Source organism: Asterias amurensis, chromosome 7 (assembly GCF_032118995.1).
Source record: "Asterias amurensis chromosome 7, ASM3211899v1".
NCBI lineage: Eukaryota > Metazoa > Echinodermata > Asteroidea > Forcipulatida > Asteriidae > Asterias > Asterias amurensis.
In genome coordinates, this window is record NC_092654.1 from 5,205,872 (window position 1) to 5,469,996 (window position 264,125).

Sequence of the window (264,125 nt, forward strand, 5' to 3'; positions counted from 1 at the left end):
CTATGTGGAGTGGATTTAAATTAATTGTCGACATACAGATTTCTTATCACAGCGGCCTACCACTATCATCTTTGTAATAAGTAGCTTTCATAAAAGCTATACTATTTCTATTCGAGTCATTAAACATGTTAAACAATTTGACTCTACCTTTAAAGGGACGGTACACGTTCGGTAGTTACTCAAAAAACTATTACTTTAAAAACTGACTTGAACAAGCATTGGGAGCTCTTGATAGTATAAAACATTGTGGGAAACGACTCCCTCTGAAGTAACTTATTTTTCGAGGAGGTAATTTCTCACTATCTGAAAGCACACAAATTCGTCCAACAAGGGTGTTTTTTTCTTTCATAATTTCCTCGCAACTTCGATGACCAATTGAGCCCACATTTTCACAGGCTTGTTATTTTATGGTTATGATGGGATACACTAAGTGAGAAGACTGGTCTTTGACAATAACCAAACGTGTACCTTCCCTTTAAATGCAACGAGTGTTGTTCCCGATAAATAAACACATTTTTCTGACCACAATAATGAACACAATGTATTTCTTCATACATGGGAGGCACCTCTTTTTTTTATTTATTGCAGAACCAACGATGGGTAACATCACGAAAACACTCAAACTAAAACAGTGGTTAATCATTTATATTATTAAGATAGCATTGATCATAAATCTAACCATTTACAAGAAAATTCATACCTCCTCGTTAGCATTAATTATTAATCCAAATCTCAAATTGTTATCAATTTTAAAAAGTGAAACAAAATCACGAAAACGCTTCAATTACCGCAGACTCAATACCAGGAATGCCAAACAAGTCATTCAGTTTTAATGAAAGTGTTTACCTAAAACAAGACCTAAATGCATTGAACTTGAACCCTTTTAAGCAAAAACAACACTTTGCTTTCTTGTGAAAAATAGCATGATATCTATATAGATGTACTCGTATTATTATAATATTTGCATTGATTTTGCTGAAAACACAAAATATCCCCAAATAAAAAATATGTAGTAATAATAAGAAAAGCATTACACAAGTAAAATACATACAGTGTTGATGTTTATACAAAACATGTTATGAAACGTCAATTTTTGTACCAATAGTAGTTGGCATTTGAATTGTCTGCTTCAATCCAGTTAGCACCAGTCATACTATACTGGTTCGCATTGGCCAACTTGTGACAATGATCTTTAAAAAAAGACCAAGTTACTGCTTTCATCATTGTAATCGATTTAAGAAAACAGAATTAGCTATTTAGAGATATGACGGGACATCATACTCAAACTCTATTAGGTATGGGTGACAATAACCCAGTGCATTCCTGTAGTGTCCACCGTATCTCAAGAAGGCTGATGACATATTCAGAAACAACTGAAGGTTTATAGTAACATCTTTAATTTACACCTCGATAAAGTACATTACTTGGTATATACCGGTACACTGATGTGTATTAAGCAGTGTATACACAGTAGGCCTACTTTCCCAAGTACCGTTTGGTTGTGTGTTTGTTTGTTTGTTTGTTTGTTTGTTTGTTTGTTTGTTTTACGGATAAAAACAATGAATGTTTATTTTGATGTCTGTGGCTGCGCAAATTAACAGTTAAAAAACAATCAAAAGCACTACAAACTGCCCCAGGAAATAAACATGCAGCAAATATTCTCTCTATACAAAATAAAGCAAATTGTACTCAATTTAAACTACGTATACAGTCAGCTCTCGTTATAAAGAGGTTCTGCTTATAAAGAGTACACTCTGAAGTCTGAATCTCCTTTCTGCTTTGTTTCTTTGTTTTGCTGTGCTCTTAGGCCTATAACTTTAATCCTAATATAAAGAGGTAATTTAGTCCCAGCGACCTTGTTATAACGAGAGTTGACTGTAAATGCAAAGTTCTCACTCCAACCACTCGGGAAATGACGAAAGGCATAGTTAACAACACAAAACACAATAACACGGAAAGAAAACATACAAAAAACATGAGGACAAAACGGTAAAATTAAAAAACATACAACAGGGGGACTGGGAAACGTATAGAAGGAAGGAGAAGAGGCAGCACACAAACTAGGATGGGTACAATTTTAGGGGAGGGGGGGCACAAGGTGCGCAACATTTGTTTTAGGTGGGATTTCTTGCCAACTAAAATTATATTTGCCCTTTTCCGTCGCTCTTGTTATGTTGTTTCCTCTTTTCAAATAAGATAGACACAGAGGCCACTAGGGAGGCGAAATTGTGCGGATTCATTTGATAATGACAGCCAATTAAGCCCTGAACCCAGCCCCCCACCCCCCTCCCCCACAACAAACAAAAGCATCAAGAAAGAAACAAAAGGGCAAGATGAGTGGAAGAGTGAGACCTTGACAACTCTAGAGGGACACGTTGCCTTGGATCAGGCGAATTATGTAAAGCATTTGAAACCGTTTGTTGCAAAATGCATATTTTGGTTAGAACTATGCCTCCAAATTGCGTGGCTTGGCTTTAATTTTTTTTTACTAACACGGTCGGCCACTTTGTGTGGAGTCAAAAATTTGACTGGCATGCTCCGTTAGTTCAGTGTGAGTTCACAACATATACTAAAAGGAAAACAGAGCAATTTTGAGGCATTTTTGTGTGAATCATTGTATTCTACTTTTAACACATCTTTCCAACCGTATGCATTTTATTACAAACGGTTTACAAACGGTTTTCATAAACCAACTCGCCCGATTCAAGGCAACGTGTCCCTTTAAGTCTACCAGTATTTCCTAGTCTAGTCTTATATACACATGTTTTAATTTGCATTGAACTGCATTAAACTGCACAGAACTGAACTCTGTAAAAGCTTCAAACATTGTTAACTTTATACCTACACTTATTCCTTGCAAATAATGCTATGTTTAGACTATTGAACTGTTGGAGAACCCACTGCTAGTTGCAGGATTTTAACTAGCCACTTGACACCACACCCAGCACTACTCAAGAAAGCACTGATTAAACAGTGCTTACCAAACATCAGTGCAGGGAGAAACAAATAACATACAATATTCTTGTAGTACCGAGTGACCTTCAATTAGTTATTGGACCAGTTGTTAGCAAGTTGGGATAAAGGTTAGCATTAAACATATAATAGCATTTGGTAACTAAGAGCCCTGTTAAACTCCCATACTTAGTTAAAAAACAAACATGGCACTACAAATAGAATAAAGTTGTGCGAGTTCCCTTAAAACCATTCTACCCCAAACACCCACATCAACTTGAAAATACCAGTAAACCCTTAACTTAAGTTAAAACTCCTGTGAAGTGCATTTTTGTTTTCTGTAAAAGTGCTTGCATTGTTTGCTCACAGACGTTTCTGTTTCTTAGTTCTCGGCCAAATTTCATTACTGCTCAACCAAATTATTGACTAAGCAAATATTGAGCGTACCAAAGAATTAAGCTGTTAACCTGTATTTCGCTATAAGCAAGATTTGTCTTTTGCTTAACAGAATTCTGTGGATGAAATTGGGCCAAGTAGATTATTCTCCGTCATGTGGTTTACCCTGCTTCATCAATTCCCCACCATGTATCTAATTTTGTTAATATATAAAAGACTCATTGGTCTACACTACTTTTCCCATAAGGTACATTAGACACTCTTTTAAATATACATGTATTATAATCTTATATGAAGTGAATATAATAGTTTTCAAATTTCTTAAAACTTACTGACCCAATCAGCCCTGAAACCATCACCCTGCAAATCTTTGGGAATTAAATTCCTTGTGCGCAACTGTTGTTCCACATTTCAGGTGATGCATTCAGGGTAAAATCTTAACGTGCACTTTTACTTATAGGTACAGAGGCCCCATCTACATGTAGCCATTTTAGAAAGAAAAAAACCTGAACCCATTCAACTATCGATGGTCCTAAGGCAGACATTACGATTGCCCTGGACTTAAGCACAAACGATACCCTCATGTCAATAGAATACAGCACAAACCCAATCCCAAAGCTTACATCAATTAAATGTTTGATTCACAAAGAACAGATTGTGCAGCATTGTGCATAGTCCTACAATGTGCCTCATTAAAGTGAAAGATGATCATTTCCTTCAAGTGGACAACCAAATAAGGTCTTTTGGTGTCGGCTCTTTGCAATTGACCTTTATCATGCTGTCTCCATCTTGGTCATGTTCCTTGTAACGAATACAATAATGAATGCTAATAATCATTTTGCAAATAGGAACCAGACTATTTTGTTCTTCCAGCCTCGGTTTGATACATTGATATCAATGGGAAAAATTCAAGATGGCTGCACCATGATAAAGGTCTATTGTAGAATCTTAAAAAAAGAAGGGGTTGAACTCTAGATAAGATTTATTGTCCATAAAAAGGCCGTCAGTGAGTTACATTTCTATAATGTCTGGTACACTGACCTGCTTAATAAATCTAACTCACAATTGGATTATAGGAGACTCATTGTGTCCGTAAGTCTGCTTTCAACCAAGATCATATGTCTCCATACATGGGTATCATTTTTCATATTAATTGAAGAGATTATCACACCTAGATTATCATGATCAATATCATCCAATGTTCTGCTATGTACACAAATATCCCCAAATCACAGCTTCGCATTCCACACAAAATAACTTCAGATTATTGACACAGCAAAGAATCAGATCAAGCGACACACATGTGACACAGTTTGGTCATTACAATCCATTGAGAAAGCTGCATACTATTCAAGCGTTAACACTCAACCAAAACTGTCGTTGTCTAGTGATCTTCTCTGTATGGTAACTAAAGACCCAAATGTCTGAGTAGTATCACTCTGCCTGTTCCAACAAGAAACTTTTCTAAACAAGGCTGGCAGTACTATAGCCTTAAACATCAGACAACTTCATAAATAACGGATCCGATGAAATTGTTGTCTGTGCGAAAATATTAAAGACTGCATGTAACCTTTAGCCAATGAAAAAGGGTTGCAACTGCAAGAAAACTGTTATTCACAATAACCACCCCATGTGCTCATGATGTACCCATTGTACACCAAATGTGCACCCAGTGTACATACAATGTACACTGGGTGTACAGTGTACACCCAGTGTACACCCAATTTACATTCAGTGTACACCCAAGTGTACATCCATTGTACACCCAATTTACACCCAGTGTACACCCAGTGTACACCCAGTGTACACCCAGTGTACATCCAATGTACACCCAATTTACACCCAGTGTACACTTAATGTACACCAAATGTACACTCACCCAATGAAGCCAGGATGCATTGCTCAACAGAGCCTCTTTTATGCAAGACACGACTTTACAACAAAATCAAGAAGCAACTAAATTACAAAATGGAGATACAATACATCTATTCTGACGAGACTGACTGATTTATCCAACTGCAAAAGTATCTGAAGAGGATACTAAACATATATAATGCTTGTTTTTCAGCATAGTACATATTTCAGAAAGTAAACCCAAGACCACAAGATTTTACATTTCAGAATTCATCACAAACAGACAGAATCTTCTGCTCAAGGGCTTATTTATTATTATTATTTGTTACTTTTCGACGTGGAAGAAAATGATAGAAATACATATCAAATAAAACAGTCAGATACCTAAGTAAAACCTGAATCAATAGGAATACTGGGGCCTATTTCATAGAGCTGGTTACGCATAAAAAAAAGTATCACAGCACAAAATATCAATTCTGCTTAACAGATTTAGGTTACCAGCCAAAACAAGGGCATGTACCAATTGTGACTGGTATGCCTGCTCATTTTTGTTTAGCAAAGAGTTGTTAAGCAATATTGTGTGCTTCAGCAGCTCTATGAAATCGGGCGTTGTTTGTGCACTTGCAATTTGTTGGGTCCTGTTTGGTGGTTTGCCGGTGGTTTGTCGCTGCTTAGTTGAAGAGAGCCAAGATGTCAATATTTGCTTGCTCAATGTGTTTGGAGAAGCGCCACGCATCCTAGGAGAAATGGAAACAGAAAATCAAAATTAGTTTAATTTTTTTAATTTTATATTCCGTATACATTATTGTGATAAGCATAGAGGAAGGAAAAACAATGATAGTCTATTGATAAAATGACAAAAAGGAATGGAGTGAAATTCAAAACTAGAAAAAAGACGTTTCATTGGAAAACCTTAAAGTTAATGGGAAACTATTGAAGAGGCACCAAGGCAAAGTAAAGGCAAATGGTTTCCATGAGCTCAATGTTATTCCAGGCCAAGCATTCAAACACAAACAGCTTCACTTTTCCCAGGGACTTGTCACATCAGCCACATTCAGGGGGTGAGAGTCATTGCTAACAACAAAGTCTGAAACTGGGATATAAATTCTAAGGTTTGTTTGAAATGATGGCATTTCCACCTTTTGGTAAACCAAGGAGTTATAGATTTAAAGGAGCTTTTGAGAACAGTGTCCAAAGCACTAGAGAAGTAGACCACAGAGCAGGATTCCTTTATATTATGTGGAAAAAATACCGCCTGATTTTCTTCACAAAGCCGACATAAAAAGTCTGAATTCAGATAAAAGAGTGAAAGTCTCACCCCTGCATATGCTTACATGCAGCTTGGAAACAACTAACTGTACCACATGCAGACAGATAACTGTACAATTTAGATTTAAATGATGAAGTCGCATTTTCCATGTTTTAAGATGAATAACATTTTTGTAAAGAATGCTTTTCTCAGAACAAATTATGGCAGCTAAAACTTTTTCAATAAGGAATACAAAGACTAGTACTCTCACTTGGTTCTTTTAAGAATTTTTAGTCAATTGGTCATCAAAGTTGCAAGAGAAAAAACCCCCTTGTTGCACAAATTTGTGTTCTTTCAGATACCTAGTTCAGTGAGAAATTACCTTTCTCAAAAAATTACGTTCAACAGAGGGAAGCCAATTCACAAAATATTTTTTACAATCAACAGCTCTCCATTGCTCGTTACCAAGTAAGTTTTTATGTCAACAATTATTTGAGTAATTAACAATAGTGTCAAGTGCCTTTAACCAAGAAATACAAATAATTTTTTTAACACTTTTCTCTCTTAGATACTCCCCATAATTGTTTGCCTATAAGTTGATACCATAGCAATTGTGTGGCCAGTACCAATACATAGCGGCTGCAACCTGGCACACGGTTTGACCTACCTCCATGCATGCCTACCTCCACTCAACCACAATCATCAAAGTAAAGGTTGTGTCCTGAAGTGACAATTTCCATTATTTCCAGTGTTTCAATTCCCAAACAAATCAATTTATTTGTTTCTAATTGCTCTTCCAGCTACCGGGCAAGCTCGGTGGTCTAGTGTTAAAACATCTACTCTAGAATCGCAAGTTCAAATCCCACCCGGAAACATCTATACCAGTGGATAAGTTCTCTGACTATACAGGGCTCACACAAATTGGTGTTGGTAAAGCACATATAACGACCTTAATCCCCAATGAAAATTGCACATCTCTTAAAATCAATTTCTTTTATCAGTTATCAGACATAAAAATGTGCTGTGTCTGGGCACTTTATTGATGCTTGTATAGAATATAACAGTCTCTAATGGGTCATTATCACATCACTTAATAACTTGACTTACTTTTCTTGAAGATTGATGCCATCATTAATATTATACTGTCTGAGTTAGCAAAGGGAACCAAAGGGAACCCAAGTGCCACAAATACTCATGAATCCTTCACAACTAAGCTTCCGGATCATCGTCTACTCTATTTAGCACATTGCTTTTAACCCTCTTCAAAAATAGCCATTTATCAACACTGGATTTATTAGGCTTCGAAAACCGGAAATGACAGATAATATATTATCCTTTTCGTCAAGACAGACTCTGCCCCTAGCTTTGCAAACAACACTATTTATTCTGAGCAGTTAATCCACCAACCCTATTGCACTCTCTAACACAGTGGCATAAGCGTTCAAAACCCCCCGACCTCCAAATGAGATCCCTAAAATGAATAAATGAATGGCCGCTACATCAAAAGCTTAACCCCCCCCCCCCCGCCCCCTCCCTCCACATTATGTCTTCTGGGGTACTTAGTTACTTACAGTGTTAGGTGATGACCTAATGCTGGAGACATGATAGAAGATGACATCCTCACCAGCAACGATGTACGACACACCATAGCCATCCTTGGCAACCTAGATCAAAGGTTAGAGGTCAAATACAATTTTATTCTAAAGATAAGGGATGATACCTGATAGCTATGAGTATGTATTAGAAGGAGTAGATCTCATAACAAATTGTAGTCCCACATACCAGGCAAGAAACACTGAAAGTAAAAGCCCCTTGCGCGTCACTGAGTGATGGATATGAGCGCTATAGACGATGTGACCTGTGACATCACATGTTTACAAAAAAAACACAGAGCCTGGACTACCTGCAGGCACGATTTGTACACAGCTCAATGGAAGAAAACATAAAATCTTATATTTTATGGAGATTGCACTTAATCTTATCAACTAAATCTTATCAACTTTTGATATGATAAAAGGGGGCACATCTCAAAACTTGTCCAGCTTTTACTTTCAAACTCTTGGATTTGTGTGGAAATTATGACACAAAATGTCAACTTTCCCATAGGACCAGTGCAGTATGTTGCCTGCCAGAATACTCAAAGAATGTACACTTATTGTAAACAGAGTTCACATGGTCTACATAAGAAGCCACTATCATCAATAAGAAGTATTGCAAAACAGACTAATTCATCGAATGTTCGATGAATTACCAAAAAGACCTGCAAACCACCATGAAAGACATTTGCACTAAGTGACAAATAAAACTTTATGCAGGAAGTTTTAAAACATTCATAAAAATAAAAAAAACATAGGAGATACACACCCAAAAATAACTTAGATTGAGAACAAGTGAGTTTTGAGGAATGATTTGAATGTGTGCCGTGATTCTGCTTAGTGAATCCACTTGTAAGCTGTAGTGCTGGTAGTGCTTATAACGCTTCACCTCACCCAGCGTGTTTAAAGTTAGACTTATACAATAGAAGGAACAATCTGCATCCAACCACACCAGAAACACCAGGGCCAACCCCTTCTCTTTTTGATAAGTGCACCACGGTACTTTTACATGCGTTACATAACACGGGGACCAAATTTTAACGTCCCATCCTAAGAACAAACCAATGATTAAGTGTCTTGCTTAAAGGAACACGTTGCCTTGGATCGGACGAGTTGGTCAAAACAAAAGCGTTTGTAACCGTTTTTTATAAAATGCATATGGTTGGAAAGATGTTTTAAAAGTAGAATACAATGATCCACACAAGTTTGCCTCGAAATTGCGTGGTTTTCCTTCTACTGTGCGAACTAACATGGTCGGCCATTTATGGGAGTCAAAATTTTGACCCCCATAAATGGCCGACGTGTTAGTCGACGAGGTAAAAGGAAAACCACGCAATTTCGAGGCATGTTTGTGTGGATCATTGTATTCTACTTTTACAACATCTTTCTACCTATATGCATTTTATAAAAAACGGTTACAAACGCTTTTCAAAGACCAACTCGACCGATCCAAGGCAACGTGTTCCTTTAAGCACAAAGCAGCCAAGCACAACAAACTTATGCTTACTACAATAAAGGTTACCAGCTAAGACTACCGTCGTGTCACATGTACAATTTGTGACCGGGTTCTTGCTAATTTCGGCTAAGTAGAAGATTTTTCAAACAATTGGGCCCTAGACTGAACTCGCTTAAGCGGAGCTTACTGACGAACGAATGTAGCCTAAACTTGGCCTATAGCCGGTAACCACCAGAGCCAGAGCCGCAGTCTTGAGAAGCATCTAGGCCTATAAGTCGCGCTTAACACTGCTGCATATAAAGGCTGTCTCTGAATGAAGAGTCTAAGCCTGCTTATATAGACGTAGCCCAAGCCGCATCATGAAGTCATAAAGCGTTTGTAAACGTTTTTTCTAAAATGCTTATGGGTAGAAAGATGATGTAAAAGTAGAATACAATGATCCACACAAACATGCCTCGAAATTGCACGGTTTTCCTTTTACCTCGTCGAATAACACGGTCGGCCATTTATGGTAGTCAAATTTTTGACTCCCATAAATGGCCGACCGTGTTAGTTCGCACAGTAAAAGGAAAACCACGCAATTTCGAGGCAAACTCCTGTGGATCATTGTATTCTACTTTTAAAATAGCTTTCCAACCATATGCATTTTATAAAAAAGAGTTACAAACGCTTTTCAAAGACCAACTCGTCCGATCCAAGGCAACATGTTCCTTAAAAGTCACCTGGAAATAGAATTTTTTTTCTTTCAAACATAAGAGTATATGCTTACGAACAATAACACAATTTTTTTAGTAATTGTTTGTCACGATTTATGTTTAAAAAATATATAAAGTTGTTTGGGGGCTGACTCTGCCTACCCCTTTTGTGACGTCAATCGAGGCAGACTTTGCCTGCAATGCGTATAGCAGAGATGCCAACATTGAACTTTAAAAAAGAGTAGCATCTCCCAAAAGTTAAGGGCGAGCGTGGCTTGGGCTCCCTAAACCAATCTTTCTATTACTCTCTACAATGCTAATTAGCTCATTTTCAGGCATTGTCGTGAAATAACAATTACCAGAACAGCTACAAATGTTTATAATGGCCAGTGACAAAAACAAATCTGGAAAAAAAAAATAATAATCCCTCATCTTCTTCTGACTTTGTTTTTAAAAAAGAAAATTATAAAAAAAAAACATAACAAAGGGTGGCCTTACTTAAATGTTTTTGTTTTAATGGTCAGAAATGCAACAACAAGCTATTGGGAGAGAAAAAAAAAAAAGTGTCCGGATTTTGGGCAAAAAATACGTGTCCGTTTTTTGGGCATTGTCTGGTCATCGGCGCTACAATTACCAGTAAGAAAACATGGAAACTGCCTAGCTTAGATCTCACAGGCCACTCAGTTGAAGGTATTTTTGTTCAGAAGGTCTCCTTTTTTGTCGTCATTATTTCTTACTTTTTGTGCCAAGCTTCGATGAAGTACATGTACAGACAGCACGATAATAGTGGATACATGAGGAATGAGGTTACTGTGACACGTTAGCTCACACACAACCTCATTCCCCACGCACGTGTGCACTATTCCCCATGGTGTATAATAGAGATCAATGGGTACGATCTTGCAGCAATGCACTAGCGTAAAAATACTCATCCGGCCAGCCAGCGGGGGATCAGAGGGCACGCAACAATCATTACGTCGAGACACGTATGTTCGAGTGAATTCGCCACTATTATTCAACACTGCGTTCTAAAATTAAAGTGTTTTTTCTTTCTGTTACAATTATTTGGATATTTTTCTTAATTTTTATTTCCACTTAATAGTTCATTCGTTGTTTGCATGTATCGTACGATTTAATAAAATTATATTGGGCGGCTTGTTTAGCGTGTTTTATTGAGTATTATCGTAGCGTCGTAGTCACGGCTCGAAATCGTATTTGCTACGCCCAAATCGTGTATGTTGGTATCTCTGCGTATAGTAAACACACGTGCAAAGTACATGTACGTCCAAGTCGTGAGTTGGTACGTTTCAAAAAGTGTTTTTCTGCAATCAGCAGAAATACACCTGGTGAAAAAAACAAAAAAATCTTTTTTTGAAACGTACAAACTCACGACTTGGTCCGTACATGTACTTTGCAATTGTGTTTACTCTACGCATTACAGGCAAAGTCTGCCTCGATTGACGTCACGAACAGCGCCCTCTCGGGTCGGGGTCTACTCTTAAATTTGTAAATAACATAAGAACTGATTTTTTAAAACCATAGTTAACTGTTTATTCACATTCCACTCATCAAAACACATATATTAGTGGCAAAAGCTTTATTTTGAAAAAATACCACTTCCAGGTGACTTTGAGGACGCAAGTGTCACGGCTGGGGATACGAAATCAACACTCTGCTGATCAGAAACACCAGAGTTTGAATTCGATGCTCTTAATCGCTCGGCCACGACACTTCCAATTAAGGTTACCAATGTCTTGCACAAGGACACAAGTGCAGTGGCCAGAAATGACATCGACACTCTGACAAGACCAGAACTTGAGCCCAGTGCACTAGACCGCTTTATAACACACCTCTTGCTTGTTCTGTATTCTGGTTGGCTGAAACATGGTCACCTGGGGTGAACTAACATAGTCTAGTGATTCCACACAGGTTTTGCGGGAATAGTGCTCGCCGAGCAGGTACTAGTCCTTGAAAATAGTGCCTGGTTACAGCCCCCTCTTTTGACGTGAACCATGAAAAGCAACTAAAATACAAGACTGGACCCCTGTCTTTATCGGCAAGGTCCCTGTCGCTAGATCCAGTGATTCCCATGGATACAATGATACCATTCGATAAGAGAGGCCGTCTTTAACTAACCTCTGATTCTTGCTGAAACCCCAAGGATCCCAGCAGCCTTTTAAAGTCCAATGAACACTAACAAAAGGATTGCATAAATCATGAATATGCCAGCACACAAAATGTCATGCTCAGGCCTAAGGCTCATTCAGAAGCAACACTTTGATTGCTCTGCTTATGTATGGCTACTCGCTCCACTGGACAAGCGCTAATCCATTGTTAATACATTGTAATTAAGGGTAATCCCTTAACACTGACAGATCTAATAACCCAACACCACCCCTGGCAAGAGACTTAAACAGGTTTTGTATGAAAAAGATATTGTTAAATCATATCTTAAAGATATTGATAAATCATATCTTATTCATATAGAAACCCTTGTTAATATTTTGTCAAAAGAAGACAAGTAAAATACAAAATTAATTTAATTTCAATGAAGAAGACAACAAATCATCCCAAAAAGTTTTGTTTCTTACATTTGGGGGCATAGTTCTTAAATTCATCTTATAAACATCTCACTTCAGGCGCTCTTTTGCGTCTTTATTTTGGCAAATTCTTTTGCAAACTCGATTCGTCCGTTCACTAAACAACCGATACCTTATAAAGGCATTTGACAACAGCGCCCTCTGTTGTTCAATGAATTGTGTTAGACTGGTTCCCTGTGAAATCGGGACGTCAGATAAACTGGCGTGTAGATGCAGGTTTGCGCCACTAGCGTGCGTGCAATGATGGATGCGAGGGAATCTCTGTTGCGCTGGATCAGGGGTTTCCCTTAACTTTTTTTTTCAATCGCCCGCCGGGCGTGTCAACCACAATTCTCGATCGCCCGCAGGTTTTTTCACTAGCCCGCATGTATTTATACACAAAATTTTCCAAAAAAAAAACCCCAAAACCCCCCGAAAATTAAGCCCTTAAAATTGCTTTTTTTTTAGAGGATTTTATATCTGAATTTTTACCTTAAACTATCCCTTTTCCATCAACAACTTTAATGGCTTCATGGTTAGGGGTCGGTTGATTTGAACATGTTTTGAACTCCGTTTGCAACAAAATCTTCATGAATCAACGATCAGTCAACAACGCACATATCGAGAAATAATTCAATGAACTTTGCATCGCAACGCCCTCTGTTGACAAAAGTTGTCCATGTTATTGGAATTCCTCCAAGGCTGTACATTGTGCACAGTCTGCAGGCATTATGCACAACGTGCGACAATTATTTACTCCGTTCGCGAACAAGTACTGCATTGAAGTCTAGTCAAGAACATCATGAATTTGGAATTATTAACAGCCATCAACGGCCAATCACAGCGTACAGAGTGTTGGTCAGAATGGACTTTGGACGACTGTGTGTGTGTTGTGTATGTGCTGTGCATACTGCATGGACATACCAGTGGGCTATCATGTACATGTACTGTAAGGATACTCGGCACCATGTGGTTTGTGCGCGTGTTTTCAATTGATTGTACGTGTTTTCTGAAACGAACGACAGCAATTCCGGTCCCGATCACGGCAAAATTAAATCTGGCAAGTATCTAGAATTGTCAAACTTACTAGTTTAAAAGCTTTAGTAAAAGTTTTCTGTGGGATTTTGCCACTGAACCCTCATTTATATGTGAAAACGAATAACTATTTGACTCGCCCGGCAGGCTAGTGAGAAAGGGTTTTCACTCGCCCGCCGCTATTTTCACTAGCATTTGTCGACCGCTAATTTCGAACCCTGTGGATGTGTGGTGAAAGTTGAATAAGGAATATCACAGGAACAGAGTTCATTGGATAATCATTGTCAGCCGTAAGTAGTCGGTCGAAAACTTATTTGTGTCAAAAAAAAATATTGAACTTGAGTTAAAAAAGGGCACGACAGCCAACAGGGAGATAATTGTATTATTGCGGTGGCGATGCTCAAAACCGTACTTTTTTTGCAAAACCCGTACACCCGTATGTTTTTTTTTTTTTAAACGTACGAAATACGGGAAAAACGTACTAATTGGCATGTCTGCATCGTACGAGGCCGGCAACAATCAATGATCTTGCACAGTGACCTTTGCCGTCAGCTGAACTGAACTTCCGTTTAACTATGCGAGATCAATGTGAGATCATACTCATGTGTGAAAAATGCTTTTTGCAAAAAAGTGCAGCTATTTGAATTGACCTGAAGATAATGAGCTCATTAAAGTGGTGTAAGACAACCCGTGGGGATCCTGCGGGTCTTTGGAGGTTGGATATTGGAGGTTAGTTAAAGAGGGCTTCCCTAAACATGCAGTGACATATGCCCAAACAAGTCACTGCTGTCATGTCCGCAATAGAATTTTACTGCGTATCTCTATGTGAAATGAGGGTAGGTCAATGGTAAATATACACGCCGGTCTCAAGGCAGATCTCTGACGTTATTCAAGAGCCTCGAAGTGTGACGTCAGATGTTCAGGTCACTAAAATACTTCCTTTCTTTTCCAAATTTCTTTTCTTATACCACATTTAAGACCGAGGTGTGTTATAAAACACATACTGACTGGCATAATTTGGTAACTAGTGTACGTCTATTCCCCGTCTCTGAGACCAGAAGACGGACATATTTCCCTCGGCCGAATCTGGTCACTCAAAGTCCCTTGGGGGAATATATGTACACTATTTACCTCAATACCACTCAATACTAGTTTGGGTAAAAGAAGGTTAAGAAACATTCACTTACTGGGCCGAATCCACCCCCTGCTGATATCAACTCAGGATGTTTAGCAAGGTCCAGATTGTTCATCTGCTGATGGGGTGTTTGGCTGGTTGACAAACGCCATGGCTCACTCAGCACCTAGTGATTGCAACAAGTACTTCATTACATTTCCCATAGGTGTCAAATAGCAAATGCATGGTGAACAATAAAGATAAACAATATAGATGAGAAGTTGGAAAGCAATTTGACACATATACAACCCATGCATGGGCTTATACTACCGTGTGTCTCAAAATTAAATATGATTCTGGGGGAAAAGGTTTATATGTATTGATAGGTTATGGACTCAACATTTCATATGACACCCGAAAGTCTGAAAATAATTCATGCTTGGGTGAGCACTGCTAACTGAAGAATAAGTAGCCGACATCTTGAAGTGAATTTTGTAAGCTCCAAAGGACTTACCTCTCACAAATTGAAAGGCTAACTACCTGCGCAACCTGATTTTCATACCCTGTGCTCACTCAATCATTAATTATTTTCGGACTTTTTGGTGTCATATGAAAGTTCATAAGCTATCCATACATCTAAACTTTTCCCCCTGCCATTTCAAAAAAAGTATAGTATTTTTTAGACACACTGTAGTGTCAAGGATAAAAATAACTTTGCATCACAATATACCTTAAGCATTGATGTCATTTTCCGCCATCTTGGCGGGTAACTGATGATGAAACAATGGAAAAGCACAGGTTTGTACTCGCCACACACATGATGGGCCAATAAGGTTAATCGTGGATAGCAAAATATCAAGGGAGGCACTGTTCTGTCGAGCATGCTGAGTAATGAAAAGGGGCATCAGTAGCCCGGGCACATCACATGACATGCGCACATCGTCCATGACAACATACATTGCGGTCGGCGAATGCCCCCTCTGCCTACCCATGACACAGTGCGGTTCTTAATTGTGATAAACCTTTTGAACGACCTCCTTTTTAGCTCTGCTCAAATGACATATGTGCACAGGGTCCATATCAATGTCAGATGTGGTGATTAATTGCTCTAAAACAACATTGGGTTTTGGGTTTGAGTCTGAACTTCAAGTCTTGGTTTTCAACCTGACATACCTGTATCAATTTTTTCAAGCAGGGCTCAGAAAGCACTTTAATCAATGTAATAATTGCATCAGGGATATGGTAATTATTTTTCTAATTAAAAATTGTCTCCCTTTACTGGAATTACTGGAAGTGTGTTAAATTGTTATGCGCTCTCGAACAGGCTGGTCCTGGAGAGAGCACAATATGATTTCAATAAATTAATATTATTAAAAGCACTATATACTGAATCCTAAATGTATAGACATCCACAATCACTCAGGTGAGATTTGAACACACAACGTCCCATTCTTTAGCAGATGTCTTAAACTATAGACCACCAATAATGAGTGCTTTCAGTGTAGGGTAAAGCTAGTTCACATCAAATTTATCCAAGACTTGACCTAGCAGTAAAACAAGGCTTGCTCCTACATGACTACTTAAGGGACCTTACCCTTTTAGGGATCCCATATCTCTGTTGTGCTCTTGGACTTTATACATATAAAGACATTATTAAGTCACGCATTGTACACCAGTTTTCCCCAAATTGTTGTACATCTGATTAGTCTGTATACACATGAAACAGTCTAAGTTCTTTTTTTGCAATATATTTCCATGTCAAATAAACTGTTTCATACCGGAAAGTTGCTAAATGTTATGACTAGCTGGCTGGGCTACCTAAGACGCAAATCTGACAAGCTAGCACCATTCTTGACAGTCTAGTGATCGTAATCAAGCCATTAAAAGCACAAACAAACCAAGAGTTGTTGTTGTTTTGTTTACCTTCTGCAAGAAAGGAGAGTCTTCATTGAGGTACTTGGATACCACATAGAGGCAGAATAGATGTCGATCGATGCCTTTGCCACACATAGCATCACGATAACCATTCACATGGGCATCCACTGCCTTGTGGAGTTTGGCTAGACGTTCCTCTTTCTGTCAAGATGGAAAATAAAAAGATCTTTGAGACGGCATTTTAAAAATGTGTTATGACTCTGGACACTTTTGAGAACTGCCAAAGACAAGTCTTCTCACAGTATCTCAACATATGCACAAAATAACAAACCTATGAAAATTTGACCTAAACTGGTTTTTGAGAAAAACACCCATGTCACACAAAGTTATGTGCTTTCAGAAGCTTGCGTTCGGGACCTCAAATCTAATTCTGAGGTCTTGAAAAATTTGTGGAAAATTACTTCTTTCTCAAAAACTACATTTCTTCAGAGGGAGCCGTTTCTCACAATGTTTTATACTATCAACAGCTCTCCATTGCTTGTTACCAAGTACGCTAACATTTATTTTGAGTAGTAACCAATAGTGTCCAGTGCCTTTAAAAGATTAGGTAACAATTATCATCGGTACACTTAAAAACAATTTGCAGGCAAGAAACTGCCATTTTGTCAACAAAGAGAAAAGCATTCAACACAGCAAGACCTTACAGAAGAAACACAGACATCAGCTGATTAACTGAAAAGTTACATGCCTGAATATGTATAGGTAATGTACTATTGCAACAGTTTCTCTAAAAAAGGGATGTTTTTAGGCAATACACTTTTAAGGTGAAACTTTCCAGCATAATAATAATAATAGCAGGCATTTATAGAGTGCTCTAATACAGGACACCACAGCAATTTATCTTTAGTGAATTAAATTTAAGGATATATGTTTCCAGGCATTGCATGGCAAGGTATCAATATGTTGCTGACTCGCGGTAAACACCATGTGTACCTACATGTACTTGACAGGTAGAGTTTGTTGTTTACAGAACTTTCTTGCTTTATATTCTACTATCGCAGAGTAGATTTATAGCATTGTTCTGGAGATTTCTCAATTCTGAAAAGAACTGTCCTGCTTTTTAACTACTACCTGGGTGGAAGGTGTTGAAAATTGGCTGTGACTACTACATTGTGCCTATAGGATCGACATTAACTGTAGTACCACGGAGTGAGTTCTTAAATTGGTTTAAACATTGTTATCAAGGAGCAACACTCGTCCTTCATACGTAAAATGTTTAGTGAAGGTTGAATTAATAATAATATAGAGAGACCTTACTACTGAGGCACACCTCTTAACTGTGTGCTACTGCCAATTGCACACCCCAGCAACAAGTCTCAGGAACCAAACAACCAAATGAAAAGTTCTTATCTGGAAAACGTAGGTTAATTTAATTGTACTCTCTGTACCTACTCTGGTGCTGGTCACAGGATTGGCCGTCAGCCACAGGTTAGCCAAACAAAATGAGAAGGAATGCCCCCCCCCCCCACCAAAAGAAAGTTCACTAAATTGTAACAACACTTTTTGTTTCTCACCGTTGCTGAAGCATCTTCCATGGATTTGACAAAGTCACATGAGCTGATGGTGCATGGTCTGACAGTTTCAGTGCGACCTTCTCTGAAGAAACGGGTCATTGAAGCCTCGTAGGTCAAATTGAACCTGCCAGCATCCTTAAAAGGGCAGGTCAAAATAATACAATATAAATGGGTTATTTTAGTTTTTGAACAAACATGTAATTTATTTAAATGTAGTTGAACTACTTGCTAAATAATTTCAATTTAACGTAACCTTCTTAATCTACAACTGCATCAACGTGTATGATCAGTGTGCTCGTGTCTCTAAGCGGGGCCCCTGACCTCAACAATAAATTTCTTCTCGTCAACAAGGATTAAGATTGGAACTAAAGTTGGAGTGGGGTAGTGTTTGATGAAAATGAACCAGCAACTACATCTCTACTTCTTCTTTTATTCATTTGGGTTTATTTCAAAGGCACTCATATGTACTGTAAACTAATTATGCCTTATAGGATCAGACATACCACCACAATAAGAATCCAACATTTGGAATGTTGAGTTACCTCATGGTGTTGAACTAAGGACTGCACTAGTATACTGATCTTGCTTACATGGGATCAGGCATATCACCATGATCAGAGTCCAACAGTATGGGTGTCAAGACGCCATAATGGTGTTGAACTAAGGACTGCACTAGTATACTGATCTTGCTTACATGGGATCAGGCATATCACAATGATCAGAGTCCAACAGTATGGATGTCAAGACGCCATAATGGTGTTGGACTAAGGACTGCACTAGTATACTGATCTTGCTTACATGGGATCAGGCATATCACCATGATCAGAGTCCAACAGTCTTGGAGTTCAGAGGCCATAATGGTGAAGGATTTTGCTAGAGTAACGAAGGACCCTTTTAATCACTCCAGATAGTTGGGGTTGTAAGGCCGAGTGTTTAGTTGGTAGCGTGATAGGAAAACAGTACTGACAAACACAGTTTAATAGTCATCGCTAAGGCCTAAAAACTGTTTCTTTTTAAAAACTGTTTCTTTTTATGATGGCGCGTCAGGATTTCCATAGCACGACCATCACGCCACCGACTATGAACCGGCCTTAAGACTCACTCTGTAGTAGGCAAGCTGCATGCCCATTTGGATGAAGGCATCAGGGCTGACTTTGCACTTCTTCATCTTGCCCTTGCCAAAGCGGTTGTGCACCAGCAGGTGGAAATCCAGATCATCAGCAATCTTCTTTGCAGTGTCCAGACTAGTTTCAATTACACTAGTCAACTGCAAAAAAATAAAAATATTATAACACTCCCTAAACTTATACCAGGGAAAACAGTACTGACAAATGGCCTTTTTTATTTATAGGTAAAGGTGGTCACTCTTTCAACAACAATAACCTGCTCATGAGAAAAACCAATTTATAGGTAAAAAACTTTATAATTCTTTGTGATACAACTCATCTGTTTCGGGGAAAACAGCCATCCGTCCTGAGAAAAATGTTTATCTGGTTATGAGAAAACAACTCCTTTGTTTATTTTCAAAGCTCCTGTATTTTTTTATGAAAACATAAACTGTTTATACATATCTGAAAAAAAACGACCCGTTTCATGTGTTTTTAGAGAAAAAACCTGTTTATCCAACTCTGAAAAAAAACAACTTTTCATCCCTTTTTAAAAGTAAAATGTTCATCTGTTTGAAAACTTTGTTAACAACCTTTATGTGTGCACTTTTAAGTTGACATGCCAATAAAAATAAAAAACAGCATTGAAATTTGGGGCTATTGGGATCAACTTTAAACAAAGCTAGAGTCAGATTTACAAGACATTAATAATTGAAGTAGTAATATCAAGTTATAGGCCCTTTTCGAAACAAGGGTTACGGCTTTGGATTTGGCTTCAGGCTCCGTCTTCTTGTCTAAAGCCCTGGGCACGTACGCAAAGCACGCGCAATATTGGCGGGGCCAAGCTAACCTGGGCCAAATCCAAAGCGGAAGCCATCGTTGCAAAAAGGGCATTTAATTTGATCCTCAATGGACCCTTACCTCCTCTGACAGCTCCCACTTTAGGCGTGTTGGGGATGCATAGGAGGCTCCTACTGTTCCCTTACATGCTCCCTCGTCAGTATAACCCAGAGACAGGTCCTGACTGAATGCATACTCAAACAGATGAGCCATGACAGGGGCATCCGCACTGATCAGGAGCAGAGGAATGAGTGTCATTAGAAAATCAAGGGCTATGTTAAGCCAAACAAAATAAATGTTATGTTTACGGTAACTCGACTGTCCTCAAGTTTTAAAATGGTATGTTCTAAATGTTTCACAATTAAAAATTGTTTGTTATGACCTACCAGTCAGAGTTGTAGTATTGAACTTTTGCAAAAATTGTGCCGATGTCAAACTTGTGCACCCGCAATTGCTTTTTTAGACCTCAGTAGTCTACATTCAGACATTGTATTGCCACAATTTTCCATGAACAGCCCGCCCACCACACACATCCGGAGTACGGCGACCCCAACCAGAAACATTGGTCATCTGTTGAGCGTTTTTGCATGTTCGGTTGAGCGCGGAGATGATGCTATTCAGACCAACCGGTAACCGACTTGTTGAGTCGGTTGGTCTTTGGTTGGGGTCGCCAAAACGCACTACTGATCAAATGTACGATCCAATGACACTAAATTGGGCCCTGGCTCAAAAGCCAGACCGGGCCTCATAATGGGCACCACACCATAACACAGCACATAGATGGCAGACTAGCCTGCATACGTTTGTAACATGTTTTACGAGCACCGGTAAGTCCCTTCACAGCCAGGGAAACTCGTTAGATGTCAGCAAAACACTTCTAGATAATTTAATCAATCTCCATATGGGCCAAATTTTTATCAAGGGTGCTCAATGTACATCCTAGTGTGGCTCACGGCACATTATCAAATTATTTCCAGCACGTAACGTTTGTATCAATCAGGTTTTTAAAATATAAATTCAATATCTATCAGGTAGTTCCCATGTGGAAGAAGCAACCTAAAAACAACGCTAAGACCGACAGTTTAATAGTTTTGGCTTGATCCTCAGCACTTGTTTGTCCGAAATTGCGCAATCCTTCTCCACTTGTTTCTGGTTTTACAACATATGAATATAAGAAATGTTGCAGCTTCCACTTGCTAGGCAAAGAGAATTACAGAACGCTACCGGGCTGTACATTTGTGTTGAAAAATCAACATGTTTGCCTAAATACATGAAATAGCATATGTAATACACAAGTAAAATTACATACTTTTGTATAAATTCCAAACAACCCTGTTCTTTAAACTCATAGAGATGCGTAAATATTTTGTTTTGGTTACTAAATACACAATAATAATAATAATAATAATAATAATAATAACCGTATTTATAACGCGCCTTTTGCCAAAGGATACAAAGCGCCAGGCATTAATACTGCAAGGAGTGGGGCGAATTTTTGAGATAAAAGACCAAATCCTTCAGCACCATGTAAAGGTTTACAAGGTGCCGTGGCGCAATATGCTACCAATCCAGCCAGGAACACCGGGGCGAACCCCTTCTCTTTTCGATACATGCACTGGGTTCTTTTACATGCGTTACATAACACATGGGACCATCGGCTTAACGTCCCATCTAAAGGACGAAGCAATGGTTATGTGTCTTGCTTAAGGACACAAGTGTCACGGCTTGGGATTCGAACCCACACTCTGCTGATCAGAAACACCAGAGTTTGAATTCGGTGCTCTTGACCGCTGGCCACGACACTTCCACAACGTCGTCATCAACTGCGTCGTCATGGCATCCTAAGTGTGCGATGTCAACCAGGGCTAAAGGGAAAGGAGACTAATCACCTCACATATTTGACTGTGTGTGATACATTTTTTTGATCGTTTTGATTTATTCCAAACACTACAAAATTTGCTGATTCTTCAGTCTTCATTCTCTTTATATATGACGAGTATGATTTAACTGCCAATATACATGATGTCAATCTAACTTTAAAACTTAGTGATGGGAGATTTAGAGGCATCTTGCTTACAGGAAGTTTAATGCACATTGACATAATGGATACATACAGTGGGCAAAGATTTATTCTATGGTGAGGCATTATATCATTATATAAGACTCACATGGAGTGTTCAGCATTGACTCCCAATCGGCCATTCTTGAAGATGACGAGGTTGAAGCACTTATCAAACCAGCGATTGTGTCCAGTACCAGCGAGTAGAGAGTGACTGAACTGATCCAGTTTGCGATTCTGATTCTGTATGTCAAAACAAAATTCCAAAAGAATCCCTATCAAGTTAAATATGCACCACTTTTCGCCTGCATGACAATGTGGAACAGTTAAACGCTGGTCCTATAAAGCGACATGTCCATCGCCAAAAAACGTGTGTTTAGGAGAAGATTGCAATCGAAGTTGCAATATTTTTCAAACTAATATTTTGGAGCCTACATACCATTTCATATTGGTTTTTTTCAGACCTAAATAAAGCTTCTTAATTCATAAAACTATCAGTACACTGTTATTTTGATTTGGGGTTGGAGACAGACAAACTGACTAGAGCAGGATTTGAACCATTGAACTCTGAATAAAAAGTGTGGTGCTCTACCAACAGAGCCATCTGGCCCTGTGTTGGCAGTCTCCTTTTTTTGTCAATGTCTTTGATCAGGGAGGCCCCTCAGAGGTCATACAACTGTTAAACTGATGTGCAAGGGCATACACCCAAGGTTGAGGTACAACCTGGGAAGCGCCTGGGAAGCTGCAGCAGAGGGATCACCTTAATGAAAATGTGCCTTTTTTCAGATATTAACGGATAATTAAACCACAAGGGAAACTAACTGGGTAAAATTACTGCGATGCTGTTTAAACCTGTCGGCCCTTAATACATTCCAGTTAACCGTGATCCTACACCTGAGCACTGTAGCTATGACTGTTGGCTTAAACTCAAGAAATTACAATGTGACCTTGACCATTGACCTAATAGGTCATTTCTTAGTACAGCGATAAAAAGAGCCGACCAACCCAAGACACAACGTCAGTTTCTATTGACAACCAAGCAGAATCACTCACCCATTCATCCTGTACTGGGGATGGTTTCTGTGGGAAAAAGAACAACTGAGATGTCAGTATAATGCAATGAGCGAGACAACCCACAGAGGTTGATAACTACAAACAGAGGCTCTGGATGCGTTATCTCTCATTCTGTGTGGAGTGGGAAAAGAGGTTTCAAATGCCTCCTAAATTTTTGGGTTAAAAACAAAGGCACTTAAGATGTTTTCTGGAATAGAAATACAGATAGAAACAATGTCAGAAAACATACAATTTATTACATTTAAAGGCAGTGGACACTTGGTAATACTCAAAATAATTATTAGCATGAAACCTTTCTTGGTGACGAGTAATGGGGAGAGGTTGATGGTATAAAACATTGTGAGAAGCGGCTCCCTCTAAAGTACCATAGTTTTCGAGAAAGAAGTAATTTTCCACGAATTTGATTTCGAGACCTCAGATTTAGAACTTGAGGTCTCGAAATCAACCATCTAAACGCACACAACTTCGTGTGACAAGGGTGTTTTTTTCTTTCATTATTATCTCGCAACTTTGATGACCGATTGTGCTCAAATTTTCACAGGTTTGTTATTTTATGCATATGTTAAGATACACCAACTGTGGATGCTAGACTTTGACAATTATCAATAGTCATAAAAAAAAATGGGCATGGATTGATTGATAACTTGTGGCCTTTATTTCCATCTAGGAATCAACAAAAGTTTCACGTTGCTTCCTACACGTACATATCTTTACCAAATAAATACAGGGCCATGTTTGAATGGCACTCTGCACTAATGAAGTCACTTTCCTTCCAAATACCTGGGGCCAATTTCATAGAGCTGCTTAGAGACTCTGGACACTATTGGTACTTGTCAGAGACCAGTCTTCTCACTTGGTGTATCTCAACATATGTATAAAATAACAGACCTCAATCGGTCGTCAAAGTTGCGAGATAATAATGAAAGAAAAACACCCTCGTCACACGAAGTTGTGTGCTTTCAGATGCTTGATTTTGAGACCTCAAATTCTAAATCTGAGGTCTCAAAATCAAATTCGTGGAAAATTACTTCTTTCTCGAAAACTTTGTTTCTTCATAGGGAGTCGTTTCTCACAATGTATTATACTATCAACAGCTCCCAATTACTCATTACCAAATAAGGTTTTATGGTAATAATTATTAACTAATAGTGTCAATTGAGCCTTTCAGAAAAAAATTTGCTTAAGCACGTAGTACAGGTAGTTTGCTTATTTTACACATGTTACTGTCCAAAATGCCATGCCACATATATTGCTTGCGACTTATATTTAGCTGTTGTTTACTTAGAATGATAATTGAGTTGAGTCTTGGCCGGTAATCTGATTTTACCAAGAAAGGATTTTTTCACTTAAGCAAAATTTTGCTCTATGAAATTGGGCCCTGGATGTCAGGCACACACACAGAGATGCCAAGTCCAGAGGCCAGCTATGCGTGAGATTTTTCGAAGCTCACCACAACTCCCCCCCCCCCCCAGAAATTTAGTTGCAGAAATTTAGTTGTGGACATGAAGTGTTCCAAAATGCATAAAAAACCTCTTCAGAATAATTAAAACTCACATGAGGTACACAGGAGATGTTGATGGTTAATGTGAAAGTACGATTGTGTCAGATTATTTCCTTCCAAAATAAAAAAAATAAATAAAAATGATGTCCAAAATCCTCCGCTCTGTTGTGTCTTCGCTAGTGGAGCGCATTTAGCGAATTTGCTAAACGAATCGGGAAAAACTTGTGCGCAATAAGCGTTTTGCGCTCTGCTGAATTTTAGCTGAACCTGCTGGGAGAGCAAAAGTGTGCGCAATCTGCAAATTTGCGCTCTGTTTGTACGGCAGCTGATTGTAGATTGCGTTTTTTGTACACATGAGCGCGATTTGGCAATGCATTGTCGTTAATTTATTTTTTTTTCCCCGGTCTGGCCCCAATGCATGAGAAAATGGTTGCTGTGCGTGTGAGCGTGAGACAGAGCCCAAATGCGTGAGTCTCACGCCTAATGCGTGAGACTTGGTAGGTCTGCACACATGACTAAAGCAATCACTGTATTGGTGCAGCAGACCGCAGTAGTAGTACAGTCAGTACAAGTGACTAAAATATTTGTGCGTCAACGCGTTGAAGCGTTATTTGAGATCCAAGTACTGAGCTTCTAGCATTTTAGCATTAGTGGTGTTATTAATTGTATCAGCAATGGCTGACAAGGGCTACTCTTCAGCACAGATGCAGCCCCCATGACCAAAGTCTGTTTATTTGATTCAGACATTGGGTGCATTCGATTAGCTTCCCTGGGTTGACCCCGGTCTGCCCCCGGTACGTTCGAATAGCTTTGGCGTCATTCCACAGGCTCATCCGGGTCAGCCCCAAATGCCCTGCTGGTGGTGACCCACTTGGGGCTGGCCCCAGGTGCATGACGTTACCACAAGCAGGAAAAAGAAGCAGGCATGCAAGGGCGCATTCAGCTGCCAGCCACATCAACCCACTATGACCACGGAGCACAGCCAAGATCGAAAGAGTTTGATTTTTCCTGAGGGAGGAAAACCGGATAGTCTGGCAGTGTCGGGAAAACCCGCGTGGCACAGCAGAGAACCAACGCACAACTCAACTCACATATGGCCCTGGCTGGGAATCGAACCGGGTCACCTTAGTGAGAGGCAAGCACTTTACGCACAAGCCAAGCGTGCCACCATCACAGTGTGGTCATCCTGATTTTACTCCATTCCAACTTACTGTAACCAAACTGAGGATGGACGAAATAATAGTCTGATGCCATGTTTGCGCAATGAATGTTAGCATTCATTACTGTTATGGAAACGGGGAATATGACTGAGATGGTGACAGCGTTATAAAGGTATATAACAGACTATGTATAAAATAATAACTATAAACTTCAGTACTCTAGTACAGTAGGTGATGCTAAATCTATTATTGCTTTTGATAATATGCATAGTTACAAGAATTCTCCAAATTGAAAAAGGCTCCATGCCGAATCTAGGCACTTCCTGCAAACATTTTAAACAGCATTAGCCTAATTTGATCATCAACAGTGCTGTCAAATAACACATCACTTGGGCCTATAGACTTAATAAGTATTTCTCAACATGTAGAATGTTAAAGATACATGTACCACTTCACATAGATACTTAGCGTGATGTTTCAGATGTGTTCACATTAAATGCAATTTCACTATTTCAAGGAAGTGCTTGATTTGGTCTGGGTGCAAGTCATCAAATATTTTTTCATTCATTCTCGTGTAATGTGTCTACACTAAACTTTTTCTTAAACACAAGATGTTTAAAACTGTGTGAAACCACAACTATTTAACATGTTTAATGATATTATGTTCATCTTCACCTCTTCCTAACTCTTAAAATCTTTTCCCGAGTAGCAGATGTCAGCCACTCAATTTAGGTCAATTGCGCATGTCCTGTACCAGAGTTGTTCTTCATTATTGGGATGCTTATGCATAGCACATGGTCTAAACTGGCATTAATATCATTGTGTTAACATAATTGGTCAGGGATGCCTGTAAAAATAAATGCCTGGCAAATTTGCATCCTACTGGCTATCGTAGCTGCAATTCTACCAATAACCTATTTTCTTATATCTACATTATTCTAATAAAAACAAAAGAAATCATAGACCGGCATAAATATTACCCTTCAACAAATGACTCCTTTCTATTGCCCTTTTCACACTATAGGTATTTCCCAGATAAATTCCCCAGAACTTTTGGTCAATCTTTTAACACTACAAAAGAACTCTCGGGAAATTCCCATGAAATAAATTTTTCCCAGGAAATAGTTAACCCTGCTCTGGGGTAGGCTTATTAAGGAAGTTAACCCTGGGTAAAACGTTTTTCCCAGGAAAAGGCAGCTAGTAAGAACAAAGGCAGGTTTAAACGATGCATATTCCTGATCAGTTTAATAGAGATCAATGGAAATAGTACACCCGGGAGTTACCAAAATGGTATCGTGAGAACGGTTGCTTGGGTGAAGATGGGGCTGGGGATTTGAAAAGGGCTTACATGACAAAACATCCATATTCTTATTGCCCTCTACCTTTACTAACTCAAGTAATGTGCTTTCCCATCAATTCTTAATTGGCCACTCATTTGTTTTAATGTAGTGGGCAGCCTTAGAGTTACTTTGCAACCAATTGCTTCTTGGAAAAGGTAAGAATATAGCACATGTAATGATTTCATTTCAACAACAAAATTTTTAAATGAATAACTTGATTTTAACGAATATTTCAAAAATGATCGTCAACCAAACTTATCTAATCCTTATTCATGTAAACATGTCAATATGCTTAAATAATAAGGAATGAGTGGAGGGTTCTATGTTGTAGGGATGAAACAAAAGGGTTTGTGAAAATAAGAACATTGTGGGTTAAAATGTTAAAGATGGTTGGTAAAGAAGCAAGCAAAGATCAGTAGACAAGCTAAGAAAACATATATGCCAAGAAGCAGAACATGCGCAAACAATACAACAAGCAGCGTGAGTCATCACCAAGACAGCAACTTGAAATGTGTGTACTCATACCAAAAGTGCACAACTGTTTGCAGTGTTAGTACTATGGTTAACACAAACTCTCCTTCAGTTAAGAGCAAATAAGAAGGCCCTTCTGTGGTTGTTCTTGTTCTAACAAATTCTCTGAATTACACCCACCAACAATTTGTCAATAACTATGACTTGAAACTGTAAGTTTTTTTCAGCATACTTCTGTTTTATCAAGAGTCCCTTTGAAGAGGATTATAAGTGAGAGGCAAAAATAAAATTACTGTCGAACAGGAGAGTTGTATCATTTGCTTTTTTTAATCTGCTGTGAAGGTTTTTTCTCAATAACTTTGACAATTTTAGTTTGGGAGTCAAGCAAACCCCCAAAACAAAGCAATTGCATATGAAAGAGCAACAGTACAACTAAAGCTTTCTTCAGTGTTTTTTTTAAACGATTTTATTTCATGGATGCCGATATAGCCATCTTTTTTATTGGATAAAGAATTAGTTGTAAGCATTTACCTTTAAAAACAACAAATTAAAACAGCAAGATTGTGTGTGTATTTGCAATAGTCATACAGTTTACATAACGCTGTAATACAGCTTTTCATATTTATCCTTGCTTGGGATAAAACATTCATTCGTAACATCATGTACAAATTGTTTAAATTGAAAATGCAAATGCTGTGAATGTCAACAAAAAAACGAACAGGTCTAACAACTGAGAATTCAAAGAACTCTAAGTTTTACAAGCACCCTGGTTAATCCAGTGGGAAAGAATAACACATGCATAACATAGGTTTCAGAGGAAACAAACCACAACAGCATTATATTACCTGGTCATCAGTGAGCTCTTGGGGGCGCTCTTTGTACCATGGTGGTAGGGTTTGATTGGACAGGATCATCTTGAGTGGTTCCTAGTGGTTGGTTTTGAGTTCGTTCATTGACAGTGGTATTAAATGAAAGAATCATGAGAAAGGCCAAGTAATGACAGACCGTGAGTAGGTGGGAAAACATGGATGGAAGTAAAAGAGTGAAAAGAATCAATGTTCAAGAAAAGAATCAAGAATAATAGAGTAAAATAAATAAAAAAGTGAACAACTGTTACCATGCAAAATGAGCATACAGAGATTTTTGTCATTAAATTGTCCCTCTTTCTTGCAGTGCAACTATGGCAATTTTAAGCCATTATACACTTTCAGTAAACAGTATTGTCCACGTCCCACACTTCGTGTATCACAACTTATATACAAAACAACAAACCTGTGAAAATTTAGGCTCAAGAAAATAATGGGAAAACCCACTCTTGTTTCCGCGCATTTCGCAGTGTCATAACACATGTTAAGAATATATCCATAATTCTCGATAATGAGAATTTATATTGTTTTACCGTTTTCTCACAAAGTAAAGCATTTCATGGATTAATACTTCAAGAGAAGTCTTTCACCATTTCCTTCTATAAACCCTGTAAATTATTTGTAAATATGTGAACCTTTTTTTTGTTTTTTCTGTCCCGAAAGGGTCCAATGGCTTTAAGGTAATGCTTGGCCTGATTTTCCCAAAAAGAAATTAATTTAAAGAATTTTTTCTCTGAACAAATTTTGAAAAGATGATGCTGTTTCAAATAAAAAAAACTTACAAAAACTTTTGCATCCGCCTTTTGCACAGTATAGTGCAAAGTTGTCTGTACATGGCTGATGGGTTTAAAATAATGTAGAGGGCCTGGCACTAAATCTTTTTCAGTTTTTAAACAACAATTTTTCAGTGGTAAATTGTTTTTGTGCAATACCTTAAATGAAAGCTCTAACTTTCTTTAGTTAAAAAAAATAGTTATTTCAAATTTTAATCTGCATTGCTGAGTCAAAATCTACCAAAATTTGACCTACTGTACATCTTTAATATTAGCCCAGAACACAGTTATGCACTCGCATATAAACTAAAATCTAAAAGTGGAAAGCTTATAAACTGCAAGAAATTGGGACTTTCAATAATGTAAACAACACTGTAATTGTCATATCGTCATGTTGTTTATTAGAGAGAGGGTGATGTGAACACAAAGAAAGGTGTTGAAATGAAGATGGTTTTAATGAGTTCCCTTCTAATTGAGACCAGTGTACCATTGCCAAGTCTCTGTGAGATTTTAAAACATTATTCAAATCCAACTGCATGCTTGACTCTGTTAACCAGTTAACTGTGGAAGATGTGCATGTATAAGCCAATAAATTATGCACCAGAAATTAGAAGATGTGTACACCAACTTCCGTAAACATGCCATGTATGTAAACTCCTGCAATCGTGGACCCTCCTTTGGTTAAACTCTTTGTGATAGCAACCATGGACCATAATGCTTTTCTTTGTGATAGCAACCGTGGACCCATTGTCCCTTTTGTTATAGGTCCCCGGTTTGAATGTGGATACATTCCAGTATGTACTGCACACAGTGTATGCAATCACTGTGCATGCACCACTTCATTCTATTAGAGGGACAGCAGAAACTGGAAGGCATGCTAGAAATCTCCTTTTTTGTCCAGGGAATCCACAACTTCAGACATTTGTCTTGTTGATGTACAAACAGGAGTTTTGAGAAATTGATAGGCTAGCACCATTGATTTTTCATTGTCAACGGGCTGAGACCATATCTGAGTGGTCTGAGCGTCAAGCATACTGTCCCACATCCCATAATCAGCTGTGCCTTACGGTCAATGCTCTGTGATAAACTGTGAAGGCATCTAATAGTTTTGTGACAGAGAACAACACATCCTGGTGTTGTCTTTGCTTTGTAAAATCAGGGTTTCACCGTGACAGGGAAATTCTCAAATAACACAAATTATTCCATCAGGTCTGAAACAAATCCTGTCTTCGGACAACAAAACTTTTTAGAAACCCTGGTGCTAAATAATTAAAATCACAACTGCACTACTATAGAAACCGATCGTGCTTTAGGGTCAGGCACACCACTAACAGTTTGTGGTTTTTTTTTTACTGATTTGATGTTTGAGTTTCATCTAGAATGGCTCAATTTTTTTTTTAGAAGCAGAAGTAAAGCTTAGTTAAGGAGAGGGGTCCGTTTAACTTTTCACCCCAAATTTTTGAATCTGAGGAACAATTCAAGCATGAGTGGTTCCTCAGATGCTGAGGCCAGAGATGTAGTTGTTACTCGCAGTTACCTCGCTAAATTTGATTGGGTTGAGAAAATACCGTGACAGTGTTTGCTATTTTCTTAGCAAGCAGACACTACACTCGGCTGAAAATTTCACATGTCACTTTCATTGTATCTTTCTTTTAAAATGTCTTCCTATACATCCACATGACATTGACAAAAATCAAACCAAACTATGAGACTACCTTTAAGGCAAAGGACACTATTGGTTATTGTCAAAGACTAGGTTTCACAGTTGGTGTATCTCAACATATGCATAAAATAACAAACCTGTGAACATTTGAGCTCAATCGGTCGTCGAAGTTGCGAGATATTAATGAAAAGAAAAATACCCTCGTCGCAACATGGTCACATGGAGTTGTGTGCTTTCTATGCTTGATTTCGAGACCTCAAATTCTAAACCTGAGGTCTCGCAATCAAATTTGTGGAAAACTACTTCTTTCTCGAAATTTACTTCACTTCAGAGGGAGCCGTTTCTGACAATGTTTAATACTATCAACCTCTCCCCATTACTTGTAATTGAGAAAGGTTTTATGCTACTAATTATTTTGAGTAATTACCAATAGTGTCCACTGCCTTTAAACACATATTTTAACTATAAAGTTTATTCACTAGGATCTTAAACGTTGGCATCCACAATTCTTGGAAGTCACTCTCAATCACTTGTCCTGCAATGTGCTGCAGGCAAATATTGCACACTGAAGGTACTACTGGTTTCTCTTTAGGGAGCAAAGGGTCTGTAGCCACAGTAAACTTGTATCTTATGTACTTGTATACTAAATATCTGAAATAAATGTTAACGCACATCTCAGCTTTTAACAAACACTTATCATTCCTGCTTTGAAACATCATGCATGTCATGCTTCCCATTGCTTTCCCATATTTGCGTCTAGTTTGCAGCACTGCCAAAAGCTTTGTCAAAATAGCTGGGATAAAACAAAACGTTTGAAAACCACTCAACCACTGACCCATGTCTTGGCAAAGGTCAGTGGCGAACATCGTGCATGAAAGCTTGAAATGCAGGATCTTTCCAGCAAGCAGGATTGAATCAATGAAATATTAATGCCTGAATGTTTACAGTACCTCAAGTGAAAGCTGGATTAAATTTGAGATCACACCTTTGAGGGTAGAATGACACGCCAGATACAAACCATTCGGTTGTACACCATTGACATTTTGGCTGGTGTCAAGGACATGAAGCAGATACTGCACCGCAAACACACGCAATCAGCTACATACATGTACACCAAATGGGATATATTAGAAGGTGTGCAAACATGTTCAGCGTCAATTCAACATGTAGAATGTTACAAGCCTGCAGCTTATCTTCATGATGTATTCATTAGTACACTATCACCTCGGGGTAAGGAACCCCCCCCCCACCACCACCCACCCTACAGATGACCTAGGTCAAGACCCAGGGTCAAACTGTCAAGATTGCACTTACTGTATCATAGTCCTGCACCTCGTCGTCAAGCACAACCATAAACGCTGCCGTCTCTATGGCCTTCAATGATACTTTATTGACCCCACGCATGAAGAACCTCTGCCGAGCCAAAGCCCATGGGATCCTAACCAAAAATAAAAGAGAGGACTTTCAGAATAGATAAAGGTTAGGGTGATGGGCTGAATATTCTGTAAATTAAGTATTGGTAGCCTTTGTAAGTTTGTTATCCATCAAGTATGTTACAACTTAATATGCAATATAATTTGACTTTGTGATGTTCAAGAATTTTGTACAGTCTTTCATTAAGTTTCAAATAAAAAGTTCCTACACGTATTCATTTCTATTTATCTAAACTCATACCAAATTAAACTACAAGATATCTGGTTCTTTCTGAATTCACAAGTAGATTGTATATCATAGGGTTGGAGAAGTCACAAAGAGATACTTCTGACAGTCTAAGTGTGTGGCAGAAGACTTTCAACGCGTGTATGTCCAGAATCTACCTAGGGCAAGTTCGAGTGGGCACAATTAGTCGATCCGTGATTGACTGCTGACCAGCAAGTACATGCACAGTGACGTACCCACTCAAATGACTCATTTGGAAGTCTAGTCAACCTTCCGCCTTTTCGCTATACTGTCACTGGTTCCCCTCTGCGCTTTACACATGTCAGAATGGAACATGCTGTTGGGACCAGTGAAAAAACCATGGGCTTGAGGCTGTTTCCAAATGGTCGACCACAATAGTCAACTAATGGTGGACCAGCCTGAGTTCAAGTCAAAATGGTCAACTTTTAGTTAACCATAGGACACACTCAAACTTGCTCCTGGTATGTCTCCTTCAACCTGGGGGTCTACAAAGTCCCCCATAGAACCTTCTCACTGACATCACACTTGTACAGACCCATTGCAATGGCCACCATTGCTGAGGCCAAACAATGGAAACGTGCCGCACACAACTTGCAGCCAATAATAGGTGTTCATTGATCTCAGTGTGGGTGCTGTTTGGAGCTTGTGACGGGTTATCAAGGGGTTGATAGCATCGCAGGAAGGCTGCCACGCTAACTTCCAGAAAGATAGGTTTATTAAAGTGATGATCTCTGAGACCCAATTTTGTGGCAAGGTGCTACGGCGCATCCAGCATATGCACAGCGCACTAAATGCATAGTGCCATCCAGTATTGTATTTTGTAGCACATGCTTCAGCACGTGTGCATGACGAGCGTCTGTAAGTACTCCAGCATGATGTGCGATATAATAGTGACACCATCTGGGAAGGGGCTAGTGAGGATGTATATAAAGCTTACCTGTCACCAGCTGTTAGAGCAGCCAAGTGCTCCTCCCCATCCATGGGTCCTACTGGGTCATCTATAATCCACTGGTACTGCCTACAATGTCAATGGTCACAAATTGATATTACAAAAGAGTTGCATACAGGTCGTTTTCCCAAACCTCGGCTTGTGCTCCTGCTCGGGCTCCATCATCTATCCTGGAGGACTGTACATTTTGCATAGTGTTTCCAAGATCTAACAAAGCACTGAGCCCAAGTGTAAGCCTGGGTTGGGAAAAAAAGCTCTAGGACTAGAATTTCACCTTTGAGAAGGCAATAACACTTTCATTTTGAAACGGGAACTTCCAGTGAAAAATCATATTCATAAATACCTCAGACAGTTTCGCTATTCCTATTGGTGGAGAGCGTGTCACGTGGGTATGTATAAACCATTGTTTATGACCAGTAAAAAGTGTTGAAACATGGGCGTGACATGCGAGTTTACACCTGTGCTTATAAGACAGTTTCTTCATTCCTATTGGTCGAGAACAACAGGCCGAGACAGTTGTGCAACATCACGCGATATGCGCGACGCGCACAGCATTCCCGTATAAGGAGTTGTTTTGACCGAAAAGGTATTTATGAATGGGAATCAAAGTGTGTTGAATCGGTTTTCAACTAGTGGTTTAAACCCATCGAGGCCTGGTTCTTGATAATTTACCTCGACTTCGTCTCGGTAAAATTATCAAGAACCAGGCCTCGTTGGGATTAAACCACTAGTTGAAAACCTCTTCACCACACATTGATTCCCTTATTAAAAGTCTATGGGATGGGGGGGTCAAGACAAGGTCAAGACAAGGGCAACAAAGGGAGCACTCACTATGTCATTTTCGAATTTATGTTCCCTGGACTGTACAAGGAACACAGAACCTAAGCTGGAGTCGAGCCTTAAGCTGTTGTATCAAAACAGAGCTACAATCCCGGCCAAAATGCTTGGGCCACCCATTCCTAACGTTATACAAAACAATTCATTGTGCACTTCCCATTCACAATCAAACATTTGTCCCCCGCCGCCCGCTCAATGTTGACTGTAACTCAGAAGAAGATCCGCCATTGGAAACAACATTGAAAGGGGGTAGGGGGGCCCAACGAGATATGGCCAGGATTGTAGGTCTAAAAACATGTACATAACAAAATGCTACTCATAGGAAGAAGTACACACGTACACACGTGTAACTTACTTCTGCAGCTCAGCAGGGTTCAGCATCTTCCCGTTGACCTGAAACACCACCTTGTAGAAGCGTCCTCGCGACATGACAGCAACGTGTTTGCTGTCCTTCATATGTACCACCTTGTCCGTCTCCAGACCAGGAATGCGTGTGGTGTTGAACAAACGTTCATACTGGTAGGAGCAGAGAGGAATCATTCCCTGCATGATCAGAGGCTTCAAGGTTTCCCGCTCTATCTCTCGACGGAAGTTCAGGAGACCTGTGGTCTGGTTGGCCGCGCGGGCAGCTTGCATAAATGTGGATGGCATTGCAATAGCATCCTGGATGAGAGAATGAATAGCATCAGAGTTAAGGACACTATTTGCATTATTTCCAATGAGGACAGCCTTCAATAATTTTAAAACATCCATTAACTGTACCCTTCACCAGACTAATGCACTTATTACAAAATATCAGTGGCTTGCTGTAGCATTATTGGTTCGGCTACAAAATGCACCATAGCTCTTCAATGTCTTCCAGTTGAGTTACAGTACTGAGCAAGTGAACATAAAATATATACAACGGAACGTCGCAAGTCTGAAATACTGAAGAATAAGCCTTGGTGCTATAGCTTATTAAACAAGATGTCAGATTTGCCACGATTAACATGAAAACAATGGCAGAGCTCCATTGATTGTTCTTTATAATAGTAACTAAGGGAACAAAAGGGTAGCCAGAAGTTCTTAAATGGCCGTTATGGCCTTCGCCATAAAGGCATGAAAGGCCACAACCCTGCAGTCACTACTCTTTTATTGCCATTCATAAATGCCCTTTTGTAAAAATAAAAACATGAAAAATTACAATTATAGGCACTGTGACAATCTGATTCGTAGCAAAATGCTTTTAGATACATGTATTTTCTCAGAAAGCGTTTAGAAATAGATTACGTGTGTCTACTAATAGCTATGAATTGCGTTCCATGCCATAAAATGGGCGTACATGAGCTTGCATGCAAACATGCCGAAGCCAGCCGGTCTGAAACAGCCCCAGATGGTCTTCAACCGTTTAAAGACCCCCACATGACATGCTCTCCAACAATAGGAATAGCGCAACTGTCTGGGATATTTATGAATTTCGTTGTATTACTGATGATCCCATTGTACTCACCATGCCATAGTAGTTACTATTGACCATGATCGGAGCCCGGCCTCTCAAGTACACATACTCCTCCCACCAGTCACTCACATAGTTGGTGGACCACCACCACTTCAGTCGAAGGTAACGTTGGAGGCGTGGTCCCAAACCAACCTCAAAGTCTTTAACCAGCAGCTCCATGCGTTCAAACTCCTCGTCATTCAGAAAACCTCTTACCGACAGCAAATACTGCAAGAAATGATTTAGAATGTAACATATTTGCAGCAGATGTTTGCTACAAAAGACTACAAGACTTTTCCTATATCAACCCTGCGAATAGTATTAATGACCATAAGTGGTTATTATGATGGGATTTGAGGCGTTGCATGGTGAGGTATCAATAAACATTTGGTTTGCAGTAACACCATAGTGTGTGTCTACTTGCCAGGTAGAGTTTGTTCTTTAGAGAACTGTCTTGCTATATTTTGGGGGGGGTTTCTACTACTTGGGCATAATAGGATTGCAAGGTTTCTCCAATAACAATGGTGTGGAAAATGGATTGAAACTTACACGCCTCATTGTGTCCTTGAGTGATGGCAATGGTAGATTAGGTAGTGCATTCTGGTAGCCAAACAGACGTGGCTTACGAGTTGCAAAACACCTGAGCAGCACCTGAATGTACATAAAACAATGAACAGTCACATCATATGATTGAATCAGAGCCACACAACCTGCACTTCCTACAGGCACAATTCGTACACTCTTAAAGACACTCAGGACACGTGTGGTAATTGTCTTAGACCAGTCTTCTCACTTGGTGTACCTCACACTCTGCACAAATTAACAAACCTGTGAAAGTTTGAACACAACTGGTCATCGAAGATGCAAGATAAACAGGTCTCACAAATCGAATTCAAATATTTTAGTGAGAAATAACTTCTTTCTCAAAACGCTAGCCTACACTATACTACCAACAGCTCTCCATTGATGGTTAACAAGTAAGTTTTTATGCTCACAATGATTACCAATTGTGCCCAGTACCTAATATTCTGGTATGGAGATTGCACTGTTTGAATGTTTTGCAAGCATGCTAGCCAAACTTACAGTCCATATCTTGGTTTTGAGGGAGACCTTCCCTCTGCCTTCATACATGAACCCCTTGTAGGAAAGCAGACGCTTCAAGATGAACCGCACTGAGAAGATAATCACCAGCCACAGCAACGTGGCATAGATTGCTGTGGAAAGGTAGATGGCAGATGTTGCTCCGAGGTACTCCCTGCATCACAGAATGACAAGAGGGTTGTTTCAAAGTCAAAAGGGTCAGTCACACAGGCCTCAATATTGAGGGGAAAAAAAACATTAAAAAGCTTTGGCGATATCGATTTAGTTTATTCTCGAAATATCGCTGACAATATATTGCGATATTCGATATAATCGCGATTAATTAAATTTGACATCATCAGTCTTCAAACACCCAGTGAAAGTTGAAGAAGAGACAGTCATATCATAAGAGAGGTGTTCTAATGACCTATTCTTCTGGTTTGACTCCAAACCTATGGGGTGCAATATGTCTCAGCTAGCAAATACATCGTGATATTGCGATATTTAATCGATATCGCTATATATCACGATATATCGCTATATATCACGATATATCGCTATCGATATTTCGATTAAAACCAAATCGATCCGATATCGATAATGAGTGTGGAATGAGTGTGTGCGTATTCTGCGTGGAGCAATCTAACCAATAAAATGCTCTTTGTGCCATTATCGTTAACGTTTTGATTATCACTGTGTCACACCCAACAACTATCGGTCTAAAGGTTCTGGGCAACACTTCCTGCAATTTGCTTGGGGAAACAATATACTTTACAAGAAATGTCTTGTGTGCAACTAGAGTGTTCATTTAGCCTGTAGTGCAGTTGCCTGCATCCAAGTTGGCTGCAAAATAGCACATTCAAGATGGGAATAGACTCACACTGGCAGGAAGTTATTCTGGAGTTTCTCAATCATTCCCATGGAGGGATCAACACGGGCCAGAGTTAGAGCCGTAACAGCCGTCAGTACAGCCAACCAGCTGGCTGGGCTAGCTGGGTAGGTGGTGTTTACCATCCCATTCTGCAACAATACAAACATGTAAATATTCAAATGTTGGTTAAGAGTGTTTAATAGCACAGTAACCAGGGGTGGATTTCACAAAGAGTTAGGACTAGTCTTATCTCAAGTTAGGACCAGTTACTCGTCCTAACTTAGGACTATCCATGCAATTTGTGTATCTCCTAGGACTAGTCCTAACTCTTTGTGAAATCGACCACAGGTCAATTAATAGTTAGGAATAACAATTATTAATATAAAGTGCCCACATGTATTTTTTTCTGTTTGCCCTGTAGAATTTTTTTCTTTTAAATTTTCTAGTTATATTTTCTAGTGTATTTTTATTCCCTTGTAATGACCCTGCAATTCAGTGTCCAGCTGCGAATTGGTCTAGTAAAAGTTGATTTGCATGAACTGAACACAGATCAAATATTAGTACCAATTTCCAGTAATGGGTAAGTAGTTTTACTTCCTCTTTCTATTTTTCTTCGTTTTGTACATTTGCCCGATCTCAACGCCCCCCCCCCCCCCACCAGGTCTTATACCTGTGCCCACCGAAAATTATTTTTTTTTTTTACCTTCTAATTTGTGTACAGATATCAGAACCTGAAATTTCTTTTAAAACTTCAATTTTTAGAGAACTTTCAGCAGAATGAGGGAGAGGTGTCAACTCTACACCCCAAAAAAGATTTACAAAGTCTTAAAAAGCTTAACTTTCATGAACTACATGTACATCCTCAAAACACAAAACAAACTCAAAATTGTCAAAATGCATCAACAAACCTGAAATCGTCTGAATTTCTTGACCCAGGATCGACGGCCGCTTTCAAAGACAGCCTTCAGGGCTTCATGGTTGATGTCAAAATCGATTCCTTCATTGGTGACTGTGAACTGGAAGGCCACAGCCGCATGGGCTTCAGCCATCTTGTTGTGGTCTTTCTTGCTTCACTAAAACAAGAAGAGATAAAAAAAAAAACAGTTACATTGTGTTTAATAATATTATACTGCCAAGACGGTTCTTTAGCACATACATACATTGTACCACCAGCCATGCCTGGATTTATGTATCACTGAGACCATAGCCTTGTCGAAGCACCGGCCTGCTCTGAATTCACGAACTGCATAGAAACTATACTGCACGGTAGCCTACTTAACAGTACTTGATACCGTGGGGTCGAAGCATGGCTTTTCGAGGTATCAACAAGGTTACAACAAGGTAGGAACATGAAAAGCCAAGCTTCGACCCCACGGTATCAAGTACTGTGCCTTGGACAAGGCTATTGAGACCATGGTCTTTTTTGCGCAGGTCATGAAGATACCCATCCCCCCTTCAAAAAGTTTCACATTTTTAGACTAAGTTTGCCCTTTGCCTTGCCATCTACAAAATGAACATCCAGGCCTGGCAAAGAGAATCGAAATGTGAGAATCAACATGAGGTCTTAAAGCTAGACCAGCTGTTATTTGCAAGTTAACACAAAGTGTACTTGACCAGTTAGCTAGAGCTAGTCGAGGTGTAGTGTACAATGAACAATTTGGACACCTTCAGCATGCCCTAAAAACTTCCAGCAAGTTTGGACACTTTTTTTACAAATTATACACATGGGTGCCTGCATACTTACAGTCCCAAATGAACCTGAACGCACTGATCATAAATACCAAGTACATGTGGGTATGGAAACACAGTCAAGGATAGTACATGTAGTGACAAAGACAAACCGCTGGTGCCTGTCGCACAATATTATTCAATTCTTTTTATTAGCATCATTTTTTTTTTTGCTGTCCTTGATTCATATTTTTTAACTGCTGTTTATGTGCAATGCTTTCCAGACTGGTTAGGGGCTGTGATTTTTGTGTTTTTTGGGGGGCAATTCTTGGTCTCTTGCCCTGTAATTTTAGGGGTCTTGTGTCGTTTGACTAGTCTTCACAGTTGGTGTATCTCGACATATGCATAAAATAACAAACCTGTGAAAATTTGAGCTCAATCCGTCGAATTTGCGAGATAATCTATATAAAAAAACACCCTTGTCACACGAAGTTGTGTGCTTTCTGATGCTTGATTTTGAGACCTCAAATTCTAAACTTGAGTTCTCGAAATCAAATTAGTGGAAAATTACTTCTTTCTCAAAAACTATGTCACTTCAGAGGGAGCTGTTTCTCACAATGTTTTATACCATCCATCTCTCCCCATTACTCGTAATCAAGAAAGGTTTTATGGCGATAAATATTTTGAGTAATTACCAATAGTGTCCACTGCCTTTAACTGCAAAATTGTATATTTAAGAACACACTTCAGTGTTTTTTACTCCCAGTGTCTTTTATAAATATTGATGAATAATTAAACCATTAATAACATCTGCAGCCCAATAGTTCCTGGAAAAACTGAGACAGATGAAGTCAACTTGCCTGCATGAATTTGCATACAACTAGGACAAAATGAACACTCTACAAAAATTCTTCATAAACGTACATATTACTGCACTGTACCAGCAGCATATATGTTTGTTATTTACACACACCCCCATACAGTGTGGTATTCAATCATTGCAATCCCAATCATGCAAGCAGAAATTTGGTTTTATTCGGTTGGATAACTTATAACTAAGGCGCTCTATAACCCCGCTAAGTTTATAGGGGTAATATGTCGTGGCATATTCACATCAGCACACTGAAGCGTGATCCTGTAAGTACAAAGTGTAGCAAAGTAGGAATTATTTGAGTGCTTTCTTCCTACGTTTCCAATGCTTTATTAAACTAAACCTAAACAAACTTGAATGTCTGAAAATTCTTAAAATAGTGTGTTTTCATTTTTTTGCTTTCGAACAGACTGAAACTATTTTTCATGCAAATGAGCGCAACGAAGTTGCATGAAATAACTGTTCTAAACTGTAGGCCTACACATACATACGTACAATAGAGTTCCATAACGCAAATTGGCAATGAACTGTGGTTTATACACAAATTGATGTTGCTAACCCAGAGCCAACATTGTGGTCCTACGTCACCAACACAAGCCGTTACTGCTTCCCACTAATAACCTATGTTGGCTCGACAGTGAGTGCGAGCGTTGAACCAATGTAGTAATGCCGACCTAGCGCCAACATTGGTCCTACGTCGAAAACCAACACAATGCCAATATTGATGTCCCACTTATGACCAACATTGGCTCAACATTGCGTGCCCATGCCAACGTAAAAACCAATGTGGTAATGCCGACCTAGAGTCAACATTGGTTCTACGTCGGATACCAACACAATGCCGAATATTGTTTAATTACTATAATAAAAAAACGTTGGCTCAATATTGATCGCCAGTGTAAAACCAACGTGATTCTGCCGACCTACAACCAACGTTGGCCCAATGTCAGAACTAAACATAGTGCCAATGCCGATCGTGGCGACGTAGTGCCAACATGGGGCCAATGCCAAAAGCTATACACAATACCAATGCCAACGGTACCGACCAAACACCAACGTTGGCCCAATGTATGAATGTTATCTGGGTAGTGTAAAAACAAATAGGATAACAGGAAAATTGTTCATCACCAAAAACTATAACCAACTATCCAACCTTTTTACACCGTGTGTTTAAAATCTTAAAAGTTTTGGTACGCTGTGAGAGATAGTCCGCCATTTACTTTGCTAATGTATACGACATTGGAGCGAAGTCATATGTTTTCATTACTTTCATCGGTTCTTATTCTTATTCTATATTTGGCCAGTAAACAATTACTTCAAGCAGACAGTACACATGTATGTCAAATAGATAATATAAGTACATATCGTAGGAGCTCCTGTTTCCAAGGTGTCCCTAAAATCGTGGAAATCTTTTACCTCTATGTGCGCGATGTAAACAGTTCCTAGATACCATTTTTTTTTTTTTGCCAAGCAAAGAGTCTCCTCTCCCTTGACCAATTTTAGAAACACGTAGGCTCCACTGGATATTTTGGTTTGGTATTTTAGGCATTTCTACAAGGTACAAAAGTATGTCATAAAGTTGAGGCCATATGAAAAAAATTGCCTACCGAATAAGTTTCATTAAACACATTTCAATTCACAGTTCACGATTATCAAATCATGTGACTAAACATTCTGGAAAAAAAATACAGAGGCTTAAAGAAGCCATGTGCCTCATATTATTTTCTAATGTTTTTTTAGATTTTTTGTATTCCTCGTATCAATATTAATATAAATATTAAAATTTAAACATCAGCTTGGTGATTCAATTATCACTTTTTATTTTTACGCTTTAAGGTGAAAACATTTTATTAAAAATAAATAAAAATCAGATTTAAAAGCCAATTTATTATTAACACTTTGGTAATTTTGAAAATGTCACCAAAAATATTGTGAACAAATTGAAGACAACTGCAGGCTATAGAGTCATACACAGAGTCTCACAGAACACTTGCAGATACTGCAGATATTTCTTCCACGTATTGCTTCACCGGGAAACCATTCTTTCTTGTTTGCCTTGAAAACAGGAAAAACTCAAAACAAATGGGACCAGTTGAAGTCATTGAAGATCGGTGTGTGGTGTGAACATTTCAATGTCCATCAAGTTTCAATTTATGTTTGCATACTTAAGATAAGCATGAAGATAATTAGGGCATCGTTTGATATATCGCATCATTATTTTTTTCCCAATTCAAAGAAAAAGGCATAATACCGTGAAAACTGGTAAGAGGAGGATACGAAAGTAAAGCAAGAAAAACAGTAAGGGCATAGGAAATTACAAAACAACCCTAATGTGATGGCCAGGATCAACAGGTATTTTATTGAATATTCAGAAGCTAGTATGCCGTGCAAAAAAAATTAAAAATCTCATTCAATTATATTAAACAAATTAATAACAATTAAAGTCGCGCCGTCGCGACGCGTCGGTCCCCCTCTCCATTTCCCAGCGAAACATGCGCAATGATTACCAAGTGCCAGACCAGGGCTGAATTTACGGCTCGGTGATTTAAACCGTTCCCGATTTAAACCTTTGACGGCTTTTGACGTCCTTTGTATGAGACTTTTCTGTCTTAATGGGTGCACATGTCTTATATAATGAAACTACGTCCAATATAGAGGGCGCTGTTAAATATATTTGTGTTTGTCTTTTATATTTGAGTTTTGGTCCTTTTTATATATTTACCGTTGATCCTTTATATATTTTCGGTGGTCTTTTATATATTTTTTATCATTAATATTTATCTTTGCTCTTATTCTACCCTTTCATGTTTCCCTGCATTGTTATCGAACAATGTATTTACCACTTTTATGGTCCAGCAATCCATCCTTTCATACTAAACATCCTTTGTCCTCGCCACTTTACTCCTATTGGTTCATAGCCACCAATTGTTTCTGAAATAGTAACTTTGATTGGCTGTTATTTTCCCGCTTCTTTCTGGATCCTTCCCTTAATCCCTCTCCCCTCTCTTTTTCTATAAAATGGATTGTATATTTGTCTGTACTTGTTTTATGCCTCTGAAGAAGGTCCGGTTTGGATCGAAAGCTAAGGTCATCTACCCTGTTCATTTTATCTTAGTTCTTCACGTGTCAACGCAGCGGTCCCTTGTTACGATTGCAGGCATTCGGTTCAGACGATGGCTCCCCCTGATTATAACATCGATGCGATTTTTTGGAGGTCTCGATCTGTGTTATGAACACAGGACCCAGGTAATTTCGTAACATAGATAGCATTCACACGACCTGGATTTGCGATTTCATAACATCGATGGTATGAAATCGCACGGGACCCTCATTTGCAGCGCTCGTGTGAATGGGCCTTTGGAAAGCAGCAAGGTAATGAGTACATGTAGACACAGGGCAGCCATCCTCCAAGGTCAGCAGACACACTTCCAGATGGTGTATGTCATTAGCAACAAGATTGATGAGGCTGGGTGACCAGGTCCCGAAGAAATTTGAAAATATTCAAAATTGTCGACTCCAATATCTCAAACAAATCAGCAACCAAACAAATTGATAAAAGTCCAGTGGAATCCAGACCAGCAACTCTTCAACTGGTAAACATTTGGTATTGTTATACCTCGGTAACAAACTGTGAAGTTTGATTGGTCGAGAACCAATCATGTGACGCGCAACAAAAACGCATGTTACATGGCTCGACGGGCCGGGTAACATGAAGAGTGATGTACACCGGTGTACATCACCTTGATCGTTCCCAGCGTTGGTGGATTTTCAGCGCTGTGTACGAAACAACCGCGGGTACGAGGGAATTGTTCCTTGTTCGTCTGCTAATTAAACAATGAATAGTCCGTCGTAGTGTTTGAAGATGACAACAGAACTTCGAGAAGAGGAACAAACAATTATACAAAGGTATAACAAAACAATTGTTGCACGCTGTGACTGGGGTCCATGGGTTTTGTACACCATCGGAGGAAAATGGGACCCGAGGCGAACCCTCGGTTGTACAAAACGCCATGGACCCGTCACAGCGTGCAACAATTGTATAATGAAGAGACAGTTGAAACATAGTAAAAATATCCAAAAACTCAACAAGTATGGTGGACGTGCTGCCATCCAGTGGGGCGCCCTCAATAATGGTAAGAAACAAAAATCGTGAAGATCACAGATTAACATAAAACTTACACGGTCAAATGATGGTGATAGTAGAAAACTTCCCATGAAATATTATTGTCAAAAATGTCATATTTGTTGAGAACAAATAAATAATCTTTGGAGTTTTTCGCTCAGTGAGCATTTTTATTCATTTTTCTTTTTGCATCGATGTCTCCATGCAAAAATGTGAATCGATTTTTTACTATTTTCTCGTGACCCAGATGGCCGACCGATCTCAAACTTCTACAGGTTGGTCAGCTTATCCTATCTGGTGGATTACATGAGGTGCTTACACTGTCAGGAACTGTTTTGTCAGCAAAACCAATTCTGTAATGTTCCTTTAGTAAAGGTTAACCATTTCTGATATCAAATGTGTCCATTGTTTGACCTCAGCGACAGCAGCCTATGCAATGGATCTAACCACTACATACTACGGCATCCTTCTCCTACAGTAAAATGAAGGACAGGAATGAATCAGGGCCCAATTTCATGGCTCTGCTTACCGTAAGCACAGAATCGGCGCTTGTAGGCATTCTACGCTTACAAGGCTAGCGCAGAAAATCGGCGCTTGCACGTAAGCGGGGAATCGCGATCGTTAGCGCAGAATTCGGCGGTAAGCAGAGCCATGAAATTGGGCCCAGATGAGATGGTGTAATTTTTGCATTCACTTATAATGATTTCATTTTTCAGATGCAGGTTAGCGATTGGAGTGGTACAATGTATGTGTAATTTTTTTACGGCATACACGAATTTGGACACTGTGCAGTTTTCCATAAAGTACCTTCTGTCAAATCAGCAGTGAACTTGAATTGCCAAACAAAACGCACACAGTGTATTTGCAGGTTGTAAACAAATCTTGTATAATTACAAGCATACAAAATATCAAGTTTGTCAGGACAATAGAATTAGCATTTAGGATCAATTCAAAGTTCCAAGATCACATTTTCACGTTTTGTGATATGGTAGAGAGGTCTACAAAAATGTGCTTCCACAAAAGCATCTAGTATAAATAACTGATATTTGACTCATCTGATAAATCAAATCAATGTTTATTGTTACTAAACAAAGAGTCTTATCAACATTCGACAGGCTGTACAAATATGAGTACGATAATATTATGCGTCAGTTTGAAGGGAAAATAAATTGAACAGAGTACATTATTACATCTAAGCTTTCAAACGCTTTTCATCTGGAAAGTTGAAGTTCTTAAATAATTTATTAAAAGTAACATCTACAGACAGTACCACCTATTAAATCTGTCAAAACGTAGTGAATTTATCATATTTGAGCAATTTGCTATGATTTTACTTGCTTACAATTAGGTGGGTGTACGAATTGCAGTTGCGTGCATATGGCGAGTTGACCAGCATTAGTCTACTCTAGTCCATGACAGTACAGACTACCAAGGACCAGTGGGTACCGGTCAACTCTGTCCAAAGTCAACTCGGTCCCAGTCAACTCGGTCCCAAGTCATCTCGGTCCCAAATCATCTCGGTCCCAAGTCATCTCGGTCCCAGGTCAACTCGGTCCCAAGTCAACTCGGTCCTTTGACCAAATTTAACTTTTTTTGAATTATTTAATTGGTACTATTTCGTGCGTGTAAGTTAATAATAAGATTTATTATGTTAAGCATGCCCTTAATAATTTTTCAGAATTGAGAATAGTTGCGATAACGTTGCGCTACACGGTCGGCAGGAGGGTTACGTTATCGCAACTAAATTGAGAAGTCTCCCGAACACAGGAACAATCTACTCCGCGGTAGTGGAATTAAGCAAGACAGTTCTCTAAGAACAAAATCTACCTGGCAAGTAGATACACACATGGTGTTACCGCAAACCAAATATATATCGATACCTCACCATGCAATGCCTCAAATCATGCTAAAATCCTAATATGTATTATGTTCTTGTAAAAGTTTACTTACTTTTTGAATGTAAGTGTTTTCAACCAACCTTATTTTTTATTTTTATTTTTTATTTTTTTATTGGTAGGCCTATGTGTTTTGATTTTTATTACGTGTAAGTTAATTGGAAAGTTATGTTTATTATTATTATTTTTAACCAAACATCAATTTTCTCATGTTTTAATTCTCAGAAATCGTACTTTTTTGGGAAAAGTGTCCGTATGGCGCCACCACTTTTTCATTCGAAATAGAATAATATAGTATCTAATTTACCTGATTGATATATCCCTTTTTGTAAAAATGAGTGAAAAAGTGGTGGCGCCATACGGAAAGTTATCCCTTTTTTTATATTATTTATAAAATTTGTTGATAAAATAAACATCTCAAAGAGGATTAAATTGTTACTGTTTGTCAATTAATGTTAATTGTTGAGAGCCATACAAAAAACAATACTCTGGTTGAAAGCAAAGAAACATTTGAACTCATTGTTTTTCAGTTGAAATTTATTCGCCCAACTAGAACTTCCTGTCAACCATACGGACCGAGTTGACTTGGGACCGAGTTGACTTGGGACCGAGTTGACTGGGACCGAGTTGACTGGGACCGAGTTGACTGGGACCGAGTTGACTTGGGACCGAGTTGACTTGGGACCGAGTTGACTTGGGACCGAGTTGACTGGGATCGAGTTGACTGGGACCGAGTTGACTGGGACCGAGTTGACTGGGACCGAGTTGACTTGGGACCGAGTTGACTTGGGACCGAGTTGGCTGGGACCGAGTTGACTTGGGACCGAGTTGACTTGGGACCGAGTTGACTCATAAGCGGACCAGTGACCATGATTTTTTACAGTGCCATGTGACGTGTGTGACTGATCTGTTCTTCTGCTGGTTGAAGACTAATATTCAATTCAGATGATTAAAATGATATAGATAAGCGGTAGCCTCTTTAGTGTATACCCTGACTGAACTTAGTGCACTGAGTACAGAGGTCACACACACAGCAACAATCTATGTTTTCATTGACAAATTTGTTCTAGTTAGTTTATCCATGGAGGAATAAATTTATCACACCAGTGCAGTAAACCAGTGACGTTGTCGTTGTTGGGTAAAAAAAAAAAAATGTTGTCATGAAATTGTTTTCGACAATACACTTTCCCCAAAGCTATTTTACGAATAAAGACACAAACTTCAAACCAGCATGCATTGTCAGTTCAAATTTGATTTGTGTAATTTGGTTTAATACGGAAAACATAATCGCATAAAAAGAGGACGTTTTCTTACCGGAATTCTCAGCATTCACGAACAAGCACACACTACGTTAACAACCGGTTTCAGTGAAAACTAGCTAGCCGCGTTTTGGGCCTGATGATGCGTTTCGGGTCGCCGCCGGTAGACGGAAAAGGAGACCCCGTATGCATAGCGCCACCAAGCGATTGAGTTTTTTGATGAGCTCACAAAATCAAAATGGCAGCCGCCACAACAACCACGAATCAATCGCAACTCTTGCCGCTTGGTAAGCTTTTGTTTTGTTTTTGCCTAACCATCGAAGGCCTAACTAGGCCTAACATCTTTTAGGGAAAAGTGTCCGTATCACGCCACCACTTTTTCATTCTATATCCTCTGCTTACCAGTTATCACGCTATTATGCCTTTTTCTTTGAATTGGGAAAAAAATAATGATGCAATATATCAACCGATGCCCTAATTATCTTCATTTGTTAATACGAAGTATGCAAACATATATTAAAACTTGATGGACATTGAAATGTTCACACCACACACCGATCTTGGATGACTTCAACTGGCCCCATTTGTTTTGAGTTTTTCCTATTTTCACGGCAAACAAGAAAGTATGGTTTCCCGGTGAAGCCATACATGGAAGAAACATCTGCAGTGACTACAAGTGTTCTTTGAGACTCTGTGTATGACTGTATAGCCAGCAGTTGCCTTCATTTTATTCAAAATATTTTTTTATTAAATTTTTAAAATTACCATGGTAACTTGCAAAAAATTTAAAAAAATAAAAAAAAATAAAAAGTGTGAATAATTACTGGCTTCAAAATCTGATTTCTATTTATTATTTTTTCTACTTTTTTTCTTAATATTTATAATAAAGCGTATTAATAAACAGTGATAATTGAATCAACAAGCTGATGTTTAAATTTTAATATAAATAATAGTATTGATACGAGGGTTACAAAATAAAAATCTCAAAAAATATTAGAAAATGATATAAGGCACATGGCTTCTTTAAGCCTCTGTATTTTTCTTTAAGAATGCTCAGCAAAACATTCAGTCACATGATTTTGATCATCATGAATTGTGAATTGAAATAGCGTTTGATGAAACTTTTTCGGTGGGCAAATATTTTTTTATGGCCTCAACATTATGACATATTTTTGTACCTTGTAGAAATACCTAAAATACCAACTTTTTTGCATTTACAAGTGCAAATGACCAGTGGAGCATTACATGTTTCTAAGTTTTGGTCAAAGAAGAGGAGACTCTTTGCTTGGCAAATAAAACCACACAATTTTTATCTAGGGACTGTTTACATCGCGCACAGAGAGGTAAAAGATTTGCCACGATATTAGGGACACCTCGAAAACAGGACCTCCTACGATATATGAAATAATGTAGGGACAACTTTCCGTATGCGTACCCGTCATGCCCGTAGGGCGTAGGGCGCCATCAGAATTCGGGTCATCTCGTACCCAAGTCAACTCGTACCCAAGTCATCTCGTACCCAAGTACTCACTTTTTTTCCACAGTGACAGTCATTTTAACAAAAAAAGGGATATCTCATTAGTCATTCTGGGAGTAACTATAGCCCTGGTAGGACGTCAGTCATTGGTTGCCACTGCACTGACGTCCTGGGTATAAAAAGCTTCTTTACAATGCGAACACAAATTTGACTAAGCCAAGTAAAAGAAATTCTTTATTTTTTTACCTGATTTGACTTTGAGAAGTTGAAATTCCGCTCATATATTCTTAGTAGTGTCTCTTAATACATTTTCAACAAGTTCACAGCTAACACATATATCCATGGAAGAAATTATTGCCGAAAATAAGCCGAAGTTCTGTACTGGCAATGTGATCATCATGTACCAATTGATAGTGTGAGCTAAAGTATACATGGCTTTAAGTATAGTGCCACAACACTGGCATACGTCGGGTGTACTTCTAGAAACTATAAGGCTCCCCTGTGAGCCTTATAGGGGTCTCATATTTAGGGCCTCCTTAACGCTATAGGTTTTTCAAATCAGCGTTGATGGGTGAAAGTTTTACGACCATTAGCCAGCCAGAACTGAAGTTTCCTGTGTGCTGTACACCTAAAGCTTTCCCCACTCTACTCAATATACATTCATAATGCTTGTATTTCCTTTTTGTTGAGTGAAATTAAAAACATCGTTAAAAAATACAATTTTCTGCTCGATACTAACTGTTGTTTTTCTGCCGCATCGCACGTCTTTTGCCTTCTCATTATGCAGCCTACTACATGTAGATTGACTAACTGCCGAGTCGCGGTCGAGTCGGACTAAACTATTCTGTGAGAGGGGTGTTACAAACCCGTGCGGCAGTGCGTGGGTGCTTTATGCGTGAACGGCGGGTATTATTGTAAACAAACAGCGCACGCACTGCCACATGGGTTTGTAACACCCCTTTCATAGAATGGTTTAGTCCAACTCGGTCGTGGCTTGGCAGTTCGGCGAGTAGGCTGGTGTACTGCACTTGGTTGTCGAGTGACCAAAAGATAAAGCATTGAGCATTATTGAGAAGTCAAAAAACAATGTGTGATCTTGGAGTTCCAACTACAAGGAACATGTGAGTAAAGGTTCAGCTTTCTGAGTTGATTTCTTTTCTGCAATGGTACAGGACCTTTATACACTGGCTCTGTCGCTTTGCCTGCAACGGAGGAGTCCAACCTTGGCTAGGAGTAACTATAGAGAACAGGGCCATAATTCACTCCACACAGCTACCTCTATGTATTCCCCATTGAAAAAGAATCCAGAAAACATGGCCATAGTGGAGTGGAGTTGCTTTCTATAATTGTACCTCATTCTGTGTCTCATTCTCATTCTCATTGAGAACACCCGGTTCAGATAGGCGCCCCAAACCATGGAGCTATATAGACTTGATTCAAGTCTTAGATCGCGGTTATTCTTCTGCATCTAAGCCACGAAAACGCCCCCACATTATTAGCACGCGCCGTTACTTCCAATCTTTATGATGAAGAAAGATCACAAGAGGGCGCTGTTTGTAGCGGCTATCAGGATGACTAAAAAGCCACGATTGAAGACTTGGAACCAAGTCTAGGAGCTATATAGCTCCATGGCCGAACCAAATAGTTTAAGAGCGACTCTAGGTTGACCCCCAAAAAATAATTGAGACAAAATTGAGACAGGCAAACTTAACATAACATTTACATTGGCTCGGCTCTTAAACACCCCCCCCCCCCCCCAAAAAAAAAAAAAATTGAGACAGGCAAACTTAACATAACATTTACATTGGCTCTGCTCATAAACACCACCCCCCCCCCAAAAAAAAAAAAAAAAATTGAGACAGGCAAACTTAACATAACATTTACATTGGCTCGGCTCATAAACAAGTTTGACGTCTAAAACCAAGGCGCTCCTAACTGTTTTAGACATCAAACTTTTCATGTACTTAATACATAATTTGGTTCGGCGAGACTCTGGAGCGCCTGTCTGAATTGGGGGTTAATTAGAAAAACTATATTCATACGGACACTTATCCCGGAACTTCTGTTTTTTTTTAATATTATATAGTAACAATATGTATCATACATTATTTTTTCTTTGGAATCCTTTAGAGCTGGTTGATAAATGCATTGGATCCAGAATACACATCGTGATGAAGAGTGACAAGGAGATTGTCGGTACTCTCCTTGGATTTGATGACTTTGTCAGTATCCTTTATGTGCTTCTAGACACTATTATAAAGAACTGCTATTTTTAACTATTGAATTTACAATGTATATTGAGTTTTCTTGCTTTGGCAGAACTTTAAAACTTTTCATCAGTTACCAATTTTCGAGTTAAAGTCACCTGGAAGTGGTACTTTGTCAAAATAAAGCTTTTGTCACTTATAATGTGTTTTGATAAGTGGAATGTGAGTAAATAGTTAACTAAGGTTCTAAAAAGTTAGTTCTTATCTTACTTACAAATTTAAGAGTAGGTCACCACCCGAGAGGGCGCTGTTCCTGTCGTCAATCGAGGCGCGATATTTGAAGAGAAAATGCTGCACAGTGCTGAAAAAGACGTCGGACCGGACCACTAGGCACTATTGCTCTTGTGAGTCTGACCAGCCATGCAGGCTGACCCCATCTTTAGTTGTTTTGCTGCATCCAGCAGCAATACACTTGGTCGGCATTGCCGGAAAAATGCAAGAAAACAACTTTTTCGAAACATACAAACTCAATGACTTTGACTTGCATGTACTTTGCAAGTGTGTTTACTCTATGCATCAAGGCAAAGTCTGCCTCGATTGACGTCACAAAACGGGTAGGCGGAGTAAACCCAACTTTAACTATTTTTTAAACATGTAAGTCGTGACAAACAATTACTAAAAAAATTGTTTTATTGTTACTAAACTTATCCTCTTATGTTTGAAAAAATAAAATTATATTTCCAGGGGATTTTAAACTGTGCATGGTGGAAGTACATGAACCTGTAACTGTAAAGAGAAGTTCGCGGTAACACCATGTGTGTGAATAACTTAGTATGAGTAGTGTAAGTTCACTTCTCAGACAAAGATATTCACTCACATGGTGTTATAGCAAACCTCTCTCAGTAATTTGAGAGAAAAAATATTTTGTTTGAAAACTTCTTTAGTCTCAGGTGGTGCATAAAATTAATTTTGAAATGTAACTTATAGGCAGTGTAAAGTTGTCTTCGTTTGCTGATGATTTTATCCCACAAAATTCTTTAACTGAAGTTTCCCAGACATGGTCTTGGAAGATGTTGTTGAATTGTAAGTATGCTATTTCATTTCCTTATTGTTTAAAGGCAGTGGACAATATTGGTAATTACTCAAAATAACAATTATTAGCTTATAACCTTTCTTGGGGACGAGTAATGGGGAGAGGTTGATAGTATAAAACATTGTGAGAAACGGCTCCCTCTGAAGTTTCATAATTTTCAAGAAAGAAGTTATTTTCCACGAATTTGATTTAGAGACCTCAGATTTAGAATTTGAGGTCTCGAAATCAAGCATCTGAAAGCACACAACTTCGTGTGACAAGGGTGTTTTTTCTTTCATTATTATCTCGCAACTTCGATGACCAACTGAGCTCAAATTTTCACAGGTTTGTTATGCTATGCGTATGTTGAGATACACCGACTGTGAAGACTAGTCTTTGACAATTACCATTAGTGTCCACTGTCTTTAATATACAATGTCTTCATACGTCTTTACAAAAGGGAATGGTGTGCCTTTTATAATAACAATAACACATGTACATGTATTCAGTTTTTATATAGCGCTTTATACACCATGTCTAAAAGCGCTTCCAACATTATTACCCTGATCACTGGGCCATTTCATTCCTTATACCATCTCAGCTCCCTGGGAGTATACAGCCTGTGCCGCCAAATATGTAGCGCACTAAGCTAAACCAACCACAAGAACCGTCTCTGATTTCACAGGTACCCATTTATCCCTGGGTGGAGAGAAGCAATTATAGTAACGTGTCTTGCTCAGGGACAAGTGTCACGACCGGGATTCGAACCCACACTTTGATGAGCAGAAAAACCAGAGCTTGAGTTTGGTGCCCGTTCAGCCACGACACCCCATTTTAACCACTGAAGAGAAGCATGAGCATAATATAGTAATAATAAAACAGCGGTACCCGCTGCCAAAACATAGGATTCGAACTGCCTCTAGCTACCTGGCAACCTCGGTAGTCTAGTTGGTAAGACACTGCGCTAGAATTGCAAGGGTCGTGGGTTCGAATCCAACCCGAGTAACATGCCTGTGATATTTGTTCACAGGACTCGGGAAAGTACTGAGTATGAAGTGCTAACACACATCGGTGTATGGGTAAAAACCAAAATTAATATAATGCTAAATAATAATACGGTAATGGGTATTTGTAATGCGCCAAATCAATCTAAACGGATGTTCAAGGCGCAGCAGAGACAATGTAAACAAAACAATACATGTACATATCAAGATTATATTGATGTAAACTTTAATAGTATATTTCCATTTCAGTGAGTTGACAGCTGAGGGGAGGAGGGTAACCAAACTAGACCAGATTCTTCTGAATGGAAATAACATCACCATGGTGAGTGCAATAACAAACTGCTCCTGCTTTGAGTGGCTTGAAGGCAATTTGGACACCTTTGGTAATTGTCAAAGACCAAAATTTTATAGGAACACAATGCCTTGGATCAGTCGAGTTGGTCTTTGAAAAGCGTTTGTTTTAAAATGCCTATGGGTAGAAAGATGTTGTTAAAGTAGAATACAATGATCCACACAAACATGCCTCGAAATTGCACGGTTTTCTTTTTACCTCGTCGACTAACACGGTCGGCCATTAATGGGAGTCAAATTTTTGACTCCCATAAATGACTGACCATGTTAGTTCGCACAGTAAAAGGAAAACCACTTAATTTTGAGGCAAAATTGTATGGATCATTGTATTCTACTTTTAAAACATCTTTCCAACCATATGCATTTTATATAAAAAAACGGTTACAAATGCTTTTTATAGACCAACTCGTCTGATCCAAGGCAACATGTTCCTTTGGGGTGTCGTGGCCGAGCGGTTAAGAGCACCGAATTCAAGCTCTGCTGATTCTGTTCAGCAGTGTGTGGGTTTGAATCCTGGTCGTGACACTTATGTCCCTGAGCAAGACACTTAACTATTATTGCTTCTCTCCACCCAGGGGTAAATGGGTACCTGTGAGGGAAGAGATGGTTCTTGTGATTGATTTAGCCGAGTAGCGCATTTGTTGCACGAGGCTGTATACTCCCCAGGGAGCTGAGATGGTTTAAGGAGTGAATTAAGGCCCAGTGACCAGGGGTAATAATTTGAAGCGCTTTGAGACACCCATTCGGGAGTGAAAAAGCAATATAAACTCAAATATTATTATTAACTTGGTGTATCCCAACATATGCATAAAATAAACAAATCTGTGAAAATTTGAACTCGATTAGTCATCCTGTATTCATTTTGGTTTTCTTTGATTTTTCTTCCACAGTTAATCCCTGGAAGTGAAGGCCCAGAAGTATAGCTGTTGGTGAAGGGGGGTTGGTTAGGGGTGAATAAAGTAGCGAGCTGATTGGGTGAGACGCTTCTGCTAGAGTTTCTACTTCATTTCCAGTATTGTGCTTACAGGTTAATTGAACTGTTATTCATTTCTCACTCTGGCTTTAATTGTAAACTGCACACAGGAGGTTTTGGGGATGGTAGGTCGCAGCACACCTCATAAAACATAATGAAATTACCTGTCTGCTGCCCTCTAGTGTCAGCAAGGCTCCCATGGGCTGTTTACTCTCAAGATGCCTTCACCACATGATTGTCCATTTTAAACTAAGAGTGTAAGCGATTCAGCTCCAACTACATGTACACATAGTCTGAATCAGCCGAGCTGTGTACTCTTATTTGAACTCAGTACCACAACCAAACAAGCCTTACCTTGCATATTGTAAATAGCAGTTGAAGACTCAAAAAAAAAACTGGTCTACTTGAGGGGCAGTAACCCTACAACCCAAAAAGTCATGCAATCTAATATTGTTCCAAACTTACACTTTTTAAAGATTAACTGACACCTATTGAAGTCTAAACCTCTTTATGTAAGTTCAGCAACTATTGATAAAAAAGAAATTAGTCGGTCAAGTAAAAGTTCGGAGCAACACGGTCTTGCGGACGTTTTCTTGAACTTAAACCCATGCAGTTGTGTATCAAACATTATCATTGTTGGTGTATTAAAATTTTCTTTTTTATATTTTTGATAAGGAAGGCCCAAATTGAGAAACTCTCATTTCAAACAACAGGTACCCATATACTTGGTTGACACAATTGTATTAGTCCATGCTATGGAGACCAACAGTTAAATAGCTTGAGACCATGTATCATTTGTTAACAAAATTTAACTTGACATTAGGCCTACTTGTCATCCTAGGGCATTCCTAGCAGATACTGAACTGGTCATGTGGGAAATTAGATATTTTGTGTCTTACTTTCCATATATATACATGTACAAGTGTTTTAATGGAACAGCGGAACAAGATTTTAGATGTGCCCCGTTATACTTCATACCAAAACTCGCCAGTGCAGTCTTCATGAAATATCAGATTAAATATTTGCTTTTATTTAACTGACAAACAGATCCTTGTCATTTGATTGGTGGAACTTACTTCGCGTGACATTTACTATACTCCCATCCGCACCGGTGATCAAAAAGACCTATTCGTCCATGGGGAATAGCATTTCCCATTTAACAGTTAGGATCATCCTTGTTCCCAATGTTTTTGAGCAGTACAGCGGCGCCGCGCCGCTACTAAAACAAAGGAGCACCTGTGCAAAAGGTTGTGATCCAATTACTATTATATTTGTGCATTGTTGCCGCTATGCGGCGCTATATGATTTTTGGTTGTCAAACAATTTTAAAATACATCAAATGACACAATATAAAAAAATACATCAATATTCCTCCCATCCCACTCTGAGCCACTCAATATTTGTATACTATGGACCTGTGTACAAATTGTGCCTGCAGGAAATCGCAAGCTCTTTGGTTCATTTGTAAACATGTGATGTCAAATGGTCTATGCCTTTACTGTTGTTCCCATTAACGGTGTGGAACATGAAATTAAAAAATGCTTGTTGGACATAAAATACAAAAAGCTGTTGTAAACTGCGTACCTACTACAATTGATTCTCGTTATAACAAGATTGCTCAGACTCCCCAAATTACAAAGCAGAATATGAGATTTGGGACTTCAGAATGTACTCTTTATAGGCATACCTATCTGTATCTATAACAGTGCTCTTTAAAATGAGGGTTGACAGTATAAAAAGTACCATTCAATGTTTAGAGGTAGTTTGAATCATGGTATAATGTTGCAAATCTAGAACATTTACATTGTCAATTATTTTGGTTGTGGTTGAGACAATAGTCTCAATTGCTTGACATGCAAGGGGCAGTGTAGACTTTCCATCAGTAAAGGGCATCCAGTGAGGTAAATGTAAATTTTTACTAAAAACACAGATTTTTCACCCATTTCATCAATACCACGCACAAGACCAGTTGTGTCAAGGGATAAAGGTCTGGAAGATCATGTTTAATTCTTTAAAAACATTTAATTATCTGATCATTTCTCATGTTTTGTTTGTGTATTGGTTAACGGAACCAGGTTACAATTTTGATTTCCAATGCCAAAATAGAAGCAAGATTTTGTTAGGAAGAAACGTTTTATTTTGGAAATACATGTCAATTAATTCTAAATACTTTTGTTAACCTGTTCCTGTTCAAAGCTTGACGGAACATGAGTAATTTTTTTAAGTTTTAAAGCATGTATACTTTATGTTAATCAAGTGTAGTTTGTGATTACATTATGACTGTAGACCTTTTTATATATTAAAGAAAACTTTCTTTAAGAAAACAAAAACATACTAAGCATACTATGTTCTCAAATATGTGATCTTTATTATTGCAATTTCACCCACCACAGGACGTCTGTGGTAATTGTCAAAAACCAGTATTCTCACTTGGGCATTAAAATTATTTGTGTTAAAGACAGTGGACACTATTGGTAATTACTCAAAGACTACTCTTCACAGTTGGTGTATCTCAACATCTGCATAAAATAACAAAGCTGTGAAAATTTGAGCTCAATCGGTCGTCGAAGTTGCGAGATAATAATGAAAGAAAAAAACACGCAGTTGTGCGCTTTCAGATGCTTGATTTCGAGACCTCAAATTCTAAGTCTGAGGTCTCGAAATCAAATTCGTGGAAAATTACTTCTTTCTCGAAAACTACTTTACTTCAGAGGGAGCCGTTTCTCAACCTCTCCCAATTACTCATAATCAAGTAAGGTTTTATGCTTACAATTATTTTGAGTAATTACCAATAGTGCCCACTGCCTTTAAGATGATGGCTCGTGAAAAATATGTCAAATGCAGTGTAGGACATGCTGTTGATAATCACAATAGCAGCAGTCTACAACATGACAGTATGTCAGTGTCACTTGAATGAAGCAAATGTCACCTGTACGTATTGACTTCACAAACAGAGGGATTAACTCCTTTTAAAAATGTATACATTGTGTCAGTTCTTGTGCAGTACCATCCATGAGAGTAACATGTCAATTTATACCATTTATAACGTCGGTCCCAATCACTAATAGGTAATCATTTCCATAAAGGGCTAGTAATATAAAGTCATCGCTTTGAATTAGCGTTAACAACACACTGTGGATACTTCTGCGAAAATACTTGAGAAAATTTTCATCTATGTCGACTGTAAAATACAATCCTGTTCTAAGGAACACCAGACATGAGTTCAGGTACTTTCATCACTGGCTGGGATCCTCTGACAAACTTAGTCCTTGTGCGGTCATACTTCAGACAAGGACTGTGGTTCTGACCAGAGGGCATATCTGTGTAGGCTCCCTGTCCCATATCATGACTCTGATACATGGAGTGAGATGAAGATGACTGGGAGGTACCCTCTCCCCAGTAAGAGTCTCTGTTATGCCGAGGTGTGTCGATACTAGGTTGTAGGTTTCTGTCTTTGTGCAGGTAATCTCTCCGTTGGACAAGCCCTGGAGAAGAATGTCCCCGTGGGGTGAAGCCGTGGGTGTCCATACCCACCTGCAAGTCATAACTACTGTCTGAGAATGTGGGTGAGGCCCTTGACTCCTTCTCTGAGCTTAGCATCGGAAACCTTCTACATGAGTCTAATAGGTGTGGAGGTTGATCAGAGTCGCTGCTTGCTGCAGATGTCGGTCTTTCATACTGTGCTCCAGTCCTTCCTGTTCTCTTATGGGAACTTGTAGATTGGGTTGTGGCAGAATGTGGCCTGTTGGGCCACGGGTAGTTCTCGTCCAAAGTCAGTGGGGAAAGTTTGTCACTGTTAAGTTTAATTTGGCCAACTGACTGAGATCGGTCTCTATGTTGTGTCTCACTTGCATTACAGTGGGTGTAAGTGTTTGCTTGCAATGCTGGATACTCGCCCAACTCGTCCTCTGAACTCTGAACCGGTGTCTGACCGTTTCTAAGATCTTCCCGGAGCACTAGTTGAGTTGGATCAGATTCAGGGATAGAGTATATTCTCTCTCTGGGCTTTTGGGTTGATCTCCACCTGCCACCAGTTTCCCTCGAAGATCCGTTCTTCTTTGGCAAGTCCACCTGTCGATGTCTTCGCCTCATCATGATGTAGGCATCTTCGTAGGTTGAGTTTAATCCACTCGTGTGGTCAGTTATGTCATGATGCGTTTCACTGTTGACAAGCTGTGGAGCTACCTCATAGAGAGTCCGGGTAGCATTTGGAGTAGTTCTCCCAGAGCGCTCAGAGCTCACACTACCTGACCGTGAACTTTTTTCATGCATCCCCGTTGACTGCGGCCTGTATCTCCCATCAAGACTTTGTCTAGTTACCATGTCGCTATCACACTCAACGGAAGCCTGGTAGCCCGATTCACTGTCTCCATGTGAGGAGGTAACTTCACTGGCCATGTTGTACTCGCTGACGTAGCTGGGCGTACCTACCCCTGAGTCTGATATGTCAGCCTGGTGATCGTTGTGGAGAGATTGTTGGACGAGCTGAGAGGCGTCATATTGCCGCAGGATCTGCTTCAATTCCCGGCGGATCGACTTGATCTCCTTGTGAATCAGACGTTGGGCTTCTTTAATACTGTCCTGTTTGGTAGAAGATAAGATAAGTTTAAAGACTGGATAGCCTGTTAAAAAAGTTCAACTAAGAATTACTTTATTGATGATAAGATTGATCTAAATAAGACACTGGACACTATTGGTAATTGTCAAAGACCAGTCTTCTCACTTGTTGTATCACAACATATATGCATACAAAAACAAACCTGTGAAAATTTGAGCTCAATCGGTCATTGAAGTTGCGAGATAATCATGAAAGAAAAGTTGTGTGCTTTCAGATGATTGATTTCGAGACCTCACATTCTAAATCGGAGGTCTCAAAATCAAATTCCTGGAAAATTACTTCTTTCTCGAAAACTACATTACTTTAGAGGGAGCCGTTTCTCACAATGTGTTATACTATCAACAGCTCCCCATTAGGCCAAGTACGTTTTTATGTGCTAATATTTTGAATAATTGCCAATAGTGTCCACTGCCTTTAACCTACACAGTAGAGATCAAATCCATGTCCTGAAAATGTGTATTTTGAGTTTTGAAGTGATAACAAACCACTAGTCTGACAGAAGTGTCTGGAAAATGCAAAAATTGAAATGCGAATGCGTAGGCCCTCCTATGCCTTGTAACCCTCAAATCGAGGTGCTAAATGCCCTTTAGGATTGAGTGAAGGGTATTCACAGTGTGTTAAAAAATCTCAAGTTGCGGCAATGGCTGGTGGTAGCATGATAGAAGACAAACAACAAAAATGACAATGTGATTGTGATTGTCTACTATCAGAATAGCAGAATATCATGTTAACATGGGATCTTTCTTTTTACCGTTTTGTGAAAAAGTCCATTTCCATCTTTCTTTTATTCTGATTCCAGAACAGCAGCTATTCGGCTGTTGTGCTATAAATAGCATTTATTAAATTTTCTGCCACTTAACCCTGGTTGCCGAAAAGTAGCCATCAGCTTTCCTCTCAAGTTATTTTCTCGAATGTTTTGCTCGAATGCTGTACATGCTTTGAGTGCCATTTTTGATGCCGGAAAGGCAAATAACTCCGTTCGCAAAACAGGTGGTCACTTTCGTTTCTGCTTTTAATAAATAAAAACATAGGCCTACTCTAAAACGTGTCCGATTTCAAAACTAGGAGAACTTTTTCCTTCTAAACGAGATAAATAAAACGTATTGCATCCCGCCATTAAATACTCGCCCGCCATTTGTGTGCAAATGCGGGGTTGATTTCACAAATAGTTAAGACAATAGTCTTATCTTGAGTATTAGCCAGTGGACACTATTGGTAATTGTCAAAGACCAGTCTTCTCACTTGGTGTATCTCATCATATGCATGAAATAACAAACCTGTGAAAATTTGAGCTCAATTGGTCGTCGAAGTCGAAGTTGCGAGATAATAATGAAAGAAAAAAACACCCTTTTAACACGAAGTTGTGTGCTTTCTGATGCTTGATTTCGAGACCTCAAATTCTAAACTTGAGGTCTCGAAATCAAATTAGTGGAAAATAACTTCTTTCTCGAAAACTACGTTACTTCAGAGGAAGCCGTTTCTCACAATGTTTTATATTATAACACCCCTTGCCAGTATTCTGCCTGCTCATTGGTTTAGAGCGCGTCACATGACATGTCTTAGTTTTGCTAGACGACGGCCGTGTGATAGTGCGTCGGTTTGCCATGCGCTAGTCCGAAGACTAGCACACGGCGTGCAGTACCCAGACGTCCGTTGCGTGTACGAGGATGATAAATTAATAGTCTGTAACCATTTCGGATTGCACGACACTACATGCAGCACAGTAAAAGTGTTTGCAATCTGTATTCGCGTCGTCCGTGGATTGTAGCATTCAGGCCTGTAACTTAATAATAATAGTACAGTATTTAGAAATGTTTGGGGTGTTATAAAACAAATATTGACTGCTTTTACTCGTGCAATGGTTAAAAACTATGACTCCCTCGGTGATCCCCGTAGCGTTCTATTTTCCCTCGGCTTCGCCTCGGGAGTCATAGTTTTAACCATAGCACTCGAAGCAGTCAATATTTGTATACTATCAACCTCTCCCCATTACTCGTTACCAAGTAAGATTTTATGCTGATAATTATTTTGAGTAATTACCAATAGTGTCCACTGCCTTTAAGTTTATAATATCTACTTGAACTAGTCCTCGTTGTGAAATCGACCCCAGGTGTCTAAATGGTTAATAACATTTAAATTACCATTGACTGAAGAAAATTGATTCAAAAAGGCGAGGTCAGACGAGATTTATACATAATTCGTTGTATGTGGGAGTAGGGGGGCACACAGAATAACTAAACTGAAATGGGTCCCAATTTACGTAATGCCTTGGTTCCAAATGCCCAAAGCTGTTTACTCGTCCTTTACAAATGTACAAGTTTTTCTTTTGATCGCCCATACAATAATGCTGTACCTTATTAGAGCACAATGTGCGATTGTCATGACCCCATTTAACTGTCGAAAACCCCTCATCCCTAATGCTGTTGCGGATTCATGGCGGTAAAAAAAGAGACAAAAGCTGCCATCGAATTTCAGAGCTAATCTGTTTACGTTCGGGGGTTTGATAAGACACGCGATTATTACTGCATAAGGATGCAATGTTTGGACACTTGAGGATGATGGGATGATGGAAATAATCTCTATTTAGCGGAGGTTACACAGCACTTTGAGCACAATCAGATATCAGCACAAGTTGCCATAGCACAAGTGAGCTTAGCATCTGTAACACCGTTGCTTTGCTTTGCACATTTCCCCATGCTTTGTGCAAGCAAAAATAGCTACATGTGGCTATACCGACTTTTGACAAAATTACTGGTTCGTATTCGTATACAAAGCTTTTGCAATTGCAGCGTATCCATATAGTCTTTGAAGTTTTAAAAGCGAGATCGCAAAGGTGCACATGGACATAAATTAGAAAAATAATAATAAGCGTGACAAACAATAAACAGGCAAAAATTAGGGTTTGTTTGGGTTTAACTTATTGAAAACTTAATTTTGATGGTTAAGTCATTTGAACAGAGCAAAGAATGTTAGTTTGAATATAAATTACTTGTTGTGGCATTTTTGTCGTTGAGCAAAGTATTTTAACATTAATGTTCGAGAATTAGTACCGCTATAAGTGCCACATAAAATAACCCAAAACACTTTTGGTGGACGAGAAGAGGCTACACAACCCCGGTGTTTCTGGTTCACATTATTCAAGCACCACTGTTTGTTTCCTAAGCGAGCACCACTGTTAATATTGTTTCCCCAGGCTTGTGAGCTTAATTTAACTTATGGAGCATCTTTTGATAATTATAATATTTACGATGTCTGTGTAACGATTAAGATATCCTCATATCTCGACTTCAAGAAAGATCGTGACCGAAGTTTGGAAACTCACAAAACGTTTTCTATAGGATTATACGCAATCTGACCTGTTCATCTCGCAACACTATGATCAGCTCATCGTCGGGAATCTCGTCAAGGTCTGAGCTGGTTTCGTCCCCATTCTCGCCTTCTTCGTACTCGCTACATTCACCGGACCACGCCATAGAGTACCATCTAGGAGTCCACTCTTGTCTAAAAGAAGAAATAGCGACAATACTTGTTGGTTAATTTAGTCAAAATACCTTCAACATTTCTCCTAACACTCATATGTGACTCTTGGTTTCATATTGACACTGCCATGGTGTGGTATTCTTGTTTTTACAAAAGTTTGAATCCTTAACTTGAAAAGAAGATTCAGTCTTTGCCTCAATCTGTATAAAACGAAAGTCAGTATTTATTACTGTTATTATACCATCTGGTAGCGGTTCCCAGCAAGAATCAGGATTCACAATAGGGCCTACATGAAGTACCTCTCGCACAAAACTAAGTTTGTTGAATAATTACAAAGTTATCTGCTGGTTCGAAGATACCTTTTACTTTAAAAAAAATATTAGCTTAAAAGAATACAGAGCTTCGTCCAAAACTTCGAAACTTATACATGTAGAAGTTCTCTTGGGTCTACCGATACAGGGATGCAGGCAACTAAACTTCACCTTTTTTCTGAAATCTCTTTTTTCTGAAATGGCTTTGGAATAATGCCGGAACCAAACTAACGCAGAGAACGCCTCAAGTGACGGTGACACCATTTCCCTGGTAAGGCCAAATAACAAACAATACCAGTTGATCGTCCGGATTTTTCAAAAAAGAGGAGGATGAGGGCCCTATTACTTACTCTTTACTAAAAAAAATTCAAGATGGCCGCTCAGTATTTCAAATCAAACAGGCCACCAATTTTTCATTTTGATTTGACCGCAAACTTATTTACCTATTAGTTGCGTGAGGACCTGTGTTAACACTAAACACTAACAGGGTCGGATAACACTCAAAAGATTTGCTGGTAGGCATTCACTAATATTGTTTTATGAAACAAACGGTTACAAGTGTTCAAGAGCATCACGTTAGATTCAGAAAAAGCTCCTAGGCCAGTCCTTTTGAAAAGATGGAGTACATCAAAAATCGCAAAATAACAAATAGTAAAAAAAAGGATGCGGCCCCCAAAAAGGAGGCGGGCGGGGACTATTTTTTTTTTTTTTTCGGGGGGGGGGGCCTAATTGTCTCAGCATAATTGGGCCTACACTCGTGACATCACATGACATCATAAGCCACAGAGCTCGGACTTTCTGCAGGCACAACTTGTACACAGTCCAACGGAAGAATGACGAACTTTATTTTACGGTATTTCTTTTGGAAATATGCTGTCTGTTTTTGTTTATCAATTTTTGGTTTAGAAAGAAAGGACATCAAACATATCAGTTGTTATTGTTGTGACTCTTCAATGATGTGGACATTATATGACACGTATAATTTAATATTACTTTCTATGCGACTTATTTTGCCTCCTGTGAAATGCTCTGGAATGTAGCACAATATATTATTTAGAACAAACTCATATAGAAAGCGATTATACCACTCTAACAACACAACCCACTTCGATGCGTAAACAAACTCACTAACACCTTGGGGAGCGAACCATCATGCGCTCTGCAAAAATACTTCCACAAAAGAGAAAGAACCTTCGATTGGATTTAATGAGCTATAATTATGGCAGTCCCCTATATAGCTGAATTCATTTAACAGTTTTTGTGTGATGACTGTCTCAGGTGTACGTCACAGTACAGTTTGAATCCTCGTGAGGACTGGTCTTGTTATCTTAAGGCTAAGTAGATAAAAGCTTCAGAATTCGATCGACAATTCGACAAAACACCTTCAACGCCCATCTGAAACCCCGTGTGGATGGACCCATAGAATGATTGATCTGTACAAGTCAATTTGGACTCAGGGCCATCGAATTCATTATTGATGACATTTTGCTTTAAGAATTGATCTTCCACGAAACTGTCTTGTACCATTGGGACACAGTGGTTTTAAGTATGGGTTTGGAAGATTCAAGTTGACTTAAAAAATAGGTACGAGTTTGTGAAGGTCCAAACCTGCCGTACATGTTTGTGACGGTAGGTTTGCGAAGGAACGGGATTGACGCTTCATTAAGTTTCAGCACAGTTGTTCGTCACTCATCGGAACTGTTTCTTTTTCCACCCTCCTCGGTACTTTGCTGATGAGTTTTAAGAAGATGGTGTATCTCAGCATAGAGGTAGAACTCGGACATATTTTCCACATTCAAGTCGTGTGAAACTTCTTTAACAGACTGAACTATTGATGTTTTATTCAAAATGACCCATAACTTAAAAAGACACTTCAAATTCAATTCAAGAATACACTATTAGTTCCAAACTCTCATAAAAGAATAACGAAAGTATTTATGACACAACATGCATAACATAACAAACCAGTGACAATTTGAGCTCGATTGGTCGTCGAAGTTGCGAGATAACTATGAAAGAAAAAACACCCTTGTCACACAAAGTTGTGTGCTTTCAGATGCTTGATTTCGAAACCTCAAAGTCAAATTCTGAGGTATCGAAATCAAATTCGTGGAAAATTACTGCTTTCTCGAAAACTCCATTGCTCATTACCAAGTGGGTTTTTATGCTAATAAATATTTTACCAATAGCGTCCACTGCCTTTAAAGTAATGTGTGTGTGAACAAATTACTAGGTAATGTGACATAATACCATTCCCGTCTACGTGAGTAAACTTTACTATTTAACGCATAGATTGGTCGGAAAATTCGATGGGTCTAACTTACCTGTAATTAATGTTGAATATTCCTCAACAAAGGTTTATGTTTTATTTATCCATGGAACCAATCAGCGGGTTTTTAATTTCCATATAGAGTTTACGAAAGTTGGTCTCCAAATATTCCTGAAGTCACAACTCTGTTGTTAAAAGTCGTCAATTTCTCGTTGCAATTATACCCTACATGTGTTGTCTCAATGGTTCACTGCCAGTACTTGCACCCACGGTCACCACATGAAAAAAAACCTTCATCCCAAATTACGGAGTATTTTGCGAGTGATCCCTACCGTATATAATGCGCCCATATACCACCCCGAACAATTCCTTTGTCACTGCTCGGAGTTCTCTGTAATGCACACACAATTCAACTTCATTCGGCCATTCTTCCGGATCGGCTTGACTTTTTGGGAAAGTCTTCTCAATCGTGACGACGAACTTATTGACAACGGATTAAGACGAAATTAATTGGCATCCATGCAAGGATCGGAGAGTCTTGTCAAATCATGCGTTGGCGATGTTTGTTGTCATTGCACGAGCAATATAATGCCGAGCAATATGGACGAACAACGTTTGCGTGTTTGATGTTTGAACTTCACACAGACTGTGGCCTAATTATGGATTCCCCTTCTTACCCGAATATTATTTTTACATTACCATCAGGTCAAGCATAAAGTCACAAAGACGTAATCTTTTTTAACGTATCTTACAAAGACAAGGGTTGCCAGTCAGGTCATAACTTTACGAAAAATATGCATGATTTAACGTATTTCGAAAAGTTATTAGATAAGAAATGTTTTAGTTACAACAAACAAACAAGTAAACTTTCGGGTACAACCTTGCATATACAATTGTTAGGGTATGACTCTTTGGCTCTGAGAGTAGAGGGGCTCCCGTGGTCTCGATGTTCCAAAAAGTATACTAAGCTCGTCTTCAGATCGGAACTACAGTGTGGGTCTGTTCAGAGCCAACACTGATCTCAAACAGTTTCATTCGTGGTTGTATCCGCAAATAAAACGAAAACTAAACAAAAAACATAGACCTATATAGTTTGTTTGTTTATGGTCCACGCCATGCAAAACTTCAAATGTCACTTTTTCGTCATATACTACAGCATGAAAAAGTTCTTCTTTAAATCCGAAATGTTGTCAAACTTGTCCTTACACTATGTCCCTTTGTACATATAAGGATGTGTCAAACCTTAAATTTACAATGTTATTTTAGAGACAGATAAGAAAGTGTTTCGTGCAGCCATGAACACCTTACCTTTAAAAGAACTCCAGTGGTCGAACCATCATTTCAACGTATCAATTCCAACGAAGCAATCGCGATTTCAAAACAACATTTATTTTAGTGAAATTGTGCTCCATTGTCAAACCTCATGAAGTAAGGACTTGGTGGTCCAAGGACTTACGCTGAAACGTTGGTGTTCAGGTTTCCAACCTGCAAGCACATACTATAATCGATCCTCAACGGCATGTCAAGATGACAAAACAAATTACCAACTACACTCGTGTCAAGTCACGCCATTTAACACAATGTTTTCCCAGTCAATCCGGTGAGTAAACTACATAGCAAGCAATTGTTAACGGGTGATCGTTGCACCCGGAGTAGCAACTGAGTAAATTTGGTCTTCAAACACTGAAGTCGTCTCACCATCAATAAGTCACTCTGCTATGCTCCGTTACATGTAAAAGGGCTCTTTTGACGGTATGCAAAACGGGCAAAACAACTTACACGAATTCAGAACTCAAGAGAAAACCGATTAAACAATACAAATTTCCTCTAAATATTCCCAATCTGCCGAACTGTATTTAGCAAATTAGGGAAATTGTGAGGTATGAAACTTGTATGAGAGGAGGTCCACTTGAAAGTGACAAGTAGAAATGAGCAAATATTGACACTACTCAAGTGACGAAAAATAGGCGCCAGAGCTGGCTACCAAACTATGAGGTCGTTCACACGCCGTACTAAAGTTGGTCTAAGTCCACTTAGACCGGTTCGGGTTCAACTTTTGTGCGTGTGAACGCAAATAAAGTTAGACCGGATCGGGTTTAAACCCCAAAACTTAAACCATCCAGCGAGGCGGTCTAAGTCTAAACCGGTTCGGGTTTATCTTTTAACACTGCGTGTGGACAGAATGACATCCGGTTTTAACTCACAACGGACGACCCATTGTGTGGTTCAATGCACACGCCCGGGACCCGGAGTATTTGTATACGGTTTCTGTTGCCTCTGATGCTGAAAAGCACCGAGTATTTATATTACTTTCTTGCCGCTTACCGAGTTGGCGAAACCCTCTCGATCGGTGTATGCAGTTTAACACAGGCCCACGCCCATGATTTATTAAATTCTGAAACAAAATTATATTTTCCAAGCTTTTTTTGTTGAGTGTCCTACAATAAATTGAAACTGCTTTTCATGCGTATACTACGAGTGCAGCGAAGAAGCATTTTTGTAATGCTTCTCACATGTACAGCGCTGCCATCCCATAGTGATCACTCTCTGATATCCCATAGTTATCCATCACCGATCCCGTGGATGTGCCTTTCTATTACTTTCAATCTTGGAGAATGAACTGCAGTGGGCGCGAGGCTGTGTGTAGGGGAAATTCCCTACGCCAGCAATATCACCACGTTGTTGGGAAGTTGGGAAAATACTGCAAAGTACATGTATTTACGTAACTTGCACGTGTGTAGTTGTGTTTATGAACGAATCAGAATAAAAATCGCGGCACCAGCTTTTGAGAGATCGCAACTTCCAATCGATTGAAGTACAAACTAAAAGTATTTATTAAATCGGAAACAGTGGTATAAAACAAAACACAAAAATGAAACGTGTTCTGTTTCATGGAATATGGACAATATTTTGGTGAGTTTTCTCGGCGGTTTGTATCAATATTTTATTTGTTTAAAAAAATAATTTCGAGTCGTGTTCATGTTTGTTTTAAGTGCCCATATCCTCCTAACGGTAAAACTGTTACCGCGTTCGACTGAGCCATTTGTATCAAATTATGCTCTGATGATCATCCAGGGCATGGGCACTCGGTATCTCGGCATACTCGGTGCGTGAATCTGATGAATAAAACCGGATGTTAGAGCAACGGGTCGCGTCTACTTTGACCTCTTAAAACCGAAGATAAACCGGATCGGGTTTAACTCTGTGCTGTCTGAACGCAATGGGTTTTTATTTTTACGACCACCCCCCGCTGCTCGTAAAAGTTAGACCGGTTCGGGTCTAAGTTAGCACGCTGTCTGAACATACCCTATTGGTCACTGCAGGCGATTGGACATGTATCGGGTACAATGTAGCAGGCTAAAAATCGCACGCGGTAAAGGTGACAGACGGCTGGCGCCCTTAACAGCGCTCGTGTGAAAGGGGCTCTACCTGTACCTACAACTTCACTGTAAAAAATATCCGTGAAATCGTACCGCACTTTACCTGGCACCAGCTGACAGGTAAGGAGCCGTACATTTCACGGTGGAAGTTTTGTAAAATGTGCCTCGGAGTTTTATTGAAGATGGTGAGATTTTAAAGAAAAAACACCTTCAAGTGAGTGCCAACTGAAACTTGACTCAACGTGACTCATCGCCAATGGGATCAATGTATGAAAATAACGGGCCTGATGTAGTGCCATACCAGAGATCATCAATGACTTTAGTCTTGTTCGTTTTCGTGTATACAGGCGGCACGTAAACTATCACCGAGCTAGCCTTCTTCCCAATCGAGGTCATCTTAAACAACTGTTGCTGCAGAATAGATATCTTCATTCAAACCAGACTAAATATACTCCATTGCTCTTTTCCCCGTTGCTACAAACTGATCAATCGAACATGAAACTCACCTGTTTGTGATGCCAGCTCATAGCATCAATCGAAGCCCGACAACTAGGTACTGCTAATGGTTCCTATGATATCGCTCTTGTCCCTGATGAGACCAACGCGGTGTCAATGAATCCGGCCTTGATGTCACCGTCTGTTTCTATTATTCACAAAGCTGTCTCTCTCGTATGTGGATCTCTTAATTTTTACCTGTCAAGCACCTGAGAATTCAGACATAGAATATGGGAAATCACTATTGAAAACAAGTGTCAACTGTCAAGAGTACATTCAAATACTTATTGTAGCCATACAACACGTTTCAAGGGCTTGCGAGGGAGGGAAGGCAAGCAAAACATAGTATACATATACTAGAAAGTTATAAGAATGATGACAATCAATTAAACATTCTTGTGAATGGTCGCGTTTGGAACACGTATAAATTGAAAACTTTGAAGCGCAAATTGAAAGATCTACTTCAATCTTCAAGTGACGTTTCTTCCTCGGTAAAAACAAAACCCAGAAATGCATTTAAAAGTTTGCAGACATCGGAAGCGGCCCCTCTCAGCAGATCATCGTGTGTTGTTTGCCATCATTCTTAACATGACGACTTCCTGACGAAAACAGCTTTCATAATCTTTGTGCTGTTATACTCTTATACAAAATGGGCTTTTTATGCGAACGGTTGTTATGTTCAGACAAAATATTCTTACCATTTAACAACATACACCGTGTATGTAGGCCTGTGAAGAAATGTCTGAGTTACAAGTCTGTTTCGAAATTTGTAACCCGTGATGTGATTGGTCGTAACCAATAACTGTTTCGGATGAATTTGCCTATTAGTTACCCACTGGTCAATTACCAAAATTGTTATTGGACGACAACGGTGCCCTGAGGTTGTGTCCGAATTGGTGACTGCGTCATCAGGATGTCCTTAGCAACGCCAATCCGGATACGGCCTAACACTACAGTGACGACTGAGCCATTTGTTAAGGGTTTGGTACGCGTTTGTTCCGTTTTTGTCAACGTTCCTGAATGATTGTAATAAGTTATCAATTACAACTTTAATTGTTGTAATTTTGAGTAGCCTGCAGTGCTTCATCAAACTTTAGTATTACGCGAAAAATATAATTTTAGACCTATAGCTGAAGTTCTTGTGTTAACGGTAGGCCTACCCCAGCCTACTTTTTGGTTTTCCATTTGCAGTTAAGCCATGTTGACACGGTTTATAGGCTACATACACGGTTTTTCAAAAAATACTAAGGAAATAACTGTATCTTCTTGGGCCCGACCTGCTCGTTAAGTTGAGGGTCATGTGAGGAAAGTTTGTTTTGAAAATAGCTGTTGGTTCGGCCTCAACGTTTTGATATCATCAACGTTTCAGATACTCGGCGTGTCTGTCGTTCTCAAGACGAGCAGGGTGTAGTATTCCAATCGTCGATACCAAACATGAGATTTATATGTCTTTATTATCCACACCTTGAAAATGTAAATCTGCAAATAATCATGCGATGATATTCATCAGACGACCATTGCCGCTCATATTTACCGTCGCCCTAGGTCTCTAACTGCACCTCTTCTTTTCTATTCTGTGAACGAAGCCCTTCAAGTCCCCCGGCTTTGGAGAGCAAGGACTGACATACAACGCCTCATCGCAAGCCATTGTTACCAAGTCTTCAAAGCTTTCAGCAACTTAAACTGTTTTCAAGCCATTAAAAATTTACGCCATCGTTCAGCCCTTAAACCGCCTTCTTTTATCCTTCATCGACTGGAGTGGCTCCCCCCTACCCATGGAGGACCGGAGTCACATCAAAAGCAATCCGAGTCAAAAGCAGAGGCCCCGTCGTGTTCTTTTGTGTATTTTCCCCCCACAAGAACGAGAAGCTGTAGGTAGTCAAGTAGTGTCTCCAACAATATTGCAACCCGCGCTGTGATGGGGATGGGGCGGAAATATTGATGCAGGAATGCACGTGTGTTGTGGGTGGTATCTTGCTGCGGTCTACATGTAATAAGTCATCAATTCTTATTACAACACTCAAAGTTTTGTTTTCTTCATAGCCAAAAGTATTTATGACACCGTGGTCGGATCAAATTGTGACAGGGTTCTTTGAAAAAAGAAAAGAAAATTACACCGTACTGTCAACTAAAATTAATACACTATTAGGCCCAAAACAAAACTCCTAATTTATTTTTTTGTGATGATTAATTATGCCGTTTAATTGTTGTGATAAATGACATGTTATCTCTCACATTGTGTGTAATAACAATGTTTCCGACTACAATGAAATATAACTTTTCTTCTCAAAGTTGTTATATAGTTTGATATTTCGTTTTGCCAGTGTTCCACCCGTGACCTTCTTATAAGTGCAGGACTGTGACACAATGTTTTGTGGATCATCAAACTGGTATGAAGAAAATATACCGAACCTTGTCAGACTAAATTAATCGTGTCATTAAACACAATGCCTCGTTGGTACATTCATTTAAATTCCATGCTACTATGATGTTTGATCACTCAAATTACCAGTGTTTCTGACGTCAGTGTGACGACTCAGTTATCTATAATAGTTATCTATAGGTCCTGTGAAGATTTATTTCAAAGTTGTCTTGGTATATTTTCCTAAAATGCATAGCGTGTTTAAAGGCAGTGGACACTATTGGTAATTACTCAAAATAATTATTAGCATAAAACCTTTCTTGGTGACTAGTAATGGGGAGAGGTTGACAGTATAAAACATTGTGAGAAACGGCTCCCTCTGAAGTGACATAGTTGTCGAGAAAGAAGTAATTTTCCACGAACTATGTTTTGAGACCTCAGATTTAGAATTTGAGGTCTCGAAAGCAACCATCTAAACGCACACAACTTCGTGTGACAAGGGTGTTTTTTCTTTCGTTATTATCTCGCAACTTCGACGACCATGCAATTGAGGTAAAATTTTCACAGGTTTGTTATTTTATGCATATGTTGAGATACACCAAGTGAGAAGACTGGTCTTTGACAATTACCAATAGTGTCCATATCTTTAATCAGTGGAGGTTGAAAACATTTAAATATAGTGTATGATTCCTTATAAGTTTATCTTACTTTGTGTATTGTACAAACGTCGTTTGGTCACATAAAAAAAAAAAACATATGCATACTTTAGGTCTCGAAATCAAGCATCTGAAAGCACATTATAACTTCGTGTGACAAGGGTGTTTTTACTTTCATTATTATCTCGCAACTTCGACGACCATGCAATTGAGCTCAAATTTTCACAGGTTTGTTATTTTATGCATATAGTGAGATACACCAAATGAGAAGACTGGTCTTTGACAATTACCAATAGTATCCAGTATCTTTAATCAGTGGAGGTTTAAAACATTTAAATGTAGTGTATGATTCCTTATAAGTTTATTTTACTTTGTGTATTGTACAAACGTCGTTTGGTCACATAAAAAACAAAACATATGCATACTTTATAATACTTGCTTGCAACGTCAATTTCAACGCAGTTTGCTCAGCGGTTTACTATTGTGTTACTAAAGTAAATTATTTTGTTAAAGACGCTAGACACCTTTGGTAATTGTCAAAGACCAGTTTTCTTGCTTGGTGTATCTCAACATATGCATCAAAATAAGAAACCTGTACAAATTTGAGCTCAATTGGTCGTCGAAGTTGCGTGATAATAATGAAAGAAAAAACATCCTTGTCACACGAAGTTGTGGGCTTTCAGATGCGTGATTTCGGGACCTAAAAATCTAATTCTAAGGTCTCAAAATCTAGTTCTAAAATCAAAATCGTGGGAACTTACTTCTTTCTCAAAAACTGCGTTACTACAGAGGGGAGCCGTTTGTCGTATACTATCCACAGCTCTCCATTACTCGTTACCAAGTGAGGTTTTATGCTAAAAAAAAATAGTTTGAGTAATATTACCAATAGTGTCCACTGCATTTAAGTGGACAATTTGTTTGTAAAATTTAAAACAATTTTTGTTCCAGTGCTTTGTTGCACATCGTGTTATCTTTCAATTTGGAAATGCAGCCATTTTCAAATGAACTATTGAGTTTGTAACCAATCTAGATTCTAACGATCCGGTGCCTTGACACTTCGCCGTACCTGTGCCACTTCGTACACTGAACACTTCGACGGTACGGTGCAAGTTTCGAAGTGACTAAGGACACTTCGTATCTTCTCACGAGACACTTTGTACCTTCTCACCCTTACAAGACACTTCGAACCTCAGACTCATTCTGGATTTATGCACCATTTTCTAGATTGTTGCAAAGTTCACACCACAAAAAGTAATTAATGACACGTTTTGACGGTGAGGACACTTCGTACCTTTGCCACTTCGTACCCTGGACATGAAATGACTTTGGGCACTTCGTACCTGGCACACTTCGTACCGTCTTACTAGACACTTCGCACATTCTCACAAGACACTTCGTATATACCTTCTCACAAGACCGTTCGTACCAACAGGAATTCTGCATTATTTCTAGACCTTTGCATCGTTTCTAACAGGTTCACACCGCTAAAATTAAGTACTGGCCCGTTGTCACTAAAGACTTTTATAAAAATAAATTTCTCAAACAATGACGCATTTAAAGTCATTTCACACACACAACAAAATTTCAAAAATGAAAAGTTTTCAATATATAAAAAATGGAAAAAATTCAGAAAACTATCGGGAAAAAACCCAGTACACTTCTAAGACAATCAGTGGCAAGAAACATTTTAAAATCATTTAAAAAGTTACTGCTGGAAAGTGTTCCATATCATTACTTATACGTGCAGAGATAATGAGACATAAAAACAAAAATATATATGGTTTACAACGGACAAAATAAAAACTCGCATAATTAAACAACAATTCATTAAACAATATTAGGATAACTTTCCGTATCTTGCCACCACTTTGTCACTCATTTTTACAGAAGCGATATCTCATTGGGGTAAATTAGATAATATATAATATCGAAAAAGTGGTGGCGTTATATGGAAACTTTTCCGAACATTATAATATTAAGTAATATATTGCATATTTTAATGAAGGTACGAAGTGACTCGATTTACTCGGATGAGGGTACGAAGTGACTTAGCTGATGGTCACTTCGTACCCCTCCTACGGTACGAAGTGACCAATTTGGTTACGGTACGAAGTGTCCCGAAGGTACGAAGTGTCCAGGGTACGAAATGGCAATTTAATGAAATTGCTTCTTGGTTTTTTTTATATTCTACATTCATCCATAATCTACAGCTGCAGGGCTTCTTAATACCAAATTAGTTGTTGAATGATCATTATTTTGGGGGGCAAATACCATGGGGATACACTCCCTTTGGATTTCGATCGTATACGTGCTTGAAGTAGTTCTAAATCGTTGTGCACCTTTTTTTTACAGATGTGTTTGTAAAAAACTGTTAATGTTATATTGAACTAACAACAAGTGCTCTGAATAATCGGGTTTACCTGTTGCGTTTTATTAAATAAAAAAATAAGCGAAGGGCATAGTCTAAAACTGAAGCAAAGAAAATGTTAGAAATGGTATAACAAAATGATATGTTTGATGGATTGACTTGTCTTCAGAGCGTTTGTTTCCATAATCAATCGTTTTAATAAGCGTCTTCAAATCTTAGTGATGTATGATCATGGAGGAAGACTATTTTCTTCCTCCATGGTATGACCATAGAGCAAGGACCAGTGACGCATGTTATGACCATAACGACTGAGTATAGAACCATGGAACTGGCGGCTTCTTCATTTCCATATTGATTGTGACAATTTTGTCAATATGTTGCCAACATGACCTATGGAAATAGCTCAGCAGACATTACTTTATGATACTATTTGGCAATTCCTGTTATTCTTTTCTAAATGAAGATACAATTTTACCTTTAAAAAGGGCCATCCAGGACCACACACAACTCCTTTCTCTGGCGGAAGTTCGCGTTTTATGTGTGAACACTTAAAAGTTATTGTATCGGTACACTCCACTCACACACTGCATAAAGATTCTCTATGTTGATGTTGATGGAAGCGAGACGTAGGTCCTTTTAACACAAAAGCCTACACACTTAAAACGTTAGTATATATTGGCAATAATGTCAATAGATTCAATCAGTAAAAGTTGATACCATTTAATAAAATAATACTTACACAAGTTGAAAGTTGCTTTCAGCCACAAATTCCTGCGAAAAACTGTGACCCTACTTCAAAAACTGCCACGCGGTGAGCCACACGTAGACCCCCGTTGTTTTTTTTAATCACTCAGTGCGGTTGTTATTGATAGGCTACTTGGGCACATTAATGTTTTGTTTATGTCTTTTGAAGTTCACTCACGGTAGTATGGGTCTTGTTTAACACTTGGTTAACAATTAATCGGTCTAGTTCTCTGTGGCGCTGTTTTAGCAACACAAATACAGAGCACGCTCTGAATGGCTGGCCGATCGATCGTCATACAAAACGCACAAGGAATAATCTATTGTGATCCAATAAGCCGCGTTGATGCTGTTGGATTTCCAGCCCCAATATCACAAAGAAACCGTTTGATTAAAACAACAATTCACTGGAGTTAGAGATATCAGCTGTTCAGCTTGATCGGACCTGGTTCTATTAAGACTTCCACGTGTAAATTACATATTTTACCTTCCATCAAGTAAAATGGAACAACTCGTTAGCATGACATGACCCATCCCATGCGTATAGTTATTGCTCCATGGCGTACCACACTCGGCAGACAACAGCCGCCTGACTTCGAGGTGTTTTACTCCGAAAGCCAAAGCCCATAATTAATCCTTTAATCTTGACACAAAGAAGAGCTGTCGTAAACAGTTAATGATCATCAGCTAGCAGTGACACGTGAGTCTAATGCACTGTCCTTCATCCCCTCTATAACATTACAAGCTTCATTAAGCTTCTTTTTGCTTTGATGCTGTGCGCAGAAAGTGAGCTGGCTGAAGTTCTACTTCCATGCCTTAAGATATTCTAAACGGGAAAAGTCATATCTTTTCATTTGATGAGTTCCTTAGTGTTCATAAATAATTACTATAATCATGGAGGGATAATATAACCCTCCATGTTATAATAGGCCTATTTCAAGTGGAATAACATACACAAACATTTTATTATAAAAATGGTACGTCCGTCACAAATTATTTTAAGTTATACTACAGATCTACTTTGAAAATATGTGCTAAGCGTTGTTCTAATAAAAGCATTTAAATCGTGTCCCGTGTTCACAGGTGCATCCTCCATGGATTTAGTAAACTCAACGAACCCTTAATGCTATTCTTGTGTTCATGTCACCATAGCCTAGTATTCGGAAAAGTTACGATTCAGTGGGCTGAACCATCCAAACCATGGTCATGAAACTCTCTTTATATACGGTACCGCACTACGGGAAAACACGCTGCCATGATGCTTGTTGCAACGGGGATAAAGAAATAGACATACATCAAAAAGTTTATAGCTTAAGCGAGGGACTCCATTTGGATTTACATTGATCAGACCAAGAAGTATGATTGGTATTTACTCAAAATAATTATATAAGCATAAAACTTTACTTGGTAACGAGTAATGGGGAGCTGTTGATAGTTACATTGTGAGAAACGGCTCCCTCTGAAGTGACGTAGTTTTCGAGAAAGTTCCACGAATTGATTTCGAGACCTCAGACTTTAATTTGAGGTCTCGAAATCAAGCATCTGAAAGCGGGTAACTTTGTGTGACATGGGTGTTTTTTCTTCCAAATATATATCTCGCAGCTTCGACGACCAATTGAGCTCAATTTTTACAGGTTTATTATTAGTTTATGCATATGTTGAGATACACCAAGTGAGAAGACTGGTCTTTGACAATTACCAATAGTGTCCAGTCTCTTTAAACAAAGATTTCTTTCGAGAAGAAGTAAACGGAAAAAGCACAATCCCTTGTAAGCCTTGTGGGTATGCTGAGTGTGGTTTTATGCTGTAGTGATAAACAGACTTCAAAAGGCAAGGAGTTTCTGTTTAGTCTTATGAAATATGTATTTTCATAGATGTTAAATTTGCATCGAGGATAAAGAATATTAATTTTGTTTTTTTTACCCATACATCGATGTGTGTTAGCACTGTATACTCAGTACTTTCCCGAGTCCTGTGCAAACGTATCAACATGCCTGTGATATTTTTTCACAGGACTCGGGAAAGTACTGAGTATACAGTGCTAACACACATCGATGTATGGGTAAAAAACCAAAATTAATATTGATTTTCATGTTTGTCATCGATTAACAAGGGTCTTCGCTGACTAGCCGTCTGAACGGCAAATGCCGTGGTCTATAATAACTTGCGTATTATCATTAAGGAAGATTAGCCGTTGTCAGTGCATGGAGGTTTTACCATCATGGTAAGTAATGGCATCAATCGGGCAACGTCACAAGCCTTGATTGGCGACTCTGTTTTATAATATTTTTAACAGTCATGCCTCGAAATTGCGTGGTTTTCCTTTTATTTTGCTAACTAACACGAAGGGCCATTTTGAGGAGTCAAAAATTTGACTCCACACAGAATGGCGTGCCGTGTTAGTTCACGACGTAAGGAAAACCACGTAATGTCGAGGAATTAATAGAGGGTTTTGAAAGCATGCGGATACAAATAGAGATACAGATACGGATATTATTTTCCCAGCATGATAACCGTTACCGTTCACGTCGGCCGCGTGTTGGATTGGAGTGTTATGTGTCGCGCACGTATTCATCAGTGTTTTTTTCTCGACAAGCATGACCTAATAGTTACATTGCATTTTCTCACCGTTTTGCTTGCAACAATGACTAACAAACTTTCTATCCATATCAAGCACTACAGTGAAAGCCAGGTGAAAGCGATTCCGTGGGAAATGTTTTTGATCTGGGACAAAAAGACAGTTAAAATGCTGCAAATAATAATGAACCATTTTTGTATAGCGCATTATAACAATCACAGACGCGCTTTTAGATGAAAACAAAAGAGCAGTAACAGTTAAAAGAGATGTGACGTAATTACAAAAGCAAAATTTAGTTGATACAGAAAGAAGTACTGGAGGCTATTGCAAAAATAAACGTGTTTTTAACTTTTATTGCAAAACAGTATCCGTTTGTCTACGACGTATTTATGTGCTCCTGTATCCGTAGCTAATGTGTGTGCAAAATACGATAGTCGCGGATACGCGTCACGTGAACACACAAAGTGTCGACGTAGGGCCTACTGTATGTGTATCCGTAGACTTCTTGCGAAACCCCTCTAAATGTGATGGATCATTGTACTACTTTTAAAACACATTTCCAACCATATGAATTTTATAACAAACGGTTTTCAAACGCTTTTCATAGACCAACTCGCCCGATCCAAGGCAACGTGTCCCTACACAAAAAGTACTTATAAGCACATGACCAATAGAGCCTGGGACCCTGCTGTCAACGAGCGGTTCAACTTTACTTCGTGCCCAACTTCAAAAAAGTGATGCCCTAAATGATTTCATGTCTACGAACCCATGCACGAACTATGTACAAACCTCGCCCTCTTTGTAATCATCATTCATTGGGGGACACTCTCTTGCGGACAGATTCCCAGGGACACCTGCTCCAGCGGGCGGTCTGTATGTGCTGGGCTGTCCTGCTGGAAATCTGTCCCGAAGATGTTGGGTGCATGATTCAAAAGAGGGCGCCATCAGGAGAAGTTTGAACCCAATTCGCCGGGGGGGGGGGGGGCAGCGTTTATAGACGATGTGACCTGTGACATCACATGTTTACAAAAGAGCCACAGAGCCTGGACTTCCTGCAGGCACGATTTGTACATAGCTCAATGGAAGAAAACATCAAATCTTATATTTTAAGGAGATTGCACTGTTTAATTCTTATCAACTTTTGATATGATTAACGGGGGCTTATCTCAAGACTTGTCCAGCTTTTACTTTCATGTCTTTTGGTTTTGTGTGGAAATTATGACACAAAATGTCAATTTTCCCATAGGACCAGTGTAATATCTTGCCTGCCAGAATACTCAAAGAATGTACAAGGTCACACTTATTGTAAACAAAAGTTCACATGGTCTATACACAGATAATATTCATAGCAAACTGTATGGATAGTGTTTCAGTACATAAAGTTGGGTCATTTTACCGGCCCCGACAGAAATCTTTCAGGCTGCCACTGAGGGCGCTATTGCAAAAGTTTGTCTGGCATTGATGGCACCAAGGTTTACGGTTTGAGTGTAATAGATACATTTAAAGTACTACATATATATTTTTTGAGGACGTTCAGCTCCTCATCTTAGTGTGGGAGTCTGTCTAAGCACTCAAGTGGCGTCCGTCCGTTTTTAAAATTAGTTTTTATAAAAACAAAACAATTTCCACTGTCATCAAATATCAGTTTGTCATGGTCCTTTTATTATTTGCAAATGATATTGAATTTGTTTAACTTCAGCATTTCTTCTTCTTTCTAGATAGGTAAAATGTGACGAACGTTACGACAGGACCTTACACCATCCCAGCTCGACTAAATTAATTACTCGACTTTATGAGATACGTACATTGCGTACAGTGCTTTAAACCGGCCTGGTTATCCGAAGACAAATTTCGGGTTATTTTCTGTGCAAAAAGAATGTTACGGACCTGTCACATGCGCTCATAATCCTGCGGGACACTTTGGTGCGCGCTGAGAGATTGGCACACTTGCACGACAGCCCATACAATGCACACAAGAAGAGTCCATGAAACCTTGGGGCAGAAAATTACTCAGACCCTTTAAGTAGGCAGGTACTGATTTTAGTTATGAAGCTTTAAAAATTTTCCACCCCAGCTGGAGAAATGGGCCCTCACTTCTCTATGCTTTAGCTACATAGCACAACATGGAATAATTGGTAAAACCATCGAGGTAAAAACAAACCCAGCTAAGGGGCCATCCACCGTAGTCAATTTTAAACAATTTCGATCTTTTTCGAATTGTTGTGGGTGGATGGGTCAAAAGAAATAACTGAAAATCGAAGCAAGGCTTCTTTTTTTATATAAAAAAAAAACTAATTAATGGAAACATAAATTGTTGACGATTTTGCCTAACTTCTGCCATTGATGATACTCTTTTATACTCTTTTTCATCAACAACCATTTAATGTGAAAATACTGCAGCCTCCTGATAAAATAAACGATCACGCGTAATATTGGCAGCGCAAATCAAGACTTATTAAAGTTATTGTGACACGGAACAATCAGCCTGGAACTAGCGTAAACGGACTAGCAAAGAAAGGATATGACCGACCCGCCGCTTTTAAAGGTCGATTTGCCAAAGTCGGAGATAATGGCGGGAGAATCTAATCCCTGCATCATCTGTGATACTATCTAGTGCCCGATCTCGCCGGAATTGCAATTTATGACATTTGAACTAAAAATACAAAGTTTAATGTGTTGCCAATTTCATTTCTGATACTATAGCTAGGAACAGCTATTTGAATACTACTGATTTTAGACCTCAAATATCGCCTGTATCGAACTATGTGGGTGGTTCTGCATGCATGGGGTCAAAACAATTTTGAATTGTTTTTACTACGAATGGCCCATATAAATAGAATCTGAAGATTTCCCCTCAATCTCCTTTCCTAGAAGTTTTGAGTTGAACAAAATGAAACCTGGAATATGAGGGGGTTTCCAATGCAAATTTCCCAGTTCTAATTTCCTGCAAAACAATGTTATTGACACGTGACTGAATGTTTTCCTCCCATCGTGAAGACGACGCAAAACAACATTATGTTCCAGCTATAGAATCTGTCCAACTACAGTCAGACTAGACCAACTGGTGGTTGCGCTACGATAAAACCACCGATTGGGCGTATTGGAGTACAGTTGGGCATAAAACTACAGTTGGGCTAATGAAGTGAAACGCCTACATTCTTTTGCACACGTCGTACTAACACACGTACACGCGTACATGAATGTATGTACAAAATAAGGAAGGACATAAACACACGATCAAAACATGCGTCACTGTGTTTTTCCGAACGTAGCTCTAAAATTATAGTTAAAAAGATACATGTAGGGCAAATAACAACAAAACAGAGCACAACAACCTAGTTACACGAAGGTAGCCTACATTGGTGTCTGCACCTCCGTGGTTTAGACGACTTTCTCTGTTCAATCTGGTTCAAGAAACGTCGTTGGCAGAAGAATTAGATGATTTCACTCATCGCACGCAGTGCAGTGCAGTGGAAAGGCCCTCCTGCAACCCTATCTTGCTACTGCTGCTGAGCTGAATGCTGACTGTGTTTTGTGCACCATTGTCTGATTGTGAGAGTGGGTCTGTGTGCTGATTTTTAGGTAGGAACTATACTTCTGTTATAAAAACTATTAATATTATAATAAACCTCATAGTTTCTAGAGAAGTAGGAACTGTTCATACGAATTCGGGTCATCTCGTAAGTACCCAAGTCAACTCGTACCCAAGTCAACTCGTACCCAAGTCAACTCGTACCCAAGTCAACTCGTACCCAGGTCAACTTGTACCCGAGTCAACTCGTACCCAAGTCAACTCGTACCCAAGTCAACTCGCACCCAAATAAATGTTTAAATATTGTAGTTTAATTTATTTATTTATATTGTTAATCATACATTTAGCTAGTCATTGTTGCAATGATTTTGTTTTCTTGTTTTTTTTTCATGTTGCAGTTTTTTTTTTACTATCGGTGGGGAAAATTAATCAGAGAACTTTTTTTTTAATATAGGCTTGTTAGAATGAATTTTTGGGGTTTTTTTATTCGGAAAAAGATAATAAGAATTTACGCAAAGTGTTTTGGTTGGAAAAAGTGGAACAGTATATTTGTTAAAATGTACTTGTTTGAATCGGAAAACGATAATCAGAACATAACGCAAATGAATGAATTGAATGAATTCTTACCATGAAATTTTCTTTTGGGAACACTTTAACAGGAAAAACACCAAGGTAAACATGAAGGGTTGCGTTTTATACATAGTATATTTTTTCATTGAAAATAATTGGTCTCATATGAACATGGAGGTCGAAATATTTATACCTCCTTGATACGAAGAACTAGTGTGCATCTGATCTGCTCAACGCCTTTCACGGCGACCCTTCAACACGGGAATTTAAAAGAAACCACAATGAATCTGAATGAATATCCTAGCGGAAAAAAGGCAGAAATGAGATGAACAAACATTAAAAACGAAATTCGTGAGATTATTATTAATAAAAGTGAGCTCCATATGATGGTAGAATATCATTTTTATTTCCTATCGCTTACAAAATCACGCCGCACGGAAATTCTCCGTTTCGGCATACAATGTACGTTGTACGGTACGAGTTGACTTGGGTACGAGTTGACCTAGGTACGAGTTGACTTTGGTACGAGTTGACTTGGGTACAATATTTTGGGTACGAGTTGACTTGGGTACGAGTTGACTTGGGTACGAGTTGACTTGGGTACGAGTTGACCTGTTTCGGTTCATACGGGTACCGGACACTTCGGCACCTTGCAAACTCGGCACCAGCAAACTCGGCACTTCGCAAACTCGGCACCTCGCAAACTCGGCACCCACTCGGCACCAAGAATGTCGGCACCAAACAAACGGCACCGGCCTGTTTTGGTCCAACAAACTCGGCACCAAACAAACTCGGCACCAGCCTATTTTGTGTGGATCATTGTATTCTACTTTTACAACATCTTTCTAATCATATGCAATTTGATAACAAACACTTACACACGCTTTTTTAAAGACCAACTCGACCGATCAAAGGCAACGTGTTCCTTTAACTTTGGTTTCCTTTGTCAATGCATGACAAACCATTCCATGAAAGGGACTTTGTTACAAAATACATCATCACAAATCACAGCCCTCAAGAGGATCCATTCTGGTTAAAATATTATTACAACCAGGGTTCCACACACATTTTCTGACATGTATCACATGTCCTTTTAATTTGTATTTTCTTGGATTTACATTTACTAAGTGTAATTGTTTCATCCATTGTAAAAGTTGCCATTTGCAACCGTTTAAACCTAAAAGTTGCTGGAAATTATCACTTTTCATGAACCGATTGTTGTTGCATTTAAAAAAAAAAAAAAATTATTTTAAAGGATTCGGGTATTTTTTCAAAATGTCCACAGATTTACATTAAACTTGTTCAAAATGTCCACAGATTTACATTAAGCTTACAGGGTTTGAAGATAATGATAGTGGAAAGTAGCCTTGCTCAAGGCAGTCGAATTATTCACTCCGAAAAAAGACCGCCGCTGTATAAAAACCCACCCGTATTCACTGTGCGTAAAACCCACCCGTATTCACTGTGCGTAACATCGCACGACACGATGCCCCCGTACACTATCCGCATGCGGAGGCCGTCAGGCCGACAGCCTTGTAGGATCTGTGTTGAAGCCACTGACCTCATTACTATAATAAGCGAAGAGTTCCCACGGTCAGCTCATTACCATAATGCCCGCGAAAGACGAGACATGTTTACCTCACACACCACCACCACGGACGCATGATAGGGTCCAAAGGTCGTGATAAGGGAAGTGCGTGATTGGACGTCAAAATGAATAATTCATTTGCCTCACATCCTGTGTTGTCTGATAGGTCTGACGAACGATACACATATTCATGAGCTGCATACTAGCATATCCTCGAGCCCCCCCAATTTCGTCCACTATTGGAACTTTTTCAATACAACACATTAAAACGGGAAGATACAGATCCGACAAGGCTGTCGGCCTGACGGCCTCCGCATGCGGTTAGTGGTGTACGAGTGCGATGACTTGTGTGAACAGTATTCATGCGATGTGACAGTGTGTATACGGGTTGGTCATTCGGTGTGATTGCACACACCATGCACAGGGTATACGGCGGGTGGGGTTACAGCTGCGTCTTTTCGGAGCGAATAATGCGACTGCCTTGAGCAAGGCTAAGTGGAAAGCTTCACTTCAAATATTACTAGCTGAGGTTTTGAGAAATGAGTAAAACAAGTCACAAAATAATTTTCGACTCATGAGATGAAAATTATTTTAGCTTGTAAAACCCCATTAACCAGTTATGATATTATACCAAAACCATAGCATAACTGGTTAATACGTTTTTACATGCTAAAACTGAGACAAATGTTTTTTGTTTTACTCATTTCGTAAAAACTACAGCACCTCAGTTAATAAAATTAGAAGCTTTCTACTATCATAAATCTTTGAACTGTGTAAGTTTGATGTAAATCTGTGGACATTCTGTTTTTTGTTTGGAAAAAGTACATGACTCTTTAAACACTGTTTTTGTTTCATTTTCACCGGCCTGCAAGCTTCTAACTTATTTCTGTTTCTTTATTTTAACATTCTTGTTTTACAGATCACATCGAAACCAACCCTTGTACATCTATCATTGCCCAAGAGAAGGTAGAAAGTGCCCAATACTGCATGTCTTCAACAATGTGAAGACATCTTCCTAAATTATGGCCTGGACCACCATAGTGCCTGTTGAGGTAGTGCCTGAGGTACTGGTGCCTGCCCAACCAGGTAACTCCACCAGCATGCCAGACATCGACATTGTCCGCCAGGGTTGTTTCTGTGACTTTGATGTTGTTGCGTGTACCAGGTAATGCTTATCCCCTTAAAACGGGCTGTGTTGTCATTTCATCCAAAGCAGGACTGTAATACATTGAATTGTAAACTCTCACCCAGTCTACTGCTTGCACACACTCTCCATTGATTTTCATACGCTCACATGCATTAGTAAGAGTTCATAGTTCCATGTACAGACAGGCTGCTTTGATCATGACAACACAGCCCCTGTAATCACAACATGTTGTTTAAAATGTTAATTTAAGTGTACACCTTACACAGTTATTTTACATAAAGGTCTACACTATACAATGTGTACTGTGTACTGTAAGTCCATAAATGGACTGCATGTAATTTACTTGGTGTAAACATTATACTTTGTCCATATCTGCCAATTACAGGATTTCCCGTACTTTACACAATATGCTTTTAAAGGCACTTGACACCTGGTAATTGTCAAAGACCCGTCTTCTCACTTGGTGTATCTCAACGTATAATATTATGCATAAAATAATAAACCTTTGGAAAATGGAACTCAATTGTTCGTCGAAGTTGGAGAGGATAAAGAAAGGATAAGTTGTGTGCTTTCAGTTTCAGATGCCTAGAATTCGAGACCTCAGTTGAGGTCTCTAATTCAATTCAAATATTTTTGTGAGAAATTACTTCTTTCTTAAATGTTAATTCAGTTCACAACAATGAGGCCCTGTACACGATAAGTTCAAACAAATTGTGGTCCTTGCTCTACGTATGTTCTGATGACTTAATCTGCGATCCATTTCTTGATGATTTGAGACAGACTCGGATAAGAAAAATGCTGTTAAAATCCTTTGAAAGCAGGACTTAATTTCTTAAGAACAGCCATCCATGAATTCAACTCTTGGGTCAACCATTGATTTCAACAGTAGTGTGGGTTTTGTTTGTGGCAGGCATGGGGATCCTAGGGTCCAGAGTCCGAAGACAAGAGTTATATGCATAAGTAATGTGTGCAGGCAGGATCAGCATTTCTTTTTCCTGCAACACATGCTGTATCACACAGTATAGCAGCGATTTGGTTTGGATGGGACAGCTAATTTGGTTTGTTTGACCATGGAGATCTTTTGAGCAATCATAAACACCCATCTGGACATTCTAGAATAATGGAACAATCCTGTACAATGAAGCTTTGCATGCTCAACTCGCTACCTCCATTTTGCCTTGACGCTCTTGCTGCTGTATTTGCTTTGTCTTAATAGTTTGTTTAGTCTCACCAGAAAGCATTTAAAAGTGAGGTTAACGGTGGTCACCATTTTGTTACACAAATACTTTGTTTACATAAATTTGAAATTTTAGAAATTTTCTTTATCTTCTTTGGTATATCATTGCATCAAAAGAGTTGCTTAATGCAATGACATAAATGTCAAGTCTACATGTATGTCCCTGGTTAGATATAATTTTTGGCAGTGGGCATTCATATACTCCACTCTACAAGGCATTCTTTGTTTATAGCACTGTGCACAGAAACTGCTGTTACCGACACTTAATATTGGTATGCATGTTTATTTTTACAACAGTTACAACAGTTAGCGGGGAATTGCGATACTAATTTTTAAAGCAGAGCCATCAAACTGGGCCAAATATTGTTGATTGTATAATGTAGTAAAGAAAAAAAAGCACAATGCATTCCACTATACAGTTAAGAACAGGACCAGCTGGTTGACAGTGTTGATAATCAGTGAGGCATAGTGGATTTACCTTCAACTTGCAATTTCTTTTGTGTTGTTACATTTTCATTATTATACTGAATAGAGAAGGTCAATCTGATGAACTGGGTATGGCTTTTTGGATACGAATGAGTGATTAGTTACACAAGTACAGAATGATTAATGACAAAATGCACTCGTCACAAGAAAAACTTACATAAATTTCATGTAAAAAAAGCCCTTGAGTACAGAACTTTAGTGAAGCAAAGTTAGTCTTTTGTTAAAGGGAGTGAATTTACGTTTCAAAAATGTTGGTACTTGTAGCATGTTTTATATCTACTTGTAAGCAGATTTATGGATTGAGTTGTTTACAAAACAGCTTTCTTGATTAGGTGAGAATTTACTTATTTTTAACATGGTTTATCCTTGAGACCAGATATTGGTTCAGATAAACCATGTGATCTTCGTATGTACAAATGTAGTTAGTTTTACTTCAAGCTGTATACAAGTTATTCCGCTCCAACTGGTACATATTTTTTACAATTAATCCTGAGTTTTTGACAAAAAAAGACTTTATTCAAACTATGGACAAATGTTGTAAATAATTATGAAACGTCAAATGTAAGATTTTATTTCAGAGAGTTTGAGAAACCATGTTGAGTGCTTATAGTGGAACAGAGTAAATAAGTCTATTTTATTCCCTCGTAATACTTTTTTCCTACTTTACTTGTTTCCTCTCTCATTTTGTTTCCCAAATTACAACTTTGTTACCTTGAAATACACCTTTGTTCTCCCAAAGTCTTCCATTTTCTCTTCTTTTTGCAAAAAAGCAATGGTTGCCTACCAGCTCAAATCCTTCACTTAGGCAATTGAATACATGAAGAATTGGGCCTGTAATTATTGTTAATACCCGGTTCACTCATAGACCCCACTTCTACTACGACGGAAAATTGGCCGAGAGCATGGCCAATTGCGGACCAATCGTGGGCCAAACATGGGAGGATCTCCATGAGCGTGGTTTGGTCGAGGTGGGATCGATCTCCTTGGTCGAAGCTGCAAGCTCTCCCCACGCTTATTTTGAACATGTTCAAAATAAGCGTAGCCAGGTCGTAGCCAACAATGAGCGGGGCAAAGTCATAGTGGGAACGCCATTATCGTACAAGCAGCGTGGTAGCATCGTCGTGAGATCTCCGTCGTAATAAAAACACAGCACCGCTGGCAACCATTTTGAATTAGAAAACCACTTGGTCTTTGTATAATCGTCAGTAATGGTAGTGGCAGGGAGTCAGAAACACTTTTTACGTAGAAGCAGTAAAGTTGGGCGGAGTCTTCAATTGCCAAATTGCTGGATTTGACGGGGATCTTACCCCAACTTGATAATTTTTTGGGGATCGGGGTGATTGGCATGATCTTTGTAAGGTTGTAGTGCTTTGTGAACGAGCTAAAGCAACCTTTGTGTCATTACCTCAAGTTTCATTCTTAGTGCTCTTGAGGAGATTATCTTCAAATTTGAGCCAGTTGCAATTCTAATTTCATTTCAAAATTACCTTCCCGTTCTGTTATCAGTTTGTTTACACTGAGCTTAAAACAGAAGAAAAAACAAGATAACCCCCTACCATGAAAAGGGATTAAAAGGGATTCAAAGTGACAGGACTGATGGGGCCTTTGCAAAACAAACTGTTGGCAAATTTAAGAGACACAATGCATGTATGGTGATATTAGTGGAAAATAAGTCTTACAGTGTCATCATTGTATCATCATTATAATGTTCATAATCTTATTGTCTCTCTCTGTCACATTTGGTTTCACATACTGGATAACACTGTAAAAGCAGTGTTCATAAAGCCCTGCAAAATGCAATCCTTGATTGTACCAAGGTTGGCGATTGCTTTGATTTAAAGGGTTGTTTGGGGTTAATTGTATTGTGTTTTATTCCAAAACTGCAACAAACCCCATAACCCTGGGGAGGGTGTATAACAATATAAACAACAATGAGTGAATAAGTCGTACGGAAAGCTGTGAGTGTTAAATTAGAACAAAAGCATAAATTGTAACATTTGTTAAGGGTAACATGTATGCCTGGCTTAGTGATTTAATATTTGGGCCCTTAGTCAAGACAGTCCCAATTCTACCAAAATCAGGCAATTTCCAAGAACAGGAATAAGCAAGATTTGGGATTTTTAAGAGACCTTTTTTTAAGGATGTTTTGTTATGAGACAATACACACGTGTCAACAGCCCATTACAGGATTTCAAAGAGATGATGAAAACATTTTCAGTTTTGGATGTGGGAGGGAAACTCCAATGGGGAAACCCCAAAATAATGGAGTTACCCCTGCAATCCAGTAGGGACTCACTGAAGCCTCAATCCACAATGCAAGACTCCAGCCTGAGGTGGGATTTAAAGGAGGGTCCATAGAATTGAAAACCCACCTGATTCCACCTTATTCAGTTTCTAAAGCAACTTATTTTCTTGCTCTTAATGGGTACAGTGAGCCTTAGGAAAATGTTGAATCTTTATTTTCCATTGTGTTACATTGTACCTTTGATCTATTGTTCAATAGCTCTGTTCATGTTGTTTCAGTTTTGGAGTGCTTCTTGAAAACTACATGTACAAGGACTGAAAAAACACTGAACAAAATATCTGATGGCATATTTTAGGAAAATGTTCAATCTTAATGTTCCATCGCGTTACCTTTGATCTATTGTTCAATAGCTCTGTTCATGTTGTTTCAGTTTCGGAGTGCTTCTTGAAAACTACATGTACAGGGACTGAAAAAACACTGATCAAAATGTCTGATGGCATACATGTATTTTAGCTTTTGAAAGGAAACATTGGAATGTCATTAATGTTTTGGTGTCTCATAACAATATGTTAGTGTTACTCAATCACATTAGTTAGGACTATATAATGGCTGGAGATGAAATTAATCAGGGTTTTCCTTTTGGCATTGGGAATTACCATTTGTGATCTTGGGTAAATCTAAATGATTGGACAAGTTTAAATCTGAAGTAAGAGTCACCTGAAGTTTGAGAGAATGAACAAAAAGGAAACCTTTTAAAGGCAGTGGACACTATTGGTAATTACTCAAAATAATTATTAGCATAAAACCTTACTTGGTAACAAGTAATGGGGAGAGGTTGATAGTATTTAAAACATTCTGAGAAATGGCTCCCTCTGAAGTGACAAAGTTTTCAAGAAAGAAGTAATTTTCCACGGATTTGATTTCGACACCTCAGATTTAGAACGTGAGGTCTCGAAATCAAGCATCTAAAAGCAAACAACTACATGTACGTGTGACTAGGGTGTTTTTTCTTTCATTCTCACAACTTCGACAACCAATCAAGCTCAAATTTTCACAGGTTTGTTGTTTTATGCATGTTGAGATACACCAAGTGAGAAGACTGGTCTTTTTACAATTACCAATAGTGTCCACTGTCTTTAATGCTGAGAGAAAACAAAAAATTAATAAAGAATATCTGATGATCAAATTCCACTGCCAAAAATGTATGGAGCCATGGGCAGCCATGGATTGGAATTTTAACCTGGTGAGATTAGTAGCTTTAATTATAGATCTCTAAAATGTTTCTTGAGAAACAAACCCTCATACCTCGAACATATGGAAGTGAAAGGCTTCCAGAGCTATCTTCAAACTGTATTTGAGCTGTTCTTGTTTCCTGTTTAACAGTCTGGTTAGCCACCAAGACAAAGGGGAAGTCAACTTTGAATATTTATTGCTTTAGTGTCACGTTTACTGGTGTTCATTTGTTTTAAAGCCATTAATACACTTTCGGAACAGAAAAAAAAATTAAAAAATTCACAGATTTACAAATAACTTACAGGGTTTACAGAAGGTAATGGTAAAAGACTTCTCTTGAAATATTATTCCATGAAATGCCTTACTTTTTGAGAAAACATTAAAACAATTATCAATTCTCGACATCGAGAATTACGGATTTATAATAAACACATGTCATGACACGGGGAAACGTGCAGAAACAAGGATGGGTTTTCCTGTTATTTTCTCGCGACTCCGATGACCGATTGAGCCTAAATTTTCACATGGTTGTTATTTTATATATAAATTGTGATACACGAAGTGTGGCCTTGGACAATACTGTTTACCGAAAGTGTTCACTGGCTTTAAAGGCAGTGGACCTTGTTGGTAATTACTCAAAATAATTATTAGCATAAAACCTTACTTGGTGACGAGTAATGTGGCTCTCCACATTACTCGTTGATAGTAAAAAACATTGTGAGAAACAGCTCCCTCTGAAGTAACATAGTTTTTGAGAAAGAAGTAATTTTCCACGAATTTGATTTCGAGACCTCAGATTCATACAGCTTAATGTGACAAGGGTGTTTTTTCTTTCAATATTATCTCGCAACTTCAACGACCAATTGAGCTCAATTTTTCACAGGTCTGTTATTTTATGCATACGAATTTGATTTTGAGATCTCAGATTTAGAATTTGAGGTCTCGAAATGAAGCATCTGAAACCACACACCTTCGAGTGACAAGGGTGTTTTTTTTTTCATTATTATCTCACAACTTCGATGACCGATTGAGCTCAAATTTTCACAGGTTTGTTATTTTATGCATATGTTGAGATGCACCAAACGAGAAGACTGATCTCTGACAATTACCAATAGTGTCCAGTGTCTTTAAGGTATAGTTTTCAAGGCTTTCTACACAATTACATACCCTAGTGAGCTAAATATTCTAGAAAATTTACGTGTTTCGTTTAAGTTGAACAAACAACCTTTGGAACTAACGGCATGATTGATTTTAAAAGCAAAAGCCCAATTTCACTTGTTGTCTTTTTTGTTGCAGAAATGGCATCCTATCTGTGTTTGCTGGGATGCTGACCATTATGTGTCTATACAGGGTAAAGTATTATTCTTAACTACAACTCTTAAGATCATGATCCTGGTGGACACTGCTTGGGCTGGATTGGGGAAAACTGCCATAATTTGGCATCTTGCATTTACGGTTTGAGCAGTTTGCTAAAAAGTGCAATCAGGCAGGCTTTTGGGGGATGGTAGGTGCCAGCAGACATATTAGGTAATTCTCCAATTTGTGCAAGTTTTTGAGAAAGTGGCTACTTATGAGAACAATGGATGTACCTGGTAAAGCTGCTGCCACTTATATTGTAGAGTCCTCAAAAGTCTCCCATTTATAAATTGTATCAAGTATTATTGAAAGCTCATTATTGTAGGTTTATCAATTTGAGTTTGAAATTTAGGGGAAGGGGTACAAAAAGAAAATTTATCCAACATATAATGGAATATGTATTTTCCCAGCTACAATGTATCTAGACATAAAGGCCATTCATTCACTGGTTTATTCAATGTAATGACAATGAATAAGTTGCAACAGAAACGGATTTGGGCATAATTTATGTAATAACCCACCTCTTGCTTGTTCTGTATTCTGCTTGGCTGAAACACCGTCCCTTTTCTGGTCACTCAAAGTCCCTTAGGGGAATAGACGTACACTAGTTACCTCATTGCCAGTCAATATGTGTATAATAGCCCAAAATAGTCTTGCATGTCAAACCAGACAACTTGCAAGCACAAGTTCAGAGAAAACATCAAGAAGGAAGTTTAGTCTCTTTTCATTGTTGATGTAAATGTCTTTGAGTTACCTATAAAGGTAGTATACAATTAGATTGTCAATGACATGGAATTTCATACTGTGTAATTTCTGTTTGGAAAAGCCAGCCTTCCGCGTCTTTTCTCCATTAAGGTTCTTTGCTAGTATGGTGATTACACGTTAGTTTACTCATTTGAGAGTCCTTGGCTTCACTACCAGAATTAAAAATACTTAAAATCACTTCAATTATTTCATTTCTTGTTTTTAATTTGACAACAGATTGTTCGACTTCATCAAGCACAGCAGCCAATGTACCATCAACTATTGGTGTTTTACTTTGCTACAGCAGAATGCCTTATTGTGTAAGGACACAATATTTCCCCTTTATTTATTATTTAGTTTTCAAATTCTAAAGCTAAATGTTTGGGGGGGGGGGGGGGGGGCGGGGGGTAATTGTTTTGTTTGGTGGTCCTCTCCAATCTATTTGTAAGTGGGTATCTAGGAGGTCTATTGTCTAAATGAAGTGTGACACATTTTTTAAACACAGAGAAGCTTTGTGGGACTTTGTCATGGAGGGGAATCTTATTGAACTTTACACTCTATACAGAGTGGAATACCAAGGCACTATGCCCCCAGTTTTAATGAACTACCCTGGCGGTTCAAATGGCTTCATCAGCTAGTCCCAGTGGGAGTCAAGGCACTCTGGCCGTGTCACTGTTCAGCCGGCTTTTTCACTTCAAATAATTGCAAAAGGAAAGGGGGGAAAAAAATGATTTTCAACTCTGAGCTAAGTAGGATTTGAAACTTTGCATGGTGGGAATACATACGGTATGGAGAAAGTTTGCGGTATACATGTATGATTATCTCTCAATAACTGGGGTGGTTCTAGTTCTGAAAAGAAAACTCTGGAACTCTGAGCTAGCCAGTCTGACCACTTGGGTCAAACTTTTACTGTTCCTCACATTTATTGGCATTTTGCCAGTAGACCACTGTAATGGGAGAAAACTTAAATTTACATTTTTTCTTTCCCCCTATGACTTTACAGGATTGTTCATTGGGTTTATATACATGACCCACGACTAGAGTTGGCAGCGGAGTACCTTAAAATGTTGCAGCTTCTTACTGTTTGTCACTTCTACCTGTCTCGATCCGTTAGACTACTCCGAAGAGATCATCTTAGTATGCAGTGAGTATGAGCAGTGATTCACCAAGAGACTTCTTGTCAATCCTAACCCGCACTCCCGTGGTATTGTAAAAATGTACCATGATTTGTCATAAAATACGAGGCAACGCTATTTTTCACTTTGTGATTTTACAAGCACACCATGTTTAAATTGTTATTTACGATAGTGGCTCTGAAAAGAGTCTGGTTGTTTTAACTTGATGTGCTCTAGTCGTCATTAGAAAGCAGAAGAGATATATGGTGTAGTGGTATTCCCTTAGTGTTCTAGTCAAGAACACTTTCCCTCATCAAGTCTGCTGCTATTAGGTGTAACTTGGAGAGCTGGGTGGTCTAGCAATTCTTACTATGGGTTTAGACTTCTGCTCTAGAATAAAGAAACTTGTGGGTTCTTGTTACTATTTTGAGTACCTTGTATTTTTACATATTTAATAATAATAATAATGAAAATTTATAAGGCGGAGGTATCCACGATGACTGACGCTCATGGAGCACTAACAAAAAGAAAAGAAAGAAAAGAAAAGAACAACATTTTGTTCTTATCCTTACACCGATGTGTATTAACGATATTGGACACTATTGGTAATTGTCAAAGACGAGTCTTCTCACTTGGTGTATCTCAACATATGCTTAAAATAACAAACCTGTGAAAATTTGAGCTCAATTGGTCGTCGAAGTTGCGAGATAATTATGAAAGAAAAAACACCCTTGTCACATGAAGTTGTGTGCTTTGAGATGCTTGATTTCGAGACCTCATGTTCTAAATCTGAGGTCTCTTTTGGTGTATCTCAACATATGCTTAAAATAACAAACCTGTGAAAATTTGAGCTCTATCGGTCGTCGAAGTTGCAAGATAATTATGAAAGAAAAAACACCCTTGTCACATGAAGTTGTGTGCTTTGAGATGCTTGATTTTGAGACTTCATATTCTAAATCTGAGGTCTCGAAATCAAATTCGTGGAAAATTACTTCTCTCTTGAAAACTACATTACTTCAGAGGTAGCCGATTCTCACAATGTTTTATACTATCAACAGCTCCCCATTACTCTTTACAAAGAAAGGTTTTATGCTAATAATTATTTTGAGTAATTACCAATAGTGTCCACTGCCTTTTAGCACTGTTTACTCAGTACTTTTCCAAGTTCTGTGTACAGAATTCCACAGCAAATCACTTGGGTGGGATACGACCCCATGAGGTTTGCATCAGAGCAGATGTCTTACCACTAGAACACCGAGCTAGCCCGATGGCTAGAGACAGTATTCATGCCAGGCCTCATGCAAAGTTTGGTTGTTACTGCTACATTTGCCGACTAATTCATGTAATTCTTCTTTCTGGTGTTTTATTCTTGTACCTTAACAGATTAGTCTTGCCAGCCCTGATTCTGTTCCTGTCTTACTTCAGTGTAGTAGCTACTGTTGCTATTGTGTTGGTTAAAGACACTTTAATAGAATGCTTTGGTGAGTATAGAAATGGGAAACAGAAGCTCTGTGTTTTATTAAAGATGTTACGTTTGATTTCCTGTCGATTACCCAATGCACCTGTTAATGTTTGTATGTATGTATGTATACATACCACCATGTGTGTATCTACCTGCCAGGTAGAGTTCTTTAGAGAACTGTCTTGCTATATTCTACTACCGCAGAGTAGATTTATCGGATTGTTCAGGAGACTTCTCAGTTCTGAAAAGAACTGTCCTGCTTTTTAACTTTTACCTTAACGGAAGGTATAGAAAATTGGCGGGGACTACTACTTTAGCTTGTAGGATTGTAGTAACTGCACTACCGTGGATTTAGTTCTGAAATTGGTCTTAACGTTTGGACTAGCTTGCTCTAGTCATTTTAGTGGTAGTAGAATATAGCAAGACAGTTCTCAAAAGAACAGACTCTACCTGGCAAGTAGATACACACATGGATGGTGTTACAGCAAACCAAATAAATATTGATACCTCGCCATGCAATGCTTCAAAACATACATATGTAGTTTGATGTTAGCCTTTACCTGTTGATCTACAGATCCATACTGGATAATGATGTCAGCTGCTGAATGCTTCTTGACGCAGCTATTCCTATTGGCTGGAATACTCATAACAAAGAAGATGAATGAGGTCACAACTATGGAGAGTGCAAGACGTCAACAAAAGCGAAACCTGTGGAGGTATGATATGATGGGCACCTGGGATGCTTGCTTGTTGGTGGAGTGACGGCCAACCGTAGATTTCACCAAACTCTTCCTAACTTAGGATTAATCTTAGGACTTAGAAACAGTTCAGACGTTAGGACGCATTGAACCCATCATGAGTCTCGAGATACAATTAATTCTATTTTTAATGAAATCGGCTGCAGGTTCACATCGCTGTTTAAATTAAAGCAATCAAATTTTCAAGAGTAAAGAGTAATCTTGCTTGTGTTACTTTCTGGCAGTCTATGATACCTGTGTATTGGGTTAAGCTTGAAACAATACAGTGAATGTGAGGCTGTGTATGAAGTGGTGGCTAAAGCTCTAGCTATGCTGGTTCTTGTTGTTATCATGCATAGCGTTGAAGCATGTATACAAATATTCTGAGCAACCCTTTATACCTGTTCACTCAGCTCTGCGACCTTACAAAGTCCATGCCGATCACCCCAATCTCAAAAACTTATCAAGCCGCCAAAATCAAGTATTTTGGCAAATTAAAGACTACACAACTGTATTGCTTCTCTGTCAAAAGGGTTGCTGACTCCCTCCCACTCTGATTACACCTAAATCAAGCGATAGTTTCTACTTAACAATGGTTGCAGACGGTGCCATGTTTTTATTACGACCACAGAATTCTCACCACGATGCTACCACGTTGCTTGTACGACATTGGTGATCCCTCTACGACTTTGCCCTGCTTATAGATGCTACGGCCCCGCTACCAAACGCGCTCAAAATACTGTTGGGGAGAGAATGTAGCTTCCTGGCCTAGGAGATCTCAGTCCTACCAAACCACGCTTATGGAGATCCTCCCACGTTTGGGGCATGATTGGCCCTGTTCTCGGCCACTTTTCCATCCCAGTAGAAGTGGCGTCTATTTGTGAACAGGTTATTTTGTCAATTCAGATATGATGTAGAGTTAATTTCTTGTGACTAGTCATGCTGAATTCCAGGTACATTTTGGAATTTGTATTGAGACATTACCTTTTTATTTGTTGTTATTATCCATATGTAAGTTAACTGTCTCTTTTCTTTTTTCTCTCATAGTATCATCGTAGCGTTTGAATTATCGTCCCTGACAACAATGCTGTTTGATAGCGTCATGTTGGGATTGAGTAAGTCTTCTTAATAATTTAATTCTGTACGCATTAATTTCAACACTGAGCTGAGAAATTCAAAAGCAAAAACTCACAGGGATCACCCAAGGTTTTTTTGTCCAAACTAAAGCATTCTGGACCCAAAGTTTGCAAGTTTATCCGAGGCACACTGAATGCCTCTTTATGGGGTTTTTTTCTGCCTTCTTTTTTGTGTTACATTTCGGCACATAATATTGTTCTACAATATGTGCATATTTACCCCTTACACTAGCTTGTGCATTGGTTGAATACTAAGTCAATTTAAATAGGTCTGTTACTAAACATGCAGGGAAAACAACATTAAAATTCAGGCAAATGGAGCGTGGTTAATGCTTCAAATTGTTTCCAGTAATTTTGGAATTGATTCTAAAATCATAAGTTAAATATAGTGAAAACATTATATTTCTTGATTTGTCTTAAACTAGATGCAGTAAACGACAGCTGTGGAGATATATATGTAAGCTTTAAATGCAAGTTCTGTTCTTGTTTGTGGGTGTTGGACTTACCTCAAGCAGTTTCATCCCTTCTTTTTTTTTTTTTTTTTTTTACTTGGCATGGTACTGATGAAATCTAGTATGGTCTGCGGTAACAACACCATGTACATAAGTAAGATTTGGAACATTGCATGGTACAATGAGAAAAAAACTATATAAGTGCCTATGGCTCAATGTCTTTGTGATGTGGCATAGTAGCTGTAATTCCAATTAACCCTGGCCCAAATTCATGACTCTGCTCATTGTGAAATGTTGTGCTTACGATGCCATGTAAAGCACAAATTCTATGGGCCATAAACAAAGATTCAATGGTAGGCAGAGCCATGAAATTGGGCCCATGTGGTTGTGGGATGTTTCATTCTAACGCTTTAAAATATACATACTTTATTAATTTAGTTTTCAATGTCTGGTTTTTATCAACAACATGATCTCACTGTTATTGGCTGTTGATCCGTTCAGCTGTACCTTTGTTCACACCTTGTGTTTGAATCCCTTTGTTCACAGCCATATCAGCAATTCTACAGTCATTCATGTTACTTTGAACACAGACAACCACAATCTCATCTCCTATTTAAATTTTTGATGACTTTACATTTCAAGATATTTACTTTTGTATCAACTAAGAGCCACCAACCTAGTTTCATTTTGGAATTTCCTGCTATCTCATTTAATAGTCTGTCAATTTTCAATTAAAAAGAAACTTCTAGAGTCACCCTTCTGGGTTGTGAATATCTCAGCTCTCTTTTCCTCTAAGCTTTGCTTAGTCATATCCTACAGTGGTTTCTTTCCTTTAATGTAGAGAGTGATATCTAGGCTGTAAGATTGCCCAAGATTGCCAATTTGTTTTCACATTTCCTTTCTGTTTTGCTTTCATCAGAACCGTAACCAAGTTGTGTACAGCTGTATCTACTTTCTGTTGATGGTATGTACAAGTCATCCACTATTTACCTAAATAACTTTGACTTGTTGATGGTTACATGTATTTTGGAACGGTGACCTCTCTTAATAGTGGTCTGCTGGCATGATGCCAGTTAGAACCCTTTGAAAACCAGTTAAAAAAAATTATGGGGGCACCAGTGAAGAGCACCTGCTGATTGAGAAGCTCTGTAAATTCTTAAATGAACACACTGATTGGGATTGGATATTATTAGTCTGGTTTAGTTATTCACTGCACTGGCAGCCAAGCAGGCCGAACAAGTACATTTACAAGTAAAAATAGCTCATATATGTAGTACAAAATATATTTAATTTTTTTTATTGTTTTACATTAGATGCAATCTTTGAGGCTCCTTGAACAAAGGAGGAAAATCAGTGAATGTTTTGTCTATTGTTGAAGCACTGCAAGTTGGGAAGGGACAAGGGTAAAACATTTCGGGATAGGCCGTGTTTTGGTTGTTCTCAGATACAAACCAGGTTTCAAACTTAGGATTTGAATTGCCTCTAGCTACCGGACAATCTCGGTAGTCTAGCTAGTAAGACACTGCTCTAGAATTGTAAGGGTCTTCGGTTCGAATCTCACCCGAGTATGCCTGTGATATTTTTTGTTATATACAGCGAGTATACAGTGCTTACACACATCGGTGTGTGGGAACAAATTTTGTTTGAATAATTTAATAGCTGTAATCATTGCATCAGGGGATAAAGAGTATTTTGTTTTTACCCTTTAACTGTTCTATGATAAGAACCGTATACTGAGTGATTAATAATCCTACCAATTCTTGTCATTGCTTAGATATTCAAGATAGTAGTACCCATCGTCACCCTCCTCGCTGTCTTTGATCCGGTCTCAAGACTCAATGATACCGGCCAGGAAGATTTCTTTCACAGTGACACACATTATGGGGTGAGTTAATGTCAAACTGTAGGCCTACCCGACAAACTCAAGAGTAATGTGCTATTAAAGACAGTCAAGAAATTTAAGATGTTTTAGAGGAGAGTAAATAAAATGAAGTTGTACCCAAGCCCACGAACAAATTTCCAGAAGTTAACAGAGAATTTAGTTTTTGCCCTAACAGGCTCAAATAAGGCCATGTCCAAATTTGTTGCTACAGCTACAGCTACAGCTACGGCTACATGTAGGGCTGGATCACCATGTCATCATGCATTGATGTATACGCTGGACATCGTTAACAACAGTCGTAGCCAGAGCTGTAGCCATCAAATCGGATACAGCCTAACTTTTCTCGTATCTTATTGGTCTTTATTAAAGCACTGCACTGCGAAACAAGATTAATTATTTCTCATCAAATATAACATTTCAGACAGTAATATTTCAAGGGATGTTTTCAACTATCATCATCATTAGACCGTGTAAGTTTTATGTAAATCTGTGATCTTCACGATTTTTGTTTCTTACCAATTTTGTAACGTTCCTTTTAGTTGCATCATATCATGTATATAATTATGAAAATTAGTGCTGAACCTGAACCACATCAAAAACAAAAAAATCTAAGATCCTCATTCACTTGACTGGAAATGATTTTCTCTCACATAGGCATTTCAAGACAGATCGAATAGCTATCGTCGCCTGTACCCACCCGGCTCAGAGGACCATGGTGTATGGATACCCCCCTCGGAGTATGCCAGCCCTACACGACGGACACAGTCTTTCCCTAAGATGCCCATCATAACAGAGGAGCATGAGCCCATCAGTGCATCTCTACCGGTCACTGCATAAAGATGAGAAGTGGTTGAATGGCCAATCCAATGACTACGTTGATGGGGTGTTGTGGGCAGGGGGTGTTTTTACAGATAGAAATGATACAAATGTACCAGATTACAAAAAAGTGTTTGGGTTCAATCCACATAATAATAATATAATAATATCAAAGTCTTATATAGCGCATGTATCTACCAACAAGGTACTCAACGCGCTTAGGATATATTATTTATACAGAAAGAGAGGTTATTGAACGTTGTGAATTTTGAGACCCAATTATGTAGCACCTTATAAGGGTTTACAAGTTACTACGTCGCATTTAGCAGCCACATCCAGGAACACCGGGGCGAACCCCTTCTCTTTTCGATTAGTGCACTGGGTTCTTTTACATGCGTTACACAACACATGGGACCAACGGCTTCACGTCTGGTTAAGTGTCTTGCTTAAGATCACAAGTGTCATGGCTGGGGATTCGAACCCAAACTCTGCTGATCAGAAACACCAGAGTTTAAATTCAGTGCTCTTAACCGCTCTGTCACGACACTCCCATAACCATACTGTAGACCCATTACAGAGAGCTTTCCATGTCGTACATATATGAACCACAAGGCGCGTTAATCCGGAGGTTCTTGGTTCGAATCTCACTCCAGTCAATTCTTTGTTCAACCCCCAAAATCATTTTATTTTTTAAATATTTTTTAAGCATTTAACTCAACTTTACCAGTACAAGCAAACGCCCTTTGGATTTGTCCCTATACTCATGTCAGCTTCTAAGTATGAGTACAATACTTATCATGTGTTATTTATAGCGTTGTATCTCACCTTCAGGCTTGTTTAGCACTGGAAAGTCAAGATCAGAGGAAGGTTCTATGATTATTTTAATTATGCCACTGTGTAATAGTAACAAGTCTTGTACATACATCTACAAAATACTTATTTAATGATACTTTTTGTTGTAGGAGAAATTATGAGTTTTATAGGACAAGTCTTTTCAGTGTTTTAATTAAATGTGGCAGCTTGTGATGTGGATAAAGGTACTTCTTGAACGCCTTTTAAGATATGATATAAATATTTGTAAATTTGGGATTAATTTTATTGGAGAAATGCCTTGATAAGGCTCATAAGTTTGGAGGATACGCCTTTAAAAAAACAATCAATTATTTTAGGAAAAAATAGTAGTGTGTAGAAGTTAATTAACCGGATACGTTTTTAGCAACACAGGGTTTTAAGTCAGTATTGACAGGGTGTGGAAAGCCTCAGGATGTAACAACGCTTTCAGGTCTTGTGGAAAGTCGCTCCGTTTTCAGAAAATTGACCCTGATGGTTGGTATCTTGTACCGAATCACTTGTGACAGCATAATCTGACCAATAATATCCATTTAAGAGGATGGCCAGAGGCTGTCTCTATGTACGTTCTGTTGGTTTCTGGATTTGGGATATCTTGATTGGGAGAAGATCATAACAATCGCTTTAACGATCCAAATGTAGAAATAGATATAGAAATTGATTGTATGTATCTCCGGTATGAACCATGTCACATTGTTTACTAAAAGAGTGTCTCTTGGAGTTTTTTCCAGGTCATTTCCTGGCAGGCAAGTGGTTACGTTGTACCATAATCTCTGCATATAATATCAAATGTAGTTGAAATAGCAGCTGACAGCTGAGTGAGTTTGGAGATGTGGACCCTTTCTTCATAACAAAAGCTGATGACAAAATAACACCCTACAATCTTCATTAAAGGTATGATGGGTTTTTTGGGCACTGAGCAGGAATGTACAATTTGTGCCTGCAGGAAGTCCCGACTTAATTGCTCTTAGAAAAACATGTGATGATATTTTCAATTGTCAATTTGTATCGGTGTACTATCAAAATGCAAAGTGTCTTCCAAATCGGTGTCAATTATTGTAAATACAACCAGATACAACGTAGTTAGTGTCATCTTGTTGCCACGGCGGCATAGGAGACAGTTAGACTGGGAGAAGGCGCTGTCATTTACCAGTCTACTCAAGTACCAGTTATATAATTTCATGGATGATAAACGAATTGTCCCCAATTGGGCATGACAAGAAGTAATGTGAAGTAAAGATGTAATTCTCATGGTGTTGCCTATGGAACGGTGTTCTATTAGTTGTATAATTTCAGCAAAAAATCGCTGTTCCTTTTATTTGTTTTATCCTTACATGTATAGTTTTTAAAAGTTTATATAGTTTTTTTTTTATACCAATTGTTTCCAACATAATGTAAAGTTTACTAAGTAATCAAAGTACTTTATTATATTAAAAACTCTTCGTACTGTTCGTTAAAAAAAAATGATGCATATTTTTATTTAAAAAAAAAAAATCTGAAAAAAATCCTTTTTATTATGTATGTTTGAAAATCTTATTAGTTTGTAAAAATGAAAAGTTATAACTACTTGGTAAACTGTTGCTGTATGATCTTGTAAATTGATGTGCTGGGTGTCTTAAAAGGCTGTGTTCGAAGGCGTTGAGGGTTTGGCAATGACTTGAGTATTACCGTTGCTTTTGCAGTCCGAGGCCATAGCCAAAACCAAAGTTATTCCATTCCAACACTTCGTGAACACAAAAATATAAATTGAATTCTCTCAATTTCTTGTTGACACAAAGATAATTGCGGATTCCAGTTACACAGAGAAAACTAGATAAGCTTTTTATAATGCATGTAAAAAGCCAAAGTTATTATAATTATATACAAATACAGGTATCTAAATTAAGTTGGGATGGTAGACTTGGTTTTCAATGAGTTGACACCTACAGCTATGGCTATAATTGACTGTTGCTAATGGTATTTCTAAGGATGCTCTACTTCAAGGCATGATGACACAATAATAATATAATATTGAAGTCTAATACAGTGCACGTATCTACTAAACGAGGTACTCAAGCCGCTGAGTATATACAAATTTACAGAAAGATAGGTTATTGCAGTGATGAATTCTGAGACCCAATTATGTAGCACTTTATAATGTAATAGAAGGTGCTACGGCACATACAGCAGCCAAAGCCAAGAACACCGGGGCGAACCCCTTCTCTTTTTGATAAATCTTTTACATGGGTTACACAACACATAGGACCAACAGCTTTACGTCCCATCAGAAGGACAAAGCAATGGTTAAGTGTCTTGCTTAAGGACACAAGTGTCAAGGCTGGGGATTAACGATCCAGCCATTATGATAGCTATAGCTGTTGCTACCAATTCCGAATTGGCTATAACCATCATCAGAGGCGCCTCAATATTATCTCCTTCATCCAATGGATTCAAAGACCAAGAAAGTTACAGATAACTGTTTAGTTGGAACAACGACTGTCTTGTACTGATTGTAAATTTGCCAGTTCAAGATTCATAAATTTAAAGATTTTAAAATTGAAACTGCATAAAATATGTAAAAAGTTTGATCAATACTAAAAAGCTGGAAAGCATAAAGCAATGAATTACACCAGAGAGCCATAGTTGTTTTACATAATCATACATCACACCATGAGGATATATAGAAATAGTTTGAGAATATTCTGAGCTGAGCTGAAGAATATTTCTAGGGAATCCGTGCTTTTTCAACCTATGTCCAGAAAAAGAAAAAACAAAGTAGTATTTTTTGTGAAAAGAACTATACACCATTATAATTGTTCTATTCTAGTTTTTAAAAGAGTAAATATTGGATAGGGTTTTCCCAGTGTTATTTTCTAATAATATTACAATCCACGCCATAAGCAATTTTTTTGCCAAAATGTCCGACTGTACCAGTCTTGATTCTAAGAGAATAAGCATACTGGAAGAAGTAATTTTGAAAGAATTAGCAGTATTGTACCTCATCTTGACTCTTGAGAGTCAATGAACTATTAGCAGCAGTATTGCTTAATTAAATAACCAGTGCTGTACCTTATCTTGGTTCAAGGGAGGTAGCATGGTTTTACCAACAATGTACCAGTGCTTCGCCTTAACTTTGATTGCTGTACCTTATCTTGGTTCAACGGCGGGAGGTAGCATGGTTTTACCAACAATGTACCAGTGCTTTGCCTTAACTTTGATTGCTGTACCTTATCTTGATTCAAGGGAGGTAGCATGGTTTTACCAACAATGTACCAGTGCTTTGCCTTAACTTTGATTGCTGTACCTTATCTTGATTTAAGGGAGGTAGCATGGTTTTCGTACCAGTGCTTTGCCTTAAGTTAAGTACAATGTTTCTACCTTATATTGATTCAAAGACAGAAACCAGTTGCTCACAATAGGAATCAGGTTTACATGGTTTAGCACACCAGAAGCAGTAATTTTACTAACATTAAAACTAAAGGCTCTATAAAGACTCTGGGAAAACTGGGATGCTGGGAAGAGATGGCATAATTCTAATGCAGGGACTCTTACCTTTAATCACTTGCATGAAGTCTTTCATAAATCATCTTTAATCTAATCCAATCTTTTAACCAATCCAACGTTAATTTAATCCTGTTAAGTGTGTATAATTTTATGTGTGGCACTTTTGATACAATTCATTCTCACACAGCTGGCTTTGGGTGTTTTACTGCTTTCGTTTGTTTGGGTTTCTAAGGATAGACGAGATATATTATTTATAACAATTTAGCTTTTATTAGAATTTACAAAATTGTATAGGTCTGTTTATTTGGTCAGACTAATTTTGTATCTCTTTAAAAATGTTTATGTTATTGCTTCAATTTTATTTCTCATGTTTAAGTGTGAAGTTGGGTTGGTACTATGTCACAATTTAAGCATTTTCAGTATTCTTCACAAAGTGTATAACAAGTAGGACCAAACTCCTCTGGAGGGATGTACTGAATGGAAGATGGATAGATAGATCACAATGAGTTGATATAATATAATTAAAGTGTCCCTGCTGTTCCAGAAGCTTTGCCCCAAACATCCTCAAGGCCTGTCTGGTCCTGTTCATTATCTGCAAATTCTTTTGTTTCTGATTTGGGATGTAATTATTATTTATACTTTGTAAATAGAGAGAGAGAAAGGTTTGTCACACATGTCATCAGCAACTCTAAAATAAAATTTGTTTGGATGTCCATCACCACTGTAGTAGTGTGTCTCCACGTTGTTTCATTTGGCTGTCACAGACTTTTAAATTGGAATAATTGTTGTGCAATACCTAAAATAAAAGCAGTAACTTTCTCAATATTGTCAAAAAAAACTGCGCGGGCAAAACCTAGCAAGCTTCAATTTGAAAACCATCTGATTCTAGTAATCCTACGCCGGCGCTTAGGGATGATTGAATTACTTTGGAATTTCTTTGCTAATTACTGGGGTACCTAGCAAAATTCCGAACGGCTGATCACCTGCCAACAATTGACAAGTAATGAGATAAGAGAGGGGTATACAAATATTTTCCGATTGCATGGTTTTCAAGAGGCTCAGAGACTTAGTTTTTTTTGGGTTTTTTTATGTTTGAATATAAGCCTTTAGCATGAATATAAGCATTAGCAAGTCGTAGCTTTCGGAATTTATTTAGTGTCTGACGAGAACGGGACTTGAATCAAGTCTAGCTGAACCGTGGCCGCCGCACGGTTAGACTTGATTCAAGTCCCATTCTCGTGTGAGAGGTCCCTAAGCTATCACACAAACTACTATTAAACAGTAGTTTCCTGGGGATGGAACGGGATTGGGACTTGAGTCAAGTCTACCGCACGGGCGGCCCAGCGCCATTTCAGCGCATGCTCATTATGCGCATGCCGCCTAGCAACACGGTAGATGTTAGTTTCCAAACGCCAGGAGTCGATCGTTACACGTGAAAAGGATCCGAAATAACCACACTGTTAAGAACGCTTTTAGACTTGACCAAGTCCGTGCAGCATTTCTCGTGTTGCGAGTGGATGGGACCCACTGCAGGGGTACATACGTATCACTCTCCACGTTGCAAAACTTCTCAACACAAACGTACGTTATCAATTAAGTTAAGGCCAATCAAAAGACTGGTCCATTCCCTTTCAGTACACAAGAGATTCATCTAGTTCTGCTGATTTTAATATTTAAGACCGAGAGTCCCCCTAAATTGCTTCATATACTGTGGCAAGTCACTTTGCCGTGCGTACAGTTTAAGAATTCATTTTATCATAGTTTGATAAAGCTCCATTGTATTTATTTGAGATTTTTAAAAATTAAAGACCACGCGAGTCCCTTTGCAGCATAGGCTACTGTGCGTGTGTAAACAACGTTCACCGCTGTGCGCACAGTTTAAGATTTCATCAACGCCACGGGTCGATTTGTAAAACGGTTTATCAATACGTTATCATTCAAATTAGACCAATCAAAGACAGTCATTACCTAAACAAAGCATTCATGTAGCATTACTGATTTTATTATTATTTTATAAAGCTCCGTTATATTTATTTCAGATTTCTGAAAATTACACACCACGAGTCCCTTTGCAGCATACTGTGCGCGTGTATTACACTGCTGTGCGCACAGTTTAAGATGTCATCAACGCCACGGGTCGATAAGTAAATCGGTTTATCAATACGGTATAATTCAAATTAGACCAATCAAAGACTGTCATTACCTAAAAAAAGCATTCATGTAGCATTACTGATTTTATCATAATTTTAAAATTCTCCATTATATTTGTTTCAGATTTATGAAAATTACATTCCACGAGTCCATTTGCAGCATACTGTGCGTGTGTACTACACTGCTGTGCGCACAGTTTACAATTTCATCAACGCCACGGGTCGATTTGTAAAACGGTTTATCTATATGGTATCAATCAAATTAAACCAATCAAAGACTGCCATTCCCTAAACAAAGGATTCATGTAGCATTACTGATTTTATCATAATTTTATAAAGCTCCGTTATATTTATTTCAGATTTTTGAAAAGTACACACCGCGAGTCCCTTTGCAGCCTAATTTATCTGTGTACATCGCTGCTGTTGCGTACAGTTTACAATTTCATCAACGCCACGGGTCGATTTGTAAAACGGTTTATCAATAGGTTATCATTCAAATTAGACCAATCAAAGACTGTCATTACCTAAACAAAGCATTCATGTAGCCTTACTGATTTAATTATTATTTTATAAAGCTCCGTTATATTTATTTCAGATTTCTGAAAATTACACACCACGAGTCCCTTTGCAGCATACTGTGCGCGTGTATTACACCGCTGTGCGTACAGTTTAAGATTTCATCAACGCCACGGGTCGATATGTAAATCGGTTTATCAATACGGTATAATTCAAATTAGACCAATCAAAGACTGTCATTACCTAAACAAAGCATTCATGTAGCATTACTGATTTTATCATAATTTTAAAATTATCCATTATATTTGTTTCAGATTTATGAAAATTACATTCCACGAGTCCATTTGCAGCATACTGTGCGTGTGTACTACACTGCTGTGCGTACAGTTTACAATTTCATCAACGCCACGGGTCGATTTGTAAAACTGTGTATCTATATGGTATCATTCAAATTAAACCAATCAAAGACTGCCATTCCCTAAACAAAGGATTCATGTAGCATTCCTGATTTTATCATATTTTTATTAAGTTCCATTATATTTATTTAAGATTTTTGAAAATTACACACCACGCGTCCCTTTGCAGCATACTTTATGGTGTACATCACTGCTGTGCGTACAATCAACGATTTCATCAACGCCACGGGTCGATTTGTAAAACGGTTTATCAGTACGTTATCATTCAACTTAGACCAATCAAAGACTGTCATTACCTAAACAAAGCATTCATGTAGCATTACTGATTTTATCATAATTTTATAAAGCTCCGTTATATTTATTTCAGATTTTTGAAAATTACAAACCACGCGTCCCTTTGCAGCATACTTTATGGTGTACATCACTGCTGTGCGTACAGTCAACGATTTCATCAACGCCACGGGTCGATTTGTAAAACGGTTTATCAATACGTTATCATTCAAATTAGACCATTCATAGACTGTCATTACCTAAACAAAGCATTCATGTAACATTACTGATTTTATCATAATTTTATAAAGTTCCGTTCTATTTATTTCAGATTTTGGAAAAGTACACACCACGAGTCCCTTTGCAGCCTAGTTGCCTGTTTACACCGCTGCTGTGCGTACAGTTTACAATTTCATCAACGCCACGGGTCGATTTGTAAAACGGTTTATCAATACGTTATCGATCAAACGAAGCCAATCCAAGACTGTCATTACCTAAACAAAGCATTCATGTAGCATTACTGATTTTATCATATTTTTATAAAGATCCTTTATATTTATTTCAGATTTTTTAAAATTACAGACCACGAGTCCCTTTGCAGCATACTGTGCGTGTGTATAACACTGCTGTGTGTACAATTTACAGTTTACGACGCCACGGGTCGATTTGTAAAACAGTTTTATCAAAAGGACCCGCCCTTTGATGGTCCTTCGATTATGTCGTCCTACAACTTACACGAATGCAGAAAAAGATTGCTGGTGATGGACCGGGAGCAATGGTTTTCATGTATTCAATTTCAAGTAATGAAACAAACAACTTCACTTATATCTAAACTGAAGACACGCTTGGTTTAAAAGTTGTTTCCTTTATAATGTAAAGGCAAACACTCTTCACACCTTAGCAGTTGAACATCTGCCAAGATTTCTGTCAAACAATACAAAATCAGGTCTTGGTCAGTTTCCAATACATGCCCCCCCCCCCATGAATAAATGTAGGTTTCCTCGGTCAAATTTGGCAAATGAGCAGTGGAATTAACTTTCATGCGCTGGAATTAAAGCTGTTTTGCCTCTCCAATTGTGACTGCGTTTCAAATTTAGAATTCGGCCCTTCAATTTCGAATTGAGTCGAGTTATTAAAATTCCTTTAGCACATCAATTTAGCGTATCGTCATTCTTTTTCGAGACACACAAGCTTGAAGAAGCGTCTGCGAATTTCAATGCTGCTTTGTTGAATTGTTAAATTGAATGACGCTGTCCCCGCAGCATTACAGTTTTTGACTAATCATAAAAACGAAATTACCCCTTTCAGTAGCTTTCGATTTCGCGCGAATTAGAACAGGTTGTTGATGGTTAAATTGGCTGCTAATTTGCCGAAATTGACCAAGAAAATCTATTAATAAATAAATAAATAAATAAATAAAATAAACAAATAAAATATATAATGAGTAAGGTATAAATGGCCTTAGCTTTCGATCCAAACAGGACCTTCTTCGGAGGCATAAAGTACAAAAAGAATTAATAAATAAATTTAAAAAAGAAAAAAGAGAAAAAAAATTAACACCGTATGGGCAGGGGTGTGATAGGTTGTTGACATCAAAAATAAACTAATAAAAAAATAAATAAAAATAATGTGCAAAGCGTGAAGCTTGCGAGCGCGAAAGCATCCGAATGCGAGGCATTCTTACACTAATTTTCTTTGGTTTTGAAAGCCCACAATCTGGGGTGTTTCATGTGGTTTTTATCTAAGTTAATTTTCTCATGAATTTTATCTTAGTTATAAAATCTATTAATTGGAATAAAAGAGAAAAAAAGAAAATTAATCACACCCTGGTAATGAAAATATAATAAAGACAATCAGATTTAAAAGAAAGTACGGAACAGTTGCCTACAATTTTTTTCAGTCAATTTTAGGCCATCACGACAAACAAAAATAAATCGTCTGCTTATTTGACAAAATTGAGTGTCTTCACTAGTGACATTCATACTATCGCTCTAGATATATTATTTATTTTTTACAGAGAAATCAGCAACTACCTGATTTTTCCCCCACATGTACTTATGGTAGTCCCGAATAACATGTGAAAGTCGTCAATGGTAAAACTTGCAAAGTACGAGTTGTTTTAATTATAGAAAATAATTATTGGAAAACAGCGCCCTCTATTGGTCGAAACTGGAGAACTGTGCACAAACTGTACAAATGGGCAAATCACCATGCACAAAAGAATTGGGAAATTATTTAACTGTTTCGTCCAATTGAGTGCCTTGCAGTCCTTGATAGCCGGTCTGTGCTGGCTTACTCACTTACATCATAGATGAAGGACAGCCTTCCTCTATGCTTTATCAAACCAAAGTGTTTCTGTGTCGTATGTGAAAACATTACTTCATTCCCCCCTTAATTTTAATTCAATTGTTTTAATACTATCACCAACAAAACTTTCTGAACCTAATTTTGGTCATTTACTAAGTTTACGGAGCTAAGACAGGCCATTTAAATTTTAACTAAATGAAGAACTTGATATAAAAAGAGGATATTGTATGGAAGAGCCACACATTTTTATTTCTCACCGATTTTTGTTTGTTCCTTCCTTCTCTAGATGCCACTTTCTTATGATACAATATTCAAAAATCAGAAATAAACAGAATGGAGCATTATACAAATGGGATAAAATCAGTAATACTAAATAAATCCTTTGTTATCGTATTGATAAACCGTTTTACAAATCGACCCGTGGCGTTGATGAAATCTTAAACTGTGCGATAGCGGTGTTGTACACACGCACAGTGTGCTGCAAAGGGACTCGTGGTCTTTAATTTAAAAAAGAACTGAAATAAATATAATGGAGCTTTATAAAATTATGATAAAATCAGTAATGCTACATGAATGCTTTGTTTAGGTAATGACCGTCTTTGATTGGTCTAATTTGAATGATAACGTGTTGATCAATTGTTTTACAAATCGACCCGTGGCGTTGATGAAATTGTAAAATGTACGCACAGCAGTGTAGTACATGTGCACAGTATGCTGCAAATGAACTCGTGGTGTGTAATTTTCAAAAATCTGAAATAAATATAACGGAGCTTTATAAAATTATGATAAAATCAGTAATGCTACATGAATGCTTTGTTTAGGTAATGACAGTCTTTGATTGGTCTAATTTGAATGATAACGTGTTGATAAACTGTTTTACAAATCGACCCGTGGCGTTGATGAAATTGTAAAATGTACGCACAGCAGTGCAGTACACACGCACAGTATGCTGCAAATGAACTCGTGGTGTGTAATTTTCAAAAATCATCAATAAATATAATGGAGCATTATAAAAATATGATAAAATCAGTAATGCTACATGAATGCTTTGTTTAGGTAATGACAGTCTTTGATTTGTCTAATTTGAATGATATCGTATTGATAAACCGTTTTACAAATCGACCCGTGGCGTTGATGAAATCTTAAACTGTGCGCACAGCAGTGTAGTACACATACAAAGTATGCTGCAAAGGGACTCGTGGTGTGTAATTTTCAAAAATCTGAAATAAATATAACGGAGCTTTATAAATTTATGATAAAATCAGTAATGCTAAATGAATGCTTTTTGTAGGGAATGACAGTCTTTGATTGGCTTCATTTGAATGATACCGCATTGATAAACCGTTTTACAAATCGACCCATGGCGTTGATGAAATCTTAAACTGTGCGCACAGCAGTGTAGTACACATACAAAGTATGCTGCAAAGGGACTCGTGGTGTGTAATTTTCAAAAATCTGAAATAAATATAACGGAGCTTTATAAATTTATAATAAAATCAGTTTTGCTACATGAATGCTTTGTATAGGAAATGGCAGTCTTTGATTGGCTCCGTTTAAATGATAACGTAATGATAAACTGTTTTACAAATCGACCCGTGGCGTTGATGAAATTGTAAACTGTACACACAGCAGTGTTGTACACACGCACAGTATGCTGCAAAGGGACTCGTGGTCTTTAATTTTCAAAAATCTGAAATAAATATAATGGAGCTTTATTAAATTATGATAAAATCAGCAGTGCTACATGAATGCTTTGTTTAGGTACTGACTGTCTTTGATTGGCTTCGTTTGAATGATAACGTGTTGATAAACTGTTTTACAAATCGACCCGTGGCGTTGATGAAATCTTAAACTGTGCGCACAGCAGTGTAGTACACATACAAAGTATGCTGCAAAGGGACTCGTGGTGTGTAATTTTCAAAAATCTGAAATAAATATAACGGAGCTTTATAAATTTATGATAAAATCACTAATGCTACATGAATGCTTTGTATAGGTAATGGCAGTCTTGGATTGACTTCGTTTAAATGATAACATGTTGATAAACCGTTTTACAAATCGACCCGTGGCGTTGATGAAATCGTAAACTGTTCGCACAGCAGACTCGTGGTCTTTAATTTTTTTAAATCTGAAATAAATGTAATGGAGTTTTATAAAAATACGATAAAATCAGTAATGCTACAGGAATCCTTTGTATAGGGAATGGCAGTCTTTGATTGGCTTAATCTGAAAGATAACGTATTGATAAACAGTTTTTAACAAATCATCTTTTAGTTGATGAAGAGTTTGTATTCTGTGGCTACACATTGCTTTGTTGTTTATTTAAAAAATCTGGAAATATACTTTAAAAATCAGCAATACATGACCCCTTTGTATATTAATGGTTGTGAATAAAAATAAATAAAACAAATGTCTGAACTTAAGAGCGAAACTCGTAAACATCGGTGTAGCTACCATACAAAAATACACAAACAAATCTTAGGGAGAAAAAGCTCAAGGAATGGTAGCGAGTCTATGTATTGCTGCCTCGTTTGACGACTACCGATTACATCGGATCCTTTCGAGTAGCGATCGACTCCTGGCGTTTGGAAACTAACATCTACCATGACTGACGGACAGCAAGTTGAACAACAAGATGGCGGGTGACTGAACTTTAGCTTTTGAGACAAACACAACACAGATACCACAACATAATTTCCAGTTGAAACAACAATCGTTGAAAAAATGTAAGTTTAAATATAAATAATGTATCTATTTTACTCGTGAGAACACTACCACCGTCCCACGAACGAACACTGACATGTTAAATTGATGGATAACTTTAATATGAATATGATCTCAATATGATGATAAGCGTGATAAGTTTCCGTGGGACACTCGGCGCATGAATCGGCCACCACAAACCCTGCACCTAGTCAAAAGCCAACATCCAAAGCCTGAATTAAGACTGTTGTTGTGATGCACCAAATTCAATAAATAAAGTATCGTAGCGTCATACGTTATCGACCCTCATCATGATCATCAGATCATAGTCAGCTGGTCAGTCATATGTTTTCGAGAATGTCAGACAAGGTTCAAGGAATCAAGTTAGGCCTAACAATTCTTAGTAATTTTACGTAGCAGTCTGGAAATTCTGGACACAAGGAACATTGTGAACGAATTTTCAGCGTCCTCTATTTAGTATATAAATATAAATAATAGCATACCTTAATACCCGTACTCTGTTGCAACACAGTTGCATTGTATGCAACAACAGAGGAGTCCAACCTGAGCTAGTTCTGCATGTAGTCCTACCGAAGTAGACCGTAGGTCGATTTCACATGAAGCATTAGGACTAGTCCTGGAGATATGAAAAACGCATGGCTAGTCCTAAGTTAGGTAGTCCTAAGTTAGGACTAGTAACTCGTCCTAACTCGAGATTTTTGTGAAATCAACCCAAGTCACTTATTAAGTTTGTTCTGCCATCGTTTCAACAAACCTCATTATCGGTTATATGTATTTTTAAATTTAGAACTTTTTGCTTTTCATGTATACACATTTACAATTCTTTTTTGAAACAGGATCTTGCCAAAATTATGCTTGCTCTGTTCTGGTTCTAGTGAATTACTGCACAATCTCTACATACCGGGACTTTATGCTTTGTATTCCCAGTAAACTTGTGGTTGTTCAGAAAATTCACTGTGTGAAAACAAATGTTTTGCCAAAATTGATGAACTCTCACTCGACACCGTCATTCATAATCCTCAATTGGCATTGCATGTTGACATAGGTGCAAGCCTGTACAAGTATACTGGTAACTGTTTTGAAGCATTTGCTCTTAATTGTTTTTGTCATTGTATAGCCTCAATTTTGGCAAAACATTTGTTTTCGCACAGTGAATTTTTTTAACATTTATGTGCATCCTTACTTTTCATCTGGTAACTTCTGCTGTTGCCTGAAAAAATGTGGCTCTCCATTGAAACTTTATATCAAATGTTCTTTCTTTTTATTTAAAAGGTTGTATTCTTAGATCTCCAAAGCGGTAGTTGGAAGTGTAGTTGTCACCATGCCAGTCGCTGTTTGCAACCACTCCAGTCATGGACTGGCTTCAGGCCATCGTAGTGCGTCTGTTCATCAACAAAAATTGAACAAACACAAAATGAAACATTGTGGAATTGAGGTAGTCAAAGGACTAACATGGAAAGGTTGGGAACCTGGTGGCGAGTACACAAAAAATGTTGTGCTGAAAAATGTCAATGTCAAGACACAGAAGCTGAAATTTAGGTAACTATAAATTATTAACCAGTTAATTCGCTACAAGTTAAAAAATCATTGATTTTGTTGGTGTCTATGAAACTCTGATTGCGCACTATAAAGACATTCTGTAATTGACCTTTGCTAGTGCCTTCTCATATTATCCATAAAATCCTGGGCAAAAGATTGTGTTGGCAAGTATTTTCAAAGGAAGCTCTGAACAATAAAACTGCGGCTGGGCACAGACATTTTTTTTAGAATACCGACCCAAAGTGGTTAATAGGAGGTTTACAAGGTGCTGTGACGCAATTTTCTGCCGATCCAGCCACGAAGACTGGGCGAACCACTTCTCTTTTTGATAAGTGCACTGGGTTCTTTTACCTGCGTACACAATACAAAGAACTATCCCAGCTATTTTCACATTCCGTTATTGTAGTATTGAATGTATGTCATTGTTTTATTTCTTTGCCAGCTCTCCTTGCACACGATTCTTCTCCACCTTGTATCCTGAACCTATTGTTCTTAGTGCTGGAACCAGCTACAGTCTACCAATCACTTTCCGTCCATTGGAAAAGAGTCTCTACGAAGACAAAATTGAGTTCCAGACAAAAGTAAGATACAATAGTTAGATTTTTAGTCACAAAGAGATAAAAGTGCTAAGTTTACAAATTTATCAGGAATAACAATTTTGAGACATATGGGTAGTCCGGTATACAGTGGGGTGGCAGGCTCATGCTTTATTGCACAATTTTTTAACAATTGTTTTGCCCCTAACTTTTTAATGTGACATAATTTATGATCTTCTCCACATATTCAAAATGATTATCTCATTCTATAGTAAACAAGCCTGGTTTTATTGGGGGTCAGATGTTACCAGATCAACTGTTTGACCGTTTTTAAGAGAACATTTTTAATAGCTGCCATATTTGTCATAATTCTTAGTTAGAAAAACGAAAGACCAACAGAAAATAAAGAAAATTAGGGAATTAATGGTGAAGGGATCATCTTTTAAGCGATATAGCATACTGGAGCCTGGGCCATGATGACCATATTTTTTTACCTGGCACTTTTAAAGTAAAAGCTTTGCGTCATATAGGCTTAGTAATAATAGTAATAATAATATATTTGATTTATATAGCGCCTAATATCAGATTTATATTGTGTCTCTGATTGGAGACCAGTGGTTGCCATTGGGCCACCCCGTTCACAAAAGAAAGGAAAATGTGAAATAAATGAATAAATAAAAACAAGTCTTATTGTTATGTTTTAGGATGGTGTGTTTGACATCCCAATACGTGCTGTATTGCCTCAACATGATCTCTCATTGCCACAACATCTGAACTTTGGTATGTGTACATCAATGTTCAATGTCCAAATGACATTTGAACTTATTAACACAAGGTAAGTTTTATTTACAAAATTTGTAAGGGTCCACAACAAAATAATCAATTTTTATCAAATTATTATTTATATTGTTAGTGCTTTGGTAAAAAATTAATGACCCCATAGGCCCATACCCTAAAATTAATTTGTCACACATTTTCATTTATAATTTTCCCCTGAAATTGTGTTCGACTTAGACAGCATTATGTTTTGATATTCCAATTTAATCTTAAACTGTGAGTTTTATTTTTAGGATTTATTTAAGAAATTGCTTAGATTTTAACTTTTACCCCTCCATTGAAATTGTTTTTTTTTTACTCTGTCAAAATGTGTTTTAGGTTTTGTGCCTAATTTGTTTTGACAACAATTTGAGTCTTGTTAGTATGTTCAACAGCTCTTCCGCAATTTTTCTTCTGAAGTATCTTTTCCCTAACTGTATACAGATTAATCCTGGTGAAAATATTTAAATTCTCCTTGATATTTCTCCCTTACCGCTTGGTCTATTAACACAATTCACCGGCTGACATTATCGCTCATGGAGTCTTGGTTTGGCCATTTTGCCAGATTTCCTTTGTGTTTTTGTGCTGTGTGTATCTTAGGCAAGGCATGGTGGTGAGATGTGCATCAAATCTTTACACATGCAATGTTACTCTCAGAGAACCATGGACAGACTGTGACATTAATACATTTGAATTTGTTTTCTTTATGCAGTGAATTGGAAACGCGCTTTATGTGGTTGGTTTCCCAACCTTTTGTACTTGAACCACCAGCAGGAACTCTGTCTCCAAAATCTAAGTGCAGTATCTTAGCTACATTCAAACCAACTGCTGCTAGGGTATATGAAATGGTAGGAGAGTGTCACTTTGGTGAGGATTTATCACACAAGAAATCACTGCGATTGGAGGGTATTGGTAAGTGCATTTGCTTTACTATTAATACTCTTTAAAATATCTTCAACCATCAACAACTTTAGATGTTAATTTGAAATGGAAGTACACCTTCTTTCAAACTATCTTTGCTCCCAAATAGGAAAAACTTGTCATGGTTGTTTATTATTGAAACACATTGTACCAGCAAGATGTGGCCTGGTCAACGAGCCATTGACTACAATGCTACCTACAGAAAAATACAAGAGCAATCCACTTTAATGTGATTTATTGAAAAAACATGTGTAAAAATCAATATTTTATTCACCTTTGCAATCTTCGACCCCTCACATTGGCTTTTATTTGTTTTTTAAAGTAATTTCATGAGACATCCAGCATCACAATTATCACAAATAATAGATGAATATGAGACGACTAAGAAATGTTCAGTTTTAGATGTGGTAGGAAAACCCAAATGGGGAGAAACCATGCAATCAGGTAGGAAATGAAAAACTAATCTACATGGATGCAAGGCTTCGGTCTGAGGTGGGATTCGAACTAGGGTCTTATTTCCAAAATTTTGGACGGCCTTCTTATGTAAGCAGCTGAACAATGAGAATTCAATGTAATTTTAAGCTAATTAAATTGCAAGCCTTTGAATGATCTTTTTGTAGGTAAATATCCTCATTTGTTGGTGAGTGCAGCAGGTTCTATTCCTCATGCCAGTGATAGTCTTTCTATGGAGAGTGTCATATCATTTGGTGCTACTCCAATTGGTTCAACTGTGCAGAGAGTGCTACAACTCTATAATCTATCACCTGTAAGTATGTAGCCCTAATTCAACATTGAAAGCATGCAATGTTTTTCTTCAATTTTGCACTTTAAAGCGATGGACACTGGTGATTACTCAAAAATAACTGCTAGCATAAAAACTTACTTGTTAACGGTCAGTGGAGAGCTGTTGATAGTATAATACATTGTGAGAGACGGCTCTTTCTGAAGTAATGTAGTTTTCAAGAAAGAAGTAATTTCCCACTAAAATATTTGAATTCGATTTCGATACCTCAGAATAAGATTCTGAGGTCTCAAAACAGGCATCAGAAAGCATAAAACTCATGTGACAAGGGTGTTTTTTATCTCGCAACTTCAACGACCAATTGAGTTCAAATTTTCACAGGTTTGTTATTTTGTGCATATGTTGAGATACACCGAGTGAGAAGACTGGTCTCTGACAATTACCAAAAGTGTCCACTGTCTTAAACACTTTTGATTTTAAAGTCTTCATCATTTATGTTTTTCATTAAGGTCTGGTTTGTAAATGGCTTTTCTGTTGTAGGTGCTGATCTGTGTGCAAGTTGTGTTAGATATTATACAACTGTTTGAAAAAAAAATTGTTTTTACTGTTTCCACCAAATTACCTAAAATTGTGATATATTTTCAGGTGATAACACCCTTCACAATTGAGCATCCTACATCGGAAACACGCATTGATACTGTTTTCAGTTGCAGTGAGATGAGTGGAAGTGCTGGACCAGAAAGTCTTCTACAGATTCCAGTAAGTTGTGGTTTGTACCATCTGTGACATAATCTAGTGTCTACACTTGTGCGTCCAATATTTTTCTACATTTATTTGTTTTTTTCATTACCAACCGTTAGAGATGCAACTGTTTCAAAATCCATCAATGACATAAATTGTTTCATACGAACATCAAAATAAATCAACCAATCTAAACTAATTAGACCAACAGTTCCGTGTCTTGGTTACAAAAATAACCCAGTTGGATGTCAACAATCCCAGGGCACATTTTTTGCTCCATGATGATCTTTCACTAGTGAAACTGTATAAAAAAGAAGCCATTTGCTCATTGTCATTGCCACCCTGTTTCATGGTTCACACACAGAGTATCGTTTTCTTTTAGCAAAACAGCAATAACAAACAACAAAAACCGCAAAAAACCCACCTCCTTTCACAGTCTGAATGATAGAGGGCGTTATAAAGTAGAAATGCTCCATGATGAACTTACACTTAATGAAAATATCGTTACAGAGGCTTTCTTTGTTAATACTGAAAAGTGGATTGTATAGAGCAGGACACGTTGGGTTTATATCTCAATATTTAATCCAATGCATACTTCATCAGACAGAATTGGTATTCAAATGGTAATGAAGTTAAAACAATGACACAAGCTCTATTTGAAACTTCTTCAAGTCTTCTAATTTTTATCTAAGAAACACCTTATCCACTCTTCCTAAAAATAAATGATTTCTTAAAATGTTTTTGATTATTCAGGTAACTTTTCAACCACAAACTGTTAATGAAGAAAGTGTTGATTACCTTCATGTGCATCCTGTGGGAAAGGTCAGCAAAATGGTGGTTAAGCTTGTAGGCAAGTGTACAGGTAAGTCACATTTGTATCGTTGATTTTCAAAATGATTAATACATTTCCATTAAGACCCTGGACACTATTGGTAGTTGTCAAAGACCAGTCTTCTCACCATGGTGTAATCTCAACATATGCATAAAATAGAAAACCTGTGAAATTTTGAGTTTAATTAGTCGTCGAAGTTGCGAGATAATATTGAAAGAAAAAACACACTTGTCACACGAAGTTGTGTGCTTTCAGATGCTTGATTTCAAGACCTCAAAATCTAAATCTGAGGTTTGAAATCAAATTCGTGGAAAATTATTTCTTTCTCAAAAACTACGTTTCTTCAGAGGGAGCTGTTTTTCACAATATTTTTTACAATAAACAGCTTTCCGTTACTCGTTACCAAGTAAGTTTTTATGCTAATAATTATTTTGAGTAATTACCAATAGTGTCCAGTGCCTTTAAGAGTGGCTTTTTAGCCTCGAACTTGCCTCGGTTTTTTTTAAATTATGTTTAAAAGTTGAAATAAGTTTAAAAATTGTACAATACATGTAAATGCCAGGAATAATTTTGGAGAAAAAAGGGCTAAAATTATTTAAAATCTCCACTTTTGTCTCTAAACTTGACAAGCATTTTTTTGAGGGGACTTGTAGCAGTATTTAGTTGCAGCTAATAAAAAAACCTCTTAATGTATGTTTTTATACATGTACAGACGGCGCAGTATAGCTTGAGTGTTTTAAAACCCTGTATAGATTCATTTCAAACTAGCGGTGTAATAAGTGAAAGTAGACAGCTGCTAATTAGTACATTGTTCAAGTTATGGATTAGCGATTCATTGCTTTTGTAGACTCCTCCCTGGGGTTGGTTATAGTGCAGATACAATGTCAAACACTGGATACTTCATGATATTACACATGATTGAACTTTCCATACATTTTTTCGAACACCCCCAAACAAATATATTGACAAAAAAAGGGACACCGCCAATATAGGGCTAGATAGCTCAGTTGATGAACGCCTGCATGTTAATCCGGAGGTCGTTTCGAATCCCACTCTAGTAAATTATTTGTTCAACCCCCAAAATCAGTTTTTAATTCAATATATTTATCGTCCCTTTCTTTTGATGTTGGTTGTTAGTTTAAAAATTAATAGCTAAATATTTCAACAAACCATACATTTTAGAGATGTTAAATTTGCATCGGGGATAAAGAATATTAATTTTTGTTTTTTTACCCATACACCGATGTGTGTTAGCACTGTATACTCAGTACTTTCCAGAGTCCTGTGGGTTCGAATCCCACCCGAGTAACATGCCTGTGATATTTTTTTACAGGACTCGGGGGAAAGTACTGAGTATACAGTGCTAACACACATCGGTGTATGGGTAAAAACCAAAAACCTTACATTGTTGTTTGACTGATGAATAATTGATATTACAGGTCCTGAGGTTACCCTTGGTAGCAAAGTTTTGAATTATGGCTTGATTACTGCCGGTCAATCAGCCACGAGGACTGTAGAGATCATAAACAAGTCCAATGTAGCAGCCGTGTTTAAGGTAAGAAGGGTCACGCTTCATCAGTGTCCATCACAAAATAAGCAGATATATATGTACATTGTGATACCACAAACTAAATATATATTATACATTTGGTTTGCGGTAACACCATGTGTGTATTTACTTGCCAGGTAGTGTTTGTTCTTTAGAAAACTGTCTTGCTATATTTTACTACCGCAGGAGACTGAAGAGATACTTGAGAGAAGTTGGCCTATTTATTTATTCAGTCTTCTGATGATGACTAGAACAAGCTGGTCGAAGCGTTGAGACCAATTCAATAATATCGAAGTCTTATATAGCGCACGTATCTACCAAACAAGGTACTCAAGGCGCTGAGTATATACAAACTTTCAGAAAGATAGGTTATTGCAGTGATGAATTCTGAGACCCAATTATGTAGCACCTTATAAGGGTTTACAAGGTGCTACAGGGTGCTACGGCGCACTAAGCAGCCACATTCATTCAAGAACTGACTCCGCAGTAGTACAGTTAATAATGACCCTATAAGCTAAAGTAGCAGTCCCAGCCAACTTTCTATACCTTCTGCCCAGGTGGTAGTTAAAAAGCAGGACAGTTCTTTTCAGAACTGAGAAGTCTCCCGAACATCCGATTAATCTACTCCGCGGTAGTAGAATACAGAAAGACAGTTTCTACCTGGCAAGTAGATACACACATGGTGTTACCGCAAACCATATATATATTGATACCTCACCTTGCAATGCCTCAAATCCTATATAAATTCATATTCATAGTACTGTTTGGAGAAAGGAGACAAATACCTTGTAAGAATTTTAAACCTTCCTATTTTCCAAAAATTTGTGTGTTTTCTCCTTTCATTGTAGAACTGTATAAACTGACAGTTTAACTCCAAGTGTCTTTGCAGCCGAGTTATTAATTGGCAATTGTTGTTTGTTTCTTAGTTTATGATTGATAGCAGTGAGAGTATCTTTAAGTTTGGAGTTGAGAGCTGCAAGTTGGAACCCAATACCACCCAGACCATCGTTGTACTCTTCACGCCAACCTATCCCATAAACTACTACCGCAGAGTCACATGTGTTGTTCAAAACCAGGTCAGTTCATTGTTTTTTTACCTCGTTTCCAATGGGAAAATCTTTATACGTAGACAGCAAGCTACAATGACCTACAGAATTTAAATCAAATAATTGTTTTCAGGGATGGCTTATTTTAACCTCTAAGCAAAAGGTCTTAAATTTGTAATCATACACGTATAATAAAGTAGTGAAATCAAACAGAAGGCTAAGTTGCTTTTAAACATGTAGTTATCTTTAAAGGGACACGTTGCCTTGGATCGGGCGAGTTGTAAAATGAAAAGCGTAAATCTTGGTCAAGTCAAACAGCGTTGGAGTGTCACTGAATGGGACAGCGCTGTCACTTTTCAATCATTTTAATCAGCTCAGTTGGTAGAACACCGGCATGTTAATTGGTTGTTGGTCCCACTCTAGTCACGTTTTCTTTGTTCAACCCCAAAAATCATTCTTATTGTTGGTTACTTTTACCTGTCATCTTCAATTTGATGTTAACCAACTTCACATAATTTACATTGGTCTGTTATGTGAAACTCCTGCCACTTTTTCATTGAGTGTGACTGATTGATGTATGTTATTATTGTATCAGGGATTTCAGCTTGTCCCTTTAAATCCACTGTACAGTGATTTTAAACAATTATTTTGTCTTGCCTCATTTTTTCAACGCCTCATCTCTTCAAACAGATATCTTAAGAAAGTTAAAAAAAACTATGGCGTCATCAGAGAGAACAATTAAAAGCAACAAGTTATGAAGTAGTAACAGTGATGCAGACACTATCGAATGTTTATGCGACTGTTCTTTGAGGAGTCGGTAGTAAACTAAAAAAATGTCGTCTGTAAAAATGATGTTGTGAAAATGATTCCATTATTAATATACTTTTTGTGCAGGATCCCCTGTTTCTAGACCTGATTGGAACCTGTCATACAGAACTCATCAAGCCAGCTGTTTTACAACCCAAGCATTTAGAGAAGTACATGGAACATGAGGCTAGAGGATTCTCAGTATTCCCACCTGAGGTTAGTACTCACTTTATCAAAGTCATACATACTGGGTGCGTTGGATTAGCTTCCCCGGGTCAACCCTGATCTGCCCCCGGTACAATCAAATAGCTTTGACGTCATTCCAGGGGCTCACCCAGGTCAGCCCAAAGTGCCCTGCTTGTGGAGTGGGTCACTTGCGGCTGGCCCCAGGTGCAAGACGTCACCAGGAGAGGGTGAGTGATTGTTAAATTAGCTCTTGTCAGGGGCTCACCTGAATAAGCATCGCGGGGTCGATACAGGGAAGCTAATCAAACGCACCCAATGTTTCCTAAAGTGTGCATGCATGTGTTGTAACATTCCAGTATTTTGTGCATTATCACAGTAATAAGAAAGAGTTTTCCAATGGCATGTAAAGTAATTTCCTCAACAGTAATAGATTTAAAGATGGAGAGATGGAAGTATTGAACCTCAAGCATTGTCTGATGTTATGTTCCCAGCAGATTAAAAGTTTCTGATCTTTAAGCAATTTTTGAGACACCCCTGTACTCCATTGTTGACTGGTCCAATTATAAAGGAGAATTCATCATACTGAGTGCACACTTTACAAAACTCCCCTATAATATTTTATAGATTTTTTTGGTTCTTATTTAGATGCCAAACATTATTTTTGTTTTTAAAGTGAAAATACGTTCTTCCACTGCAACTTTTTTAGGAAGAGAAACAAGTATTTTTAAGAACAGAACAATAATTAAGGTTAAAAAAAAAAAACCTGATTAGATGGTACTTTTGACAGACTACAAAAATGGTCATTCAGCAAGTTCAGGAAAAAAACTTTATTATTTTGAATATTAAAATTTAAAAAGCATCAATATATTTTGGATTTGTTCTTTCACCGACTCACTGTGTAAAAGTCGTTGATTGAGCCCTGTTCTGGGGCTACAACTATTCTCTACTTGAACATCTCCGATTCCTGTTGTCAATCATTGGTTGAGTTCTACTCATACCCTGATGATTTCCAGATCTTACTTTCATTCAAACCTTGCAAAGATCATCATCTAATGTCTGGCTTTGCTCTCATCGATACAAAATCATTGTTTATAATCATTACAATTAAAACAGTTTATCAGTATTTCTAGTTGTAAGATATGATGGTTTAACATGTTTAAGTAGAATTGTTCATGTTTATAACTTTGCTTGTTTCTTAGCAACTGAACGAGATGTTAAAGGAAGGCAAACTACAGTTAGATGAGGCAGGATGCTTGATTCACAAGCAGGCTGAATCCATGGAGAGATACTTAAAGCCACAATCTTCACAACCACCAATGGCTCAATACTTCAATGATGGATATTATGGTCTCACTGATGTAAGTTTAATAACACTCTTACCAATCACAGAAAATCTCTCAGTCAAGTCTCTTTAATTAAAAAATAAAATGGAATTTATTGTTAGGTCAAAGAAAAACATTAAAGTCAAGACTTTTCTTTTTTAAACAACAAGATTTAGGATTGATAAAAAAAGGTTGTTGACAAAAAAGACCTACATTTCTTAATGAATTAATTGCCAATGCTAAACCATGTCCAGAGTTCTGTTATGAACATTACTGTCCTGTTTCCCACCAGCATACAATTGTTTCTTTTTGATCTATAGACCCATTGTATTTGAAGTCACACTCTCAAAAAGGAGGCAAATCATTGGACAATAGCTGTTCTCTGCGTAAAATGTGGCGTGACCTGTAGCGTTTTGCGTTATGCAAGGGGGAGCTATTGATTTCTTACACTATACAGAACGTGCCTCCGAACAATGCACGTAATTTTTGGTGTCAACTCTCTTTTGTGCATGTTTGTATATGATTTTGACACCCAAAATGACACCCTGGATAGGCACATGTGAGTACGCTGCGCGTATTGCAAGGGGTCTATTGGCAACTGTGGATGATGGGTATCATAGTTGCAATGCTTACCCATTTCAATTTTTTTTTATCTACAAAGATATGACATAACAAAGCATTTTGATTGGTCAACATTGTTATGGCTAACGACAAGTTTTTTTCACCCAGTGTGCAAATTAAGCAGCTTGTATTTCTCTTCCCCTTTTCCAGAAAACCCAGCATGTCAGTATTGACACTATTGAGGTTGACTTTGGTTGTTGTGTCAACTTGAAGCACATTGAGACTAAGACAGTGAATGTAACTAACCATACCAAGGGTAAAATAACAGTGACATGGATGACTAATGAAAGTCATGTATACTCTATCACACCAGTGACATGTGACATCCCACCTCTTAAGATGACATCATTCAGAGTCACATTCAAACCGGTAAGCAATGTTGTTAATATTGACTTAAAGACATTGACACTATTGGTAATTGACAAAGACCAGTCTTCTCACTTGGTATATCTCAACATATGCATAAAATAACAAACCTGTGAAAATTTGAACTCAATTGGTCGTTGAAGTTGGGAGATAAGAATGGAAGAAAAAACACCCTTCGTCACACAAAGTTGTGTGGTTTCAGATGCTTGATTTTGAGACTCTCAAAATCAAATTCAAATATTTTAGTGGAAAATTACTTCTTTCTCGAAAACTACATGTAAGTTACTTCAGAGGGAGCTGTTTCTCGCAATATTTTATAATATCAACAGCTCTCCATTGCTCGTTACCAACTAAGTTTACCAATTATTTTGAGTAATTACCAATAGTGTCCAGTGCCTTTAACAGTCTTTGTATTTTACTTCACTCATGAGGTAATCTCAATAAGATAATTATGCAAGTTATGTAGTTTGAATTTTAGGTCATCAATTAAAGAAATACTACGAGAGATGAACATGTTTATTACTAGAGTTGCCATCAAGTATAGATTTCCTGTTGTATTGGCTATTCTTATGAAATGAATAGTTGTTTCCAGTACAGTCTTGACAATCAGCAAGACATATTGAAAGACGAGCCATAAGCTTTTTAGAGGTATGGCAGACTTGATAGGAGTGAACTGTGTGGTTTGGGTGTATACACACAAATTTACCCAAACCTTATAGTGTTGTAGCATTGAAAAGCTAGTTGAATGAATTTCCTATGGGATCAGATACCTGTAGAAGCCATGGTTTATGATGGAATAGGCTGTGGAAGTTTCATACATAATCAAACAACCTCTGGGACCAAGTTATTCCCAACCGTGTTGAGTTTTACGTGTGCACAATTTTGTTTCTTAAAATTCTTTAGTTTGAGGTAGGTCCTGGCTAGAAAACGTATATCATATTAATGGCAAAGACACATTTAGTCATGAAATATATGAAAGTAAAAAACTGTTACAAATCAACCTAGGAAACCTGGGAGTAGGAATTGACTACTTGTGAAAAACCCAATTGTGTACAAAACCAATGAACGCTGTTTCCAAGAGTACAAAATATGTATATAGGGACAATATGAGGTCCCTGATTGCAGGTGTTTACACACTTTGACCCTTCATTTTCTATACTTGACTTCAGTTGTGTATTGTTAAAACTATTTCTTGTTCTTTGCAGGGAGTTCCAAATCAGTTTTTTGCTGCTGAACTTGAAGGATTTGCATTCTACAAGGTAATCCTTAGCATGGTATTGTTTTTAAAGCTTTCTAAACGTGCAGTTTTTCGCATTGAATATTTGGATGGTAGGATGTTGATACTTTTTATTTATTTGAACAGCTAAAATTCAATTCAAAAGATAAAAATGGAGAAGTTTACATGTCTAAACATTAAAGAAAGCTCTAAAAGGTAACACTAACCTAGATTAACTAATACAATTTTCAGATTTTGGGACATCCAATCTGTCTCAGATTCAAACTTTGGGGGATAAAAACATCTATCTTTTTACATAACCGCATTTAATTTAAAGTGAAATGTTTTTTAAAATGGGTTAAACTATTAAAAGCTGCTGTAGGCTTTTCAAAGGTTTTTATTGCCTGTTATTTTAAAGGTGAACGCTGTACCTTCCCTTTTAGTGAAAGATATTTGACATAATACTATTAACTTGTCCTATTGCCTTATAAGTATGGTTTTTAATAAAAACCAGTTTTTTTAAAGACCACTTTGTTTTCCTAGCAGAGTTTATTGCCTGTATTGCTTACTAATCTACTGAATTGTTGTGTATGTTTATGAATAGAGTATGCGTGATTATCGATTGGTACAAGATGAGACCTTTAGCCCACCATGGTGCTTGACTGTATCTACTGTTGGACATACCTTCCAGCCAGGAAACCAAACCTTCCTACCTAAGATGTCCTTTGATACCAACAGAGTGGTAAGACATAATTTCTTATTGATACCTTCAACATGTTCAAAGACATACCATGTAAGGTGTTTAGAATTTTAAAGGATAGCTGTAGGTAATACTATAAGTTATCACTAAAGCAAAGTGGAATACATAAAGATGTGCTTCTGCGTTCCATATCCAACGAGGCCGAAGGCTATATTTTTCCATATTCCAGGAGCGGGCATGTTATAACGAATTATCTTCCAGTCTCACGTGCAACGCGCAAAGTTTGAAAATTTCAGAATGAGGAACAGCTTTCACGTGCAAAAATTGGAATATGTTTTTTGGGATTAGCGCATACTGGCAGATAAAAACAAATGTTTGTCAAACAGGAGAACATTTTCAATACCATTTAGTAGCATTTAATGGGTTGCTAAAGCTTTTTTTAAAGCACTTTGTTGGACAACTTTCATGGATCGATTGTGAGTTACATGTATATATGGGTCGAAGGTTGAGCTTTGAGATCAATCCTGTCCTGGGTAACACCAGACCTGATAAAAGTTACTAGTCATTATGTCTTCATTACCCACTCAACAAAATTAACATTCTCAGTATGTTTTGTCAAAATAAAAGATGTTACATAAACATTGAAAAAAAGGACATTTTACTCATGTATAAACAACCAGGTTTGATCCAATCACATTGTCAGAAAAGTCACAAAAAGTAAATGGTAGAACTCAGTATTTCCTGTTGTTTCTGGATTGGCTAAAGTGAGTTGAACCAACGGTTCTTTTCAGAACCACCCCAACTCATTTAGAGATAGTCATTACATGGTGTTACCGCAAACCTTTCCATATCGTATTTCCACCATGCAAAGTTTCAAATCCTACTTATAAATGTCATGTAATCCAAAACTGAAGATATGATGTACCCATCTGCAAAATAGTAAAACTTGTTTGTAAATAGTGATATGTAATACACATTGTTTATGTTCATATATTAATATCCTGTGGATGCATAGAGTCATTTGTGTTCAACTGTATACTGAAGTAAACATTGATATGGATTTGTTTTGTCATTACTAGATTTTGCCAGCTGTTGATACAGGTGACTCCATTTACAAGACCATATTGTTGACCAATGAAGGGTCTACACCAATCCACTATGCATTACAAGATGACCCATCGGGGTAAGTTTATATTCATTTCTGTTCACAATAAAACAGTCTAAGCCATCCATCATAAACTAACTGTGAAAGTCTTCATTTACCCACAAGTTAAACCCATATTGATGAGCTGTTTTCACCTGGGTCAGCGAGAAGTATTACAGTATCGCATATGTCCCCCAATGGTCTCTTTGTAATGCAAGCTGTATTCAATCATCAATACAATAAGATGCTTTAACAATTGCGAAAGAGAAACCAAGACTTTTGATATTGCTAACCCGTCAGTGACCAAAGACCATCTTAAACCTAGTCTCATGCTAAAAGATAATCCATTAAGCTCCGCCCCATTGCAAATTGACCAATCACAACTCATTGCGCCACCAAAAGTCCAACAAAATAAAGTCCGACATGCATGCGCGTACGTTTGGCGCGCATGGCAGTGTTGTGGAGAATGGCATTGGAGAGGCTCACATGTTCTTGCTCACAGGTGCGCTGTGGGTGGAGCCTAATGGATCGGTCTATTGCTATCCGTTCACTGTATGGTTTAAGACTTGTTATCGCAATATCTCCTGGATAACCCAAAATAAGTTTTACTAACAAATTAATGTTAAATGTTTTACTTCTAACCTATCTTTATAACTGCTTTTGTTTGCTTTTGTTCATGAGCTGACAAACTCCTTGTTAGTGTAAATCAATTGTCATGCTAATCAAAATGCTATTAGATATTCAGACATTGTTTAAGCAACTCAAAGTGTTTGTTTTTCTTGGCAGCACATTTCAAGTGAAACCCCATAAAGGCCTTGTTGGAGATAAGTATGAACTGTTTGTAGTCAAGCTGACTCCAAAGACTGACAATATCCGGTTAAGACATGAACTTTGCTGTAGGTTTAACGATGACAGTAAACATGATAAGAACATTGAGCTTCTTGGGTCATCAGAACAACCCAATATACTGCTGGATTCGGAGGTTAGTATCAACTCATAACTGTTGCATTCACATAACAAGTTGGAGTCATTTAACTAGTTCAACAAATTTAAAAAGGGGGCCTTGTTTTTCTGATCAAATTTAAGCCAAATTGCTTCGCAGAAAATTTCAAACTTACGACCAACAAATAACCCCCAAAATCATTTCAAAATTTACCCAGTCAGTTTCCCTTGTGGTTAATATTGACAAAAAATAACTAAACGCATTATAAACAAAATAATATGAATGATCAAATTAGTGATTTTGTTCAACTGAATGTAGTACCTTTTGCATAATTTCCACTCATTGTCTCTGCTAGTTTGTTACCCTATTGCTAGTTTGCTACCCTATTGTATGAAAGTTAAATAGTAATAATTTGAACAGTCGTAGAAAAAAAAAGTTGCTTAATTCCAACTAGTTTTTCTCTGAACCCGAATTTTGTTATTTGACTGGCCAACTGTGTATATCTTCGCAATTTGTAAAAGCAAGTCAAGGCTGCCTTAAAGGCAGTGGACACTTTTGGTAATGACTTAAAATAATTGTTAGCATAACAACTTACTTAGTAACAAGCAGTGGAGAGCTGTTGATAGTGTGAAACATTGGGAGAAACAGCTCCCTCTGAAGTAGAAAGAAGTAATTTTCCACGAATTTGATATCGAGACCTCAGAATTAGATTCTGAGCTCCCGAAATCAAGCATGTGAAAGCACACAACTACGTGTGACGAGGGTGTTTTTTCTTCAATTATTATCTCGCAACTTCAACCAATTTAGCCCAAATTTTTCACAGGTTTGTTATTTGGTGCATATGTTAAGATTCACCAAGTGAGAAGACTGGTCTTTGACAATTACCAATAGTGTCCAGTGTCATTAAGAGAAAAAATTCATAAGGAGGTTTATGTTTTTGTCTTATCTCAAAAACTTTAAACTGCAAATGACTTTGTTTAAAGGGAGTACTGTACTTCAAACCTACCTGCATCGGGACTTCATCTCAACATAGCTACAAGATCAGGAATATTTCACGTATTCCACTCAAATATACCTGGAAAATACCTGGGGATGGGAAGTCGGTCATCAATGTGGAACCAGCAAGTGGTGTAATACTACCTAATGAACAACAGGTAAGGTATACTAGACTAGACATAAGGGCTATAGAATAAGAGTCAAAGGGGCTTTTATTAACAAATAATAAAAAAATAATGAATGTTTATGAGTACAGTGGTGTGAGTATTTTCATGAGTTGTAAGATGGAATGTTCTTTTCAAAAAAGCAGAGTCGAGTTGAATGGCACATTGTATCTTTCAACGAATGAAAACTTACACACTGTTGCACAAATGAGAAACATTTATTATTTGTTGTTTATAACATCCAAGTAGATCTTTGTCATTTTTAATTAAATGACAAGAAACTGCTTGGGTGTTTTATAAGTAACATATCTTTGTTTGGAAAGGCAGTTGAAGTTTTTGCTGTAAGCAATCTCACATTTTCTCTTCAAAACTGTTGGTTTACGCTGACATAAAACAAATAATGAATGTTTATGAGTGCAGTGGTGCGAATATTTTCATGAGTTGAAAGATGTTGGTTTACGCTGACATAAAACGACATAAAACGCTGACATAAAACGCTGACATAAAACGCTGACATAAAACGCTGACATAAAACGCTGACATAAAACGCTGACATAAAACGCTGACATAAAACGCTGACATAAAACGCTGACATAAAACGCTGACATAAAACGCTGACATAAAACGCTGACATAAAACGATGACATAAAACGATGACGTGTAAAGCATACTGGTGATATTAGATTACTTTTTCTGTGAATACTTCGCTTGTTCAAAGAATTCATTGCAATGTGGAAACTAATTCAAAGAGGGAATCAATTATTGCTTTTTGTTACATTTTAATGGCATATCAGATTTCATGGATCCCAAAAAATAGCTTTATGTTACTGTAAACCCCACTTACTAGAAGATGACCTTTCCAAAATGCGACATTCTGTGAAGCGTTTTCTGGCCTAACTAAAAAAGAGCAATAGCTGTTTATGCAAACAATGCACAAAACCCCAAAATGTGCACAACCAATGACGGACTCTCTGCACCACAAAGATGTCCACTTTGCCACCCCCACAGCAAATAAGATGTTTCACCTTTATATTTTGTTTTTAAAGGCTCATGTATGGACATTTTCACCGCAAGAGGACAAAAAGTTTGTTCTGAAACCCTATGTGTATGTGGAAGACATCAAACATGAAGGGTAAGATTCATTGACTCATCACATGACAGTCAGTTCCTAGGCAGGAACTTACATCGTTTGGTCAGCATTGACTATTAATGAATAACACCAGAATTTGTTTGTACTATTCTATTTGTTCTACTTATTTTCATCTGGTTTCTTGAGATATTTTACATAAGTTCATGGCTGCTGCAAACATACAATCTAATTTGATATGTCTGAATGTTTATCATACTTTCCATTTTAAATTTGTTAACTTGCTTTATTGAAAAGAAACATACAACATGTTTTATTTGTTATTAAATTTAACCTTATTTTTCAGTTCATTTTAGCCACTCAAAAAACATAACGTAGAGAGAAAAACAACTTTGCAAGATTTTGAACTTTGAGTGAGGTCCTTTCCTTAAAGGCAGTGGACACTATCGGTAGTTACTCAAAACAATTATTAGCATAAAACCTTACTTGGTGACGAGTAATGGGGAGAGGTTGATGGTATAAAACATTTTGAGAAACGGCTTCCTCTGAAGTGACATAGTTTTCGAGAAAGAAGTAATTTTCCATGAATTTGATTTCGACACCTCAGATTTAGAATTTGAGGTCTCGAAATCAACTATTTAAAAGCACACAACTTCCTGTGACAAGGGTGTTTTTTCTTTCATTATTCACTCGCAACTTCAACGACCCATTGAGCTCAAATTTTCACAGGTTTGTTATTTTATGCATGTGTTGAGATACAGCAAGTGAGAAGACTGGTCTTTGACAATTGCCAATGGTGTCCAGTGTCTTTAATTAGCGCGAACATTTTGTTACAAGAAAAGCTCATCACTACAAATCAATTATGAAGTTAATTATGCTCCTTTTGTTTAAATAGTGATTTGAAGCGAAGACAGCACTTTAACCTGAGAGTCATTGGAGAAGGAGCAACTGGAGAAATTAAGGTTTGTGTTTCTGAACAGGAATTTTTCTCTTCCAGGGGCGGGGAAGGAAAGTGAAGGAGGGGACTGGAAAACAAAGAAAGGGTCAAACTTTTGAAAGTTTATGGAATGTTTGCAAAACCTTATGCTTTTGTTCACCTTGGCCTGTTTGAATCATACATGCATTAAGCTTTGAATGTGTTCATGTTATTTAGTTCATAGCAAATGAGTTTGTTATACCTCGGTAACAAATTGTGAAGTTTGATTGGTCGAGAACCAATCACGTGATGTGAAACAGAAACGCATGTACCATGGCTGCCCAGCCTAGAGTTTTGTTAACCGGTGTACATTACCTTGATCCGCGCTTTGGGGCGCCCTCCGGGTGTGAAAAGCGCCATATAAAAACGGGTTATTATTATTATGCTCAGTCCACAGGGAGTTTTCATGAAATGTCAATTAAGTTACTTATTCACCTTTCCTATATAAAAATTAAAGTATACGTGGAGCATTATCAGCTTTGTATGAACATCCTTTTTTGTAACAAAATTTAATTTCTGTTGTCCTGTATTTTTCATCAGTTTTATGGGGAGAAAACAAATCAAAAAGTTAATACAAATCTGATTTATTTGTTTATGGTTGTTATAGGCTGAAGTTCCCTCATTTGACCTGTCAGATGTTGTCGTTGGTACAGCAGTCAGTCATGATATCGTTATCTACAATAACAGTAACTGTAGTCTCCACTACAAGCTGCTTATAGATCAACAGTTACAGGGGAGTTATGCAGAGGAGGCTAGCAAGGAAGATAAACTGGGTAATTTCAACTCTCTTATTTGTAAACTATCTGGATTGTTTATCATGAAACTATTAATGGAACATGTTGCCTTGGATAGGACGAGTTGGTCTTTGAAAAGCGTTTGTAACCGTTTGTTGTAAAATGCATATGATTGGAAAGATGTTTTAAAAGTAGAAAACAATGATCCACACAAATTTGCCTTGAAATTGCATGGTTTTCCTTTTACTTTGTAAACTAACACGGTCGGCCCTTTATGGGAGTCAAATTTGACTCGCATAAATGGCCGACCGTGTTAGTCGACGAGGTAAAAGGAAAACCGTGCAATTTCGAGGCGTGTTTGTGTGAATCATTGTATTCTACTTTTACAACATCTGTCTACCCATATGCATTCTATAACAAACGGTTACAAACGCTTTTCGAAGACCAACTCGACCGATCCAAGGCAATGTGTTCCTTTAAGTAGTAACTTTGGCATGTATAGCTTTTCTCTGAAGCTTATAACAACAACTTTGCATACTCCTACCAATGGCAAATGACATACTCATTTTTGCATTGATACAATTGAACTTGCCTATTAATACCAACTGGGCCCAGTTTCATAGCACTACTTAACGGTAAGCAAATTTTCGTGCTTATTGTTGCAGGAAAAAAATGCTAAGATGCAAGCGTATTTCTCAGGTCACCATCACTTTACACACATTTTTCAGCGTAGATTCCAATTTCAAATTTTCTTAATTAATTGTTAATATCTGTTTTTGTTTGTACTATTGTAATGCGCATCTGTACATATGTTTTATGAAACTTGCGCATAATAATTGAATAATTAAATTGTAATCAAAAGTTTTTCTCCAATTGAAACTTGCAGCACTTGAGTTAGATATGAGTGATGATACTGTGCCAGCTTTTTCCCGTCGGATCATTCATGCTACTGTCCGTCCATCGCGTCGTCTTTCCTACACGTTTGACATTTCTTATCAGCTGTGGACTCCAACAACTGAAGACATTGGTCATCCTCTTTCTGAAGAGAAACACAAGTTGACTACTCTGACTGCAGTGGGTGTGTATCCTACGCTGAAGGTGACTGATGCTAGATGTTATGGCAGTGCTAGTGGCATCAGTAAGGCTAGTTTGTGGAACTTGTTTTCGTTGGACAAGTGAGTCATGACTACTTTTTGTTGTTTTATTTTTTTTAAATTTTTTTAAAGGGTTAATTTCATAAAAACATTACAAAGGAATGAACAGAATGACAACCGATATGGTTGAATTGCACTAGAACATGTACAATTTTTTTTATGAACAACAGCAATATCTACAGTGTACATGAACTTATAGAATTTTACCAAAATGCAAAATAAAATGCAAAATGCAAAATATTATGACAGAAGTTGAGATCAGTCCACTGGTTAAGTTTTTGTTGCCAGTTTCAGCCCCCCAAGATATCATTTGGAAAACAATCTTACACAACAAGTACCCTATTGCATCAATAGTAAATTAAAATTGATCATTTTACTTCCCCAAAACATAGAAACCCAACAGAATCTGGTATAAAAAGAGGGTAATAGTTGCAGATAAACACCATTAAACAAGTTTAGCAGTGATTGGGATAATCTTGTTATGTTATCTAAACAGGTTATCGTGGCATGTTTAGTATATGGCAATGTTAATTTTTATTCATATTTTTCTGAGTTTGAGGTTTATTTAAAGATGCTGTACCACCACAATAGACCGATTGCAGGACCAATGTTTACATGTGACCTGAGATGGGTATAGAAAAACACAGCTACACTCGTACTGATGGACCACAATCGGCTGTATTTCCAATAAATGACATTTTAAACTCAAAACAAAGCCCTTTTAACAAAGTTGAAAGTTTTGACATTGATATAATTCCCATTTGCTGTTTGATTAATCCAGTATTCTACTACAAAAGAGATTTCTTTTGAGAGTATGGTGGACTAGGTAAATTACCGACGTTTGAGCGAGCTCACGCACCTTGATTTTTGTGTTGCGCACGGCGTAAAGTTGGGCTGTGCCAAGGGAGGTCGACTCTAGCTGACAGCTACCCCTTTTAATCAAATAATTTTAGGATGAAAATAAAGGAATTTGCAGCTTCTTCAGTAAATTTGTATTGAAAATATTGGCAGCAAAATTATTACAATGAGGGCAATGAAAAACCACACTTTCCGTGCGTGTAAGACATGACATTGTGTGAACATTCTCGTAGAATTTCCTAGTTGGTGGAACTGTGTTTACCCATTGCGGGCATTGTTCAGCCACCGGTAAGGTCTCTGGTACAAACTCCAGAATATTCTTCAGTGATTTGGAGAAAGAAATGCCTCGATTGAACAAACAAATGCAACAATAATCATGTCTTTTTAACGCACGTTGGTAAGCAGTATGTTGTGTTTGTTGACGTTTAATACCCATTTCAGGTCAAGTGACTTGGTCGTGCAATCAGTCTATTGTGATGTAATTTGCCCCTGACGCTATTGCATGTGCTGATAATTAATTCCTGTTGTTGGTTTTGCAGTCTGAATGTATGTTTGGAGTCAAACCCATCCCCAGAAGAGCTCACATATACAACGCCAACACGCCATAGTACAACACGTAAAGCAGATGTCCACACTCGTGCTATAATGGACTTCAACTTCAGTGGAGCTCCTCAGGGCAGTGCCCCATGTGTTGTTCATCTTATGTTGGAAAATACAGGAACTGTACCGACAGAATGGTAAACATAGATAATAACATGTACAAATAAAAACAATTCAAAGACACTGGACACCTCTGGTAATTGTCAACGACCAGTTTTCTCACCTGGTTTATGCATGAAATAAAAAACCTGTAAAAACTTGAACTCAATTGGTTGTCGAAGTTGCAAGATAAGTTGTGTGCTTTCAGATCCCTTTTTTGGGGACCTCAACATGTAATTTCTAAGGTCTTTAAATCAAATTCAAATGTTTTAGTGGAAAATTACTTCTTTCTCGAAAACTACGTTACTTCAGAGGGAGTCGTTTCTCACAATGTTTTATACTATCAACAGCTCTCCATTGCTTGTTACCAAGTAAGTTTTTATGCTAAAATTACTTGCCATTACCAATTAGGGTCCAGTGCCTTTAAAGTGTAAACTACTGTAATTGGTAGCAATAATTGTACATAAGCCTTAGCTTTGAGACTCTTCTTTGTAATGACATCCAATGATGGTAATACTGCTTTCTTTACAGGTGTTTTCTGTATCCAACTGATCTGCAACTGGAGCTGGAATACTGGGCAGAAACTGGTGATTATGACGTGGATGAATTACACGAGGTATATTCAACACAATTATGGATAGATTTCCAATCAAATTTTCCTTTCAAAACAGTTGCTCCTGTTGTATAAAAAAGATTCTTCAAAAATTGATCAGACATGTAATCCAATCTCGTCTCACACAATGACCCTGTTCTGTTAATGACTATAGCAAGCTAGTCGAAACAGTGACAGCAATTCAAGAACTGACTCCGGCGATAGTGCAGTTAATTACAATCCTATAAGCTAAAGTAGTAGTCCCAGCCAATTTCTGTACTTTCCGCCAGGGTAGTAGTTAAAAAGCAGGACAGTTCTTTTTAGAACTGAGAAGTCTCCGAAGTCTCCTGAACATCCGATAAATCTACTCCGCGGTAGTAGAATAAAGAAAGACAGTTCTCTAAGAACAAACTCTACCTGGCAAGTAGATACACACATGGTATTACTGCAAACCAAAATATATATAATCGCAATTTTATTGTGGAAAGATCAAGGTCTATTAAAATTGGGCTTAAAATGCATGTTCATCAAAACTAGAGAGCGATAACGTAGTTCCTTAAATTTGATTAAATTGCATAAAGGGAAAATAATGAATGTGATTGATCCTTTGATTTAACCTTGTTTTGTCTGTCGCATTACACGTCTTATTACAGATGAGGATTATGGACAATAAATTGTTCAATATAGAGCCAAGTCGAGGCAAGCTTAGACCAGGTCAAAGTCATACCATCACCTTCACCTATAACCATGACTTCGCTGGTACAGATCGTTTGCCTGTTCTGTTTAAACTGACAAGAGGCAGAGAAATACTGGTAAGTATTGTTATTTGTCATTCTGATGTACAATAGATGTTCCTCATCTTATATTGGGTGCGTTCGATTAGCTTCCCCGGGTCGACCCCATTTGAATTGCTTTGAAGTCATTCCAGGGGCTCACCCGGGTCAGCCCCGAGTGCCCTGCGTCACTTGACATCACTGCGAAAGGGTGAGTGATCGTTCAATTAGCTCTTGTTAGGGGCTTACCCGAATGAGCACCGCGGGGTCGACACAGGGAGGCTAATCGAACACACCTATCACACAAGAAAAGCAAAACATGGTTTAGTATACTCATTTAAACAAGCACTATTCAGCTGTCAGATTAACAAAATAATTGAAAAAAACTTTGTGCATTTAGAGAATGATAACTATGGTTTCTTTTTACAGTTAAACTTTGTAGGTGTGACTGTGGATCCAGAGTGCAAGTATGTGCACTTTCCAAGTAACAATCACATGTTTGCCCCAGTGCCAGTTGGTGTGGCCAGCCACCCTAAGCAGGTGTACGAGTTGTACAACGGTGGCGCTGTTCCTGTTATGTACCAACTAGATCTTACAGCTTTGGAATATATATTGCAGGTACCTTATAATAATAATAACAAATTCTTATATAGCGCATTTCACAATAACCGTATCAATGCGCTTTGCATTAGTGCTCTGGTCAAAGGGCTAATAACATCCCTTTAATCTTTTTTCAGCTCCCTTGGGAGTATACAGCCTGAGCTGCCGTGGCGCTCTGAAGGCTTTTTTCATACACAATATTAACCTCAACCCTCGCAGGTACCCACTTATCATGTTTATACCCCTGGGTGAAGAGAAACAATAATAGTAAAGTATCTTGCTCAAGAACACAAGTGTCAGGACTGGGATTCGAACCTACACTCCGGTGACTTAGCACCAGAACTTGAATTCGATGCTCTTAACGGCTCGGCCATGACACTCTAATGATAATTATGTGATGATCCATCAATTTGGTCATACACCAAAATGTTGTTCTACTCATTCTGGTTAATAAATATGCATGAAGTTGGCCAATGTTCAACTGTCTACCAGAGTGAAACAAATACCAGGTCTTTTTTTTTTCCAAGACTCTTAGTTCTGGACCAGAACACAACTACTTTTAGTTTTAGCCTGATGTTTTTGTTGACTCGTTTTTCCCTCCGTTTCCTCCCTACATGTAAATCGTTTTAAAACAGTACTATGACAATTTGTTTCTATTTTATACCATGCATAAAACATATTCTCATCAAAGATGTATAATTTGTATTTTAAAAAGGGAAAAGAGGATGACTTTTAGTTGTAGTTTTCATGGCACAATAAGCCTTACAATTTAACAATTACTTTATTTCCAGGAGAACTACAATCATAAGATATTTGAATGCCTGAACCCAAGTGGTGAGATTGCTGCAGGTAGAACTGCCAATGTTGAATGGGTGTTTTCTCCGCTTGAAGCAAAGCAGTACAAGGTAGGCACATTCAATTGCAAACAAACCATCAACAAAAATTGTGACCATGTTTAAAGAATTTTGTAAATGATTGTAATAAGTTTGTAAATCAGGGAATAAAAGCATAGGGATGAGTTCTTAAACTGCCGTTTAAAACTGGCAGGGTCGTGGCCGTGTGATAAAGGCTTGAGGCGATGGTCCTTGCTTTCCTGCACAAACATGACCCTACAAGGTTTTAAACGGACGTTTAAGAATGATTCACTACTCTTTTATTCCCATTCCCGTGACGCGCTCTCCACTAATAGGAATAGTGAAACTGTCTAAGGTATTTATGAATTGTAATTTTGATAAACCTTGAAAGAATAGATGACAGGTTAAGAGGTAATTACACTATGCCTAAATAGTCTAAGGTAAGGGGGCCATTTTACAGAATTACATGAAACATTTATGTAAAAAACAAATACATAAACATTTAGCAGCTCTTTAAATCATTACCAAGTGCTTCATGGTATGACACATTATCTGGTTAATTGTGAAATGACTTGTTTTTCCAATTAGGTGGACGTACCGATCCATATAATTGGTGGAGATACTGCCCTGATCACCTTCTCAGGGGTTGGTTATGACAAGAGGATTATGGGACAGACAATGCCAATGACAGACGGTACTGAAGTCAGTCAGGTTCCAACTGTACAAAGCATTCCCGTTCAAGGACAGCTCCTGTATCTGAGTGAAGAGCGAATTGCTTTTGGCAATATGCCACTATTTTGTCAATCACGCCGAGTCATTAAGATGACTAACCAATCTAGTCACAGGTAAGTCATTATTATTTAGAATGTGCTTAGGAATGACACTGTATTGAGAAACAGAAAGTGTGAGCACTTTACCTAGAAATCTTTCCAGCTGATAGTAGTCACTATGAACAGAACTATGTAAGCCTACCCTTGAGTGCAGCTTAAGTGTGACTGAAAAAGCAAAATGAAAATAATAACAAAATACCTTTGGTTTGCGGTAACACCATGTGTGTATCTACTTGCCAGGTAGAGTTTGTTCTTTAGAGAACTGTCTTGCTATATATTCACTCGAGTGTTATGACTCATTAAGTCTGACAAGACTGATTCTCTGAATGATAACAATAACCATGGTTAACTTGTCAACCCAACAGTGTGTACATGTCTTGTAAATAAATTGCTTTGATAATCATTATTTTTACAGCACATCTTTTGAGTGGTTTGTAACAAGTGATAGTGCCAGCCAAGTCATTGATATTCAACCTGTTACTGGTGTATTACAGCCTGGAGAAAGCTGCATGTGTAAAGGCACATTTATTGCAAATGGGGAGCCTTCGTTCTATGATCTAGACATTGTTTGTGAGGTAACCATTGATTCTCTATCTTGAATGTCAAACTATGTCCATTCTTAATAACCTCATTACACTATCATTGATGCAACTACTAGTGGGAAACTAAGCACTGTCAGCAGTCTCATTATGATTTACACAATAAAAACAGTTAAGTCAAGAACATCAATCTTAATCCCCTTCTTGTGCAGCCCTTCTCGTCAGTTGTAACATACATTTGGGTCGGTTTTGTTTACAAAATTTGAACTTTGGGATTGCACCTCAACGACTTATAATAGTACTGACGCGCCCTTGCCTGCTGATGTCACAGGGTGTAATAAATATTTTACCAACGGGGCAGCGCTTCCAAGCTCCCATTGCTTTTGTACATCTCCCCATTTGGGGAGATTTTCCAATAACAACGTGCAGAGTAAGAAACTACCCCGTCAAGTCCCATTCTCGGGACCACAATAGCTACATTTTGACGGCAGGTATGCTTAGGGACCTCTCGCAATGGACCAGGACCTGAATCAAGTCTCCTGTGCCTGGGGTCCCCAGTGATCCAATGTACCTTGCCCACGCTACCCGACTAGATGGAAAGTAAGAATGATCTCAAGATGTTCGAATCGGTTTTGTTTATTTCTAGGTGACTGATGAGACTGAGATGGCAGAATATAAAGAGAAGCTTTCCGACTGGGAGAAAGAAAAGGAAAGGCAGAAATATGAGTTTACAATCACAGAGAGTGACACTCTTAAAGAGGTATGTTAACTCTAGTTTCTATGATATCGGTTACTTTCATGAAGAAGAACAGCAGCAGATTTCACAAACTTGTACGCAACTGCAGAAGTCCACTTGCTCATCGTTTATGGCGCATGTTGCTCCATAAACGTTGCGCAAGTGAACCTACACAGTTAGGTAAAGTTTTGTGAAATCGGCTGCTGACCAAAGAAAATATGTACAGTTGACTCTCACTAATAGGAGGTCTGCCGGACTAGCCCATTTTCCTTGTTGTATCCAGAGCTCGATTGCAATAATATGGATGCCCTATGCACAGAGTGCATAACATAATGGCTGCAGGTGTACACAGATAGGCTACTGCAATACAGTGGAGTGGATAACTGTGTGCATAGTATGTGCATGTATCGCACAAACAAGCACAGCATTATATAGGCTGAAAAACACCCTGTTTGAATTGAGTTAGTTCATTTAAAAGTCAATTTATAAAACACAGTTTACATTTTACATGATTGAGAGACAAACTCTGAGATTTTAACTGACTTGTTAAGCGAAGTTTTGGGGAAATTTTTTTGATTGTAGCCGCAGTCAACAAATAGTAGTTGGTTTTCATTGGTAACCACTCCACTGTATTGCAGCAGCCTATCTGTGTGCACCTGCGGCCATTATGCTATGCACTCTGATGCTAGATGGTTCATTGTCAACGCGGGATACTAAAGAAATCTTGCTGTTGCAATCAAGATTGATCACGCAAATATTTTAGCCTGTGCAGTTGCAATGGGTTTTGGGGGGCTGAATATGCACATCTATATTATAAAAGCACTCGTGAAACTCACAGGATCAGTATCTTTTCTGAAGATTTCAGATGAGTTGATAAATGCTGACTCAGAATGGAATCTGCTCCCTTGAACCATGCAAGCCTCCTAATCCCACCATTATTTGGTGTTTGGAGCTAACAACCTTGCTCGCTGACTCGTGACTCCAGTTTCCAATTAGTTTTGCTAGCGATAGCATCTAGTTATTAACACCTCTATTGATTGTCTTACAATCCATGGGTAAAGAGTTTCAGGCTGTTCAGGTTTTTTATTTTTCTCATAACAAAAGGCAAAACGGTTGAAAACAATGTTTGTCTTGTCAAACTTACCTTATTTGGCTGTCAAAATTACCTTATTCTGTAGCCATGTTCTTAATTGCTACTATAGTGCTCGCACAACCCATATTTGAATGCATTGAAACATGCATGGGCTGGCAAAAACCTTGTATTAACTAGAACCTCATAAAATGCAAGCTGGTTTGTAAAACAATCAATAGAGGTGCTAACTGGTAGTCGACTGAATATTAAGTGGAAGAATTAACAATCATAGTTGTCTATACTTGGTTTGATTCCTTATCACAAACTAATAACCATTTTTTTTAGATTGATACAAAGTTGGACTAGCAGTCAATACTTATCAACTCTTTTTGACAAAAAGCAAAATGTTTGTATGTGTATTTGTTGTGGAAAGCAACTAAGCATATTTCTTCTTTTTCCACCTGATCCTATTTAAATTCAATAGCCACCTAAATCAAGCACCAAACTATGCCGCACCGTAAGCTCCAAGCGTACAGAGAGCCCAGACTTTCAGCATTATCAGACCCTACCACCAATCAAAAATGTCAAATCTAGCAAGGAGTTGGAGGAAAGTGAAATACGCAAAGGTCTATCTGAGACAGGGACACCACTTTGGAGTAAGCCTCAACCTCCTCCAAAGTTCCTTTTACACTTGGGGGCTACTGGAAGAACACACACCATCGCAGAATTCCAGACTAACTTCCCAAATGAAGTTCAACGCTTCTTCATTGATAGGTAAGCATTTATTAATCAGTCTTATTCTGGAAAAGTAGATGTTTCTGCAGTGGCCAGTCGTGCAAACCTGTATTTATTTTTAACTAGAAACTGTCCTCTATTTATAGTTAAGACATGTAAAAGCACCGAATTCAAACTCTGGTGTTTCTGATCAGCAGAGTGTGGGTTCAAATCCCCAGCCGTGACACTTGTGTCCTTAAGCAAGACACATAACCATTGCTTTGTCCTTCGGATGGGACGTAAAGCCGTTGGTCCCATGTGTTGTGTAAATGCATGTGGAAGAACCCAGTGCACTTATCGGAAAGAGAAGGGGTTCTTCCTGGTGTTCCTGGCTGCTGTATTTGCCGCAGCACCTGTTAACCATTACATAATGTGCTAAGGATTATGTCTCTTGTATCCTTTGGAAAAGGCGCATTATAAATACTAATATTATCATCCTACATTTAGTTTGTTTGTTGAAACACATGCTTAGTGACTGTTGATGTTCGTGCGACATTTGAAATCTGTGTTTCACACCCCCCCCTTTTATGTTGCATATGTGGAGGGTGTGATCTTGTATCTGTATTTGTAAAATGTTACAACTTCATTAAACTTTTGTAATCATTAGAAGTCCCCCCCCCCCTCGGAAACTTGTCTTTAAAAAAAATTCAATAAAGTTCAAACTATCTATGACTGTTAATTTGATTTGACAGGAGCATGAGTGACAGACTAAACCTGCCGGGAAGTAATCAGCAAGCAGACAAGACAAGAAGAGAGATGTCTTTAAGAGCTACTGAAGAAGAACGAGAACTAGTATCTGGTATCACTGCAAATATCATTAGGTAGGCGTCAGGAAATTCTATTGCTAGACTTAATTTGACAACGAATTTTTCTTTATTGCAATTTAGGAATTTTTCTATATTGCAATTTAGGAATTTTTATAAATTGCAATTTAGGAACCTTCTGGACCTTCTTCAGAGACACTTTTTTACATAAACACTCTGCTGGGGTCGAAATATGAGGCCATTAAAAATTGTTTGCATATTTTAATTCCTTCAGAATACAATTCCATTTTTGTTTGAAGCTTTATGAATGTCGATGTCGAAAGTATTATGTACTCATATAGATTTGATCTGTCCTGACGTTTTTGTTGAATAACTTGTTTGAGTATCAAGTTATAAACCACAAGTTGAACAAAGACAAGTTTACTAGAGCGGGAATTGAACCAACAACCTCCGGTTAAAGGGGAAGGTACACGTTTGGTAATTACTCAAAACAAATATTAACTTAAAAACTGACTTGGTAACGAGCATTGGGAGAGCTGTTGATAGTATAAAACATTCTGAGAAACGGCTTCCTCTGAAATAGTATAGATTTTGAGAAAGAGGTAATTTCTCACTAAAATAATAAAAGACTTCTAGCCAGAAGTCTTTTATCCTATCTGAAAGCACACAAATTTGTCCAACAAGAGTGTTTTTTTTTCATAATTTTCTCACAACTTCGATGAGCTCAAATTTTCACAGGCTTGTTATTTTATGCGGTATGTTGAGATACACCAAGTGAGAAGACTGGTCTTTGACAATTACTAATAGTGTACCTTCCCTAAGCATACCAGCGCTCTTTCAATTGAGCTACATGTATCTGTCTAGCCTTTCTAGCTTTACCCTATTTTGTCAATGTTTCTTTTTTGTACAGGGGGGGGGGGTACCAGTCAAAATGCATTTGCTGCTTTGTAGCTAGGGATCACACCTAAGTATATGATACAACCTGGGAAGTGGCTTCCCCTAAAAGTGATCCCCTTGAGACTGCCAACCTAAGGCTAGATAGCTCAGTTGGTAGAGTGCCTGTTTGTTAATCCAGAGGTTGTTGGTTCAGATCCCGCTCTTCTCAATATTTCTTTTTTTAACCCAACGTTGAATATTTGTGATTTTTGTTTTTTTAATATGTCAAAAATAAATAAATGCTACACTACATTTCTATTTATGCAGGTTTTGCTAAAGTATTTGACAAATCCAATTTATTACTGAGTAATAAGATATATACCCAGAGATTAGAATGGTTTGTTGATTCTATTGTTACTCTCTCTATAGGGCTCTACTGGATGATCATGATTTCCATGAGGCATTGAAGGATATCTCCAATGAACCAATACCTTACTTCACCCAGTTTGGTGATCGTCCACAGACACTTGGACAGCAATCTCCTGCATTCATCGTCAACTCTAACGATATCCCTAGTGCCATTGTTTCAGACTCTCGTCCTTCTTCTGGCAAGTCAGATACCTTTGCTGCAACAACCATTGACAATGCTGTGGAGATATCAGCTGATACTCCTTCTGGAATAGATTTAGTTCTAAATCGATCACAGACACAGTCATCTGGAATCCTTCACACTGAAGCAGATTATCAGCAGAGTTTGAGAGAAGAGCGCAAGAGAATTGAGCAACAGATTCTGAAGAGGTAAGAGGTTTGAGGGAGATGGAGGCTGAGTGATAGAAAAGAAGTGAGCAAATTGAAGCATTTATAACATATATTTGGTTTGTGGTAAAACCATGTGTGTATCTACTTGCCAGGTAGAGTTTGTTCTTTAGAGAAGTGTCTTTCTTTATTCTACTACAGCGGAGTAGATTTATCAGATGTTCGGGAGACTTCTCAGTTCTGAAATGAACTGTCCTGCTTTTTAACTACTACCCGGGCTTTTTAACTACTACTCTAGCTTATAGGATCATAATTAACTGCACTACCGCGGAGTCAGATCTTGAATTGGTCTCAACGTTTCGACTAGCTTGCTCTAGTCATTGTCAACATGTATGTTGTTACCGCAAACCAAATATACATTGATACCTCACCATGCAATGCATCAAATCCTGTATAGCATTTATAATGTTTGCAAAACTGCTGCTGTAATCACTTTGAATATTAGTAAGCATCTTTGTCATAACCAGAGTGATTGATCCACTTACACAGTGAAGAGTATTACAATTGTGAACACCCTTTAAAGTGACAAGCAAGTCTTCGTAGCCACACAAAGTTGTAGGAGAAGCTGACTTTTTTCCTAAATGTTGTTTCAGAGAAGGTTGTCTTTTTAATGGGAAGCTGATATCCTCAGTCACACTGAACTGTCAATGTGACTGTCATAAATGAGTTACTGACTAATGTCAAGTCAAAAGAATTCAACAAAAAAACATGTTTACTGAGCACCTTGTTCAAAAGGCTGAATATATTGTTTTTCCTTTTTTTGCCTCTGGAAAATGTTTTGTCACAAATTTCATAATTACATGAAAAAGGCCTTTGGGTACACTACAAGTTGATCCAGCCTAAGTAGAATGAATAAGTTAAAACAAATCAAACAAAAGCCAATAAACAATGATCAAATGAAATACTTTTAAAATACAGCTAAAGCTTAGATTTAATTATCTTTGATACAGTCCTGGAAAATGTTTCACAACCCAAGAAAAAATCACACTTGTGTGTTTATATGTGCATTATATATGCACAAGAAGTCAAATTAAATTCTGTCCATTTCATGGGTTATTTGTGTGCTTCTCTTTTGAGTTCATGTATATCTGGACAATTAGTCTCCTTTGTTTTATTGGAAAACTTCAAAGTTGTGAGCTTTTTGCAATTGAAAATTAAAACATTCTTTATTAAGTTGACGCCTCTTTAATGATTTGTTTTTTTTATCTACCAGGTTGCCTGAGTTTGGTACTGTTTTGGAATCTATTCTGGAGAATACGATTTTCAACATTACAACTGAAGCAAGCAGTGGTGGTATCAATCTAACTGCTCGTCCCCGCCTGATAGCTTTACCACCAAGTAGTACCATGGTAGTACAACCTCCACATTCTGTACCTGGTGTCCGGGTTGGTAACAAAAGAAGCAATGGCACAACATCAGGATCATTGAAGAGTGTTGCACATGATATTGAACCTCGTAGTCTCAGTCAAGTATCTCGATAGAACCTTACAGCTGTAATGGAGGGAGGGATATGTAGCAATTTAAACTGCAGCATGATCAAACATTTTGTCTTGATACTTGAAACAGGTGGATCAAAGTTACTGTGTAGATATTCGGAGGGTAGCGTAAATGCTTACTAGAGGAATAATTTTGATTTTAATGGTTGGTTGTTTAGAATTGTTACTATTATATGCACAAGAAAGGTTATCTTTTTCTCCCTGTTTCATACATTTGTGCTGTTTTATTTTCCCTTTTGTACCAATGGTAAAACACATAATCTACACCCCAAACAGCTTCCTCTTGAGTTTCTTTGTTTCATAAAACTTATTGTATAACACCCAAGCAGATCCTTGCCATTTGATTGGAGGATTGTCCGTCACGTGATAGCAAATAAAAGTACCATTGCACGCTGAGTCACTCACCGTGCTTTTTCGTTCCATCCGAAATGTACCATTGCACGCTGCCAGCGTGCAATGGTACTTTTCGGATTGAATGAAAAAGCTGAGTAAAAAAAACATCACTGCGCGCGCGTGTCTTTGGTAACGCAGCAGTGTTACTGCAAGGCATATTATGTAAAATTACTAGCATTCGGCTTCTACAATTAAAAATGGTAGGCCTACGCTTTGTTTGTTTTGAAAGTTGTATCTTTCAATCAAAATGACAAAGATCTACTTGGATGTTATATAAAACAAATAATGAATGTTTTTCATTCGTGCAATGGTGCGAATATGTTCATTCGTTGAAAGCTGGAATGTTCCATTCAACTCGGCTCCGCCTCGTTGAATAGAACATTCCATCTTTCAACTCATGAACATATTCGCACCATTGCACTCATAAACATTCATTATGTGTATACTATTTTTCAATATAATAATTATTTTACATTTTCATGATCGCAAAGTAGACAGAAGTGAAAAGTTTGTGTATCAAATTCTTTTGTTTTGTCAAGGTTGAGGTCTGAGTTACTTTCAAAGTTTAATGTTTGCATCCTATTTAGCAAAACAACCGTAGGCATTAATCTATAATTTGATGTTGTGTAGATTGTTATGTAAATAAGATTTGCCCTTAAGAGTTTTTATTATTGTATACATGTTGTTTTGTACATGTATAACTGGTTTCAAAACAACTTTATGTGAGAAAGTTTATGGAAATTTATCAAATTTTCCAGCATAGGGGCAAAAAGAAGTTTGTAATAACAAAATTAGTGTATACATTTCCATGATTTGATTAAAAGTAACAAATATAGTTGATTGTTAACTGTTGGTATAACACTGACAACCAAATTGTTTGTTGATGGTTGAACGTCAAAATAAAGTGTGTTAGGCTTTTGAGTCTGTGCTTAGCATCAAGAGAAATAAAAGTTAGCAAGCATGAGTAGTGTATGTGTACACACACAGACAGAGAACATCACTTATGTCATATTGCTCTTGTAATCAGCTGTATAATGTTTCTACCTCAATCAGTTCTAGTTTGGAAATCGATGACCAGTTGGTTGGCCTGAATTCATACATAAATCATACTGTCTCTTGATGAGTCCACTGGAAAGAGAAAATATATTTTTAAGTAATTTTGTAGTATGTACAATTACAATAAATTCTAGTTTGTAAATAAATTCCTTTAAAAGTTTGAGTTGCCTGTGAAAACACAGCAAGTATATCCTTATTCCGTCCATGTTTATGTAAGACATGTAATGGATCTTTTGTACATTATACTGCCAGGTTGTACATTGTGTTAACATTCCAATTTGAATTGTGTTTTTCTTAATAAATAACGAGGGAGTCGTTTTGCACTGACAGTGTATTCAGATATTTTCATATCTTTAGTTCCTGAGCAATCTGCGGCTATTATTCGTGTGACAAGGGTGTTTTTTCTTGTATGGTTATCTTGCAACTCGGACGACCAGTCGAGCTCAAATTTTCACAGGTTTGTTATTTTATGCATATGTTGAGATACACCAAGTGAGAAGACTGGTCTTTGACATTTACCAATAGTGACCATTGGCTTTACGATCAGCCTGCAATAATGCTTGCAACTGCCTAGGTACTAGCCATGGAAGCCGCAGAACGGCAATGGCAGACAGAGGCATTGCATCACAGCAACTACAAGAGAAACTTATATAAGTTAGACACACCAGTTAACACCCCCACCCCCCTCCCCCACTCTCCAAGATTGATGCCAATGACGGGTGACTTGGTTAGGTCTTCACAGTGCAAAATTTTAGCCGCCTGATGATAAAGGTTAACAAAAACGTTGAGGGACATTGGATATTTTCCCCTCAAAAAGTGGGGGACGTGTCCCAGCCCCTTAATGTATTATATCGATGCCCATACAGGACATAGGGTTTAGTCATACACAATGCAATATTTGTGTTTCATGGTAAAGATGGTCATATCAGACCCAGATGCCCTGTGCTGCAATCTGAGGCCAATTTTGGTGGGGGGGGGGGCATTTGATATAGTACCCCTCACCCTTCAAAAGTTGGGGGGCCTGGCCCCTGCTCGCCCCCCCCCCCGTTTGACGTCCATGTCATGAATAAGTTCAATATTCCCGCTAATGCATTCAAACTACTTTAATTATAACTCTTGTGATAGTTTCTTCTAACCTTGGTGATACAATTCACCTTTAAATATAATTTTTGGATTTAGAAAAAAAAAAAAACTTGCAATAGACAAACGATTATATGCACGTATGAATAATTGTTCAAGAGTTTTTTAATGATTTCGTTTAACGCCATGAAGTTTGTTACAAATGTTAAGAAAGACTACCATGGTGAAACATACAATAAGCACTCTGGTTTCACTGCATTCGCATAAATCTTTCGCCTTTTACTAAAGATTTCCGTGCAGAGGAATAAATTAATGAGTCTATAGACTAATTTTTCGCTGCTCTGTCGAAAGATTGGGCTAATAAATAAATAAAAGATAGAACATGAATGAAGATAACGTATCAATATTCAGCTATGTTTTTGGAGACAGCCAATGAAGGTCTGTATAGCTCAGTTGGTAGAGCGCCGATACGTTAATCCGGAGGTCGTTGGTTAAAATCCCGCTGTAGTAAATTTTATTTGTTCAGCCGATTAAAAAACAAATTACCCAGTCGGTTTCCCTTGTGGTTTGTTATTTGATATTTAAAAAAAAAAGTTAGGTATTTTTTGAGCAGTTATAAATACATTTCTATCGGAGGATAAAGAATAACAAGTTTGGTTTAACCGTTACACCGATGTGTGTTAGCACTGTGTACTTCGTATTTTCCCAAGTGCTGTAAAAAAAGCCGGGTAATGTACTCGGGTTGGATTCTAACCCACGACCTTTGTAACTCTTAAGCATTGTCTCACCATATAGACCACCGAGATTGACCGGTACCGCTAGCTAGAGGCAATTCAAATCCGAAGTTTTAGCAGCAGGTACCGCACTATTTGATAAACGTTAAATTTGCATCGGGATAAAAAATGTATAATTTGGTTTTACCCATTTTCGATTTGTATTATAAGCACTGTGTACTCAGTACTTTTCCGAGTTCCTTAGGGGGAAACAAAGACAGGAATATTACACGGTTGGGATTCGAACCAACTACCTTTGCAATTCTAGAGCAGTCTTACAAACTAGACCATCGAGATTGCCAGGTAGAGAGGCAGTTTGAATCTTATGTTTTAGCAGCGGGTACCGCAACGATTAAAAAGACGTTAAATTTGCATCGGGGGATAAAGAATCTAAATTTTGTCCAGGCCCCGACTACTTGACCACATTCTCATGAATATTCAATATTCTCGGTAATATATTCATACCTACTTTAATAATAACTCTTTTGATAGTTTCTTCTAATCTAATCGATGTAAATCCACTTTAAACAACTTGTTTGATTGAGAAAAAACAACCCTTGCAATAGACTGAAATTTATATACGTACATGTTTGAATAATTTGTTCAAAAGTTTTGTTTACTGATTTCAATTAACGCCATGAAGTTTGTTACACATGTAAAGAAAGACTACCATGGTGAAATACTCAATAGGCACTCTGGTTTCACTGCATTCGCATAAATCTTTCGCCTTTTACTAAAGATTTCCGTGCAGACGAACAACTGAATGAGTCTTTAGACTAATTTTTCACTGCCCTGTCGAAAGATTGGACTAATATATAAATAAAAGACAGAACGTCGGCACTTTTGATGTAACCTCTCTATACACCAACATTCCCCAAGATGAAGGGATTGCTGCCTGCTCTTCAGCTCTGGCTAAGAGTGGTCACACATCACCGCCCATTTCGGACATTGCATCCCTCATGCAACATGTCTAACAAAAAACAACTTTTCTTTCATGGGTAAGAATTTCCTAAAGGTACAGGGCACTGCAATGGGCACACGTATGGCATCATCAATGGCGTGCCTTTTCATGAGCCATCTTGAACAGCGCATGTTGGCATCAGCCCCTTGCCGTCCCTGGGTCTGGTGGCGCTATATCGATGACATCTTTTTCATCTGGACAAGCAATGAAGCAAGCCTCAAAGCTTTCATTTATCACATAAATTCCTTCCACAGGACCATCAAATTCACGAGCGAATACTCAACCAAGGATACACACTTTCTGGATGTCAAGGTTCTCAAGACGGATGAAGGCTTAACCACAGATCTCTTCGTTAAACCCACAGATAAACACCAATACCTACATTCCACAAGCTGTCACCCCCGACACTGCAAAACCAGCATAGCCTACAGTCAGGCCCTCAGACTCCGTCGAATCTGTTCTAATGATTCTGATTTTATCCACCACTCACAGGAACTTAAGAAACACCTTGTTTCCAGGGGTCATAGCTCTCTAGCAGTCCATCGAGCTATCCAGAAAGTCAAGGCTCGTTCTAGGGAGTCAGTACTTTCCAAAGGACCCAAGAAACAGCAGAGTCCTACGGGGAAAGTTCCTTTTGTTGTCACTTTCCACCCCTCACTTCCTCCCATTCGTAAAATAACCAGTTCTAACCATCATATTCTTCACACATCAGATCGACTTCAACGTGCTGTTCAGGAAGAACCCATAGTTGCCTACAAACGCCCACCAAGTCTCAGGGATCTCATTGTCCGAGCAGAAGTCCCTCCCATTAAGGATGATGTTAATCCCCCTCTACCACAGGGAACTTTTAGGTGTTCCAACATCTCCAAATGCATCGTCTGTAGACAACACATCAGGGAATCGGACTCCTTCACCAGTAACACCGGCGGTACCACCCATAAGACAAAGGGTCATGTCACCTGCACCACCACTAATCTCATTTATCTCATATCTTGCAGAGTCTGTGGTGTTCAATATATAGGTGAAACAAGAACTACACTCAAGAGGCGTTTCTACGGCCACAGATCTACAGTCAAGACCCAGAAGCTAGATACACCTGTAGGTCAGCACTTCAATCTTCCTAATCTCTCCATTTCTGACATGATCTTACAGGGCATAGAGGCACTAGGCAACCACAGAGAGACTGTGCGTTTGAGTAGGGAGAAACTCTGGATTAGACGCCTCCAGACCATTTAACCCCATGGTCTGAACATCCAAGAAGGAAACGACTAATTAACCTTTTGTTTTGCCGTCTCCTTTTTTCTCCATAGCCTTTTAGCCTGAGCCTCATTCACTAATAAATTACTTTTTACCCAACCTCACCACCCTTGATGTTGTCCTTTGTGTTTCCATCTTCTTACTTGTGGTCAAGCCAGTCCCTTCCCTTCACCCCCCCTTTTTTGTCCCCCTATTCATTGTTTACCCCCCTGCTTTCTAACCCCATTCATGTATTTCCACTTCACTGCTTATGTTTCACTTAGTTACCTGTTCATGTTTGTTGTGTTGTCATTTAGCCGTCGAGAAAGACTCTGCTAGGGTCGAAACGTCAGGCCATTAACTTTTTTTTGCGTTTCAATATTCAGCTATTTTTTGTGGAGACAGCCAATGAAGGTCTGTATAGCTCAGTTGGTAGAGTGCCGATACGTTAATCCGGAGGTAGTTGGTTAAAATCCCGCTGAAGTAAATTGTCTCTGTTCAGCCGATTTAAAAACAAATTACCCAGTCAGTTTCCCTTGTGGTTTGTTATTTGATATTTGAAAAAACAGTCAGGTATTTTTGGAGCAGTTATTAATAAATTTCTATCGGAGGATAAAGAATAACAAGTTTGGTTTAACCGTTACACCGATGTGTGTAAAGCACTGTGTACTTCGTATTTTCCCAAGTGCTGTAAAAAAAAAGCCGGGTAATATACTCGGGTTGGACTCTAACCCACGACCTGTGTAACTCTTAAGCAGTGTCTTACCAACTAGACCACCGAGATTGCCCGGTACAGCTAGAGGCAATTCAAATCCGAAGTTTTAGCAGCGGGTACCGCACTTTTTGATAAACGTTAAATTTGCATCGAGGATAACAAAAAATGTATAATTTTGTTTTTCCCGTTTACCGATTTGTATTATAAGCACTCTGTACTCAGTACTTTTCCGAGTTCTTTAGGGGGAAAACAAAGACAGGAATATTACACGGTTGGGATTCGAACCAACTACCTTTGCAATTCTAGAGCAGTCTTACAAACTAGACCTTCGAGATTGCCAGGTAGAGAGGCAGTTTGAATCTTATGTTTTAGCAGCGGGTACCGCAACGATTAAAAAGACGTTAAATTTGCATCGGGGGATAAAGAATCTAAATTTTGTCCAGGCTCCGACTACTTGACCACATTCTCATGAATATTCAATATTCTCGGTAATATATTTATACCTACTTTAATAATAACTCTTTTGATAGTTTTTCTAATCTAATTGATGTAAATCCACTTTAAACAGCTTGTTTGATTGAGAAAAAACAACCCTTGCAATAGACTGAAATTTATATACGTACATGTTTGAATAATTTGTTCAAAAGTTTTGTTTACTGATTTCAATTAACGCCATAAAGTTTGTTACACATGTAAAGAAAGACTACCATGGTGAAACACTCAATAGGCACTCCGGTTTCACTGCATTCGCATAAATCTTTCGCCTTTTACTAAAGATTTCCGTGCAGAGGAACAACTGAACGAGTCTATAGACTAATTTTTCACTGCCCAGTCGAAAGATAGGGCTAATAAATAAATAAAAGACAGAACGTTTCAATATTCAGCTATTTTTTTGGAGACAGCCAATGAAGGTCTGTATAGCTCAGTTGGTAGAGTACCGATACGTTAATCCGAAGGTAGTTGGTTAAAATCCCGCTGAAGTAAATTGTCTCTGTTCAGCCGATTTAAAAACAAATTACCCAGTCAGTTTCCCTTGTGGTTTGTTATTTGATATTTGAAAAAACAGTCAGGTATTTTTGGAGCAGTTATTAATAAATTTCTATCGGAGGATAAAGAATAACAAGTTTGGTTTAACCGTTACACCGATGTGTGTAAAGCACTGTGTACTTCGTATTTTCCCAAGTGCTGTAAGAACAGCTGGGTTATATACTCGGGTTGGATTCTAACCCACGACCTTTGTAACTCTTAAGCATTGTCTCACCATATAGACCACCGAGATTGACCGGTACAGCTAGCTAGTGGCAATTCACATCCGAAGTTTTAGCAGCGGGTACCGCACTATTTGATAAACGTTAAATTTGCATCGAGGATAACAAGAAATGTATAATTTGGTTTTACCCGTTTACCGATTTGTATTATAAGCACTGTGTACTCAGTACTTTTCCGAGTTCCTTAGGGGGGAAAACAAGCACAGGAATATTACACGGTTGGGATTCGAACCAACTACCTTTGCAATTCTAGAGCAGTCTTACAAACTAGACTTATGTTTTAGCAGCGGGTACCGCAACGACTAAAAATACGTTAAATTTGCATCGGGGGATAAATAATCTAAATTTTGTCCAGGCTCCGACTACTTGACCACATTCTCATGAATATTCAATATTCTCGGTAATATATTCATACCTACTTTAATAATAACTCTTTTTCTTCTTACCTACTTGATATAATTCCGCTTTAAACAACTTGTTTGATTGAGAAAAAACAACCCTTGCAATAGACTGTAATTTATATACATGTTTGAACAATTTGTTCAAAAGTTTTGTTTACTGATTTCAATTAACGCCATGAAGTTTGTTACACTGTGGAGAAAGATTACCATGCGTAGTTTGACCTTGACTTGGCCCACTGTGCGCCGGTACGTTAATCCGGAGGTCGTTGGTTCAAATCCCGCTGGAGTAATTTTTCTTTGTTCAGCCGATTGTTTTGCTTTAACTTACTCAGTTGGTTTCCCTTGCGGTTCATAACTTGATGTTTGAAATAAAAAATGTCATGAGATAGTCAAACATGGTGTAGAGATTGTTAAACAATTCCCAAAATACATGAAATACCTCGCTTGCCTGCAGAGTATTAACAAAGATGTAGATGTAAATTTATTCCCAGGCTTAGTCCCCACACTAAAGGCACTGTCAATGCAAATCCATGGGGAAATCCCCATAGACCTTGGACCAGTGCAAGTTGAATTGGATGTAGCAGGTAAACCAAAAAAGCTAGACCACTCAAAATCTCAAGTTGTTTCTCAATCGTTTAATGGAGGAAGTCAAGAAAAAAGGCTTTCTACTGTAGTCATAAGAGGAGTAATTACCAAAAAATGCTAATTGTGCCATGAAAAGCATGGCTTTCTCACTAAATGCAGAACACCAAAATTGTGCAAGCTGTGTAAACACTATCTATTATGCCTTCATTAATCACCTCTCAGTCCAATACATCCTTACTGATGCACAACATGGTTCCGCAAACATCGATCCTGCTGCGATAGTCAACTGCTAGCAACCATCGAAGAACAGCACAGACTCATATGACGTCCGCCATAGCATTTGACTGCGTATCTCTGTGAAATGAATGTAGGTCAAAGGTGAACATACACGCCGGCAAGAGGTCTCTGGCGTTATACACGAGCCTCGAAGTGTCAGGCTAGTGTGTTGTGATAGCCTGAACATCTGACGTCACTCTTCGAGGCTCGTGAATAACGCCAGAGACCTGCCTCCAAACCGGCGTGTATGTTCACCTTTGACCTACATTCATTATACATAGGGATATATGCATTCAAATTCTATGTCGGACGTGATAGGAGTGTACTGCTTGGGCATCTATGAGCAAGTTCGAGTGAGGCACTATAGGCGACCATTGGTTGATTTTTCCTGGTTACCTATGCATTCAATACATCCTAGGTACCAGGCAAAATCAACCAATAGTCGACTATAGTGCCTCACTCGAACTTGCTCTATGGAAAGCTCATGTCACCGTGCACGTTTATCCAATATCATTGAACCCAATTGAATCACTGGATCTAACTAGCAGCCTAGCAGGTACGTCTTTTATCCTTGCGGGTAAAGACAGGGGCCCTCTTTAGTGTTGTGAGAGCGGTTCGTGGATGATAGCGCCCTCTCATGGGGAAAATTGTGAGAAGTCGACAGGAGAAGGTCTTCCACCAAGACTAATGTTGCAACGTAAGCGGAGATAATTTTCTTTGGTGATATTATGTTTTACCATGCACCCAAATAATAGTAACGAGAATGGACCAATAAAGAAACACACCAATTTTATTGTACATAAATCATGCGAGTTGTCTCGCAGGTTGCCTTTGAAGGCATATTTATAAGTTAAAAAGAACGGGAACAACATTTTCCTCAGATCGGCCTAATATTAAACACATGAATGAATACACACGTTACCCACTGTAAAAAATATCCGTAATAATACGGTGCTTTACCTGGCAGCTATGGGTGCCAGGTAAAGTGCCGTAAATTTCACGGTGGAAGTTTTGCAAACGGCCCCTTCATACAAGGCAAAATTTACAAAACTTCAACCGTGAAATTTACTGCACTAAAGCACCGTATTGCAGATATCTTTTTACAGTTTCGTTGAAACCACACATTGGGCCTAGCCTACAATTCTTCAAAACATACAAAGTAGCAAAATTCCAAACGGGACCATTAAACTATTAATCCGATGAGTACACTATTAATAACGAGCGAAAGTGACATTGGTTGTTTTAAATCTCAGATTGTTTAAAGGCTATGTTAATACATCTATCTGGTTTTCAGATGCAGGTTGCAGTAAGCAAGCGTCTGATTCTATACATTTACAACGACAAACTACAGTTCATATTCCAAGTAATATACATCTTCTGCATTAGTTACTGTGCAGTTAAACCAAATCACGCAGCCATCGCATCACACTTCCATGGCCATCACGTGTGAGTCCACTCTTGACATAGCATGGATGCCCCCTATATGGACATAGTTACATATCCAATCTCGTCTCACACAACCCTTAAATTCACCCCTTCCCACACACACACCCACACCCTCAGCTTTAGGCATTTTTATTTCCCAAAGGGGGCACAGGGTCATTTCCACACTGTCACTTTTTGCTAACACCCCCTCCAATTAATGCAATGCCCGGTGTTGGTGTCCACGTAATACCCCCCCCCCCCCCGCGCAACTCTGTGGTGTTTTCAGCAGGTAGACAACACGACAAGTTATTGTTTTCTCGCTTGATTTAAACTTGCGCGCCCCTTTCCCCCATACCTAGGTATAGGATGGAAAAGCTGGCACCAGCTCTCACAATCCATCCAACGATGACCCTCCTGACGATAACTAGAGCAAGCTAGCCGAAACATTGAGACCAAATCAAGAACTGACTCCGCGGTAGTGCAGTTATACGATCATTTACAGCTACAGTAGTAATCCCAGCCAATATTCTATACCTTCCGCCCGGGTAATAGTTATAAAAAGCAGGACAGTTCTTTTCAAAACCGAGAAGTCTCCCGAACATCCGATAAATCTACTCCGCGGTATTAGAACAAAGAAAGACAGTTCTCAAAAAACAAACTCTACCTGGCAAGTAGATTCACACATGGTGTTACCGCAAACCAAATAAATATTGATACCTCACCATGTGCCTTAAATCTTGTGGACTCTCTTCTCGTAGTGGAGTTTGTGAGACTCTAAATCATGTATACGTTTGTTTTACAGGGTGCTGGACGGATAAGCGAGTCTTTTAATCTCTACTTTGCGAACGATGTCACACCAAGTCCACTCCAGTTACTACCAATTATCTAAATAGATACAAAGGTGCACAGAATATTAGTAGGTTTACAGGTTGGAGCCACTTCGGTCAGGAAGATCAGGAAGCCATATATAGTCCACGGTTCGGGTAAGCTCCACCAATGGGAGCTGTTGCAAAAAAAATACAGGGACAATCTGCCGTGTTTTTTGTAAAGATTATCTCTGTTCCGGAAATTAAAGTCTTCCTCGATTGACGTCACAAAAGGTGTAGGCGGAGTCATCCCCCACACAACTTTATTTATTTTTTTAAACATATAAATCGTTAAAAACAATTACTCAAACAAATATTTTATTGTTCAGAAACATTATACTCTACTGTTTGAAGAAGAAAAAATTATATTTCCAGGTGACTTTAAAGTTATTAAACGTTAACTTTGTACGTCCGAAAAAGATATATCTTAATTATTAGAAGAGATACCTCAATCTTGGATTAAATATTGTCAAGGATTTGCGATATTATTATTAGGTCCTCACCGTCCATCAACAAAGCAATCTAGTAAGGACTGTTGTCAGAAGAAGCAAAGATTGGTGCAGCGATGTAAACACAATAGGCCTTACAGCTGCATCTGTAGTTTCCAACATGCAACTGTTATCCAGACAGCAAGTTACACAGTAACCAGGATCTACAGCTGGAATGTTACACTGAGCAGTGTATTGGAAAATATTACCAACGAGAATGTTGTTCTGTGAAGCGCATTGTTTGTTGATTTGAATACGGCGAGATTCGTCTGAAATTAAAGAAAGAGTATATATTTACATTTGAACAATGTTTTTTGAAACATGTATGAACAAAAACGAAAACAGTCTGGAAAAGATCCGTGAAATTGAGGACGATTTTGAAATTTGCGTTCATCGATGGGGTATTATGGCCATGCTCAGAGGAGCTGGGATTTGTTTTAAAAAGACTACCACAGGAACAAGAAACAGTATACACCGTAAAGGGAAACGCTACCGTGTGAAGGAGAAACACTACCGCGTGAAAGAGAAACAGTACCAGATGAAAGAAAAACACTACCACGTGAAAAAGAAACACTGCCACGTGAAAGAGAAACACTACCACGTGAAAGAGAAACACCATGTGAGAGAGAAACACAACCACGTGGAAGAGAAACACAACCACGTGAAAAAGAAACCCTACCACGTGAAAGAGAAACACTACCGCGTGAACGAGAAACAATACCATGTGAAAGAGAAACACCATGTGAAAGAGAAACTCAACCATGTGAAAGAGAAATACAACCACGTGAAAAAGAAACACTACCACGTGAAAGAGAAACACTACCGCGTGAAAGAGAAACACTACCACGTGAAAGCGGAACACTATACCAGTTAAAGAGAAACACTACCACGTGAAAGAGAAACACTACCACGTGAAAGAGAAACACCACCACGTGAAAGATAAATACTACCACGTGAAAGAGAAACACTATATCAGTTAAAGAGAAACACTATACCAGTTAAAGAGAAACACTGCCACGTGAAAGAAAAATACTACTACCACGTGAAAGAGAAACAACACCATGTAAAAAAGAAACAACACCATATGAACGAGAAACGTGTCATCAACGTCATTGATGTTTCTGCACACAAAGAAAACCAAAACTAAAAATCAGGAATGTTTTTCCGAACAAAGGTACAGAATTAAAAAAAAAATACAAAAGAAATTAAGAACCTCTTCTGGGCCTCTGCCTTTACCGCTACCGGGACACTGTTTTAGAAAGTTAATTTGGGGTAAAGAATGCAGGCAAATGTTTAGTACTTGCATCAACTTTACCTACCTGACCAAGTTAAGGTTGTTTGGCAATTGTCCTTCGTTGTTCCACAGCCACTGGTTAGTCGCCTTACTAGGGGGTCTGGTATGGGTGGATATGGAGGGGGTCTCGGTACGTTACCGTTGGCACCACTGTTACACAAATTGTCCTTGCAGCATAAAGTACACGACCAGCCTGCCTCATACGGTTGGCACGAAGAAGTTGTGTGGCTGCTACCTGGACATTCGGACGATACACCGCAAGATTTGACCAAGTTCATGTCATTATAAAGATCACCTGTATCAGACAATGACGGTGGGTGAAACGAAATGCGTTAAGTCCTAAAGTGGTTCTCTTACCTATTGGAAAAAAAGTGAGACACTGTAAGAACATAATAAGTTGTTGTTTCTAATGACTGCTGTTCGATACTTTTTGACAGTTAAGCCGGTTTAACTACCTTTAGTTGGAGATGTACATCATTGAAAAGACTTTCTTGCTTACTAGGTTCACCAATAAAAAGTTTTTTTTACAATAGGCAAAACACAAACATGTTTAGTGAGCAAAATAGTTTCTAGTGAAACAAACGGGTTATTTCGAGCCCGCAAATACCATTTTAAACTAATTTATTTTGAGTGATTGAAAGAATATTGTGATAATGAAATGATTCTGAGTACACGAAATGAATACTTCAAATTAGATTGTAGGTTTTCCCTCATAGATCCCTGTAGGTCCCTTTTAGCCTCGTTGCTATTTGACAAGATCATTTTCTATATCGAAGCATTGTTTGCTCTAAAAAACATACCATTACCTTCATAAAAAGAAATATCAACTTTGATTTATAAAACTACCATTTTAAAATTTAAATGAACAATTAACTGGTGACATCAGTGTTAACAAAAGCAAGTGGGTCTCCAAATGGCGTCACATTTGCTGACTAGAGATAATACTGTACTTTGAAATTTGCCCGAGATTCAGCTCATGCTAGACAGGCTCTTTTGGTTGTTTAGACTACGCTGGCTTGGCGGTCGGGGCACCATACCCACGATGTCATCGTCAGCCAACCGTGCAAGAAAACCATGCTGTCTAATGGTGTTTTTTTCGAAACGGGAGTTTAGAGTACCGGTTGAAATCGCTGTATCCTGACTGGACTAGCTACGATCCGGTCCCGCTTTTAACATTTCCAGGTAGAATATGAAATTATCTATCCATGTATACTATTTGGGGACTGTTGGTGACATTCATAACGGGACAATTAGCCGTGTTTTTGTGACTTGTTTTTTTCTTCTTTTTGAAGCATTCTTTTATACAAAACGACATATATGCTCTTCGTTTTAATTTCCTTGTACATTACTTTTGTTGAGACTTTTCAGAAAAGGCCGAAAAAGACTGAATTCCAGAAGCCCTTTTGATTAATTAAAAAATTCATACCGAGTTCACACACGAAAACCCATGAATATTTTGCAGATAAAAGAACGGATTTTGTGTGTGCTGTGGATAGTTTGGTTTATTATTTTAGACCTTTAAATTTTGTTGTTGTGGTTGTGTTGTTTTTGTTTTTTGCAGATTTATTTACAATTAATTTGTTCCTTTATTGCAGATCTCTCATAATTAACCTACCTCTCCATGTTGTTTGTATGGTGCAAACATCTTGACCTGGTTGACACATTTCATCAGATGTTTGAAGACAATCACTTTGACTTTCGTCACTTTGGCAAATATGACATTTAAGGGTAGTCCCTGTAAAAGATTAATAATAATATTATTTATTCGGGCAATCACATTAACAAGCACATAAACATACATTAAAAATATTTAAGAAAACAAAGTAAAACAACAGTGGGGTGCCCAGGAGAGCATAAAAGTTAAAACAATAACTGTCGCCAAAAGGCGTATGTCTCCTATAACCCTAAAAATACATTAAGGCAAGAGGGGGCATATAAAAAAGCACAGAAGATAATACAAATCACTAAACAATTTAAAAAGGCAAACAAGCAAAGACATACACAGAAAAACACACCTAAAATGATATACGTTAAAAAAGCAAGTCTATACATCAAAAATGATTTAAGAGCAATACAACAAAATTCCGATGAGGGGACACAAATGAAATGACATTGTAAACAGGCAAGTAACTCTATCTAAGAGCAAAACTGCAGGGGGTGGAAAAATTTGAACAATTATAAAAAATTCCTGTAATGGGGCACATATGAAATCGTTAACAAGGTCAGTAGGCAAGTTGCTCCAGCCACGAGCAAAACGGCAGGGGATGGAAAATTTAAACAAATCGGTACGGGCTGATAAATGATGAAAAACAAGTTTATCTTTGTGTCTAGCATTAACCAAGATTTTGATAAAAAGGATGACAAGGCACCTGTATGATTGTGAGCAACTAATTGTTTACATACAAAAGCAAAGAACAGATATTCTCTTCTATTACTTAGGGTGGAAAGCCCTGTTTCTATAAGCCTGCTATTGTAGGGTTGTTCCTGTCTCTTTTGATGAAGCATTAGCCTTGTGGCATACCTCTGAACCTTTTCTAGTTGAGTCTCGTGTTTTACACGATAAATATGCCAAACAGGAGAACAATAATCTAAAAGAGGTCAAACAATAGACTTGTACAAAGTGAGCAGTGTTTTAGAGTTGCAGTCTTCCACAACATGACGAATAAAACCCAAAGTTCTATAGGATCTACCTGTGACAAAATTAACATGCGCATCCGCAGGAGAGATTGTTTTGAACAAGTACACCTAGTAGTTTGTGCTCAGTGACCTCTTAAATAAGAATATTATTTATGGAATATGAAGCCTGGTATGACCAGCGACGCATTCTAGAGCTGGAAAGAAACTTGCATTTACCTGGATTCAAAAGGAGTAAATTTCTATTTGACCAGGCACTTATTTTGTCAAAATCTCTCTGGAGGGACAAAGAATCATTTTCTCCCTGAATTTGTCTATACAAAAAAGTGTCATCAGTATAGTGGCGAGGGGAGTTAGACAGCTGCATATGTAAGTCATTAATATAAATGTTAAAAAGCAAAGGCCCCAAGACAGACCCCTTTGGTACTCCAGATGTGACATTAGACCAGCCTGATTCAGATCCGTGAAAAACTACCCTTTGTTTTCTCCCTGTGAGGAATGAATTAATCCAGCAAAGTAAGGAATCGTGGATCCCATAGGAATATCTGAGTTTGTTTACAAGAATATTATGAGAAATACAATCAAACGCTTTACTATAATCAAGAGATATAACATGCACACATGACTTGACTTGATCCAGTGTTTCAGACCACTCCGTTATTGTGTCAGCAAGGAGTGTTGCACAAGAACGGCCTGGCCTGAAACCATGCTGAAAATCATACATCAGACCATTCAATTCCAGATGGGAACGGAGATTATCAGAAACAATACTCTCAAGTAGCTTAGAAAAAAAACAGAGGTGAGGGCAATGGGACGATAGTTGCCAATGTCGCTCTTGTCAGCCTGTTTGTGAATAACAAACATTGGCAACTTTCCAAGCACTCGGCACAATGCCCTGATCAAGAGAAAAATTGAAAAACTTTGTCAGAATGGAAGCGATCTCCATCACACACAATTTCAACATTTTAACAGTGACCCCATCCGGGCCGGCAGCTTTGCCAGCACGCATTTTCTTTATTTTTTTAACCACATCATGAGTTGAGATTAACACAAAACCCATGTTAGGAATGTCCAATGTAGGTGAAGTAATATCGTTACCTGTGGTGGGTTTGGTAAAGTGGGATGTGAACCTTTTATTGAAAGCATTGGCTAGTACAATAGGGTCAGTTGACATGAGACCATTGATTTTAAATGCCCTTACCTCAGCAACAGAACGTTTGTTTCGGATGTAAGACCAGAAACGCTTACCATTGTCCTTAAGATTCAATAAGTCATTAATATGCTTAGCTTTAGCAGATTTAACCTTATTTTTCAATCTGTTCCGAACAGAGCAATATTGACCCCACAAGTTCTCACGAAGTTCATCATTTGTACATGTTCTTGCTCTGTGAAAGCACTTCCGTTTCAGTGAGACAAGTTTAAGATTGTCACTTGTGACCCAAAATTTCCTGCGTTTACGTTGACTTTTGCATGGTATGCTCGCATTGACACAAGAAAAGAAAAGGTCCAGGAACTGGTTCCATGTGGCATCAACACCTCCAGAGTAAGCTGTGTCCCAGGGGCAACGTCTTACCAGCTCACGTAGATACGAAGTGTTACACTTGGCATAAAGATAATGCCGATTCATTGTTCTAGACATGACCCCTGGAGACCCGCGAATGCAGAAACTGATCATGGAATGATCAGATGTGGAAAAAGGATCATGAACAGAAATGTTAGTCACTTTTGATGGATTCGTCGTAAAAACCAAGTCCAATTGGGTAACACGATTGTTAGGCATGGTGTGAGTAGGATCATTGATGAGTTGATGGAGTCCATGGGCAGAGGTGAACTTTTTCAACTGAAACAAAAGAGCGTGGTCTTCCATCCAGTTTATATTAAAATCACCCATTATGGCGATATTAGCATACTGACTTAAGTTCATGGCGAGCAAGGCATTTTCGAGACGATCCAGTGATGTTGCATCATTAGGGGGGCGATAATAAGAACCACTTAACCATCTTTCGCCTTTGACGATACATGTAGCAAAAACATGTGATGGGACTAGGTTGAAGGTCGGGAGATATGCCAAGAAGAACCCCACCACCTCTTGAGTGACGATCTTTACGGAAGATGGTGTGATTCCCACTGATGGTTCCGTCAGGGACTGATGAGTCAAGCCATGTCTCCGAAATAGCAATGATATGGATGTGGTTTGTCTCAAGCAGAACTTCCAACTCGGAAAGTTTGTTCTTGATACTCCTAGCATTCGTGGATACACAATTAATACTTGTCTTAGACGTGATGGTTGAAGACTTGGTGAAGGTGGCAACGTCTCAATTGATGTATCCCCCGTATAATCAACAGATGAGAGGTTTAGAGGGTTCTCAAGTTCAAAAAAAGAGTTGGAGAAATGAGGCAACTCAATCGAGATACATGAGCGGCACATCCAGGTTTGCAGGTTGGACACATTCAGGATGGTTTCACAACTGGCATGGCACCAAAGATTACAAGTGTTACACTGGAGCCTCTGCTGATTTCTCGAAACTGGATTTGAACATGCCGTGCAGGGGTGCTTTGCAGGGCCTGGGTTTAAGTGAATATCACCACTCAGTAACACGCAACTGGATAAGTGAAAGGTGCCAGATGAATTCGCATAATAGGGAATCGGCCTACCATGAAACTGTCTTTTAAGTTTAGATGCACATTCCACAGTCTTCATAGTGTTTGAAACACATAACAGGATTGTTTGATGGCAAGATGCATAGGGAACATGGAGATCGGTATGCAGACAAATAAATACATACCAATACGAGTGTGTGGAACAGCCATCTTACCGTAGAAAAGGGTGTTTACTCAGTTCCAGAAATTGTCCATAAAATGTCTCTTTCTTGAGTAATTTCAGAAAAACACCAACAATAGAATCCAGTGCAAGCCCCGGGCATAGCACTATCCAGAGTGATAGATGTAAATGGCAATACGGTTGATATTTCGGTCGAGTTGGTTATTGTGGATCACAAGTCACAATAAGTTCCATATATCCAGCACAAAGTTATAAAGTGAATAATGGTAAAGATCGGTATATGTTTGTTTATCATCTCAATATTCTGAAGGACTCGATTTCACACCAAGATTTATGTGAGGATGCGTGTCGTCGATATCACCATTACGTTTCATATATATGCCGCATATGGGGAACCAATATGGGTCTCATATGGGTTAACCCATATGGGTCTTGTATGGGATAACCAATATGGGCCTCATATGTGGTAAAACATATGGGACTCATTGGTTATCCCATATGAGGCCCATGCTATCACAATGAGGCCCAATATGGGCCCCATGCGGGATAACCAATATGGGCCCCATATGGGGTAACCCAAGTGGGCCCACTGGATCCTGCACCCAAGATTCATATGGGCCTCATGGTTTGGCCCAGATAACCCATTATACATCTGGGGTTCATCTGGGGAACAAACACTAGGTTGTCCTATTTGGCTTTGTATTGGCAATCTGGGACAATAATATGAGGGGCCATGAATGTGGGTGGTGCACATAATGGGGCCCATAAGGGCTAGCCCATATAGCGTTATAACTATTATAATTAAATCAAGTAAATATTTCATGCTAATGAGTAGTCTATATATATGAACAATTACATGTAAACTGATATTTAAAGTCTCGGTTAACAGTTTTTTAATTAAAAAAATCAGTACTTAGAGAGCGTCTTATTGTAAAGTTTATATATATATTGTTTTCTTATAGATAACTTGAAAAACTTGAAAGTTATGGAATATCAGAGGCTCCGTCACCGCTCATTTATTTCGAGGTAACGAAATAATATTTCCTTCCCACGTAAAACCAATGCAACCACAGTTTCAAACTCGTGAATCTCATTATTTAACCAATAATATGACATAACCCTTGTTTATATCAAGTCAGTGTGATCACAAGTTCAGATATGCGTGTGACCATGACGTTTACAGGCAGTACAAGCACAAATTCTTGGCGTTCCACACAGTTCAATGAGTGTCCTGCCAGCTGACAGTCCATTCGTAATGAAGAGTGTTTACATGCGTTATAAATACCACAATGCAAGCCGTCATAATAAAAAGGCAGAAAGCACACACGTTGTGGTAGAAAGAGAAGGTCACATCAGAATGGAGGAATGTTGTCTTAAACCGTGGGCCGATGTGTCCATGTTATCTTTCTTAATGGTGAGAGGATTAAGAAGTATGCAACAAAGATACCATCGTGTCGGATAGCAAAGACGGGACGAGAAGGAATTAAGATGTTTACTTGAAAAAGGCTGTGATGAAATGGGAAAAATTAACTCTCATGGCAAGAAAGTTTTTTTTTTTTTTTTTTTCATGGAATGATACGGATCTGCCCGCCTCATGAAACCGCACTTTTATAGTTTGATGTGCGTTCAAGCTTTTCTCATTTCAGCATATAGATTCGCATGATACATATTGTTTGAAAAACATGCATGGGCATTGCAAGTTCAGTCGTCCCTTTCGTCAAAACTTCAAATGCCCAAACGAATCAGATCGAATATAAATGTGCCACATGCAATCCTTGATAGGCCTTACTTAACTGTGGATGGAAAGATATTTTTAAAAGTCGAATATAATGATCCACATAAACACACATTGAAATTTGGGTCAATACTTTTATTTCGTGAACCAACTCTGTCCTTACCATTGTAAAACCATTTCTTCCACAACTGGTGGACCGTGTTAATAGTTCACAAAGTATATACAGGAAAACCACACATCAAAAACATTCACTGTCAGTTTAAAATCACTTGAGGCACGTCCAGTCGCTACCAGACGTGCCTTATAGTAATTAAAATCAATTATTAATTAATAATTGCTTTCAACAGTGTTTGTAGACAGATAATGGTCTAATATTACCAATGGAGTTAAAAAGAACAAGGGCGCCCGCTAGTTTATCCCCAAAAAAATTTGGTTGATGTTAGTGGCAAGTTTTACGAAAATGGGTTCACAATCGGTATACATTGTAATTGTCATTCGGACGACACATGTGTGAAGTTTCAGATTGATGACATTTTTAGACGGAGAGTTGATGTAAAGACCTTTTCATTTGAACATTCCCGAAAATCAACCGTTACAGATATAACCTGTTTTTTACTTGAATAATTTAAAAACTGAAATCCGGTCTGAGAATTCACTTTGTCTCATTGCCATCACGAGTTAATACTTGACCTAACACATTACACATTTGTTCTAACCATCCGGTCACTGGAAATGTCGCACTACGTCAAAGCATGACGCGAAAGCAAGAGGGCGCCGTAGATAATATTATTTATATTGTTCTTACCAAATTCAAATTCTTTGTACTATTCTAGGCAGCATTAAGTTTATTTCTATGACTCATGTCCTAATGAAAGTTGTCACATAAATGGACGTTACACCAAAGTGTATCCATAACAAACGTAACGTCACGATAATTATTATTATCATATATTTTATATTAACTATACATATATGTAAACAAAAAGCGGATCATAATGGCACGCCATATCATCTGCTTTTTCTCTCCCGTGTCCTATATTGACGTCAGCAATGTTCATTGCACATATAGGAAAGAATCTTTAAAAACTGTAGTTTTATGTTGGCGTCACCGTATACTTAGTGCACTATAAAGTGGTTTACATGTTTACATGTAACACACTACGTCTTTTCGTGCATTTTTCCACCGAGATGTTGATCTTTAAGGTACTTATACCAAGTGACTCATGATGATGTTCTGTTGTGTGAGTTAAAAATATTCTACTTATAAGACATAAAAAGGAACACGTTGCCTTGGATCGGTCGAGTTGGTCTTTGAAAAGCGTTTGAAACCGTTTTTAATAAAATGCATATGGGTAGAAAGATGTTCTAAAAGTAGAATACAATGATCCACACAAACATGCCTCGAAATTGCACGGTTTTCCTTTTACCTCGTCGATCCCATAAATGGCCGACCGTGTTAGTTCGCACAGTAAAAGGAAAAACCAAGCAATTTCGAAGCAAACTTGTGTGAATCATTGTATTCTACTTTTAAAACATTTTTCCAACCATATGCATTCTATAAAAAAACGGTTACAAACGCTTTTTATAGACCAACTCGTCCGATCCAAGGCAACGTGTTCCTTTAATAAAGGTTGCAGCTTGATCGCGTATTTGTTTCAGTAGACATGGGTCTTCTAAAACTGCATATAATTTCAGGTGATTTTATGTGACTGTAACTAGCCCAACGCCCAAACCCTATACAAGCAAGGTGCTTTTGAACCTGCATGACCCTGACTCTTACCATTACTCTTACGCTGAATCTACCCCATGTCTAACATTTGCCATCATCTTGACCATTACCCTTCATTGATCCTAAATAACTGTCCATCTCTAAACCTGTACATACTGGCCTAACCTCAAGCTTGAAGCCAGACCCTGTTGTTCGAACGGCAAGATACTCATACTCATACAAAGACGCTGATGTCTGGAAAATGGTAAAACTTTCAAAGAGAATCTGTTTTGCAATAGACAAAGAAATAATGTACAACATAGTATCTTGGTCCCGTGTATGTTCTTTGTGTGCACTGTGCTGTGTTACAGAACCCTGGAACTATTCATTTCAAGGCCACAAACTGCTTTGTCGAGGGCACGAAATATTAAGTCAAGGGAATGAAATGTGTTCGTGGACACGACATATTATTTAGAGGACAAGAAATACTTTGAAAAATACTTCTTCTTGAGGGCACGAAATATCAGTTTGAGTGAACAAACATTATTTAGAGGACACAAACCATTGTTTTGATGAAGCGAAATATATTTCACTCAGGAGCAGAGCTCGTCTTTGGGAGTACGAAATATTATTTTGCGGGCAACACAAATTTTGAACAAATATACCTTTTTTTAAAATGCAAATAGTATTCTAACTTTTCATATTGCAAAGTTACATATTTTGGTGGATAATGCATTTTCATTTCTCTGCGATGTTTAAAAATATGATCAGTAATTTGCAATAACGTTTAAACAACATCCCAGAATGTTTTAATATAAAAGTGTTTGTAGCTTTGTTCATGAATAAAAGTAACCAAGTCTTCAAAATACTCTGCACATAGCGTCATGCGATCAGAAAAAACGTCACACAGGGCGCCAGCACATTTCCCATTTCATCATCAGTCGCGGCGCCACTGTCCTAAATCAGGATCTTTATGGTGTATCCTCCCATGTGTAGTTGCAGACAGTGCCCAGCGAGTTGCCGCCGTCCTCCTGCTGGATTGGGGAGATCGCCATCTAAACTGCTAATTGGTTACTTTCAGTGTCTAGCTTACATGGGAGGCTAACTGGAACATCCGAATGTAGCAGCCAACAAGAGACTTGGTTTTAAAGAGGATTGTCTCGATTGATGACTGATGATTCTCTTGTTGATTCATTTAGGGTGGAGGTGTTCTTAACATGAATGGTGTCAGATACTTGATTGAGCAGACCATCTTGTGTCGTGTGGCAAGTGGTACTAGGATGAACCAAACTCTCTTGTAATCGGATTCTATCCTTGAAGAAGGGACATCTGTTATTTTATCAAAGACACGTCGTCGGCCAAGTCCAAATCGAATGCTTACCGGAGACAGAGTCTAGAACCAACATCTGTATGGTTCAACTCTGTATGATCCCAACATCATTATAGCTCCGGTATGATACCGGTATATGTTGGTGTAGGCATCGATTGCTGGAATGATTACGAGGCAGGATTCCGTAGGCCTTTAAGATCTTGACAAATACTGTCTGAATCAACCATTTCTGTAAGCTCCTCAATGAAGTTCTCCACACCCGCTATAATATATGTGACAGTGTCGTGGCCGAGCGGTTAAGGGCACCAAATTCAAGATCTGGTGTTTTTGATCATATCAGCAGAGTGTGGCTTCGTGTCCCAGTCGTGGTCCTTATGCAAGACACGTGACCATTGCTTCGTCCTTCGGATGGGACGCAAATCCGTTGGCCCCGTGTGATGCGCAATGCACGTAAAAGAACCGAGTGCACCTTTCGAATACAGAAGGGGTTCGCCCCGGTATTACTGGTTCTGGCTGCTGAATGCGCTGTAGCACCTTACAAACCCTTATAAGGTGCTAACATAATTGGGTCTCAGAACTCATAACTTCAACAACCTATCTTTCTGTAAAAATGTATATACCAAGCGTCTTGAGTAGTGTTGGTATAGATACATGCGCTATATAAGACTTTGATATTATTATGATTGTATGACTGGAGTTGTGGAAATAGTATACCATGGCGTTGCTGGCCGGGGTTCCGTCAAATTCGGTTATACAAGTACGCAATCACTGTTTTACACTCCACGTTGCCTTTATCGGCTTCGTGTACAACATCAATCCTCTTTGGCGGAGTTGTGTTGCTTCATCCAGACTAATGACGCAATGATGACGCAATGATGTGGGTTCTCATCATTTCCAAGAACAGACTGTATTCTACTTCGGCATAAGCGTGTCGGTGTGGCTGGATTCCCAGCATAGTCTGCTGCTACTTAATCTCTACTGATGCCAACTCTGGCCAACTCTCAGTGGATCATGGTGATAGTCAAATTATGTTTTCGTTGATGTTTGGCAGTGTCGTCGTCTTTGAACAAACGCACTACAATGGGGACGCAGTGTGATTCTTAATGACGTCAGACGTGCCTTTGCCGTACGCCTGTCGTTGACGAGACCAAGACTTTGAACGACTGTTGAGTCCATGCGGACACCCACTGCGATGGAAGCATTGTATTTGTGTAATGTTTTCTATCATAATGTCTTTCCAGGCTAATATAACCCCGGCCTGAATTCATAGCCCTGTTTATAGCGGCCGATTTGTGTGCTTACTATGCGAGTCTGCTAACCGTTAGCACACGAAAAGGCATCCGCATCTTTCAGTGCTTACTGCACGGACATTAACAACGTCACACAATGTAAATCAACGGTGAACGCGCAAGCTGACCGCATAGGTTTCTTGCTCTGTGAAATACGTTAACGCCTAAGCGAACTTTTCTGCTAGAGACAGCACGGTAATTTGCCTTCCGTTGGAATCATTGATATCATTTTGACCATGGGGTCGACGCTCATCTCATCAATGCTGTGACCGTTGTTAAAGAAAAACAAGGATCAGTACGTCAAGTAAAACTGCCACCAAACTTGTCAGAAAAAGCGATATCTGATTATTGTCTCAATTATTGAAACCTAACAAATATTCAAAATTTTTGAAGCAATGAAAAGTAAATACAAATGTTTTGGCTTCTTTAAAAGCGTGCGCATATATTTGTTTCAATTGAGGTTCATTGGGACACGAGTAGGCTACTTATTAGCTGTGGTTATTTAACAACTGGTGTCCCCTCAAATCTCATCTTCCTCCTTGCATAGTTTGAAATATAAAAAACACGTCAAATCAAGACAATTTAGACGATCTGTTGTTAAATACAGCGGTATTAAAACAGAGCTTAAAATACGACAACATATCCTGCAAACTCACAGTGATGTTTAGCTACAACCATAGATGAACGTAATGTCACGAATAAGTATCACCACGGCATCACTCTGCTCCATCAAATCACTTCTGCCAGCTTCAATGACACTTTCACATTTCTAAGCTGTCTGATAATTTTAATAACTAACTCTACGGGAGAATAACGAAGCAAATTGCTGCCTGATTAGTGAATCAAGTCTAGAGGGCATCAGGTAACGGGCAGTCCGGGGAGTCTATGACGTAGTTATAGCAACCCCTGCTGACAAATCGCTCGCAGATTACAGGGGGTGATGTGACAAGGCTAAGTCAGCTCATGTGACGAGTGCTCCTCCAGATATACGAGCCAACATATCTCAAACAGAACCCTTTTCCGTAGAGATAGTTTACATATTCTATATATAATAATGACGATTGGTGTTTGCTTGTGACTTTTGTGTTGTTCTTTTTGAAAATGATATTTATTTATTTATTGGCCCACATGTCTTCTTGCCATAAACATATTTAATTTACTTTCCATAGCAAGCACTTTTCCGAATGCATACAAAATTGTATTTAATTAAAAGAGCAAGATGTGTTCGTTCTTAAGCAAATAGCTTATATTAAAGTTTGTATTCAAATTAAGTAAGGTATTGCGCAGTAAAAAATGTTACTAAAATGTTCTCAATGTTTTTCGATGAATCATAACATGACTGCAACGCAAATGAACATTATACGATATTTTATAGAAATTGGAGTATTAAAACAAACTTCTCGCAAACGCTAACAAATAATGTCGGTTAATCGTTTAAAACAGTTTACAGCAGAACAAATATGTAATCGGAATAATTTTTAATTACATTCCATAACGGTAAAAAAAACAATACACTGTAAAATATAGGCATTCGCATACCTTAGTCCCAGTATACCTTAGTCCCAGTATTGAACCCGACCACGATTGGAATAATGATAAATTGAAGCACTTTCACATGAATATAATCGATGAACATTAATTTTTAATGATGTTGAGTACCTTCCTATTTAACCACATCGGAAGGCCTTACCAGGGGTGTGTCCATGGATGAACTGATTTGTGTTAACAACACAGTGGTGATGGGCGCTTGGGTACGCACATCCGACGGAGTTTATGGCGAGGTTGAGCTCCTCGTTTTGAGCAATGCGTATCAAAGCAATGCTTCAAGTATAGTCACTTGCATTGGCCATCGTTTACGTCTACCAATAAAACCATGTACGCCTGTGCACAACTCTACGCCAATGCGGGGGGAGGGGGGTGGGGATTTCATTGACCTTATAGTAAAGGCCGGTTCATACTCGCTGCGTATTCACTGCGTACGCAGCGCGCGGACCCGTTATTTATAGTCCGCAGTGCGTAAAAGGTAACGCAGTGCGTAATCGTTTTTTGCAAATGCGTATGAATTTTTCAAAATTAAAAATTAGGTCGTACACACTAATCGGATGCGTAGTCGGACGTATTGAAATATTTCAACATTTTGTCGGATGCGTAGACGTAACTTCAGTGAATAATGGCAAGAACCTGATACGAAAAGATAAAAACTGTGCTTCTTTTCCCAAATATGTGTTACACAAGCTTGAAAGAACACCGAGATGTATAAAGCACAGTGATTTCATTAAAAGAAATTTGGGAAATTTGCGATAAAGATTTGGACGGAAGGCATTTTAGTTAATGAAAAACCCTTGAACCGAACGAATGTATGAACACAAGTTGACGCGTTCGTCTCCGCGCGCGAATGCAAACTTAATGCGTATCTTTTTTTCTTTTTTTTATGAAGTATGAACGTTAAATCCAAACTCGAAATGTCGGGTGCGTGAACGCAGTCGCAGCGAGTATGAACCGCCCTTATTAGCATTACGTCATGCATACGTATATCGTCGTAAACGTGCTTTTTGGCTGCTCGCATATAACTCCTTTATAATCCAATTTACCGAAAAAGAAAGTCATCAATAATTGGTTGCACCCGGCTGTGGATGTTGCTATGGGTGTTACTGTAGCCACAATTTCGCACATGGCCGTAATATAGCGTAGTGATCTTAGGCGACGGGACCTTTACACGCTGACCGTACTTTGTACACAATTTTAGTGTGCAAATTGAGTCCCAAAATGGCGATCGTGGCGGATATGTAATATTGTGCAAGGGGTCAATACGTTCAAATTGTTGAATGGGAATAAGAAAGCAATGTTATCAATCTCCAATTTCAAAAGTTTGTATGTGAGGGAATGTTTTACAGTGGTTCTTGTTCATCTGGTCCTCCCTGCCAAAGGCCATTTGTTTGATATGTCAGGAGCGTTTCAAATAACAAGTTAACAAATGTTTCAAAGGAAACAAAAGCTTACACTTATAAGCGGTCGGTCGAAAATTCAAAAACTAATTAATGTTATTCTCGAATGTTTCAATTAGTCTCCTTCTTCACTGCTTTGTACCGACCTCGGGCAGCCATCTTTTTAGTCGAAATCGCTAGGTCCTTACTTGGCAGAAACTAAATGTAGAAATAAGTTTTCCGTCAAAGTATCTGCCTTTGGATAGGCAGCTATATACGAATCAGAAAGCACATAACATAGAATTTGAATTTGAATGCAAACATTTGAAAATGTTGGCTCATACATTGAATTGAATGGTTGACCAGGTGTTGCTGCTGGCTTTTATGAATGATCTAAGTTGACCAGTGAATACTAACCTAGTGAAATTGGATTACTCCTTTTGACTGCTGATTCAACGAGGTCTCGTTTTCAAACGAAATTGAATGAGCCAGGAGTTAAAATTTAAGGATTTTTTGTTGAAACTGGCCGGGAAAACCTAAATTATGAATTCACATGCTGACGTATATTACAGATATCTAGAAAATAATGTTTTTTTCTTATCACCGCGAAGGAGGTTTCAAAAGTGGTATTTAAGTTTTAAGGGACTCTTTTGTCATAATATTATGATCATTGAAATTTTCAATTTATAAAGAAACTTTATCCTTGTGGCCGAGTAGCACTGCCACAAAAGTAAACGTTTTTTGTATGTAGACAGGTTTACAGTCCATCGTTGCCACGTTGACACATTATAAGTGCTTTATTTTTAGGTGCTAAAGATTTAGAGAAACCAGGTTTTTATAAAAAAGAATGACAACTTTTTTATATCGAATTGTTGTTATATTATTGTAAGCTTTATGTACTTATAGACAGGCTGTGCCCATTTGAAGGGGCACTGCTTATACTGTAAAATCATGCACTTATGAAGCTCCTTAACGCGCATAATTCTATTAGCCGCAATCACAGAATTACTTGATAATCTACGTCAAGAAATTGGCCCGTGGTCAGATGAGTGAAATAAGAGTGGACACATTTCCCCTGGTTGATTGGAAAACAGCACCTAAATCCTCCCAAACTTAAGTTTACATAAATTAAAAGATGTCAACGCAATATATATTAAATAATTTCCTATGCGTCAAGGGTTTTTTTTATATAACAGCAAACCATGGTGGTTGTTTCCGAGAAATGTCGTTGTTTTCCTTATCAACATAATGTCAATTTACCCATAATATGAAGAACAAGTGCGACAGCTCAAAAGTAAGAATTTACCGCTGTTCATGAAGTAAGACACTGAAGGATGAAATAATTCCACATGTTGACGTTTTTCTCGAAATATTCTTTACTGTTGATGGCTCCAGGTTTGTACATCTGAGGTATTTTAGATTAAGTATCGTGTTGTCTTCAGCCCATCTTAACTATCCCCTTTAAAGACTACTCAAGGTACATATCGGCACAAGAAAAACGTGTCAAAGTAAACGCATATTGCCTATCTGACTGAATTATAAATTCGAGCTCGCATGATTATGAAGTGTTCACGAGTCGATATCCATCAGCAAGGGAAGCGTGCAACCTAATTCAATTAATACACGAGGTAGACTGTAACCAAATCGATGTGGCCATAAAGTTCGCTCTCGGGGCTAATACAATACTTCATTATATTTAAAGCAGCGTTGTGCACATTTTATTACTAAAAGACACATCCCTATCTTTTAATATAAAAGTAGCGCCCTGCCAAGCTGACGGATGCAAAAATATTTGTTTGTTTTTATTGGAAGAACAAGTAAACAGTTTTCCCTGCGCATATTGAGAGATAGAGATAGAGGAAAAAACAAACTCCGCTAGCCGTCTCTATTTCACGGCAGAGATAAAACAAAATAGCCTACTCAATTATAAAACACATATGTAAAACGTATATGCTAAGTTGTTAAATGCATTATGAAATTGGGACGAAATGAGCAGGTACATTTGAATGGAGAGTCCTGGTCACACACACGTGGAGTTTAGGACGAAAGTAAAAGCTGCTGACGAGATAACCGTCTGACTCCTCGATGATGCATAGAGCGTAAAATCAATTATACTGCTTTGACATTTTCAGTTGTCCCGCAAAAATACAGTTCAATAACTACCTTATACATGTATGTTTTGAAATATGTTTTCATTTGTTTCTTCTGTTGTTGAGGCTATTAAGGCAAGCGTACCGTTATATTAATGGTTAAGCGGGACAAATATTTGATATCATAATCTTGCATCCAAATTTCTTTTCTGGTGAATGGTAATATTCATTATCAATGACAGTCATTCTTAAATTGATAATTGAATTATTAAGGCACTGTATATACTCAGATATTTGATATCATAATCTTGCATCCAAATTTCTTTTCTGGTGAATGGTAATATTCATTATCAATGACAGTCATTCTTAAATTGATAATTGAATTATTAAGGCACTGTATATACTCAGATATTTCCCGAGTCATGTGGAAACATTCCACATATCACCCGGTGGGATTCGAATACATGTTAAAACATGTCTTACCACAAGACTACCAAGCTAATCCAGTGGCTAGGGACAGTTCAAATCCCACGTTATACGACTGACATGCCTGTGTAATTTTTTTCACTTCTTAGCAGAACTCGAAAAAGTACTGAGATCCAATACTGTCAATGTTGTGTTTTACTAACATTAATTCCTCGTGAGAATAAAACTCCACGTACATTAGCTCAATGAATATTCTTAAAGGCAGTGGACACTATTGGTAATTACTCAAAATAATTATTAGCGTAAAACCTTACATGGTAACGAGCAATGGAGTTGTTGATAGTATAAAACATTGTGATAAAACAGTTCCCGCTGAAGTAACGTAATTTTCGAGAAAGAATTAATTTTCCACGAATTTGATTTTGATACCTCAGATTTAGATTTTTAGGTCTCGAAATCAAGCATCTGAAAGCACATTAAACTTCGTGTGCCAAGGGTGTTTTTACTTTCATTATTATCTCGCAACTTCGACGACCAATTGAGCTCAAATTTCCACAGGTTTTTTATTTTATGCATATGTTGAGATACACCAAGTGTGAAGACTGGTCCTTGACAATTACCAATAGTGTCCAGTGTCTTTAAGCTAGTTCCGATCCTACCAAATGCATTCAGTTCACAGTTCACCGGATAGAATAATTTTGAAATTGACATTTTAGGCATAAGGTTTCCTTATAGATAATTACTTTGGACCCTAATGGTACGTGGATTGGTTCATTCAGCATTCTTTGGCCATTTATAATTTATTTTGTTGGTTACATTGTTTTCTATTTGCAGTGTGGGTCAGAGCCTCTACCCATCACTTACCTTGAAGTATGCAAAATCCCCAAAACAGCAAAACAACAGCATGACATACATATGGAGGCATGGTTCCAGCAGTCACACGCTACTCGTCTCATTCGGGATTCATGTGATCTCTTACGTTGTACATCAAGTTGTCCCCAGAGTCAGTATAGTGTAGCTCATTCCGCCTGTTGGTTTGAAGAGGAGCCGCATCAAAATGTTACAACTCACATTCAATTTGAGCTTAGATTGGTGCTACAGAAACGTGTGTCTTACCTCATGGTCTCGCAGTGTTATTGTTGATTATCAATCGAAATTGTATTCAGCATTCAATTATGCTTCCAGTTCATTCCATAGTAAACTACCGGCAAATACAATCGACTGCCCTCTTGTCGCATTGATCGGCTACGTTGCAGCGTAGTCATTGGAGTTGAAGTGGCATACTATTAGCGTCTTCTGCTTGACAACACGACTCCCTAACTAGTAATGAATTACTCTATACATAGTCATTATCACAGCGTCTGGCAAACGAGAAATGCACTTCGTTGGTAGATTTTAAATACATCAGAGGTGAACGATAATGGGGATTTGTTTTTATATTTTGTATTTAAGATACAGTGTAAAAGTGATTTAAACCCAGTCTTCTGCCCTATTGTACGGCTGATAGGGCACCATTAACGGCCCTGCTGATGTGTGTGAGTTGTTATTAGTTCGTGACGTCATGTTTGGTATAAGTTGGATTCGCTAGCGGTTTGGAGTTCTCAGGGTCTGGGATTTTTTTTAACATGTTCACAACTTTGAGCGTGTGACACTGTGTAGTAATCGCTATAGGATACGGTCATATTCGATATTTTGAACGTTTTGCACGTTGGGTGAAGATTGGTAGACTGACTAGACTGACGAGAAGCTGTGACGTAACTCTCGAGTTGACCCTATCGACCATCGCTGCTAAAACATAAGATTCAAACTGCCTCTCTACCTGGCAATCCCTATCGACCGTCGCTGCTAAAACATAAGATTCAAACTGCCTCTCTACCTGGCAATCTCGATGGTCTAGTTTGTAAGACTGCTCTAGAATTGCAAAGGTAGTTGGTTCGAATCCCAACCGTGTAATATTCCTGTGATTGTTTTCCCCCTCAGGAACTCGGAAAAGTACGGAGTACACAGTGCTTATAATACAAATCGGTAAACGGGTAAAACCAAATTATACATTTTTTTTATCCCGATGCAAATTTAACGTTTATCAAAAAGTGCGGTACCCGCTGCTAAAACTTCGGATTTGAATTGCCTCTAGCTAGCTGTACCGGTCAATCTCGGTGGTGTAGTTGATAAGACACTGCTTAAGAGTTACAAAGGTCGTGGGTTAGAATCCAACCCAAGTATACTACCCGGCTTTTTTTTTACAGCACTTGGGAAAATACGAAGTACACAGTGCTAACACACATCGGTGTAACGGTTAGCCAAACTTGTTATTCTTTATCCTCCGATAGAAATTTATTTATAACTGCTCCAAAAATACCTGACTCTTTTTTTCAAATATCAAATAACAAACCACAAGGGAAACCGACTGGGGAATTTGTTTTTAAATCGGCTGAACAGAGAAAATTTACTCCAGCGGGATTTTAACCAACGACCTCCGGATTAACGTATCGGCGCTCTACCAACTCAGCCATACACACCTCCATTGGTTGTCTCCAAAACCAAAGCTTAATATTGAAGCGATATTTTAGTTCATGTTCTATCTTTTATTTGTTTACTAGCCCAGTCTTTCGACAGGGCAGCGAAAAATTAGTCTATAGACTCATTAATTTGTTCCTCTGCACGGAAATCTTTAGTAAAAGGCGAAAGATTTATGCGAATGCAGTGAAACCAGAGTGCTTGTTGAGTGTTTCGCCATGGTAGTCTTTCTTTACATGTGTAGCAAACTTCATGGCATTAATTGAAATCAGTAAACAAAACTTTCGAACAAATTATTCAAATAAATATATAAATTTCAATCTATTGCAAGGGTTGTTTTTTCTCTCTCAATCAAACAAGATGTTTAAAGTGGAATTATATCAAGTAGATTAGAAGAAACTATCAAAAGAGTTATTATTAAAGTAGGTGTGAATATATTACCGAAAATATTGAATATTCATGAGAATGTGGTCAAGTAGTCGGAGCCTGGACCAAATCTTAGATTCCTTTTCCCCCGATGCAAAATTAACGTCTTTTTAATCGTTGCGGTACCCGCTGCTAAAACATAAGATTCAAACTGCCTCTCTATATTGCAAAGGTAGTTGGTTCGAATCCCAACCGTGTAATATTCCTGTCTTTGTTTTCCCCCCTAAGGAACTCGGAAAAGTACTGAGTACACAGTGCTTATAAAACAAATCGGTAAACGGGTAAAACCAAATTATAAAAAAAAAATTATCCCCGATGCAAATTTAACGTTTATCGAATAGTGCGGTACCCGCTGCTAAAACTTCGGATTTGAATTGCCTCTAGCTAGCTGTACCGGTCAATCTCGGTGATCTATATGGTGAGACAATGCTTAAGAGTTACAAAGGTCGTGGGTTAGAATCCAACCCGAGTATATTTCCCCGGCTGTTTTTACAGCACTTGGGAAAATACGAAGTACACAGTGCTTTACACACATCGGTGTAACGGTTAACCAAACTCTTTATTCTTTATCCTCCGATGGAAATTTATTTATAACTGCTCAAAAAATACCTGACTTTTTTTTTAAATATCAAATAACAAACCACAAGGAAAACCGACTGGGGAATTTGTTTTTTAATCGGCTGAACACAGAAAATTTATACCAGCGGGATTTGAACCAACGACCTCCGGATTAACGTATCGGCGCTCTACCAACTGAGCTATACAGACCTTCATTGGCTGTCTCCAAAAACAGTATATTGAAACGATATTTAAATTCATGTTCTATCTTTTATTTATTTACTAGCCCAATCTTTCGACATGGCAGCGAACAATTAGTCTATAGACTCATTAATTTGTTCCTCTGCACGGAAATTTTTAGTAAAAGGCGAAAGATTTATGGAATGCAGTGAAACCAGAGTGCATAATGAGTGTTTCACCATGGTAGTCTTTCTTAACATGTGTAACAAACTTCATGGCGTTAATTGAAATCAGTTAACAAAACTTTTGAACAAATTATTCAAACACGTATATAAATTTCAGTCTATTGCAAGGGTTGTTTTTCTCCTCAATCAAACAAGTTGTTTAAAGTGGAATTATATCAAGTAGATCAAAAGAGTTATTATTAAAGTAGGTATGAATGTATTACCGAGAATATTGAATATTCATGAGAATGTGGTCAAGTAGTCGATGCCTGGACCAAAATTTAGATTATTTATCCCCCGATGCAAATTTAACGTCTTTTTAATCGTCGTGGTACCTGCTGCTAAAACATAAGATTCAAACTGCCTCTCTACCTGGCAATCTCGAAGGTCTAGTTTGTAAGACTGCTCTAGAATTGCAAAGGTAGTTGGTTCGAATCCCAACCGTGTAATATTCCTGTCTTTATTTCCCCCCTAAGGAACTCGGAAAAGTACTGAGTACACAGTGCTTATAATACAAATCGAAAACGGATAAAACCAAATTATACATTTTTTTTTTATCCCCGCTGAAATTTAGCGTTTATCAAAAAGTGCGGTACCCGCTGCTAAAACTTCGGATTTGAATTGCCTCTAGTTAGCTGTACCGGTCAATCTCGGTGGTCTAGTTAGTAAGACACTGCTTAAGAGTTACAAAGGTCGTGGGTTAGAATCCAACCCGAGTACATTACCCGGCTTTTTTTACAGCACTTGGGAAAATACGAAGTACACAGTGCTTTACACACATCGGTGTAACGGTTAAACCAAACTTGTCATTCTTTATCTTTCGATAGAAATTTATTTATAACTGCTCCAAAAATACCTGACTTTTTTTTTTAAATATCAAATAACAAACCACAAGGGAAACCGACTGGGTAATTTGTTTTTTAATCGGCTGAACACAGAAAATTTACACCAGCGGGATTTTAACCAACGACCTCCGGATTAACGTATCGGCGCTCTACCAACTCAGCCATACACACCTCCATTGGTTGTCTCCAAAACCAAAACTTAATATTGAAGCGATATTTTAGTTCATGTTCTATCTTTTATTTATTTATTAGCCCAATCTTTCGACAGGGCAGCGAAAAATTAGTCTATAGACTCATTAATTTGTTCCTCTGCACGGAAATCTTTAGTAAAAGGCGAAAGATTTAAGCGAATGCAGTGAAACCAGAGTGCTTGTTGAGTGTTTCGCCATGGTAGTCTTTCTTTACATGTGTAGCAAACTTCATGGCATTAATTGAAATCAGTAAACAAAACTTTCGAACAAATTATTCAAATAAATATATAAATTTCAATCTATTGCAAGGGTTGTTTTTTCTCTCTCAATCAAACAAGATGTTTAAAGTGGAATTATATCAAGTAGATTAGAAGTAACTATCAAAAGAGTTATTATTAAAGTAGGTGTGAATATATTACCGAGAATATTGAATATTCATGAGAATGTGGTCAAGTAGTCGGAGCCTGGACCAAATTTTAGATTCCTTTTCCCCCGATGCAAAATTAACGTCTTTTTAATCGTTGCGGTGCCCGCTGCTAAAACATAAGATTCAAACTGCCTCTATATTGCAAAGGTAGTTGGTTCGAATCCCAACCGTGTAATATTCCTGTGATTGTTTTCCCCCCTAAGGAACTCGGAAAAGTTCTGAGTACACAGTGCTTATAATACAAATCGGTAAACGGGTAAACCCAAATTATACATTTTTTTTATCCCGATGCAAATTTAACGTTTATCAAATAGTGCGGTACCCGCTGCTAAAACTTCGGATTTGAATTGCCTCTAGCTAGCTGTACCGGTCAATCTCGGTGGTCTATATGGTGAGACAATGCTTAAGAGTTACAAAGGTCGTGGGTTAGAATCCAACCCGAGTATATTACCCCGGCTGTTTTTACAGCACTTGGGAAAATACGAAGTACACAGTGCTTTACACACATCGGTGTAACGGTTAACCAAACTCTTTATTCTTTATCCTCCGATAGAAATTTATTTATAACTGCTCAAAAATTACCTGACTTTTTTTTTTAAATATCAAATAACAAACCACAAGGGAAACCGACTGGGCAATTTCTCAATTAAACGAAATGTAATAGAATGAAATTGAAGTTTAATTTTGATTCTACCGAGTAACCACTAGCACTGAAGGACTTACGTCGTCGTCACACTTGAGAGAGTTCTTTGTTAAAAGGAAACCTCTCCCTATATAAGTGAGCCCCAAGGTTCACACCCCAGAGCATTTTTGTAGACAATACAAATGAGCTTTTTGCAGTTCATTGGGAGGGAGTGTCAAATATTAATATTTGTAATGACAATAGTCACCCTAAAGATGGAGGGAGCGTAAGTCCTTCAGTGCTAGTGGTTACTCGGTAGAATCAAAATTAAACTTCAATTTCATTCTATTACATTTCGTTTAATTGAGAAATTCTACCTCATAACCACCTAGCACTTCGGCCTTACGTGAGATGTTTGGAGCCATCACAAATAGGTCAAAGAACAAAAGGTAACAACGTAACGTACCGTCTCAATGACACATCATTTATTCAGTGAAACATTACAAGCTGATCGTCCGTTTCAAATAAAACATTACTTATTCTGTGAAAAAGCAGAATGACTGAGTATACTCTCAGCAAAACAATTATACTCCCCTGTATCCTCTACAGGTTTATCACAAAACTTAGCAAACGTCGATGATCTCGACCATCCTGCAGCTTTCATGATTGTTGCAAGTGGTACACCTTTCCTTGAAGCTGCACTACATGCAGCTGCCCGTGTACTATGGGCGGTAAATTTGTCCGTCCTTATACCTGCATCTGAAAGTCCTAGCTTTATCCATCTGCCTATCGTTTCTGACCCCACTGCTTTGTGGGGTGGTACATAACTTAGAAAAAGTTTCTTTTCTCCACCTCTGACAGATTTAATTTTCTCAAGATAAACTTTTAAAACACTCATAGCACAAAGTAAATGATCATGAGGGTAAGCAATTAAATCAACTTCTGCATGAGGTTTACCAACTCTACTTGTTTTGGTAAGTGCCTCGATAGTAAAGGACCGAAAGTTCTTAAATAGTCCAGCACCACAGTCACATCCCATGTATGTGAGTGACCAGGGAGGTGTGAACTGGACAGCCAAATTTTCCGTGCCATGCACCATAGCCAAATCTCCCTCCATCTGCCGCCTGTTGTGCGACCGTTGAAATGTGCCCCAGCCCAAGCTGGAAGCATCAGTTTCTATTACGTAATTAGGCTCATGTCTATGCATGGAGCAAAAGTTATTGGCAGTTCATTTATCCACCAATTTAAATCACAAATACCTTCTTTGGTAATGCTCATTTTTGCTTCAAAATCGCCATTATGTTCTGATAATGCCAGGTTCTTTTGGTTTTCTATTGTTCTTCTAAACAATGGCCCATACGGTACCGCCAGTTCACACGAAACCAACAGACCGATTATCCTGGCAACGTCTCGAATTGTAGGAGACTGTTGGCGTAAAAGTTTACGGATTGAGTAAATAATGCTCTGTACCTTTGCAGGTGGGACAGAGATAGTCATTTGATCTGAGTCTAAATGAAATCCCCAAAAATCTATCTGTTTGGTTGGGGTAAGAATTGACTTTTTGTCAATATAGTCACACGATTCATGGCCCCTTAACCTCAGTGAGGCAACCAGTGGTTTCATTACTTTCGTAAACACACGTGGGGCACTAGCTAAACCAAATGGTAGACAGGTAAACTCGTATATCGCATTGCGCCAAGTGAAACGCAAAAACTTTCTATGCTCAGTGGCTATAGGCGCTGCAAAGTAAGCATCCTTAAGATCTATAGAGGACATATAGCAATGTGGCCGTATCAGTTGAATTGCCGTGCGGATAGTTTCCATTTTAAAATGAAAATACTCCACAAATTTGTTAAGCCCCTTCAGATTTATTATAGGGCGAGACGAACCATCCTTTTTTGGCCGAATGAAAATATTCGAAATAAATTCACCTTCGACGTGGTTCGTTTTTACTATTGCTCTTTTATCGAGCAATATTTGGCAATTTCAGAGGTTATAGTTTCAGCCTCGTGTGGTTCACACTGCAAATCCCTTGGAATGCGTGTTTGGTATGGCCTTTTAGTGAATTCAATATGATTATGCTGAACAGCGTCGAGCACCCATTGATCAGACGTAATCTCGCGCCATTGGGCTATATGATATGCGAGTTTACCTGCCATAAATAATTTCGCAACTTGATTTTGAGTATTATCACATTTGTGCTCACTCACCGTTTTACAAGGTTTTACTTGGTTGCGGTTTGTTGCCGTGTTTCTGCTGGCTTTCTCTGTTGCCAGCGTTTTGGGCGAAAGGAGTTTCCCTGACGCGTTTGCCCGCCACGATGGGAAAAAGTCTTGGCATTTCCCCTTTGCCTGCCGCGATCCGATTTCGGACCGGCAGAAAAATTACCACGTTGACCAAATTTTTGGCCAAGCTTATTGGTTTCCTGAATATCTTTGCACTTTTGCGACAAATTGTCCCCAACCAGGAGCCCGGTTACGGGCGCTTGCGCAGAGCAAAGAGTGGAAAACTGTTGGTTTAAGTCGGGCTTTATGAGTTCTCTTCGCCGGAAGTTCAACTCGGTGGTTGCATGGCCAATTATAGCCAATGCATCCAGTAGGTTTGTTACCAAAACCTTGTGATCCAGGCTTTTATTGGTGCTCATTAGAGCCTCAATGCAGGTTACAATAGGCACCATGCCTTTCAGCGCCGCCTGCTCAACCTTTTGTAACTTGATGTCCATTGATCTTGTCTTTGATTGCAAAGAATTCCAGATTTCTGGATTAACTCTGGTACAATCAAGTTCTGGAATGGTACATGGTCGCTTGAAACTATTAAGTTTTTCTGCAACCTTCCCTTCTGATGATTTGTGTCGGAGTAACTTGCTGATAAACACCGGCCAACTTCTCGTCAACTTTGGCACCTGTATCCTCTTCGGAGTAGAATTGCTCTACCACGCTGAGTACCCCGGCTGATGAATTATCACCAGCGTCGGGTTTTAGGAGGTTGTTGATGAGCTGGTCAGTCGCAAGATAGTCATCACTCGATGTGCATGCCCCTTGGTCTTCCGCTGGCGTAACATGGTCGACCTTCTGTCGTTTCGCAGAGCTTGAACTCCCCAGCGAGGCCAACACTGTAGACTGTAGGGTCTGCATTGCGTCTGTCATGGTTGCCATCTGCTCTTGTAGAGACCCAAACTCTTGCCGAGTGACCCCGGCGTTTGATGATTTGTTGGTCATTTTCTTTGGCTTCGGCTTTGCCTTTCCACCCGATGGATTACCACCGGAGGCAGAGATCGAAGTAGACGGGCCAGCAGTTGACACCGTGCCGCTTAACTCGAAGTCCGAAGGGTCGTCGAGTAGGCCAAGAATATCTGAAGATAGTTGTGTAGACATCATCGAATTATACCGGTCACAAAAATGCACTGGGGTGTGAACCTTGGGGCTCACTTATATAGGGAGAGGTTTCCTTTTAACAAAGAACTCTCTCAAGTGTGACGACGAAATACCGGTGGCAGGTGCAATCTCACGTAAGGCCGAAGTGCTAGGTGGTTATGAGGTAGAATTTGTTTTTTAATCGGCTGAACACAGAAAATTTACACCAGCGGGATTTTAACCAACGACCTCCGGATTAACGTATCGGCGCTCTACCAACTGAGCTATACAGACCTTCATTGGCTGTCTCCAAAAACATAGCTGTATATTGAAACGATATTTAAATTCATGTTCTATCTTTTATTTATTTATTAGCCCAATCTTTCGACAGGGCAGCGAAAAATTAGTCTATAGACTCATTAATTTGTTCCTCTACACGGAAATCTTTAGTAAAAGGCGAAAGATTTATGCGAATGCAGTGAAACCAGAGTGCTTATTGTATGTTTCACCATGGTAGTCTTTCTTAACACGTGTAACAAACTTCATGGCGTTAAGTGAAATCAGTTAACAAAACTTTTGAACAAATTATTCAAACACGTATATAAATTTCAGTCTATTGCAAGGGTTGTTTTTTTCTCAATCAAACAAGTTGTTTAAAGTGGAATTATATCAAGTAGATCAAAAGAGTTATTATTAAAGTAGGTATGAATGTATTACCGAGAATATTGAATATTCATGAGAATGTGGTCAAGTAGTCGGAGCCTGGACCAAAATTTAGATTATTTATCCCCCGCAGCAAATTTAACGTCTTTTTAATCGTCGTGGTACCCGCTGCTAAAACATAAGATTCAAACTGCCTCTCTACCTGGCAATCTCGAAGGTCTAGTTTGTAAGACTGCTCTAGAATTGCAAAGGTAGTTGGTTCGAATCCCAACCGTGTAATATTCCTGTCTTTGTTTTCCCCCTAAAGAACTCGGAAAAGTACTGAGTACACAGTGCTTATAATACAAATCGAAAACGGGTAAAACCAAATTATACTTTTTTTTTTATCCCCGATGCAAATTTAACGTTTATCAAAAAGTGCGGTACCCGCTGCTAAAACTTCGGATTTGAATTGCCTCTAGGTAGCTGTACCGGTCAATCTCGGTGGTCTAGTTAGTAAGACACTGCTTAAGAGTTACAAAGGTCGTGGGTTAGAATCCAACCCGAGTACATTACCCGGCTTTTTTTTTTACAGCACTTGGGAAAATACGAAGTACACAGTGCTAACACACATCGGTGTAACGGTTAAACCAAACTTGTTATTCTTTATCCTCCGATAGAAATTTATTTATAACTGCTCCAAAAATACCTGACTCTTTTTTTCAAATATCAAATAACAAACCATAAGGGAAACTGACTGGGTAATTTGTTTTTAAATCGGCTGAACAGAGAAAATTTACTCCAGCGGGATTTTAACCAACGACCTCCGGATTAACGTATCGGCGCTCTACCAACTCAGCTATACAGACCTTCATTGGCTATCTCCAAAAACAATGCTGAATATTGAAGCGTTATTTTAGTTCATGTTCTATCTTTTATTTATTTACTAGCCCAGTCTTTCGACAGGGCAGCGAAAAATTAGTCTATAGACTCATTAATTTGTTCCTCTGCACGGAAATCTTTAGTAAAAGGCGAAAGATTTATGCGAATGCAGTGAAACCAGAGTGCTTGTTGAGTGTTTCGCCATGGTAGTCTTTCTTTACATGTGTAACAAACTTCATGGCGTTAATTGAAATCAGTTAACAAAACTTTTGAACAAATTATTCAAATATGTATATATATTTCAATCTAACGCAAGGGTTGTTTTTTCTCTCTCAATCAAACAAGATGTTTAAAGTGGAATTATATCAAGTAGATTAGAAGTAATTATCAAAAGAGTTATTATTAAAGTAGGTGTGAATATATTACCGAGAATATTGAATATTCATGAGAATGTGGTCAAGTAGTCGATGCCTGGACCAAAATTTAGATTATTTATCCCCCGATGCAAATTTAACGTCTTTTTAATCGTCGTGGTACCCGCTGCTAAAACATAAGATTCAAACTGCCTCTCTACCTGGCAATCTCGAAGGTCTAGTTTGTAAGACTGCTCTAGAATTACAAAGGTAGTTGGTTCGAATCCCAACCGTGTAATATTCCTGTCTTTATTTCCCCCCTAAGGAACTCGGAAAAGTACTGAGTACACAGTGCTTATAATACAAATCGGTAAACGGGAAAAACAAAATTGTACTTTTTTTTTTTTTATCCCCGATGCAAATTTAACGTTTATCAAATAGTGCGGTACCCGCTCCTAAAACTTCGGATTTGAATTGCCTCTAGTTAGCTGTACCGGTCAATCTCGGTGGTCTAGTTAGTAAGACACTGCTTAAGAGTTACAAAGGTCGTGGGTTAGAATCCAACCCGAGTACATTACCCGGCTTTTTTTACAGCACTTGGGAAAATACGAAGTACACAGTGCTTTACACACATCGGTGTAACGGTTAAACCAAACTTGTCATTCTTTATCTTTCGATAGAAATTTATTTATAACTGCTCCAAAAATACCTGACTTTTTTTTTTAAATATCAAATAACAAACCACAAGGGAAACCGACTGGGTAATTTGTTTTTTAATCGGCTGAACACAGAAAATTTACACCAGCGGGATTTTAACCAACGACCTCCGGATTAACGTATCGGCGCTCTACCAACTCAGCCATACACACCTCCATTGGTTGTCTCCAAAACCAAAACTTAATATTGAAGCGATATTTTAGTTCATGTTCTATCTTTTATTTATTTATTAGCCCAATCTTTCGACAGGGCAGCGAAAAATTAGTCTATAGACTCATTAATTTGTTCCTCTGCACGGAAATCTTTAGTAAAAGGCGAAAGATTTAAGCGAATGCAGTGAAACCAGAGTGCTTGTTGAGTGTTTCGCCATGGTAGTCTTTCTTTACATGTGTAGCAAACTTCATGGCATTAATTGAAATCAGTAAACAAAACTTTCGAACAAATTATTCAAATAAATATATAAATTTCAATCTATTGCAAGGGTTGTTTTTTCTCTCTCAATCAAACAAGATGTTTAAAGTGGAATTATATCAAGTAGATTAGAAGTAACTATCAAAAGAGTTATTATTAAAGTAGGTGTGAATATATTACCGAGAATATTGAATATTCATGAGAATGTGGTCAAGTAGTCGGAGCCTGGACCAAATTTTAGATTCCTTTTCCCCCGATGCAAAATTAACGTCTTTTTAATCGTTGCGGTGCCCGCTGCTAAAACATAAGATTCAAACTGCCTCTATATTGCAAAGGTAGTTGGTTCGAATCCCAACCGTGTAATATTCCTGTGATTGTTTTCCCCCCTAAGGAACTCGGAAAAGTTCTGAGTACACAGTGCTTATAATACAAATCGGTAAACGGGTAAACCCAAATTATACATTTTTTTTATCCCGATGCAAATTTAACGTTTATCAAATAGTGCGGTACCCGCTGCTAAAACTTCGGATTTGAATTGCCTCTAGCTAGCTGTACCGGTCAATCTCGGTGGTCTATATGGTGAGACAATGCTTAAGAGTTACAAAGGTCGTGGGTTAGAATCCAACCCGAGTATATTACCCCGGCTGTTTTTACAGCACTTGGGAAAATACGAAGTACACAGTGCTTTACACACATCGGTGTAACGGTTAACCAAACTCTTTATTCTTTATCCTCCGATAGAAATTTATTTATAACTGCTCAAAAATTACCTGACTTTTTTTTTTTAAAGTTTATCTTGAGAAAACTAAATCTGTCAGAGGTGGAGAAAAGAAACTTTTTCTAAGTTATGTACCACCCCACAAAGCAGTGGGGTCAGAAACGATAGGCAGATGGATAAAGCTAGGACTTTCAGATGCAGGTATAAGGACGGACAAATTTACCGCCCATAGTACACGGGCAGCTGCATGTAGTGCAGCTTCAAGGAAAGGTGTACCACTTGCAACAATCATGAAAGCTGCAGGATGGTCGAGATCATCGACGTTTGCTAAGTTTTATGATAAACCTGTAGAGGATACAGGGGAGTATAATTGTTTTGCTGAGAGTATACTCAGTCATTCTGCTTTTTCACAGAATAAGTAATGTTTTATTTGAAACGGACGATCAGCTTGTAATGTTTCACTGAATAAATGATGTGTCATTGAGACGGTACGTTACGTTGTTACCTTTTGTTCTTTGACCTATTTGTGATGGCTCCAAACATCTCACGTAAGGCCGAAGTGCTAGGTGGTTATGAGGTAGAATTTGTTTTTTAATCGGCTGAACACAGAAAATTTACACCAGCGGGATTTTAACCAACGACCTCCGGATTAACGTATCGGCGCTCTACCAACTGAGCTATACAGACCTTCATTGGCTGTCTCCAAAAACATAGCTGTATATTGAAACGATATTTAAATTCATGTTCTATCTTTTATTTATTTATTAGCCCAATCTTTCGACAGGGCAGCGAAAAATTAGTCTATAGACTCATTAATTTGTTCCTCTACACGGAAATCTTTAGTAAAAGGCGAAAGATTTATGCGAATGCAGTAAACCAGAGTGCTTATTGTATGTTTCACCATGGTAGTCTTTCTTAACACGTGTAACAAACTTCATGGCGTTAAGTGAAATCAGTTAACAAAACTTTTGAACAAATTATTCAAACACGTATATAAATTTCAGTCTATTGCAAGGGTTGTTTTTTTCTCAATCAAACAAGTTGTTTAAAGTGGAATTATATCAAGTAGATCAAAAGAGTTATTATTAAAGTAGGTATGAATGTATTACCGAGAATATTGAATATTCATGAGAATGTGGTCAAGTAGTCGGAGCCTGGACCAAAATTTATATTATTTATCCCCCGCAGCAAATTTAACGTCTTTTTAATCGTCGTGGTACCCGCTGCTAAAACATAAGATTCAAACTGCCTCTCTACCTGGCAATCTCGAAGGTCTAGTTTGTAAGACTGCTCTAGAATTGCAAAGGTAGTTGGTTCGAATCCCAACCGTGTAATATTCCTGTCTTTGTTTTCCCCCTAAAGAACTCGGAAAAGTACTGAGTACACAGTGCTTATAATACAAATCGAAAACGGGTAAAACCAAATTATACTTTTTTTTTTTATCCCCGATGCAAATTTAACGTTTATCAAAAAGTGCGGTACCCGCTGCTAAAACTTCGGATTTGAATTGCCTCTAGGTAGCTGTACCGGTCAATCTCGGTGGTCTATATGGTGAGACAATGCTTAAGAGTTACAAAGGTCGTGGGTTAGAATCCAACCCGAGTATATTACCCCGGCTGTTTTTACAGCACTTGGGAAAATACGAAGTACACAGTGCTTTACACACATCGGTGTAACGGTTAACCAAACTCTTTATTCTTTATCCTCCGATAGAAATTTATTTATAACTGCTCAAAAAATACCTGACTTTTTTTTTTAAATATCAAATAACAAACCACAAGGGAAACCGACTGGGTAATTTGTTTTTTAATCGGCTGAACACAGAAAATTTACACCAGCGGGATTTTAACCAACGACCTCCGGATTAACGTATCGGCGCTCTACCAACTGAGCTATACAGACCTTCCTTGGCTGTCTCCAAAAACATAGCTGTATATTGAAACAATAATTAAATTCATGTTCTATCTTTTATTTATTTATTAGCCCAACCTTTCGACAGGGCAGCGAAAAATTAGTCTATAGACTCATTAGTTTGTTCCTCTGCACGGAAATCTTTAGTAAAAGGCGAAAGATTTATGCGAATGCAGTGAAACCAGAGTGGTTATTGAGTGTTTCACCATGGTAGTCTTTCTTTACATGTGTAGCAAACTTCACGGCGTTACTTGAAATCAGTTAACAAAACTTTTGAACAAATTATTCAAACATGTATATTAATTTCAGTCTATTGCAAGGTTTTTTTTTTTTCTCAATCAAACAAGTTGTTCAAAGTGGAATTATATCAAGTAGATTAGAAGAAACTATCAAAAGAGTTATTATTAAAGTAGGTATGAATGTATTACCGAGAATATTGAATATTCATGAGAATGTGGTCAAGTAGTCGGAGCCTGGACCAAAATTTATATTATTTATCCCCGATGCAAATTTAACGTCTTATCTACACTTCACTGCATAATACACAATAATAACTCTTCCCCATACACAGTTGTGGCGTTAGCGAAGCACATATAAGAAAACATAAGAAAACATAAGTATTATTATATTATATTAACTTTACGTCATACAATTAAGCTGACATTGTACCTTCTTTGCACTTTGCACTTTGCACTTTGCACTTTGCACTTTGCACTTTGCACTTTGCACTTTGCACTTTGCACTTTGCACTTTGCACTTTGCACTTTGCACTTTGCACTTTGCACTTTGCACTTTGCACTTTGCACTTTGCACTTTGCACTTTGCACTTTGCACTTTGCACTTTGCACTCTGCACATTTTGCACTCTGCACATGTTGCACTCTGCACCTTGCACTCTGCACTGTGCACTAAAAAACACATCATTGGGGGAACACGACTTCCAGGAAAAACCAGAGAAGTTACTCTGTAAACCTGTGCCCAAAGACATTCGGAGTCCCCCTCCGTGAAGGTGTTGGACCTCACATTGGCTGCCAAAATTAAATTTAAATAAATTACCTTACTTATTCCATAGTAATTAAACTTAACGAGAAGTACGCTGTGAAAGTGCTTGCTAGACTGACTACAATACCCTTTGTAATCTCCTTTTAAACCTCCCTCTTCACCCCTATTACATAATGCCCACCTGATATGCACAATGCATTACTCGAATTCCTATAACACAATTATTTCCCGCTATACTACGAGCCGCGGGAAATGTGTAAGTAAGACACTGCTTAAGAGTTACAAAGGTCGTGGGTTAGAATCCAACCCGAGTATATAACCCCGGCTTTTTTTACAGCACTTGGGAAAATACGAAGTACACAGTGCTAACACACATCGGTGTAACGGTTAAACCAAACTTGTTGTTCTTATCCTCCGATAAAAAAATAATTATAACTGTTAAGAAAATACCTAACTCTTTTTTTCAAATATCAAGTAACAAACCACAAGGGAAACCGGGTTATATATAAAAAAAAATCGGATGAACATAGACAATTAACTCCAGCGAGATTTTAACCAACGACCTCCGGATTAACGTATCGGCGCTCTACCAACTATACAGACTTTCATTGGCTGTCTCCAAATCATAGCTGAATATTGAAACGTTGTTTACATTCATGTTCTATCTTTTATTTATTTATTAGCCCAATCTTTCGACTGTGGGGAAGTAAAAAAAAATAGTCTATAGACTCATTCAGTTGTTCCTCTGCACGGAAATCTTTAGTAAAAGGCGAAAGATTTATGCGAATGCAGTGAAACCAGAGTGCAGAATAAGCGTTTCACCATGGTAGTCTTTCTGTACATGTGTAATTTACTTCAATGCGTTAATTGAAATCAGTTAACAAGACTCTTGAACAAATTATTCGTATAACGTGTATAAACTTCAATCTATTGCAAGGGTTGTATTTTTCTCGATAAAAAAATATGTCTGAAGTGGATTTACATCAATTAGATTAGGAGAAACTTTCAAAAGATGTATTATAGTAGCATTCAATTTTGCGCGAAATGATAGAATAGCTTGGTGGTTAAATTGGCTGCTCATTTGCCGAAAAAACCTATTAAAGTAGGTTTGAATATAGTGAGAACATTGATTATTCGTTAGAATGTGGTCAAGTAGTCGGATCCTGGGCTTTTTAAAAATCTATAATGTGCCCTCATGAGATCCTCGAACAAGGGCTAGAATACAAATTGACTAAACCGACTGCTGTAAAATCATATAAGTGATGGAAATGACAAAATAACGCATTTATTTAAAAATGTTCTGTAAGTGTGGCCGAGTCACACAGCAGCGATAACAAAAAACGATAACGATCACGAAACAAAGAGAACGCATTCTATTGGTTGAATTGCTCCACGCAGAATACATCCACGCTTATTCAACCAATCAAGGCCTCTGTAGTGTAGAATCATTGAGAAAACGAATGAACACCGTTTGCAGAATGTCTTTTCACATCGCTTAAAATAATCCATTATGCAGACCTTGCTGTAGACAAACGCAATACTATTTCCCACTTTTTTTCAGACTGAGACTTTTTTTTTACGCACTTGTCCAAATAAAAATTATTGAATGTTCTTTAAACACTAGTCACAGCGCCCTCTATTCATGACAAACGTGGACTGTTTGCTGTGGTTTATAATGAAAAATGCATGATGTACAAATACATTGTGTGTGAATGTTGGTTGTAAACGCACAACAAAACTAAAACAGTCGTCGTCAGAGATGCGCAGTATTTTCCCGCGAAAAGTAGACGCAAGCTGCCTGGTACCTAGACTCATTACAGTCTACTCAAACATGTAAAAACAGCTCTGGTCGTATGAGTGGGTCCTGACCATTTCTAACACAAACACCACGAACACCATCGCGACATCGCGAGCTCGATTGTTGTTGAATGTCTACGAAACTTCTTTCCGTTCCTGAACCCTAACCTTCAATAATTGACTCAAAATCGAGACAAACGAGGACAGTAAGTAGAACTAGAACATCATCTCCATGGTAGAGTAGAGTCTTTACACTTAAGTAACACTTGCAATATTTTGAGAGAAATTGCGTGTCAGCAAGGCCGGCAACCCAAGCAAGGGGGCAGGATTGGCTGTCTTTTAAACATATTAATGTTGACTATTGATTGATAGTGAAAAAGGATAAGCTTTCAACCTGATAAAAGAAGTTCAGGCATGAAACTTTAGTATTAAAATTCAGGTATGAAACAAGGCAAGGGTCTCGTTACTCGGGTCTCGTCCGGCTATCGTCTCCCGTAAGTAACCTCACACTCATAAAAAATAGGGTTAGCCTACGACAGATAAAGTCAAAAATTGTTGAAAAGGAGTACAGCGCCCCAGTTACTGGGTCTAGGGTTAGCCCACCTTGCTGTTAATGGCTCCGCTTTTAACATTGGTCTCTCTGTCCTCATGTCCTTACTCTATGGTCTCATCACTGTCATCGGTCTCATCACTGTCACCATTAATGGTGACAGTGATGAGACCGATGTGACAGTGATGAGACTGATGTTAAAAGCGGAGCCATTAACAGCTCAACAAGGTGGGCTAAGATAGGTTTATAATTATCTCTCACGCATTAAACGATGATGGTTCAATCAATGAACCATGGTTCAATTAATCTTGGAATCACAAATCTCTCTTTTTTTTTGTTTTAAGTTTTTTTTTATCTCGCCAAAATCAGAAGTCTGGTTCCCACATGCGTGTCCATATGTTTTTGTACACAAAGCACGGACCGAGTGTTTTTTTAATTCTAGGACGAACGTGTGCAAATAATTCTCCATGTTTATCCTGGAAAAAAATATATATGCGCACGCTCGTCACGTGTCGTGACTTCGCGATGCGTTCGGCAGAGTTCGGGGACAATCAGCATTTGTAGTGTAGTGGTAAAGCGGAGTAGGTGGGGACTGAATAACGGTAAGAATTTATAATTTATAACAATTTTTGAGACTGCGGAGTGGATTCTCTGGTCGTCCTCTCGGACATTGAGATATCAAAGGACACATAGAGCCTAATTTTGGCGAGATTAAAATTTAAAAAAAGAGATTTGTGATTCCAAGATTTATTGAACCATGATTGAACCATCATCGTTTAACGCGTGAGAGATATAAACCTATGAGGTTACGGGAGACGATAGCCAGACGAAATGGAAATAGTTCTAGGAGTAGGGTCTTGTCTGATTGTATTCGTACATAGGACTAGTAATAGTATGTAATACTACTAGTACAAGGACCATGGACAGTACAGCATGTACAGCAGAGTCTAGCTCGTCATGCCCGCAATTTTTTTCCAATCAATTCTCGCCAAAATTAGGCTCTATCTGCCTTAGAACTCTCATTGACCTTGAAGATGGTCCAGAAAATGCATTCCGCAATCTCAAAATTGTTCAACTTCAGCTCCATCTCTTTGGTAAGGTAAATTCTTTCCGTAATTCAGCCCCATCCACACCATTTTACTGTTTAAATGTTGATTTGCACTACGCGGCGGCCCCACGTCACATGATGATCTGTGTGTGTACAAAACATTTCCATGCGACAGGGAACAGACTGGTACCCTGTGCGAAGACAAGGGGGCATGGGGGAAATCGCCTTTGTTGCCTTCCTGTGACGTATCAGGCCTGAGCTTAACTAGGAGATCGAGCTGAAATTGAATAAATTGTCATGAACATCCTTAATGGTAAACTGATATGAGGTGACTATTTGCTCATTATTCCCCATGTCTTTCAGAAGTGATCACAATGCCTGTAGCAACAAGAAGGCAAACTGTACAAACGCCAATTAATTTTCGGTGTCGTAAAACTCGAAACAGCACTAAGTCAATGAAGACAAGCTCCTCCCCAATTGATGGTAAAGCGTTGAATGATACACATTGGAAAAACAAAGATGCTGAAGGAGTTAAAGAACTTGTGCATGGTTTGACAACCCCGGAAAAATGTGTCTCCCAGTCCACTAAAAGGAAAGAGAGGCGACTGTGTAAGAGTGTGCCAGCAAAATGTGTTGGGACTTCAAGTCTGATGACATCAGCTTCATCACCAAGAAAGAGAATCTTACTGAAAGGTAAACCTGTTGTTTTAAGGAAGCTGCCGGCTTTTGAAATAATTAGATTTGGTTTTGGTTATAAAATATTAATTATTATTGAATCAAGTTTGAAATGCTTGTCCAATTTATTTTAGCGGGACGTTCCTCCTTCCTCTCCCATAATCAGCAGTGTTCTCTAAGCCTGGGCGACTAGTGTTCTCTAAGCCTGGGCGACTAGTGTTCTCTAAGCCTGGGCGACTAGTGTTCTCTAAGCCTGGGCGACTAGTGTTCTCTAAGCCTGGGCGACTAGTGTTCTCTAAGCCTGGGCGACTAGTGTTCTCTAAGCCTGGGCGACTAGTGTTCTCTAAGCCTGGGCAACTAGTGTTCTCTAAGCCTGGGCGACTAGTGTTCTCTAAGCCTGGGCGACTAGTGTTCTCTAAGCCTGGGCGACTAGTGTTCTCTAAGCCTGGGCGACTAGTGTTCTCTTTTCTTTATAGGTGTAAGATTACTTATTGAAATAGATGGACCTTTGACATGTTTGAGTCTGATTTGTTGTATTATATAAGATCAATCTCCTTTAAAGACAGTGGCCACTATTGGTAGTTGTCAAAGACCAGTCTTCTCACTTTGTGTATCTCAACATATGCATAAAATAACTAACCTGTGAAAATTTTAGCTCAATCGGTCATCGAAGTTGTGAGATCGATAGAAAAAACACTCTTGTCACACAAAGTTGTGTGCTGTCAGTATGCTCGACTTCTGACGTTGAATGCTAAATCTGAGGTCTCAAAATCAAATTGGTAGAAAATTACTTTTCTCGGAAACTACGTCATTTCAGAGGGAGCCGTTTTTTACAATGTTTTATACTATCACATTCTCCCCATTACTCGTTGCCAAGTAAGGTTTTATGCTAATAATTAATTTGAGTAATTACCAATAGTGTCCACTGCCTTTAAAGGTCTGATACAAGGCCTCTATGCCCCTTGAAATCAAATGTTCAGTACTTCCCTCAGAGGTGATTTTTACTGAAGAAAATTTGTTAGAACGCATATCACCAAGGTCTGTCAACCACTCTCAAAACCAATAAATTATTGGAAAAAACTTCAATAAAGTACACTGCTTATGAAGTTTTATGGTTTCCGCTCTTTGAATTTATTTAGTTACACTCAAGTAATAATGTTAAATGTGTTTTCTTGTTACACTCTCAGAGATGACATCAAATGATCACCATCCAGTGACCTCGCCCTGTAGTCCAAGAAAGATGAAGAAGGAAAATGTCCCCATCAAAACAGAACTTTCAGGTGATGATTCGTCACAGCTTCAGCCCAGCTCAAAGGCGAGGCTCACCCCTAAAATCAATCGTATCAGAATGTCTGCGTTGGATTCAGCAGACAATACTACAACATCACCTCAGAAGACTAGGGTTGACAATACTAGAGTGTCATTGGGTATTTCCCCAACTAAAAGGTCACCAATCAAGGCAGTTGCATCTCTAAAACTTGAAAGAGCCGAAGGTTTGTTCTCAATCTCATGGTATTTTTTACTTTGTAAACTGTTTCTAAATCAAAGATTTATCATAAATAGAATAATTTTAACTGGTTTCTATAGAATGTATAGTGTTGCAACAGTAATGCATTAGTTTTCAACTGGTTATTTTTAAAACGCATGGACTTATTTTGTCTGTTGTGGTTTCTTGTAAAATTTGTTTGTTCTTACCTTGAGGCATTGGTTCTGACAACAAACCTGCCAACCTGAATGTACCGTCATGTACTCATTTTGAGAGTTTGCTGGTACGCGGTATTGTGCTAAAGGCCTTAGAGTTTGTTGTTCACTTTCAACAAAATATGTTTTCACTGTTAATTGCAAACCTCTGCTGATAATCTGCCATGGTGTGCTGGAATCTTGGACATCTCAGACTTGTAAGCCACATTTGTATTATCACAAGTTCTCGATGCGGGATTTCACAATAACCTCAAGAAAAAGTAAGATTTGAAGCAAATAGCACCTTAGGTGCATGGCTGAGCATGCTTCACAAATGACCGCTCCTCGAAACAGGCTCTTTAAGTTTTGTCAACGTCTATGTACATCCGCAGTAAGCCAGTTGGCCAAAGTTTGATGTACACAGAAGATTGTTATGTAGAAGAGAATGAAGAGTTAATTTCACACAACCACGATTAATGCCCCCAGATCTCTCTTATTAATTTTGTTCATGTTTCTTTTCTAATTGAATTTTGGATTTGTATGATCAGGAGATTGTTACAAGAATACCAAGCAGGCACTGCACACTACTCTGCCTGACCGTCTTCTATGCAGAGATAAGGAGCTCAATACCATCACTTCATTCTTGAAGACACATCTTACATTGGAGAAACCTGGAAGTCTTTACATCTCAGGGGCACCTGGCACTGGCAAGACAGCCTGTTTATCACAGGTCTTAAAGAAACAACAGGTATTTAGAATTTAACTTGATCAAAGTTACTGTTAAACATTGTTTACATGTAGGTAACTTTCACTTTTGCGAAAGGTTGCAAGCATGTGCGCCCGGAATGAAGCTGTAAAGCTATAGACCGTTCCATTTATCCCCTAATGTGCAAGTGCTGTTTGCTGCTGGTGGGTGTGCCCCATCGCTGGGTAGCAGCGTGATGTTTTGTACAAGAATACATGTATGTGAATTAGGTGTTTTTCTCAACCATTTGCACAATTTCTGTGACAGGACAGCATGACATAAAGATGAAAAGAACACTGACCAGAAATATTGACTACTAACAGACTAAACGGAAAATTACCCCTGAAAACTGAGCAGACAAAAGTTCTATAGATGCAGAGACTGAATGGTAGGGTCTAAAAAAATGTGTTACATCGGCAATGTTTTTTGATAGAATTTCAGTATTTTGTTTTCCTTTTAGTTTCAAAAGTATTGAATAAGTATAATCCTAGTTTTGTTATAATTTATACTGTCCTGTGAGGGAATGTGTGTAAGTCATTGAGGAAGACACTTAATTCACATAAAAAGACAGTGATTGGGCCATGCCCTCGTGTACAAAGCATTGCGCTTTCGCGACCCAGCAATGGCGGCGTAGCCACAGGCAGCATGCAGCACTTGGGCGCTTGTTCTAACCTACTCAGTCGGATGGAATCAATCCAAACCGTATCCCATGTGACAGCAGAACTGGAATTTGTAAGAAGTAAACTTGACCTTGGGCAGGTTGTTAAATAATGCCAATCACAAATAATCCCATTGAATCGTTGCTATTCTATTATTGTATTGCTTAACTCTTGCTGGGCTTGATGTTGTATCAAAAGCTTCTCTTCTGTGACCTCCTTTATTTCGTGGGCATTGTATTCATCAGAATCTTTCTTAAAACTTTCTCAACTTTACAGAAGTTTTTAACAAAACTTTACTTTTCTTTTTGCAGAAACTAACAAGCAAAGCTAAAGTGGTCTTCGTTAATTGTATGTCCGTCAGACAAAGCCAGGGAATCTATACAAAGATTTTAAGAGAGGTGACTGGAAGAGACCAGGGAAAGCCGAGTGCCAAGGAAGCTGCAAGACAGCTCCAGAAACTGTTAACATCGTCTGGACCCATGGTGTAAGATTCGGGGATGAAATTTCATCAATGTGTTATAGAAAGTGTTTTTATCTGCCAGTACGCGCTAATCCACCAATCAGATGCTCAAACTACTCGGGGGATAAAAACATATATACTACTTCCTCTGTTTTATATCCTACTTCCTCTGTTTTTATTACACAGTGCGTATTGTGAGTGTCACTGGTCACGCTCCATAGACAGACAGTGCAAAAATTACACTCTGAACTTTGTGTGCGTGCATGCTGTTCGTCGCGAAATAACGTTCTGAAATTTAAAACTTTGCGCGTTGCACGTGAGACTGTTATAACACGTGTGGTCGTGGAATACAGAAAAATATAGCGCGTCTGCAGCGCTATTTCCACTCGCGCTTGTGTGATAACTTAAAATGTACTTGTACTGTCAATGGTCTCATTGTGCACAGTGAGACTCGGTGATGACCAAGTTTACAAATGGCAGTGGGGTTGGTCTGGCAGCATGGTTGCAGAGTTGTAATGTAGCCCACACTAGACGTTATTAACTTGTTATTTTTCACTCATTAATTTATGAAGTATCAACAGTTCAGGGAGTTCAAATCATGCAAGAGCCTTTGTCTAGACTGACTTAAATATGTGATGGATGGAATAGCATTTTTAGGGGTAGTCTTGTGATAATAGTCAAGTGTCACTTGGAGTTATCAGATTTCCTCTACCCTTGGCTGGCACTAGGCAGTGGTTTGACATAATGAATAATTAGGCCCTATGTGATGCACATTAGGAGTTTAACTATGAAGAGATAAAACAAACTTGGATATTTATATTATTTTCTGTTTTGAATTGTATTTCAGAGTATTAGTTTTGGATGAGATTGACCATCTAGACAGTAAGGGACAAGAGGTGTTGTATACAATGTTTGAGTGGCCTTCCTTAGCCATGTCAAGACTCATTCTAATAGGTAGGTTAAGAGTCTTAAGACTGTTTGATAATACTAACAAGACGCAGTTCTAACAATATGTAAAGTTTGAAGTTTATACATTGAAAGTGTTTGAACATTTTTCTTTGTTGCCAAGTAGAAGAAATCTGGAGCTATATGTTCAGGAACACATGCTCTTGCATAAAAGCAATTTGATTGATAACAGCATGGACTTGTCTAAACAATGTATATTTAAATACGCAACTTACTGAAGGAAATCCAACAATCTGAAGGATACTCTCTCAAGTACAGTTAAAATGATACCATAATGGATACTAAAAAAAGAAAACAATTTATTAGCAGCTTTCATGAGAAACGTTCTGTTTGTGTTTATGTTTGCCAATGAGAAAATTAATCCTGCCTAACTCAATAGTAAATTGCAAGTATATGGTACCGTATCATTGAATGCCATATTCTGACTACTTGTGTTTTTATGATTGCATTTGTTTTATTGTACAGGTATTGCCAATGCACTTGACTTGACTGACCGTATTTTGCCAAGACTTCAAGCTAGACCTAAATGTAGACCTGAGTTACTTCATTTTTGCCCCTATTCCAAGGATCAGATAACAACTATTCTGCTTGACCGAGTGAATCATGTAAGTCGTGCATGTTTGTCATTCATGCATCAAAGCATTACCTTTGTAATCAACTTTAAACTAATGTCCGCTTCAGAAAGTCTCACAATTCAGAAACAGTTTTCATCCAAAAAGTTACAGTATAAATATTTTCCCACCAGGGCTCTTTGTCATAGCTGGCTGGAATAGGGTTGTGTGTAAAAAAGGAAGAACAGCAACTCGCAACCGTGTCAACTTTGGTTAATTTTCAATGCCTGTCTCCACATGTTGTCATATCTGCAGCACATTTGTTTAAATTCAGACTAGTTCTGGTGAATGTTGGTACTGTAGGTTTAGTGTTATTTGATTTGGTTTTTGTTTTATTGTACCGTCATGAAGTGTTCGCTCGTCCCCAGCACCTTGCCTTAATTATTAACCAAATGCACTGGGATGGGCAAATGTATCAAGCATGCTCATTGGTCCATCCAGAAAATGCTCAGTCCCATCATGCATCACACTCACACTGCACCATAGAAATAGCACTGCACACATGACGTTCTTCCTCAACAAGAATCTGTGCACGCTGATTAGCCCATCCCAGCAATCTGGATAGCCTGGCCGCTGGGGTCGAGCGAACATGAAGTGCTGCTTTGGTGGGGTTGTCTTATAAGTGCTGCTTTGGTGGGGTTGTCTTATTACTCATTAACAGTCGTGATTAATTTATATTGACTACACAGGGTTGTGAGAATGGAAGTGTGGTTGAGCCAGTTGCATTGCAGTTGTGTGCCAGGAAGGTAGCAGCTGTAGCAGGGGATATCAGAAAGGCTCTGGATGTATGTCGGTAGGTCAAAGGTCAAATAGTCAGGCACATAATATCCATGTAAATTGTTTATTATTTGCTTCTGGAACTTGTTTTCAATTATGCTTCGATTTAGAATCGTTGCTACGGAAAAATTAAAAAACTAAATAGTTAACTCCAACTCCATGATAACCACAAGATAAATGGTTTACTCAATATCCAATGTGTTTGATTATTTGTAAATGCGCCCTATGTTATAGTCGGGTTATTATTATTATTATTATTGTTGTTGTTTGTTGTTGCTGTTGCTGTTGCTGTTACTGTTGCTGTTGCTGTTGCTGTTGTTCAGCCATACATGACAATACAAAAAATACTTCCAGATGGGCTAGGAGAAACAAAAGCAAAATAATTACTGTGGTCCATAGACCTGCCTCCCCACATCTGGTTGTAATACAAGTAATAAAACAAGTAATAAAATATGTATTAAGCAATTTATGTACAAAAAGATAGGAAAGTTAATTATAAATAAAACATGTCTATGTACATCAAAAGTTGGCAACTAAAACAAAAAATAATATAAAGCATGGACTATGTGAGACTAGAACCAGTTTTAGGAGTGTAAAATTTGAGAAACTTGCACAGTGTAAAAACAAACTAACAAACAAAAACACAAAAATTCCTAAAAACTTAAATAATGTAAAAGAAGAATATCCAAGTGGAATGCAAATTAAATTTAAGTGACCAAATCTATTAAGAAAAAGAAAAAATCCATCAAAAATATGTAAATATGGGTTGAAACAATGTGTGATTAGGATCTAAACTTGTAACCTAGATTTCAAGTGTCACATAACAAAGAAATTAAAATACTATTCTGTAAAATGTTTGTCTGATTGACAAAACATTAAAGCTACCACCATTGGTCAAACGAGAGAGATAAATGATTAATTTTTTGCTTTCATTGTTTATGTCTAGGCGTGCTGTTGAGATTGTTGAGTGTGATGTGAAAAGTCAACTATTGTTCAGTAGTCGATCACCAGGTAAGATCACCATGTTTAATTGATGCAGGCATACATGTGACATGTACATGTACATGGTAACCCTCACAATGTGAATCGTTTATGTACTTTTTCCTAACACAAAACACAAAGTCCACAGATTTACAATAAACTTACACAGTTTGAAGATAATGATAGTAGAAAGCTTCCCTTTAAATTTTACTTACTGAGGTGCTGTAGTTTTTAAGAAATTAGTAAAACAAATAATTTTCGTCTCAGTTTTAGCATGTAAAAACGTCTTTTAACCAGTTATGCTATGGTTATGGTATAATATCATAACTGGTTAATGGGATTTTACATGCTAAAATAACTTTTGTCTCACTGAGACAAAAATAATTTTGTGACTTGTCTTACTCATTTCTCAAAAACTACAGCATCTCAGTAAGTAATATTTTAAGGGCAATTTCTACTATCATTATCTTCAAACCCTGTAAGTTTAATGTAAATCTGTGGACATTTTGAAAAAGTACCCAAATCCTTTAAGTTGATTTTTACATTTGTATACTGATGCAATCACAATTCTGACAAAATACACAGTTCTTGCAGAAAATGGCACTAAGTCATATAAAGAGTGCTACATTGCAAAGTCGTTCAGTGAGTGTCACGCAGCTGTTCTCCATGTTGTTTAAGTGGGGTTTATTTTTGTGACGGTATAGAGATTTTCTTGAAGGATACATTGACAGGAGAAAAACTGCATTACTTTTAAAAGAACATATAAGATTTTTATCTCTTGGACGGGATAGTAACTCTTTTTGGGAGGGATTTTGAATTTTTGTGAGAAGATGTTTTAACAAACAAAATTAAAAGAAGTTTAGAAGTGATGAAAGCAAATGGACTGGACGTGTACTGGGCAAGATTTGTGACATCTATTTTTCTATCATGTCATATTTGGATTAAATAAAATTCTTTAGGTGGGTACTTCTTGGTGAATAGATTATGACCCGTTTTCTCCAGCATGTTCTATTTCAGAATACTCAAAGACACATAATCATTCCAAATATGTGCATGATATGGCATTTACTTTTGTATTTCACCATCAATTTGAGAAAACTGCAACAATGAAGAAATCGCAGGGAAACCACCAACATGAGACAAATTTGTTTGAATGGTCCAGTCTTAGGAAAACATTTTGGTTCACGACAAGGTAACATTTCTAACTGTGCTATTGATAGTATGATCTTTTTATTGACAGTGAAATCTCATGGGGTAGAAACTAATCTGCCGACGGTGAAGAAAGTTGGAATAAAGCAGGTATCCAGTGTGATATCAGAGGTTTATGGATCCCGCCTAGTAACCAGTGCCAGCCAAGCACCAACCTTTCCTCTTCAGCAGAAGTTAATGATATGTACTGTACTTCTTATGGTCCGAGGTGGAAGGCTCAAGGAGATAACACTAGGCAAGGTAAGGTCAACAGCCCTCCCTGACCCTCACAAACCTTGTGTGTATTGCTTTGCAACCAAACTCATCAGGGTGTTTTAGTATGGCAAGAAACCTTTGCTCAATCACATTCAAGCTTTCAGCGATTTCAGGGCTCTGCTGACTTATTAAAGTCACAAATTTGAACTTAATTTGTATTTCACTTGAGTATTTTCTTGTGTCTGTACACTATTGTATAACTCTTGAGTTGTACTCGAGTCCAACTCGGTCACAATTTTGCTGACTTGAACTCTGGCTCAAGTCACAAATGTCAATGACACCTGGTCTCACTGGTCTCAGCCCACTGGTCTCAGTTTGTAGTTATGAAAATAGGCCCACATTTGCAATAATACATTTGTTGCAGGGGAAGATTGTGCACAATACACAATACAAAATTCATACTCTTTCTTGGGGATAGCATTTGTTTTCCTGTTTTAACCAGGTCATCTGGTTAGGCATACAAAGTAAGCCATTTATTTCCTAGGGAATGGCATAGAACAGTTGCTGTGATCATTGAAGGAAAAATGCATATCCGGCAGGCTTTATTTAGTGTATATTTATTCAGCAGCTGAGTATTCAAAAATGAGCAAAAGCCCCAACTGAGTGTGAGTACAGAAATATTGTAGCAATAGACTGTGCAAGTCTCGCGCGGATTTGAACTTCCGGGACCATTGTGGTCCCAACCTTATGGAGTTTTACGTTGGGGAGATTTTGTTTTGTCCATTACTTTAGTTTAATGTAGTTTATTACCATAAAAATGTAATATGTTGTTAAAAATGTAATACTAAATAACATCATATATAAAAGTAAAAATAAAGTCAACATAATAACGAAGAAAAACCGATATTTAAACTTGACCTCGGGTCAGGTTACTTGGTAAAAATTAAGAATTTGAGCCCATCTCCGATCACGAAACTTACGCAGACGCTTGTTTTGGTCGCGCGGGGTGAAAAGCCTTTTCATTGGTCGTTTAGGCGTTGGCTTCCTCTTTAAACTGCGTCACGCGTTTATCTAACGCCCTTGCGACCATCGTGCGTCCGCGTATAAACCAGCTTTCAGTAGTTTCACATTCGGGCAAAGATTTACAAAAGGGGTTTCAAACAATTTAAGATCAAACAAACATCCTTGTCCCAGAGTTTTACTTTTGTCTATACATAGACTTTAACCGATAATTGTGTATTTGTTTAAAACTGCTAAAACTAATTTAAACAAGCTCTATATGGTATTTTAGTTGTTCAGATTCGGCATTAAGAATAAATTAAAGCAAAGATTTGATTCATAAAAAAATAAAGTTCTTCAGTTGTCGTGTTTTCTCGCTCCAGTGCGCGCGAGACTTGCACAGTCTATTGTTAGAAGCTGATCATGATGTACATGTAAGAGTAATGGTGGTTTGTTTAATCGTAGTGTCATGAGAAGTACAGCAAACTATGCAGGGATCGGCAGATGCCAGCTGTTGAGCAGTCCGAGTTCCTCTCATTATGTCAACTGGTTGAGAGTAGAGGACTCATTGGGCTCAAGACCTCCAAGGAGACAAGACAGTCAAAGGTATGTTCACAAGTATTGAAGGCACAAGACAATTGTGTTCGGTTTTTATTCCATGTATTAAAGACACTGGACACCTTTGGTAATTGTCAAAGACCAGTCTTCTCACTTGGTGTATCTCAACATATGCATAAAATAACAAATCTGAAAATTTGAGCCCAATTGGTCGTCGAAGTTGTGAGATAATATTGAAAGAAAAAACACCCTTGTTACACGAAGTTGTGTGCTTTCTGATGCTTGATTTTGAGACCTCAAAATCTAATTCTGAGGTCTCAAAATCAAATTCGTGGATAATTACTTCTTTCCCGAAAACTACGTCACTTCTGAGGGAGCCGTTTCTCACAATGTTTTATACTATCAACAGCTGCCCATTACTCCTTACCAAGTAAGGTTTTATGCTAATAATTATTTTGAGTAATTACCAATAGTGTCCATTGCCTTTAAGTGCACAATTGACTGTCAACGATGGTTGTCACAAAGTCATCTCTATGTTCCCAATAGTCCAAAGGCACAGGATTGATCTCCATTGTGTGCTGAATCAATTGAAAAAACACTTCATCTTGCCGGTTGTCAAGGACTCGCTTGTTTATTACTGAACCTTTCTTCAACCTTTGTGACTAGGCCTGGGCGAATTATTCGAATATCCGGTTAATGGCAAATAGGTTTTCCTATCCGTAACCGCGAATGCCTTTTTTTTCTTAACCGGATATCCACATAGGGCGCAAATACCTGTGTACAAACCGGATAATTCTGTAATAACAACCGAGTAACCGGTTATTCTTTAACTATCCGAATATCCGCGGACGTCGGGCGACAACGGATATAAATGTTTCGTCTGAATCCTTATGAAACTTCTGTTAAGACAGCATAAAACAGTATAAATTAAGTATTTTACTATGCTCACCTCCGTGAAGAGTTAAAACAATGACATTTCTGACGTAATTTGTCCAAAGATTACACAAGTTTTCCTTCACGTAGAGTCAATCACGATCAAAAGAAAAAGCAAATCGCCATCTTTAAATTAGATCCGGTCATTTTTATGAATGAACCGAGTGACACTGTCTTAAACTAATATCAATCCGCCCATAAGATCTCATTCACAAACGAACAGTGCCCTCTATTGGCAAAAAAATAAATATTTTTTTTATATATTTTTTTAAATAGCGCCCTCTCGTGGCGAAAAAAAATTATTCGAGTATCCGGTTAATTTCGGATAGTTGGCCAGCGGTATCCGAATAACAAAATTTCACTATTCGCCCAGCACTATTTGTGACAATTAATTTATGTTTTTCATACATTTACATTTAGAAAATTGGGCTGTGCAAACCTAGTGTTGTGAAAGTACACTTGTTACCATCCAAATTGATGACAATTTAAAAAGTGAATTCACTGAAAACTAAAAGAAGCAAGTACATTTCCTGCTCCAAAAATGATAGAGGCATTATTGATAAGAGTTAAGAGATAAATCCGCGAACTTGACTGTAAGATCGCATGGTTATTAGCTTTGAAAATGAATGGCACAATTTTAAAGGAATGTTGTATGCTTACTTACAGATTTGTCTAAAGTTGAACGAGAAGGAGGTTGAACAGGCTCTGCAAGATAAAGTCTTATTGTCCTCAATTCTTCAAAGCCACATCTCCAAAAATAAATAATATTCTGTCTTTAGAAATAAATGTGTTCTCAACATTTAAAAAAATCCTGTTTGAGCTAAAAATGTAATTGAAGGTGTGAAATTGGAACTGTATTAGACGGATGAGAATTTTATTTGAATTTAGACATTGTTATATGTGCCTGGTGAAAACGAGACTGATTTCTTTTTTGAAGATCTATGGGTGCGTTCGTTAGCTTGTGTGGGTCGACCCCGGTCTGCCCTGGTACGTTCGAATAGCTTTGACGTCATTCCAGGGGCTCACCCGGGTCAGCCCTCAGTGCCCTGCTTGTTGAGTGGGTCACTTGGGGGTGACCCGAGGTGCATGCCGTCACCACGAGAGGGCGAGTGTGATCGTTCTTCTAGCTCTTGTCAGGGGCTCACCGGAGTGAGCACTGCGGGGTTGACCCAGGGAAGCTTATCGAGTGCACCCTATATAATAATACATGGATTATGTAAGGAAGACATGCCGGTTAATGTTTCAAAAAGCTTGAACCCTTTCAGCCCTTCTTGCATCATCGACTCTTAATCCTGCATTTATACATTTTAATATCCAGATGACATTCCAAATAAAATTGCATTATTATCTCACATCAGTTAATTTGAATTTATAACACTTTCATGAAAATGTTACAGTTGCCTCCCTATATTTTTGCAGTTAAAAACCGCTATTCTTACAATTTTCTCACAAAATGCCAATGTACTATTTTAATGTGTTTTTATTTTAAATAAAACTTCAGAGTGTTCATTATAATTTCTTCAATTTTTAATGTGTAAATTTCAATAAACAATTCATTGATTGAACAAATTTGTGTTTAAATACTTAATAATCTTTGGACGTTGAACTTAAAAAGTATTGGGATTATGTGCTGGTCATTTTGGCAATAAGAAAACAATAGGTACATTTAGGTTTTGATGAGGATCAGAGTAGACTGAAAGAAACATTGAGCATGGGAGTCAATCTGTCTTTAAATATCCGGGCCTGGGAAATTTGTGCATTTTAGATGCTCAGTGGTGCAATCTTAGGCCAAGAAGAGTCAAAGAATGGAACAGAACATAAAGCCTCTTAAATAAGAGCAGCAGTAAAACCTTTGGGTTAACGGCATCTTCAGGTGCGGATCTATGAAACAAGTTTTCGGGGGCAAATTTGTCAAAGAGTGAGCACGTGAGTGGAAAGCCTTTACGGCATGGGTCTAGGCCCGCTGAAGGGTCCATGAAAATTTTGCATTATAGATGCTCATTGAGCAATCTGAGGCCATTTAGAGGCCCAATGACGGATGGAAACAATACAAAATGCCTTCAAATTTGGAGCAGTAGAATTTGACCCCTTTTGGATTTTGGAAATACTTGAACTTTCATTAAAACAAATGAAACTAGATATAGTGTTTGTAAACGCAGTATGGTCGTAGATAACACTAATTAATTACTTTTGAAGAAAACTGACATTATGTTGAGAACGCCTCGAACGCAGACTAAAACGATCAACACGTGGTGCAGAGCGTGACTATGCTCATCAATGCACCGCATACTTACACGTGGTGACCGCAATGCACCGCATGCTTACACGTGGTGACAAAGTACATGTACATGTAATCGTAAAATCTTTACGCGCAATCAATGGGGGAATTTTGTAGTTCTTTATACATGAATTTTGAAATTTTCAACCTCTCTTTTGAGACGGAAGACAAAATCAAAATGGGGTCATGTCTGTGAGGTGTTTACGGAGTTTTTAATGCCCTTTCCGATGATGTATTGATTGTAAAAATCCCTCATGTAGATCAAAAGTTATGATTTTTTGAAATAATAAACTTTGAATTAGTGTATTTCGTCAACTGATGCCGTCATCGTGACGTAACAACTTTTGCATCATTTACTGGTTATTGTCTACCTGTGTGCAAAATGTTAACCTAATGCAAGCTTCGCAACTATTTCTTGCGGACAATCGACAGCGAGAAGAATACGAAAAAAAAAACAAAAAAAAAAACTAGATATAGTGTTTGTAAAAACAAACACTAGGTGTTCGGCTATTGTTGGGTCAGTGTTTGAATAAATGACAAGTATTGTAAGTATCCCGTCAAATTTCAAAGAAATCAAAACCAAACAGTTTTCTCAATGTGTAATAATTTTATGGAAAAAGCATCAAAAAGTGTACATTTCAACCTAAAAGCCTTTAAATAATGGCTTTTCAAAGCATTTTACAGGCTCATCCAGTTTAAAAAGGTCAAAAAGTCAAGAGAAGGTCACCAACATACCCATTTTTGTGGAATACGTGAGGCCCTTTCATATATTGTATAGATTGTCAAAATAGCTTTTGTGTTTGAGGAAACGTGAACTGATGAATAATGGCGACTGGAGAAGAGACTAACTAACTAGAAGGGAAATGTTTGTTGAAAACGCCTTGAAAACAGACTGCGTACGTAAAGCCCTTTCATATGATGTATAGATTGTCAAAATAGCTTTTGTGGGTGAGGACATAGGAACTTATGCATAATGACGACTGGAGAAGAGACTAACTAACCGAAAGGGAAATGTTTGTTGAAAACACCTTGAAAACAGACTACGTACGTAAAGCCCTTTCATATGATGTATAGATTGTCAAAATAGCTTTTGTGGTTGAGGATATAGGAGCTTAATGCATAATGACGACTGGAGAAGAGACTAACCAACCGGAAGAGAAATGTTTGTTGAAAACGCCTTGAAAACAGACTAAAAACGAGGCTATTTTTAGGAGAAAAAAAAATACAAAAATAAACGGTACAAATTTTTGTCGCCAAATGGTCTCCCATCTAAATACTGACTGGGCCTGATTTTGCTTAACCTCAGTGACCGGACGAGAACCGGTGTTATCAACGCAGTATGGTCGTAGATAAAACTAATCAATTACTTTTGAAGTAAACTGACATTATGTTGAGAACGCCTCGAACGCAGACTAAACGATCAAAACGTGGTGCAGTGCGTGACTATGCTCCTCAATGCACCGCATACTTACACGTGGTGACCGCAATGCACCGCATGCTTACACGTGGTGACAAAGTACGTGTACATGTAATCGTAAAATCTTTACGCGCAATCAATGGGGGAATTTTGTAGTTCTTTATACATGAATTTTAAAATGTTCAACCTCTCTTTTGAGCCGGAAGACAAAATCAAAATGGGGTCATGTCTGTGAGGTGTTTACGGAGTTTTTAATGCCCTTTCCGATGATGTATTGATTGTAAAAATCCCTCATGTAAAAATCCTTAATGTGGATCTAAAGTTATGATTTTTTGAAATAATAAACTTTGAATGCGTGTATCTCGTCAACTGATGACGTCATCAACTTAATGCAAGCTTCGCAACTATGCTTTTTCTTGCGGACAATCGACTAGAAGAAGAATAAGAAAAACCAAACTAGACTCAAGTTTTTGTCATAACAAAAACAAGGTGTTCGGCTTCCGGGAGTACAAAAATACACCCTGGTGGACAATTATCAAAGGAAAAACCCATGAAAATAGGCCTTTTCAAAGCATGTTACATGCACTTCCGGTTTAGAAAGGTCAAAAGGTCAAGAGAAGGTCACCAACATATCCATTTTTGTGAAGTACGTGAGGCCCTTTCATATAATGTATAGATTGTCAAAATAGCTTTTGTGGTTGAGGACATAGGAACTTATGAATGATGACGACTGGAGAAGAGACTAACTAAAACGAAAGGGAAATGTTTATTGAAAACGCCTTGAAAACAGACTATAAACGAAGCTGATATAATATTTTTAAAAAGAAGTAAAAAAAAAAAAAAAAAAAACATCAACAACTGGTTTAGCAGGTTTCCCATCCAAGTACTGACCGAGCCCGATGTTGCTTAACTTCACTGATCGGACGAGAACCGGTGTGATCAACGCAGTACGGTAGTAGTCACAACAAAAAAATGTATTTTTGACGAAAATACACAAAAAATCTGATTTGAACCAGAAGACAAGGTAAAAATGGGGTCATGTTTGCGAGGCCTTTACGGAGTTTTTAACGACCTTTCCGATTATGTATCGATTGTAAGAATCCATCACGTGGATCAAAAATAATGATTTTTTGAAATAATAAACTTTGAATTTTTATAACTCAAGAATGGATGCCGTCATCATGACCTAACTAACACATTATTCCACTCCTAATGCATATCTAACTATGTGCGAAGTTTCAAGTTCATACGAGTTTGGGAAGTGTGCTTTTGTTTGAGGACAAGGGACGAAGAGAAGAAGAAGATGAAAATCTGGATTGTTTTATTTATTTGTTTGTTCTAAAGTTTTCTTTAATCCGGCAGTTTATTTTAGCAATACCACTCCTAATTGCTTGGGCCCCATACTTTAACCATTCTGTTTTCTTTATATGTTTTGTATTGTAACATCCATGTCTGTGCATGGAGGTAGAAATAGATTAGTTTACGTAACGTCCTTTCCTACTAGAGAAAGTTTAAAAGGGCTTATGTTATTCCAGAGATCTTTTTTCTTCAAACTATTTAACTCAGAATAACTTGGATAGTTGTTTTAACAAATAATCAAAACAATTGATGATTATGCTAAGTTCAAAAAGTAATAGATATTGTAATACTGACGTGAATTCCGTGGGCCCAAAACGCCCTTCACCTGGGGGGGGGGGGTGGTCGATCGATGTAACGTCTCTATTCTTCTCGGTGTTTAACCAAAACATGACCAATGTTCGTCATTTTGTACTGTTGTTTTCTCACATAATTAAAAGTCCCATGAATCACTGAAGTAGGTGGCCATCTCAGCGAAACTTCGTCTTCAATTCCACATTGACCACTAAGCCATCAGAGGGGTAACATTTGAACAATTTGACGCTGAAGATTGAGAGGAAATCGTTTTCGCAGCGTTCTGCATAAATAGAGCTATACAGCTCTAAATAATAGAGCTATATAGCTCTATGCATATCACGCTATGGCACAGAGTACAATAAACTTGGCAGCATGCCACCAAATAAATGATGCCTAATACACTACACGTGTACGACACACGTGTTACGCACAACCAATGGGGAAATTTCGTAGTTCTTTATACATGAAATTATGAATTTTTAGGTGTTCGGGCCAACAGCCCGGAACACCTCTTATTTTTTGTACGGTTTTTTAGGTGTTCGGGCCAACAGCCCGGAACACCTCTTATTTTTGTTCGGTTTTTTTTTTTTATTGATACTTCTTCTTCTTCTTCTTCTTCTTCTTCTTCTGTACGTCCCTTGTCCCCCTACAAAAACATCTTTTCAAACATCGTATGAACTTGAAACTTCACACATAGTTAGATATTTATTAGGAGAAGAAACCGTGTGAGTTACGCCATAATGACGTCATCAATTGTTGAGTTATGAATATTCAAAGTTTATGAATTCAAAAAATCATAACTTTTGATCTACATGAGGGATTCTTACAATCAAAACATCATCGGAATTGTCATTGAAAACTCCGTAAACGCCCCACAGACATGACCCCATTTCGATGTTGTCTTCTGGCTCAAAAACGAGGTTGAAAATTTCAAAATTCACGTCTAAAGAACAACGTAAATCCCCATTGGTATGTGCATAGACATTGCACGTAGGCATACACACAACATGTAGTGTATTAGCTGTGCAGCAGAGTCACGCTCCAGTGATCATCCATAGAGCGCGAAAAAGCTTCATGAAGAATAGTCTTCGTTCAAGGCGGTTAAAACATACATGCCCCTTACAGTCTTTTCTACAGTCGTCAATATTTCCTAAGTTCATATTTCCTAATCTACATAAGCTATTTTGACAATCTATACATCATATGAAAGGGCTTTACGTACTTTACAGAAATGGATATTTTGGTGAACTTTCGTTGACCTTTTGACCTGTTTAAACCGGAAGTGACTGTGAAATGATTTGAAAGGGCGTTGTTTATTGCCTTTTAGGTTGAAATATACATCCTTTGATGCTTTACCATCACAGCATATAAGTCTGGCAAAGGTCTGATTAAAACAAATATTACCGATGACGTCACCAAACATACACTTTTACTAGAGTAACCATGTTGTTTTGACAGTTTTTGCAATTTGAATCATTTATTACAAATCTTGAGAACAAAGCAAGGTGTAATATTTGTTTTTTAATCCAGGCTTTTACTCCCGGAAACCGAACACCTTGAGTTTGTTCACAAACTCTCAATCTCTAGTTTTTATTTTTCTTCATACTTCTTCTTCTTCTTCTTCTGTCCGTCCCTTGTCCGCTAACAAAAGCGCCTTTCCCAAACTCGTATGAACTTGAAACTTCACACATAGTTAGCGATTTATTAGGAGAAGAAACCGTGTGAGTTACGTCATGATGACGTCATCAAATCTTGAGTTATGAATATTCAAAGTTTATTAATTAAAAAAATCATAACTTTTGATCTACATGAGGGATTCTTACAATCGAAATATCATCGGAATCGTCATTGAAAACTCCGTAAACGCCCCACAGACATGACCCCATTTTGATGTTGTCTTCTGGCTCAAAAGAGAGGTTGAAAATTTCAAAATTCACGTCTAAAGACCAACGTAAATCCCCATTGGTATGTGCATAAACATTGCACGTAGGCATACACACAACGTGTAGTGTATTAGCGGTGCAGCAGAGTCACGCTCCAGTTATCATCCATAGAGCGCGAAAAAGCTTCATGAAGAATAGTCTTCGTTCAAGGCGGTTAAAACATACATGCTCCTTACAGTCTTTTCTACAGTCGTCAATATTTCCTAAGTTCATATAACCTAAACTACATAAGCTATTTTGACAATCTATACATCATATGAAAGGGCGTTACGTACTTTACAGAAATGGATATGTTGGTGAACTTTCGTTGACCTTTTGACCTGTTTAAACCGGATGTGACTGTGAAATGATTTGAAAGGGCGTTGGTTGAAAATTTCAAAATTCACGTGTAAAGAACAACGTAAATCCCCATTGGTATGTGCATAAACAAAACATACATGCCCCTTACAGTCTTTTCTACAGTCGTCAATATTTCCTAAGTTCATATAACCTAAACAACATAAGCTATTTTGACAATCTATACATCATATGAAAGGGCGTTACGTACTTTACAAAAATGGATATGTTGGTGAACTTTCGTTGACCTTTTGACCTGTTTAAACCGGATGTGACTGTGAAATGATTTGAAAGGGCGTTGTTTATTGCCTTTTAGGTTGAAATATACATCCTTTGATGCTTAACCATCACCACAGCATACAAGTCTGGCAAAGGTCTGGTTTAAAAGACATACTTGCTAAGCTCACATAAACTTGAAACTTCACACATAGTTAGATATTCATTAGTAGATGAAACCGTTTTAGTTTCGTCATGATGACGTCATCAGGTGTCGAATTACAAGGTTTTTAAATTCAAAAAGTGACCATTTGCTTTTCGCTATATGTCTTCGAATTTTACAGTTATGATATTCATAATTACGCATCTGATAGATCAAGACAGGGACTACATTTAAAAAGTTAACGTCAAAATCGTATGACCCCTCCTTCCGTTCGTACCGGAAGGTCAAAGTTTGCAATTGTATATTTTTCTTCAAAAATAAATCTCCGTCCCTTGCCCTCTAACAAAAGCACGCTTTCCAAACCTGTATGAACTTTTAACTTCACACACAGTTAGATATTTATTAGGAGAAGAAACCGTTTGAGTTACGTCACGATGACGTCATCAATTCTTGAGTTATGAATTTTCAAAGTTTATTATTGCAAAAAATCATAACTTTTGATCTACATGATGGGTCGATTCATGATGGGTTGTTACAATCGACACATCATCGGAAAGTTCGTTAAAAACTCCGTAAATGCCTCGCAGACATGATCCCATTTTGATCTCGTCTTCTGGTTTAAAATCGAGTTTGAAAATTCATAATTTCATGTATAAAGAACTACGAAATTTCCCCATTGGTTGTGCGTAACACGTGTGGCGTACACGTGTAGTGTATTAGGCATTTTATTTGGTGGCATGCTGCCAAGTTTATTGTACTCTGCGCCTTAGCGTGATATGCATAGAGATATGAGCTGTATAGCTCTATTTATGCAGAACGCTGCGAAAACGATTTCCTCTAAATCTTCAGCGTCAAATTGTTCAAATGTTACCCTTCTGATGGCTTAGTGGTCAATGTGGAATTGAAGACGAAGTTTCGCTGAGATGGCCACCTACTTCAGTGATTCATGGGATTTTTAATTATGTGAGAAAACAACAGTACAAAATGACGAACATTGGCCATGTTTTGGTTAAACACCGAGAAGAATAGAGACGTTACATCGATCGACCACTCCCCCGGGTGGAGGGCGTTTTGAGCCCACGGAATTCACGTCAGTATTACAATATCTATTACTTCTTGAACTTAGCATAATCATCAATTGTTTTGATTATTTGTTAAAACAACTATCCAAGTTATTCTGAGTTAAATATTTTGAAGAAGAAAAATCTCTGGAATAACATAAGCCCTTTTAAACTTTCTCTAGTAGGAAAGGACGTTACGTAAATTAATCTATTTCTACCTCCATGCACAGACATGGATGTTACAATACAAAACATTCAAAGAAAACAGAATGGTTAAAGTATAAGGTCCAAGCAATTAGGAGTGGTCTTGCTAAAATAAACTGCCGGAATAAACAAAACTTTAGTACAAACAAATAAATAAAACAATCCAGATTTTCATTAAGGTGTTCGGACTCAAGTCCGAAGACCTCTTGTTTTTGTTCGTTTTTTTATTTTTTTTGTTTTTTTTTTAGGTGTTCGACCAACAGCCGAACAACTATTGTTATTGTTATGTTTTTTAGGTGTTCGACCAACAGCCGAACAACTATTGTTATTGTTCCGTTTTGGGGTTTTTTCCCTCGTGTTCTTCTTTCCCTGCGAACCTTCTCCAGCAATTTTAAACAAAAGTAAAGCTTGTACAAACTTAAACTTACTATGTACATAGACAATGGTGAGTAGATGAAACCGCCACTTTTTGGGAATGATGACGTCATTGATGACGTCATGGCAAGGTTTTTAAAGTTGAAAAAACGACATTTGCTTTTCGCTGTATCTCAACGAATATAAGAGCTATGATGTTCATACTTGGGTATCGGATAGATAAAGACTTGGACAACATTTGAAAAGTTAACGCATTAAATCGTATGACCTTAACTTCCGGTCGTTACCCTGGGTCAAAGTTCGCCTTCGTATATTTTACATAAAAAACCAACTTTTGAGCTTTTAAACAAAAGTAAAGCTTGTACAAACTTAAAACTTACTATGTACATAGACAATAGTGAGTAGATGAAACCGCCATTTTTTAGAATGATGACGTCATTGATTAGGTCATGACAAGGTTTTTGATGTTGAAAAACGACATTTGCTTTTCGCTGTATCTCAACGAATAAGTTCGACTTCGTGTTTGTTCATAAAAAAACAACTTTTGAGCTGATCTACAGCATAACTCAAGATTGAGATCGATTTGAACCTTGAAACTCAACAGATAGTTGAACCTTAGTGTTTTTAAGACAACACAAGCCTAATTACGTCATAATGTCGTCATCAGGTATTAAATTACAATAAAACAATGTTAAAATGTGTACAAATCATATGGCGAGAACGTTTTGGGGGGAATCCCAACAGAGCTCTCGTTTGTCCAACAAAATAGGGCGCTGTTGATTATCAAATCTGTGTACATCATTCCGTTTGGAGGTAGCTAAATTTTAAAAGGGTTTCCATAAATTGAAAATTAAAACCTAAAGCCAATCTTACACAAAAATATTGCATTTGTAAAGAAAAAAAGGAGTCGTTAAAAACTGTGACACAAGTTTAACTATAAAAATTAACGACACGTTGTAGAAAAAGTCATCTTTATGGTTCAATGTTTTTGAACTACGTCATCACGTAACGCCCAACCGAACACCGTATTTTTGTAATTAACACAAATTTTATCTCTAGTTTTATATAGAAGTTGTGATACACGAAGTGTGGGACTTGGACAATACTGTTTACCGAAAGTGTATAATGTCTTTAAGCCTATGTTTTAGTGACACTCAAAATAAAATAAAAATATAGGTTTTCTCGGTCAAATTCGGCAAATGAGCAGTCAATTTAATTTTCATGCGTTCGAATTAAAGCTGTTTTTCTTTTCCAGTTGTTACTACGTTTCAAATTCAGAATTCACCCATTCAATTTCGTTTTAGGTCGAGTCAAATTCCTTAAGCACTCTGTTCAATTTAGCGTAGCGTCATTCTTTTTCGTGACACACATGCCTCAAGAAGCGTCTGCGAATTTGAATGCTGCTTTAATGAATTCTTAAATTGAATGATTATTTTGTTAATTCGAATGACGCAACATTACATTTGACTAATCCCAAAACGAAATCGAATGACCCTTTTGAGTACCATTTCAATCCGAATACCACTTTCAAGGTGAGGTTATGGAAGGACTCTCTGAATTCTGCTTGGATGATGTCTCCGTGTCTTTCGTTCTCTTCGTTGACTCTCTTGTGTACCTCAGTTGCATTCGTTGTCTCTGTTGCAAGTGTGAAGAGCAAGACGGTTTGTTTCCCGAAGAAAACCCTCTGTTTTCCCCATGTCTCCCGAATGGCCTGCCTGCGCTCGAAGTGACTCGGTAAGGAGCTGACCAGCAATAGAAGGAATACATTTTTTTTCTTCCCTGTTCTTTCAAAACAAATATCGTCGTGTGTTATCACCGTTTTGAGGCATTGCTTGAAATATCTGTCGTTGGTTCCATCTCCTGGAAACCAGTCTGGACTGCTACAGTTCCGTCCTTTTAATTCCGTATTTAAGCATTCCTGTCCTCTATCGAGATATAACACTTTCTTCAGGGATGTTGTGTTAACGTCAGTCTTATTCAACATATTTGTCATGGTGGTCGGTCCAATTGTGGACTTTGTGGAGTTGGTCAACTCGACCTGCGACCGACCGATGTCGACATCTTTGAACGAGAGTACATGTACCTTATGTACCTTAATGACGTCAATGTAAATAAGGGTCGCAACCATTGTCATAAGGGAGTATGAACCGACTGCGAGGGTGAGAACGTATTTGTGGTGGTTTTTTATAGCCATGGTGAGCACTAGTGGACAATAGTTTTTTATGGTTTTTTATGTTATATTCTCTATAGAGGTCCCATTGAAAACTGCAGAGGGAGAAAGAGGGTCAACATCACAATGCGATAAATCATGCGTGAACTGCACCCAGTAGGCAAAATATCTGCAACCAACACACAATGATTGTAAGTTCTACCATGTATTCTTTAATTAAAGGCAGTGAACACGTTTGGTTGTTGTCAAAGACCAGTATTCTCACTTGGTGTATCCCAACATATGCATATATAAACAAGCCTGCGAACATTTTGATTCAATTGGTCATTGAAAATGCAAGAAAATAAAAAAATGAAAACACCCTTATTGTACAAAATTGTGTGCTTTTAGATAGGAATAAAGGGCTTCTGGCCAGAAGTCTTTTATTATTTTAGTGAGAAACTACCTCTTTCTAAAAAACTGTATACTACAGTAATTTTTTTGAGTAATTATTACCAAACGTGTACAGTACCTTTAAAGGCAGTGGACACTATTGGTAATTACTCAAAATAATTATCAGCATAAAACCTCACTTTGTAACGAGTAATGGGGAGAGGTTGATAGTATAAAACATTGTGAGAAACGGCTCCCTCTGAAGTGACGAAGTTTTTGAGAAAGGAGTAATTTTCCACGAATTTGATTTCGAGACCTCAAGTTTAGAACTTGAGGTCTCGAAATCAACCATCTAAACGCACACAACTTCGTGTGACAAGGGTGTTTTTTCTTTCATTATTATCTCGCAACTTCGACGACCAATTGAGCTCAAATTTTCACAGGTTTGTTATTTCATGCATATGTTGAGATACAACAAGTGAGAAGACAGGTCTTTGACAATTACCACTAGTGTCCACTGTCTTTAAGCTAACGCATTGGATCGTATGAATAAAAAGAAACAGGTTCACATTTAACTGCAATTTTTTAATGAAGGTTTTCTCGGCCAGTTTCGGAGAAAATGTGAACAGCCAATTTAATTTTCATTTGTTCGGAGTAAAGCTAATTTGCCTCTACATTTTCAGCGTTTCAAATTCAGAATTCGTCAATTCAATCCTTTAGCACTCTGTTCAATTATTTTAAATTTCGTAAAGAGGCAATCAATTTTGCTAAATGAGGATTGGAGTAAGTACATCTGAAGAACTACGAATAAACAGATTAACTGTACTAGGCAAATGAATTTGAATTGCTAAACACACGCCTCAAAGACACATCCTGTGAATTTGAATGCAATTTGCTGCAATTCGATCATGACTTACGTAAATCGAATGTATGTTTTGTTAAATTCAATGACGTAATAGCACAATTTAAATAGTTCTAAAACGAAATCAAATGACCCTTTTAAGTAGCATTCGATTTCGCGCGAAATTGAATAGCATGGTGATTAAATTGTCTGCTCAGTTACCGAAATTGACCAAAAACAAATTTCCAAATTGTGAAAAACATGCTGTAGATTGTACACATCGATCTATTTTCTTTTCAATGCTAACATTTTACAAATTTATAAACTCCACTTATTTGATGCAGTATATCATATATTTTGTCGTGTTTGAGTTTCAAGAGATAAACAAATCTGTCCCCTCTTCTTTTTGAGCAGCAAAGGATAAATAAACCAATCCCTTCCACTATACAACATTAATTTGAGCACCGAAGATTATAAACATCTATCTCCTCCCCTTTTTGGTTAAGTTTGTGCACCCGATATTGACTTTGTTCTCTCATAATTATTTTATGGAGAAAAAAAAGCGTAATTAAAAAATAAATAAATAAAGGGCATTTATGAATGGAAATTAAAGAGTATAGCGACGAGTTATTAAACGGCCCTTTAAAACCGTTCAGGGTGGAGGCCGTGGAATGAAGCGGACCGGGCCGTTATCGCACGGCCACGACCCGGCCTATTTTAAACGGCCGTTGAATTGAAGAACTCGTCGCACACTCTTTTATTTCCTTAATTTTGTTTTCGTCAAACGTTGTTTGCTTACCTTGTCGTATGTAGCCAATTGGTGGTGGGCTGATTGTGACTACGATGAGTGAGTATTGCGACTATTTTCGGGGAAAATCCTCCACGGACTGAAAGCTTTTCCCGCAGCTTTCTCGTCTTGTATGAAATGGCAGCTTTTTCTTTTATTATCAAATATTACTTGTCACGTTGGAGAGTTTATGCACTCTGAATGTTCACGTCACGTATTCAATTGCGAAAGAAAAAGACCGCCTCAGTGAACTTGCTAGTCTTGGTTCCAAGACCATTGGTGTTGCGCGGTCACACACAACCAACGTTCCGATTATGCACGGCAAAAACTGTCCACGCTTGTAATGAACGAACGCTAGCGGGCGCTGTTTCTCTGATTTACGGATCTCACCATGTCCTGTGATTTTGCGCGGTCACACACAACCAACGTTCCGATTATGCACGGCGAAAACTGTCCACGCTTGTAATGAACGAACGCTAGCGGGCGCTGTTTCTCTGATTTACGGATCTCACCATGTCCTGTGATTTTGCGCGGTCACACACAACCAATGTTCCGATTATGCACGGCAAAAACTGTCCACGCTTGTAATGAACGAACGCTAGCGGGCGCTGTTTCTCTGATTTACGGATCTCACCATAGACCTTATCGCAAATACCAATGCGCAAGCGCAGACTGTTGAATGAGGTGCATTGTGGGATATATATGAATCAAATTTGTAATCAGCTAGACCACAATGCACCTAATTCCAAGCTTTACGCGCGCGCCCCAGTATTTGCGAAAAGGTCTATGTCCTGTGGTGAGATCTAAATCAGAGAAACAGAGCGCCCGCTAGCGTTCGTTCATTACAAGCGTGGACAGTTTTTGCCGTGCATAATCGGAACGTTGGTTGTGTGTGACTGCACAACACCAATGGTCTTGGGGACCAAGACTATGAACTTGCAAATAAAAGGCCCCTGAACGAGCATATTATTTTTGTGAACGAACAAACTTGTATAGAAGGCTGTGGTTTTGATTCAATGAAATACAGTATGCTTATTGTCCTTGGTCTTTGATGTCAAAGAATACCAATGGAATAGGCTTCTGTATTCTGTACTGCAACTTTGGTTAGCTTACTTTGTAGAAGACTGGATATATCGAACTATGTACAAACTTCTTCTGGTAGCGCCCTCTTTTGATTCCTCCTCCTCCTCCAGCGCATGTTAATAAAGGGACAGAATCTGCGGGTACTCCCCCACATTAATTGGGCAGAGGATTAAAGTTGAAGAGTCAAAGAAGAGTTTTCTTTTATCGTTTAAAAACTGCCAGACTCCGAGTACTTTTCTGTGATTTTTAAACGTTTAGCATTTTGCACTGTATGCTTTGGGATGTTAGTTCTGTGCACCCCTCTGCGAACATGAGAAATTCATTACACAGCAAATCCGGGAATTATGTTTTGGTATACTGTTCTGGCACCCAGCCTCTGGCATCCGGCCTCCTTGAGCTTGCGTTTATATGCTTAGTACAACACGGGAGTCACCCGACCAAAAATCAACCCTGTGCTATTTCATTCAACGCAAAGTCGTGAAACTTGTTTTGGTTGTGTTCTGGAACCCAGCCTCTTCGACCCTGCATGCGTATACATGCTTAGTACAACACGGAAGTCACCCGACCAAAAGGGAGGATCACAACGGCGGGTGGGCGGACAAAAGGCAATGAGTGAACCAATCCGGATAAACCACCTGCGAAACCGTCCAACGAGTCACTCTGCAACGCTCAGGCAGATTTCTAGGTAGGCTGAGGTGAGCATGCCCGCCTCTAACCAACCTGCAAGAGGCCCGTGTTCAACCATGTACAGCCGACCCAATATACAGGGTCCAACGTCCAACGCACTGCTTACCACAGAATTCTTCGCTTACGGAACCCTTGTAGCACACAATTATGTGATACGTAAGCGCAGAATTCCCCGGTAAGCAGAGCCATGGAATTGGGACCAGGTCTGACACGGCTCTGAGCTCAGAGCCCACTCAGAGCAGACCACACCCATCGCGCCACGAAATCAAGAATTCGAACAAATCGTTCTGTCTCCTACTGAACCACCGGGCACCGTCTCAAGCAGCCAATCAGACGACTCGCTAGAGCGAGTTCGGAAGAGGCTTTTTGAAGTCTGGCAAACTGACGTCTGAAACGACACAATCGTGTTGAATTCTATACCAGAATGCCATATCAATGGACCTTCTAATTTCAACCTAAGATGGTGCAGATTACTGCTTTTATTCTCTTTTTTTATTTGCCAGGGGCTTCGAATTGAAGTAATGCAACAATATGTTATGTTTAACCCTGTAGTAGACATTTATTTCACCCAAAAAGTAAGCATGTTAAAAACAACACAAAACAAGACTAAAAAGATGCTTTAAACTACTTAATTTTCGATTATAAACGATTCTTATTAAAACAAAACATTGGCTTCATAGAATAAAAACTTACTTGGTAACGAGCATTGGAGAGCTGTTGATAGTGTAAAACACTGTGATGTTAGATACGGCTCATTAAAAGTGAAAAGAAAGTAATTTATCACTAAAATATTTGAATTTAACTTGAGACCTCACTTGAGGTCTAGAATCTAAGCATCTGAAAGCACAAAGCTAGTGCGACAAAGGTGCAACTTCGCGCAATTTTCAGAGGTTTGTTAATTTTGCAAATGTTGAGGACCACCAGTTCATGTTCACCAAGTACACCAAGTATACACCAGCTCTTCTCATTTGCAAGTTAGAAGACTGGCCTTAAACAATAACACCAAAGGTGCTCAGTGCCTTTAACTCGGTTTTTAATTTTAGACTGGCGTCCACAGTCGCTCAAGTGTTGGATGTTCAGTCATCTTTGTGTCACGAAACCTTTGGGCAGTCCTCAGCTGGAGTGGTGTAGTTTCTCCATACTGCATTCAATATATAAGAGTTCTTGAATCCATGGACCACCATAACCTCTCTCAACGAACACCCGTCCGTCTTGGCACCCCAGTTTTTGAACCCCGGGTGGGCGACTGGCTTCACTCCTATTTTACTCATGAGAATACCCTGGTAGGCGTCATCGATGGGTATAAAGGCAGTCTCCAGTGACTTACGGTACATCTGTGGAATGATGTCTGTTGACATGATGTACCCACCACCCGAGCAGTACGGGGGAAAGTATCGGCCACTGTAGAGTCTTTCTGGTACGTAATACTTGGAGTTCTCACGAGTAACGCGGATACTTCTATAGAGCACACTCCCAAGGAAATACCTAGACTTTGCCAGTCCCTTGGCTCGGCTCTCCTTCAAGTGGGACACAATGCGATCGAAATTGACAAACATGTCATCGTCACCTTTGTACATGTATTTGGCGTGGGCAGTTTTGAGTCACCCACTGGAGTCCCATGACTACCTTGAGAGTTAAGTTATGGAAGGACTCGGTAAAGTCTGCTTGGATGATGTCACCAAACTTGTCGTCCTCTTGCTTGACTTGCTGCTGTATAAGTTTAACATCAGTCTGGGTGTGGCCCATCACGAATAAAAGTTTGATGTTCTCCCCCTGTGTCATCAAGTTACGCCCCCAAGTTTCCCGGATGGTACTACGCAGCTCAAAGTGTTCCGGCAACGTACTGATGAGTACGAGGATGAAAACATTCTCCTCGTGCCCAGCTTTGTCGTAGCAAAAATCCGGATGGTTCAGACGCATTTGAAGCGTCTTGTCCAAGTAAGGTAAATTTTCAATGTGGTTACTGAGCACCAAACTCAAATCCGGATCGGGACAGTTCCGGCGGAACTCAGGATCGCTGAACTTCGTCCAGGTGCTCTGGAGTTGTTCCGCCGACCGTACACCCCGTGACGTGACGACTCTGTTGAGCTCACGCGCGTCCTTGGCCTGGTTACCGTAACTGAATGATTTATCGTTCGTTATTAGAATGTTGGCTTTCTTGGCTAGAACTCCCTTGTAGACATCTGGTAGTGGCAGGAGAGGCTCACCCCAAGACAAGGCTAAAAGTTCCCTGGCGGCATCCACGCTAAGTACGTAACCAGCCTCAATAGTGCAGAAGTCTGGATAACGAGTCTCTGGATAGAGCTTCCTTGATACATAGTACCGACTTCCTGCGTCTCGTTCAGGCATCTTCCCCTGAGTGAGTCGACCAATCCACATTTTCACACCGTCCTTTTCGTTTGTTTCTCGTAGAAGTTTGACAAGACGCTCGTAGATGATGAACATGTGATCATCACCGATGAAGACGTATTTGGTGGAGGGGCAATTTGACATCACCCAGTCTATCCCGAGTAGCAGCTTCAAAGTGGAGTTACCCACACTGTCCGTGAAGCTTCCCATCAAGATATCATCGTGCCGTTCATTCTCGAGGAACACGGCCGAGTTGACGGTATCGTCCGTCGGTTGACTGAGAACAAACAGCGTGAGTACTCCCATCTGATGCGCGTAGGCGTCGTTTGCCCACGTCTCACGGATCGCCATTCGGAAGTCTACTTCCGTTGGGTGTGTGGTGATGAGAGATACCATGAAGGCATCCTGACACTTCTTCTTATCGTGGCTGTGATCGAACACCGAATCCAGCACTCGATGGAAGAGGGCGCTATTCAAGCCCAAGTTGGGTGCCATATTAGTTTGATTTCTCTTCATTTCGTCTTCCGGACGTGCCCTACCACCTTCACTAACTGATTTGAACTCGCTGCTACGATTCTGCACACTAGAAATATCATTGTCCACTCGCTTTGTGTCACTCTGTGATGCCTCCCCACCCATCCGCCTTAACACCCCTTCAAAGTCTCGCTTATCCTTTCTATTCCTTCGCTCCATGTTCAACCTGTTCAACGTTGCGTCTGGTTCGTGATCCTGACCGTTCATGATGGTGACGTCAGCAGGGATGAATTTATCCATATACACCAGCACGATCATAACCTTGGCTGCGTAGATACACACAGTGAGAAGGAGATATAACTCCAGTTTTGAGCGTAGTGGTGTCATACTTGGGCTGATATAGTTCAAAATTTAAATCAGTATGACAACCTTCTCCAGTTGTACGTATACAGCTTATCAGTGTTAGCTTCTCATTTTAAGAGCTCCATTACAACACTGGCATCAGTTGTTAGAAATCTCCTGTAAAACACATCAACATTTAACAACTAGAGATAAAATTTTTGTTAATTACAAAAATACGGTGTTCGGTTGGGCGTTACGTGATGACGTAGTTCAAAAACATTGAACCATAAAGATGACTTTTTCTACAACGTGTCGTTAATTTTTATAGTTAAACTTGTGTCACAGTTTTTAACGACTCCTTTTTTTCTTCATAAATGCAATACTTTTGTGTAAGATTGGCTTTAGGTTTTAATTTGCAATTTATGGAAACCCTTTTAAAATTTAGCTACCTCCGCACGGGATGATGTACACAGATTTGATAATCAACAGCGCCCTATTTTGTTGGACAAGCGAGAGCTCTGTTGGGATTCCCTCCAAAACGTTATCGCCATATGATTTGTACACATTTAACATTGTTTTATTGTAATTTAATACCTGATGACGACATTATGACGTAATTAGGCCTGTGTTGTCTTAAAAACACTAAGGTTCAACTATCTGTTGAGTTTCAAGGTTCAAATCGATCTCAATCTTGAGTTATGCCGTAGATCAGCTCAAAAGTTGTTTTTTTTATGAAAAAACACGAAGTCGAACTTATTCGTTGAGATACAGCGAAAAGCAAATGTCGTTTTTCAACATTAAAAACCTTGTCATGACCTAATCAATGACGTCATCATTCCAAAAAATGGCGGTTTCATCTACTCACTATTGTCTATGTACATAGTAAGTTTTAAGTTTGTACAAGCTTTACTTTTGTTTAAAAGCTCAAAAGTTGTTTTTTTTTATGTAAAATACACGAAGGCGAACTTTGACCCAGGGTAACGACCGGAAGTTAAGGTCGTACGATTTTTTGCGTTAACTTTTCAAATGTTGTCCAAGTCTTTATCTATCCGATACCCAAGTATGAACATCATAGCTCTTATATTCGTTGAGATACAGCGAAAAGCAAATGTCGTTTTTCAACTTTAAAAACTTTGCCATGACGTCATCAATGACGTCATCATTCCCAAAAAGTGGCGGTTTCATCTACTCACTATTGTCTATGTACATAGTAAGTTTAAGTTTGTACAAGCTTTACTTTTGTTTAAAATTGCTGGAGAAGGTTCGCAGGGAAAGAAGAACACGAGGGAAAAAACCCCAAAACGGAACAATAACAATAGTTGTTCGGCTGTTGGTCGAACACCTAAAAAACATAACAATAACAATAGTTGTTCGGCTGTTGGCCGAACACCTAAAAAAAAAAAAAAAAAAAAACGAACAAAAACAACAGGTCTTCGGACTTGAGTCCGAACACCTTAATGAAAATCTGGATTGTTTTATTTATTTATTTGTACTAAAGTTTTGTTTAATCCGGCAGTTTATTTTAGCAAGACCACTCCTAATTGCTTGGGCCTTATACTTTAACCATTCTGTTTTCTTTGAATGTTTTGTATTGTAACATCCATGTCTGTGCATGGAGGTAGAAATAGATTAGTTTACGTAACGTCCTTTCCTACTAGAGAAAGTTTAAAAAGGCTTTTGTTATTCCAGAGATTTTTCTTCTTCAAAATATTTAACTCAGAATAACATGGATAGTTGTTTTAACAAATAATCAAAACAATTGAATAACAAATAATCAAAACAGTTCAAGAAGTAATAGATATTGTAATACTGACGTGAATTCCGTGGGCCCAAAACGCCCTTCGCCCGGGGGGAGTGGTCGATCGATGTAACGTCTCTATTCTTCTCGGTGTTTAACCAAAACATGGCCAGTGGTCGTCATTTTGTACTGTTGTTTCTCACATAATTAAAAGTCCCATGAATCACTAAAGTAGGTGGCCATCTCAGCGAAACTTCGTCTTCAATTCCACATTGACCACTAAGCCATCAGAAGGGTAACATTTGAACAATTTGACGCCGAAGATTGAGAGGAAATCATTTTCGCAGCGTTCTGCATAAATAGAGCTATACAGCTCTAAATAATAGAGCTATATAGCTCTATGCATATCACGCTATGGCACAGAGTACAATAAACTTGGCAGCATGCCACCAAATAAATGATGCCTAATACACTACACGTGTACGACACACGTGTTACGCACAACCAATGGGGAAATTTGTAGTTCTTTATACATGAAATTATGAATTTTCAAACTCGATTTTGAACCAGAAGACGAGATCAAAATGGGATCATGTCTGCGAGGCATTTACGGAGTTTTTAACGAACTTTCCGATGATGTGTCGATTGTAACAACCCATCATGTAGATCAAAAGTTATGATATTTTGAAATAATAAACTTTGAAAATTCATAACTCAAGAATTGATGACGTCATCGTGACGTAACTCAAACGGTTTCTTCTCCTGATAAATATATAACTATGTGTGAAGTTAGAAGTTCATACAGGTTTGGGAAGTGTGCTTTTGTTAGAGGGCAAGGGACGGAGATGTATTTTTGAAGAAAAATATACAATTGCAAACTTTGACCTTCCGGTTCGAACGGAAGGAGGGGTCATACGATTTTGACGTTAACTTTTCAAATGTAGTCCCAGTCTTGATCTATCAGATGCGTAATTATGAATATCATAACTGTAAAATTCGAAGACATATAGCGAAAAGCAAATGGTCACTTTTTGAACCTAAAAACCTTGTAATTCGACACCTGATGACGTCATCATGACGAAACTAAAACGGTTTCATCTACTAATGAATATCTAACTATGTGTGAAGTTTCAAGTTTATGTGAGCTTAGCAAGTATGTCTTTGTTAGCGGACAAAAACCACGGAGAAGAAGACGAAGTAAAAAAAAAAAAAAAACTAGACTCAAGTTTTTGTCATAACAAAAACAAGGTGTTCGGCTTCCGGGAGTACAAAAATACACCCTGGTGGACAATTATCAAAGGAAAAACCCATGAAAATAGGCCTTTTCAAAGCATTTTACATGCACTTCCGGTTTAGAAAGGTTAAAAGGTCAAGAGAAGGTCACCAACATATCCATTTTTGTGAAGTACGTAAACCCCTTTCATATGATGTATAGATTGTCAAAATAGCTTTTGTGGTTGAGGACATAGGAACTTATGAATGATGACGACTGGAGAAGAGACTAACTAAACAAAAGGGAAATGTTTATTGAAAACGCCTTGAAAACAGACTATAAACGAAGCTGATATAATATTTTAAAAAAGAAGTAAAAAAACAAACAAAAACAAACAAAAACAAACAAACAACAACATCAACAACTGGTTTAGCGGGTTTCCCATCAACGTACTGACCGGGCCCGATGTTGCTTAACTTCACTGATCGGACGAGAACCGGTGTGATCAACGCAGTACGGTAGTAGTCAAAACAAAAAATGTATTTTAGACGAAAATACACAAAAAATCTGATTTGAACCAGAAGACAAGGTAAAAATGGGGTCATGTCTGCGAGGCCTTTACGGAGTTTTTAACGGACTTTCCGATTATGTATCGATTATAAGAATCCATCACGTGGATCAAAAATAATGATTTTTTGAAATAATAAACTTTGAATTTTTAAAACTCAAGAATGGATGCCGTCATCATGACCTAACTAAAACATTATTCCACTCCTAATGCATATCTAACTATGTGCGAAGTTTCAAGTTCATACGAGTTTGGGAAGTGTGCTTTTGTTCGAGGACAAGGGACGAAGAGTAGAAGATGAAAATCTGGATTGTTTTATTTATTTGTTTGTACTAAAGTTTTCTTTAATCCGGCAGTTTATTTTAGCAAGACCACTCCTAATTGCTTGGGCCCCATACTTTAACCATTCTGTTTTCTTTGAATGTTTTGTATTGTAACATCCATGTCTGTGCATGGAGGTAGAAATAGATTAGTTTACGTAACGTCCTTTCCTACTAGAGAAAGTTTAAAAGGGCTTATGTTATTCCAGAGATTTTTTTTCTTCAAACTATTTAACTCAGAATAACTTGGATAGTTGTTTTAACAAATAATCAAAACAATTGATGATTATGCTAAGTTCAAAAAGTAATAGATATTGTAATACTGACGTGAATTCCGTGGGCCCACAACGCCCTTCACCTGGGGGGAGTGGTCGATCGATGTAACGTCTCTATTCTTCTCGGTGTTTAACCAAAACATGACCAATGTTCGTCATTTTGTACTGTTGTTTTCTCACATAATTAAAAGTCCCATGAATCACTGAAGTAGGTGGCCATCTCAGCGAAACTTCGTCTTCAATTCCACATTGACCACTAAGCCATCAGAGGGGTAACATTTGAACAATTTGACGCCGAAGATTGAGAGGAAATCGTTTTCGCAGCGTTCTGCATAAATAGAGCTATACAGCTCTAAATAATAGAGCTATATAGCTCTATGCATATCACGCTATGGCACAGAGTACGATAAACTTGGCAGCATGCCACCAAATAAATGATGCCTAATACACTACACGTGTACGACACACGTGTTACGCACAACCAATGGGGAAATTTCGTAGTTCTTTATACATGAAATTATGAATTTTCAAACTCAATTTTGAACCAGAAGACGAGATCAAAATGGGATCATGTCTGCGAGGCATTTACGGAGTTTTTAACGAACTTTCCGATGATGTGTCGATTGTAATAACCCATCATGTAGATCAAAAGTTATGATTTTTTGAAATAATATACTTTGAAAATTCATAACTCAAGAATTGATGACGTCATCGTGACGTAACTCAAACGGTTTCTTCTCCTGATAAATATATAACTATGTGTGAAGTTAGAAGTTCATACAGGTTTGGGAAGTGTGCTTTTGTTAGAGGGCAAGGGACGGAGATGTATTTTTGAAGAAAAATATACAATTGCAAACTTTGACCTTCCGGTACGAACGGAAGGAGGGGTCATACGATTTTGACGTTAACTTTTCAAATGTAGTCCCAGTCTTGATCTATCAGATGCGTAATTATGAATATCATAACTGTAAAATTCGAAGACATATAGCAAAAAGCAAATGGTCACTTTTTGAACCCAAAAACCTTGTAATTCGACACCTGATGACGTCATCATGACGAAACTAAAACGGTTTCATCTACTAATAAAAATCTAACTATGTGTGAAGTTTCAAGTTTATGTCAGTTTAGCAAGTATGTCTTTGTTAGCGGACAAAAACCACGGAGAAGAAGACGAAGTAAAAACTAGAAATTGAGAGTTTGTGTACAAACTCAGGGTGTTCGGGTGAATGGTCAAATGAGGTAACGTTGTGTACAACATTTGTAGAACATTACAAGAGGTTTCATGTAGTGAAAGAATCTTGTATGTAGCGTTTGTGGTTCTCAAGATATGAATTTTTCAATTATTTACCGTTTATTTAACGTAATGACGTCATCAATGACGTCATCATTCCAAAAAAGTTGCGGGTTCATCTACTCATGAAGGTTCATGTTTATGATAAGTTTCAAGTTCATAGTAGTTTAACATTTTGTTCAAAATCGCACGAAGAAAGATGAGGCGAATCCCAGCGTAGTGGAATTTGAATTACGCGCGCCTTCAACGGAGTCTGCATGTGTATACACAACCCGTAATGCCAACAGCCACGCAGTGCTGTTTTGTCGTAGAGCATGGATACAATGTAGGCCTACATGAACTACACGCACACACACCCACACACCCACAATACAATAGTAGCATTCACATACATGAATGGCGATACTATCCGGTTTCTACGCGTAATGAATGGAGGTCAACACAAACGCGCGCTTTTAAGACCAGAAGGCAAAATTCAACTGGCATTATGTTTGTGCAAAAGTTTGAGCAGGATAACTGATCTTCAAACTGATATTCAAATTTTGCGAATATGATATATAGTTCTTGAGATATGAACTTTTGAAATTTTGAACTTCCTGTTTCAACCGGAAGTAAAAGTCACATGAGGTCACGTTGTGCACGACTTTTGTAGCTAATTACAAGACCTTTTATATGCACCAAATATCTTGTGTGTGGCATTTGTAGTTCTCAAGATATGAACTCTCCAATTTTTAGCGTTTTTTGAACGTAATGACGTCATCAATGACGTCATCATTCCAAAAATGTTGCTGTTTCGTCTACTCATTAAGATCAATATATATGGTAAGTTTCAGGTTCATACAAGCTTTAGTTTTTGCGAAAATCGCGCGAGAACGTTCGAGGAGAAGAACACGCAGAAAAAAAAAAAAAAAAAAAAAAAAAGAAAAAAAAAAAACTAGAAATTGAGAGTTTGTGTACAAACTCAGGGTGTTCGGGTGAATGGTCAAATGAGGTCACGTTGTGTACAACATTTGTAGAACATTACAAGAGGTTTCATGTAGTGAAAGAATCTTGTACGTAGCGTTTGTGGTTCTCAAGATATGAATTTTTCAATTATTTACCGTTTATTTAACTTAATGACGTCATCGATGATGTCATCATTCCAAAAAAAGTTTTGGTTTCGTCTGCACACTAAGGTTTATGTTCATGGTAAGTTTCAAGTTCATACAAGCGTTAGTTTTGTTCAACAAGTTCATAGTAGTTTAACATTTTGTTCAAAATCGCACGAAGAAAGATGAGGCGAATCCCAGCGTAGTGGAATTTGAATTACGCGCGCCTTCAACGGAGTCTGCATGTGTATACACAACCCGTAATGCCCACAGCCACGCAGTGCTGTTTTGTCGTAGAGCATGGATACAATGTAGGCCTACATGAACTACACGCCCACACACCCACACACCCACACACCCACAATACAATAGTAGCATTCACATACATGAATGGCGATACTATCTGGTTTCTACGCGTAATGAATGGAGGTCAACACAAACGCGCGCTTTTACGACCAGAAGGCAAAATTCAACTGGCATTATGTTTGTGCAAAAGTTTGAGCAGGATAACTGATCTTCAAACTGATATTCAAATTTTGCGAATATGATATATAGTTCTTGAGATATGAACTTTTGAAATTTTGAACTTCCTGTTTCAACCGGAAGTAAAAGTCACATGAGGTCACGTTGTGCACGACTTTTGTAGCTAATTACAAGACCTTTTATATGCACCAAATATCTTGTGTGTGGCATTTGTAGTTCTCAAGATATGAACTCTCCAATTTTTAGCGTTTTTTTGAACGTAATGACGTCATCAATGACGTCATCATTCCAAAAATGTTGCTGTTTCGTCTACTCATTAAGATCAATATATATGGTAAGTTTCAGGTTCATACAAGCTTTAGTTTTTGCGAAAATCGCGCGAGAACGTTCGAGGAGAAGAACACGCAGAAAAAAAAAAAAAAAAAAAAAAACAGAACAATAACAATAGTTGTTCGGCTGGTGGCCGAACACCTAAAAAAAAACCAGAACAATAACAATAGTTGTTCGGCTGGTGGCCGAACACCTAAAAAAAAAACTAGAAATTGAGAGTTTGTGTACAAACTCAGGGTGTTCGGGTGAATGGTCAAATGAGGTCACGTTGTGTACAACATTTGTAGAACATTACAAGAGGTTTCATGTAGTGAAAGAATCTTGTATGTAGCATTTGAGGTTCTCAAGATATGAATATTCTAGTGTTTAACGTGTTTCTGAGCATAATGACGTCATCAATGACGTCATCATTCCAAAAAAGTTGCGGGTTCATCTACTCATGAAGGTTCATGTTTATGATAAGTTTCAAGTTCATAGTAGTTTAACATTTTGTTCAAAATCGCACGAAGAAAGATGAGGCGAATCCCAGCGTAGTGGAATTTGAATTACGCGCGCCTTCAACGGAGTCTGCATGTGTATACACAACCCGTAATGCCCACAGCCATGCAATGCTGTTTTGTCGTAGAGCATGGATACAATGTAGGCCTACATAAACTACACGCACACACACCCACCAATACATGTGTACACTGCAGATTGAGGACATACTTTTCATACTATCCAATGGAGGACATTGCCAAAAGTCGAATGGTACCTATCGATGTGAGGACATAACACATGAATCCTTGTTCTTGCGGTTCACTAATGTCAATGTGTATACTGGCCTTCTAGGAAATGTTGTTGGGGGTGGTACATGTATTTTCTTGTTCCTGGGGGGGGGGGGGGCAGGCCAAAGGTCTAGACTAATAATTTGGCTGTGCCTACAGAGTCACTCTAGGTTATGACTGTACTTTGGTGGTGCATGAGACCTTAAATTTGTTGAAGTGTCATCGTGTTTCTACAAAAGTCCTTAATGTTTCTCCAAGTTCTGGTCTGCAATGCCACAGGACAGGACGATTCAATGTCACGTTTCCCTGGCATCTTCTTCAGCAAAAAGAATCTCTGCAAGCCCTCGGTGACGTCTTTCTTTTCCTGGGCAGTCCAGGGGCGTCGCTTGAATTGTCGACGCTTGACTTGTCGATCTTTTGGAGCTGGATCCGTTTGGGTTGGTGGCCTTCCTACAACACACAGGAAAGAAGAGGTAAATTAGTCAACATAATCAAATGGGGCGTATACATAACCTAAATATGTTCATGTTACCGATGTGACATTTACTCCTCGAGTAAATCAATACGCAACTGAGCACAAAAGAATGCGATAAAGGTACCTGCAGAAAATGCCTGACAAGAAGCAGCCATCTTGTTTCATGCTACCGTACAAAATGAGTTGCCGAGATGGGCTAATCACTCGGCTGTGCCTACAGAGTGACTTTAGGTTATGACTGTACTTTGGTGGTGCATGACACCTTAAATTTGTTGACAGCAAACGGAGTCTGGCATCTTATCGCATTTGGGTCTAGGGGGGTCGGTCAACAGGGAATAGGACCAGCATATGCAAGAGACCTACAAGAGATATAGGCAGTCACAAATATTACAAACTTACTGTCATCAACACTGTCCTCCAAAGCTGGGTCACACGAGTCACCGGAATCACTGCTGTCCTCATCGCTGCTGAAGCCTTCTGCAATAAAAAGAAAGAAAACTTCTACAGTTAGCTTTGATTGCTTTCTGGCACACAAATAAAAATGTGGGCCAATCCGTTGGGTTGGGTGTGTGGGGTTTGGGGTGTACAGTGAATGATGTTCAAAATGGGGGGGGGGGGGGGTTAGGCGATGACGGCCACAGGCCGAGTTATCATGCCCCAAAAACAAAGAGCAATTGTAACATTTAGGTATGCTTGCTTTTTGGCGCACACACCTAAACATGTTGGCCAATCCATTGGGGGGGGGGGGGGGGGGGGATGGGGGGGGGATGGGGGGGGGGAGGTTGTACAGTGAATGAATGTTATGGGGGGGGGAGTTACCACAGTTTGAATTAATTTGGAAAGACAAGTTAAAAACGGGTTTGTTTACCTCCAGTAACATGCAACTCCTCCAAAGATTTGCCATGTTGCGAAACCAAGTTGCCTCTCTCCAAGCTGAGGAAGAGTCTAGACAGTTTGGTAACCCTCTGGACAGTGTCTGGCAACCGGTAGTACTCACGATGGACCCGCAAATCATGACCCATGAAGTCTGCAAGTGTTTCAAGCTGATGTTCATTCAAGGCCAGAATTTGCGAAACAGTCGCTACATGTTTACGAAGCTTTGTAGACCGCATGCTATCAGCATTCTCAAGGCCCGCCTGATTTGCATATGCTCGTAGACAGTCGCTTCCTCGTATATGACCTGAGCCTCCGTAACAACTTCGTGCGAATAAGAATATATTGTCTTGTGCCACTCCAGCTGCATTTCTATTTGCGACCAGAGCCTTCAACCACGCCATCACATCAGTACCAAGAAGCACAGGAACAGTTCTGCCCCTCTTACCAACTATTTCAATGACTTTGAACATTTTACAGAGGTGCCGTTCAAGATCAGTCATCACGCAATCACCATTCACAATGGCTGCACTACTTCGCTTCTGAAAATCTTCAAGTTTCATTTTGGATACTTCCCCCTGTCGTCTGCGGTTGAAGATAATGAGATGGCACAGTGTGACTTCATTCAATTTCTTCCAAGCTGGTGTAATTTCATGGCCCTTAGCAGAGTGTAGGAGCTGCACTTCCCGGTTGCCAGTTTCATGAAGGAATGATGAGATTTTCACCACATCTGCATTTGTGGGGAGATCAGCAGGTTTGTTGCGCTTTCCTTGGTACAGTGTTCTGTGGGCGTGCGTTGACACAAGTTCTGGCCACTTTATTTCACATAACTGCCTAAACTGTTCGGCCTGTTCCGCTTTTTGCCTAAGATTAAACTCTAAAGCACTTGCTTGCAGTATGAGTGCACATCTCTTGATGGAATGTCCAATCTTGAGTGCTAGAGATGGAACGTGATACATCTGTTTTCCTTCACTGAAGCCGGCGACATCATGAACAGCCTTGACGATATCATTCAGATGGCGGGGATGCACGAATACTTCCAGTGATGCATTTGGTTGGTGGGTGTTTTGTCTCAGTTGTATAACAAGACGACCAAGTTCTCGTAGTTTGTTCCGAATGTAGCCATGTTGGGTAACATCGTGGCCAAGTCTAAGGTATTCACGTTTGGCAACTTCCAGAATCAAAGAATCATTCTTGACAATCAGACCAACATTGTCTCTCCTCATAGAACTAAGAACCTTGTTCAACTGGAAAGATACACCAGCAGGGGGTGGTTTTAACAAATCACTCTTGTTAGCTACTCGCCCCCTAACACGACCTCTCCTACTGCTACCATCAGTCTGTGCAGGGAGCGCAGGCTTAAGTGGGCACTGATGACGCCAAAGATCAAGACGCACGTAATAGCCATAACAATGTATGCATGGTCCATATGCGTGTGGAGATGCCTCATGATTTGGTCTGTATACTATAATAAGGACACCCTTTCCCTCTCTAAGGACTTGGCAATTGTGTCTGTGATTACCAATATTGCGGATGTATAACAGAAGTTTCTTGCGGGCACTAACGTCGGTCTCCGATGCTATCTCTACAACTTCCCTCTCCTCTTTGTGACGCGACTGAAGATGACGGGGTAACTTGGCCTGAGGCTCATCACAGTAAAAGCAATAGTGTTTTTTGTCCCATTTCCTTTGTCTACCGACATTATCGGTCTGCATGACTGTTACGGCACACTTCTCACTCGAATCATTTGTTTCACATCCTACAGCTTCATTGCTTTGGTGAAGCTCGCCAGTTTCTAACATAGCTTGTGGGTCATCGTCATCGCAGGCACTGGTGTTGGGGTTGACACAACTTGAAGGATCAGACTGAAAAATAGCTTGTGGGTCATCGTCATCCCAGGAACTGGTGTTGGGGTTGACAGACCTTGAAGGATCAGACTGAAAAATAGCTTGTGGGTCATCGTCATCCCTGCAATTGGTGTTGGGGTTGACACACCTTGAAGTATCAGACTGAAAACCTGATGTTTGATGGGCCAGCTAGCAAGGAAAAGATAAATGACATAATTAACACCACTGAGATATTATTAGGATTGTGACACAAATTAAATATATACGGTTGAGTGGATCAGCGTGCCCTTAAATTGATAGGCAAATAATACATAAGCACTAAGCTAGTCAGAACTTAAAGGAACACGTTGCCTTGGATCGGTCGAGTTGGTCTATGAACAGCGTTTGAAACCGTTTCTTATGAAATGCATGTGGTTAGAAAGATGTTTTACAAGTAGAATATAATGATCCACACAAGTATCACTCCAAATTGCACGGTTTTCATGTGACGTCGCGAACGAACACGGTCGGCCATTTATGGGAGTCCAAGTTTTGACTCCCATAAATGGCCGACCGTGTTTGTGGACGAGGTAAAACGAATACCACGCAATTGTGAGCCATATTTGTGTTGATCATTGTACTCAATGTGGCACGGATTGGTTATTATCCAGCTTTTACTATAAAGCGAGCCGGTTGCCGTAAACAGCAAGTGTTTTTGCACTCTGTTACATTTAGAGAGGACATTTGTTTGCCTCAACACGTCAACTTTGGAAAAACGTCTCAATTGTACAGAACATAAAATATTATGAAGACACATAGCATGTTATTAAATTAAGATCGATGGAATTAATACATGACATCATCATTTACTCACCTGGTGCTCAAATAAGGAGCGTGTGATGCCATCATCAGTGTAACGCACGCAGTACTTGATTAGTGACTTCCCTGAAAAATGAAAGGCAAACGGTTGATTAATTTTCATTTCATTTTGGGGGGTGGGGGGGGGGTGGGGGAAACATACAACTTAGTGCCATCTTTAAAACGTGCTCTTCACGTAATGTGGATCACAATAAGGGTGTGGAACTGTCATTTCGTGTGTCCACAGTACAAAAGTAATGATACTTGTTTAAAGCCATTGTTTCGGTAAACAGTATTGTCCAAGTCCCACACTTCGTGTATCACAACGTATATCTAAAATAACAATCCTGTGGAAATTTAGGCTCAATCGAACGTCGGAGTCGGGAGAAAATAACGGGAAAACCCACTCCTGTTTTCGCGCGTTTCGCCGTGTCATGACATGTGTTTATAACAAATCCGTAATTCTCGTTAACGAGAATTTATATAGTTTTACCGTTGTCTCAAAAAGTTAAGCATTTCATGGACTCATATTTCAAGAGAAGTCTTTCACCATTACCTTCTGTAAACCCTGTAAATTATTTGTAAATCTGTGAACTGTTCCTTTTTTTTATGTACCGAAAGGGTGCAATGGCTTTAAATACCTTTGGTTATGGAGGTGATTACAGCTGGATACCATGACGAGTTTGGAGGCCACAGTGCCATGACGCTGTCCCCTTCTTCATACTAGAAAGAAGACATAAAAATGATGTCACATATACGTTATTCATCGAACAAAAGTCGATCGGTTTAGTGGAACATGTCATAAGGGTCGCACTAAATACCGACAACTCACGACCCCTCACGACAACAATATTTCAGTGCACTTTCACAGAACATTTTAACATAAGTCAAACATTCAATATATGCACAAGAGTCATATGCACCCAAATCACTTTAAAACTGTGGAAACAATTGTATTTGTAACTGTAGAAAAGGTGTTTGTGACCCAGAATTTAGTAACGAACGGCAATATCCGCCATGTTGTCTTTCAACGCACTTGGACGATTCTATGATACCGCAGGGGTGATACAATATGCAACATGAGTATTTACTCTTGTGAAAAATGTCTTTCATGGAGTTTAAAACTATATTATGTTTTAGTTTCCCCTTTTAACTCCGAATTCCAGAGTGGCGGCTTAGTTACTAACAAGAAAGAAACAATCATAAACATAAATTGGTCATGTCCTAAATCATTTAACTATGTGTTTGTTGACAAGTGTAAGGAATTGTTAACTGGTCAAACGACTGTATATAGTATAGTGATGTAGTCAGTACAGTAAGGATTTATTTAGGCCTACATCACATGGAAATTTATTTACACTCAGATCACTCACCATTTCTTGTCTTCTCTCGAGAGCTGCCATGGGTCGAATGGTTGACTCTAGGGTCCTGGTGGATGCAATGCACTCCATGTTTATGATGCGTCCCCATGACAGCAGCAACCGGCCACGCTACCCGACTCAAATCGAATAAGCTAACCGTCATGCATAAATGAGTTCAGATTTAGAAATGGCCGCCTCTACTACCTACAAGAAGGATACTTCATATCAACAGAGGGCGATGTAACCATCCAAGAGTGCTAACCCACCGCTCCGGCAACAGAATTGTGTTAACTCACACATGCTCCTCTCGTAAATGACGTAAACCGAGGATTAGTCCCAAAAGCTTAGATATCCCAGTGGCGTCCAAACTGGCTATAATGCTGCATTTATCACAATTTTTCAAAGCGAGGACGTCCTCGCTGTGCTAAAAGTCCTCGATTCGCGAGTGTGTATTCACACCGAAGAGCTCGGTTTGCAGCTATGACAAGTACACACACCCACAATACAATAGTAGCATTCACATACATGAATGGCGATACTATCTGGTTTCTACGCGTAATGAATGGAGGTCAACACAAACGCGCGCTTTTACGACCAGAAGGCAAAATTCAACTGCCATTATGTTTGTGCAAAAGTTTGAGCAGGATAACTGATCTTCAAACTGATATTCAAATTTTGCGAATATGATATATAGTTCTTGAGATATGAACTTTTGAAATTTTGAACTTCCGGTTTCAACCGGAAGTAAAAGTCACATGAGGTCACGTTGTGCACGACTTTTGTAGCTAATTACAAGACCTTTTATATGCACCAAATATCTTGTGTGTGGCATTTGTAGTTCTCAAGATATGAACTCTCCAATTTTTAGCGTTTTTTTGAACGTAATGACGTCATCAATGACGTCATCATTCCAAAAATGTTGCTGTTTCGTCTACTCATTAAGATCAATATATATGGTAAGTTTCAGGTTCATACAAGCTTTAGTTTTTGCGAAAATCGCGCGAGAACGTTCGAGGAGAAGAACACGCAGAAAAAAAAAAAAAAAAAAAAACAGAACAATAACAATAGTTGTTCGGCTTGTGGCCGAACACCTAAAAAAAAAAAAAAAAACAGAACAATAACAATAGTTGTTCGGCTGGTGGCCGAACACCTAAAAAAACTAGAAATTGAGAGTTTGTGTACAAACTCAGGGTGTTCGGGTGAATGGTCAAATGAGGTCACGTTGTGTACAACATTTGTAGAACATTACAAGAGGTTTCATGTAGTGAAAGAATCTTGTACGTAGCGTTTGTGGTTCTCAAGATATGAATTTTTCAATTATTTACCGTTTATTTAACGTAATGACGTCATCGATGACGTCATCATTCCAAAAAAGTTGCGGGTTCATCTACTCATGAAGGTTCATGTTTATGATAAGTTTCAAGTTCATAGTAGTTTAACATTTTGTTCAAAATCGCACGAAGAAAGATGAGGCGAATCCCAGCGTAGTGGAATTTGAATTACGCGCGCCTTCAACGGAGTCTGCATGTGTATACACAACCCGTAATGCCCACAGCCACGCAGTGCTGTTTTGTCGTAGAGCATGGATACAATGTAGGCCTACATGAACTACACGCACACACACCCATACACCCACAATACAATAGTAGCATTCACATACATGAATGGCGATACTATCTGGTTTCTACGCGTAATGAATGGAGGTCAACACAAACGCGCGCTTTTACGACCAGAAGGCAAAATTCAACTGGCATTATGTGTGTGCAAAAGTTTGAGCAGGATAACTGATCTTCAAACTGATATTCAAATTTTGCGAATATGATATATAGTTCTTGAGATATGAACTTTTGAAATTTTGAACTTCCGGTTTCAACCGGAAGTAAAAGTCACATGAGGTCACGTTGTGCACGACTTTTGTAGCTAATTACAAGACCTTTTATATGCACCAAATATCTTGTGTGTGGCATTTGTAGTTCTCAAGATATGAACTCTCCAATTTTTAGCGTTTTTTTGAACGTAATGACGTCATCAATGACGTCATCATTCCAAAAATGTTGCTGTTTCGTCTACTCATTAAGATCAATATATATGGTAAGTTTCAGGTTCATACAAGCTTTAGTTTTTGCGAAAATCGCGCGAGAACGTTCGAGGAGAAGAACACGCAGAAAAAAAAAAAAAAAAAAAAAACAGAACAATAACAATAGTTGTTCGGCTGGTGGCCGAACACCTAAAAAAAAAAACGAACAAAAACAAGAGGTCTTCGGACTCAAGTCCGAACACCTAAAAAAAACTAGACTCAAGTTTTTGTCATAACAAAAACAAGGTGTTCGGCTTCCGGGAGTACAAAAATACACCCTGGTGGAAAATTATCAAAGGAAAAACCCTTAAAAATAGGCCTTTCAAAGCATTTTACATGCACTTCCAGTTTAGAAAGGTCAAAAGGTCAAGAGAAGGTCACCAACATATCCATTTTTGTGAAGTACGTAAACCCCTTTCATATGATGTAAAGATTGTCAAAATAGCTTTTGTGGTTGAGGATATAGGAACTTATGAATGATGACGACTGGAGAAGAGACTAACTAAACGAACGGGAAATGTTTATTGAAAACGCCTTGAAAACAGACTATACACGAAGCTGATATAATATTTTTAAAAAGAAGTAAAAAAAAAAAAAAAAAAAAAAATCAACAACTGGTTTAGCGGGGTTCCCATCCAAGTACTGACCGGGCCCGATGTTGCTTAACTTCACTGATCGGACGAGAACCGGTGTGATCAACGCAGTACGGAAGTAGTCAAAACAAAAAATGTATTTTTGACGAAAATACACAAAAAATCTGATTTGAACCAGAAGGCAAGGTAAAAATGGGGTCATGTCTGCGAGGCCTTTATGGAGTTTTTAACGACCTTTCCGATTATGTATCGATTGTAAGAATCCATCACGTGGATAAAAAATAATGATTTTTTGAAATAATAAACTTTGAATTTTTATAACTCAAGAATGGATGCTGTCATCATGACCTAACTAACACATTATTCCACTCCTAATGCATATCTAACTATGTGCGAAGTTTTAAGTTCATACGAGTTTGGGAAGTGTGCTTTTGTTCGAGGACAAGGGACGAAGAGAAGAAGAAGATGAAAATCTGGATTGTTTTATTTATTTGTTTGTACTAAAGTTTTCTTTAATCCGGCAGTTTATTTTAGCAAGACCACTCCTAATTGCTTGGGCCCCATACTTTAACCATTCTGTTTTCTTTGAATGTTTTGTATTGTAACATCCATGTCTGTGCATGGAGGTAGAAATAGATTAGTTTACGTAACGTCCTTTCCTACTAGAGAAAGTTTAAAAGGGCTTATGTTATTCCAGAGATTTTTTTTCTTCAAACTATTTAACTCCGAATAACTTGGATAGTTGTTTTAACAAATAATCAAAACAATTGAATAACAAATAATCAAAACAGTTCAGGAAGTAATAGATATTGTAATACTGACGTGAATTCCGTGGGCCCAAAACGCCCTTCACCTGGGGGGAGTGGTCGATCGATGTAACGTCTCTATTCTTCTCGGTGTTTATCAAAACATGACCAATGTTCGTCATTTTGTACTGTTGTTTTCTCACATAATTAAAAGTCCCATGAATCACTGAAGTAGGTGGCCATCTCAGCGAAACTTCGTCTTCAATTCCACATTGACCACTAAGCCATCAGAGGGGTAACATTTGAACAATTTGACGCCGAAGATTGAGAGGAAATCGTTTTCGCAGCGTTCTGCATAAATAGAGCTATACAGCTCTAAAAAAGAGCTATATAGCTCTATGCATATCACGCTATGGCACAGAGTACGATAAACTTGGCAGCATGCCACCAAATAAATGATGCCTAATACACTACACGTGTACGACACACGTGTTACGCACAACCAATGGGGAAATTTGTAGTTCTTTATACATGAAATTATGAATTTTCAAACTCGATTTTGAACCAGAAGACGAGATCAAAATGGGATCATGTCTGCGAGGCATTTACGGAGTTTTTAACGAACTTTCCGATGATGTGTCGATTGTAATAACCCATCATGTAGATCAAAAGTTATGATTTTTTGAAATAATAAACTTTGAAAATTCATAACTCAAGAATTGATGACGTCATCGTGACGTAACTCAAACGGTTTCTTCTCCTGATAAATATATAACTATGTGTGAAGTTAGAAGTTCATACAGGTTTGGGAAGTGTGCTTTTGTTAGAGGGCAAGGGACGGAGATGTATTTTTGAAGAAAAATATACAATTGCAAACTTTGACCTTCCGGTACGAACGGAAGGAGGGGTCAGACGATTTTGACGTTAACTTTTCAAATGTAGTCCCAGTCTTGATCTTTCAGATGCGTAATTATGAATATCATAACTGTAAAATTCGAAGACATATAGCAAAAAGCAAATGGTCACTTTTTGAACCTAAAAACCTTGTAATTCGACACCTGATGACGTCATCATGACGAAACTAAAACGGTTTCATCTACTAATAAATATCTAACTATGTGTGAAGTTTCAAGTTTATGTGAGTTTAGCAAGTATGTCTTTGTTAGCGGACAAAAACCACGGAGAAGAAGACGAAGTAAAAAAAAAAAAAAAAAAAAAAAAAAAAAAAACGAACAAAAACAAGAGGTCTTCGGACTCGAGTCCGAACACCTAAAAAAAACGAACAAAAACAAGAGGTCTTCGGACTCGAGTCCGAACACCTAAAAAACGAACAAAAATAAGAGGTGTTCGGGTTCAATACCCGAACACCTAAAAAAACGAGCAAAAATAAGAGGTGTTTGGGTTCAATACCCGAACACCTAAATAAAAACCGAACAAAAATAAGAGGTGTTCCGGGCTGTTGGCCCGAACACCTAAAAAAAAAAAAAAAAAAAAAAAAAAAAGAACAAAAACAAGAGGTCTTCGGACTCGAGTCCGTACACCTAAAAAACCGAACAAAAACAAGAGGTCTTCGGACTCGAGTCCGAACACCTAAAAAAACGAACAAAAATAAGAGGTGTTCAGGTTCAATACCCGAACACCTACAAAAAGAAAAAAACGAACAAAAACAAGAGGTCTTCGGACTCGAGTCCGAACACCTAATTAAAAAAAAACGAACAAAAATAAGAGGTGTTCGGGTTCAATACCCGAACACCTAAAAAAAAAAAAACGAACAAAAACAAGAGGTTTACGGACTTGAGTCCGAACACCTAAAAATCCGAACAAAAATAAGAGGTGTTCGGGTTCAATACCTGAACACCTAAAAATAAGAGGTGTTTCGGGCTGTTGCCCGAACACCTAAAAAAAAAAAACCGAACAAAATCAAAGAGTTGTTCGGGCTATTGCCCGAACACCTAAAAAAAAAAACCGAACAAAATCAAAGAGTTGTTCGGGCTGTTGCCCGAACACCTAAAAAAAAAACCGAACAAAATCAAAGAGTTGTTCGGGCTATTGCCCGAACACCTAAAAAAAAAAAACGAACAAAATCAAAGAGTTCGGCTATTGTTGGGTCAGTGTTTGAATCAATGAAAAAAAGTGTTGTTAATAGCTCGTCAAATTGCAAAGAAATCAAAACCAAACAGTTTTCTCGATGTGTAATCATTTTATGGTAAAGCATCAAAAAGTGTACATTTCAACCTAAAAGCCTTTAAATAATGCCTTTCCAAAGCATTTTACAGGCACTTCCGGTTTAAAAGGTCAAAAGGTCAAGAGAAGGTCACTAGCATACCCATGTTTGTGAAGTACGTGAGGCCCTTTCATATGATGAATAGGTAACGTAATAATTTTGCTTGTTACATAAAATAAAATTGAAGAGGATGCCTGAATTGACTAATACAATCGAAGTTGGACGAGGTGTAGACTTGATTCAAGTCTTAGATTGTGGTTATTCTTCTGCATCCCAGGCACAAAAAACGCCCCACATTATTAGCGATCACGCGGGCCCTAACTCGCAATCTCAATTTGCAACGTGTGCATACGGAGATCCAGGAGTGCCATCCGACATATCGAGTTACCGACATACGTTATCTCATCAAGACGACTTATTTCGTGGAATCAGTTACTTACCGACATATTATTTTGCTAAGTCGACTTATTCAAAACAATCAGTTGACTTAACAACATAATTTATCTTACCAAGTCGACTTACAGTAACTAATTAAGAAGTTTACTTATACACAGCCTGCACACGTTGCAACGTGTGTGTATTGAGATTGCGAGTTAGGGCCCGCGTGATCGCTAATAATGTGGGGGCGTTTTTCGTGCCTGGGTAGTCTTGGTTCCAAGACCATTGGTGTTGCGCGGTCACACACAACCAACGTTCCGATTATGCACGGCAAAAACTGTCCACGCTTGTAATGAACGAACGCTAGCGGGCGCTCTGTTTCTCTGCTTTAGATCTCACCATGTCCTGTGCTCACCATGGTCTTGGATATTTGCAAATTGAAGGCGTGGCCAGACTATGTAAATTACTTTTAATGTATGCAATATTCATATCACGTGACGAATCGAAGATGACTATTCAAACTAGATCGAGTCAAAGGTCAATATGATCGGCGGTCTATTTTTAATAATCTTTGCTCAAAGAGTGATTCCGTGGTCATTATAGGCCTATTCAAAGGAAAACAGTGAAATTTTAAGTACAGGTACCTATTCAGATTATGGATACGTGACGATTTGAAATCGTAAATAATGGTCAAAAATCGAACGTAAAATTAGCATTCAGAGAGTCCGTGTATCGGACGCTGTATGGCCCCACGGCGTGGAGCAATCGGAACGTGAAACTGAAATAAGCCTTGTGGAATATCACGTACCGCCCATGCCGTGTCTCGTGGGGGTTGGAGGTGTTAAATCCCAGGCGCTATGAACTCCCAGCTTGCGGGTGTCGAATCCGTTGTTTCTTATGATCGCAACGTTCCAATATGCTCCATTTTGATTCATGGCCCCCTAATTTCTTTTTGTTATGAGTTTTCAGGTAATTTTGATGATGTCAAAACGTAGGAATATCGCATTTTGTTATATTGACAGTGTTATTGTGTGAGTAGCTTACAAAAATTATGAGAATTTTGTATAAAAGGTTTAAATAAAAATAATGCTAAAACAACCTCAAAGCATAATTTTGTCAAACAAAGTATTATTTTTTAATTCTGTGAATGAAGAGTTATTTTTGAGGTAATGATTAAACTGGGCAACTAGTGGAATTTAATGACCCGACTATTCGCCTCAAATAACTGGGAGTTGAATAGCAGTAGTCGCCGCTGGACAGGCAATCAAAATTCCAAATTTCTCATGAGTTATTCCAAAAGATATTGTTACGACTACATTCCCAAATTTTTTTATATGGTTACGTTCCAAGCTACGCAGCTACTCGGCTACGTTAACGTTCCAAGATACGCTTAGGTCTACGGTTCTTCAAGTAACACTATAATATCAAAAGGTATGTTTTCAAGCCCGAGTCAAGCTACGCTTACATTCCAAGATACGCAGCTACGTTTACGTTCCAAGATACGCTTAGGTCTACGTTCCTTCAAGTTACACTATAATATCAAAAAGTACGCTTTCAAGCCCGAGTCAAGCTATGCGTACGTTCAAAGATACGCAGCTGCGTTTATGTTCCAAGATACTATGCTTCAGTCCAAGATATGATTACGTTCCAAAAGATGTCAACGTTCCAAGCTACACAGCTACTCAGCTGCGCTACAGATCTGCTTACGTTCCTTCAAGTTACGCTATAATATCAAAAGGTACGCTTTCAATCCCATGTCAAGTTACGCTTACGTTTCAAGATACGCAGCTACGAATTACGTTCCAAGATATGCTTACGCTCCACCAAAAGATACTGTTACGTTCAAGCTACGCAGCTACTCAGCTACGCTTATACACTCCAAGATACTATTAGGTTACGCTACAATATCAAAAAGTACGCTTTCAATCCCGAGTCAAGCTACGCTTACGTTCCAAGATATGCAGCTACGGTTACGTTTCAAAATACGTTCTCCCAAAGACGCTTTTGAATCCCTCAAGATTTCCTTCCCCCAAGATTAAAAAACTTTCACTGTGAATAACACTACAGTGCCCACCAGTTAATATCTGTTTGGCAGAAAATACTGTACAAAATTTCTTTACTATCCAAAAATTTACTTGGCACTACATTAACTTGGGCACTACAAAATTTCAAATTTAATTAAAAATTGGCTGGCAACCATTTTCTGCTAAGCAATACTATTTTGTGCTAACTATAAGCAAATTGTTTAGCCAATACAGGCTTCATCAGTGTGGGCCCTGGCACGTCGGGAGCATAACGCCACGATCGCATTTCAAGCTGCATATCATGGCAATGCAGTAGTCTGGATCTGGACATTATACATAGAAATGTTTGTGCTGGTACCACAAACCTTTCTTTATCGTATTTCCACCCTGTGTCAAAGTTTCAAATCCTACTGATCTGGACATTATTATACTCTGATAAAAACATATATACCAAAGACACTATAGTATCTTTGTATATACCCACACACAGAGTAAAGCAAAAGTCATGCAACGGAATTACTGCATGCATTGTACGCTACATGCACAACACTGATGAATTATTCATGAGCCAACCGCAACACAGCCTCTGATTGGCTCCTCCGGAAAGTCGGGGGAGATTTGCCGAAAAACAATAAAAAAGTTAAGACCCGTCGTTGCAAATATTCAAGACCATTGTGAGATCTAAATCAGAGAAACAGAGCGCCCGCTAGCGTTCGTTCATTACAAGCGTGGACAGTTTTTTCCGTGCATAATCGGAACGTTGGTTGTGTGTGACCGCGCAACACCAATGGTCTTGGGACCAAGACTAGTGCCTGGGATGCAGAAGAATAACCACAATCGAAGACTTGAATCAAGTCTACACCTCGTCCAACTCCGATTGTATTAGTCAATTCAGGCATCCTCTTCAATTTTATTTTATGTAACAAGCAAAATTATTAATTTACTGATTTTATTTAAAAAAGGTTAATGGCTGCTAGCAAACTGCGTCCAACTAACATTACATGGTGTACATGTACTTGCAAAGTAGTGTTACTGGCCTCACGTTTTGACCCTACTAAATAGCTACGTGAGATGAATGAGACAATAAATCATGAATTCAGTTCAAAAGGATCAAAGTTTGTTTTCGTCATATTATTCATCAAACTATAAGACTTTACATAATTAAAATCTTCACAACAAAATGTATGTATGGAAGGTACCAGACAGCACGTCACGGAGCCGAGTTGAAAAGTGACAATACCAAAGTGCAACCATCAGCCGTGAAGTTACATTATATATGCTGGTTATTGTCAAAAGGATAAAAAGGTTGTTGTCGGGACAACCAACCCCCTTATATTCAACGAACCATGTGAATCTATTCAAACAAACACAACCTTCTAAAGAATATCCATGCATAGATTTGTCAGGTGCATAACATTATGTCCCAGCCAGCACTGTGATTCATGTGTGTGTTTTACTAGTTTCCTCACTCCCCAACCAAAGTGACTACAATACGTCTCTATTGAATAACAATGGTATATTTCGACATGGTTTTTATTTTCAGCTTTTCCATAGATCCTGTTTTTTATGACCCCCAAAAATGGCCGACCGTGTTAGTTCGCAAAGTAAAAGGAAAACCACGCAATTTCGAGGCAAATTTGTGTGGATCATTTTACAACATCGTTCCAACCATTATGTATTTTATAACAAACGGTTACAAACGCTTTTTATAGACCAACTCGTCCGATCCAAGGCAACGTGTTCCTTTAACGCATATAATGTTATTTACACAAAATAAGAAAATACTGGAACCCAAAACCGGGCTAAGCATATAATAATTATGTATCGTGTGGAACCTCCGTAACATCTCCTGCCCTAGTGGTGCCCGATCCAAGGCGTCAAACATGACTTAAAGCCATTAATAATAATAATAATAATAAATCTTATAAAGCGCTGGTATCTAGAAAACTATTCACTGCGCTAAAATATGACCAAGGGAAAAATTAATGGTAGGCTTGACTGAAGTTTTGAGATTGGATTTGAATGAAAAAATGTCAGGTTGTGATCTAAGGGTGAGAGGCAGGTCGTTCCACAGGCGGGGGGCAGCAACCGAGAAACTTCTATCCCCATAAGTTTTCAACCTGGAAGGTGGAACGGCAAGCAAGTTGGCATCACTGGACCTTAGCTGGCGAACGGGCTTATACGGCAGGAGAAGCCTCTGCAAGTACAACGGGGATGAAGTCTCTGTCATACAACGGTATGTTGTACAAAGGAGTTTGAAGATGATGCGTTGCTCAACAGGGAGCCAGTGTAGTGCTTGAAGAACCGGGGTGATATGCTCAAACTTTTTTGAGCGTGTTAGGATACGAGCTGCAATGTTCTGGATTCTCTGAAGGTGATGCAAGGTGGAAGCTGGAAGTCCATATAAGAGTGAGTTGCAGTAGTCGAGGCGAGACGTTACAAGTGCGTGAATGAGTTGCTCTGCTGTTTTGTCAGAGAGCAATGAGCGGATGTGGTTTATGTTCTTCAAGTGGTACATGGCGATTCGGGAGGAGTTTTTGACGTTGGTTGTGAAGTTCATGTGCCTGTCAAAGATGACACCAAGGTTTCTAGCTGTGTTGCTACAAGGAATGACATGGCCATCAATCAGGATGCTGTGAATGGTGTTGTGGCGATGTTGACTTTGGGAGTTCAGCAAGAGGATGACTGTCTTATCGCTATTGAGTTGAAGTTTGTTTGCGACCATCCATTCCTTAACTTCGGCAACACACGCTTCTGTACGAGCAACTGCAGTGTTTGCGTCCGTGGAGACAAATGGCAGATATAGTTGTGCGTCATCCGCGTAAAGCTGAACGGACAGACCGTGGTTACGAGCAATGTTCGCAACAGGTGAAAAGTACAAGGAAAATAACACTGGACCGAGCACCGACCCCTGAGGGACGCCAAAACGTGATGTAGTGTTGGATGAGAAGGACCCGTCAATTTTTACATTTTGGGTGCGATTTTCCAGATATGAAGTAAACCACTTCAAAGCAGTTCCAGTGATACCGAAATTGTAGTGAAGACGTTGAAGGAGGATTTGGTGGTCGATAGTGTCAAAAGCAGCAGAAAGGTCAAGTAGCACTAAAATTACAGAGAGTTTCTTGTCAATGGCTCCAAGGATGTCATTTTGAACACACAGGAGCGTAGTCTCGGTGCTGTGGTGTTTACGATACGCTGACTGTGCCAGCTCAAGCAGGTTGTTAGATGTTAGGTAGTCATTGAGTTGACCAGCTACCACTTTTTCCACAACTTTTGAGATGAACGGCAGATTCGACACAGGTCTGTAGTTACTCAGCTTGTTCTTATCTAGCTTTGAGTTCTTTAAGATGGGGGTGACGTGCGCCTTTTTGAGCTGCTGAGGCACGATTCCTGTTTCTATGGATGAGTTGACAATGTTTGTAATGGCAGGTAGGACGGATGACAGACAAGTTTTCAACAAGGAGGTGGGTATTGGATCGAGGTCACATGATTTCGAGGGTGAGCGGCGGATGAGCTTTCCAACAGTTTCTTCCGATTCCGTCTCGAAAAGTTGGAGTACCGATGTAGAATGAGTATCATGGACAGAGACTGCAACTGATGATATCTGACCATCAAGCTCCGACCTGATGTGCGTAACTTTGGTTTCGAAGTGAACATTAAACCTTTCCGCGAGGTCTAATGCAGATGGACTGTCAGGAAGACACAGTGATGGTTTACTGTGTAGCAAACCATCAACAACAGCGAAAAGTTGTCTTGGATTTGTTGCATTGTCTGATATCTTCTGTTTGAAATGTGCACGTCGGGCATCTCTAATTAAACGAAGAACATTGGACCCTTTCGGTTAACAGTATTGCCCAAGGCCCACACTTCGTGTATCACAACTTCTATAACAAACCTGTGAAAATTTAGGCTCAATCGGTCATCGGAGTCGGGAGAAAATAACGGGAAAACCCACCCTCGTATCCGAGCGTTTCGCCGTGTCATGTGTTTAAAATAAATCCGTAATTCTTTTGACCCAGAGGTGCTCGGTCCAAGTTGTCAAACATAATGATAATGAAGTAAATTTAATCACAAAAAAATGGAACCCCCACACCGGGGCGAAATCCTTCTCTTTTCGATAAGTACACTGGGTTTCTTTTATATGCGTTACATAACACATGGGACCAACGACTTTACGTCCCATCCGAAGGACGAAGCAATGGTTAAGTGACATCATAATTTTGTAAAGTTAAGAAAACTCCTTAACATCTTTTGACCCAGAGGTGCTCGGTCCAAGTTGTCAAACATAATGATAATGAAGTAAATTTAATCACAAACAATGGAACCCCATGAGCGGGCTCAGCACGGGCTAATCATACTAATATTTTGTAACCGTTGGAACCTACTTTATATCTTTGCCTGGTCAAACATCATTTAAAGGGGCATTACAGTATTACATTCAGTTTTAGCCCGCAAACGTAAAGTTAAAAAGCAATATAAAGACTAGGAAATAGAGTGCTCTCATAGTGGTGCAAAAGGTTTGATACACACACATCTCAACGCGTGTTCAGGTTGTTAAGTCAACTTCTTAGTTTCTGTAAGTCGACTTGGTGAGATAAATTATGTCAGTTAGTCGACTGATCATTTTATCTAAGTCGACTTGGTGAGATGGATTATGTCAGTAAGTCGATTTACCATTTTCTATAAGTCGACTTGGTGAGATAAATTATGTTGTTAAGTCAACTGATTGTTTTGAATAAGTCGACTTAGCAAGATAAAATATGTCGGTATTAAGTTAACTTATTCCACGAAATAAGTCGTCTTGATGAGATAAATTATGTGGGATGGCACTCCTGGAGCTCCGTAGGTGACCCTTTGCCAGTCAAAACTTGTCATTGGAAAATCACGCCATGTGCACGCACATGGCACTGGCGTATAAAGTGTAAACAAGTCTGAACAAGCTGTAGTAGTCGCGATGCTGCGTTAGGCATAAACACTTAGGCCAAGAAAATATCAAATGCTTACTTTTGAACCGTAAGACAAGGTCAAAATGGGATTATGTCTGCGAGGCGTTTACGGAGTTTTGAATGATGATTCCGATGATGTATTGATTGTAAGAATCCCCTGTGTAGATCAGAAGTTATGAAGTGGTCGGACGGGAATCGGTGTTATCAACGCAGTACGGTCGTAGATAATATACAATAAATTCGATTTGAACCAGAAGACAAGGTCAAAAGGTTAAACGCCTTGAACGAAGACTATTCTACATGAAGCTTTTTCGCGCTCTATGGATGATCACTGGAGCGTGACTCTCCCGCACAGCTAATACACTACACGTTGTGTGTATGCATAAGTGTAATGATGTTTATGCACATACCAACGGGGGGTTTACGTTGTTTTTAAGACGTGAATTTTGACATTTTCAACCTCTCTTTTGAGCCGGAAGACAAAATCAAAATGGAGTCATGTCTGTGAGGTGTTTACGGAGTTTTTAATGCCCTTTCCGATTATGTATTGATTGTAAAAATCCCTCATGTACATCAAAAGTTATGATTTTTTGAAATAATAAACTTTGAATTAGTGTATCTCGTCAACTGATGACGTCATCGTGACGTAACAACTTGTGCATCATCTACTGGTTATTGTCTACCTGTGTGCAAAGTTTCAACCTAATGCAAGCTTCGCATCTATGCTTTTTCTTGCGGACAATCGACAGCGAGAGGAAGAAGAAAAACAAAAAAAACTAGAAATTGAGAGTTTGTGTACAAACTCAGGGTGTTCGGGTGAATGGTCAAATGAGGTCACGTTGTGTACAACATTTGTAGAACATTACAAGAGGTTTCATGTAGTGAAAGAATCTTGTACGTAGCGTTTGTGGTTCTCAAGATATGAATTTTTCAATTATTTACCGTTTATTTAACGTAATGACGTCATCGATGATGTCATCACTCCAAAAAAAGTTTTGGTTTCGTCTGCACACTAAGGTTTATGTTCATGGTAAGTTTCAAGTTCATACAAGCGTTAGTTTTGTTCAACAAGTTCATAGTAGTTTAACATTTTGTTCAAAATCGCACGAAGAAAGATGAGGCGAATCCCAGCGTAGTGGAATTTGAATTACGCGCGCCTTCAACGGAGTCTGCATGTGTATACACAACCCGTAATGCCCACAGCCACGCAGTGCTGTTTTGTCGTAGAGCATGGATACAATGTAGGCCTACATGAACTACACGCACACACACCCACACACCCACAATACAATAGTAGCATTCACATACATGAATGGCGATACTATCTGGTTTCTACGCGTAATGAATGGAGGTCAACACAAACGCGCGCTTTTACGACCAGAAGGCAAAATTCAACTGGCATTATGTTTGTGCAAAAGTTTGAGCAGGATAACTGATCTTCAAACTGATATTCAAATTTTGCGAATATGATATATAGTTCTTGAGATATGAACTTTTGAAATTTTGAACTTCCGGTTTCAACCGGAAGTAAAAGTCACATGAGGTCACGTTGTGCACGACTTTTGTAGCTAATTACAAGACCTTTTATATGCACCAAATATCTTGTGTGTGGCATTTGTAGTTCTCAAGATATGAACTCTCCAATTTTTAACGTTTTTTTGAACGTAATGACGTCATCAATGACGTCATCATTCCAAAAATGTTGCTGTTTCGTCTACTCATTAAGATCAATATATATGGTAAGTTTCAGGTTCATACAAGCTTTAGTTTTTGCGAAAATCGCGCGAGAACGTTCGAGGAGAAGAACACGCAGAAAAAAAAAAAAAACTAGAAATTGAGAGTTTGTGTACAAACTCAGGGTGTTCGGGTGAATGGTCAAATGAGGTCACGTTGTGTACAACATTTGTAGAACATTACAAGAGGTTTCATGTAGTGAAAGAATCTTGTACGTAGCGTTTGTGGTTCTCAAGATATGAATTTTTCAATTATTTACCGTTTATTTAACTTAATGACGTCATCGATGATGTCATCATTCCAAAAAAAGTTTTGGTTTCGTCTGCACACTAAGGTTTATGTTCATGGTAAGTTTCAAGTTCATACAAGCGTTAGTTTTGTTCAACAAGTTCATAGTAGTTTAACATTTTGTTCAAAATCGCACGAAGAAAGATGAGGCGAATCCCAGCGTAGTGGAATTTGAATTACGCGCGCCTTCAACGGAGTCTGCATGTGTATACACAACCCGTAATGCCCACAGCCACGCAGTGCTGTTTTGTCGTAGAGCATGGATACAATGTAGGCCTACATGAACTACACGCACACACACCCACACACCCACAATACAATAGTAGCATTCACATACATGAATGGCGATACTATCTGGTTTCTACGCGTAATGAATGGAGGTCAACACAAACGCGCGCTTTTACGACCAGAAGGCAAAATTCAACTGGCATTATGTTTGTGCAAAAGTTTGAGCAGGATAACTGATCTTCAAACTGATATTCAAATTTTGCGAATATGATATATAGTTCTTGAGATATGAACTTTTGAAATTTTGAACTTCCTGTTTCAACCGGAAGTAAAAGTCACATGAGGTCACGTTGTGCACGACTTTTGTAGCTAATTACAAGACCTTTTATATGCACCAAATATCTTGTGTGTGGCATTTGTAGTTCTCAAGATATGAACTCTCCAATTTTTAGCGTTTTTTTTAACGTAATGACGTCATCAATGACGTCATCATTCCAAAAATGTTGCTGTTTCGTCTACTCATTAAGATCAATATATATGGTAAGTTTCAGGTTCATACAAGCTTTAGTTTTTGCGAAAATCGCGCGAGAACGTTCGAGGAGAAGAACACGCAGAAAACTAGAAATTGAGAGTTTGTGTACAAACTCAGGGTGTTCGGGTGAATGGTCAAATGAGGTCACGTTGTGTACAACATTTGTAGAACATTACAAGAGGTTTCATGTAGTGAAAGAATCTTGTATGTAGCATTTGAGGTTCTCAAGATATGAATTTTCTAGTGTTTAACGTGTTTCTGAGCATAATGACGTCATCAATGACGTCATCATTCCAAAAAAGTTGCGGGTTCATCTACTCATGAAGGTTCATGTTTATGATAAGTTTCAAGTTCATAGTAGTTTAACATTTTGTTCAAAATCGCACGAAGAAAGATGAGGCGAATCCCAGCGTAGTGGAATTTGAATTACGCGCGCCTTCAACGGAGTCTGCATGTGTATACACAACCCGTAATGCCCACAGCCACGCAGTGCTGTTTTGTCGTAGAGCATGGATACAATGTAGGCCTACATGAACTACACGCACACACACCCACACACCCACAATACAATAGTAGCATTCACATACATGAATGGCGATACTATCTGGTTTCTACGCGTAATGAATGGAGGTCAACACAAACGCGCGCTTTTACGACCAGAAGGCAAAATTCAACTGGCATTATGTTTGTGCAAAAGTTTGAGCAGGATAACTGATCTTCAAACTGATATTCAAATTTTGCGAATATGATATATAGTTCTTGAGATATGAACTTTTGAAATTTTGTACTTCCGGTTTCAACCGGAAGTAAAAGTCACATGAGGTCACGTTGTGCACGACTTTTGTAGCTAATTACAAGACCTTTTATATGCACCAAATATCTTGTGTGTGGCATTTGTAGTTCTCAAGATATGAACTCTCCAATTTTTAACGTTTTTTTGAACGTAATGACGTCATCAATGACGTCATCATTCCAAAAATGTTGCTGTTTCGTCTACTCATTAAGATCAATATATATGGTAAGTTTCAGGTTCATACAAGCTTTAGTTTTTGCGAAAATCGCGCGAGAACGTTCGAGGAGAAGAACACGCAGAAAAAAAAAAAAAAAAAAAAACAGAACAATAACAATAGTTGTTCGGCTTGTGGCCGAACACCTAAAAAAAAAAAACTAGAAATTGAGAGTTTGTGTACAAACTCAGGGTGTTCGGGTGAATGATCAAATGAGGTCACGTTGTGTACAGCATTTGTAGAACATTACAAGAGGTTTCATGTAGTGAAAGAATCTTGTATGTAGCATTTGAGGTTCTCAAGATATGAATTTTCTAGTGTTTAACGTGTTTCTGAGCATAATGACGTCATCAATGACGTCATCATTCCAAAAAAGTTGCGGGTTCATCTACTCATGAAGGTTCATGTTTATGATAAGTTTCAAGTTCATAGTAGTTTAACATTTTGTTCAAAATCGCACGAAGAAAGATGAGGCGAATCCCAGCGTAGTGGAATTTGAATTACGCGCGCCTTCAACGGAGTCTGCATGTGTATACACAACCCGTAATGCCCACAGCCACGCAGTGCTGCTTTGTCGTAGAGCATGGATACAATGTAGGCCTACATGAACTACACGCACACACACCCACACACCCACAATACAATAGTAGCATTCACATACATGAATGGCGATACTATCTGGTTTCTACGCGTAATGAATGGAGGTCAACACAAACGCGCGCTTTTACGACCAGAAGGCAAAATTCAACTGGCATTATGTTTGTGCAAAAGTTTGAGCAGGATAACTGATCTTCAAACTGATATTCAAATTTTGCGAATATGATATATAGTTCTTGAGATATGAACTTTTGAAATTTTGAACTTCCGGTTTCAACCGGAAGTAAAAGTCACATGAGGTCACGTTGTGCACGACTTTTGTAGCTATTTACAAGACCTTTTATATGCACCAAATATCTTGTGTGTGGCATTTGTAGTTCTCAAGATATGAACTCTCCAATTTTTAGCGTTTTTTTGAACGTAATGACGTCATCAATGACGTCATCATTCCAAAAATGTTGCTGTTTCGTCTACTCATTAAGATCAATATATATGGTAAGTTTCAGGTTCATACAAGCTTTAGTTTTTGCGAAAATCGCGCGAGAACGTTCGAGGAGAAGAACACGCAGAAAAAAAAAAAAAACTAGAAATTGAGAGTTTGTGTACAAACTCAGGGTGTTCGGGTGAATGGTCAAATGAGGTCACGTTGTGTACAACATTTGTAGAACATTACAAGAGGTTTCATGTAGTGAAAGAATCTTGTACGTAGCGTTTGTGGTTCTCAAGATATGAATTTTTCAATTATTTACCGTTTATTTAACGTAATGACGTCATCAATGACGTCATCATTCCAAAAAAGTTGCGGGTTCATCTACTCATGAAGGTTCATGTTTATGATAATTTTCAAGTTCATAGTAGTTTAACATTTTGTTAAAAATCGCACGAAGAAAGATGAGGCGAATCCCAGCGTAGTGGAATTTGAATTACGCGCGCCTTCAACGGAGTCTGCATGTGTATACACAACCCGTAATGCCCACAGCCACGCAGTGCTGTTTTGTCGTAGAGCATGGATACAATGTAGGCCTACATGAACTACACGCACACACACCCACACACCCACAATACAATAGTAGCATTCACATACATGAATGGCGATACTATCTGGTTTCTACGCGTAATGAATGGAGGTCAACACAAACGCGCGCTTTTACGACCAGAAGGCAAAATTCAACTGGCATTATGTTTGTGCAAAAGTTTGAGCAGGATAACTGATCTTCAAACTGATATTCAAATTTTGCGAATATGATATATAGTTCTTGAGATATGAACTTTTGAAATTTTGAACTTCCTGTTTCAACCGGAAGTAAAAGTCACATGAGGTCACGTTGTGCACGACTTTTGTAGCTAACTACAAGACCTTTTATATGCACCAAATATCTTGTGTGTGGCATTTGTAGTTCTCAAGATATGAACTCTCCAATTTTTAGCGTTTTTTTGAACGTAATGACGTCATCAATGACGTCATCATTCCAAAAATGTTGCTGTTTCGTCTACTCATTAAGATCAATATATATGGTAAGTTTCAGGTTCATACAAGCTTTAGTTTTTGCGAAAATCGCGCGAGAACGTTCGAGGAGAAGAACACGCAGAAAAAAAAAAAAAAAAAAAAACAGAACAATAACAATAGTTGTTCGGCTGGTGGCCGAACACCTAAAAAAAAAAACAGAACAATAACAATAGTTGTTCGGCTGGTGGCCGAACACCTAACAAAAAACCGAACAATAATAAAGAGTTGTTCGGGCTGTTACCCGAACACCTAAAAAAAAAACGAACAAAATCAAAGAGTTGTTCGGGCTTTTGCCCGAACACCTAAAAAAAAAAAACGAACAAAATCGAAGAGTTGTTCGGGCTGTTGCCCGAACACCTAAAAAGAAAGGGTATGTGTAGTTGACTTAGTCCACCGACCGCCCCGGTGAGTGTACTAAGCCAGGCGAGTCGGTGCGGGTGCTGTTATTGGCCGCGGTGTGCATGAAAGGAAAACGAGAAACGTCTTGCACCAAGACTATGGCCCCCCCCCCCTCCCGAAAGGATTGATGCCAATAATGGGACACAGTTGGTCTTACACAGTGCAAAACTTGAACCTCATGATTAAGGTGGTGAAAAACATGGAGGACCCTTTGATGTTGTGTTCCCTCAAAAAGTGGGGGAAGTGTCCCCCACCCCTTATTATAGAATGAAGCCCATTACGGGACAGAGGGTATGTTCTTACACAGTGCAATACTTGAGTTTCATGATAAAGGTGGTCAAAGATACGGGGACATTTGATATGGAGTCCTCCACCCTTGAAAAAATGGGGGATGGGTGACGCGTCCCTCTCACTCATTTAAGGGGTGTTGCAAATCTGTCGTTGATGGAGCATTCGGCTGAGAACACTTCACGGCGTGGGGTCCGGGTCCGCTTAAGGGCCTGAAAAAATTTTGCATTTTAGATGCTGTGGTGCAATCTTAGGCCAATTTTGAGGGGGTGGGGGGGGGGGGGGGAGTCATTTGATATAGTGTCCCCACCCTTCAAAAAGTGGTGTCGGCCGTTGCCCCAGGATTAATGCCCACGGCAGGACACAGGGTTTGGTCTTACATAGTGAAATACTTGGGGCTTCATGATAAAGGTGGTAAAAAACATGGCGGGGGCTATATTGTGTTCCCCACCCTTCAAAAGTTGGGGGGAGGGGACATGTCCCCCTGATTACAAGAACTATCCGTCAAATTTTAACCAGCGGCCCCCCCCCCCCCCCCCACTTTTCCTTTCATCGCTTTCTTTCAGATACTTAAGAGTCAGTTCAGGTAAATAGTTGACATAGTTGCTCACGGTCAAAAAATGAATTTTTTTACACTTTGTTGGTGGAAGGGCCTTGGGGTGCAAGTAAACAAAATTGCATTTTCAATTCTATATATAGCCCGTTGCCATGGTTACGGCTCATTTTGTTTTTTGGCCATTTTAGGCCGATTTTGGGTCTGAAAAACTGGTTTTTAGCTCATATTTACAACTCCACCCCACCAAAACGCAATATTATTTCAAAAAACCTTTTATATCACTACAAAGTATCATCCTTGGCCTTCCTTGAGAAAAAAAATTATTGCTTTAAATATCACCCTTGTGCTATTTTTGCATCATGCATTACAGTATGTTTTTAGCACTTGCAAAATCGACATTTTTACCCTATTTTTGGACCCCAAAATGTCAACTTGCCAGGGGTCTCAGAAAATTTTCCTTTCGTCTGTGATTAGGGCCAACATTGGTCTTTCCATATCTGGTGTCAAAAACTTGGGCAATTGTATCCTGTTGGGCCAGTACTGCCTCAAAACTAGACTTTTTTCCCCAAAACATGAAAAATGCCTTTTTAAGGGTCTTTTCACATAATATCGACATACGTGTCCATGGTAAAAGAAAAGGAATATTTTTCTTATACTTTGTGGATGGTAGGGACTTGGGGTGCAAATAAACAACATTAACATTTCAAATCATAATATAACACGTTGCCATGGTAACTGTTCATTTGTGTTTAGGCCACTTTGGGCCGATTTTGGGGTATGAAAAACTGTTTTTTTAAGCTAATATTTACAACTCCACCCCACCAAAAAACAAAAATATTTCATAAAACCTTTTACATCACTACAAAGTATCATCCTTGGCTTTACTTGAGACAAAAAAATATTGCTATAAATTTCACCCTTGTTCTATTTTAAGAACGTGCATTACAGTATGTTTTTAGAGCTTGCAAAATCAACATTTTTACCATATTTTTTGCCCGCAAAATTCCATTTTTCAGGAGTCTCAGAATATTTTCCTTTCGGTTTTGATCAGGGCCATAATTTGTCATTTTATTTCTGGTAAGAAAAACTCGGGCAATTGTATCCTGATGTAACAGAACTGTCTCAAAAATAGACCCTTTTCCCCGAAAACATAGAGAAATGCATTTTGAAATATTTGCTTTGTTTTGAATTTATAACATGAAGAAGTAAGCAATAATTCCATCAATCTGGCAGCTTTTTATAAGCACTTTGTAGGTTTAGTGCATTACCAAACATTGATCAGGACTTGTTGATGACCTAAATCTTATAATTTGCCCCACCCCGGCCCTGGCCCAATCATATTTCTTGACATTGCATAAAATAAAATAACAGTTTTGTGAACAGCGCCTCTTTTTTGAAAGTCACATTTTTTAATTCCCCTTGCACATCAAGAAAGTTTGTACTGTCTTTAATGTTTTATTGGTTCTCAGAATATTTCCCTTTTTGTTTTGATTGGGCTATTATTATGGTTTGCATGATTACTGGGGAGAAACACTTTGGTTTATTGTATCCTGTTGTGACACTTCTGCCTCAAAAATGGTAATTTTTCCAAAAACAATAAAAATGCATTTTGAAGTTATCCCTTAGTTTGAATTGATAAAAAACAAAAACGAGCATGCTTGTTAAAAATATATGGCACTGTTTCCATGCTCTTTAAGCCACTGAGTTCTTGTTTTGTCATAACTACTTTACCTAGTTGTACAGGTATGATTCACATTGCAAGAAGAGAAGTAGTGCGATGAGCAATCTTTACTGTTCTTGTCTTTACATGGCCTTATAATAGTCTTCTTGGTCCCCTGCCCGCTACCAAACTAAACATTTTCATCCCAATCAGAACAAAGAGGCTCTAAAAGTGAGCAAGTACTGTATCCAAAGTATAAATGGCCATTCACCTGCTTTGGCCTTCTGTAAGCAGTTCTCCCATCTATGGTGGGGTTCCTTTCAATTGTACTGTTGCAAACAATGAAAGAGTTGGTTTATTTAACGTGATAAACAATTCAGCAGGTAATGTTTGACAATGTTTTTTGTTGATCGTTCTCAGAGACATATATAATAATTATGAATTAGTAAGATAGTGAATGGAAATAATAATCAAACTAGCCTGAATAGACTTTTGTTACTTATTTATGTTCAGCAGGTGCAAGTTTTTACAAGTTCTTTCAATGTTGTTTCATTAAAGGAACACGTTGCCTTGGATCGGTCGAGTTGGTATTTGAAAAGCGTTTGTAAACGTTTATTAAAAAATGCATTATGATTAGAAAGATATTTTAAAAGTAGAATATAATGATCCACAGAAGTATCACTCAAAAACCGTGCATTTTAAAACAAACCGTTACAAACGCATTTCAAAGACCAACTTAACCGATCCCAGGCAACGTGTTCCTTTTAAATAATCTCTTACGCTCATCTTGCAAATCGTTAGTATCATTGTTTTTAATAAGATCTTGGCAAACTTTTCCAACACTTTTAAGCGGGCTTTTTAATTTCCCACGTTTGTGTTGGACATGATTGGATGCTCCAAACCATCTGCCGCAAGCACAGAAACTACATTGTTTATGATCTCTGTCTCTAAGAAAACTTTTACATTTGGTAGCAGGCAGGGACCAAGGAGAGTAGGCCCTGTATTAAAGACAACTTGTAAAGAATGCTCATCGCACTCTACTTGCAATGGGAATCATACCTGTATAATAGGTAAAGTAGCCAAATCAAGAACTCTCAGTGGCAAAGCATTGGTTATGGTTTGGTTGGATACAATTATGTTTAAATAAAAACTTTGTATTCAGTACTCAAAGGGCATGGAAACAGTGCCAGATTTTTAACAAGCATGCATTGTTTTTGAAAAAATTACTGTACTTACGGCATGATCAGTCACAACAGGATACAATAAACACAGTGTTTCTACCCAGAAGACATGAAAACACCAATAACAACCGAATGGGAACACTTTCAAAAGAAGAGGCGCTATTCACAAAACATTGTTTTATGCAATGTCAAGAAATATGATTGGGGCTGGGCCGGGCAAACTCTAAAATTAAGGTCATCAACAGTTCCTGATAAATGTTGGGTAATCCACTAGTGCTAAGGAAAAGCTGCAAGATTGATAGAATTATTACTTTTTAATGTTAGAAATTCAGTATGAAGAAAAAACAATTCAAAATGCATTTTTTCTGTTTGAGGAAAAAAGTCTATTTTTGAGACAGTACTGTTAACATCAGGATACACTTGCCAAGTTTTTCTTACCAGAAATAAAAAAGACAAATTTTGGCCCTGATCAAAACCGAAAGGAAAATATTCTGAGACCCCTGAAAAAAATGAAATTTTGAGGGCAACAAATCTGGTAAAAATGTTGATTTTGCAAGTTCTAAAAACATACTCTAATGCACGTTCTAAAAATAGCACAAGGGTGAAATTGTTAGCAATATTTTTTTGTCTCAAGTAAAGCCAAGGATGATACTTTGTAGTGATGTAAAAGGTTTTATGAAATATTTTTGTTTTTTGGTGGGGTGGATTTGTAAATCTTAACTAAAAAAACAGTTTTTCATACCCCAAGATCGGCCTAAAGTGGCCTAAACACACATGAACTGTTACCATGGCAACGTGTTATATTATGATTTGAAATGTAAATGTTATTTATTTGGACCCCAAGTCCCTACCATCCTACCATCCACAAAGTATAAGAAAAATATTCCTTTTTTTTTTACCGTGGACACGTATTTCGATATTATGTGAAAAGACCCTTAAAAAGGCATTTTTCATGTTTTGGGGAAAAAAGTCTAGTTTTGAGGCAGTACTGTCACAACAGGATACAATTGCCCAAGTTTTTGACACCAGATATGGAAAGACCACTGTTGGCCCTATTCACAGCCGAAAGGAAAATTTTCTGAGACCCCTGGCAAGTTGACATTTTGGGGTCCAAAAATAGGGTAAAAATGTCGATTTTGCAAGTTCTAAAAACATACTGTAATGCATGATGCAAAAATAGCACAAGGGTGTGATTTAAAGCAATAATTTTTTTTCTCAAGGAAGGCCAAGGATGATACTTTGTAGTGATATAAAAGGTTTTTTGAAATAATGTTGCATTTTGGTTGGGTGGAGTTGTAAATATGAGCTAAAAACCAGTTTTTCAGACCCCAAAATCGGCCTAAAATGGCCAAAAAACAAAATGAGCCGTAACCATGGCAACGGGCTATATATAGAATTGAAAATGCAATTTTGTTTACTTGCACCCCAAGGCCCTTCCACCAACAAAGTATAAAAAAAGTTCATTTTTTGACCGTGAGCAACTATGTCAACTATTTACCTGAACTGACTCTTAAGATATGGTGTAGCACGAGTTACCGAAACATACACTTTTTATAATGCTTGCTTAAGTCGAGTGATGTCCTCGAATCATGATGGTTCCCCAAGCCTTTCTGTCCCCCATTGCTGACTTGAAATCTGTTAATTCAAGTTCCGTGTCCATTTTAACATTGTCAGTGTAAGTTAGTGCCGGTCTACCAGGTTTCCTCTTCCCATGCTTAGGGGTCCACAGAACAATATTGGACACTGGTTAAAAATGGTGGCATTTTAATCCGTTAAAAACTAGTTGCACAATTCGCTTTCCCCTCATCCAGCAGGAGGATTCAGTTAGTTTTACCAAACATTACTTGGCAACAACTGAGACTGAGTGTTACATGCCTGGGGTATATGGTAGGCAGTGGCAGGCATGTGAATAAAACCTTTTGGCTGTTTGTAGAGGGAAGAGTGAAATCATGCATGTAGCCATGTGCAAGCAAAACCACAGAATTATTTTTTGATGGTTTTTAATGTACATAAGATCTAAAGCAAATAATCGGGCCTGAAAGCACTCAAAATGTTAGAAAAAGCTTTAGCTTTGTAATTTATGAAGCTTCTCCCTGTGTCGAGTGTGAATCATTGGAAGGCACTCTTTGAAAAACATTGGAGGTGTCAAGTGCAGTTATAGACCGTATTAAATAACCCCTTTTGCTGCTATGAAAGTCGCCATCTTGTAGGTCAAACTGTATGCGCGTCTAAACACGC

The 264,125-nt window shown here is 38.4% G+C and overlaps 9 protein-coding genes, 12 non-coding genes and 3 pseudogenes across 25 annotated transcripts; 8 read left to right on the forward strand and 16 right to left on the reverse strand.

The window, feature by feature from the left end:
* Positions 1–1,493: 1,493 nt before the first annotated feature.
* On the reverse strand, positions 1,494–48,084 carry LOC139939413 (carnitine O-palmitoyltransferase 1, liver isoform-like). 2 transcript variants are annotated; one of them, XM_071935273.1, is made up of 19 exons: positions 47,993–48,084; positions 39,030–39,194; positions 38,131–38,270; positions 37,254–37,425; positions 36,720–36,821; positions 36,183–36,398; positions 35,049–35,356; positions 33,845–33,925; positions 32,542–32,665; positions 28,771–28,851; positions 23,433–23,459; positions 22,489–22,622; positions 20,402–20,549; positions 19,477–19,641; positions 18,375–18,509; positions 16,849–17,001; positions 14,999–15,112; positions 8,023–8,115; positions 1,494–5,939 (listed from the first exon to the last, which is right to left on the reverse strand). In XM_071935273.1, the coding sequence occupies exons 2-19, from the start codon at positions 39,168–39,170 to the stop codon at positions 5,874–5,876; spliced, it is 2,400 nt and encodes a 799-aa protein (XP_071791374.1). In that variant the 5' UTR covers positions 39,171–39,194; positions 47,993–48,084; the 3' UTR covers positions 1,494–5,873. The 2 variants fall into 2 exon arrangements, with proteins under 2 accessions (XP_071791374.1, XP_071791375.1); XM_071935274.1 differs by lacking the exon at positions 28,771–28,851.
* A 61-nt stretch (positions 48,085–48,145) lies between these two features.
* On the forward strand, positions 48,146–57,353 carry LOC139939704 (U6 snRNA-associated Sm-like protein LSm5). The gene is made up of 5 exons (XM_071935786.1): positions 48,146–48,224; positions 51,545–51,640; positions 52,677–52,704; positions 53,947–54,019; positions 54,939–57,353. Exons 1-5 carry the CDS (start codon positions 48,176–48,178, stop codon positions 54,969–54,971), a joined length of 279 nt encoding a protein of 92 aa, XP_071791887.1. The 5' UTR covers positions 48,146–48,175; the 3' UTR covers positions 54,972–57,353.
* Positions 56,516–75,908, reverse strand: LOC139939703 (uncharacterized). Of its 4 annotated transcripts, none has more exons than XM_071935782.1 (4): positions 75,700–75,908; positions 69,586–69,783; positions 62,996–63,140; positions 56,516–59,602 (listed from the first exon to the last, which is right to left on the reverse strand). In XM_071935782.1, the coding sequence occupies exons 3-4, from the start codon at positions 63,110–63,112 to the stop codon at positions 58,223–58,225; spliced, it is 1,497 nt and encodes a 498-aa protein (XP_071791883.1). In that variant the 5' UTR covers positions 63,113–63,140; positions 69,586–69,783; positions 75,700–75,908; the 3' UTR covers positions 56,516–58,222. The 4 variants fall into 4 exon arrangements, with proteins under 4 accessions (XP_071791883.1, XP_071791884.1, XP_071791885.1 ...); XM_071935783.1 differs by lacking the exon at positions 75,700–75,908 and adding an exon at positions 71,039–71,461; XM_071935784.1 differs by lacking the exons at positions 69,586–69,783; positions 75,700–75,908 and adding an exon at positions 67,008–67,554.
* Positions 75,909–81,505: 5,597 nt separating this feature from the next.
* LOC139940162 (uncharacterized) lies at positions 81,506–105,075 on the forward strand. The gene is made up of 12 exons (XM_071936450.1): positions 81,506–81,861; positions 84,889–85,134; positions 91,614–91,668; positions 92,655–92,737; positions 93,421–93,561; positions 94,916–95,013; positions 95,569–95,710; positions 96,779–96,846; positions 97,293–97,324; positions 98,239–98,283; positions 99,094–99,204; positions 99,856–105,075. The coding sequence occupies exons 2-12, from the start codon at positions 84,992–84,994 to the stop codon at positions 100,036–100,038; spliced, it is 1,101 nt and encodes a 366-aa protein (XP_071792551.1). The 5' UTR covers positions 81,506–81,861; positions 84,889–84,991; the 3' UTR covers positions 100,039–105,075.
* A 7,515-nt stretch (positions 105,076–112,590) lies between these two features.
* Positions 112,591–147,940, forward strand: LOC139940163 (cilia- and flagella-associated protein 65-like). The gene is made up of 34 exons (XM_071936451.1): positions 112,591–112,734; positions 114,005–114,271; positions 114,714–114,852; positions 115,512–115,642; positions 116,336–116,535; positions 117,165–117,310; positions 117,932–118,045; positions 118,781–118,889; positions 120,299–120,414; positions 121,335–121,484; positions 122,349–122,477; positions 123,647–123,805; positions 124,541–124,759; positions 125,962–126,015; positions 126,577–126,714; positions 127,752–127,855; positions 128,603–128,798; positions 129,743–129,913; positions 130,966–131,051; positions 131,902–131,968; positions 132,590–132,755; positions 133,603–133,891; positions 135,268–135,465; positions 135,959–136,043; positions 136,673–136,831; positions 137,222–137,410; positions 138,184–138,297; positions 138,835–139,091; positions 139,492–139,651; positions 140,262–140,375; positions 141,908–142,197; positions 142,890–143,018; positions 144,267–144,635; positions 145,867–147,940. Exons 2-34 carry the CDS (start codon positions 114,054–114,056, stop codon positions 146,132–146,134), a joined length of 5,433 nt encoding a protein of 1,810 aa, XP_071792552.1. The 5' UTR covers positions 112,591–112,734; positions 114,005–114,053; the 3' UTR covers positions 146,135–147,940.
* Positions 147,941–148,181: 241 nt separating this feature from the next.
* LOC139939538 (uncharacterized) lies at positions 148,182–151,143 on the forward strand (annotated as a pseudogene).
* On the forward strand, positions 148,918–149,033 carry LOC139940205 (U5 spliceosomal RNA). Its single transcript, XR_011786422.1, has one exon. It is a non-coding gene; the product is annotated as a U5 spliceosomal RNA (small nuclear RNA).
* Positions 150,142–150,261, forward strand: LOC139940215 (U5 spliceosomal RNA). Its single transcript, XR_011786432.1, has one exon. It is a non-coding gene; the product is annotated as a U5 spliceosomal RNA (small nuclear RNA).
* A 1,947-nt stretch (positions 151,144–153,090) lies between the features above and the next one.
* Positions 153,091–153,210, forward strand: LOC139940208 (U5 spliceosomal RNA). The gene has a single exon (XR_011786425.1). It is a non-coding gene; the product is annotated as a U5 spliceosomal RNA (small nuclear RNA).
* Positions 153,211–155,665: 2,455 nt separating this feature from the next.
* On the reverse strand, positions 155,666–177,207 carry LOC139940117 (uncharacterized). The gene is made up of 6 exons (XM_071936361.1): positions 177,001–177,207; positions 176,749–176,912; positions 160,582–160,701; positions 158,992–159,261; positions 157,688–157,941; positions 155,666–157,203 (listed from the first exon to the last, which is right to left on the reverse strand). Exons 2-5 carry the CDS (start codon positions 176,807–176,809, stop codon positions 157,694–157,696), a joined length of 699 nt encoding a protein of 232 aa, XP_071792462.1. The 5' UTR covers positions 176,810–176,912; positions 177,001–177,207; the 3' UTR covers positions 155,666–157,203; positions 157,688–157,693.
* A 1,275-nt stretch (positions 177,208–178,482) lies between these two features.
* On the reverse strand, positions 178,483–178,602 carry LOC139940178 (U5 spliceosomal RNA). The gene has a single exon (XR_011786397.1). It is a non-coding gene; the product is annotated as a U5 spliceosomal RNA (small nuclear RNA).
* Positions 178,603–179,671: 1,069 nt separating this feature from the next.
* Positions 179,672–179,788, reverse strand: LOC139940169 (U5 spliceosomal RNA). Its single transcript, XR_011786393.1, has one exon. It is a non-coding gene; the product is annotated as a U5 spliceosomal RNA (small nuclear RNA).
* Positions 179,789–180,884: 1,096 nt separating this feature from the next.
* Positions 180,885–181,004, reverse strand: LOC139940203 (U5 spliceosomal RNA). Its single transcript, XR_011786420.1, has one exon. It is a non-coding gene; the product is annotated as a U5 spliceosomal RNA (small nuclear RNA).
* Positions 181,005–183,980: 2,976 nt separating this feature from the next.
* LOC139940062 (uncharacterized) lies at positions 183,981–185,286 on the reverse strand (annotated as a pseudogene).
* A 314-nt stretch (positions 185,287–185,600) lies between these two features.
* On the reverse strand, positions 185,601–185,720 carry LOC139940201 (U5 spliceosomal RNA). Its single transcript, XR_011786418.1, has one exon. It is a non-coding gene; the product is annotated as a U5 spliceosomal RNA (small nuclear RNA).
* Positions 185,721–186,817: 1,097 nt separating this feature from the next.
* Positions 186,818–186,937, reverse strand: LOC139940177 (U5 spliceosomal RNA). Its single transcript, XR_011786396.1, has one exon. It is a non-coding gene; the product is annotated as a U5 spliceosomal RNA (small nuclear RNA).
* Positions 186,938–188,052: 1,115 nt separating this feature from the next.
* On the reverse strand, positions 188,053–188,172 carry LOC139940204 (U5 spliceosomal RNA). The gene has a single exon (XR_011786421.1). It is a non-coding gene; the product is annotated as a U5 spliceosomal RNA (small nuclear RNA).
* Positions 188,173–189,716: 1,544 nt separating this feature from the next.
* Positions 189,717–189,835, reverse strand: LOC139940216 (U5 spliceosomal RNA). Its single transcript, XR_011786433.1, has one exon. It is a non-coding gene; the product is annotated as a U5 spliceosomal RNA (small nuclear RNA).
* A 1,096-nt stretch (positions 189,836–190,931) lies between these two features.
* Positions 190,932–191,051, reverse strand: LOC139940198 (U5 spliceosomal RNA). The gene has a single exon (XR_011786415.1). It is a non-coding gene; the product is annotated as a U5 spliceosomal RNA (small nuclear RNA).
* A 1,499-nt stretch (positions 191,052–192,550) lies between these two features.
* On the reverse strand, positions 192,551–192,668 carry LOC139940197 (U5 spliceosomal RNA). Its single transcript, XR_011786414.1, has one exon. It is a non-coding gene; the product is annotated as a U5 spliceosomal RNA (small nuclear RNA).
* Positions 192,669–193,708: 1,040 nt separating this feature from the next.
* Positions 193,709–207,504, forward strand: LOC139939948 (cell division control protein 6 homolog). Its single transcript, XM_071936117.1, has 12 exons — positions 193,709–193,865; positions 195,621–195,950; positions 197,120–197,425; positions 198,161–198,360; positions 199,328–199,500; positions 200,324–200,430; positions 200,908–201,047; positions 201,743–201,846; positions 202,777–202,841; positions 204,052–204,260; positions 205,680–205,820; positions 207,372–207,504. Exons 2-12 carry the CDS (start codon positions 195,632–195,634, stop codon positions 207,468–207,470), a joined length of 1,863 nt encoding a protein of 620 aa, XP_071792218.1. The 5' UTR covers positions 193,709–193,865; positions 195,621–195,631; the 3' UTR covers positions 207,471–207,504.
* Positions 207,505–217,780: 10,276 nt separating this feature from the next.
* On the reverse strand, positions 217,781–218,545 carry LOC139939539 (uncharacterized). Its single transcript, XM_071935537.1, has one exon. The coding sequence runs from the start codon at positions 218,543–218,545 to the stop codon at positions 217,781–217,783; it is 765 nt and encodes a 254-aa protein (XP_071791638.1).
* A 4,476-nt stretch (positions 218,546–223,021) lies between these two features.
* Positions 223,022–225,639, reverse strand: LOC139939793 (uncharacterized; annotated as a pseudogene).
* Positions 225,640–233,423: 7,784 nt separating this feature from the next.
* Positions 233,424–239,360, reverse strand: LOC139940075 (uncharacterized). The gene is made up of 6 exons (XM_071936311.1): positions 238,935–239,360; positions 238,203–238,284; positions 237,578–237,648; positions 234,873–236,913; positions 234,404–234,481; positions 233,424–233,979 (listed from the first exon to the last, which is right to left on the reverse strand). Exons 1-6 carry the CDS (start codon positions 239,010–239,012, stop codon positions 233,732–233,734), a joined length of 2,598 nt encoding a protein of 865 aa, XP_071792412.1. The 5' UTR covers positions 239,013–239,360; the 3' UTR covers positions 233,424–233,731.
* Between the last annotated feature and the right edge of the window lie 24,765 nt (positions 239,361–264,125).

Coding starts and splice junctions, on each gene's coding strand:
- LOC139939948 (XM_071936117.1), top strand. CDS start 195,632: ATGCCTGTAGCAACAAGAAGGCAAACTGTACAAACGCCAATTAATTTT. Junction 200,431..200,907: donor GTCAAGACTCATTCTAATAG/GTAGGTTAAGAG, acceptor TTTATTGTACAG/GTATTGCCAATGCACTTGAC. Junction 204,261..205,679: donor AGGAGATAACACTAGGCAAG/GTAAGGTCAACA, acceptor GTTTAATCGTAG/TGTCATGAGAAGTACAGCAA.
- LOC139939703 (XM_071935782.1), bottom strand. CDS start 63,112: ATGGCGTGGTCCGGTGAATGTAGCGAGTACGAAGAAGGCGAGAATGGG. Junction 59,603..62,995: donor TAGTGTTGCGAGATGAACAG/GTCAGATTGCGT, acceptor TCTACCAAACAG/GACAGTATTAAAGAAGCCCA.
- LOC139939704 (XM_071935786.1), top strand. CDS start 48,176: ATGGCAGCCGCCACAACAACCACGAATCAATCGCAACTCTTGCCGCTT. Junction 51,641..52,676: donor TGGATTTGATGACTTTGTCA/GTATCCTTTATG, acceptor GAAGTTTCCCAG/ACATGGTCTTGGAAGATGTT. Junction 52,705..53,946: donor TTGGAAGATGTTGTTGAATT/GTAAGTATGCTA, acceptor TTTCCATTTCAG/TGAGTTGACAGCTGAGGGGA.
- LOC139940075 (XM_071936311.1), bottom strand. CDS start 239,012: ATGGAGTGCATTGCATCCACCAGGACCCTAGAGTCAACCATTCGACCC. Junction 238,285..238,934: donor TCGAGAGAAGACAAGAAATG/GTGAGTGATCTG, acceptor TCTTCTTTCTAG/TATGAAGAAGGGGACAGCGT. Junction 236,914..237,577: donor GCTCCTTATTTGAGCACCAG/GTGAGTAAATGA, acceptor TTTCCTTGCTAG/CTGGCCCATCAAACATCAGG.
- LOC139940162 (XM_071936450.1), top strand. CDS start 84,992: ATGGCCTGGACCACCATAGTGCCTGTTGAGGTAGTGCCTGAGGTACTG. Junction 95,711..96,778: donor CAAAAGCGAAACCTGTGGAG/GTATGATATGAT, acceptor TTTCTCTCATAG/TATCATCGTAGCGTTTGAAT. Junction 96,847..97,292: donor TAGCGTCATGTTGGGATTGA/GTAAGTCTTCTT, acceptor GTCTTAAACTAG/ATGCAGTAAACGACAGCTGT.
- LOC139939413 (XM_071935273.1), bottom strand. CDS start 39,170: ATGGCTGAAGCCCATGCGGCTGTGGCCTTCCAGTTCACAGTCACCAAT. Junction 32,666..33,844: donor GCTCTAACAGCTGGTGACAG/GTAAGCTTTATA, acceptor ATTTTTGGTTAG/GATCCCATGGGCTTTGGCTC. Junction 17,002..18,374: donor TGGAAGATGCTTCAGCAACG/GTGAGAAACAAA, acceptor CCATCTTGACAG/AAAGAGGAACGTCTAGCCAA.
- LOC139939539 (XM_071935537.1), bottom strand. CDS start 218,545: ATGGCTATAAAAAACCACCACAAATACGTTCTCACCCTCGCAGTCGGT.
- LOC139940163 (XM_071936451.1), top strand. CDS start 114,054: ATGCCAGTCGCTGTTTGCAACCACTCCAGTCATGGACTGGCTTCAGGC. Junction 118,046..118,780: donor AAAGTCTTCTACAGATTCCA/GTAAGTTGTGGT, acceptor TTGATTATTCAG/GTAACTTTTCAACCACAAAC. Junction 136,044..136,672: donor ACGTGGATGAATTACACGAG/GTATATTCAACA, acceptor GTCTTATTACAG/ATGAGGATTATGGACAATAA.
- LOC139940117 (XM_071936361.1), bottom strand. CDS start 176,809: ATGCCTCCATATGTATGTCATGCTGTTGTTTTGCTGTTTTGGGGATTT. Junction 160,702..176,748: donor GGGATTTTGCATACTTCAAG/GTAAGTGATGGG, acceptor AATCTTTTACAG/GGACTACCCTTAAATGTCAT. Junction 159,262..160,581: donor CATACAAACAACATGGAGAG/GTAGGTTAATTA, acceptor TGTCTGATACAG/GTGATCTTTATAATGACATG.